Genomic DNA, 288,358 nt, shown 5'->3' on the forward strand with positions numbered 1-288,358 from the left:
ATACCTTAAATATAGTAACCTGTTATAATGAATAACTACTAAATCCATTTTATAACAATAGAAAATGACAATTTCATGATTTGTTAGCAAGAATGCAGATGTGCCAACTTTTTGCTGGAATTTCACTTTATATTAATTGTAATTCTCTGAAAGACCCAAACGAAAATAATTTTTTTTCAAAGTATTAAATAATAAATTATCCCTAAGTAAGATATTGCTTACAATTCAGAAAAAAAATTTTGTCAACACTCAAGCAAATCTGTTACTTTTGGCTTAATCTTAAATGTCTTTTTTTTTTTTTCTGAGACAGAGTCTTGCTTTGTCACCCAGGCTGCAGTGCAGTGGCGTGATCTCGGCTCACTGCAACCTCCGCCTGCCAGGTTCAAGTGATTCTCCTGCCTCAGCCTCCAGAGTAGCTGGGATTACAGACGCACCACCACACCCAGCTAATTTTTTTATTTTTAGTAGAGATGGGGTTTCACCATGTTGGCCAGGCTGATCTTGAACTCCTGACCTTGTGATCCGCGTCTCAGTCTACCAAAGTGCTGGGATTACAGGCATGAGCCACTGTGCCCAGCCTAAATGTCTTAATAACAGAAGCTCAAAATGTTTGAGAGTGGGGGAAGAATTCAGCAGTGAGTACTGGGAAAAAATACAAATTCCTTAAATTATAGTTTGAAGATTACATTATGAATCCATTTATTCTGAGCAGAAGATGTGTTTCATGTTTTCATTATATTTCAGTAGAGACGACTTTACAAAAAGGAAAGAAAAAAAACTCAACCAGACCAATTGGGCACTGGCGTTCCCCTCTTTAAATAATGTTAAAAAAGGCTCTGGATAATTTATGGAACTGAGGATTCAGAGACAATCAGAGATTAGATGATGCAGCAACTTTAATTTCTTTCAGTTTTAGAGCACCAAACGTTTAAATTCTTTTTCATATGCAAAATAGTACTTGTTAAGTCTGTTGTTATAAATCTTTGTTGCTGCAAGTAAAATGGACAAGGTAATGAAATATAAAAAATATCTAAACTCAAGGTCTTTGGGAAACAATACAACTATCTAATGAAAAAGAATGAAAAATCAACAAACTACTATTCGCAAAGAGAAAATTATTTTGTTAAACAGAATAGCAATACTGATATGAATGACAACAAATTCACATTAAGTGAAAGAACAAACTAGATAACAGTTCATATTCCAGCTGAAGATAGTGAGACCATTTTAAAGCTATTTAGTTTATTTGTGATTTATATGAACTTTAAAGGAGAATATTTTTAAATGTTTGAATTTGTAAGTCTATTTTCTTTGGAAGCCAGATTTGACTTACAATTAAAGAAAATAATATGACCCAAACCTTTTGAGAGCAGTATTTTATAGCGCATTTAGATGAGATTCCTTTCAAACCCAAGATCTAAACAACATGTACATATATCCGTTCGGTATTTCCTTATGTAATTGACATTATTTTATTTTGTGTAACAGTCATATTAACATTTGTCAATGACAAGAATTAGGACTGATGTTTATGTATCATCATCAATGAAGTCAGATGTTTACCCATTCCATGTGAGTACTAAAATGTGAACAGATTTCTTACATAAAGGTGAAGAAAAATAACTTTTAACCCACACAAAATTTATTCTCTGGAAAATTAAACTGCCATTAAAATCTCATTGGAATAATAATTTTAACATTTTTTACACTGTTTTAACAGAGGTCAGCAATTTCTGTATGTAATACAATTATACAAAAGGAAAAAGGCACCGAGACAATCGGTGTATACATAGTAGAAAAGTCGACATGAGAATAAAATGCAACACACAGCACATTTCCAATTACATGAAAATGACTACATATATGCTCACTCTATAAAACAGACTGCTTCACACACGCATCTGTTTATATTTTTGACCAAAAATGTAAATAAATGTGACAATAATACAACACTGTTGATAACCACACAGACACTTGTTTATATTAATAAGATCCATTAATGGTTTAGAGTCACTAGCAAATATGCTGGAGACAATTCAAGACCAAGGAAAAGGTTAATAGCAGTGCATTTCTTCAGTTGTTTGATAAGAGTTTTGCTCACGGAGCATTTAAACGTTATCATACTGTTATATCCATTATTAGAAAAATAAGTAAGAAAGCTCTGTAGAAACTATATTATTAAGGAAGCTTCTTGCCTCAAAAAATGAAAGAACTAGGAAGGAAGGAGGGAGAGAGGGAAGGAAAGAAAGAAGGAAGGAAGAAAGAAGAGTAAGGGAATATTGAATAAAAGATTCCACTAATTGAGCTTTTCCATAAAAATTTCATTATTTTGAGAAATAAAATACAATGCAAGAGTATTGATCAGTGAGGAACCTCATGAGTTTTAGGATAGGTCCCAACATTTTATCAAGATCCTGAAGACTCATATAATAACTGTTCTTCCTCAAGACTAATTTAACTGAAAACATATTTATACACTTTCTTATTTCAAAATTCTAGTAAAAATCTAGCCAAAGTTTGGCCATCTCTTCCAAACAGCTTTAAAGATTCCTCAAAATTGTTGCCACTGTATTATATTCACCACAAAAACAAAAGCAATCTCAATAAAATTATACAGAAACATAATAAATCAATTAATTTTATAATGCAAGCTACTACTGGAATTTTTCTCTTGATAAACTTAAAGTAATATTTATAACATCAAAATGCTGTTAGAAGTATCACCATTAATTTCTAGCTCTGCTTCAAACAACTGTTTAAATATGTTTACATATTAAGAGAGTCAATTTATGTGCAACAGCTACTCTGGTCTCCCCTCACACAACAAATGTCACATAATTACAGAATACTATAAATATTCTCAATATTTATCCAAAAAGACTTCCCAAAACCAAAACAAGCACGATTCCTCCCTTTTCCTTCTCCCTACTCCCCACACGATAAAAAAAAAAAAAAAAAAAAGCCACAAAAAACCAAAAAAACCAAAAACAAAAAAACCAAAAAAGCCCCCAAACTTCTTATGACTCCATGGTACGTACTTCAGTTTTCTGGTTTGGGAAATCGCCTGGTTAAAGCAACATGTGAAATTTTAAAAACCAGGTTTTTAAAAGAAGTCTTCCTGTAAAATTTAAAATAAAAAGAATGTGCAAGCTAGAGGGAGAAGGGAGGAGACCAAAAGAAGAGAATATGACATAATGATCTCAAATCCTCACTTCAAGAAGCTGGCTTCTACTCCATTAGAATTGCAATGACATTTGGGTACTGAAGTGGCCGTCCTATTTCAGGGTTCTGGGATACTGATCCTTTATGGACCTTTTCGCCTACTGGTGCTTATGGATTACTTCCATTCACACTAATGGGGGTTAAGAACAGGAATCACTATGAGGACCAACCCCTGAGGGAATAAATGGTTTGATTATTACCGAAAATTAAACTGTCAGGAGGTTGGCACATCCAGAAACTGACAAATGAAGTGACGTTAAGAAATTCACAACCATCCACCTTCAACAGATGTGAATGGCAAAGAGAAGCAATAAGTCTCAGAGATAAGGAAAAATTCCTATTTTCTCATTAAACAAAATAGTCATATTTAACATGAACTGCTAGCAATAACTGAATATATAAACAAAGTTTGAAAAATCATTTTTTCAGTATATAATGGAGTGTTATATTTTATCTATTAATTCATTTTAAACACATCGTCATACATATTTTTAAACATAAAGATGCTATGGTTTTTCTTTTTAAAATAGTCTTGGATATTTAAAAGACAAACTCAAAAGTCTAACAGTACAAACTGGATTTACTGATAATCAGAATAATAAAGAAGAGAGGGAAGAAGGGTCCTAATAAGACAGTTTATAACACAGACTATCAAACTGACATAGAAATAATGTCAAACATCTTGCACAACTATCGCCACCGCAGTGACTTTGTTCTTATAATTAATTAGAAATTTTCATGTCATAAGTTGTTGAAATTTTACAATAAAATTATGCCAAACTTTTGTTAGACGAAGAATCAGTTTCCTTCCTGCTCCCAGCCCACACAACACAATTTTTAGGGTACTTCACACTATTCAAGGCAAGTATACAACCACCACCACAACCACCACTGAAACAGCAACAACAAACATGCTATGATTAAAGAGTATTACGCTTTGCTCTTTCTGTAGTCCCCAAGAAAGCCTATCTGGTCCTCCCTACAGTCCAGTACAGGTGATTAAGAGAAAAAAGTCAGGGTACCACTTTTTGATAGGTATTATTCAGCTTTGATGAACTAACTCTGGTATCTAGTTTGAGTGTACATGAATAAGAGTGGGAAAAAAGGCAGGGAAGAGAAAGGGAATATTTTTAAAAAGGCACATACTAGTCTAAACAGGGAGAGAAAAGAGCAATATTTTTACATTCATTTTTTGATAATAAACTAGTAATTCCAGTCTATCAAGCTGATTACCTCAAGATTATATTAACCAGACCTCAAGCTATCACCAAATCAAACACAGTGATACATCTGCAGTCACAAAACAGTCTAATTCAATGACAACATTATTTCCCATATTCAAATAAGCTCATTTTTCAGTGGGATAACCACAGATCTTCGTGGGGGAAAAGAAAACTTCAAAATGTAAAACGTGTTCACACAAAATATTACATCAGAGAAGAAAATATGGCTACATTTGAAATGAGGGGAAATGGAAACACAGATGTACCTTATCCACAGCATTCATTTTGAGAGAAAGAGAAGGTCCTGAGGCTGCTGTATTAACTCGCTATTTGAAACAAAGGATCCTAAGAACAAAACAATCAAGGAACTAGAGTTTAGAGCAGCAGTCACAGAAACACTGCTTTTAGAGAAGAATCCAGTACTGCAGTTCATCTGATGAGTGTGATGACAATGAAGTCATTTAGATGATGATAAAGGGAAGCAAGAAATCTTACTGTATACAAGAATGCAAAAATGCCAGCACCTATGGCTACTATACATTTACTCAAAGGTCAGTCTTACTTCATTTACGATACTGATAGAGAAATTACTAGATAAATACCTCCCCATTCTTTGCTTTATATCTATCATTGTAAAGATAACTTGAAGGAAATATTTGAACAATAATGGAAAGGAATTTTTGGAAGCCATAAAATCAACATATTTATTATACCAAGAAACACTTTGAAAAATGTCTGTTGAGTGTAAATGTACAGAAACTCATTATTAAATGTTAATTTTTTCATTAAATATTTTTCTTTGTAAGGAAGCACAAGAAAAAGATGAATAACATCAATCCAAGTCTTAATCTGCTTCTTACTATCACTATCACTATCACACTTAAAGGTCTGATCTACAGGCACTGAAACATTTCATGAATAATGCTATGTAATACACTTGATATTCTATATCAATAGATCTCAGACAGAATTTCCTGGAGAGCTTAATAAAATGTGGATTATTGGGCTCCCTTCCAGGCCAAATGAAGTTTAATCTCTGGAGGTGGAGTTTTGGAATACAAGTTAAATTTTCCTCCCTTCTTTCCCTTCTCCTTCATACTTTCCCTTCTCCTCCTTCCTTTCCTTCTCCTCCTCCCTTCCTCCCTCTCTCCCTCCTTTCTTCCTTCCTTCCTACAAGGTCTTGCTCTGTCACCCAGGCTGAAGTGCAGTGGCGCTATCTTGGCTCACTCCAGCCTTGACTTGCCAGGCTCCAGCGATTCTCCCACCTAAGCCACCTGAGTAGCTGGGACCACAGGCATGCACCATCACACTCAGCTAATTTTTAAATTTTTGGTAGAGATGGGGTTTTGCTATGTTGCCCAGGCTGGTCTTAAACTCCTGAGCTCAAGTAATCCACCTATCTCAGCCTCCCAAAGTGTTGGGATTACAGGCGTAAGCCACCATGCCTGGCCCAAGTTAAATTTTCAAAATAATTCTTAAGGATACTATAGTTTAGAAATCATTATTTTACATTTTGTTCTTGGAAAGAACATGTATCCTCAAGTTTGATGGGAGTCTAACATGTATTTGTTCTTTAAGACCCAACTCGAGGATTACCTTCTCCAGGAAGATTTTTTTGAATTCCATGTTGCATTCTTCTACTAAATCCCATGGTACTCTATGCATGCCTCTATCTTAATGCTTCATTATACTAGACTGAAATTATCCATTCTGTGGCCATCTTCCTACCTTAGAATGTAGGCCCCATGAGGGCAAAGACTTTGACCAATTTACTATCTCTGCATCTGTAGCACTTGGAACAACAACACATGGCACATATCTAGTACTCTTAAATATATAGTAACTGAAGGGATAAATAAATCCATGCATAACACAAGATTCATAAAAACTAAGACTCATGTAACAGTGTGACTGGTTTCTTCCACAGGGAATTTAGTTCAATATTTATTGTCTGCCTACTATGAGCAAAGGGGTACAGAAAGATACTAACAAGGCATTGACTACTTACCTAGGGCGAAAGAGAGACATACGTAATAAAAAACTAGCTATAATTCCTGACAAATCTTAACAAAATTGAGAATAAAAGAAACATAAATAAATTGCAATGAGAGGGCAGAGGAAGACAAATCTTTTGTCTCACCACTGATAAGAGTGAGATATGGGCTAGACACAGCGTATGCCCTTCATAGAGTAGTAAGGGGGTCATGTAACAATTAAAACACCTTGGATTCCCAAAAGTGATCAAGGAGCAGAACTGATTAATATGCTTTCAGAAGATAGGCTAAACTGGCAGGATAAATCAATTCCAAATCTCTGCAAATCAAAGTCATCTACAAAATGACACAAAAGTACCACCATTTGTGTCCTGAAAAGAAAAAAAAGTCTGATCTTTTCTTCTTTGTCTTTTCTCTTTCCCCAGCTGTTTTTTCCCCCTTAGTTTTGCCATTCAATCAAGGTGAGTGGGATTATTGATAAATACAATGTCCTAAGTATTTTTTTTTTTTTTTTTCAAACAGGGAGGCAGATGCAACATGCATAGCATAGGTTTTAGAGTAATTTACATCTGGGTTCCAATCCCAGTTCTACTACTTACTTACTGAATGACCTTGGGAAAGTCTGCTTAACCTCTTCATGGTGCAGTGTCTTTATCAATAAAATGTTGATAACATTACTTACCTCATAGTATTGTTTGGAGAATCAAGCAAATAATAAGTTATTGTGCTAGATCTTAGAAAATTATAGCTGTTACCATCACTTTGGAGGGCAGAGACGATGTTTTAAAATTAACGTTAGAAAATGCTTTGCAGCATGCTTAAACTTGTATTCAATATTGTTTGGTTAGTAATAATAATAGCGACAGCTACCTTGAATGTAGGCCACAGATGAACTGGGGACAGTGAATGGAAAAAAAATTAGAAATAAAAACTATCAAGGTGAAATTACTGATAACTAAAATAACTATATACATAATATAATAACTGTCAGTGTGAAAAATCTCTATGAATTGTCTAGTCTATGTAGGCAAATGGCAATTTTATGCAAACGAATTTGTGTCCTTTCTATTCATATTTGGATAGGGATATTGAAAAATATTTGTTGGTGACTACTGTTCTTACTCCATCAAAAATTTACATCTCCCATAGCCTACTTTTTCTTCCATTGGGAAGACTATGATATCATTCAGTATCCCCACTCATCTTCATATTGACAAACACTCAATTCTTTTACCCCTTTCCCCTATTGGTACTATCTTAATTTGCAGTTATCGATTATGCTTCTGATTCACTTGATAAGTGAAATGAAAATGATGACGGTATCAAGCAAATCATTTAACAAACAGCCCTGGGCATCTTCACTAGGTTGGATGAAATGCCTAACCAGGCCCTACATTTAAACATGTGTATGTTAATCAGGTAGTTTAGATATTTTCTCATTGGGTTTTCTTTCTTTTAATTGTGGTCCAATTTATTATTCTTGTCAGCAAATACAACATTATTGAGAATTCACTAATAAGATGATATGCAAATGGATTTCAAACAAAATGTGGATTGTTCTGAAGACACAAGAATACAGAAGAAAGCTTCTGAAAGATAAGGCAATATTATAGTAAACAAATTCTTTACTGATTTGACATATATTTTGTATACTGGGCAGCAATAACTATCTTTTGCAGCTCATTTGGGAGACAAACCCCAGAACTCCAGGTTTAGAGGCTCCCATAAATGCTGGCCAATTGTCATATTTGGACTATACCATTTTATTAGAAAACTTATGGGATTTTAATAGAATATGAAAGTGGGTTGTCTTTTTCAGGTTTCTGAGCCAACACCTGCTCCCTACCAGTGGGTCCCTATTTGCTATAATTACTGAGATAGAAGATTTTGCTATTAAGCTTTCATGCAAATTTAAGCACACAAAAAAGCAGTCGTACTGTCTCGTACATTAGATTCAGTAGAGTGAAGTGAGTCCCCTGAGCCTTATTTAATCCTTTTCTAGAAGAATAGACAACTTTTTGGGAGTAATTACTATAGTTGTGTCAATCTACAGAAACAAATGTATACTTTGCTGTGTGTAAAGGAGAATAGCAGCAGAAAGCACCCAAACCAAATATAATATCTAGTAAATACACAGAGGAGAAAAATAATCCTAAATTTATGAAATGTTTCTCTATTCAGTTATCTGAAAAAGCCAGGGCACCTTTGCCTTTACAAATGAATATACATATACATATTTATGTTGTATGTGTGTAAGTGCATGTGTTTATACAGATACACACACTCATATAGATAATTTATAATCTTTGAGGACTTGGCAGCTAGGGTGGAGGTAGGGTCTTTCCAGAAATATTAAAAAACTGTTTATTAATTTTTAGGCCATGAAGGATTTGATACTTATACCAGATAAATCCCTAGGGATGTATCAAATCACACACACAATTCTGGGAATAGTCTGAAAACAGGTAGATTTAACAAATAACAATTAGTTAGGTCTCTTTCTAAGAGTGAAAGCACCAAACTGGTCTTACTAATGTGTTTCACTAAGCTCTGTTCCAGTTACAAATAAGACTGATAACTCTTTTTATTAGGAAGATAACAGTTGTTAGCAATGCAATCAGTTGTTTCAAAGTCAGAAAAGATCACTGTTGGACAAATGCCTAAGTCCAATTTCTCAGTAAAATCTACATCCCCTCTTCAAGTCTTTTTTCATACTGTTGCTGAAAACACTTAAATGAGATATTTTGCCATTTGATTCAGGTTCTAACTCTTACTCATTTATTTAAAAAATCCTGGAAAAATCTCATTGATATAACAATAAAAGATGGATTTTTCCCTTTAATGCAGCCCTGTAACAAACATTCTCAAACCTCATGTCATCCAATATAGCATTTGTATTTTTTCTTATAATTCATGTGCATGAATGCATAGAGCTGCCATTTTTTAAACTAAAAATTACAGAAGTTCACGGTCTTTTTGGATTTCTTTTAAGGCCTTTCAGTACAGCCAAGCTGAAGTAATATCTATGCATTGTTTTGTTATTATGGTAATAACAAGTTCTAGTTTACAATAATATATAGTACTTAGTTGGGACTAGAAGCAATGATATACTGCTTTTTAGTAACTGGTAAATAGTAGATTTTTGTCTATTTTAACTAGAAATGAAAAGGAGAAAAACGAAACTATTTTTAATATATATATGAAACATACTCCAATAAAGTATATGCATAAAATGATATATTAGGTAAGAAGTAAAATTAAAAAGAAAACAGCTTCTAATATTCCTGATTAAGAAGTTCCTAAATATAAAAACAAATGAAAGTGCCTTGACATTAAAACAATTAGCACATTATACAACTTTTACATACTTCAGAGGAAATAAAGATGTTGCGACACTGTTCTGAGGAATCTTTACATTTATAAAAATTGAAGGCTTAATTTTGCAAATACAACTTTCAAGCTGTATGAGCAAATTTAACTTACATGAAAGGCACAAGATGACATCACGTTGAAGAACTTTATCTGTAAATTTCATAAAGTCTAGTCACAAGTTACTAGAAACTTCATAAGGAATCTCATAACTGTTTTTAACATGATGTTCCAATTCAAACTGAGAACTGGATAGTCTTTACATCACAAATATAAATTGAAGTAAGAGTGAAGATTTAGAGAGAGAACAGTTTCTTATTTTGGATGCTACCTGCTTTATGCAGTGTTGGTTACTAAATACTCAGAGCAGAAAATTAAAATTGAATTGTTTTCCATTTTCAACAGCTTATCTACTGTATTTTGTTTGTAAAAAATGTATTTTCACACTACTGCAATTCTGAAGAGTCAATCACTGAAAGAAATTTTAAAGTAAAGTCCTGCTCTATTAGCTTCCTACATTGGAATACAAGAATACAGGAAGTGCTTTCAACAGAAAGTTACGTAGTTCTACAGTACAACCTGTCTAGAAGACTTGCAAGGGACCAGTACAGTGACTTGGTCTCTTTGGATCAGGCAAAAGCGGAGGCAAATGAAAAATGAGCTTTTAAAAAAATAACATATTAAAAAATTCCTGTATGAAAATGAATACTTGTTTGCACTTAGATTTAGTGCTATTGAGAGGAAGTGAGGCACAATGAAACTAAGTGCACAAAGGGAACATGTCTGAAATAAAACAATTTTCAATGTGACTAAAACCCTTCACCATTAGATATGACTTATGATAGAGTTGGAGAACTACTTTTTCATATTAAAGAACATTACAAACACCAGGGACTGGCCAGTCAAACTATGTTTTATAAATAATATGTAGGGTGATATTAAAATTGCATCGCAACTAAAATTCTGGTTTTTAAAATCACTTATAATTTTGATTTTTCATAAAATGACTGGCTCTTTTGCTAAATTAAAATTAACTTCAAATAAAAAAGATCTTATTAAATTTCTGGAGGGCTGTTAGTTTAGCAATGATAATGTACATTTCTCAGTTTCCCAAACAAGCTCTACTAGATACACATATTTTCTTCATTTATGTCAGTATGAGATGTTCTTTCCATAAAACTTAAAGCATTTTGATAGAAAGTTGAATATGAATCTTCAAAGAACAGTTCTTCTAATGGTGACTTGGTAGAAACAATAATGTTGGAATTGGAAATATGCTGCCTTGGATGATAACTGTTTGCTTATTCTATTCATCATGACTCTAGCAACGCATGCCATCTACATACTTGCTGTCCTTTTGACTCTTTCATTTCAGTCCAGTGATTGAGTTCTTCTTCTCCAGAGCTGTTTAGACCTAAAGAAATCCAGCCTATCATCTCTTTTCTTTTCATGCTGCGTTTGTTATACACAGACAGTATGAGTGTCACATCAGAAAGCTGAAATAGGGCCACTTGAAAAACAAAAGTTTCCTTGTATACTGGATTTGGCTGCCCTCTGCGAATGGATGTCTTGCATTTGGACATCTCTTGACCCATGGAATTCAGTAGAGTTAACTTAACATATGTATCTAAAGAAGAAAAAAACAACATATCACAAATATCATTTGAAACAAACTCAAAACAATTTTCTTATAGGTTAAGAAAATTAAGTATTTATACTTTATAAGGATATGGTGTATACCATGTTTAATGGAAATTCAACCAATTCCATTTTGATGTAGATGCTTATAATATGTGACAAATACAGAGAATGCTAAGTAGGCCAAAGATATTTTGGGAGTAATAATATCTTCACCTTACTATTTCTATGTAATAGTTAGAATTTAAAGGTATACCTCATAATCCTTCCTCCACCCTCCCACCCCATTCTTGATCTCCCACTACCCTCCCCTGCCCATTCCCCTTCCCATAATGTTCCCATTATGCAGGACATCATAGCATTAATAAACACTTAGCAAGCTCAATTAGCCACAACACTGTAAAGCATTCCACTGTTTTCAGAGAATAAGAATAAACAAACAAATAGAAATGAAGGCAAATGGTGAAGAGGAAAAGAAGACAAGAATGCAAAGATGACATCAAAACAGCTTAGGATGAAATGTCAAAAAAAATCTCTGCATGGATGTGGTTTTTAAATATACTTTAAAAACATTTAAGGGCAAAAATGAAGCCAAATGCATTAAGGGTTCAAAGTTTAGCAAACCAAGTAAAACTTTCGCCTGGTTGCATGCAAGAGTACATTTAATGTGCTTTCAGGATAGTTAAAATACAATAGGATTGTTTTTTGGCACAAATTTAATGTAAAATTTTAAGAATGATATCTGAACTATTTTTATGAATTACAAAAAAAATTGATGTGATGTTTAGTGTACGAAGTGAAACGTAACAGTTCATTGCCTGATTATTTGGGAGACAAATCCTCTCTTTATAAGACTGTGTTTTCAAGTTTTTTAGACTCATGCAAATGATCTTCAGCATGGTGATCCATCATGTGTACTTCATATCAAAATTTCAATTAATTTTAAAGAAAATTACAATATCTATCAGGAAATATCTATTTCTGTTGTATGAATCAAAGTACAAATGAATGAAAAAATAACAATTTTTATTTTAAAAAGTTTTGCTTATTTCATATATGCTCTGAATACCATCATCCATAATCAGAGATAAATTCTAAGTTAGTTTTATTTAAAGTACCACAGATAATAAATGTGCATTGTTTTGGAAACCAACATGGTGGACAGCTTCACTGCTGGCAAGTTTTAGGGTATTTTGGTTTTGCATGAAAAGACAACATCCAATTAGCCTCTACAGGAACTCACCTCGGATTATATAAACCTGTCCACCTATCAAGTGTTTTAGACAACAGAACAGTCCATCTGACAACAGGGGGTGGAAAGCAGTAAAAGAAATAATGACCAGATGTCAATCGTTGGGTGAAAGAGGGTCAAAGGTTAGAATTAAAGAGGAAACACTGTTCACTGGAGTGGAAGAACACAAAACTTTAGCATTTTAATTCAGATAGAGGACTGAACAAAAGGGATGTTGGGCAAATTTCATGGGATGAGAATTTTTAAGGTTATTGTGTAATCTTAAACAAAAATTACACTTTTTTAAAGGGGGACATATTTTTAATGATATCCTCTTGGTCTAAAGCACATTGAACATAGAATCATGCACATTATCAAACTATAAAAGACTGAATAAGAGTAATTATAAGGATCATCAGGATTATTATTATGCTTATTATTGCTAAATTTAAAATTTATCAATTTAATATTTCAAATACTTTTACTACTCCCAATATATATAAATTAATTATGCAAAACAAAATAGGACTATTGAAATTTTTGCTCTTGAATATTGCTCTTTCTTTGGAAAAATGGGGATTATTCAGTCTATAACATAGTTCAAAGTTTATAACCTAGGTATATAAGAGGGGCTATAATCTTATATAATATATACTGTTTAGGACAAACTGATAAAACTGTTTTACCTTTTACTTTATAAATATTCCACTTTCATAAAATGGCTTTAAATTGACTTATACTTACTTTCTAGTTACCTCCCACCTAACACCATGAATTATCCTTATACTGAAGGTCTAATGGTAAAATAATGGCAATTGCTATAACCTACTCTGTAACCTGAAACATTGACTCTATGTTGCAGATGTTAATCTTTTGTCATCTGTTTATTATCCATCCCTGCACTTGGCCAGACCTCCCTTTTAGTTGTGATCCTTGTTGCTCTGTTTCTATCAGAGTGACTACAGTAAGGATAGAAAGGCAAACGTATCATTTCATTCTATTTTTTAGTATCTCCAGCTAAATATTTGTGAAAAAATGTAGTAAATTATTAGTTAAAGCACAAGTGGCAAATTGATAACTGGGGGCTCAATGTGACCCTAAACAATGCTCTATTTATCCAGTACAGTGCTAACAATCTGTGAATCTCAAAGTCTTCTGGCAGCGTGTGCACTCTCGTGTTTGTCACAGGCCTCACCATCTCCCCATCTTTCACCTATGAGTTTTACTTATTTCGTTATCCCCCAGGCCTTTTGAGTTTGCATTCTAAGTGTATACTAATGAAGATGATCAAGTCACACTACCAAATCTGTTTATTCTAGAAATTGCTTCTTTTTTCCCACTCAATTTCTCCTTCTGAAATGAGAAAGGGGACAATAATAATTCCATCCTTCTTTTATGCACCTTTCTCTGATTTGAGTCTCACAATTACCCTGTGAGATACATGACCTTAATTTTACCTATAAATAAACAGACTTAAGGGAGTGAGGTCAACTGTCCAAGGGTAGCAATATGAATTTAACCCTTCAGATTTTTAATTCAGGGACAGATACCTTCTATGATATATGTATGAAGCAAGCTTTCCAATATTATTTCCAAAATTGTTTTCCAGTATTATAATATATTATAATAACTTTTTACTTCTATTGAATAAATAATTTTTATGACAACTAGAAACAGTTAATTTAATTCAAGGGTAAAAAAGTTACTCCTCCTTTATTTTTAAAATTTTAATTAATTAATTAATTAATTAATTATTATTATTTTTTTAGACGGAGTCTTGCTCTGTCACCAGGCTGGAATGCAGTGGCGCGATCTCAGCTCACTGCAACCTCCACCACCTGGGTTCAAGCGATTCCCCTGCCTCAGCCTCCCAAGTAACTGGGATTACAGGCATGCGCCACCATGCCCAGCTAAATTTTTGTATTTTAGTAGAGGCGGGGTTTCACCATGTTGGCCAAGATGGTCTCGATCTCCTAACCTCGTGATCTGCCCGCCTCGGCCTCCCAAAGTGCTGGGATTACAGGCATGAGCCACCGCACCTGGCCAATTTTTTTTGTTGTTTAAGACAGGGTCTTGCTCTGTCACCCAGGCTGGTGTGCAGTGGTGCAATCTTGGCTCACTGCAGCCTTGATCTCCCAGGTTCAAGCGATCCTTCCACCTCACTGTCCTGAGTAGCTGGCACTACAGGCTCAAGCCACCACGCCTGGCTAATTTTTTAATTTTTTGTAGAGTCAGGGTCTCACTTTGTTGCCCAGGCTGGTCTTGAAATCCTGGGCTCAAGTGATCCTCCCGCCTCAGACTCCTAAAGTGTTGGAATTACAGGCATGAGATACTGTTCCTGGCCCTACTCCTATACTAATTACTTGCTTCTTGGAATAAAACATGGCATTAAGTAAGTCTGTGAGAACTATTTTAAGAAAATTTAAGGTGGCATTATTATTTCAGATTTCTTTTCAAGTTTTTAGTTTACGGCATTAACAGCTTTAATTTTAGCTAAGTATAAAGAAGCTGGGCCGGGTGCGGTGGCTCACGCCTGTAATCCCAGCACTTTGGGAGGCCAAGGCAGATGGATCACCTGAGGTCAGGAGCTTGAGATCAGCTTGATCAACATGGTGAAACCCGTCTCTACTAAAAATACAAAATAATAGCTGGGTGTGGTGGTGGGTGCCTGGAGTCCCAGCTACTCAGGAGGCTGAGGCAGGAGAACTGCTTGAACCTGGGAGGCGGAGGTTGCAGTGAGCCGAGATTGTGCCATCGCACTCCAGCCTGGGCGACAAGAACAGAACTCTGTCTCCCCCCCAAAAAAAGCTGCCACTTTCCCAGTTTACCTCTTACAGGGACCAACAATTTAGAGGTATATTGGGTGACAATTTCACTATCCTCCCATCACCTACCCTGGCCCTGTTGAACTGGGAGAGAGATCTGGAGAGAGAACAGTAACAGGTATAACATGCATACAGTCAGGGCAGAGGTATGCCATCTAGCTTTTCTTTCTTAGTATCCAGGGTAAACTGCAAACTGTTCCTTATTCTGTTTGTCCTGGTAAGAGCAAAACCCATTCCATCTAAAAAAAAGTCTCTACTGGCAGTACTGGGTTATAATTTTAAAGGAGAAAAAATGTGAAGTAATAGTTTCTTCTTAAATTGTTAAGGGAGAAAGAAGGAAAATATAGAAGTAAATAAAATAGTTCATAGTACTGCATGCAGATAGAAAACACATTATTCTTCAGTTAACAATAGCTATACACATTCCTGTTCATATTTGTGAACATTACTCACTTTTAAAGGCCCTGTAACCTTTTTTGGCATTAAAAGATGATAGAGATAATTTATTTTGCAGACACTATGAAAAATTAAAAGTTCTGTCACCTTACTATTAATACTTTGAATTTCAAATTTTTCTACTTCCCAAATGACTGGAAATAGAAAACATGAAACAGATTAGCTGATGATTACACCATTTCATTTTGATTGGTTAAGACTAAATGATAGGATTGAAGTCCCTAGTACTGAGAGTCCCAAAAGTAAAGAAAACATTAGAATTAAAAAAGTTATTTTTCACTCACTGGGTGGTCTATTTGCTGCCAAATTTTTGAAGTGGCTGCCTTTTATCACTTCTGCTGATAGTCTTCCAGTTGTGGCATTATAAAGCAGGCCAATAAGAATTTCTGGAACTGAGCCGTGTTCAAGAGACTGACATGAGGATGTACTTTCACTACATGACATTTCTGACATGCTCATTTGGGAGTCACAGCCCTGTAATCAATAATAAAATTTTTATAGTATTTTGCAAGAGAGATATATTGTTATGCCATGTTTATTTGGATTAGGTAAGTAAATCACAATAAAGATGAGTTGCAAACCAAACCAAACCAAACACCAGATTAGAATTATCGTCCTTAGCATATTTTAGCCCCTGGATTTCTTTTCATTATATAAAAGCCAAAGAAGTAATAGGAAATGAGAAGACTTCACAAATCCCTGCATATTTATATACAAATCAGATAAATGTTTCTTAAACTTATAGATGTTAATAAACTGTTTTCTGAATATGAGAAATTATTGTTTAAAGACTATCAACCTTAAACGACTGACAAAAATTTAGACTCAATACATCAAATGTCCTAACTGTGCCTTTAAATAAACAAAACAGAACTACCTGCTATTTATAAGCCAACATCTAAAACACAGAGATATAGAAAAGTTGAACAATATGTGAAAAATTAATCATGTAAAAAATAATCAAACAAATTGATGTGGTTACATTAGTATCAGTCAGGGTTGGCTTTAAGGCAATAATCACCACTAGAGATGAAGAAGTATATGAAATAATGATAAAACACTGAAATTACTAAAAAGTAAAATAACCCCAAATTTGGATGCATTTAATAACATGGACTCAAAATACAGAAAGCAAAAGTGGCCAGAACTAGAAAGAGAAATACAGAAATCCATAATCACTGGGGACATAAGCACACTTCCCTCAGTAACTGACCAAATGGGCGGACAAATAAGTACCATAAGGATGTAGAAGATCTGAACATCACAATAAGCAAAATTGACCTAACAGTCACATGCAGAATATTACACCTAATAACTACAAAATATAATTTTCCCCAGTACACAGAATTTTTAAATTAAAGCAAATAATAATTTCAAATGAAAATTATTCATAATGTTTTTGACTGATTAGAAACCCAAACTCTGTTCTAGAGGAGAATAAAATATCTATATTTTTTGGAAATTAAAGGTATACTTTTAGTAACTAAATAATAGAAATAGGTGATTTGAAAGACTAATAAAATGAATAAACTTCTGGAAAGTCCAATTAAGAAAAAAAGAAGGGACAAATAACAATGATCAGGAATGAAGAAGGAGACATCACTATATATTCTACAGACCATGAAAAAAATAAGAGGATAGGATGAACAAGTTTCTTCTAGTAAATTTGAAATTTGAATGAAATATACCAGCGATCTCCAACCTTTTTGGCACCAGCGACCAGTTTCCTGGAAGACAGTTTTTCCATGGACAGGGTGTAGAAGGTAATCTAATGCTGCCACTGATCTCACAGGAGGCTGAGCTCAGGCTGTAATGTTCACTAGCCCACTGCTGCTCACCTCCTGCTGTGTGGCACCCATTCCCAACAGGCCATGGACTAGTACTGGTCTGCGTCCAGGGGGTTGGAGACCTCTGAAATAGACATCTTTCTAGAAAGTTATTAACAACCAAAAGACACAGTGGAAGACTGTTCAGAAACAGTCTTACTAAAGAAATTTAATTTGTAATTAAAAGCCTTTCCAAAATACACATACCAAACAAAATAAGAAACTTTGGCCTAGATGGCTTCACTAGTGAATTCTAATTAATAATGCTAGCCTTACACAAACTCTTTCAGATAGTAGAGAAAGAGAAACCACTCCTCAACTTCCTTTAAGAATTTAGCAAAATATTAAAACCAAAATCTAATAAGGGCATTATAAAAAAGAAAAAGTTTCTCATTCATGAATCTAGATGAAAAAATCCTAAATATACTATTAGCAAACCAAATCTAGCAACATGCAACATCATACGTAATAGCAAAAAATGTTAATGTTTCCCCTTTGAAATTGCCAACTATTACTACTTTTAGTCAACACTGTAGTGGAGATACCAGCTAGTGAAGAAGACAATAAAATGAAATAAAAAGTATAATGATTTGGAAGGGGACTAGATTTTTTTAAAAAGCCCTTATGTGCAGATTACATAATTATGTACACAGGAATAAATCTACAGATGAACTGCAGTTGTATACAAAGGTAAAATGTAGAAATCCATACATTACTATATATCAGAAGCAAATAGAAAATAAAATGTATTAAAATAGCATTTATTATGGCATTTAAATATAAAATATGTAGGAATAAATGTAACATGATATGCAAGGCCTCGATACAGAAAACTATGAACATTACTGAGAGAAATCAAAAAGTACTATATAAACTGTTACTGTACTAGAAAGCTCAATTTTGTAACATTCTCTCCAAATTAATCAATAGATTAAATTCAATTCTAATAAAAATATCAGCAGGTTTCTTTGAATTGTTTGACTTCATCAGTAATCAGGGGAATGGAAATGAAAACTACAAGGTAACACTACACAACAAACAGATGAGCTAAAAGAATACCAAGTGTGGTGAGGACAAAGCACTGAGAACTATCATAGTTCTCTTGTAGAAATGTGAAGTGATACCAATTTTTTAAATGTTATAAATACACATACGCTATGAGCTGGCAGTTCCACTCCTACATACATACCCATCAGAAATATGTGCAATGTTTATCAAGAGACATATGAAAGAATGTTCATAGCAGCATTATTCTTATTGGATCCAAGCAATAGAATGGATAAATAATTTGTACTGAGTTCATAACAGCATACTATACAGCAATGAAAACCAATTATAACTACATTTACAAATGTGATTGTAAGTAAAACATGTTGGGCCCAAAAGGATACCTAGCTGCATAATTCCATTTATGTAAAGTAACAAAAACAAACAAAAAATCAAACAACCCAAAAACCAAAACCTCAAACCAAGCAGAACTAAACCATTATGTTCCCAATGTATTAATAGGTGGTAACATTACAAAGAAAAGCAAAAAAGTAATTAACATAAAGTAAAAATTGTAGTTAACTCTGGAGGTGGGAGAGAGGAACAGTGATTGGGAAGGGCAGGATGGGAGTTTCTGGGGTTACTGAGACACTGTTTCTTTCCTCGACCTGGATGGTAATTACATGGGTTTTGCTTAGTGATAAATGGGTTGTACATTTGCATTTTTTACCCTTTTCTAATGTGTGTTGGGTTTTGCAAGAAAGATTTAAGAAAAGAATTACATGATGAAAAGACACAGTATACACAAATGAATATACAATGATAAAAATAAATATACAGAACTTTCTTTGAAGATTCCCAAAGAGATCCAGTCCATGAATTAAAAAGGAAAGAAAAAAGACACTAACACTATTCCGTATAACAATGTAGTTAAAAAAAATTTGAATGTTTTATAAGAATCTTCGAGTTTAAACCTACTACTGGCTGTAGAAGTAATGAAGGAGAATGAATACATACCTGGAGCCTGAACAAATTTGTTGGACTAATATACTAAGGCTAAAATCTCATATTTTTAACTCTAGACTGCAGAGTGGAAGCCAAAAGGAATACACATTTTATATTCTTAAATCATGGGTACACAAAACACATAGTTTGGTATGTTTTCATGACAGTTGGAGACGAAAACAATTTTAGTAAGTTTCAATTAGGATATATCATCACTTATGAAAATAGTGTCAAAAACATGCTTGAGCACATTTGGTGCATTTGTTACATTAGGCTATTATACTAGCAGCATCTGTTAGAATATTGTTAGATACATTTTTCACAATATAGTATTTTCCACATTAACCTACTGTCAGATAAGATGTGAACCTAATAGCTGCTTATACACAGAAGTCATACTGCCACTTTTGAGAAAAAAAGCAATGCCCAAAGAAAGCGATGGAAAGTCCTTTCTCGATCCTAAGGAAAACACTCCCCACTTCACTGCTGTGAAAATCATTACCTTCAAGTCCAACCAAAAAGCAAGAGCATTAAGATCCTTGTTAATCACATTCTATTTTAGTAAGCCCTGCTGAAATATAGTGGTGTTTAAATAACACAAGAAACTATTACCTAGAAGAGTTCATTATGAATTTACACCCTAGAAAAAGTGCTAATCTCATGTCCCTTCCACTGACATTAGTGTAACTGCCCATTCAATATTGGTAGAGTTGTGGCACTCCAAGGAGATCACTCAGTACAAGAAAAGCAGTAAAAAATAGCTAAACAGAATCACTGTAGTAAAAAAAAAAAAAAAAAAAAAAAAAAAAAGTTACGGGCATTCGCCTATAATTTCAGCTACTTGGGAGGCTGACAGAGGAGAATCACTTGACCCCAGGAGTTCTAGACCAGCCTGGGCAACATAGCGAGATCTGTCTCAAAAACAACCAACCTCAAATTAAATATCGCCACTATCTGCCCAAATGGCATCTTTCCTCAGACTACTCCTCAGGGCATGCTGCTCCATTCAGTGTATATTCAGGAATCTCCATCTACTCCCTCTGCAGATCTCATCACTAATTTATAACTGGGGCTTGCCTAGGTAGCAGTAGCTGCAGGTGATTAATGCAAAGTCAAACAAATTCCAATCATAACTAGGTCTACTTAAAGGAATAGTCCCACAGGCTCCCCAAAGTAAAACTTCTTCCCATCTTGCATAATATTTTACTTCTTTTTAATATTTCCCCTCCTTCCCCCTGAGTCTTCTGCCCTAGGGTAAAGGATTACAAGTAATTCTGTGAAAGTGAAGTATATGTAATTTTTAGAGGAATGAATATATGCTATATGTTTACCATAACCAGAATTAGTGGTTAAGGTAGCCATTACATTTCCTTAATGGTGTGAATAGGTTAAAATCAGGTGGAAGCTTGTAAATACATAGAGAAAAAACAATATGATTAAAAATACAATATAATTCCTATTAAGTAAACATACTAGGCTTTTTATTAATATTAAATTACTGCCAGCTTACTTGTAACTACTTATGCTCAATATTTTTTTAAGGTGAAACCACTGAACTGTACAATGATCATTACTATAATTGAATTACCTATTGAATAGTGTCTGTGGAACTTAATTCTCACTGTGTCTGGAAGATAGCATTCAGTTTTTATTTATGTGTGAAATGCTTCCATCATACTTTTCTGAAAATGGGGCGATCACAGAGGGTGCTGAAGTTAAAACAAGGGAAGTCACCTGCTGCAAAGTCAGAGCTGCCACTAATGATGAACTTCATCTCTAGCAGCAAGGATTCCTCCTCAGGGCCCTCTCCTAGCCCCAGGGAACTAGGTAAGGAGGAGATCACCAGAGGCAATTTCAGGAGAGAGGAAGAAAGAGCGTAATTGCTCCAAATCCCACCTTCTTTCCATCCTCCACACTGTTAGTCTAGCGTAAAGGAGAGCCAGGCTGGGTTTTAGTAGGGTTTGTAAAAACACTGAGTGTATCAAAAGGACAGTCTACCGGAGTGAACAGTGGCTTTGTACAGTTTGTACACAGGTAGCTTCTGGCACTCATTGATCCAGGCCTCAACCCATGTCACTAGGAACCAGTTCTCCTTTATCCATTTCTCAGGTTTGTTTCCCAAATTTGGCTTCATTCTCTGGCACACTTTTCCCTCCTAGTTGCCAGCAGCTCTGAGTGTCATGGGAAAGAGGAAGACAGCATCCTACTTGCTCAAACCCAAATCCTGGAACTTGCTGCTTAGAGCCCATGAGATTTAATTCTAGGGCTTTGGAATAAAGTCTGCTTCAGCAGAACACAGGGGCAGGTTAGTCTCCCAACCAAAATCTGGGTACGGTGTGCATAAGAAAGATATGAATGCTAGGCAGAAAAAACAGACGTCAACTACAGAGCCCATTCAACTGAGTTGTCTGTCCCTGCTTTTTCCCCCTTGGTCTTCAGTGAGGACTGTTATCCACATTACTGGAGAGCAGGTGATGTTGTTGCTGTTGCTCCAATTGTAAGTACCCTCCACAGGCTCTTGCTGTGCAGTTATTAGCCTTGCAGGAGCCGAGGAGGATGAAAAGATGGTTCAATGAAACGGAATCATGATGCTACTACACTCATGGAGCACGGCTCTGACATTCAGGTTAGGTAAGGAAGAGCCACAATAAAAGCAGAAAATGATCACTTTTTCTTTCATAAGCCCTACATATTAACACTAAAAATTAACATATCTGATAAGATTTAAGAAAAGAAAAATGAATCATAGAACATTCACATAAATAACCATAATAACAGAATACTTTATCAGCGTTTGACCATAGCATCATGTGGAAATGGTCATAAAAATCCCTGCTATGATCTGCTGTGTGCAGTGGCTCACACCTGTAATCCCAGCACTTTGGGAGGCTGAGGCAAACAGATCACTTGAGGTCACGAGATTGAGACCAGCCTGGCCAATATGGTGAAACATTGTCACTACTAAAAATACAAAAATTAGTCAGGTGTGGTGGCAGGCGCCTGTAATCCCAGCTACTCGGGAGGTTGAGGCACGAGAATTGCTTGAACCTGCGAGGTGGATGTTGTAGTGAGCCAAGATCATGCCATTGTACTCCAGCCTGGTTGACAGAGTGAGACTCCGTCTCAAAAAAAAAAAATTCCTGCTATAATAAAAATTTATGTATATATATGTATATATACATATGTACTTTTTTGCTCTATTCAATATGAACATATTTAATTAGCATTTCTGCTTATGAGATTGGTTTATAAAGTTTGTAAGTTTCTTTTCTCACGGTCTCCTGAAACAATACCTATTTGAAGAACATATATGTATAAATATAGGCATATGTGTATATTTTTTGCTGAATTATTTTAAAATGCTTAATTTAGGGTTTCTGCATATATGTTTATAAATGAGATTGGTTTATAATTTTCTCATGTTATTCTTGTCTAGTTGGTGTCAAAATTATACAAGCCTCGAAAGAGAAGTTAGATACCTTTCCTTTTCATTCTCTGAAATAGCTTATATAACAGAAGTTATTTGTTCACTGAAGTTGGGTAAAACTTGCTTCTGAAACTCGACCATCTTTTTTTCCTCTTTCTTTTAAGAGGACTCTGGCTACTGGCTGAATTTCTTTAATGATAATCAGTCTTTTCATGTTTTCTATTACTCTTAAATCACTTTTTAGACATTTGTATGTTTCAAGAAAAGTGCACATTTTATTTGTTTTCAAATTTATTTTCCTAGAGTCATTCTCTTAAAATTCTGAGATCTCCACTGAATTGGTGGTTATGTCCTCCTTTTAATTTGACATATTTTTCTTTCTTTCTTGTTCAACAACTCCAGGGGTGTTATCTATTTTTATTAGTAATTTCAAAGAACCAGATTTTGTTTATGTTAAACTTCTTTACAATTTTTCTTTAATTTCTACTCTGTTTCCCCTTTCTAACTTCTTGAGTTGAAGAATGCTTATAGCCGATCAATTTGCCTCATTCTTATGTTCTTAGAAATAAATTTAAGGCTAGACATTTCCTTATAATACTGATAGGGGCTGAAATCCACAAATTTAGGTATTTTCATTTGTGTTTGTGCCTAAATATTTCCAATTTTAATTATGCTTTAGTCTCTGACGCTGAGTTGACTTAGAAAGTTTTTTTTTGGTTTGAGTATTGAAAAATATAGATTTTGGGGGGTTGGAGTGAGAGGGTTGCCTCTTTTACTCTCTTGCCTCCTATTACTTTACTCCTCAGTCATAGAGTTCTAGCTAAATGCACTTCTTGCTATTCCTTGAACACAACACACGCACTCTGGGCTCAGGATAGGCTGTTCCATCCGCTCGCGGTGTTCTTTCCTCAGATTTGTACATGGTTAACTCCCTCACCTCTTTCAAGTCTTTGCTCATATATCACATTCCCAATGAGCCTTATACCTTGACCCTTATTTAATATTACACCTCCTTTCTCACTAGCACTCTTAATTCTGCTCACCCTGTTTCTCCCTCCACCCCCCAGTACTTACCTCTTTCTCACATACCTTATACTTATTGTATGTATTACGTTTATCTCTCTTCTCTACCTAGAATTAAGTTTCATGCAAGCCAAAATTTATATCTGTTTTTCATTAATGTATACTGAATACCTAGAACAACACCTAGCATGTAGTATATTATACTACTGCACTGCCTTCTGGCCTTTGTTGTAGCTGTTGAGAAGTCTGCTGTTGGTCACACTGTTGTTCCCTTGTATCTTATCTGGTTGCTTTTATCATTTTGTCTGGTATTTTATCCTTTCACTGTAATTTTTATGGGTGTGGACTCAGTTTTAATAATCCTGTGTAAAACTTCTAATTTCTCAATCTGATGATCTATGTATTTTAAATATTATCTTTCGTTTTTTCTAGTCTCACATTCTGGAGTCCTTATTAGAAAATATGCTTAACATTCCTATTCCACTCTCCAAAACTTTTTCATATTTTTCATTGAGTCTATTTTTAATGACTTTTTTCATTCTAGAAGTTCAATATGGCCCTTATTTAAATTAACCTCTTTTCCCATATTGTCTTATTCTTTTTTTTTTGTAGTTTCTATTACTTCTTTTATTTCTTTATTCTATTAAAGCATATTTATTTTATAACCTCTTTCACAGAGCCCTATTAGTTCTAGAGCTGCCAACACATCTTTCTCTTGCGTCTACTGTCATTCATGGTGGACCAATTCTTCCTGCTCATACTTTTTAAAATGTGAGTTCATCTTCATTGGAAATTATTTTTTTCTGTGGGAATTGTATGTGGGAAATGTATATGTATACATACATATAGTATGTATGTAGTATATATACTACATATGTATGTCATACATATATAGGCCATGCATACTACATATAGTATATATGTAGTATATACATACTTCCTTGATTTCTTACCAGTCTATCACATTTCTGAAAATTTCAAAAACCTTCTTTCTCTGAGATAATCTGAGTCACTGCTCACACATATTGGGTTGCTAAATAGTAAAGCCTGTATCCCAGGAATGCTCTCACATTTACACCTGGGGCAGAAAACCAACAGTATCCATTATACTCTAGTACCTAATATACTGTTTACATTGTGTTTAATAGTTTTTAGAAACACTCATATTCATCTTATAATCCTAATTCATTTTATTTGTGACCAGACTTCAGGCCAGTTGCAAAAAGTAATAAATAGGCCATATACTGTTTTTTCTTTTTTTTTGAGACCAAGTCTCACTCTGTTGCCCAGGCTGGAGTGCAGTGGCGTGATCTCACTGCAACCTCTGCCTCCTGCATTCAGGTGATTCTCCTGCCTCAGCCTCCTGAGTGGCTGGGACTACAGGCATGAGCCAACATGCCTGGTTAATTTTTGTATTTTTAGTAGAGATGGGGTTTCATCGCATTGGCCAGGCTGGTCTTGAACTCCCGACCTCAGGTGATCTGCCCACCTCAGCCTCCCAAAGTGCTGGGATTACAGATGTGAGCCACCATGCCCAGCCATACTGTTTTTTATTTTACTGAAGGAAACAGAATAGACTAGAAATAAAGTTGTTATTTGGAGACTCAGCAGTAGAAAAGTATATTCAATGTCTGTTCAGCACAAGCACTGTACTAGGGAATAGATGAACTGATTTCAAGGCAGACTATGAAAAACTGCCTTTAGAGATTTTATGGGAGAAAATATGTGGATGTGATCAACTCTGGATAACAGAAACAATATTCCAGAGTTACCTGAAGTTGGTCCTAATAGGATTTCAGCAGGCATAGGGAAGGGCATTTCACACAAAGAAAGTATGAGCTAAGCCCCAAAAGTGGGTATCACATTTGCTAAATGTAAATGGATCTGGAGTGGCATGTGTTTATGGGGAGGGAGTGGAAAATGTAGATGGAAAGGAAGGATGAAGCCAAATTTTATTCACCCAGCACTGTATGAATATTTCTATTAGAGACTTTCTGTCCTGTAACTGTTGCTTTGTCTGTCTTTCCCACTAGACTGTGAGTCCCTTGAGGGCAGAACTTTTGTTTTATTCATCTTTGTATGTCCTCAAATTAGTACAGTGCCTATCATTCAGCAGGCACTTAATAAATATTGCTGAATGAAAATAATGAATCATGGAAGACATGAAATGCGGTGGTAAGAAAAGTTGGACCTACTCTACAAGTAGTGGAAGCAAGAGAGGCATTTTGAACTGGGGAGTAACATGCTCAGATAGACCTCTTCAAAAAATAAGGCCAAATATGCTGCATGACTGAATGCTTGAGCAGGGATCACAACTTACTTAGCTGTGCTAGTGACAGATAAGTCTTTACTTGAGATAACACTCGCTTTGTGCACATTTTATATCCCGAGCAAAAAATTGCAATTTTTTACCCTGTAGCAAAACATAGACTTAAAAATATCTGTTTTATTATAATCAATCTTAGTGATCTAGACACGTTATAGTTGGAGTAATCATGTAAGATTTTTCTAACCTAACAGCTTTAGCACATACTAAGAACTATAAATTTTGCTTCAAAATTAATGTAGCTGACTTCCTTGATTTCTTCCTAGTCTATCACATTTCTGAAAATTTCAAAAATCTCTTTCTCTGAGATATCTGAATCACTGCTGACACATATTGGGTTGCTAAATAGTAAAGACTCTATATCCCAGAAATGCTCTCACATTTACACCTGGGGGAAGTGTGAGCTTTTTAAATTGGTCACTCAGCATATAGAGTGTTAGAATCAGTTATTCCTATGCAAGTTGATATATCCAATTATATGTTCCCTTTAATTAATTTATTTTAAATGAGATGATTTGAATCTGTTTTTAATATAAATATGATTTTATTATTGGAAAACTAAATAGAAATAAATTAAATTATTAATATAACAGCCCCAAATAATTTCTAAATGTCTTCTATATTTTGGATTATAATTATCCATAGACTACTGGTTTTCCAACAGTGGTTAGTGAAATCTACTGAATTTCATTTTTAAAATACAATTTTAACTATTTAAAAATTAAAATAAAAACAATACAAGTACATAAATGAGTAATAAAATAGAGGCAACACAGTGTACTCAGAAGGAAAGGAAACTTTGCAGCCAGATGTACTGGGGTCTGTTACAGGACTGTGACTTTAGTAAGGTATTTAGCATCTCCATACTTCAGTTATCTAAAAAATGTGAAATAACTATCTACTTCCTTAATAGTTACACCACTTGTTAACATATTAGGGAACACATTGTACTGCAAATAAATGTAATGTATTATTTTTTGTATCTTGGACTAAAGATTTACCTGTCATTTCTGTTTAATTGAGAATATTTGAAGTTTAAAGAGCAAGCTGTCAAAAAAAGTTATCATTTGTAACTCCTTATCTATACGAATCAGAATTTTCTCTAAAATGCATAATTAAAATAAAAGAAATATGTTGCACTGGATTTCAGAGCTGCAGCAAGATGAAAACGTATTAGCAGCAATTGCATAATTGTAGGTGCCTGTGCTTTGGACAGAGTAAGACAGTTGAATTTATGAATAAGCTCTAACTTTTTGCCATCTGTGTGACATTGGACATGTTTTAAAAGTTCCTTGAGACTCGATTTCCTCATCTATAAAAATAATATAGTAATAGTACTTTCTAGAAAATTTCATTCTCAATTTTTTGTTCATCAAAACCACCCTATCATTTTCAGCATCAGATGTTACAAGTAAATATTATAAAATAAGATTTCTGTTAGTAAAATACCACTTTTCTCTGCCTTACACATTTGAGTTATAAATAATATTTCATTTGAAATAAAGGGTTTGAATGCTTGAAAAGCCATGAACTATACTACCTTTATATCCTATTTCTGAACGGTCATTCAAATGACCACATTTTACACATTGTAAGATTGTGCTGCCCCCTGCTGACCCAGTTTCTCCAAAATATTTTGAGTCTTCAGTTAAGTCAAAACTTACAGGATTACAGTTAAGTAACTCTCTAGCAGGCTGAGGACGTAATAATATAGATGGTAAAATATTGAATATAGCACTAAATAATATATGACATTTTTCAAGATATTAAAGTATAAACAATTGATGGTGGGAGCAAATGAATATAATATACTCCCAAATGTGTAATATTTAACAAATGTAGATACCCAAGTAACTATTATAATTGCCATTGTTTACAGTGCTGCTGACACCTGGAGAAAAATTAGCAAAATATACACATTTGTGGCTAAAATTAAGTATTCAGTAATTATTTCCCTGTTTCTTCCACTGAATTAATAGCAACTTGATCTTCATTTCCCTACATTAGAATGGCATTTGTTTTTGGCTAGCTGCAATGTTTTAAAATTACACTCTTCATGCATTACCTTTTCCAACTTTTGGGCATCTTCTCTTTTTTAATCTCACATGACCAACCAGATAAACACTGGTGATTTTTCCTCCAGATAGTATCTCAAAATAGGCTCTTCCTTACTACTAAAACTCCTCTAATAGAGTGTTATTATCTAATAGTGCAAAAAGTACTTGACAAATCAAAAGAACTAGGAGCAGTTCTACCTGTTTCTAGCCCTAAGCCTTGGAGGTAATTGATCTACTGAAAGTCTCATTTTTCTCCATTACAAAACAGAGATTCATGTTCATGTCCTCTCAAGTGATAAAATTACGTGAGCAAACACATAAGTGTTTTAAAAATAGATCACTATATTTCTATAATGCAATTTCATCTTAGTTATCTTTTCCCCATTCTGGTGCTTCTTGTACACCATTTGAGTTATAAATAGTATTTCATTTGAAATAAACGGTTTGAATGCTTGAAAAGTTTTTAAACATTATCTGTGTAGTGGATGCAGACAGTGGGAAATGGGGGAGGAAGGGGTGCAGAGAGCAGGCACAGGAGAGGTCTCCTGTGATCAGTCAGGTCATCCTTCATGTCAGCTCAATCTGTTACTTACTTTCAAATCTTTGAACTTTTGGCCTTGTAACTTTCTTCTGGTAATGTTCCTAGTTTTCCTTAACTGAACGGCCATTTTGGATCAGTTCATCACTACAGTTCACCAATCTCCATGCCAGCATATGGACATCAGACACTGGTAAACTAGACTTCCATACACCTGGCTTTTGTGGTGACACACCTCTATTCAAAAACGGTTATAGGCAGAATGGTGAAGTAAGGACCTCTGAAAGTCTGCTCCTCTATAAAAGCAACATGAACACTGGCAAACATTGTAAAAAAAAAAAAAACTTTTTCAGAACTCTGAACTAACTAAAGGCCTGCAACATTCCAAGGAGTGTTTATTCAAGAAAAATGGCTGAATACTGTGAGAAATACAAGGTTTGTGGCATTTTAAATGTACCCTATTCCCATTACCCTCTCCCCAGTTCGCTGGTAGTGTTGAAAGCCAACACTTTCAACTGTGAAATCCAACAGCAATCAGTGGCAATTGTTTAACACTGCAGCCACCAAAGAAGCAGTTCTGGCCAATGAAAAAATAAGAGCAAAATCTAGGGAATGAAAAGTTAATAGGGATCTCTGAAAAGTTCTAACGCATTTCTGGAAATCTAGCAGTCCATGCACATGTGCAAAGCTATGTGCATGCCCAGAAAAAAACTTGAGAAGGTCCTAGTCTCATAACTCTAGCTGATCTTGTTGCTCTGTGCATGCAGAAAGTGAAAGATAAGGCACAGTTGTAAACTGACTCCAGGAGTATTGAAGGCATGGCTCAATACACGCAGAACCCCTCAGCAAAGACTTAATGAAATCTCTGTCCAGCTGTTAGCTGGCCACTAGTGTTAACTGGGATGCACATGACAATAATATAGACTTTACAAAATCCAAGAAAGTCATCAAACAAAGAGGAATGACAACAACAAACAGCAACAATAAACCGTGGGAGCGACTAGTCTAGGAGAATGTCTTTGTCAAGGCATTCAGATTGGAAGTGAAGAATTAAAACTACCTCTATTCACAGATGACATGATCTCCTATGCAGTAAATCCTAACATACACACGAAGAAAATAACTACTAGAACTAATGAATATGCTCAGCAAAGCTTCAGGATTTGTGATCAATATACAAAAATCAATTTTATCTCTTTACACTAGAAATGAACAATGAAAAAACAAAATTAAGAAAATAATTCCATTCACAATAGCATCAACATGAATAGAATACTTAGGAATGTATTTAATAAAACTGTAAAACCTGTATTACATTGAAAGTTACAAAACATTTTTGAAAGAAATCAAAGAAGTCCCAAATAAATGAAAAGACATCTCATGCTAATGGATTGGAAGACTTAAATTGTTAAGATGGTAATACAGCCCAAAGTACCGATCAAACAGATTCGAAGCAATCCCTATCAAAATTGCAATGGCCTTCCTTTTTTTTTTTTTTTTTTTTTTTCAGAAACAAAGAATTCAATCCTAAAATTTACATGTCCTAAAAATTCATATGTAAACACAAGGGACCCAGAATAGCCAAAACAATCTTGAAAAACAATAACAAAGTTGGAGGACTCACATTTCCCAATTTTAAAACTTACTATAAAGCTTTAATAATCAAGACGGTGTGGTACTGGCAGAAGGATAGACAAATAGATCAAGAGACTATAATTGACAGTCCAGAAATAAAAACTTACATTCATGGGCAATTCATTTTCAACAAGGGTGCCAACACAAATAAATGAAAAAAGAATTTTTTTTAACAAATGGTGTTGGGACAACTGGATATTCACATGTAAAAGTATTAATTTGGACCTCTCCCCTCACACCGTATAAAAAATCTAAAGAGCTAAAACCATAAAACTACTAGAAGAAAACACAGTAGTAAATCTTTATCTTATATTAGGCAATGGTTTCATAGATAAGACACTAACAGCACAAGCAACAAAAGGAAAAATCAATGAGCTGAATTCTCAAAATTAAGAACTTTGTACTTCATAGAACATCATCAAGTAAAAAGACAGGCAGAATGGGAGGAAATATTATCAAATCACTTATCTTATAAAGGACTTATTTCCAGAATATGTAAAGAACTCTTACATCTCAAAAATAAAGAGACAAATAAGCCAATTTAAAAAATAGGCAAAGGATTTTAATAGAAATTTATCCAAAGAAGATAAATGAATGGTCAATAAGCACATGAAAAGATGCTCAACATCATTAGTCATTAGGGAAACACAAATCAAAACCATAATAAGATACTACTTTATATCCAGTAGGATAGCTTACATAAAAAGATAATAACAAGTGTTGAAGAGAATGTGGAGAAACTGAAACTCTCATACATTGCTGGTGGGACAGTAAAATGGTGCACCTACTTTGAAAAACTGTTTGGTAGTTCCTAGAAATGTTAAGAATAAATACAGCTCTAGAACTAGATATATACTCAAGAGAAATGAAACTATATGTCTACACAACTTGTACACAAATGTTCATAGCAGCATTATTCATAAAGCAGCATTATTCATATGTACAAAAATGTTCATAGCAGCATTATTCATAAAGCCAACCCAAATGTCAATGAATGAAAAGACAAACAAAATGTGGTATATCCATACAAAGAATATTATTAAGTCCCCAAAAAACAATGAAGTATGGATATGTGATAAAACATGAATAAGCCTTGAAAACGTCATGCTAAGTAAAAGTCATCAAAAACAAAAAGCCACATACTGTATGATTCGATTCATATAAAATGTGCAGAAGAGGCAAAACCATAGGACAAAAAATTGGTTAGTGGTTGCCAGGAGGTGTAACTGCTAATGGCTACAGAGTTTTGGTTGGGGGGCGGGGGATAATAAAAATATTGTGAAATTAAATCATGGTGATGGCTGCACAACTATATGAATATTCTAAAAATCATGACTTTTATACTATAAAAGGGTGAATTTTATGATCTGTGAATCACGTCTCAATAGTTATGAAAAATTACAGGATCCCTATTTCAGAATAATATAATCTTAGAATCTCAAAGATAATTTAATCTAGTGGTTTTCAAAGAGTTGTAGTAAAAGTACCCTTTTGGTCAGACATGGTGGCTCACACCTGTAATCCTAGCAGGAGTTCGAGACCAACCTGGGGAACATGGCAAAACCCCATCTCCACTAAAAATACAAAAAAAGAAAATTAGCCAGGCGTGGTGGTGCACGTATGTAGTCCCAGTTACTCGGGAGGCTGAGGCATGAGAATTGTTTAAACACGGGGGGTGGAGGTTACAGTGAGCTGAGATTGCACCACTGCACTCCAACCTGGGTGACAGAGCAAGACTCTGTCTCAAAAAAAAAAAAAAAAGTACTATTAAAAGAAATAAAATATTATTTTAATTCCACATTCAAATACATGAAACAGGTAAGTATAGCATTGTATTAGTATATGTTTATTACCGAGTCAAATTTATAACAGGTTGTTTGAATAAAAAATGAAATTTGATATTTAGGTTTGTAGGTAACAGTTTTGGCATCCAGTGTTTGTGTTTTATTTTATGTATATCAATAAAGAGCTGATAAGTTGTGAATTACCTTGCCTTGCAATATCAGAATATTAATTGATTGAACTGACCAAGAAAATTGAAAGATAAAGTTAGGGAACATTACAGAAACTTTTTAAGTTAAACCATTACTATAATGATTGTTTATAATTAAAGAAAATTACCCTGATTTTATGCAAATAATTAAAACTACCTGATTTTTTTAAATATAGAAAAAGCACTGACTGTGATGCATGTATAATTTTTATGGCAGACATATATAGGACTAAATTAAACAATATATAGTGATTAAACAATATATCAACACCAAGCTATAATATTCCCAAGTCACAATTATAAGAATTTCAAATATATAGAGAGATATGGGAGAAGTGGCTTTATTAGTAAGTCTATAGAAGAAAAAAAGAGTAGATAGTGAGTGATACGGTTTGGCTGTGTCCCCACCCAAATCTCATCTTGAACTGTAGCTCCCATAATCCCCACATGTTATGGGAGGGAACCGGTGGGAGATAATTGAATCATGGGGATGGGTTTTTCCTGTGCTGTTCTCTTGGTAGTAAATAAGTCTCACGAGATCTGATGGTTTTATAAAGGGCAGTTCCCCTGCATAGGCTCTCTTGCTTGTCACCATGTAAGATGTGACTTTGCTCCTCATTTGCCTCCAGCATGATTGTGAGACTTCCCCAGTCATGTGCAACGATGAGTCCATTAAACTTCTTTTTCTTTATAAATTACGCAGCCTCAGTATGTCTTTATTAGCAGTGTGAGAATGGACTAATACAGTGAGTTAACATGTAAACAGTTTCCAATATATTAAAATTTAATACACATGTGTTTATAATTATGATTTTTTTTTTTTACAATTTTAAACTATAATTTTAAAAACAAGTTGGGAGCAGTGGCTCACACCTGTAATCCCAGCATGTTGGGAGGCCAACGTGGGCAGATCACAAAGTCAGGAGTTTAAGACCAGCTTGACCAACATGGTGGAACCCTGTCTCTACTAAAAATACAAAAATTAGTCAGGCATGGTAGCACGTACCTGTAATTCCATCTACTCAGGAAGCGGAGGCAGGAGAATCGCTTGAACCCTGGGGGCGGAGGTTGCAGTGAGGCAAGATCGCGCCACCACACTCCAGCCTGGGCAACAAGAGCAAAACTCCATTTCAAAAAAAAAAGAAATTTGAAGCAAACATTTCCCAGAGCATTTCTGGAGAACATGGTTCAAATCTACCTATTTTACCTAACATATTTACCTTAGAAATGAGAAAAATAAGGCCTGGAGAGTTTAAATACCTTTCTGAAAGTTTTAACATATCTAGTTGTTCTGGAGAAAATGGACTAGGACTCAGGATTCTGGACTCTTAATTCGAATGGTCTTTTTACTAAGAAGTCTAAATCCCTTATTCTGTTTTTGAGGATCTTTATAATCTGGCTTCATCCTCATATTCACTTTCATTATTTTTCCCTCTATAATTCACAAGAGTAGTGAGGTCCCCACATTTCTACCAAGGAAGAGTGCCAGTGGGATGGTGATGATTTTTGGTGGGGGTGTGGCAACTGCCCATCAAGAATGTGAGCATAGGAGGTGAAGGAGGCTGTGTCCTACGAGTTTACCTTTCAAATCTGGGGCCCACATCTGCCTCCTCTTCAGAGTTCCCGTTATTGTTTGGGCCTTCAGACGGGATTGATACAAATTACAAAACTGGGTAAGTCCCTTCAAATCTGCCCATACTCTGACAGAAATTCATTTGTATAAAATTTTGAAGCACATGTTACCAGGATCCATGAGGCACTCTTGCAGATTGTGGTTCAGTCTGAAGCTCCTGCCATCTGACTGTACCATATTCTCCCTCTCAGCAATGTTTCAACTGCTAATCATCTAGTGAGGCCTGCTCCGTTAGTGAAGATTTCCACCTGGCTCATAGATTCCCCTGCACCCTAACGTCTTTCTGACTTAATGTGACTTAAGGTGAATTAAATTTCCACATGAATGATCCTTCTAACAGTCTGCACACTAAGTTATTTGATTTTCTCTTCTCTAATGACTTCTCCCTCCCAGTCTCACGTTATTTCTTGGGCCTCGGCATCACCAGAGGCTACGGTGAGGTCTTTGCCAAAATTACTAAGTAAAACAGGTGCTGACTACAACCTCTTTTTTCTAACGTAAGTTGCTCACTCAACTGCTCTCACAACTCTGTGCTTTGACTGCACCTTCAGTCCTTGACACTATATTTTTTGTTCATCAGCCCCTTCTTGTCCTTACTTCTTCCTCCATCAAGCTGGCATTCCAAGCTGCCAAAACGCTAACCTTGGAAGAACCAATTAACTCCTTGATTGCATTAGGAAAAGCAACACAATGGGATGAATTGGAACTTTGGCCATCATCTGGCTATACTTACAATCTAGTTATACTTCTCGGGTGAATTTATTTTTCCATTTTCCCAATTATTATAAATCTTCCATTTTCTAAAATCAGCTGACCCAGTTCCATTCTCCTAAAATCACTGACCCCATTCCCTTTCTCCTTACTCATTCCTGCCTCCTGCTTCTTTCTCTCTCACACACACTCATGCATGCACACACACCTCTCAATATGTGGAAACTTCCTCAACTTCCTGTGAAAATATCTACAAACTTTCTGACATCTGGATTCTCTTCTTCTTTCTTACCATTGTAAGAGGAGGCATCCCTTGTATTTCAGACCAATTTCTTCACCTGCTATCTGGATCCTATTTTCTATAGGCTTCTTGTCTCACATCCTAAATATCATGCTTCAATGAATTTGTCTCAGCCATATTTAAATATACTTAAGTCTCACTCATAGTTTAAATATTCATTTTGAATCCCAAACTATCTATGGCCAAGGAAAGAAGTACTGGAAGAAATCAAGCAGAACAGTTCCCAGAACTCATATAGGCCTGAGAATAATTCACATTCTGAATAAAGTGTAGAAAACATAATATATGGGGCACTGAGTTGAGTACTTAGAAGGAAATTGCCTGAGTAGTGGGGTCAAATTTGCCCTAGAATAAATAATGTCTAGTTTTCTAAAGCAAAACTTAAAAGCAAGCCTCAAAAGGATCAAAATGTTTTCAAGTTGCCTGATTGCATCCAAAAAGCTCAAAAGTATGAGAAAACAAAATAATTTAGCACCCAACAATGTAAAATCTACAATATCCAGGATACATTAAAAATTATCAAGCATGCAAAGAAGAAGGAAAATAAAACCCATATTAAGGGAAAAAAGTCAATCGATAAAAACTGATCCAGAAACAAAACAGATGATAGAATTTGTAGACATGGACCTTAAAACAGCTATTATAAATATGTCCCATGGTTCAAGACAATAGAAGAAAACATGGTATTGTTAAGAAGAGACAGAGACTATATAAAATAGACCCACATTTAACTTATAGAGACTGAAAAATATATCTGAGATGAGAAATACGCTGGACTGGATTACCAACATAGAAAATGCACAGGACAAGATCAATGAACCCAAAGACATAGCAATAGAAGATCTAAAATCAAACCACAGAGGAAAAAAAAGACAGGGAAGCCAGGTGCGGTGGCTCATGCCTGTAATCTCAGCACTTTGGGAGGGTGAGGCCAGTGGATCACTTGAGGCCAGGAGTTCGAGACCAACCTGGCCAACATGGCAAAACCCTGTCTCTACTAAAAATATAAAAAATTAGCCAGGTGTGGTGGTGCATGCCTGTAATCCTAGGTACGCGGGAGGCTGAGGTAGGAGAATCACTTGAACCTGGGAGGTGGAGGTTACAGTGAGCCAAGATTGTGCCACTGTATTCCAGCCTGGGTGACAGATTGAGACTCCGTTTTTGAAAAAAAAAAGGGAAAAAAATTAAGAACACAGCATTAGTGAGTTTTGGGACAACTTCAAAGGGTCTCATATGTATGTATCAGAGTTTCAGAAAGGGGTTATGTGGCCAGAATTCATATTTGAAGAAGTATTGGCAAAAGGTTCCCTTTAATTAAAACTACAAATCCAAACCTCTGAGAAACTCAGTGAACCCAGATCGACAAGACGACATATGTATGATGAGGTTATGGCTCCTAGCTTTATCAACAATTTTACAGTGGTACTGTAAAATGATTTAGAAATGGAGGAGGAGGAAAAGCATGTTTAGAGGTAGAGGCAGAAAGGAGTTCAATATTGTATATGGTGAGTTTAAGGACTAAAAGTATGAAGCTTTAAAGGTATACTGTGTGTGAAAACACACTGTAAACAGTTGAAGTGTTTTACAAATTATTTAAGTATGTGTTCAACTAAGGCAAGAAACTCAGGGCTCCATTTCATTAATACTAATGATGATGCTAAGCTTAAAACTGTAAAACTTAGATACAGATGTTCGAATAAATAAGAGTAAGGCATAGTTAAGAATAAGATAATCAAAACGGGGTGTGGTGGCTCACACCTGTAATCCCAGCACTTTGGGAGGCTGAAGCGGGTGGATCACTTGAGCCCAGGAGTTCAAGACGAGCCCTGGAAACATAGTGAGACTCCTGTCTCTACAAAAAACAAAAAAAAGAAAAATTAAAAATCAGCTGGGTGTGGTGGCATGCACCTGTGGTCTCAGCTACTCAGGAGGCTGAGGTGGGAGGATCGCTTGAGCCTGGGAGGTTGAGGCTGCAGTGAGCCATGACTGCACCACTGCCCTCCAGCCTGGGTGACAGAGCAAGACCTTATCTCCAGCCTGGGTGACAGAACAAGATTCCGTCTCAAACAAAACAAAACAAAAACCAAAAACCAAAAAAACAAAACAACAACAACAAAACCTAACCAACTAAATTGTTGTAACTATGTGCCAACCTTATATGAATAATGTTGTAATCCTGTCAAAAGTGCCTCTGTCTCTGCCTATACAAATGAAACTTTAACTTTCCTACTTTGGAGTGCCAACTCCATTTCTATGGAGTTGGTGTTTCTGAGTGGTCCATCCCCACACTTTACACTTGAACAAGCTCTCCAAAAAAAAAAAAAAAAAAAAAAGAGTAAATAAGACAATCAGATGTGAATAAGGTATCTTTTGGGCTAGGTTCTCAAAAATAAACCACCAGACAGTTGCCAAAAAAAGTCAAAATTAGCACTCGGCAATAGGATTCTTAGAAATTTTTATTTGCCTCCACCTTCCACAAGAAGCAAAAGGAATACTTCAGGAAATACAGAGATTTTGATCTTCCTGTCAGTTCCCTTGGGAATGGATAAGTGAATATATTAATAAAATATGGAAGGCAAGAGAAAATACTAACTAATACACTGGACACCACTATCAGATTCACCGTTACTGGCACCACTATTGGCTAACACTAGCTACTCAATCAGATTTAAGCATTTACTGGTGTACTCTGCTATCAAATGAAATAAACCTGTTTGCTATACAATATCTATTAACTCATTTCTTATTATACTTTCAGTAAATACGAAGAGCAGGATATGAATCTGAGGACTTCTCCAGTGAAAATAGCTTCTGGTATAAATCTGAGATTATCACAAAAGCTGCACCTATCATATTATAGGAATAATAAGTGTTGAAGAACCTATATCCCAGTGGAATACAGCAAAAGTCATTACCTCCCAAACTGAGTCTGATTCTCCAGAGAACCTGACCTGAGGTCAACTGCTAAGATGCTTCGCTAGAAATACATGTGCACTTTCAGAAAGTTCTCCTCCTAGGAAGGGGTATAACTGCAACATTAGGACTGTAACATATGAACATGTCTATTAATTAAAAGAAGGTACTACCTTTTGAAGTTAGTTATCCTCCAGCTGGCTTATGGAAAGGTCCTCTGACCATTGTGGGAAAATAAAAAGATCAGAGTAAGATATAATAAATTCAGAGAATGGTGTACAGATTTACAAAAGCTCCTACCCAGTCAAAGTGTGGGAATGAAGTCAGGTTTTACAAGGTTTTAGAAAAAAAATCTCAGAAAAATGTAAGAGGTATAGTTAGATCGTAAATGGCGGATTTAAGGCAGCTACACAAGAATCCAGAAGAGACGCCAGGGACTTGTCAGTACCAGGGATAGTTCCACCACTCAGTTTCTGTCTTTAATCTCAGAAGGCCAAAAATTACATCTAGTTGCAATACTCTGAAGATTATACTTGGTGGCCATTTCATAGACATCTGGAAAAGGGAAATATCTGAATTATCTGAAACATAAAATATGGCCACATCTGTATAACGGTCAATATAAGTTAGTGGCTATCATTGTGTGTGTGTGTGTGTGTGTGTGTATATACATCTGTGTACACATCTGTGTACACACACCCACACCCATATATATATATATATAAAATCATCATCTTAGACTTTATAGAGGGACTGTCCAGGGGTCATTAACTTACAAAACCAATTAAGGGTGATGAAATAATCTGTACAATAAACCCCTATGATACAAGTTTACCTATAAAACAAACCTGCACATGTACCCCTGAGCTTAAAATAAATGTTAAAAAAATCGGGGGCATGCCCAAGATGGCTGAACATGAACAGCTCCAGCCTCCAGCTCCCAGCGTGAGTCACACAGAAGACAGAGGATTTCTGCATTTTCAACTGAGGTACCGGGTTCACCTCACTGGGGCGTGTTGGACAGTTGGTGCTAGTCCGCGGGTGCAGAGCGATCCGCGAGAGCTGAAGCAGGGCGAGGCATCGCCTCACTTGGGAAGGGCAAGGGGGAAGGGAATTCCTTTTCTTAGCCAAAGGAAAACCTAGAAAATCGGGTAACTCCCACCCTAATACTGTGCTTTACCAAGGGTGTTAGCAAACTGCACACCAGGAAATTATATCCCACACCTGGCCCGGAGGGTCCCACGCCCATGGAGCCTCCCTTATTGCTAGCACAGCAGTCTGAGATCTAACTGCAAGGCAGCTGCGAGGCTGGGAAGGGGTGCCCGCCATTGCTGAGGCTTAAGTAGGTAAACGAAGCTGCTGGGAAGCTCGAATTGGGTGGAGCCCACCACAGCTCAAGGAGGCCTGCCTGCCTCTGTAGAATCCTCCTCTGGGGACAGGGCATAGCTAAACAAAAAGCAGCAGGAACCTCGGCAGAGGTAAATGTCCCTGTCTGACAGCTTTGAAGACAGCAGTGGATCTCCCAGAACGGAGGTTGAGATCTGAGAATGGACAGACTGCCTGCTCAAGTGGGTCCCTGACCCCTGAGTAGCCTAACTGGGAGACATCCCCCACTAGGTGCAGACTGACACCTCACACCTCACAGGGCTGGGTACACCCATGAGACGAAGCTTCCAGAGCAAGAATCAGACAGCAAGACTCGCTGTTCAGCAATATTCTATCTTCTGCAGCTTCTGCTGCTGATACCCAGGCAAACAGGGTCTGGAGTGGACCTCAAGCAAACTCCAACAGACCTGCAGCTGAGGGTCCTGACTGTTAGAAGGAAAACTAACAAACAGAAACGACACCCACACCAAAACCCCATCAGTATGTCACCATCCTCAAAGACCAAAGGCAGATAAAACCACAAAGATGGGGAAAAAGCAGTGCAGAAAAGCTGGAAATTGAAAAAATCAGAGTGCATCTCCCCCTCCAAAGGAACGCAGCTCATCGCCAGCAACGGAACAAAGCTGGACGGAGAACGACTTTGACGAGGTGAGAGAAGAAGGCTTCGGTTGATCAAACTTCTCAGAGTTAAAGGAGGAACTATGTAACCAGCGCAAAGAAACTAAAAACCTTGAAAAAAGATTTGACGAATGGCTAACTAGAATAACCAATGTACAGAAGTCCTTAAAAGAACTAATAGAAATGAAAACCATAACACGAGAACTACGTGACAAATGTACAACCTTCAGTAACCAACTTGATCAACTGGAAGAAACAGTATCAGTGATTGAATATCAAATGAATGAAATGAAATGAGAAGAGAAGTGTAGAGAAAAAAGAGTAAAAAGAAATGGACAAAGCCTCCAAGAAATATGGGATTATGTGAAAAGACCAAATCTGCGTCTGATTGGGGTGCCTGAAAGTGACGGGGAAAATGGAACCAAGTTGGAAAATACTCTGCAGGGTATCATCCAGGAGAACTTCCCCAACCTAGTAAGGCAGGCCAACATTCAAATTCAGGAAATACAGAGAACGCCAAAGATATTCCTCGAGAAGAGCAACTCCAAGACACATAATTGTCAGATTCACCAAAGTTGAAATGAAGGAAAAAATGTTAAGGGCAGCCAGAGAGAAAGGTCGGGTTACACACAAAGGGAAGCCCATCAGACTAACAGCAGATCTCTCGGCAGAAACTCTCCAAGCCAGAAGAGAGTGGGGGCCAATATTTACATTCTTAAAGAAAAGAATTTTAAACCCAGAATTTCATATCCAGCCAAACTAAGTTTCATAAGTGAAGGAGAAATAAAATCCTTTACAGACAAGCAAATGCTGAGAGATTTTGTCACCACCAGGCCTGCCCTACAAGAGATCCTGAAGGAAGCACTAAACATGGAAAGGAACAACAGGTACCAGCCATTGCAAAAACATGTCAAAATGTAAAGTCCATCGATGCTAGGAAGAAATTGCATCAACTAGCAAGCAAAATAACCAGCTAATATCATAATGACATGATCAAGTTCGCACATAACAATATTAACCTTAAATGTAAATGGACTAAAAGGTCCAATTAAAAGACACAGACTAGCAAATTGGATAAAAAGTCAAGACCCATCAGTTTGCTGTATTCAGGAGACCCATCTCACATGCAGAGACATATATAGGCTCAAAATAAATGGATGGAAGAAGATCTACCAAGCAAATGGAAAACAAAAAAAAGCAGGGGTTGCAATCCTAGTCTCTGATAAAACAGACTTTAAACCATCAAAGATCAAAAGAGACAAAGGAGACCATTACATAATGGTCAAGGGATCAATTCATCAGGAAGAGCTAACTATCCTAAATATATATGCACTCAATACAGGAGCACCCAGATTCATACAGCATGTCCTTGGAGACTTATAAAGAGACTTAGACTCCCATACAATAATAATGGGAGACTTTAACATCCCACTGTCAATATTAGATAGATCAACAAGACAGAAAGTTAACAAGGATATCCAGGAATTGAACTCAACTCTGCACCAAGCAGACCTAATAGACATCTACAGAACTCTCCACACCAAAGCAACAGAATATACATTCTTCTCAGCACCACATCACACTTATTCCAAAATTGCCCACATAGTTAGAAGTAAAGCACTCCTCAGCAAATGTAAAAGAACAGAAATTATAGCAAACTGTCTCTCAGACCACAGTGCAATCAAACTAGAACTCAGGACTAAGAAACTCAATCAAAACCGCTCAATTACATGGAAATTGAACAACCTGCTCCCGAATGACTACTGGGTACATAATGAAACGAAGGCAGAAATAAAGATATTCTTTGAAACCAATGGGAACAAAGATACAACATACCAGAATCTCTGGGACACATTTAAAGCAGTGTGTAGAGGGAAATTTATAGCACTAAATGCCCACAAAAAGCAGGAAAGATCTAAAATTGACACCCTAACACCACAATTAAAAGAACTAGAGAAGCAAGAGCAAACACATTCAAAAGCTAGCAGAAGGCAAGAAATAACTAAGATGAGAGCAGAACTGAAGAAGATAGAGACACAAAAAACCCTCCAAAAAAATCAATGAATCTGGGAGCTGGTTTTTTGAAAAGAACAACAAAATTGATAGACTGCTAGCAAAACTAATAAAGAAGAAAAGAGAGAAGAATCAAATAGATGCAATAAAAAATGATAAAGGGGATATCACCACCAACCCCACAGAAATACAAACTACCATCAGAGAATACTATAAACACCTCTACACAAATAAACTAGAAAACCTAGAAGAAATGGATAATTTCCTGGACACTTACACTCTCCCAAGACTAAACCAGGAAGAAGTTGAATCCCTGAATAGACCAATTTCAGGCTCTGAAATTGAGGCAATAATTAATAGCCTACCAACCAAAAAAAGTCCAGGACCAGATGGATTCACAGCCGAATTCTACCAGAGGTACAAGGAGGAGCTGGTACCATTCCTTCTGAAACTATTCCAATCAATAGAAAAAGAGGGAATCCTCCCTAACTCATTTTATGAGGCCAACATCATCCTGATACCAAAGGCTGACAGAGATACAACAAAAAAAGAGAATTTTAGACCAATATCCCTGATGAACATCTATGCAAAAATCCTCAATAAAATACTGGCAAACCGGATCCAGCAGCACATCAAAAAGCTTATCCACCATGATCAAGTGGGCTTCATCCCTGGGATGCAAGGCTGGTTCAACATATGCAAATCAATAAATGTAATCCAGCATATAAACAGAACCAAAGACAAAAACCACATGATTATCTCAATAGATGCAGAAAAGGCCTTTGACAAAATTCAACAGCTCTTCATGCTAAAAACTCTCAATAAATTCGGTATTGATGGAACGTATCTCAAAGTCATAAGAGCTATTTATGACAAACCCACAGCCAATATCATACTGAATGGGCAAAAACTGGAAGCATTCCCTTTGAAAACTGACACAAGACAGGGATGCCCTCTCTCATCACTCCTATTCAACATAGTGTTGGAAGTTCTGGCTACGGCAATCAGGCAAGAGAAAGAAATAAAGGGTATTCAGTTAGGAAAAGAAGAAGTCAAATTGTCCCTGTTTGCAGATGACATGATTGTATATTTAGAAATCCCCATTGTCTCAGTCCAAAATCACCTTAAGCTGATAAGCAACTTCAGCAAACTCTCAGGATACAAAATCAATGTGCAAAAATCACAAGCATTCTTATACACCAGTAACAGACAAAGAGCCAAATCATGAATGAACTCCCATTCACAATAGCTTCTAAGAGAATACAATACCTAGGAATCCAACTTACAAGGGATGTAAAAGACCTCTTCAAGGAGAACTACAAACCACTGCTCGGTGAAATAAAAGAGGACACAAACAAATGGAAGAACATACCATGCTCATGGACAGGAAGAATCAACATTGTGAAAATGGCCATACTGCCCAAGGTAATTTATAGGTTCAATGGCATCCCCATTAAGCTAAGCTACCAATGACTTACTTCACAGAATTGGAAAAAACTGCTTTAAAGTTCATATGGAACCAAAAAAGAGCCCGCATTGCCAAGACAATCCTAAGTCAAAAGAACAAAGCTAGAGGCATCACGCTACCTGACTTCAAACTATACTACAAGGCTACAGTAACTAAAACAGCATGATACTGGTACCAAAACAGAGACATAGACCAATGGAACAGAACAGAGCCCTCAGAAATAATACCACACATCTATAGCCATCTGATCTTTGACAAACCTGACAAAAACAAGAAATGGGGAAAGGATTCCCTATTTAATAAATGGTGCTGGGAAAATTGGCTAGCCATAAATAGAAAGCTGAAACTGGATCCTTTCCTTACTCCTTATACAAAAATTAATTCAACATGGATTAGAGACATAAATGTTAGACCTAAAACCATAAAAACCCTAGAAGAAAACCTAGGTAATACCATTCAGGACATAGGCATGGGCAAGGACTTTACGACTAAAACACCAAAAGCAATGGCACCAAAAGCCAAAATAGACAAATGGGATCTAATTAAAGAGCTTCTGCACAGCAAAAGAAACTACCATCAGAGTGAACCGGTAACCTATAGAATGGGAGAAAATTTTTGCAGTCTACTCATCTCACAAAGGGCTAATATCCAGAACCTCCAAAAAACTCAAAAAAATTTACAAGAAAAAAACAAATAACCCCATCAAAAAGTGGGCAAAGGATATGAACAGACACTTCTGAAAAGAAGAGATTCATACAGCCAACAGACACATGAAAAAATGCTCATTATCACTTGCCATCAGAGAAATGCAAATCAAAACCACAATGAGATACCATCTCACACCAATTAGAATGGCAATCAGTAAAAAATCAGGAAACAACAGGTGCTGGAGAGGATGTGGAGAAATAGGAACACTTTTACACTGTTGCTGGGACTGTAAACTAGTTCAACCATTGTGGAAAACAGTGTGGCGATTCCTGAAGGGTCTAGAACTAGAAATACCATTTGACCCAGCCATCCCATTACTGGGGATATACCCAAAGGATTATAAATCATGCTGCTATAAAGACACATGCACACGTATGTTTATTGCGGCACTATTCACAATAGCAAAGACTTGGAATCAACCCAAATGTTCATTAGTGACAGACTGGATTAAGAAAATGTGGCACATATACACCATGGAATACTATGCGGCCATAAAAAAGGATGAGTTCGTGTCCTTTGTAGGGACATGGATGCAGCTGGAAACCACCATTCTCAGCAAACTATTGCAAGAACAGAAAACCAAATACTGCATGTTCTCACTCATAGGTGGGAACTGAACAATGAGATCACTTGGACACAGGAAGGGGATCATCACACACTGGGTCCTATTGTGGGGAGGGGGCAAGGGGGAGGGATAGCATTAGGAGATATACCTAATGTAAATGACGAGTTGATGGGTGCAGCACATCAACATGGCACATGTATACATATGTAACAAATCTGCACGTTGTGTACATGTACCCTAGAACTTAAAGTATTAAAAAAAAAAGTTAAAAAAAATCAATTATGTCCAAGCAGGGTGAGGAGGGTGTCCTCACAGAGGAATGGCACAACAGCAGGGTGAAGAGGATGTCCATGCCAGGGTGGGAAGAAAGATATGAAGAGGTGGACTTGGCATGGGGAGAGAGCCCAGATGGGCAGCCTGGTGGTGGCCATCAGATCCTGAGCAGAATAAGGAGAACATTTCCACAGAGGGATGGCCTTGTCTGGGGTGTAGAGCCTTGGTGGGGTAAAGAAGACATTCCACTGAGGGCAACACGTAGTAGCACAGAATGGGCTGCCAGAACCTTTTGCAGGGTGAGAAGGGCACCCATTCAGAGGGGTGGGCCCATTCAGGTGTCAGGTTCCAAGTATGGTAAGGACAGTGTTTCCATAGAAGAGTGGTCTAGTGTGGGATGTCAGAGCCCAAGGCTGGTGAGGCTTCAAAGCCATTGCAGGGTGAGGAGAGCCTTTACTTGGTGTCAGAGGCCAAACATAATGAGGACTTCATGCAGGAGGAGAAAATAAACACAAGGAGTTAGAACCTGAGTTTGGGAATGAATGTTTATATGGAAGGTATGGCTGCAACAGAACACTGGCTACATTCAAAGAGATTGATCAAATGAGTTAATACATTAAGGATAACAGAAGCCATACTTCTCACTATGGAAGAAGGTAGCTACACATATAAAAAGGGAGAAAATTAGTATGAATCCTGTGGTGCTGAACTAAAATTGGTAGTCTCAATGTGAATGCATGGCTTTCAATATATAGGTATAGAAATAAATATAAATGTAAATATGTATATATATGTATACCTATATACAAATAGAATAATGATAAAAAAATAGAAGCATAATATTCCATAAGTCTTGCCTCCATGAAAAAGTGGCATAAGCCATGAAAGATATTTAGTATAGCATATGCCAATTCTACTGTGCAATTAAGACTTTAACAATTTACATTTTTTTCATATTTTATAACAACTTCTGCACATATTAATAAGACTATCCCTGTAAAAGGGAGAAACTTTTTAAAAATTACTCATGCAAGATGTTCACAGGGACAAAATGGATTATGAAAACAACTGTCAATTCCAACTAAAAGGAAATCAAATTAAACTATGCTTATGAAAGAAGTGGCTAAAAGGCGACAGTCACAGTGGTGATGGTAGTAGAAACAGTAGTGATGATGATAATATTAACACAACTATTATTTACTGACTGTTTACTAAGTCCCAGGAACTGTGCTAACCACTTCATATGAATTAAAATCTTAAACACACTCTCACTAAGGAATTAGGACAAAGATGATTTCAGTTTAAATTTATGAATACCTTGAGTTTCAAATTTCCTTTCTTAAATGTTAAAATGGTAATAACAATTCTTTTATGCCACAAAACAGACTGAAGATTAGTTCTGATTCAAATTTCAAGTGTTATGAGTAAGTTACTGACAAATATAATGGCAAAATATGATTTACATGTTCATTAAAATAGGAATAAAGAAGGATATTTCTGAGAGACCAACTTCATCATGAATTCTCTAGCTACCTGAGTTATTATATATGATGTTATTACTGTTGTTTTTGTATATATCCTCATAGAGTATTAAAAGCATTTCCCGGGAAATGAAATGTTAATAGCTATAGAAAGAGCAATGGTTTTTATTTCACTTTATCATGATGTGTTATTTTGGAACAAATCTTTTAATGTTATCTTCATTCCTTCTATCATTTTACACTGTGAATTTCAGGACAGTCCAGGTGGGACTATACACCATAAGAATGGCCTTGTGGATAATTAATGGGCCACTTGGCATATTTTTCCAAATCAGTGTTCCCAAATGACCAATGAAGCCCAGGAAATGATGAATTTGTCAGTTTCTTAAAAATTTAGTTCTAACGTCTTCACTGCCACAATAAACTTTGTTTAAATAAACTGAATCAAAAGGAAAATGTAATCTATAATATTCTAGGTTACATACAATGAACACTAGAAATAAACCATTTTTTTTCTCATGGTCATGACTTTAATCCATTCTTAAAATGTTTTTTTGTTTTTTTCTGCTCTCAAAATACACTAAAATTCTAATGAATCAAGGAGATAAATAATTTTAATATTTTACAGTATATATGAAATGAAAGAAGCCAAAGGCAATGAAATGGTTAACATTTAATAGTGTGTATAAGTACCTCTTTCCATTCGTTTAGCTGGCTGCAGTTTGAGCAGTTTTGGAAAAAACAGTTTTATAATAGTTTTCTGAATGATATGGTTTGTTTCATGTTAAGTCTATGGTCAGACTCGACAGATATTTCAGAACTCGACAGTGACTCACTGCAGTCCTGGGGCTATCCAGAAAATGACAGTGAAGAAGATATGAAAGTCAGATAGATTCTATGGGGCAATGAAAACTGATGCAGTTTTGGTATTAGAGTCTCTTGCAGAGCATTTAGAAGATACAGATACTCAGGCCCCACAAATCAAAGGTCTAAGTGGGAGCCTGAGCATCTTGACTTTCAAGACTCTCCAACTCATTCTAGTGTAATCAAGATTGAGAATCATCATTTTCAGGGCTTACTTAGCTCATAACCAATTAAGCATATTAGAAAGACACTGTGTGTAACAGACCTCAAGTTTTCTAAAGACAATGTGCAGAAAATTCTGCCTAATTCTGATGTAGCATCAAACGGATTAAAATAGGATTTCATGTATATTATGTCCAATCACTAAAGGTTTAGTGAACATTATTATCAAGAAAGTTTAAATAAACATTATATTAGACATTAGTTGTTCATCTCCCGAGCATCCATTCATCACTTCCTTTTAGTGGTGGTACCATGAATTTAACTCCTTTCTAACTCTTATCTAATGTGATTTAGAAGGTGACCGACCACCCAGCTCCAGGGCATAAGCTAATCAGTGCGGCCCATCCCTGTAGCCACTGTGGTTGGTTCTGGAATGGGCACATAACTCAGTGAGACACAAGGAGTTTCAAGAGGGCCCCTATGTGAAACCTGATTATGCAGCTGACGCATAGAAGGCAGGGTCAGGGAAGAGAGTAGAGAGAGAAACCAGTACCTTGGTAATATTATTTCAGTCATGCCTGAAGAAAGGCCTACTCTCTAGGTCTTTGTTATTGCTTAAGCCATTTTGAGTTGGTGTGCATTCACTTGAAACTGACAGAATCTTAACTGATGCAAGTAATTATTCAGTGTAATCTCTGGCTCTTTATATGATTAAATGATGGTAGGGGATTTCTAAAATGGAAACTTTTCTTAACATTTTTACTATAATTTCATTTATACTTCTCTATAATTCTACTCCTGAAGCTATTTTTTTGATACCTAAGGAACATACATTGCTAAATATTTGAAAAGGAAAACAAAGGCAGTAAAAGATGGAAAAATCTGATGAAACACAAAAAAGCAGACAAAAATATGTCCTCAGAACTCATTCCAAAATATATACTTCAATTCACTCATATCCACAATGTTCTTCGGGAAAACAATTTATCTATCAGTGGCTCTGATATTTCAGTGTATGCTACTATCACTTGGGCAATTTGTTTGAAATAGATTCCTAGGCTGCTTTCCAGTGATTCTGATTTAGTGGATCTAGTGTTGAGTCCCCGAAATAGACACTGTTCGTATTCCATAAGATTCTGATGCAAATGACTGGCAGAGCTTACTCAGAAATTCTGTAGGACAGAAGAGGGTAGTGGATCTGTTTCAGTACAAACACTTCAGCTATTAATTTTGTATTTTAAATATTGATTTTTTAAAGAGTGGCATTTCTAATGTAATATAAAAGTGAAAAATATTTTCCAAAGCTAAACAAGCCTAAGTTCTTATTAAAAGAAGATGAAAGGAAAAAGAAATATTGTATGAGTTGTGAACTTTTGTTTGCATTTACAATATAAGATAGCTGTTCACTAGTGAACAGCTACATACATAAATCTTTTTTTTTTTTTTTTTGAGACAGGGTCTTGCTCTGTCACCCAGGCTAGAGTACAATGGTGCAACCGTGGCTCACTACAGCCTCACTCTCCCAGCCTCAAGCAAACCTCCCACCTCAGCCTCCCCAGTAGCTGGGACCACAGGCATGTGTCACCACAATTAATTTTTTAAAATATTTTTTGTAGAGACTGGGTCTCCCTGTGTTGTCCAGGTTGGTCTCGAACTTCTGACCTCAAGCGATCCTCCTGCCTTGGCCCTCCAAAGTGCTGGGATTACAGGCATGAGCCACCACACCTCAAGGGAGATTTCAAATCTCCCTTGAAAATAATTAATAGTCATAGATCTAATCATCCTATTTTATTTTATTGAGATGGAGTTTCACTTTTTGTCCAGGCTGGAGTAAATGGCACGATCCTGGGCATGATCTGCAGCCTCCGCCTCCCGGGTTCAAGCAATTCTCCTACCTCAGCCTCCCGAGTAGCTCGGACTACAGGTGCCCGCCCCCACACCCAGCTAATTTTTGGTATTTTTAGTAGAGACGAGGTTTCACCATGTTGGCCAGGCTGGTCTCGAACTACTGACCTCAGGTGATCCACTCACCTCAGCCTCTCAAAGTGCTGGGATTACAGGAGTGAGCCACCGTGCCCTGCCCTGATCATCCAATTTTAAAAATAAAATATTGTATACTTGGAAAGAGGGGAGAAACTTAAAGGAGAAATTATTCATTTTAGGTACATTCGTCCAAAAGATAGTTCCATATTAAAGCATAAATTTGAAGACTGCTACCAAAATCCCCGGTTATAACACTGTTGGTTGCCTGCTAAACAGCCACTGCCAACCTCTTTATTTCTTGTTGGAAGGGCTCTCCTCCTACTTCGAAGACTAAAAATGCCAGCAGTTGTATTTCCAGTCTTTCTGGTAGATGCCATGGGTATGTGACCAAATCCTAGCCAATGGAATCTAAGAGGAAGTTTGCTGAGGGCATTTGCTGTAGCCATCACCAACACAGCCATACTTTTATACTGTCACCTCCCCTGCCAGAGTCCTCAATGGAGGGTCTCCTTAGCAATCCCTGAGGATGTCCACTTATAGATTGCTCAAGTCACTGCCCTGGAAGTGAGGGTGAGAATGGGAAATATATCTACCTCATTATCCAATGAAAATAAAGTCTAAGTAGTACTTATGTTCTCCTAGAATCTTTAGTGCTTTTATAATAATCAGCCTTAGTTCAAACTTCCGAACACTGTCTACATGCTGACTTGCAAATGAACTTTTAACTTATAAATGAGTATGGGACCACAACATATTCATTAGGTAGGGACTACCTGTGAAAGCACATTTTACCATTTTTCCTATTTTAAATATCCAAGCCCCTGCCCACTCAAAGCCATAGAACCCCATCCACCAAGGAACATAACATTATCAAAAGCCTCTGCTTCTTTCTCTATATGTCACTCACACAATTTAGTAAACTGTTAAATTGATCAGAGCTATGAAATTTTAAGTGAGTTAACATATTTCATGATACATTCTAGGGTACAGAACCATAAAAGATTCAGAGGAAAATGGTGAGAAACATCCAAAAGGACCAAAATTTAAAAAGAAATGGCAAGCATCCACAAAGAGAGAATTCAGCACTTTTTCATAAAATTATTTTGGTCATAATATATTTTCAGCAGCACACCACTACTGATGATGAAAAGAGTACTTTTAGTTCTCATTTCTGGATCTACTTTACATTGTATTTTTGTCCTAAAAATCACAATCTTGACATTTTAAGGATTCTGATTTTCACATCTAATAAAAAACAAATTACATGGGAATAAAGACATGTTTATACTTTACACTTGGTTCTATCAACAATCCCAGACAAATCTAACCCCCTTTCAGGTCCAATTTAGTGTTACAAAGATATAATGATAAAGTATAGAATAGCTAAAAGAACAGACTGTGGAGACGGATGAATTTAAATCCTCACTCTGCCTCTTACTAAGCATATGACTTTGGGCAATTCAGTTAACCTTTCTATGCCTTTTTTTCTTTTTTTGCCATAAATTAAGGATAATAGTAGCTATCTCGGGGGTAAATGTGTTAATATATATCATGCTTAAAATTGCACCCAGTACACGGAAGCACTATTCAAGCTGAAGAAAGTAAGTGGACGTTGCCTTTCTTTTTTTTTCTTGAGACGGAGTCTCACTCTGTTGCCAGGCTGGAGTGCAGTGGGGGGATCTCAGCTCACAGTAGCCTCTGACTCCCTGGTGCAAGCAATTCCCCTCCCTCAGCCTCCTGAGTAGCTGGGATTACAGGTGTGCACCACCATGCCCAGCTAATTTTGTATTTTTAGTAGAGACGGGGTTTCACTATGTTGGCCAGGATGATGTCGATCTCCTGACCTCCTGATCCGCTCGCCTCGGCCTCCCAAAGTGCTGGGATTACAGGCATGATCCACTGAGCCCAGCTGGATGTTGCCTTTCTTTACCTCTTTCCACTAATGTAATTATTCTTAGATATTATATGTTAAAAAACCATTTTAACTAGAATCAAACCCCGGTTATGACGGGCAGTGTTTTAATATAGCATGGACTGCCTAGATACAAATTTTAAAATCTGAAAACATCTTATTCTATCATTAATATTAAACTTCTGTGAACTACATCAGTCAGGAATCAGTGAAGGAAACAGAAATCACTTTGGGTATTTTAAGAAAGAGATTTAATTCAGAAAATTAGGGGCTTTACAAAATTGTTAGAAGAGCTGGAGTAGCAAGGTCTAGGCTAGTTCTGCAGAAATGACTCCTAGAACATTTTTGAAAAGCTGATCCCCCAAAGGAGTTACTATGTAGTGGGGAGGCGGGAAGATACGACTTAAAAAACACACTATATTAGTTTGATCAAGAGATCAGGAAGTCTTCACGGCCATTGCAATTACCTCTTAGTGTACATGAAACTGTAAACTAGCCACTATACACCATGGAATACCATGCAGCCCTAAAAAAACAACGAAATCATATCCTTTGCAGCAACACAGATGCAGCTGGAGGCCATTATCCTAAGAGAATTAGTGCAGAAACAGAAAATCAAATCCACATGTTCTCACTTGGAAGTGGGAACTAAATAATGGGTACACATAGGCATAAAGATGGAAACAACAGACCCTGGGAATTTCAAAAGCGGGGAGGGTGGGATGGGGGTAAGGACTGAGAAACTACTCATTGGGTACTATGCTAACCATTTGGGTGATGGGTTCAATAGAAGCTCAAACTCCAGCATCATGCAATATATCCTTGTAACAAACATGGACACCTACCCCTTGAATCTAAAAAAAAGAAAAAGAATGTTACTGGAGGAGGAAAAGCATCTTTCCTTGAACTTGCCTGTCTGAAGCAGTAAGAAAATGGCTTCTGCCTTCACTTTAACTTCACAAATCATGCACAAATGTGTTTAACTGCTGGAACCTGATTAGCATCCAGAACGCTACAGAATCTCAAACATATTTCTCTTGAAGTACAGGAAAAAAAAAAAAAAAAAAAAAAAAACTAGAAAGGGCTGGGAATATTTGTAGTTTGCCAAGTAATCAAATGTAACACAGTGACTTTGGGATACTCAAAGTCACAAAAGTACAGTTTTATCATCTGTAAAATCGGGATTAAATAATGACACCTACCCATAATAGTGTTGTGTTTAGAATTTCAGGAGATTATACATACAAAACACTTAATGTAGTGAAAATCATGTATCTTTACCATTTTGAAGCCTTAGCTTAACTGTCTTGCAGCATCTAGTTTTGCAGTTGAAAAGTTTGATGCCCCTCCGATCTTTCTAATTTTTATGTCATCTGGGGGTCTTTTTGGATTTTCTTTCACCCCTGGTGTTCTAAAATTTCACAATGCTGTGTCTAGGTCTGGACTTTTTCATTTATTGTTCAGATCCTTTATTTGGAGACAAGCTCTTCAGCTTTGGCACATTGCCTTGTATTTTTAATACAACTTCCTCCCCTCTGTTTTCTTTCTTTATGAATCACCTGTTAGTCATATGTTAAATCCTCCTGGATTGTCTAAGTCTCTAATCCTTTTTTAAATCTTTCCATCTGTTTCTTTTCTACTCTATTTTCCTTTTATATTTCCTGGAGTTTTTTTTTTTTTTTTCATTTCTATTTTCTAATTAATGGGTTAGCAAACATTTTCTGTAAAGGGCCAGAGAGTAAATTTTTTGGTTTCATGATCATACGATCTCTGTCATAACTACTCACTCTGCTGTTGTAGCATGAAAGCAGCCATAGACAATATGAAAACAAATAGGCAGCGCTGGGTTCCTGTATACCTTTCTTTACAAAAACAGGTGGAAGGCTATAGTTTGCCAGTCCTCGTACTGATCCTTCTACTATCTGCTTTGTTTTGGCGATCATACTTGTAATTTAGAAGAGCCCCCTTTCTCTATGACTGTTCTTTTTTCTGAGCATTTTTTCTCTTCTAAAAAAAATCTGTCTTCTTAAATCTTTCTGAAAACACTAATTAAAATTAGTTTTTAGTTTTCTTGTCATCTTTCCATTATGGACTCTTTCTGTTGCATAATTTTATTTTCTGTTTATCCTGGATTTTCTTTCCTGGTGGAGGCTTTCCCTTAGTGTCTCCTCAGCCATGATTGCCTGTTTAAGAATACATTCCCCAAAAAACTCTAAACGTTTAAATGCAGCTTGTTCACTGAAGGCATAAACATGATTAGATGGAGATAAGACAATTTCCCTGGGGACTCCTAAATGTCAGTATGGGGCAATCTTTGCTTGGAATCTTGAGTTTTTCCAGAGAAGAAACTTATGATATTGACTGCCCAAGGGCTAGATGCAAGCCTGACACTATTCTTCACGCTGGATGGAAATACTACTATACATCTTACAGGCTTTTAGTGATTATCTTGCTTTTAATCCCCAGATTCATGCTACCCCATGCTGTACCTGGTAGTATTCATGGTTCTGTGATCAGATTAGTTCTCCCCTTCTATGTGCACTTTATGCTCAGTTATCTCCATTCTTTCCGAAGAGTCAGTTACCAGCCTCCATCCACAATGTCTTCAGAGGGTGGTATGTCTCATCTGCTGATGCCCTCTTTCCAGTTATTTGGACCTTATGGGTATAAATGTGAATGTGTATATATATGTATTTATTTTTGTAAACTATGATACTATCATTTCAGTGGAGATTACAGGAAGAATAAATAATTATATGTGCCTAATCCAGCATCTTTAACTGTAAAAATAAACTCTTTCTTGCATTTTCTTTCGGCAGTGCCAGTCTAGGCCAACTTATTTAACACATACTACGACTTGTCAGATATTTAAGTATTTCATATTCAATAATATTTTTATAAATTAGCACTTGGATTCAGAAACTGTGATAACTGGACACAGTTGAGTATTTAGGAAAGGCTTTGTTACGCAACTCTATTATTTAAGTAAGATGTAAAAGAGAATGTTGTTCCAAGAGAGCAAATTCATGTACTATAAAAGCACAAATTTATAAACTACTGATATGCAAACCACAATGTGAATATACAGATTACATTAATCTTACAATTCACTGTATGGAATATTGTTTACAGTTATTCACTGCCCCTCACTGTTGATACCAGGCTTGGCTGTAAGACTTGCTTTTAGATCAGAAGTAAGCAAACTACAGGCTGCAAACTGAATGCGGCATGTGGTCTGCTTTTTGTTCAGCCAGCATGCTAAGAAAGGTTTTACATTTTTAAAAAGAATTGTAAAAAAAAAAAAAAAAAAAAAAGGTGACAGAGACCATATGTAGAACCTTAAAAAAAGAAAAAAAAAATGAACTCTCTGGCACTTTGCAGAAAAAGTTTGCCAACCCCTGCTTTAGACAATGAAATGTAAATGGAAGTGGCATGTGTCAATTTTAGGCAAAAGCTTTCAGAGATAAGGATTAGTTTGCTATGCTCTCTGCCATGACAACCAACAAAGTTTCAGAAAGAACCTGCCCAATCAGTCTGGAACTTACAGTGAAGAAAACATGGAATAGAGCCATAATTGACCCATAATAAACATGTAGCATAAGTAAAAAAGAAACCGTTGTTGTGGGCATTTAAAAGTCACAGGATTTGTTACCTCAGAATAGCCTAGTTTAAGCTGCTTGCTATGTGTCAATGTAATATGAGTTCCTACATATGCCTGAAAATAATAAAAGTGCATTTAAAGAATATTTATAATTGTCTTCTTAATAATTACTCAGAATATATTTCTAAAAGTTATATCTCAAAAACATTTGAGGCTTAAATTATATTTAGTTCCTGAAAATAGTTATTACTAGCTACTTCCGTTGTTGTAATAATAATACTTTTACCCTCTTCTTTTCCAGTTTACCCTCTTCTTTTCCAGTTTGGTATGTTCCTTCTGATTTTGAAACTTGAAAAAATACAATGCAATGATTTTTTACTTGCGGAGTAGTATCTAATTAAGGTTACCACAAAATTGGAACATTAAATTTATTCACACATGGATAAGATCAAATAAAAATAGTTAGCATTTATCAAGTTCCCACTCTTTACCAGCTGCTGTTCTAAGGACTCCACATGGACTATCTCCTTTATTCCTCACAAAAATTTTATGAGGTGGCTATTATCATTACTATCTCTTTTTACAAATGAAAAAAATGAGGCACAGAGAGGCTGAATATTCAACTAAGGACACACAGTTGGGATGGAGTGGGATCCATGACGTGAATCCAGAGACTGTAGATGCTCCCAACTTTATACCAACCCTCCTAAATGCAAACATAAACTTGGTCTTGAATATCTAGCAATTTTGGCATTAAAATGGCAGATTTCTCCTATCTAGCAATTCTTTAATATTTTGTGACAAATCACAAATGAGCTGGTATAAAAATTTTTCTTAACTTGAACACAGCTTAAGGACAGTGCTAATTTTCATTTTAGGGAGAAATATACCACTGAAAGTAAACTGACTAACGAAAAATGTACTTCTAATATGCTGTTTTCCATAAACTAAAAAAATCTTATTCTCTTTAGATATGTTATAACTTTTATTATACAAATTATAGTCACTTAATGACACAGGTGTGGTCTGAGAAATGCATTGTTTGGCAATTTCGTCATTGTGGGAACATCATAGAGTGTACTTATACAAACCCAGATGGTATAGCCTATTGCTCCCAGGCTACAAACCTGTACAGCATGTTACCGTACTGAACACTGTAGGCAACTGTAACACAATGGTTAAGTATTTGTGTATCTAAGCATATTTAAACATATAAAAGGTACAGTAGCTACTCGGGAGGCTGATAAGCCCAGGAGGTCAAAGTTGCAGTGAACCTTGATTGTGCCACTGCACTCCAGCTAAGAGAGCAACCCTATCTCAAACAAAACAAAACACAACAAAAACACCAAAAAAAGGTACAGTAATAAGACTGTGTAATAATCTTCTGGGATCACAATCAATTATGTGATCTGTTTTTGACTGAAATGTTATGTGTGGTGCATGACTGTATATAATTTGATTATAATATCAGGTAATTCCAAAATATAACAAAACTATGTGCACCAAACTTAAGTTTTCGGTTTCTATTAGTTCTGTTAGCTTTTTCCACTAGAAAAAAAATGTAATTTAGTACCATTCTAATCATTAGTTGCCCCAAAAGTGACTGACTGTAAAAAGGACATGGTAAATAGCTAAGGTATAGCCTATAAAAACAATTCTAAGAGATATAGGAAAGAAAATAATGTATACCTTTTGTAAGATCAGAGAATATCGTTACAAAAAATGGTAGAATTACTCAAATTAAATTAAGGACACCTGTTTTATCTCAAGAGAAGCAGCTAATGTTTGTTAGTTCAAAGGTTTTCACATACTTTTACCTCATTTAATCTTCACAACCTTGTGAAGTACCCAGGTAAGCTGGCACTACTATTTCAATTCTAACATGTGTAGTATGGAGAATTAGCCTTTTTACCAGAACACCTTTCCATAATCAACACCTAAAAATGTGTATTTTACTCTAACAAGAGCTCCTGGAATACAAACACGTGGTATTTGCAGGAGCATGTTCATTTTCAGTGATGGAAATTTACATCTATTTGCTTAAAATAAACATCAGGAAATTTATATACTGGCTTATCATGAACAATAACTTTATGACCAGAATTATTCTTTTCCCTGCATAAAATTCAATGTAACTTTCAAATAGACATCTTTCTGACTCATTACAGTCTCTACCGAATCCACAGCACAAATGTGATTATGAGACTGGAAACCTGCTAATAAACAATTTCATTCAAGTTAAAATATTTAAAATTAAGTTCCTTTGTCCTAGGAATGCATTCAGTATTTCTTAAGTTCTATTCTAAGAACATAAATACATCAAGGATAAAAACTGCCTCTTTTCTAAATTAAATCTCAAGTTTTCTGGAGAGAAAAACATTTTTGCAATTAGTATTTTCCAGTTTTCTTTAAATTCTCACCATCTGCCTAAATGGACACTACTTTGGAAAAGTAGCATTAAATCCTGTCTACCTCGAAATAACTATCTCAGCAGATATATCCATAACTCTTGGAAGAAATATCCTCACTAGTGCTAAATTCAGAGGAAAGACTACGAGCAATGTAATTACTAGTAGTTAGCTTATAAAATATATTCTGATAAAATACATATTCATATCTATCATTAAAAATAGTATTAAACATTTTTCAAATGAAGCACCTACTATTTTAAATCATCTGTCAAGATTTTGAATACAAAAATATGAGAATTAAGGATTTTGGTTTTAAAATATATTTGCCCATTGTATACTTTCTTGTTATTTTAGATTAGCATGATGGGGAAAATGATTCAAGAAAATAATAAAACATTGCTTCTGTTTGCTATTTCTTTCATTTATAAAGGGTAGGCCTCAAGAACAACCTCATTCAATGTTACTGTTCATTTAATTATCATCCATCCACCAAATGGTAAGATAATAAATAAGAAACACAGTGGATATGACTACTCTATTATTATTAAACAATTAGCCGAGGCGGACTGATCACCTGAGGTCAGTAGTTCAAGACCAGCCTGGCCAACATGACGAAACCTCGTCTCTACTAAAAATACAAAAATATTAGCCAGGCATGGTGGCGCGTGCCTGTTATCCCAGCTACTTGGGAGGCTGAAGCAGGAGAATCACTTGAACTGGGAGGTGGAGGTTGCAGTGAGCCGAGAACATGCCATTGCACTCCAGCCTGGGTGACAAAAGCAAGACTCCATCTCAAAAAACAAAAACAAAAAATCAACACAAAAGGGAACTTACTTGGGAACACTGTAATAAAAATGCTTCCTTAAAGTAAAATATATATCATTTCATAGATGTTGATAATAATGAAGAAGGCATGTTTTCGGGATGGCCATAATCTAGATACTCCCAAAAGAAATAATTTTTGAAATAACGGATAATATTTAGAATTTGAATGTGTCTCCCTATGATGTTTTTATATGAAACACTATTTTATCTCCTGTTTCTCAATTTAATAAATTTTACAGTGTACTTAATTATAGAATATGCTGCTTGCTTGGACCCATTTATCTGTTATAATCTACCATAAAATGGTCAAGTAGTATTCTCTTTCCATAAAACATTTGTTAATCTCTCTCATTAGCACTGCAACAACTAAAGTTGGTATCTTGAAGAAATAAATTGCTTAAAATAAAATAAGAGCAGCAAAGGAAAACAATACCTGCGCTTTAAGCTTATTTGTTAATTTTCTGGCTCATTTTTGAAAAACATAATACACACTTGTTGGTATGCTGACAGTGAAGGGATTAGCATTTGGATGGTTCAACAAAATGAATCTCAATTTAGTTGCTTGATGTTCTTTATTCTCTATATTAAATACTTTAAAAAGCAGTTTTACATATTGAAATTTCAGTTTTTCTCACTCAATTTTCCTGCATGTTCAAAATTTCTTGAGACTTGATCTTTAAACTTGAATTTTTTCCTACAAAACTAAAAATCTGACTTAAACAAAAGGCTTCTTTTATGACCTGTTTTAGTTTCTTCCTTTCACTAAAAGATTTATCTGATAACAATTCTTTGTGTGAGACTGCAGTTATTCCTCTCAACTAATAATATACGCTCATTTACTTTCTCTGTGAATAACTGTCTCTAAATAGGTCTATAATCATTGAATTTTATACTAAAGTGAGCCATGACTCATTACTGTTGTTGTCTAGGGAACTAAAACATATGTAACTTTCTCCTTCATGTAGCAATTTTCAACTGTGATTATTAGTTTATCATGAAGTATTTATTACAAATTGTTTTACAAAGAAGAAGAGTAATCTCCATTCAGAAAATGTAGATTTTTGCTGACAATGGTAGTTGTGAATTATAGTGAATATGAAAATGGATGAAGCTAAGTTTTGAAAGTATTTCCTAATCATATAAAGTATGACTCTTATAGGGACACATAACTGAATGATAGAGTATCAGCAATAATTTACCTCTTAAAAATAAAAATAACAGTATAAACATCAAACTGAATTGATTTAAATTGATTTAATCCATTAACATAAAAGATAGGCTATTTCTGACACATAGGAATTTTAGAAATTAAAGGTTGAAATTACAACTATCTACAAGTTCATCATTGTAGTAAGTCATAAAGTAGCTCACTTTTAAGAGTCTGTGGCATTATGTTCTTGACTGAGAAATGCACATATATCCCTAATTAATCAATTATTATTTAAAAATAAAACAACTCCTCATATGTTTAAATACCCTGAGATGCATGCTTATTGTATCCCAGGTTATAAAAGATTCTTAGTAGGGCCAGGATACTGACACCTCTCAAGAAATAATATTACATTATATGAAACTGAATAAGAATTTAAGAATGATCAGATTTACTTGAACATGTTGATGAATAAATTTAATAAGTGTTCGTTGAACACCTGTGTTTTAGATGCTATGAAAACTACCATATAAATAAAAGTCTCTCTTCTCCAAGTGTTTAAAATCTAGATGAAGATACAAAACAATGAGTTCAGGCCAGGCACGGTGGCTCATGCCTGTAATCCCAACACTTTGGGAGGCCAAGGTGGGCAGATCACTTGAAGTCAGGAGTTTGAGACCAGCCTGGCCAACATGGTGAAACTCCACCTCTACCAAAAATACAAAAATTAGCCAGACATGGTGGCACACACCTGTGGTCCTGGCTACTTGGGAGGGTGAGGCAGGAAAATCACTTGAAACCAGGAACCTGGGAGGTGGAGGTTGCAGTGAGCTGAGATTGTCCCACTGCACTTCAGCCTGGCAACAGAGCGAGACTCTATCTCAAAACAAAACAAAACCAAGTTCAATAATATAAGATTAGCTGCAAAATGAGACCAGAGGCAATAAACTCAGAGATAATATACATATCCTATGAACTTATTTACCCATCCATTCATTCAACATTTATACAGCAATAATTAGTGTCAGGCCTCTGGGCCCAAGCCTGCACATATACATCCAGATGGCCTGAAGTAACTGAAGAATGTCAAAAGTAAGTGAAAATGGTCAGTTCTTGCCTTAACTGATGACATTACCTTGTGAAATTCCTTCTCCGGGCTCAGAAGCTCCCCCACTGAGTACCTTGTGACCACCCCCACCCCGCCCACCAGAGAACAACCCCCTCTGACTGTAATTTTCCACTACCCACCCAAATCCTATAAAACAGCCCCACCCCTATCTCCCTTCGCTGACTCTCTTTTTGGACTCAGCCTGCCTGCACCCAGGTGATTAAAAAGCTTTATTGCCACACAAAGCCTGTTTGGTGGTCTCTTCACACAGACACATATGAAAATTAGTACTGGATTTTGGTTTTACAAAGATAGATAAATTAAATGGTTTATGTTAATGTGGTGGCTCAAACCTCCAATCCCAGCACTTTGGGAGGCTGAGGCGGACAGATCACCTGAGGTTGGGAGTTCGAGATCAGCCTGACCAACATGGAGAAACTCCATCTTTACTAAAAATACAAAGTTAGCTGGGCATGGTGGCGTATGCCTGTAATCCCAGCTACTCGGGAGGCTGAGACACGAGAATCGCTCGAACCCAGAAGGCGGAGGTTGTGGTGAGCCGAGATTGCGCCACTGCACTCTAGTCTGGGCAACAAGAGTGAAACTCCGTCTCAAAAAAGAATAATAATATTAACAATCTAATACATTTCTATAAAGGTATGATTTAAATTAGACTTAAAGTGAAATGTGAGATTTAAATAGAATCAAATTATGACTGAGATTGACATTTTAGTATAATCCTTTACTATGTCTCCTTGGTACTCCTGACATATGATAAACTCTTCTAGAACTTTAGTCTTTGCTTTGGACTCCCAACACCTTGTTTAATTGAAACGGAATTCTTCCCTGAGGATACTTCATTCCCTCTTGACTTTTCAATCTGGTTATTCCCTCATATCCCAAATGACTCAAGATCAGGAAGCAAAGTTCTCTGCTGCTTCTTAAGCACTGCTCCTTTAAAAGTTGAGGAAAAGAACAACTATTTTCCTTTAAAGTTTGTATCATCCTGTCCTCCTATTTTGTCCTCCTGGATATTTCATCTTCATTCCTTGAACATTTCTTCTTTATTCCTTGAGGAAATGGTCCTTGATTCAACCTTTTGAAAAATTTTATTATACTTTAAATTCTGGGATACATGTGCAGAATGTGCAGGTTACATAGGTATACATGTGCCATGATGGTTTACTGCAACCATCAACCCATCATCTACATTAGGTATTTCTCCTAATGTTATCCCTCCCCTAGCCCCCAACCCCCTCACAGGCCTCAGTGTGTGATGTTGCCTTCCCTGTGTCCATGTGCTCTCACTGTTCAACTCCCACTTGTGAGTGAGAACATGCAGTGTTTGGTTTTCTGTTCCTGTGTTAGTTTGCTGAGAATAATGGTTTCCAGCTTCATCCATGTCCCTGCAAAGGACATGAACTCATCCTTTTTAATGGCTGCATAGTATTCCATGGTGTGTATATGCCACATTTTCTTTATCCAGTCTATCATTGATGGGCATTTGGATTAGTACCAAGTTTTGCTATTGTGAACACTGCTGCAATAAACATACACGTGTACGTATCTATAGTAGAATGATTTATAATCCTTTGGGTATATACCCAGTAATGGGACTGCTGGGCAAAATGGGATTTCTAGTTCTAGGTTCTTGAGGAATCACCACATTGTCTTCCACAATGGTTGAACTAATCTACCCTCCTACCAACAGTGTAAAAGCATTCTTATTTCTCTGGCATTTGTTGTTTCCTGACTTTTGTTGCTATTTTGTTTTTGTTTTTTGTTTTTGAGACAGAGTCTTGCTCTGTTGCCAAGCTGGAATGCTATGGTGCAATCTCGGCTCACTGCAACCTCCACCTCCCAGGTTTAAGCGATTCCCCTGCCTCAGCCTCCTGAGTAGCTGGGACTACAGGTGTGCGTGACCATGCCCAGCTAATTTTTGGTATTTTAGTAGAGACGGGATTTTACCATGTTGGCCAGGATGGTTTCAACCTCCTGACCTCATGATCTACCCACCTCAGCCTCCCAAAGTGCTGGGATTACAGGTGTGAGCCACCGTGCCCGGCCTGTTTTCTACCTTTTTAGTGATCACCATTCTAACTGGAGATGTTATCTCATTGTGGTTTTGATTTGCATTTCTCTAATACCCAGTGATGATGAGCTTTTTTTCATATGTTTGTTGGCTGCATAAATGTCTTCTTTTGAGAAATGTCTGTTCATATCCTTTGCCCACTTCTTGATGGAGTTGTTTTTTTCTTAAAAATTTGATTCTGAATTCAACCTTTTTTCACACTTCAACTTCTGTCATCATCTTTTGTAAATTCCGTGTCCACTCAGCCTATCTAAGAAACCAGCCCTCTTGACAAGTATCCCTCTCCAGTAATTGTACCTTTTACTCTATCTCAGATGCCCACTTCCACCATCACGCTCTGGACTCTTCTCCTTCCACTTCAAATGAACTGAAAACATTCCCCTTTCAACCACAGTCTGCCATCCTTCAACACTTCTTGCTTAGCTACTCCCCTCACATCTCTTTCTTGATATCCTTGGGACTTTCAGTTCACTAACCTTTCTACTTCTCCTGCCCATAATCCCCTTTCTGGCTTCACTTCTCTCTTTATTCATTTCATGATCTACCATTTAAATAAATCTCCTGAAAATACTCTAACACTTTTGCCTCTCTGTTTATCCCAAACACATTGATTAATGGCTCTCTTCAGTTATTTGTCCTTTTTTAAAATCAAATCATTTGCATTAATATTTAAACATGCCCAAGGCTCTCCTCAGCTCAAAAACATTCTCCCTAAACCCTTGCTTTCCAAATACTGTCCTCTTTTTCTTCCTACTGTTATAGCCAGATTAGGTGAAAAAAAAAGTCTAAATGACTGCCACTCTCGTTTGGATTCTAGCCCCTTCACAGTATCAAAATTAGCCCCTGAAAAGCTATCTATGATTTCCATATCCTAAATCCAACACACAGTTTTTAATACTCAGATTATTCTTTCCATCAGCAACATCTGACAAAGCTGATTATTCCTTCCTTCATGAATTTCATTCTTGGCTTTCATGATCTCTTACTGCCTCTTTCTTCCTACTTTACCTCTCTTTTCTCCGATTTTTAAATCTAGGAATTCCTTAAGATCTTCTCTTCTCACCCAAGACAATCATCTACTCTCATGTCTACTTCCAGAACTGCTTTGTTTTCACATAGAAGTGTAAGCGAGAGTCAGATTTAATGAAATACACACATCTAAGAAAATATTAAGTGCCCTCTATCATTAGAACTTAAGAAAATTTAAGTTTTCACTATGGTCCTGTCTTTTCTCCCATCCTTTCACCTGTCTTAAAGAATCCAGCAAGAAACTTATCTACTTATTTATCCCCACCAAACTGACCAGGGTCCAAATTCCGTGGCCCTTTCTGACTCTCAATTTTTTAACTGACAAATGATTATCATAAATAATTAAACAAAGACAGAAATAAAGATAGAAGTAAAAAAATCACCATAAACCTAAACCATTCATAAATTGCTATTAGGTAAACACCCTGCAGGCATCATTCTATGAATATATACTAACAGAAAAAGGAATAGAAATACTTTTATAAAAATGGGATCACACTATAGCTATTTTACTTAAAAATCCATTTTACCTTATATAAATTTAATAGAAAAAATGAAATAAAATGAATAGTTGAACTTTACATAAATATTTCTTCCTTGCTGATTATTTTCTAAATAATCCTTCTCTAAGTTAAATAGGAGAGGTTTAGTCATTTTTCTTAACTACATTAGCATATTAGCATTCTTACATTTCTTTCCATCTGCCCTATGTCTGCCTTTCAGTTAAAAAAAATCAAATACAGTATTATTTTTTATACTGTCCAGATTTATAGCTCTGACAGACACTGTGATACACTGTCAATGGAATGTCAATATGGTTTTGTTTTGAATTGTGAGGACATAAGATTTGGGAGGGGCCAAAGGTGGAATGATACAGTTTGGCTGTTTCCCCACCCAAGTCTCACCTTGAATTGTAGCTGACAATTGTAATTGTCAATAGATAATTCTCTATCTATCTACGAAGAGACTGTTGCCCTAGCTGTTGGTAGGGCTGTTGGAAGACAGCCTTCAATGTCAGTCCCTTCAGGAACTGACTCAACTGTAAAGAACTGCCTCACCCAAGGTCACCCTTTCAGGGGTGCCCAAGGCTGTGGGAGCCCTTCTCTTGCATCGGCATGACCTGGATGTGAGACATGGAGTCAAAGCAGATCATTTTGGAATTTTAATATTTAATGACTGCTCTATTGGATTTTGGACTTGGCATGGGGCCTGTAGCCCCTTTGTTTTGACCAATTTCTCCCACTTGGAACGGGTGTATTTACTCAATGCCTGTACCCCCACTTCATCCAAGAAGTAACTAACTTGCTTTTTATTTTACAGGCTCATAGGTGGAAGGGCCTTGCCTTGTCTCAGATGAGATTTTAGACTTGGACTTTTGACTTAATGCTGGAATGAGTTAAGACTTTGGGGGACTGTGGGAAGGCAGGATTTTGTTTTGAAATGTGAGGACATGAAATTTGGTGGGGGGGGGGGGGCCAGGGGCGGAATGATATGGTTTGGCAGTTTCCCCACCCATAATTCCTCACAATTCCTCACCCATTGAATTGTAGTTCCCATAATCCCGCTTCCATGGGAGGAACCCTGTGGGACATAATTTAATCATGGGGGCAGTTGCCCTCATGCTGTTCTCATAACAGTGAGTTCTCACGAGATCTGATTGTTTTATAAGGGGCTTTTCCCCCTTTTCCTTGGCACTTCTCCTTGTTGCTGCCATGTGGAGAAGGACATGTTTGCTTCCCCTTCTGCCATGATTTTAAGTTTCAAGATGCCTCTCCAGCCCTGTGGAACTGTGAGTCAATTACACCTCTTTCCTTTATAAATTACCCAGTCTCGGGTATGTCTTTATTAGCGTCATGAGAATGGACTAATACAACGGGCAACCAGTATCCAATGACTGACTGATGGGAGTATAAAGGCCTAGCCATCTCAGCCCAAATGGGGACAACTCTAAAGGACTATTTTAGTTCCAGAGTTCCCTGGGGGTTGGCTAAGACTGTCATTGGGCGTGCACTGCAGCTTGACTTCTCTCTGCCCAATCCTGCTTCCATCTCCTCTCTTTTACAAGTATGAATTCCAAGAGCACTCCTTAACAAACATTTGGCACTCTAAACTCCCTCTCAGAGTCTGCTTCCCAGGTAATCGAATCTGGAACACATATGGTGCCTTAGATTCTTTCAGAAGAAGGCAACTGCATTAGTCAATTCCCTGCTGTGTTAGGCCATTCTTATGTTGTTATTAAGACGTACCTGGGCAATTTAAAGAAAAGAGGTTGAATTGGCTCACAGTTCTGCAGGCTGTACAAGCATGGTGCAGCAATCTGCTCAGCTTCTAGGGAGGTCACTGGGAGCTTTTACTCTCAGCAGAAGGCAAAAATGAAAGCAGGCATGTTACATGAAGAGAGCAAGAGTGAGAGAGGGAGGGGGGAGACGCTACAGACCTTTAAGCAATCAGATCTCATGATAAATAATTTACTATCGTGAGGACAGCAGCAAGAGGATGGTGCTAAAATAAACCATTTGTGAGAAATCTGCCCCCAGGATCCAATCACCTCCCACCAGGCCCCACCTCCAACATTGGGGATTACATTTCAACATGTTCAACATGAGATTTGGAGGGGACATCCAAACTATATTACCTGCTTCATCTGATTCTCTTCCCACAGGGGTTAATGTACTCCTTAGTCAGAAGAGCAAATGTTTTATCAGCCAGGGCAGATTATGCTATAGTAACAGAGAACTCCAAATTCTCAGCAGTTTAATTCAACAATGGTTTACTTCCTCCTTATACAACATATGGATTTTGGACTGGCAACAGAGGCTTCCTTCAAAGCTCAAAGAGGCTCCATTTCCACACATGCTTCCATAATAGTGAAAGCATTATTCTGATTCTTAAAGGTTATGAGCAAAAGATAAAAGCAAGTCATGTGGCCACACCTGAGTTGAACAGAGTGGTAATCTATGCTGCTTTTGCAGAGAGGAGCAACAGACCTTACCAAAGCAGGCTACATGCCAGAGTTGACTCACAAGTCATAGTTTGCAAACCCTGGTCAAAAGCAGTGATTCACAAACTTTAATGTATATCAGAATAATGTACAGTGCTTGTTAAAATACAGACTGCTGGGCCCTACCCTCACATTTTTTTTTAAATTCAGAAAGTTTCAGAGAGGGACTGAGAATCTGCACTTCTATCAAGTTCCTATGTGATGATGTTATTGGTCCAGGAATCACACTTTGAGAACCATTTGTCTACAGAAAAAAAACTTAATAGGTACGCCTGCAGCTCATCTATTAATGTAGAGAACCTTATTTCAAGATGAAATACAACACAGCTTTGTCAAATATCAGTTTTCCTAAAAGGCAACTCACCAAAAACCATACATATTATTTAAAGTAAACCAATGATTTAATAAAGATTCCTATATTATGAGAACTGTCCAATGTGTTGGTAGCCTCACTATTATTATCGCTAGCCACTCCGAAGAGATCAGGCTAATTAAGTACTGTTTGTACAGGAAGGGTTGTGTGTATGTTTGTGAGAGAAAGAATAAAGTTTCATTATTAATCAATCAAATATAATAACATTAACAAATCTAATAAGCTGCAATTAGACGTAAAACCAGGATGAGGAAAAAGGGAAAGGCTGCTTTATGCAACTGTTACAGAGAGTAATATAGTACCAAAAATCCAAGTGAAGAAATTAATTGGGGTTATATGCTAAGAAAGAGTGCCATCTGAACAAAGCTGAGTATGTAAGAAGAGTTCAAATTATGAGAGGGATATATGCCATGGTAGGAAGGATAACTGACAACGTTCTAGCTACTGAGTTTGGCATAAGACAGTACTAAAGCAAGTTAATAGTAAACCATATGGCTATTTCACGATTCTTATTTGAAAACAACAGAAGCTAACTGACTCATTAAGTGGAATAGTAATTTATTAAAGGAATAGGGATGAATAAAGAACCAAGTTAATGGTTAAGCTTCTCAAGAATGAAGTCTAAAAACCATACTACAGAATTGGTTGGGTGAGGAGAACCTGCTGCTGTTCTCACTGGATTCTTTTCTGCCAAGGACTTTTCTCTATTGCAACTGTTAGTGGCCCAGCACCAATACCATTTCTGCATCAGCAGCGCTATTTTATTACAGAGTTACTATTGCCTCTGAAAACCAGATACCTCCACCATCAACTTCATGGAAACATGATCTGAGTGCAGTGCCTGCTTCTTTGTTCAGTCTGTATTGAGGTTTCCTGAAAATGAATATGAGTGGCAGAGTCTAGGTCACACAGCTCCTGCCGTACCTACCAGTGAGACTGGGAAAGTCAACTTATGGCTTACCTTAGGGAGGTAGACATAGTTATTCCCAGATAGTTACTGAAAAGGTGGAAGAGTGAGAAAACATAATACATGTCTGCCACAAAATGTCATATCAAGCATACAAAACTCATCTAAAATTCACCAATTTCTGTTCCTACCTAACTCCTTCCCCAACATATACTAGCATAATTAGATAATATCAGAGATGGATAGGCTTTTAGAGATCACTTGGTCTAATCCTCTCATTTCACTAATGAGAAACCTGATACCCAAAATGATCAGATGATTTACTTAGTATACATGGCTAGTCAGTAGAAAGAAATTATGCTTTTTAATTCTTAGTATATTTTCTATCATGCAATGATCAAGAAGGAACACTTCAAATGGTATTTTAATTTTTTTTTTTTTTTTGAGATGGAGTCTTGCTCTGTCACCCAGGCTGGAGTGCAGTGGCGCGATCTTGGCTCACTGCAAGCTCCGCCTCCTGAGTTCACACCATTCTCCTGCCTCAGCCTCCCGCGTAGCTGGGACTACAGGCGCACACCACCACGCCCGGCTAATTTTTTGTATTTTTAGTAGAGATGGGGTTTCACCGTGTTAGCTAGGATGGTCTCAATCTTCTGACCTTGTGATCCACCTGCCTCGGCCTCCCAAAGTGCTGGGATTACAGGCATGAGCCACTGCGCCCCGGCCTTAATGTTAAACTTTAATCTTATTCTCAGGGAAACCTACTGTTTAGTCCTCAGAAAGTCATTTTGGTGACATTGGTCTTTTTTTCTCTCAATCAGTTCCTGCAAAACTAGCTATAAAACTAAATTTTGTATGCAAAATTCTATGTTCCTATTATCTATGAAAAAAAACTGTAAGCTTAAATGTGTTTTAATGGTAGTTTGCAAGTTCTTTGACTGGATTAAAATTTTCCTGGCCAAAAGGCTAATACCCTTACAACAAAAATGACAACAATAATAAGTAAGTATTCAAAAGCTACCAGAAGGCCTGGAATGGTGCCTCAAGCCTGTAATCCCAGCATTTTGGGAGACTGATGTGGGAGAATCGCTTCAGGCCAGGAGTTCAAGACCAGCCTGGACAACATAGCAAGACCCCATCTCTAAAAAAAAAATTAGCCAGGCCTGGTGGTGTGCACCTGTAGTCCTAACTATTTGAGATGCTGAGGTGGGAGGATCGCTTAAGCCCAGGAGTTTCAGGCTACAGTCAGCCATGATTGCACTACTACACCCCAGCCTGGGTGACCCTGACTTTTCCCAGAGTGAGACCCTGACTCTGGGGGAAAAAAAAGCAACTAGAACAAATGTTTAATTATGAGCATATCTCTTACAGATATATTACTACATCTTACAAAAATTAGAGCCAAACTTACCCAAGTAAACTGTAATCACAAGATCTCCCCACAAAGTTAATATTAAAACTTAAGCAAAGAGAACATTAATACTATAGTATATATAGAATATATACATTCTATTGGTATATTTTAACAACTAAATAACTGATAGCACAGAAGCCAAAAGGAACCAATGAGATTTGAGAAGGTGGAGAAAGAAGGAAAGTAATAAAGAAGAATAATTAAATATAGGGTACTAAATTTGAGAAGCATGTCAACACAAAGAAAACATTCTCTAAGGGCAGAAGATGGATAGTTTTATTCAAATACAAATGTTACATCTTTAGAGAGGAACAACAGACAATGGGGCCTATCAGAGGGTGGTGGGTGGGAGAAGATAGAGGATCAGGAAAATTAACTATTAGGTCCTGGGCTTTATACCTGGGTGATGAAATAATCTGTAAAACAAACCCCCATGACACAAGTTTACCTATATAAGAAACCTGCACATGTACCCCTGAACTTAAAATAAAAGTTAATAAAAAAGAAATGTTATGTCTTACAAGCTATTTATTTAGCACTTTTTCCTCAGAAATTATTGTACTGGTTGGCAGAAAAAGATTATAGAATCAATGACCCGAAGCTAACACATGTAATGTAGGTCCATTAAAAGATTGCTTAGTTTGAACAGAGATAAGACAGTATTATTTTCTATGACTTCATTCTCTTTGTGAAATGAATGTAATTAAAACACAATTGGGAACAGATAAATTACATACCTCTTGATGACAGAGTCTTTCTCTGCTAATTTAAATAAGTTATTTCTAGATAAGGGTGTATTTTCCACAGAATAACTAGTGATCACCCAGACCAAATAATGAAAAAGTTTAGAAATCATATTAATAACTGTAGATTATTAAATTTTATGAAAAATTTGTTCTTTTCCCCCTGAAATATTGCCTGCACTCTTTTTTCTCCCCTCTTATAAGCTGCTGCTATTATTTTAAAAAGGCATTTCCCCAAAATGATAATTCTGAAAACTTAAAAGGATAGCAAGTTATCAATTTTCCCGAAAGATATTAATTCTTATCCTAGAAACCCATATGAATATACTATATTTACCATCATCATTTGTACATAAAGACATTGAAATCATTTAGTTAAACTGGTATGGTGTGACTGTGAATGAAGTTCCTACAACATAAAATGTTGCCTGGTGTAAATGCAATGAGACCCTAAACTACTTGGACTGAAGCTTACACATTTAAAAGCTTAAAACAACACTAAAATAATATACCTTTATTTTAAAATATAAATATATTCTAAAATCTGTATATTTATATTTTAAAAATGCTTTGTTTTCAATATAACAGAGAGGAATAAATATAAACCGTACTGCACACTTACAGCATATCACAGATTTTTTCATAATCTAAATGTGGCATAATGTATCTCCTTGGTTTAAATAAACAGTGCAGACATTTCTCTCCTGTGATTTGCAATGCCTTGTGGGAATTTAGTTTAAAATATGAAGACAGAGAGAGAGATTTATATGTGATTATCATCTGGAGGACAAAAAGAGAAAAGAGAGAACTAGCTCAAAGTACTAAGCTTAAGGGTTCTCTGGAAATACTTCACAATCTGTTTAAAAAGGGTGGAAAGTCTACTGAGGCCAGATTTATTTTGAAACTTTAAAATAATTTCACAGAAGTTCTGGAAACATATCCAGTCATGACCTAGGGAGCAGTACATATTCTGTAAGGGCAAATCCTTTCTGCCATATAGCAAATAATATATGGGGCTGATACTTCTGAATGCATTGCCTAATTTTAACCTGGAAAAAAAAATTCTATAAGGAGTTTGGATGACTTCATAATCAAACATTTAATAAATGTTCAACAAAATAACAAACATGTAAAACCCTGGGCCAAAACTCTGTGAAGGATAAAATAAAAGACATAAATCACAAATTATCTTCAAGGGCAACTTTTTTAGGTAAGAAAAAGTATATCTATCTATCCAGGGCTTAGATATTTTTGAAAAGGCATGATTACTATGTTAAAAAATAGACTGACAAACTTGTTGGCTTGATTAAAGATTTTTAAAATTGTGCACACTATAAACCATGAACATAAACTATATTCAGGCCATTTGATGAGATACTCACAGAATGATTGTAAGAAGGTTCCAGTATCACAGGCAATGACATTTTCCCTTGAAGATTCAATTTTGTTAAATAAAAAATCTTTTCCCCCACAATCTTTTCTTTTTTCATGCGATGTACACCATACAGTCTAAACCGAACTGCATAATTTCCAATCATCTCAGATTCAACATGATTAAATTTAAATGTTTCTGTGAAGACAGGGCATGGTCCTCTCTGGATGCTGGTTTTTGCTCTCTGTTTCTTTATAGGTAGAAGAACAAGGTGTACTTGCCATGAGTTGCCACCTGTCCTGTTATATGTTGGGATGTCTGTGACAGCTGTCACTGTTACCAGAAGCTTCTGTTCTTGTGAGTCATAGTCAAAAGTCACATCCAGTGTGCCATATTTAGCTTCTGGCTCAGGATCAAAAGGTTTAGGAAGCTGTGATGATGATCCTTGAGCTGATATATCCTAAGAAAAGAAAATTTAAATGTTAGAGTTTTTAACTCAATTATTTAACCTAGCATGTCAATAAATACTTGGTATTTCTTTAGAAGGAAATACCATTCTAAACAGTCTCTCTGCTTTGTAATGTGAAAGCCTTGTGATGTGAAAACAATTCTGCCACAAAGAAAGTAATACAATAACAATTAACCGTCAACTACAACCAAAGGCAACCCTATAGGGCGAGATTACTATAAGCAGTAAGTTAAACTCAAAACTTATGATAATAAAGACACGTTTAGAATTTAATATTCATCATTACAATTCTGAGAAAGTGTGATGTATGTTTTTATAAATGATAATTTAATATATATCCTTTAGTGGGTATATCTGCTCCTTTTGTAGAAAACTACTACATTTTACTTTCAATGTTATAAACAATGCCACTGACAGCACAGTATCAAGCTGCAGAGGAACAGAACATAAGTAAAAGTATAATGCTATTAAAAAATTTGGTTCCGTCTTCAGAGTTTGTTCTAAAACACCCCAATCTGTAATAAAATATAAAGATATTTAGACTTAAAAATCAATGGAAATGTGAAAGCATAAATAAAGGTCTCAAAATATTAGCAAATATTTACTTTCCGTAACATAGACTATATTTACTTCGATTTCTAACCACAATTAAAAACACATTATTTTCTAACATTAATGACTATTTAAAATGACAGAACACACATTTTAAAAGTTCAAGAAAGGCTGAAATGGTACATTTTAATTATGAAATTAAAAGAAATTATAATCATTTTTCCTGTAATTGTCTCAAATTCCTGCCAGTCTATCTACCTAGAATGTAATAGGGGTTTTAGCTAGTTACCAATAATGTCAAACCTAGGTCTCTGACCTTTCAACTATACCACTCTGCCTCTTCAAGTATTTTAATAAATCTTAAATAATTCTCATTTCAAAATGTGGGCCAATTTAATAAATTTTTAAAATTTTCTAAACTTTGAGTGGCAGTGAATACTACTGAATCTCAGTCTTCTCTTTTTCCATTTACAAAACAAAACAAAACAAAACAAAATCTTCCTGAGTGTTAGCTAGAAATACTACCCGCAAGATTTGGGGAGCCGAGGCAGGCAGATCACTTGAGGTCAGGAGTTTGAGACCAGCCTGGCCAACATGGTGAAACCCCATTTCTACTAAAAATACAAAATTTAACTGGGTATGGGTGGTAGGTGCCTGTAGTCCCAGCTACTCAGGTGGGTGAGGCAGGAGAATCGCTCGAGCCAGGGAGGCAGAGGTTGCAGTGAGCCAAGATCATGCCAGTGGACTCCAGTCTCAGTGACAGAGTGAGACTTTGTGTAAAAAAAAAAAAAGAAAAAACACTGTCCATAAGAGACTATATATACTTCAGTGCCTCTATTATAGCTCATACGACTACATGACTCAGCTTCGGCCAATGGGAGGCAAAAATAATTTATGTGTGAAACATCCAGATCAGGTTTATATAAGAAATTACTTGCTCTCCACTCTCTGTCTCACTCTTCTCACAAGCAGATATACAGTCAGGATGTGTGGGTCTGCTCAGACCATGTGGACTAGGACAACACCCTAGGGCAAGGCAGAGCAACAGAAGAGAAGGAACTGGGTCCCTGAATAATCTCATAGAGCAAAGCCCCCTGCTCACCATGCACTGTTGTTAAACAAAAGAGAAGTAAGTTTCTGTGTTCCTTAGCCATTGTATTTGGTGGGGGCTGAGGGGTCTTTTTGTTGTAGCAGCTTAACATGTACCATAACTACTGTACCTACTATGTGCCAAGCCCTATTTTAGGTCGGGAGAGTGCTTCTTTCTGCAGAGACAACTAAAAAGACATGAGTCCCTAATTTTTTTTTTTTTTTTTTTTTTTGACAGAGTCTTGCTTTGTCAACCAGGCTGGAGTGCAATGGCACAATCACAGCTCACTACAGCCTTGGCCTCCCATGCTCAAGTAATCCTCCTGCCTCAGCCTCCTGAATAGCTGGAACCACAGGCACACACCACCACACCTGGCTAAATTTTTTGATTTTTAGTAGAGACAAAAGTCTTACTATGTTACCCAGGTTGGTCTCAAACTCTTGGGCTCAAGCAACCCTCCTGCCTCGGCTTCCCAAAGTGCTGGGATTACAGGTGTGGAGTCACCATGCCCAGTTAGTCTTTGGTCTTATAAATCTTACATGCTAGTTGGTATAATGTATGGGGGAAAAAAACAACAGAAGAACAATACTTGGGGGGAAGGAATAAATTCCCATAAGAGAATTCAGTTTTTAATATAGTATGAGAAAATCAAAACATACTTATTCTATTAAAAAAATTTACAGTTTAGAGCAAAATGTTTTAATGTATACTACTTTATAATTGGTAATTAAAGATTATTAATTATATGGTTTTGGTATTTCAATTAAAGATTTTCTAAAACAGCATCATGACAGCTAAGATTTTCAGGCAATAAAAATGTTTATCAGGTCCTAGATAGCTATTTTTCAATTTTGTTTCTCTTGGTGCCTCCCTGATTGTTTTTTCTTTTTTTTCCAAACATGCCAACAATTCTTGTGAAACCCAGTGTTGAAAGGGTAGAACATTTACAGATAAAAGACATTATTTGCATTCTGAAAATAGGCAATAAGCAAACAATTCTTCCTTTCAAGGTATCTGGACCAGTTTTAAAAAAACTTTATCTAGATAGCAATAGGTCATCAACAGCGTCTATAAACTCCTTCCCATGGAATTCTTCTGAACCTTCTCTCCTCTCTCAGTTTAATCATATATGTGGATAGGCTCTAAGATAACTACAGCCTGGATTAAACCAAGAGAAAAGTGAGAATTTTCTATCTGACACATAATACCTATTACAAGGATGCAAAATAAACTTGAAAAAACACAAAAGTGAATTTTATATTAGCATAGGCTATCAGCATTCACATCTAAATATTTCTGTAATGTGCATTTGCTACATCGTTTGAGCACATTCAATGCTACTACAGAAGACACAAAAATAAGCAGGATGGAGGAAATTCCAAAGAAGTGGTTACAGATAGCAATTTAGCAGCTTCTGAAATACGGACAAAACTCACAGTGTGTGATAACTATAGAGAGTGAGTTAAGAAGCAGCTTGTGAGACATAGGCAGAATTCATAAGATATTAAATACAAATAGTTAATAACTTACAACACATGCCAAAGAAAGATTAAATAGAAAATATGATGGATCAAATGAGTGTTACCTATAGAAAGGGATGAAATGCACAAGCCACGATCATGTAGCCTCTGGGCTGACAGCTCTGTCACCCATGTGCTCTACTTAAGAAATGCAGATAAAACCTACAACTGCCTAGCAGGCTAACTGACAAGTTTAAGTGATGGTCAGGAGTATAACTATATCTCTCCCACAAAACAAACAAGTGTGTGCTGTTGGCTCTTGGTACCCTTGTTCAAATCTCAACTCTGGTCCTTGTTACATCATAAATAGGAATGCTGATGGAAAAAAGACAGTGAGATAGGATGTATGGGCACTGCATAAACCAGGACTCACACAGTGTGGTCTTGCTACCTATACCCACTTGCAGCTTATCTCTAGGTGTGTTAATGGATTTCTGATTTCATCTAGCTCCTCTTACTTCTTGCTCTGTATGTGAAATGGATTAAAACACACACACACTCTCTCTCTCTCTCACACACACACACACATAATTTGAGCATCTTACTTTGGTCCTTTAGTCCTCTGAGAGAGTTTGCCTGGTAATGTTGGAGGGTACCACTGAATCAAAGTAATTTCTCACACAACGTTTTGGATCAAAAAAGACAATATAATATACTTGTTAAGAGCACTGTTTTGGCAGTCAGACAGACCTGGGTTTGAACTGTAGTTCCACTATTTAAGAGCTGCTTGTACTTAGTCAAATTGTTTAGCTCTCTGACTCTTAATGTTTTCATTTATAAAATGGAGATAATAACTTCCTAAAGATGTGGTTGTTAGAATTAAATGAGCAGACTACATAAAGCTCATAGCAAAATTCCTGACACAGTGGTGATAGTATTTTGTTGTTGTTTATTAATCTCACAATCCAGACTTCACTGTTAACTTGTGAGCTGTATATGTAGTTTACAAAGCTACAAAACAGCTGTCTCAAATTTGTTTAGGTAATGGAACACAAAGAAACATACATCATGAAAAATAATAAAATAATGATATATTAAACTTAAAATATCAATGTACAATTTTCTTCTAGGTCAGATACTGTAATACTAGAAATACTAAAAAAAAGCAATAACAGATACAAGGTATTTTTAACAATTATAAAAGAAAAACTTAAAATTAAGGAAATTCTATCCATAGCTTAATTGTTCTGGGTATTAGGAAACTACATCTATTATTTAATTTTGGCAGCAGATCTGAAAATTCGTCTGGTAAGAATACGGACATATTTCAGTATTACTAATGTTGTCTGGAACAAAAGCAGTAAAAATTTGTAATCTAAAACTTTTAAGTAGGCTGGGTGCAGTGGCTCATGCCTGCAAACCCAGCACTTTGGGAAGCTGAAGCAGGAAGACTGCTTGAGCCCAGGAATTTGAGACCAGCCTGGGCAACATAGTGAAACCCTGTCTCTACAAAAAAATTAAAAAATTTGTAGGTGTGGTGATACACACCTGTAGTATCAGTTACTTGGGAAGCTGAGGTGGGAGGAAGCTGCAGTAAGCTGTGATTGCGCCACTGCACTCTGTTCTGAGTGACAGAGCGAGACCCTGTCTCAAAACAAAAACAAAAAAACTTGAAAGTAAATCTAAATACTAACTTATAAAACCACTAGATTGCCTTTTTTGTTTTCATTATGACAGAAACATTAAAACAAATTCTTTTTAGAACACAGTAATACTTCACAACGGCCACAAAATTATTTTTGTTGTCATTTTCACATTTTTGCTCCAAAACAGTAAGTAAACTTAAAGCCCAACCAACCAGCCACTCTGAATGCATGAAGCCATGGATTCAAATTTCATTAGTAAAGCTGATCATCATTTATCCCTTGTATTTTCTATGATATGAAAATACAATAAGATTATGAAAGACTTGTGAAACATTGAGTAACCTCCTCATAGTAAAAAAAAAATCCAAAATAAAATAAAATAATACAAATAGTAGCCTCAAGATGAAATAAATGATAAAATCAATTATTCTAGAATGTTTTATACAAAGTGTTAAAAAAAAACATCTGTAGGTACCCATCTTCCTTTGGTGGTGGGGCTTGGGGTTGGGGAGTGGGGGCAGTTGAAGACTAGTTGGGACATTCCTGATAAGTTTGTTGGATAAAGATTAGATTAAGGATGGATACTGGTACTATAAATTACAAAGGAATAAGATAGTGATAAAATCAATTCTTCTTACCAAGAGGAGAAGCACAGGATTATTATCCTCCAAATAACATTCATTTTCAAACTTCTATGTGCTTTTACTTACTTCAGGGCTCAGGACTGCAGTGCTGTCACTTGGAACATCTTCTTCATATCCTTTATTATGAAAACTTTCTATTTCATGACCTGTGCTTCCTTCACTTGGGCACTTGTTATATGAGCATCTTGGACTGTTGCTGCAGTGGGAAAATTCACATTTACTGTCCCCAATTTCTGAGGGTGTACATGACAGATGGGGAGAACCACTGTCATCCTGATATGGTGGTGGCTGCAATTCATCCAGCGGGGGTGTTCTTCTCATTCTCTGAATGCAGTTTCCTGATAATGATTAAGAATCTGGTCACTGTTTCCAATTAGCCTCAACATGCAGTACAGTGTTACACACAATAACTGTAAATAACTTTTGAAAACTGGATCAAAAAATTGATGGCAACATAACTATTAGATTTACTAATGACCTCTTCTTCCCTAGTTCAGAGGCACAAATAAAATAATCTGGTTTCCCACTCCTCACCTCCTGCATAATAAGATTAGCAAAAATAAAAGTCATATATGAAGAAAGACCCTGTTACATATCATAAAAATGAGGGAGTGATAAGTATTAAACAGTGTATTTATTTGTCTGTCTCAAAACAATCCTGATGTATACATACTTCATCTGTTACCCTGTGATCTGTGGCCACCCTAGGGTCAAAGCAATACAAATATGGTTGGAAAAACAAACATAATACCTCTGCTTGTTCTTCAACTGTGTTCAATAAGAACTCACCTATGTTCTTCAGTTACTGAGATGAACTTAAACTAGCATTCAGCTGGCGGTGTCAGAAATGTTTTTCTATATCTGTTCTGGATCCAGAATCCTAAAATGAGGTGTACTGTGAATCAGGCCCATTCCCTGTTTGCTAACATCCATCAATCAGCAAAGATTGGAGGCTGTGTTCTGTCTCTTCTCCATTATAATGGCACTCTATCCCATTCTACATCTGTGTCTGTATTCTTTGTAAATTATGACTCCATCTTGCCTATAGTAGGCATCTCTACCTCTAGCAGTTAACATGAAACCACATTTTCTTTCACTCTAAAATTCTCCTTTTAATTTTTACCTCAATTATTTATCTCAGTGATTGAGAATAAATGTATCTGTGAACAAGGACAGAGTTGGGGACAGGAGGGAAATAGAGCCCAGTACATAATTTAAGAACAGTTAAGTCTTTGTAGACAAATTCTGAATGCAATACTAAACATTAAATGTAAACACTGATCTTTTTTTTTTTCTTTTAATGAACTGTGCATCTCTTTTCTCAAGGGACCCTGAAACAGTAGTTTGTATTATCATTGATATGGAGTTCAGTTCAAACATTCAATAGTTCCTCTGTTCTTCCTAAGATAAAAAGTTACATAAGAACTATAAGCTTCATTTAAAAATTACCACAATTCTTGGTTCAAATGAAAAATAATAATTTGCACAAATGTAGCACAAATTTACATAGTTGCTCAGAGGCCCCAATTTTGGAAAAAAAGTAAAACTAAATGTCCTACCTAGTGAGTCTAATAGTCTATCCACAGAGTCATCTCTCAGCATATGTGGGGAACTGGTTCTAACCCCACCATTCCCTCTCAAATACCAAAACGCAAAAATGCTCAAGTACCTATTACAAAATGGTATAGTATTTACATATAACCTAAGTACATCCTCCCACATACTTTAAATCATCTCGATGTTACTTACAATATCTAACACAAACGTGAATGCTATGTAAATGTTGTAATACTGTATTGTTTGGGAAATAATAAGAAAAAGTCTGATAGAAACCACACATTTTTTCAAATATTTTCCATCTGAGGTTGGTTGAATTCACAGATGCAGAATCCACATACATGGAGGGCCGGCTGTACTAACTTTAGTTTATAACATAAGCAAAAAGTAAAAAAGTGGCTGAATTAATATAGCTGAAGCTGAATTCAAGAAGACAGATTAGACACGTTGCAAGTCATAGCAAAATAACCCACAGAATTACAGAATAGTAAAGAGACAAGTGGTTTTAGACAGTTAATTAGCTTGATCCATTTATGTGGGGTGGGTAACTATGTGTGGCTGCCACCGCTGGCAGACTGACTTGACTCCATCCATAACCTCTTTTTCTCCTAAGCAGCATTCCGATTAGGAGTGGCCGATCTAAGCAGATTTCAGAGTGAACCTTCCAGGAAAGTTTTGTTTTCCTGATAAAAGCAGCCAGACTCTACTGGCATGCCCCTTTGTCCCTTTGCCTTTCCCCTGCTTCCTTCTTGGAGGAGTAGCAGCTACCTTGTGACCATACAGTGGTAAGTACGAGAATGAAAGCTAGGAAGGCAGAAGCAGGAAAATGAAAAGTCCGGGTATCTGAAACATCACTAAATACCCACCTCCAAACTTGATGGCTGAGACAAATCCCTATTTGTTAAAGAAAAAGAAAAAACAACAATATTTGGATTTTCTGCTGTTTCCAAATATATTCTCAAGGGATAGGACAAAGTTTATCAATCATTAAACTGACATCCTCTGCCCCTTTAAAAGTGCATATTTAATTAGCCACCGAATTAAAGGGTAATACCTAAATACTGTAACATGAAGTCAATTAAAAATTTTCCAACGTAAGTGGTTTTGGGAGTCAGCACACCATCTACTCCTTTACCTTTTTTCTTAGAAGACAGGTGATCTTTCCTAGAAGTCTTGAGCATATTGCCTCACAGATCTCAATGCACAGACCTGGGTCACATGTCTATTCCTAAACCCATCACTGGTAGAAGAAATGGGATGACCATAATTGTCTGAAATTAATCAGAAGCCATCAAAATTTGAAGCTGGGGATGGGGCCAGCTTCACTCTTCATACCTATGTGGAAAAGAGTAGATGCCTAAACAAGGTAGGATCCAGGAAGGAGGATGAAAGAGAAAGAATGTTGGTTACAAAACAAACATGATCCAGTTCATGATCCAGTGAACATGGCTCACCGCAGTCTTGACCTCCCAGGCTCAAGTGGTCCCCCCTCCTCAGCCTCCCAAGTAGCTGGAACTATAGGCATGTGCCACCATGCCTGGCTAATTTTAAAAACTGTTTGTAGAGACAGGGTCTTGCCATGTTGCCCAGGCTGATCCTGAATTCCTGGGCTCAAGCAATCTGCCTCGGCATCCCAAGGTGTTGGGATTACAGGTATAAGGCACTATGCCAGGCCTGTTTTCTTGATCAGAGTATTTTTTTTCCTCAATATAACAATCCTTTTCTGAGGTTCCTTTTGATATGCCAGCACAGGATAATTTCGGTCTGGTAATAATGTTACACCTTATTTCCTTTGGTTTGCTTTTTTATATTAGGTCCCTGCCTAGCTGTGGGCCAACTAAGTGAATTATCACAGCTGAGCTCCAGGCATCTGGTGCTACTTTAGATTTAGTGTAACTCTTGCTCTAGAGACCAAGGCACAAGTTACACAAAATGGGTTTGTGATATATAAAGATGTTAAGTGGGCTCAATGGGTAGACTTCACTACTGTTTTCTGGATTTGAGAGAAACAACATTAAAGCTGTGAATATATAAAATTTATTTTAGCCACACCATATCCTTCAAGTTTTGAAAATAGTAACACCACACTTTTATCTTTACTTTTCACTTTATTTTTGCATTTTATTTTTTAAAGTGTAGAACACACAAATGTAGGTGGAATAAAAATTTCATTAAAAAATATAGCTCTGAAGATCCCTCCTTTTTAAATGTTTGCAATCTCTTTTTAGTCTACATAGTGTACTAAGAGTTGGCTTAAATGTAATTGATATAAGAAAAATTTTTAAATAATTTTATAAAGCAACAAAATTTATATTATTATTGTTAAATTACACTATATAAACATCAACCTTAAGAAGAAATTTCTATGGAACTATCAAACACCACGTGATGATGCCCTCCTATTACTTTAGTTCTTGCTTTATTACCTAATTTCATACCTCTATTTCTATATAAATAACATATCTATAAAAGGATTTAGGCATGGATATATTTTAAGCATTTTAATTTACCATCTGCATATTGCATAGCACCTGCAAAACAAGACGAAGTATTTTCTTACCATAGAAAAAATAGCATGTGCACACACACGGAATATGACCTGTGGTTCTTATCTTTTAAAACAGTGGTGAGAACCACAGCTCTAAAAAAAAAGATGTATACTCAACAACTGCAGAATTCTTTTTTTTTTCAAGTGCCTGTGGAAATCTGCCAAAATTGATTATATGCTGGGCAATAAATTAAGTCTCAATACATTTCACAAATTGGAAGCATGAAGAGGATGTTTTCTAAACGAGGCAGGAGAATAAAGTCTGAAGGCAGGAAACCTAAGGCCATGCTGACTTCCTAGAACTGAATCAAAAGTAAAACCCCAGCTCTCCATACCCAAGTAACAAAAGGATCAGAGGCTACTCCCTTTGCACTGTGTGGCAGATGAAAAATGGGAAGTACCTCTGATTGGTCCCCTCCCACAGTCAGACTGGTGACCAGCCAAGTCTTCACGGGTAACTCTGTAACTTCACTTTAGCCTCTGATTGGTCACCTCCTCCAACCAATCAGACTGGTCACAGGTCAGTCCTTCATTACATAGGAGGTAGCCAAGTAACCAATGGGAAACCGCTAGAGGGTATTTAAACCACAGAAAATTCTGTAGCCAGTGCTCTTGGGCTGCTCTGTGGAGTGTAATTTTGTTTCACTATGCTTAAATCTATGTTAGCATAAATCTATGAGTTCATTGCTTCATTTTTTTTGTTGCTTTGTTTGTGCATTTTATCCAATTCTTTGTTCAAAACACCAAGAATCTGGACGACTCATAGTCAAGACATTCACTGGTGACATGACCACTACAGAATTAAACTAGAAATCAGAAACAAAACTGTAACTAGAAAATGTACAGAAATGTAAATGAAAATAACTAGAGATTAAAACATACTTCAAAATAATCCATGGATCAAAGAAGAAATCACAATATAAATTAGAAATATCCTGAAGATAGTAGTCATTAAAAAGTCAGAAAACAACAGATGCTGGAGAGGTTGTGGAAAAATAGGAATGCTTTTACACTGTTGGTGGGAGTGTAAATTAGTTCAACCATTGTGGAAGACAGTGTGGCGATTCCTCAAGGATCTAGAACCAGAAATACCATTTGACCCAGCAATCTCATTACTGGGTATATACCCAAAGGATTACAAATCATTCTACTATAAAGACACATGCACACGTATGGTTATTGCAGCACTGTTCACAACCCAAATGCCCATCAGTGATAGACTGGATTAAGAAAATGTGGCACAAATACACCATGGAATACTATGCAGCCATAGAAAAGGATGAGTTCATGTCCTTTGCAGGGACACGGATGAAGCTGGAAACCATCATTCTCAGCAAACTAACACAGGAACAGAAAATCAAACACCGTATGTTCTCACTCACAAGTGGGAGTTGAACAGTGAGAACACATGGACACAGGGAGGGGAACATCACACACAGGCATGTCCGGGGGTAGGGAGCTAGGGGAGGGATAGCATTAGGAGAAATACCTAATGTAGATGATGGGTTGATGGTTGCAGTAAACCATCATGGCACGTGTATACCTATGTAACAAACCTGCACATTCTGCACATGTATCCCAGAACTTAAAGTATAATAAAAAAATAAAAAAGAAATATCCTGAAAAGAATGATAATGAAAATGATCTACACAACTACTTGTAGAATGTGGTTAATCTGTGCTTAGAAGGAAATGTACAGGTCTGAGCATAAAATATTGGGGAGAGGTGGGAGGCTAAAAAACAACGGTCTAAGAATCCACTTCAAGAAGTTAACAAAAATAAGAATGATAGTTTCCAGCTTCATCCATATCCACACAAAGGACATGAACTCATTCTTTTTTATGGCTGCATAGTATTCCATGGTGTATATGTGCCACATTTTCTTTATCCAGTCTATCATTGATGGGCATTTGGGTTGGTTCCAAGTCTCTGCTATTGTGAATAGTGCTGCAATAAACACACGTGTGCATGTGTCTTTATGGTAGAATGATTTACAATCCTTTGAAACCATCATTCTCAGCAAGCTAACACAGGAACAGAAAACCAAACACCTCATGTTCTCACTTGTAAGTGGGAGTTGAACAATGAGAACATATGGGCACAGGGAGTGGAACATCACACACCGGGGCCTGTCGGCGGGTGGGAAGCTAGGGGAGGGATAGCATTAGGAGAAATACGTAATGTAGATGACGGGTTGTTGGGTGCAGCAAACCAGCTGGCACGTGTATACCTATGTAACAAACTTGCACATTCTGCACATGTATCCCAGAACTCAAAGTATAATTTAAAAAAAAAACTCATTGTAAAAAAAAGAAGTTAATAAAAATAGCAAATTAAATCCAAAGAAAGTAGAAGGGATGAAATAATAGAGCAGAAATTAAATAAAAAACCAAGCATATAACAAAGCATCAAAATAAAATTCATTGTAAACACAAATAAAATTGATAAACTACTAGAAGAGATGAGTTCAGAAAAAAAGAGATTACATAAACTATGAATACCAGGAATAAAAAGAGGACATCATTTCAAATCCCATAGACATTAAAAAGACAGAAATTTCCCCTTTGTTCTTCTCTTTCTGAAAATTTCAGCCCTAAAGCCACTGAGTGGGACAGAGGAAGGCAGAGGGCTGCACTGATGGTGGCAAAGGAAGTCACAGCGGTACAGAGCCACATGTTAGAGCCCAAGTGGGAAGATGTCCAGCCCAGTGTGGTATCTTGGGGCCTGGGCCCCAGTGAGATGAAAGAAGGGTGTCCATGTCCATACTGGGGAGTGGAGTCAGTCAAACATACAGTGTCAGAACCCAAGGGCAGGTGAGAAGGGTTTTCAGTTCAGAAAGTGACCAGACTGAGGTGTAAAGTAGGGTAAAGACAGCACACATACATGGGGGCAGTCCTACAGAGCATGCTGAAGCCCAAGCAGGTGAGAAAGGCCCAGTGAGGGAAGTCAGAGCCTTGGCAGGATAAGGAAGCTCCTCATGGGAGGGCAGCCTGTCCTGGAGCAACAGAGCCCAAACAAGATAAGGAGTGTGTTCGCATTGAGGAAGAAGAGCAACCTAATGTGAAGTCAGAGAATGAGAAGTATCAGGGCCATAGAGCCAGGTGACTGGGGTGGACTGTGAAAACCCAGGAGGGTGAGGAGGGTGCCACACACAGGGGTATCTGGTGAAGAACATCAGAGCACGAGCAGGGTAAGGTGCGCATCTGTACAGACAGGTGGCCTATCAGGAAACTACAGCCTAAGCAGCGTGGACAGGGTGTCCAGTGTGAGGGTGGCGAAGTGGGGTGAAGAGGGCAACTATGTGGAGTAAGGGGGAGTCCTGGACCATGGTGCTAAAACTCAAGCAGGAAGTCAGGGTCTAGAAAGGACGATGAGGGCACCCAATGTGGGGCAAGCTGACCTCGGGTATCAGAGCCCATGCTCAGCTGGTCATGAGGACACCCACAAGTGTGAAAGGCAGCACGAGATATCAGAACTCAAACAGAGTGAAGGGGGCATGTGTGCAGAGAGATGGGAGGACATGTGTGCAGACTAATCAAATAATAAATATATTAAGGTTAATGGCAGCCAGGTTTCTTACTGATGGAAAAGGGAGTTACAAATATGAAAAAGGAAAAAACTGAAACAAATTCTATGGCGTTGCATTGGAATTGGACAATCCACATAAACTCATAGTTTAAAAATACACAGATAGAAGTTATTAGTGCAAATGTGCATATATGTGTGCACATATTTGCACATACACCCATACATAAATATCCTAGCTTTGCTCACTGAGGAGGTTTGTGACTACCACCACCTCGACAGCAGTGAGTCCACTGAGCGCCTGGGTCTTGGCTTCTAAATCTATTATCCACTAAAAGGAACCAGGATTATTTAAAGAAATGGCTAATTCCAGGGTGAGGCCAGGTAAAGTACATGATGAGCCTAGAAAAGTTTGTGTATTGAAAGTGAGGAGATGTTCAAAGACTGATGGGGATATGTCAAAAGGACAAAGAAATCAGCTTGACAGTGATCCCACTGACCACTAACCATCTGAGCTCAAAATAAATACAGTAACTGATTATTGCTCATAGAATAAATGAGAAAACTATGAGTCCATATAGATATAAATAAATATCTGAATAAATGAAAAATTTTTTGAGGAATAGGATATGTACATAATTTCAAAGTATCTTCCTACAAAATACTTTTTTAATTACAAAGGGTAACTTTACAGTGGAGAAGCCTGGTAGATACCAGCTTAAACTAGAGATCTAAGTGAACATTATGAGAAACAGAACAAATCAAAATTGTACCCCACCTGATAAAATGCAATGAGGAATATCTCTAACAAAATAGAGAGGATACCGCTACAAAATAACTCCACAATCTATCAAAATGAACCCACGAAGAAATAGGAAATTATATAATCTTTTATCTATTACAGAAATTGAATCCTTATTTTAAAACCTCCACAATAAAGACAATTCCAGGCCCAGAGAGAGCGTCACTGGTGAATTTATTATTTAAAGAAGGGAAAAACACCAATTTTACATAAAATTTTTCAGATGATACAAAAAAGAGGGAATACTTCTTACTTTATAAGGCCATAATAACCTTGACATCAGGACCCAAAAAGTATCTTATAAGAAAGAATAAGTATAAACCAATCTCTCCTGTGAACATAGATACAAAAAATCTATACAAAATATTAGCAAATCTAACCCAGAGTTATGTAAACAGGGTACCATATCACAATCAATTTGGAATGCAGTTATTCTGTACATCAAGATAGATGTAACATTTAAGAACTAATCAATCTAATATACTGCACTGAAAGAACAAATATAAAAAGTAATATGATAATTGTAAGACTTACTAAAAACATTTGATAAAATTCATTATCCATTCATGATAAAATCTCTCAGCACACTAAGAATAGAAGGCAATTTCCTTGATCTCCTAAAGGGTATCCATGAAAGTCCTAAAGCAAACATCATATTTAATGGTGAAATGTTGAAAGTTTGACTTCTGAGATGAGGAATGACAAGGATGCCTGTTACCACCACTTCTATTCAACAATGAATTAAAGGTCCTAGCCAGGGCAATAAGCTGAGAAAAAGAAGATATAAAATGATTGGAAAGAGAAAAACAACGGTCATTACTCTCATATGATGACTGTGATACAGAAAACCCAAAATAATTTAGAGATAATCTATTAAGAGTTGGTAAATTTAGCAAGGTCACTGGCTATGTGATCAATATTTTAAAAAATGAATTGAATTTCTACACTCAATGATCAATTAGAAAGCAAAAATTTTAAAAATCTCACATATAATAGCATTAGATAACATTAAATACCTAAGGATAATGCTAAGAAATGACATTGTTATTTTTCTAGTTCTTGGGCTTATAATTAGAATGTATATTCTTAGCAATTGGTGGAATCCAAACTTTGGCATTCCAGGAGTGCCTATATGGTACAGGAAAGGACAGCTGAAAACCAACAGAGCTTCCTTTCTCCATTAACACAGCATCTCAAAAGAAAGGCAGAGACTAGTCTACCATCGGAGATGGTAGAGAATTGCAGGTTTGACAAATGCTTTCACTAGTTTGTCTACTGCAAAAATTAGTAGGCTTGAAAAATGATGGCAGATTATCATAAACTTAATTAGAAGATGACTTCAACTGCAGTTGCCGCTCCAGATGGAGTCTTCTTATTGAGCAAATTAAGACAGCCCTGGTATCTGATATGCAGCTTTAACCTACAAATGCTCTTTTCCTTTGTATTTATCCAGAAAGAACAAAAGTTAACAGGTTGTCTTCACCTGGCAAGGACAGGAATACATTTACTGACCTGCTTTCAGAATTCTTGTTCTATGCCACGATCTACTCTGCAGAAACCTCGGCTGCCTCAATATTCCATACTACTTTTCCTTGAAGGATCAAGTTTGCTCTGATGACAGCAAGCTATTATGACCAGGAGAGTAGAAGAGTTGAGAGATGAAGTGCCTTGGTAAGATATACATGTGAGACAGAATCAAGAACTAAATCCTACAAAAATACATGGGCTTGCCATATCAATAACGTTCCCAAGGATCCATGCATATGATAAGAATATTCCTCCCAAAGTCAAAGAGAATTTATATTCCTTGTCTGTTTCCTGATAAGGAGACAAAAAGCTTTGTTGGCCTCTTTACACTTTGAAAGCAGCACATTCCACATTTTAATATATACCTCTTATCCATTTATAAGGTAAACTAAAAAGCTAATAGCTTTGAGTAGCATGCAGAGCAAGATAAGTCTCTCCAGATGATTGAGGATACCGTAGAGGAAGCTCTACGCCTGACCTTTGAGACCCAGCAAACCAAGTGGTGCTAAAATGTCTGTTGTAGGTAATGGCGCTAAAAAATACCATTGGGAAGCCCTGATGGTAAAATTGCTGTGGAGGCCTACAGATTTTTAAAAATTATCTTCTAGTCCAGGCATGGTGACTCACGTCTGTAATCCCAACATTTTAGGAGGCCAAGGTGGGAGGATTGCTTGAGACCAAGAGTTCTAGACCAGCCTGGGGAACATAGTGAGATTCTGTCTCTATAAAAAAATTAAAAATTTGACCAGGTGCAATGGCTCACACTTGTAATTCCAGAACTTTGAGAGGCCAAGCTGGACTGACAGCTTGAGCCCTAGAGTTCAAAACTAGCCTGTGCAATATGGCGAAAGTTCATCTCTACAAAAAAATACAAAATTAGCCAGGGGTGGTGATGTGTGTCTATGGTCCCAGCTACTCAGGAGGCTGAGGTGGGAGGATCACTTGAGCCCAGGAGGTCAAGACAGCAGTGAGCCGTGATCACACCACTGCACTCCAGCCTGGGCGACAGAGTGAGACCCTGTCTCAAGAAAAAAAATAAAAAAAATTAGCTGAGCATTGTGGCATATGCCTGTTAACTGCAGCTACTAAAAAAGGATCATTTGAGCCCAGGAGATTGAGGCTGCAGTGAGCTATGATTGTGCCACTGCACTCCAGCCTGAGCCACAGAGCGTGACCCTGTTATAAAATAAATATATAAATAATCTTCTTTTGTACCTTCAGATACATTTTATTAGAAAACAAAGTTCAGATTATTTTTGTGTCATGCCTTGAAAGTCTAATCTTTGATTAGTTTATTTTCCTGTTGATTTGAAATAATCCATTACTCAGCTGGGCATGGTGTGATTCCAGCACTTTGGGAGGCCGAGGTGGGTGGATCACTTGAGGTTAGGAGTTTGAGACCAGCCTGGCCAACACAGTGAGGCACTATCTCTACTAAAAATACAAAAAACCCCTCAAAATTAGTTGGGCATGGTAGCACACGCCTATAATTCCAACTACTTGGGAGGGTGAAGTGGGAAGATCTCTTGAACCCAGTAGGTGGAAGTTGCAGTCAGGTGAGATCAGGCCACTGCACTCCAGTTTGGGTGACTGAGTGAGAATCCATCTCAAAAAAAGAAAGAAAGAAAGAAAAAAGAAATAACCCATTATTCAAACCAGACTGCACGCATAGCTACCAACTTTCTACCAGTACAATCTTATTCAGTACATCTATTTCTCTAGTGAAAAATCAACTCACTGCCTCTCATTTCTTGACCCTTAGAGCTCTAAAACAAGATCATACTCACATCAGCAAGTAAAGTGAAAAGCATTTCTGTTTTGAGAAACAGCTCTTGGTCTACTATTAGTATCAAACAGAGGCTATATGGAAGACCAAGGAACACCAGGTAGCAATGTGTTCCAACTTGTCCAGTATGAAACAGATGACATGTGATCTCTTAGCTATAAAGTTGAGGATGTCCGCTGCAAACCATCTTTAAGGAAAGTTGGCATATATTGGATGATAATTATCAGACTAAGTAGGCTCTAAGGGATAGGTAGGTATTATAGTTATGCCTGTTTTATCTTGCTTACCTACACTCATAGCCTCATGGGGAATATATCATGATTAGCTAACTGAGTAAAACAATTGTATCTAGTGATACACCAACACCAACAGAAGCAAAATGTTCTGGTATTCCAGTACTTTTCAGAGGTGGCCCTGGAAGATAATAGAGAAGGAAAACCTCGGTGGATAGAATTCCTAGTAGTCTATTTGGTTTTCAAGTTTGCTTAGAATAAGGGTTGGTCTCCATTAATTCCTAGCTGCCAATGGTTTGGTTCAATGTATAGACTTGGGAGGAGAAAGACTGGAAGACTGATGTCACCCAGGATGGCTCTATGGCTTGAAAATGTTTACATTTCCAATACAATTTAAAACTCAAATATGCACCAAACATCATGATTTCTAAAATTTAACCCCACATATTCCAAGTGTAATTCTTTCTCACATGGAAAACACTTCTAAATATTCTAACAACTACATTTACTCAACTGCTTTGCTTTGCTCCTTAAACTGAATTTCTGCTGCTGTCAAATAGAAACTGAAAATCTTAACATTTAACGTTAACTTTTCTCTCTACAAATAGCATCAAGGAATTTCCACAATTGAGTTCAGTATGAGTTTTTTCCAAATGAATCTCTAATTCTTATGCTTAATCATATTCACCTTTAATCAAAACTTTCGAGATGTTTCACTATCATATGCTTGCCAGGTTTTAATTCAAACTTCCTACAAACTATAGTGCTATTATGATTATAGGATTACTATGATATTGTTTATTTTGTTTTACGAAGTGCTTTGGAACTAGGTGTAATTAAGTGCAGGTTAATATAGTTGGGTAGTTCATGACGCTCATGAGGCTGAGGCCATAGGTTTATCTCTCCAGTTGTGATTATTCTATATCACATTAAAAATCACAGACATATCATGTTTTATTGTGCTTTGCTTTATTGTGCTTCAAAGATACAGCAGTCAAACTGAAGGTCTGTGGCAACCCCACATCAAGCAAGTCTACTGGAACCATTTTCCCAACAGCATGTGCTCATTTTTGTAGCAATGAAGTATTAATTAAGGAATGTAAATTGTTTTTGGCATAATACTATTGCACACTTAATATACTACAGTATTGTATAAACATAACATTTATATGCACCAGGAAACCAAAAATATCATGGGACTTGCTTTATTGCAAAATTTACTTTATTGCAATAGTTTGGAACTGCACCTGCAGTATCTCTCAGGTATGCCTGTACATCCTTAACTATACCCCAAAGCAGACTTAGCCTTGCTCAGGTTCCAGGGACAAAATGTTTTGTTCTTATAGTATTATAGTTCTTCAGAGCCGGTTCTATACTCTTTAAAGGTCTACACATTACTTTCAAGACAATATCCTAAATGTTTTTTACCCCTGAATCCAGTCACAGCCATACACTGGCAATTTCCTCAATGCATTATGGTCTTTTATGCTCTCTTTGGTACATGCCCTTCCCTTGGCCTGTGATATCCTTCACTTCCTCCTCCTTTTCACTTGGGTAAGTTCACATATTATCCTGCAAGAATCAGCTTAGTTGTCACCTGTTTGAAGAATTTCAAAGATTCACCCTCTCCTATCCTTCCCAGTTGCATTTGTCACCCTATCCCCAAACATAACCACCCTCTCCCCAAATACATCCACCTATGTATGCATGTTGGGTTAAGCGGTCCTAAGTACTGACTTCTACAGCACACGTTGCTTCCATCATTTACAGTGTATTGCACTATGTTAACATTTAACATTAACTTTTCTATCTCTGTTTAGATGTTCATGTGAGCTCCCTGAAAGACCAGGAACTGTCTCTTATCTTTGTATCTGCAGTGCCCAGCAACTTGCTTGAAATGCAGTTGCTAAATCACAATTTTTAAACAGTTTGTTGAATAAAGGGCAAAATAATTGTTGCAGAGGTATTCAATGTGACCCAATCATGACTGGCAGGGCAGTGAAACCTCTGGATTCCCATGTCATGAACTCACACTATATTTTTTGTTGTAACATTAAGGAAATAAAAGAGTACATGATATCAAGAGGTGTGACTATTCAAAGTTATAAAACTCTTCTAAATGAAACATGTCACAGCAATACCAGGCTGTTAGAAAAAAAGCCAAGAAAACAATTATTCAAAAAATTTCCTTCTAATCTGACTACAAGATACTATGAATCTAAATTATGATTCTGAAAATGACTTCAGATTTCTTTTAGGGGACACTGAAGGGTGTTTTATTCACAAAATTGCCTAAACAATTAAATGAAATGACAAGTGTTCCTGCTAAAAGGCTGATCTGGTTTAAAATATACACAGTAGATATTTCAAATCCATTGCTTTAAATTCACTAAATTATCCTAAATAATGCAGCAATTTTTGAGGACAAAATTAAAAAGATAATTGGTATTCCTCAGAAAACTTCACAAAACCAAACTAGATAAATCTAGAATTAAATTTAACAATATATATTTTATCGCCTTTAAAATAATATGAGGACAACTCAATATCAACAATGACCAGAATTTCTTTTTACTTTGTTCAACTATGCTGAAACTATAAGATTCTTGATAAATAATTCCCTATTAAATTTTGAAAGGAAGATTGTCCAAAATTACAATATTAATTTCAATCAATATTTTTGGAGACTGCCAGATTCCATTTTGGTTTTCCCTCCTTGCACTGCAGCCTCAAAATTGTCTCTAAGTAATAAGCTGAGCCTTCATAGGTATTTCCTCATTCATTTGCTTTCTCTCATGGATCATATCCCTGCCCTGCCTACTGTCCAATGACTCAAAATAGTTTTTCCTTACTTTTTTTTTTGAGTATTCTAATTATTTATGGCAGGAAAGCAAGTCCTTTAGCAGTTACTTCTTCATGGGCTGTGGTAGAAATTCCAAGTCTTCTAATTTTAAACAAAATAGGAATAAGCTAGATCATGCATTCTCAACTCAGACAATGTCACGCCCCAGTGAGCTACAATTGGTTTTTGGAGTGATGGGAAAAAATATCTTCACTATTATGTTTTATGGCTTACCAAAACATAACCCTACCTGACAAAAACTTATTCCTTTGTATTTATCTTCTCTTGTTAGGTAGAATATTTTTAAGACTCAGGGGTACATGTGCAGGTTTGTCACATGGATATAACTGTAACCATTTAGTTATATAATTGTTATATTGAGTGACGGTGAGGTTTGGGCTTCTATTGAACCCATCACACAAATAGTGAACATAGTATCCTATTATGTAGAGATTATTTTCAAATTAATTTAATTGATTTATTTAAATTAAATTGAAATGATCTCTGTAGGGAAGCAATAATGAAAAAAGGTTGAGAAACAATGACCTAGATAGTTTTACAAGGCATCTACTCAGGCTAAAAAAAACAATGATTAAAAAATTATTATAATACCATAGCTTTAAAGGATTCATACATGCTGGGCACAGAGGCTCACGCCTATAATCCCAGCACTTAGAGGCCAAGACGGGCTGATCGCTTGAGCTCATGTGTCCAAGACTAGCCTGAGAAACACGGTGAAATGCCATTTCTACAAAAAGATTGAAAAAAAAAAAAATAGCCAGGCATAGTGGCACACAACCCTGTAGTCCCAGTTACTGGGGAAGCTGAGGTGGGAGAATCACTTGAGCCTGAGAAGTCGAGGCTACAGTGAGCCATGATAACATCACTGCACTCCAGTCTGGGCGACAGAGTGAGACCCTGTCTCAAAAAAAAAAAAAAAAAAATACATGTATCATATTATTCACAGACGGTCAATGAAAATGTTTTCTGACATACTTGATATTTCTACAGTACACACTAGGGTAACATGCTGTGTTAGGCTGTTTTAAGTGTTTCATGTCTTTTTTGTCTTTCAACGTGTACTCTAGACCTGTGAATTTCAAACTCTTGAACCAGGACCCACACCATAAATACAATTTAAAAGTATATGTCTTAAATTATGGGGGTAAAAGAGTAATTAAGTAATATCCTTAGTATGTGCAATAACCATATTTTATAAGAAATACAATTTGTTTTTCCTAAGTATTCTTCATGGCAAATCACTTTTTTTAGTGTTTGTGAAGACCTACTAAACTGATTTCATGATCCACATGCAATTTATCAAATCACTGTACCAACCCTGTCAGGCCATTTACAGTTCCCTGAAATAGACGCATATTTTCATGCTTCAGTGGCGTTTGCTATAATGTTCTTTGTTTCCGGCATCAACATGGAGATATCCTTTGTTTTCAATGTCCAAGACTTCAGTTCTAGTATAAAACCTTTTCTGGTCTAACAATCCCTTCCTCTGCGGCACTGTTCTGCATCTAGTTTCCACAGCAGTTAACACAGTATTTAATTCTTTATTTTAAAACATTTCCCCCAAATCACAGTCAGATACCACTTTATACCCCATTAAAATATCTATGATAAGAATATAGACAATAGTAAGTATTGGAAGGTATGAAAAAACAGGAATTTTCATAAATTGCAGATAGAAATGTATAATGGTACAACCATTTCAAAAAACACTTATCAGAAGTCTAAAAATAGTTACAATATGACCCAGCAATTTGACTTGTACATTTGTATTTACTCAAAAGAAATAAAAAATGTATCCACACAATGATTTTTTTGTACACATATTCACATAAGCATTACTCATATAGTAGCCAAAAGGTAGAAAGAACCCAAATGACCATGAAGTGATGAACTGATGAACAAAATGTGGTACATCTATACAATATAATACTATTTGGCAATTGATATGGTTTGGATATTTGCCCCCACCTAATCTCATGCTAAGATGCAATCCTCAATGTTGGAGGTGGGGCCTGGTAGCAGACGTTTGGGTGATGGGGTGGATCCTTCATGGCTCGGGGCTGTCTGTGTCACAGTGAGTGAGTACTCCTGAGATCTGGTTGTTTTAAGTGTGTGGCACCTCCCCCCGACAGACTCTCTCTTGCTCCCGCTTTCACCATGTAAAGTGCTGGTTCCCACTTTGCCTTCCACCATGAGTAAAAGCTCCCTGAAGCCTCCCCAGAAGCTGAGAAGATGCTGGCATCATGGTTATTGGAACTGCAGAACTGTAAGGTAATTAAACCTCATTTCTTTATAAATTACCCAGTCTCAGGTATTTCCTTATGGCAACACAAGAATGGCCTAACACAGCAATAAAAAGAAATTCTACAACAAGGAAGAACCTTCAAAACACTAGACTAAGTGAAAGAAACCAGTAACAAAAAGCCACTGATATGGTTTGGCTGTGTCCCCACCCAAATCTCATGTTGAATTGTAATCCTCAGTGTTGGAGAAGGGATCTGAATCATGGGGGTGGAGTTCTCATGAATGAGTTAGCACCATCCCCTTGGTGGTGTTCTCGTGATAGTGAGTGAGTTATCGTGAGATTTGGTTGTTTAGAAGTGTGTAGCACCTGCCCACTCTCTCTCTTCCTCCTGCTCCAGCCATGTGAAGTGCTGGCTCCCTATATTTCCTCTGCCATGATTGTATAAGTTTCCTGAGGCCTCCCCAGAAGCAGAAGCTGCTATACTTCCTGTACAGCCTACAGAACCATGAGCCAATTAAACCTCTTTTCTTTATAAACAACAGTCTTGGGTATTTCTTCATAGCAGCATGAGAATGGACTAATACAGCCACCTTTTATATTGCTCCATTTATATGAAAGATGAGAAACAGGCAAATATAAAGAGACAGAAAGTAGATGAGTAGTAGTTACTTAGATGCTGGTGCTGGGGAGTGACTGCTCATACGTACAAGATTTATTTTTTAGGTGATGAGAATGTTCTAAAACTAAATTATTGTGATGGTTGTAAAACTCTTGAATTATATACTGTGAGTGAATTTTTTGACCTGATACTGCTCTTACCAAAAGTCATTCAGGAATATACACCATGCCATCTATATTAGTAACAGCAGCTGAAATTTCAGCTTTTTGGGGGGTTCCACTTAGTAACCAATATTAATCATTACCCAAAATTATCATCAAAGATTCAATTAAGCCAAGTATCTCAATAAAACTCTCCTACTTATGTCTGAGATTCTAGTGGAGAAAATGGTTCTTACTATTCCCAAAGTCTACAGAGTAATATCTCAATGGATAAATGAAGTAGCAAATCTGTTAGTTGAAGGCAACGTAAAACCAGTAAGATAGAATGCTGCTATCAAAAAGTTTAAAGTTTTTTGCTTAAGGGATAAGCCTACAGGAAATAAAATTATATAAAACATAATATTCAATATTTAAAAAATACACCCATCATGCAGGTACTATTTAACACAAATTTAAGTCCCTTATTAATAGCAAAGATATACCTTTGGTAACAGAAAATCTATACAAGGGAACTATTGATACGGAAGAAGGGCAGGGAAGTGCTGGGAACGGAAGGATGGGTCTCTGGCAAGGGCTTTAACCCCCAGGCCTGTGCCCACAGACCTAGGTGAGGACAGGTACTCCTGACTTTGCGCCCAAATGTTGCATTTCCCAAGACTACCCTGGCCAGCCACGCCCCCATCCTGTGCCTATAAAAACCCTCAGGACCGGCCAGGGGCAGTGGCTCAGGCCTGTAATCCCAGCACTCTGGGAGGCCGAGGCAGGCAGATAACGAGGTTAGGAGTTCGAGACCATCCTGGTCAACATGGTGAAACCCCATCTCTACTAAAAATACAAAAATTAGCTGAGTGTGGTTGCGCTCGCCTGTAGTCCCAGCTACTCAGGAGGCTGAGACAGGAGAATCGCTTGCACCCAGAAGGCGGAGGTTGTGGTGAGCTGAGATCCTGCCATTGCACTCCAGCCTAGGAGACAGAGGGAGACTCTGTCTCAAACAAACAAACAAAAACAAAAAACAAAAAAAACCCTAGCAGGCAAGCATACAAGCGGCTAGACGTCGAGAAGAACACATCAGCACAAGACACAAATGGCTGGACAGTGAGAGGACATCGAGGGGAGCACGCCGGCAGAAGCACACACGTCAGCTGGCTGCACTGACAGGCCATAGACTGGCCAGATGAGGCCAAGTTTGGCTGGGGCAGTCAGAGGACAGCCGGGCCGCTGAGCGGTCGGACTCCAGGGGAAAACCATTTCCCTTCTAGGCGGCCATCCTATCTGCTAAGAGCTACTTCCGCTCAATAAAACCTTGTATTCATTCTCCAAACCCACATGTGATCCAATTCTTCTAGCACACTAAGGCAAGAACCCTGGGACACAGAAAGCCCTCTGTCCTTGTGATAAAGGCAGGGGTCTAATTGAGCTGACTAACACAAGCCGCCTATGGATGGCCAAACTAGAAGAGCACCCTGTAACACATGCTTACTGGGGCTTCAGTTGTAACCATTCTTCCCTAGACACTGCCATGGGGTCAGAGCCCCACAGCCTGCCAGTCTGTATGCTCCCCTACAGGTTTAAGTAGCAGGGCACTGAAGAAGTGATCCACACCACCATCACAGGCCCTGCGAGGGGGACAAGGGAACTTTTCCCATTTCACTACTATGGAGAGTTGGGAAAAAATGTATTGCTTTCTGAAGGCATTTTCTTCTGACAGTAAAGAATTTATAGAATTGGGATTATAGTCACCTGAGAACATCCTAACAGAAATTTTTTACGTGACGTATACCTCTTCCAACATTATTAATAAACAATGTAAAGTTTAAGGCAGCAGTTGGCTGACAGAGTGCCTATGTTTGTATCAATACCTTAAGCTCATATAATAATTTGTGGTCTATACAGTACTTAACAGGAGCTAAGAATGTGGGTTTTGGTATTAGACTACCCGGTTCTAATTCTACCTCTTCCATTCACTAGCTGTGTGACTGTGGACAACTTATTTACATCTCTGATGACTTTATTTGCTCATCTGTAAATCAGGAATCATAGTAGCATCAACCTTATTGTAATTTCTGAAGATTAACTCAGTTAATGTTTTAAGTGCTTTGCACAGTGCTTCATAGCGTCGGTAAATTCAATTGTTATTATAGTTATCATATTAGCATTAATCAATACAGTAACCCCCTGAGGTAGGTGAGGCTCAGAAAGGATAAATAAATTAGATCTGTATTTTTCATTTTTTATTTAGTGTTCCTGAGAAAAGGCCATGGAACTTATAAATTTGTTTTCAGGTTAATTTTGGACACAGTCTACCCTGTTAAACCATACAAAATGTTATGTTTTTACATCTGAGTTTTTATTAAACTCAATCAGTAACTTGAAATGATAAATTTCATCTTTGTTTTCTTGGTATACCAAATTAAAACTTTGTGATAGTATATGCAAATAACATAGTGTAATTGATACTATAACACATACCAAAGATTTTATTTTAGATTCAGCTTAAGGCCTGTTGAATGTGTATATACATACAGAATACATTTTTTGCTATGTATAAATTGGTGATTAGTTTTTATATTTGTTTTAGGAAGTAGAAAAGAACCAATGATTTTAGAGAGGAAAAAAAAAAAAAAAAAAAAAACCCAAAACCCAAAACATAACTCCATTCTGGCCTGTAAAACATATATGGACTTATATTGGATGATAGTAACAGTACAGTTTGTTGGGGAGTATATATCAATAAAGGCAAGAATGAGAACTAATTAGCTTTTACTTATGACATAAAATGGGGATGTGATATCAATTCTTTGAAGATAAAACAATAAGGAAGTTTCATTCCCATTTTGTGTTAAAAGACTTCAGGCATTCTGAGGATTTTTTTTATTTTTTCATTTTTATAATACCAAATAACCAGACACTTCAAAAATAGATGGTTGAAATAGTAGCAATTTAGGATTATGAAGCAGTTAAGTGCTTCACAATGTTGATGTAATACAGCAATTATAGACCTTTGTAATTTAGCTAAAATGCTTTGTTTTCTTGTTATTCATATTGAAACTACACAATAAGAATACCTCCTTATTTTCAAAGAAAAGGGCTTAAATTTTTAAAAATCTTTGCATTAATGTTTTGACCATTGTTATGAACTTACCACTGAAATTTATTATTTTGTAACTAAAAACAAAATGAAATACTAAGGGGGAAAAGGTTGTATAATGTTAGAATTTTGATTAGCAATCACAGCTGCACCAGAATTAGTTTCTATAGCAACAGGAAGAAATAATGTGTTGAATTGCAATGCAATACAAGATTTTTTTTTTTTTTTTACAGATTGCAATTCAAAAGGAAATCTTTAAAGAATTTTGTCTTAAAAGAGTTATTAATCTTTTATCCATCATAATTCTCTAATGGAAAATACTTAATTATTCTTGTCTACTTTTCCTGAAGCCTGTTTTAGCTAATTTAAATTTAATATGTCCCAAAAAAGACAGAAAATTTAATATACCTGAACAATAAGAATTTTAGCTACTGTATCATTTGCATTTTAAAACAAAAATGCATGGAATAATATTCTGTATGTTGTTTAGACAGAAAGTAAATCTCAGGGGTAGTTTAGAACCTACAAGGAAAAGTCTAAGAAGTGCTTTTCTGAATAAATTATGTTGTAGGACTAAAATTAAAAAAGATAAGCAAATACTTTATTTTTATCAGTATGAAACTAAGTCTTCTCTTCTACGAATGTATTACTCCTGTACTCCCATGTCCAAATTGTGATTAAGAAACTACTACTATGAGTATTCAGAATGTACATCTCCCTTACTTTAGTAGAAAAAGATAATAGTATGGGAAGCATTTAAAATTTAACGCTGCCCATACTATTTCTATCAGTGAAAAATATTTCACTGCATCCTCTCCAGTTCTAGCTATTTTTGGCAACTAATTAAAAGCATATGCCTGAACCTTTTATGTATTTTGCCCTTATAATGAGATCTATTACTATGGCTCACTCTATGCCTCTGAGTTCCAAAGTATCTTTGGAGTTACCATGGATACCAGTGACAAGTATTCTCCCATAACTGCTCTATGTGTCTCATCAAACACAAGAAAACTGACATGGCAGGAATCAAGCCATCAAGACATTATGAATCTCTAATTGTTCATGCTTTTAAAAAATAGTGTGTGTGTGTGTGTGTGTGTGTATATATATATATATTTAATTAAACCAGCTAATTATTTTTAAAAATCTGAATAGACATCAAATTATTGGATAGAAAATGTTATTTTAAAAAAGGTATAAACATTAAAATAAGCCAATATGACAATCTGTGATTCAAAGTAAAACCTGAATCCAAAAGTAAACTTGAGTTTTGAGTTCTTCAGTAATAAAAATTTCTAATTATATGAAAGACAATATCTCATAGGAACATTCATATTATGTAGCCCATAATAAAAAATTTCAGAAGAGGTCATTTATGAGAACATGCAGATTGTTCAAGGTTAAGTGCTAAACTGTAACAAAAACATCATTGCAAAATGGAATCGAAGCTTTTTTTTACCAGTAAAAATTATTCAGATTATGTCAGAAATCATCTCATTCTACCTATACTTTCTTCTTTCTTAGTGTAGCAATCAAATCTTTCTTCACTATTTAATATCTTTTACTACATAAGAGATCTTTTTAAAAAATCAGGAATTGAATATCAAACTCAGCTCCTACAAAAAATATTTTCAACAACTCCTTTTGTGACTTCTTTTAAAAATAGTATAAATATGTATGAAGCAGTTAAACAGACTTCTTGTCAGAGAGATACAATTTTACTTTATAAGGCAAATGTACCCACATAAATAATAAGAAACTTCACATGACATAACAATTCACAGGAATTGTATCATTCAATGTGGCTAGGTATGTCCTTTTAGTGAATGTTTATTTTAAATTTTATGATTAAGATACGTATTACAATGTAGAAACACGTATTACTCCTTCTATAAGGACCTGTGACTTAGAGATCATAGAGTGAATAAACATAAATATTTTTATTATCTAATATATAAATATAGTACTTACTAAAGGGAAGCTCTTTAATTTATAAGAAATACATATCTATACAAATTCAGTCTGATGCAGGGAATTTCACACAGAGGTTCCAACTCAACACTCACAATGCCTCAATTTTTCCATCTTTAGAGGGGGAAGGCATCTTTTGTTGTTTTGGAAAGATTATGAAACGTTTCTAAATAGAAACCATAAAAATAGTAAAAAAAAAAAAAATGGTATTACTAGGCTTATATGAGAATTAGCTTAAGGGAAAATATTATAACACATGTCTGAAATTTTTATCAAGACTCACAGGGAGTGTTTTTCCTCATCACAAAGGACTGTTTTTCCTCATCACAAAGGACTGTAGCAAAAGTCTAGGCAAAAAAAAAAAAAAAATTATACCCAACTATCTTTGTTGAACTAAGCTGACTAGCAGAGAAAATATATCCATCTAAATCAGCTTCTCTCATGATTGCTTCTGGAGACAATCCCATGTTCTGTTAAGAGTGGTTTGGAGAAAAGCAGCCGACCCTATACCAAGAAACACTCAGCTGATTTCAGTGTGCCTCTTCTGTGCCCACAGACAACGAAGCGCAAGCCACTTAAAACTCCAAGACTCCAAGTGTACCTGTATTTCCCAGTAAATGGTAAACAACAGGCATTTATTTTAGGACCTATTTTGTGCCAGGCATTATGCAAGTTACTAAATTCCATAGGCCTTGAGAAGAAAACCTAATTTGTCAAGCTTTTATAACAGGGAAAGGGGAAATCAATAAAGAACACTGAACAGGGAGAGCAGAAACCTGAGTTTGAACCCATGGTCTGCTACTAAAAAGCAAAGTGAGTATTTAAACTCTCTGGGCTTTTGTCCATAAACCGAAGAGAACGAGCCAGATCACTAAGATCTGTGTAATTTTAACTACAATGAATCCATAACACTTAACAGTTCCATTTTGAAAGTGGAATAGAATAAGGGATTAATTTTCTAAAAGTGAAAACTGCTATTGCTGCAATGGATTATAAAAGGGACCTAGAAAATTTCATTTCTTCAAAGTCTAGTTAACTCTAACAGAGTTCTACCTTTTCATATTTGAGATCCAGGCCTTCCTGCAAGACTACATAAGCTCTCAAGATCTTTAAATATATGGTGACGGCACAATGAAGGAAGAGAGAGTGGGACGAGAGAAATTGTATGCAAAGGTTAAAACACGAAAAGAATAAAAACATTTTTTCCTCCTCAGAATAAAATGTTTATGTTAAGTGATGTTTAAGTAACCACTATATTTTGCAGACATTTTACATTAATATGCGAGGATCTCATTAGTAAACTCAACTTTAATGTGAACAATGTTTTGCTTCAATGTTTCTAAATTCCTAAAGCTGTTCATAATGTGATCTTTCCTGAGGTTATTTCCCAGAGACAGATGCCATCAAATGCAGAAACCATCAAAAAATTTTCCACACTATCATGTTCCTAAGTCATATCATGACAAAGGCAAAAGAAAAAAAAAAAAAAGGTATAACACAGAGGAAAAAAAAGCATAGAAAAAGTGGGGTAAATATAAGAAAATAATACAGCAAAAACAAATTCAAATAAGAGAATAATTATAAAAAGTACTGCAAAAAATACATAGGAAGTAAACATTTACAATACACACTTATAACTCAGAATAAAGAAAGGTTGAATATTAAAGCATAAAAAGATATACTTAACAAAAATCAATTTTTAAAAGCTGTGTAAGCATATTATAACAAATAAAATAGTTTTTGAGCCCTCTCTGAAGAGACATAAATATAAATATATAAAGAAGGTTATTGCCACAAAATTATATATGGGATGATCCACCAGAAAGATGAATTTGTAAACATGTAAGTCCCTTATAACATAACGTTAAAATAATTAAAGAAAAACAGAATTCCAAGGAAAAAGCTGACAAAATCTACAATCATAGTGGAAGATATTATATATCTCTCCTACTGATTAAAAGGCAAAGCAAAAAGAATATTTAGGAAGGATACAGCAGATGAGTTGAACTCAATAAGCTCAACTAAAAGACATTCACAGAAACTTACAACCAAGAATTAGAGAATGCGTACTCTTTTGTTGGATACAATAGACATTAATCCCCTTGACACACACACACGAATACACCAGCCACATAAAGCAAGTCTTAACAAATAGCAAAGTTGGTATTGCATAGATTTTGATAGCTGATCACAACACACTTAACTGAGAACTCAGAAACATGAAGAGATTTCTTTTAGCTTAAATATTTGGAATCTTAAATCCAAACCCAGCAACTGAAAAAAATCATAATAGGAATTAGAAAAATTATAAGAACAAATAAAAATGAAGATATTGCATATTAAAATGTGTTGGATACAATTGAAACGGTATTTTAAAAGGAATGTATAGTCTTAAATCCACATGTTAGAAACCAAAAAAGACTGAAAAACAATGAAGTAAGCATCCAGCTCAAGAAGTTAAAGTATAAATCTAAATAAAAGAAAAAAGAAAGTAGATAGAATCAATAAAATTTTTAAAAAACCAATTCTATAGAGAGGACTAACAAAACCAAAACGTTTCCTTGAAAGAATTAACGAATTATTTTTTAAAAACCCTGTAAGAATTAAGTAAGGAAAATAATGCTATTAACTTTACAATCATAATTCTGAAAATGTATACAATAAAAAATTTTTGGAAAAATATAATTTACCAAAACTGACTCATGAAGAAATAGAGAATCCAATGACACCTACATTTAAGTATTAAATCAATAAAAAATCTATCTTCAGAAAAACTCATAAGATACAAGTAGTTTCATAGGTTGATTCTACCAGAGAACAGATACTCTTAATCTTACATAATGGTCTAGAGAAATGAAAAAGAGCAAATAATCCAAAACTTGCCTTACAATTTCATAAAACCTTGATGCTAAGACTCAAACAAAGATAGTAAGAGAAAAAATGGTGTATAATAAGCTTATTTGGGAAACCCTAAAGGGAACACAACAGGTAATCAAAATACAGCATGACAAATTGGGTTTTATTTCAGGAACACAAGGTTAGTTTAGCAAACGGATATCTTTTAATGTAATTCACAACATGAACAGATTAAAAGATAAAATCCATGTGATTTCCAAAGATTAAAAAGAGAAAATAATAAAATTAAACATCAATTAATGGTTATAGTTTTTAGCAAACTAGGAACAAAAGGGAATTTCCTTAATTCAATAAGTGATATCTTCCAAATAACCAGAGCAAACATCATAAAAGGCAAACATTAGAAGCATTCTCTTTAAAACAGAAACAAGAGGCACATTCACTGGTATTACACATTGTATGTGAGTTCCTAGCCAGAGCTAGAGACAAATTATTATAATTTATCAGAAATAATGAACAAGATTGTTGAATAAGATACCTTTCCTAATAATATGCCTGTAGAATCTCTTTCCTCTTCTAGATAGACAACCATATCATTTCCAAGCAATGCCTGTTTTATTTCTCCCTTTTCAATCTTTACATCTCACATTTCTATATTATCAGCTTTTCCTAGGAACTCCACAAAAATGTGAAATACCACCTATCAGATTGCCAAAAATGCAAAAATCTAGCAAATGTAAGCATTGATGAGGACATAAAAGATCAGTAAGAAGGCTGTTAATGGGAGGGTAAATTTTTAAAATATGTATAAGATGCATAAATACCAAATTCTAGAATATGGTGATATATAAAGAGAGGTCTTCAAATCTATATAATGTTTCATGTCCTAAAAAAGTTCTTAGAATATAGTAATATGAAATTCAAACACATGATACAACATGAATAACCTATTAAAACATCTGAAAACTGAAAAACACTGTTGAAAGAAATTAAAGAAGACATGAATAACTGGACAAACATCTCACGTTCATGAGTTAGAAGACTTAATATTAAGATGGCAATATCCTCCAAAGTAATCTACAGATTCAACACAATCCCCATAAGAATCTCAGAAGAATTCTTTGTAAAAATTGTCAAGTTGATTCTAAAATTCATATGGAATTGCAAGGATAACCAGAATAGCTAAAACAATAAAGAAAAGAAGAATAGAGTAGGAAGGCTCACACTTTATGATTTCAAGCTTAGTAAAAGCAACTGTAATCAAGAGAGTGTGGTACTGGCAAGAGGACAGACATGTAGATCAATGATATACACTTGACAGTCAGGAAATAAAACCGTATGTGTGTGGTCAACTGACAAGGGTGCCAAGACCATTCAATGGGTAAAGAACAGTCTTCAACAAATAGTGCTGAGGTAAGTGGTTATTTACATGCAAAAGAATGAAGTCAGACCCTTATCTTATACTATATAGAGAAATTAGCTCAAAATTAAATACCTAAATGAGAGCTTAAACTATAAAACTCTTAGAAGAAAATGAAAAATTTTTTATGACACCAGTTTTGGGAATTATTTCTTGGATACCACAAACAAAATACAGCAACAAAAGGAACAAGAGATAAATTGAAATTCATCAAACACTTTTCACTGAGCACTGTATTAGTCCATTCTTACGCTGCTAATAAAGACATACCTGAGACTGGGTAATTTATAAAGGAAAAAGGTTTAACTGACTCACAGTTCAGCACAGCTGGGAAGGCCTCAGGAAACTCACAAACATGGCAGAAGGGGGAAGCAAACACATCCTTCTTTACATGGAAGCAGCAAGGAGAAGTGCCAAGCAAAAGGGAGAAAAGCCCCTTATAAAACCATCAGATCTCATGAGAATCCACTCACTATCACAAGAACAGAATGAGGGGTAACCACCCCTGTGATTAAATTACCTCCCACTGAGTTCCTCCCATGACACGTGGGGATTACAGGAAGTACAATTCAAGATGAGATTTAGGTGGGGACACAGCCAAACTGTATCAAGCACTTTTGTGTATCAAAGCACACTACCAAGACAGTGAAAAGATAGCTCACAGAATGGAAGAAAATATGAAACAACTCAAAACAACCCAATTCAAAAATGGGCAAAGGACCTGAATATACACTTCACAGAAGAAGATAAACAAATGGCTAGTAAGCACATCAAAAGATGCCTAACACCATTAGTCATTAAGGAAATGCAAATCAAAACCATAATGAGATACTAGTTTTTACCCACTAGAATGGCTACCACTAAAAACAAAACCACCAAAGGAATAACAAGTGTTGGCGAGGATGTGGAAGAATTGGAACCCTCATGCATGGCTGCTGGAGTGTAAAAGGGTTCAGCCACTGCAGAAAAAAACAGTTTGGTAGTTCTGAGGAAAGTCAAACACAGAATTAGCATGTGACCCTACAATTCTATTCCTAGGTATACACCCAAAATAAATGAAAGCAGCAGCTCAATCAGACACTTGCACATCAATGTTTACAGCAGTATTATTCACAATAGCCAAAAGGTAGAAGCAACTCAAGAATCCATCAGAGGATGAATGGATAGGCAAAATGTGGTATATATGTACAACAGAATATTATTCAGCCACAAAAAGAAATGAAGTTCTGATACCTGGTACAATATAGATGAACCTTGGAGACATTATGCTAAATGAAATAAACCAAACACAGAAGGACAAATATTGTATGATTCCATTTACATGGGTTATTTACAACATGCAAATTCATAAAGACAGAACATAGAAGAGTGGTTACCAAGGACTAAGGGGAAGAGGAAAGGAGGAGTTATTTTTTAATAGGCAGGGTTTCTATTCGGGAAGATGAAAAAGTTCTGGAAATAGATAATGGTGATGGTTGCATAACACTGTGAATGTACTCAGTGTCAAAGACCTGCACACTTAAAAATGGTAAAGATGGTAAATTTTATTTTTACATATTTTACCACAATTAAAAGAAATATATAACAGATTTTTAAAAGAATGAAATTCTGATACATGCCATAACATAAATGAACTTTGAAAACTATGCTAAGTGAAATAAGTCAGACACAAAAAGGCATATATTATTATTTAAGTTATATGAGATCCCACTTATATGGGATAAATTGTATGCTATGTATATATTTTACCACAATAAAAAACTAAATAGAAAAAATTCACTAGTGTGAGATAATTAAAAGTCAGCTTTCAAGTGATTTGGAAAAATGGATCGTGAAAATATGAAAGCATTGTCAGCCAGCCTTCTAAAGAGATATATAAGAAACGGAAAGAGGGTGTTAAGAGTAATTAAAAAGATTAGAAGGCTGTTATATCTCAAGTTGATTTTTTAAAAAACACTAAAAAAATTAAGATTAGAGGGAGGATACTCTTCATATAGGAAAACCTAGGAGTGTTTAAGAATAGAAGAAAGGGAATCATAGAGAAAAAAGAAGGCCATCACACAATAAAAAAGAATAAGTGATTGCTGATAACCAATTCCAGCTGTGGCCAAACGAAGACAGCAGTTAAGACATAAGTATCTGGCCTCTAGAATACAACATAGAAATGATGAATAAAAACAACAGAATATTGGAAAGGAGGGGCATCAAAAAACTTCACAATGGTAATTAAACTCTGCATTAAAAGTAATCAAGAAACACTCAACATAAATTCAATGTGATCTCATTCAAAATAGCACCAGAATTATTCTAAAGTTCAGCCAAAAAGATTATTGAATAAGAATAACCATAAAAGATTTGACAAAGAATATGATGTTATAGCATTAGACACTGTAGTAGAGAAATTAATTGGAACACAATAAAGTTCAGAAATAGATACAAGTCCACAAAGGAATTTAACGTAGGATAAAAGCAGTATTTCAAACCAGTGATTAATAAATTAGATTTTCCAGCAAAAAACACAGTGATAAATGGCAGCAATTTGGAAAAGAAGAATGCTAGATCTCCACTTCAGTTCTTGCAACAAAAATCAAAGCTAGATCAAAGATTTACAGGTAAAAGATGAACCCATAAAAATACTAGAAGAAAACATGAACACAATTTTCCAAATCTCAAAACATGAAAGGTCTTTCTGAATGTGACATACAATCCAGAAGCTATAAATGAAAAAAAAACCCAAAAAATCTGAGATAACATAAAAATTTTGGGTCAGCAAAATCACCACCAATGTTACCAAAAAAAAAAAAAAAAACAAAAAACTAGAAAAAATGTTACATGCAACAAAGGCTAATATTCTTAATATCCATGAATTATGAATCAAGAAGAAAAATACCATCAACGCAAAAGAAAAATGGGTTAAATTTACCAACATGCACAAATAAATATACATGCATACACACAGCATATATAATACAAGCACATAAACTATAATACAAACTAAAACATTTAATATTAAACTTTAGAAATTTTCAAAATCAAAGAACGATAACATTAGGAAAAATGTATAGTTAGAAATGTAAATTAAAATATAAGTGTCAAAGATACAGATTGTAGTTAGAACAAACTGTTTTCTACCAATTTGAAATGGGAGTGAAAGGTACAGGATTTCATGAGAATAGAATGTCAAATTTCATTTGTAAACTACAACGTTTAGTTGTACCCACTGCAATTCTAGAATTCAAAATGGATGTGTTGATGGCAAAGTGGTATAACTAGCATCAAATCTTCCTGCCTATTTATCGAAAAATATGTTAGAAACAGCATGGCTGAGCAATCAACTAATAATCTGTGCAAGGTAATCCTTATTCATTTGCACATTATTGTGCTTTTGTTTTCTACTGTCAAAAGTTTGACAAATTAGAAAAAAAAATCATTGACCCAGTATACTTATCAGACACTACCTTTTATATTTGTAGAATACAAAACAAGTTATTGTATTTGCAGTCAACCATTTGCAGAGATCATCCCTGTATAGTTTTACACTGTAAGAATCAAATTTCCAAATATGCACTTGGTTATTAGTTCTATTTTTAACCTGCCACTCATATACTGTCATGTACTTAAAATTCAGAACATGTTTACATTATCCATCCAGCAGGCTAATGCAACTGCACACCAGACAGTCATGCATAATTCAAATCAATATCCTCAGGCTTGGAACTCTAAGTCAAAGCTGCCTTTAAAAAAGCTAGGGTGTGACTTTAACATGAATAAAGTATATCTAATTTTTCTTTTTATGTGACAAATTGATACTTTCTGCAATGGAATGCCAAAAATGCAAAGCCACTGTATAATAGATCTTTACACTATTGAAAAAAAGAGATAATTGAAAAAATAAGGTAACTACAGCAGTCTTAGAAAATTAACTCTAAATACTGAAAGAGACAAAGTTGAATAAGATTCAAATAGCAAAGCTCACAATGTAACAATAGATTATATGAAGTTTAGCCAACAAACAACACGTACATAAAATTACAAAATCAAAACTCTAAGTTATATTGTGAATTGGGAATTCTTTTAATACTTAAATTCAGATTACTATTTTTGTATCAATAAAGTTAGTTTCATTTAAACCCCTTAAGTATAAACCCCACTACAAAATTTCTATAACTAGTTACATGTCTAGAAGTGACCCTCATCTGGAAAAGCTCAAGTCTATCAAACTTAAATTGAGTTTTCTTAGTTAAGCATGTCAAGATACAGCATTGAATATCCATTATACCAGACACTAGTTTATGTCACCTTTACTGTGGATATTTGCTTTTAAAACGAATAAGGAAAAAAAGATAACTGAGTCTTAGTCTATAAACATCTATTTTTGAGGCTACTGAGAACATAAATGTTTACCAATAACTTGAAATGTAACACATAATTGATTAGCCTCTGATTTAAAATTCGCATAAGCAAGAATAAATGCATATATTTTGATAATTTTTCTTCCCAGAAGCTTCAAATTTGACTCATCATTTAAAGAAACCCTCCAGATATGAACATCATTGCTCGTGCAACCCAACTCAATTATGAAAATTTCATATTAGTCCTATTCAATATTATAGACATACCAAACATAATATCCTCTACAATGACAGTCCATTAATGTCAAGGTGTAGTAATATGAAGGATGAAATTAATGGGATAGAGAAAAAGGATTCAATGGTATCTGAGATAATGAAAAAAAAGATTAAATGGCAGGCCTTTGGGAAATACAATAAAGGCATGGAAGTCCTTTCAGTGAAGACAGTGAATCTAGTTCAGGTACACAAAACGTATCTTTTCAGTTTTCTTATAGAGATAAAAAACTTAAATAATGATGACACAGTAGATAAATCAAAGATGTCTTAATTGATGAAGCCCTGAATTTAATTAGGAGTTTGTAGATAACACTGACCAGATCTATTCACTAAGTATTCCGTAAGAAAATAGCAGAAAAACATGTTTTATAGCAAATCAACTATCAATTAAAGCTGGAGAAAATGATGCATAGAAATTCAAAATCGTAATAGCAATGGCAAATGGAAAATTGCCCTAAAAAAGGACATCTGATCTCACCCAGCAATAATAGCAGCATGGCCCATGAATTGAATATATATTTTTTTCCTTTCTGTAGAGGGCTGTTTCCCTTTAAATTTCCATATTTTTGCCCACAAGTACAACCAATGAATATTTTAAACCTCTCTAAAGGTAAATATGTTATTGGCTCAGAGTTTTCTTCCTTTACAAACCTACTCTGGAATATTTGTAATACAGCACCAAAGTTCAAAGCACATAGAATTCTCACGTTAATCTTGACATAGAGACAAACTATAAATTTTAGAAAAGTAGCTATACAAAAGAACTAAAAGAAAGATTACAGGATATAAACTGCATACATAGTTTATTTTTTGAAGTTAACTTTACATATTATGCTGGAAATTATAAAGGCAATAAAATGCAATTTTAGTAGCTCTACTTAGGAACATAGGAACTCAAAATGTGAGAAGTGGAAGGAACCTTAGATCACATTGCCTAACCTTAACATTTGTGCAAAAGGAAACGAGGGCCTGTGACATTCCTAAAGTAATAGTTTATACAAAGGGTAAGATTAGAAACCACATCTGCCATTTAGAAGTCTCCTGAGTACAGACCTATACAAGCATACCCATTGGCTCTAACTACTTCTAAGTATGCTTAAGAATTCACAATAGCAAAGACTTGGAACCAACCCAAATGTCCATCAATGATAGACTGGGTTAAGAATTTGTGGCACATATACACCATGGAATACTATGCAGCCATAAAAAAGGATGAGTTCATGTCCTTCATAAGGACATGGATGAAGCTGGAAACCATCATTCTCAGCAAACTATCATAAGGACAAAAAACCAAACACCACATGTTCTCATTCATAGGTGGGAAATGAACAATTAGAACACTTGGACACAGGAAGCGGAACATCACATACCAGGGCCTGTCATGGGGTGACGGGGGGAGGAGGGATAGCATTAGGAGATATACCTAATGTAAATGATGAGTTGATGGGTGCAGCACACCAACATGGCACATGTATACATATGTAATAAACCTGCATGTTGTGCACATGTACCCTAGAACTTAAAGTATATATATAAAAAAAGAAAAAAGAAAAAAGAAATGAGGTTGCATACAATTCCAAAGCTGAAACAGATGTAGCAAGGACCAACGCTAGACTAGAGCTGAGATGCAGATACTTCTCATACAATGGAATTAGATGGCATCCATATCCTTCAATTTCCCACCTCCCAGTTCCCATCCCATTTCCTCATTCTCCACCCACTGTAGATAAACTTGCATCCACTGATTTACATGGGAGGGTGAGATGCCTTCAGAAAAAGCATCTTAAACTAGGACTATATATAAACATGTCTTGCAAATTAGAGGGTAAAGTGAATGTGACAATCCAAATTTCTGAAAAGTGCAATGAGACTCTTGAATACTCACAATAAGAAAAGGGGGTATCTTTCACAGAAAGCCATAGTAGGCTATTTGGCCTGAGATCAGAGAAGAGTATGGACCCCTAGTGCAACGTGGTGGCTAGTAAATTATTTTATCCTGCCAATTCTGGCAATGCATTCACACCCTGGGAAGAAACCACGCAGTGCATGAACTGAAACAACAGCCTCTTTACATCCTAGGGCCCACAACTCCGACAGTAATTATTTTAGTTCCCATTATTTTGGAAATAATGTTAATGTAATCCCATTCATATCCCTCTCTCTCTCTCTCTCTCTCTCTCTCTCTCTCTCTCTCTCTCTATATATATATATATATATATATATATATATATATATTCTTTCTTGTCATCATACATATACATGTGTATATATATATATAATTTATCTCATGCAGGGTGAGTAAGAGAATTTGTCAGCTCTTAGCCACCAAATTCATTCCCAAATTAGTATGGGAATTTAGCATGTGAAATTCCTGGGAATTTTTTCCGTGGGAAATTTTTATTCTAATCCTTATGTTTTAATTGTATGATAGTGAATTTCTCTCATCCTGCCCTTAATTTGAGTTCATTCATTACCAGTCACTTTCTGTTAGTAAAGAATCTCAAGCTAGTAGAATTTAAAATTCCATTCCCAGGTCTAACTTAATTTCCTCTCTATATCTAAGTTTCTAACTTGTAAAACAGAGGTAATAATAGTTCATAGTTCACAGTGCTGTCAAAACATTAAATGAGCTAATATAAGCAAAGGGCTTAAAACAGTGCCTGTTACATCGCAAGCACTATATATGTATTTGCTTTTGTTACTCCTTTCCTCTGATGCCAGCTAAGCTTCTGTTCATGGAACTTCTGAGTGGGAGACAAAGTGAGGTCTGCACTTTTAATCCTCCTTACTCCATCCAGCACCTTGAATGACTTCATTCTGGAACATCTTTCCCTCTCTTCCACCTCTAATTACTCTGATGTATTGGGGTAAGGAACAGGAATAGCAGAAATTGCTGAGATTGCCTTACTGGCTGCATGCAGGTAGTAGAAAGGTACCCTAAACCTCACTCTAGCACTGGTTGGCTATAGTAGCTTCTGCTGATATGGTGGTTTCTTCATAAATTATGCAGTAATTCATTTGGGTGATACTCAGCTTCATCTCAGCCTCTGCAGTCACAGAGGAACTACTCAGAGGAGAGCAGCCAAGTCTTCCCCTGTGGTCAGAAGTCCATACTCCTAATCCCCTAATTAGGTAGCAAATTCCCTGGTTTGCTGGTTGCCTGACTAGCCCTATAACTCTTATCTCTTCTACTTTCCATGCTTCTCCAAAGGGAGCCTCAAAAATATCTCCATGTTCTTCACAAATCTCAAGTGCCCACTGAAAAATGGGATGAGGTAGAAGAGCTGTAACCACAGTACCTCCCAACTTTCAAACTCCAACTCTCTTTCTCCCCCTACCTCATCTCCTGCTTATTTGACATGGGATGGGAGTGGGAGCACAGCAGTTAGATTAATATTTGGGAGTAATAAAACTAGTTTGGACTACCTCATAATAAACATGTAGGGAAGTCTCTGACCCAGAATGCCAATGGCTGTTAGCTCAAGATTTTAGATAGAGATGAATTACTATTACCTCCTTATTCCAGCTTTCAGTCCCTAGTCACCTATTCCAGAATAACAAAAGCCTCAAGAAAAATCTCATTAAACATTCTGATACAAATACAATTAAAATAGGGACAAACAATCTTTCTTATACATCACTATAATCTGTGGTAGGTATAGACCTAAATGCACAACCTAATCAAATGCCTATGTAAGAACACACAGGGAAAGAAAGTTTATGTGTTCTGTATATTCTGAGAGATGGTCCTCTTTAACCCCAAATAGTCACAAGAAATCTGCATATGGAAGGAGTATTCTGTTGTCACGCTATAGGGAAGTAGGAGTATAGCTAGCTGTCAAACATGAATGATTTATTATTCCATTTTGTGGGCAAATCAAGATGAATGCAAAATGAAAGAGATCATAAAGAATGTTAAAGAATCAAACTCAAGAAACTCAAGAAGTCCAAATATATAAATCATTAACAAAATAGGCTAACGGTAATAAGGGCAAGAGAGGTTTTAATTAGAAAAATCAACCTCATAACTTTGTTCTACTTAAATAAAAAAATTATTGATTTATTAAATTTGCGTCCAGCAAGCACTATGTGAGATACTGGGAACTCACACCGAAGTGAAGTGAAAGAAGTTACTGTACATAACAAAAGAATATCCAAAGCAACCGAGGTCTATAGAAATTCTGAAAATAGAAAGATTAATCTGTGAGAGTGTTGGCAAGAAAACTTCATGGCAGGAGTTGGCCTTAACTTTGGCCTTGAAATGCAGTGCTAAATAGGCTGAAAGAGGGTGCTGTTTTTCAAACTGGGGTACAATATTAACAAAGGTACAAAGTCAGGCATGATGACCAAATTACCTCTGCAAAGAACTGGCCAACTAGAGAAGGTTTTAAACAATGGGAGAACAAGGAAAGGTTAATTTAGATATTTATACTACTTCATGTTTGGGTTTGTCTCCAATCTTGTGATTTCAAATATCAATATCAACTGGGGTCGGGCGTGGCGGCTCATGCCTGTAATCCCTGCACTTTGGGAGGCCAAGGAGGGCAGATCACTTGAGGTCAAGAGTTCCAGATCAACCTGGCCAACATGGCGAAACCCCATCTCTACTAAAAGTACAAAAATTAGCCCAATGTGGTGGTAGGTGCCTGTAATCCCAGCTACTTGGGAGGCTGAGGCAGGAGAAATACTTCAGCCTGGGAGGTAGAAGTTGCAGTGAGCCGATATTGCAGCTGCTACGCTCCAGCCTGGGTGACAGAGCAAGACTCAGTCTCAAAAAATAAAATAAAATAAAATAAAAATAAATAAATAAATAAATAAATAAATAAATAAATAATAGTATCAACTGGAAGCTTTCAAAAAAACTTTTTTGTTGTTGTTGTTGTTTTTTGAGACGGAGTCTCACTCTGTCGCCCAGGCTGGAGTGCAGTGGCGCGATCTTGGGTCACTGCAACCTCTACCTCCCGGGTTCAAGTGATTCTCCTGCCTCAGCCTCCTGAGTAGCTGGGGCTACAGGCGCATGGCACCACACCGGGTTAATTTTTTTTTTTTTTTTTTTTTTTTAGTAGAGACAGGATTTCACCATGTTAGCCAGGATGGTCTCGATCTCCTGACCTCATGATCTGCCTGCTTTGGCCTCCCAAAGTGCTGAGATTACAGGCGTGAGCCACCAGGCCCAGCCCCAGCCCCAGAAAAACTTTTTAGTTATAGAACTTTTTGTTCAAATAGAATCTAATCTATTTAAACCAATAAAAGAAGAAATAAGGAGCTTGAGCTCTGTCTCCTCATTCTGATTCCCTGACTCTCATTTTATCTTACTCCTAGAACAAACCCCTACCAAGGATCCACAGAACCCCTTAATGAAAAACATGTTTAAAACTGTTGTGGAATATTTTTTTGGTGAGGGCTGAGGTCTCAATTACCTTTTAGTTGGCTCAATTCTCAACTAGTTGCATGCCCTATAGATTTCTTCACCCACAGTTTCACTGAAAGCTCTTGAGAGACAACAGCTCCATAAGGATAAATGTTGGAAATATTTAGGTGAGTACAGCTTTTATAATACGATGTCATCAAATGTACTTTAAAGAACATAAACTTATAAAGGTAAGTTTCATATTGGGCGTTAATTTATATTAATTTTTAAAGTGAATTTAAAATAAACAAACTTTGCCTCTAACTGTATAATTACAGAGTTTTAAATCTGAAATGAGGATTAGTCATAGGCAAAACAGCACTTTTTAAAAACAGCATCAAAAATCTTATTTACATGATGTTTCTAAATGTTCTGTGAGAAGTAAAACACCTACTTAGAAGAGACTTCTAAATGGTTAAAGGTGAACTGGAGATGGTAAGTGAGAAATCACTTTGACTTAAATTTTAGTTGATATATAACCAAAACTATAACAAATTAACTTTTTATATGGGAGACAATCTTTTTTTTTTTTTTTTTTTTTGAGACAGGGTTGGAGTTCAGTGGTACAATCATAGCTCACTGTAGCCTTGACCTCCTGGGCTTAAGTGATCCTCCTGCCTTAGCCTCCCAAGTATCTGGAATTATAGGTGCATGCCACGACACCCAGCTAATTTTTTTTTTTTTTTTTGTAGAGATGGGGTTTCACTATGTTGACCAGGCTGGTCTCGAACTCCTGGCTTCAAGTAATCCTCTTGACTTAGCCTCCCAAAGTGTTGGGAATATAGGCATGAGCCACCGTGTCTGGCCAACAATTCTATTTTTAAGACATTCTAGTAGGAAAAAAACATATTTTTCCCTCTCAACCAATAAAATATCGATTAAAAACTAGCTGTTCCCATTTTTCAGACAGTTTGAAGTTCATGCACTTTTATTTTTTTCAACAAATTATCAATGGGCATACCTATTTAATTTTATACATAAAGACATTTCATATATACAAATATGTTAATAGCTACCATTTATTCAGAACCATTATATCCCAAGACATGTAGTATTTCTAGTCCTCACACTAAGTCTTTAGGGCAAGTATTTTTAGATAATTTACATTTAAGAAAAGACTCAGAAAAGTTTATTATATCACACAGATAATAATCACTGAAGACAGGATCGGAATTAAGTTTTTCCACAGCTTATTCATCTCCTGACTCATGTGAAAATCAGAACGTGATGAGAAACAAGCCAGTTCACTCCACAGAGCTCCAGAAAGGCTCAGGAATTGAAGGCATTAGTACCTTGGAAGGTAGTGGGTGAGAAGTATGCTAAAACAAGAGCAGGCAGATGAAAGCTTGCACAGTAAGCAATAACAACACTCCCACCACAAATTGTGTCCTCTATAATAAGTATCCAAGAATCCAATTAAGGAACATCAGGCATAACAGGAAACAGGGAGAAGCATTCCCCCTCTGAAAACAGAGAATTAAGTGAAAATCTGACGAACAGTTCAATGCTCAGCTACCTTTTATTACTCAGTTCCAAGAGTGCTGCAGCCAAGCATTATATCACACCTCTCACCAAAAACAGGATGAGGATAATGGAGGGTTATTCCAAAAAATTAAGTGGCCTAAAAGACTACAGTTATAAACACTGACATGTGGGAGTCTCAAATGAAATGGTCATATTCCTTCCCAATAAACTAGCACTGAAGTCACTGATAACAAACTCAGTCCAAGCACACAGTTTCTAATCTGCTTTTCTACATATCACTGTTAAATATGACAATCTCTACATATGTGAGAAAACCTCCAATATGAAAGACAAGAGACTTAAAAAAAAAAAAAAAAAAAAAGGAAACGTAATATAGGAACAAGAAAAGGGCTTAAGATGGAAGGAAAGAATATCCTTAGTGATGAAAAGATATCACAATCATAAAATAAGAACAATTACTTTAAGTAAGAAACCATCAGAGACTGAGAAACAACTCTTGATATTTTAAAATGTGATAGCAGAAAGTTACAGTATGGGAGGAAATTAGGCTTCTCAATATCAGACTAATAATCTTGCCAGAAACAAAGGAGAAAATGGAAGGAACTATGAAATAAATGATTCCTTTTTTTTTTTTTCACATCTTAAGAAATGAATATTCAGACTGAAAGCGCCCGCCAAGTGCCTGACATCAACAATGAAAGTTGTACCCAAGGTACAATGTTACAAAATTTCCCAAAACAGGAAGAAGAATAACATAATTAAAACTTGCAGAGAAAATAAAATATCTAAAAATAAATGAGAACCAAAATAGCAACACTATTAGTGAGAAGACAATAGAGCAATGACTTCAAAATTCTATAGGAAAATGATTTCTAAACTGGCATTCTATACCTGGCCAAACCATTAATCAATTACAAGTTAGAATAAAGAGATTTTCAAATGTGCAGCATCTCAAAAAGCTCACTTGCTATATACTGTTTCTCTGGAAGCTACTGGAAGATAGGCTTTATACCAAAATGAGAAAGTAAACAAAAAAAAAAGACTGTTGAGTTTTTAATATACTTACATATGTAAATTACTTTAACAGAAAATTAAAGGTGCTGTGATAAGACCAGAGTTAGGATAACAGTTAATGGCTCTAGATTTCAATAAGATTGGTACCAGAAGTTGAACACATAAGCACTCAAACTATAGATACAATCCACAAAATTACCTAATGAATGCTAGGAATTGTTACATTTAGCTATTTGACAAGTTTCGTATTACTGTTCAACTAAATCAACAATTTTCCTGCCTCAACAGTTAACTCGTCTTCCTACCTCTCATTTCCCACATCTCCAATTCATTCTTCTTAGACTTAATAGTGTTATCTACCTAAAGCAAAAGTCAGGTCATATAATGCTTTTAGTTTAAAATCTTCTAATGGTCTTCACTGCCTAAAAAAACAGTCCTAATTGCTTGACCCATCAGTTAAGACCCTAAATGATCTATACCAACTTTTCAGTCTTATGTTTTACCACTACTATTACTTCAGCACACAAACCACCTGTTGCTTCTCAACTTGGCAGAAAGAATTTTCTCTTAAACAGCTCTTTTTCTATCTCTGTGCATAGCATAGCAGGCATTCAAAAATAAAATTACAGTGGCATAAATTAGTGATTCACTGTAATAAAAAACCAAAGGAGATTCTACTACAATATAATTCTACCTTCTATGCATGAACATAATAAGTTAAAGTTAAATTAAAATGTTGATCTATATTGACACTGTATGGATCAACACAAAATTTCCATGTTCTGGTATAATTTGCCCTTCTTTGATCTGGGCTTTGTCCTTATGTATAAATAAAGGAAAGAAAATTTGTAGTCATGTAGGATATTGTATAAAATTATAATACTAGTAGCAGTCATAAGAAAATGTAGAGAATACGGCAGAATGATCTTGACATTTAATACCACATCTAAAACTTAAAGGTAACATTGAAGGTGAATTAAATTTCAATAAAAGGAAAATAAACTTATAATAGGTATGTGGAGCTATTTTTTATTTTAAAAATTTAATTAATACACCTCAATAATTTCCTGTTAGCAACCTATTAAATGGACTCCTAAGTATTTACAATGCTTTCTGCCTGTCAAATCTTTAATATTTAATAAATTGCTTTAGAATGCCACTGTTCCTGTGCTTGGAGAGCTTTTTTTTTTTTTTTTTTTTTTTTTTTTTTGTGAGATGGAGTTTCGCTCGTTGCCCAGGCTGGAGTGCAGTGGCGCGATCTCAGCTCACCGCAACCTCCAGCTCTGGGATCATGTGATTCTCCTGCCTCAGCCTCCTGAGTAGCTGGGATTACAGGCACCCGCCACCATGCTCAGCTAATTTTTGTATTTTTAGTAGAGACGGGGTTTCACCGTGTTGGCCAGGCTTGTCTCAAACTCCTGACCTCAGATGATCCACCCACCTTGGCCTCCCAGGGTGCTGGGATTACAGGCATGAGCCACTGCACCGGGCCTGGAGAGCTTTTAAAACCTAAAATTTGCTCCAAAGAGTTTGTCATCGGGGAAAAAACTCAAAGAGCCAGAATATACTAAAAATTCTGTAATTAGAATCCAAATAACTTGCTCTTAAAGAGTAACTTAACCAAGAGCTTGAAAAGAATTTAACAAGTTATTGTTAACAATTTGTTTGACAACAGAGTGTTCCTGATTGATTTCAGTTCAGGATATAAACCAAGAAATTTGACTATACATATGCAAAAAAGGGTCCAAAAGTTAACATAAGTAGCAGGTAAGAAATCCAACAATATTCTAAAAACAACTAAGATTTGGTTAGCAGTCTCAATCATATTAAATGTAAAGGAAACAAAGTAACACAGATATGAGGCTAATTACTCTTTCAAAGAATCTGATATTAATATCCTATAAAAAATAATCTGAAAGGTAGGTATTTCTCATGTACGTGGGATACTGGTTGAATATAAGCTAGGTACTTATTCAGAAGTATAACCAGCAGATGTAAAAAAAGAAGGAAGGCGATTTCTATGAATTCATATGGAGCGGTTTCCAAAATAAGTAACAAAAGAAAAATGCAAAAGAAAAAATACATATACACACATACACACACATATACAGTATTCTATATGAAGGGAAAATAACAAGACACACATAATTATGTTTTTTCAAAACAAAACATAGGAAGGATAAGCCAGAAACTAAAAATGTGGTTACCTACACAGGTGAGTGGGAATGAAGTAGAAGAAATAAAAAAGAAATGGGATTTATCTGAGTATATGTTTTAATTTAGCTTTTAATTTAGACTAATGTTTTACATATTCAAAAACAATTAAATTGAAAAAGGAAAACTCAACATCGAATGAAACAAAAAGTATGAAGTGAACTATATTCACAGCAAACAGTAACCACAAAAAAGAATTAATGCAGATAACTTTTGAACACAGTATATTGTACAACCTTATTGATATATTCTGAGGACAAACATTATGTAACCAAAATTCTTGAATTTTATGTAATAGATTTATTATTGGCAGTGGTATTTAAGTACCAATACCTAAACTATTTTATATGTATTGTAGGACTGAGCAAATGAATAAATACAAAAAATTTTGCTAGGAACCACAGTTCTATGGGTGAAGAGAGATACAAATACAGAAAAGAGAAAGAAGAGGAAGAACTCTGGTACTGGATTGAATGCGTCATATCAAAATAAACTGTTCACTGAAATAATCTAGAAGAAATGATACCCAGCAGTAACAAGCACACCTAGATCTTCATTTCTAAATGTCCTTCCTCACAAAAGGATCCAGGCCTCCTTAAAAAACAAAAAAACAAAACAAAACAAAACAAACAAAAAACAAGATAAGAATGCAACTTTCTCTGCCAAAAAAAAAGGATTAAAAGGAAGAAAGGACTCAAGACCTGATGGGACTTATATCGTCCCATCAGCATTCCCACCCAAATCTCACCTTGAATGGTAACTCCCACAATTCCTAAGTGTCATGGGAGGAACTCAGTGGAGGTGACTGAATTATGGGGGTGGGTCTTTCCTGCACTGTTCTCATGAGTCTCACAAGATCTGATGGTTTTAAAAGGGGAGTTTCCCTGCATAAGCTCTCTTCTCCTGTCTGCCACCATGTGAGACATGCCTTTCACATTCTGCAATGATCGTGAGGCCTCCCAAATGATGTGATACTCTCTATACATTACTAATGTAACATATTAGTCCATGTATTAATGGACTAATACAGTAAATTGTTACCAGTAGAGTGGGGTCCTGCTGAAAAGATAACCAAAAATGTGGAAGCAACTTTAGAACTGGGTAACAGGCAGAGGTTGGAATAGTTTGGAGGGCTCAGAAGAAGACAGGAAAATGTGGGAAAGTTTGGAACTTCCTAGAGACTTGTTGAATGGTTTGCCCAAAATGCTGATAGTGATATGGACAATAAGATCCAAGCTGAGGTGGTCTCCAGTGATGAGGAACTTGTTGGGAAATGGAGCAAAGGTGACTCTTGTTATGTTTTAGAAAAGAGACTGGTGGCATTTTGCCCCTGCCCTAGAGATCTGTGGAAATTTAAACTTGAGAGAGATGATTTAGGGTATCTGGCAGAAGAAATTTCTAAGCAGAAAAGCATTCAAGAGGTGACTCTGTGCTGTTAAAGGCAGTTTTAGAAGGGAAACAGAGCATAAAATTTTGGAAAATTTGCAGCCTGATAATGAGACAGAAAAGAAAATCCCATTTTCTGAGGTGAAATTCAAACTGGCTGCAGAAATTTACATGAGTAATGAGGAGCCAAATGTTAAAATCAAGACAATGGGGAAAATGTCTCCAGGGCATATTAGAGGTCTTCACCACAGCCCCTACCAACATGAGCCAGTAGGTCAAGGAAGAAAAAGTGGTTTTGTGGGCCAGGCATCACAGCTGCTCCAGCAGTGGCTGAAAGGGGCCACCACAGAGCTCGGGCTGTGGCTTCAGAGGGTGCAAGCCACAAGTCTTGGCACCTTCCACATGGTGTTGAGCCTGTGAGTACACAGAAGTCAAGAACTGGTGTTTGGGCAGGAACAGAAAACCAAACACAGCATGTCTCACTCATAAGTGGGTGTTGAACAATGAGAACTTATGGGCACAGGGAGGGGAACATCACACACTGGGGCCTGTTGGAGGGTGGGAGGCAAGGGGAAGGATAGCATTAGGAGAAATACCTGATGTAGATGACAAGTTGATGGATATAGCAAACCACCATGGCACATGTATACCTATGTAACAAACCTGCACATTCTGCACATGTATCCCAGGACTTAAAAGTATAATTTAAAAAAAAAGAAAAGAAAAAAAAATCCAAATAAAAGATTAAAGAAGAAAAAAAAAATTGGTATTTGGGAACCTCCACCTATATTTCAGATGTATGGATATGCCTGGATGTCCAGGCAGAAGTTTGCCACAGGGGTGGGGCTCTTATGGAGATCCTCTGCCAGGGCAGTGCAGAAGGAAAATGTGGGGTCAAAGCCCCCACACAGAGTCCCTACTGGGGCACTGCCTAGTGGAGCTGTGAGAAAAGGGTCACGGTCCTTCAGACCCCAGAATGGTAGATCCACCAATGGATTGCACAGTGTGCCTGGAAAAGCTGCAGACACTCAATACCATCCTGTGAAAGCAGCTGGGAGGGAGGCTGTATCCTGCAGAGCCACAGGGGCAGAACTGCCCAAGACCATGGGAACCCACCCCTTGCATCAGTATGACCCAGATGTGAGACATGGAGTCAGAGGAAATCATTTCAGAGCTTTAAGATTTGACTGCCCTGCTGGCTTATAAACTTGCATGGGGCCTGTAGCCCCTTTGTTTTGGCCAATTTCTCCCATTTGGAAAAGCTGTATTTACCTAATGCCTGTACCCCCATTGTATCTAGGAAGTTACTAACTTGCTTTTGATTTTACAGCCTCATAGGCAGAGGGGACTTGCCTTGTGTCAGATGAGACGCCGGACTGTGGACTTCTGAGTTAATGCTGAAATGAGTTAAGACTTTGGGGGACCGCTGGGAAAGTATGATTGGTTTTGAAATGTGAGGATATGAGATTTGGAAGGGGCCAGGGGCGAAATGATATGGTTTGGCTGTGTCCCCACCCAAATCTCATCTTGAATTTTAACTCCCACAATTTCCATGTATCATGAGAGGAACCCAATGGGAGATGATTGAATTATGGGGGTGCATCTTTCCTACACTGTCCTCGTAATAGTGAATGAGTCTCACTCACAAGATCTGATGGTTTTAAAAGGGGGGGGGCTTTCTCGCACCAGCTCTCTTCTCTTGTCTGTCACCATGTAAGATGTGCCTTTCACCTTCCGCCATGATTATGAGGCCTCCCCAGCCATGTGGAACTGTAAGTCCAATAAACCTTTCTTTTGTAAATCGCCCAGTCTTGGGTATGTATTTATCAGTGGTGTGAAAACAGACTAATACAGGGACACACACAGGTCAAAAAGACGTGGGAGTCAGTTTGAGTGAACAATTGATAGCCCAATTTGAGACAATTCGGGGATCCAAATAAAAAATGACAGGAGTGGATAACACTGAATAGAAAAAGAATCTCTGAGTATTAATACTAAAGAAAAAGGTAATAATTGATTTAGTCAAGAATCATCAATGAATGTTAAAACCACTAGGTATTGGGGAACAGGATATTCACAGTCTCAAAGTACCAATCCAGAAATTATTTACTCCTGAAAAAGTGGAAAAAGGTCTTCCAAAATGGAGCAATCTAGTGGACACCACACCACTTAAATCAAACAAGCAAAGTTAGTAGCACCAGTAACATCCGAGATCATGTGGTCCCTGATGTAACACACTGAAGACATTTCACTGATATAGTATTCCTGCCAAAAATCAACCTGAAAAAAGCAGACATCTTTTTTATTCATATTTTGCATAACACATAACTTGGATTCCCAATTCTTGAGCTATACTCAACCCATGTTTGTCAATTATAGTATCTTAAAACATCTGTAGTAGTCTTAGGATATTTAATCAGAAACGCATTGAAAATATAATCTACATTAAATTCAGCAAGGCCGGGCATGATGGCTCACGCCTGTAATCCCAGCACTTTGGGTGGCCGAGGCAGGCAGATTACGAGGTCAGGAGTTCGAGACCAGCCTGCCCAACATGGTGAAACTCCATCTCTACTAAAGATACAAAAAATTAGCCAGGCGTGGTGGCAGGTGCCTGTAATCCTAGTTACTTAGGAAGCTGAGGCAGGAGAATCACTTGAGCCTGGGAGGCAGAGGTTGCAGTGAGCCGAGACTGCACCATTGTACTCCAGCTCAACTGACAGTGGAGACGCCATCTCAATAATAAAATAAAATAAAATAAAATAAATAAATAAATAAATAAATTAATTAATTAATTAATTCTTCAAATTAGGATATACAGGAAAACGATAAATAATGAAAAAAACTATACCTAAGTAACAGAAAAATCCAAGTAATTTTTTATTTTTTGGCTATATTAATTCAATAAACATTTGTTGTCTACCTTTCTATGTGCCATACTCTTTGAGAGGTGCTAGATAGAGAAGGACGAATAAGGCAAAGTACTTGCCACCTTTATCCTTTTCATAAAAATTTCTAATAATAAATCTAACGATAAAGTAATATTTACCTAAATTCTGGTTTAAAAGGATTATATAATGGTGGAGCTAAGTTAATTAGAATAATTATACCAATCAATATGATAGATCTAAGTTAATTAGAATAATTATTTATACCAATCAATATGATAAAGATACATTAATATCAAATAAATTAATTAATTATAGAATTAAAAACAGGGGATCTGGAATTAAACTGGTTTGATTCCTGGGTCATCACTTAGTAGCTATATGATGTTAATATAATTTTACAGTTTCCTCTTTTATAGAATGGGGATGATAATACTATTTAACTCTGGAGATGTTGTGAAGATTAAAGGTGTTAATATACACAAAGATTTTAGAATACTTACAAGCAACCACACAAAGACTTGCAAGTGAATCTTCATAGCAGCATTATTCCTAATAGTAAAAAACTGGAAATGCCCTAAATGTTCATCAGTGGCTAAGTGGATAGACAATATGTGGTATATTCACACAATGAAGTATTATTCAGTAATAAAAAGGAACTACTGACCCATGCTAAGTCAACAGATGAACCTCAAAAACATGATGCTAAGTGAAAGAAGCCGGACACAAGAGACTTCACATTGTATGATCCCAATTATATAAAATGTCCAGAATAGGCGAATTTATATAAAGTAGATGAGTGGTTGCCTGATACTGAGGGTGAGAGTAGGGATTAACTGTGAATAGGCATGACAAATCTGAATGGCTAATGGAAACATTCCAAAAATAATTTACGGTAATAGTTATACCATTCAGTAAAGTTACTAAAAAAAAAAAATCACTGACTTGTACACTTAAAATGAGCAAATTTTGTTTGTCTGTTTGTTTTCTACTTGAGACTGAGTCTTGTTTTGTCACCCGGGCTGAAGTGCAGTGGTGTGATCTTGGCTCAATGCAACCTCTGCATCCTGGGTTCAAGTGATTCTCCTGCCTCAGCCTCTCAAGTAGCTGGGGTTACAGGTGCCCACCACCATGCCCAGCTAATTTTTGTACTTTTAGTAGAGACAGGATCTCACCTAAATGTTGGGCAGACTGGTCTCGAACTCCTGACCTCAAGTGATCCTCCTGCCTCACACCCTCCCAAAGTGCTGGAATTATAGCTGTGAGCCATGATACCCAGTCATGAGTAAATTTTAAAGAAAAAACATAACTCCATAAAGCAATTTTAAAATACTTAGTGAAAAATGTGTTCAATGTATTAGCAATTATTAAGATAAAATAATTTTCTTTGTACTACATGATTTATATTATCAAATATAATCAAGATATGAAAATAATATATTTTCTAAGGACAAACAGAACATATAATAAAATTGTTAAATTTCTGAGAATTAATGAAAATATATAATAATTTCCTGAAGATTGAGAAGTTCTAAAGTGACATAAAATTATACCTAGAATAGAAATAGAAATTTTCCCTACAGACTTAAAAATAGTTTAACATGATTTTACTCATTACTAATATTTCATTTGCTTTTATATAGTCTCCTATTTATTACTGATAAATATACCTCCAAACGTTATTCTAAACAAAAGTACAGAAAGATAAGAAGTTGCATTTTCATCTGGTTAAAGTCCTTCTTATTTATTAATGTAACTATACTATTAATTCAGAGATAAGAAATGGCTGGAGGAGGCTTTTTTCAATGCCTTCATCTTATAGGAAAGAGTATTCCTTCAAAACTGCTAGTAGCATTATTCTGTATTTAAAGTTAATTTTATCTGAATGCAAAAACAAAACAAAAAAAAGAGTATGTCCTCCATTAAAGTGTACTAAAACTTATACATTTTTAAGTGAGTTCATTTGAAATGTAAGGGTCTGAAATAAATGAACTACAAATTAACTACATTCAAAGCATCTCATATGTTTTTTACAGAAATCTAATTAATTTTGGGGAAGCATTTACTTTGTATTTAGCACTATTATGAATAAACAGATCTTAGTTTGACAAGGTTTCACAATGCATTAAGAAAATATTTTGTTGACTAATTTACACTGATGAATTAATTTCTACATTTTAAACTTTGAACTAAATGTGTATAGCACTGAATGAAATGAGTCTATTCAAGTCTAAATACATGGAAAATTTATAAATATTCTGAAAGTAGATGTATTATTATTATTAAAGAGAATCATGACATGATTTGGAGGTCTGTCCCCCTCAAATCTCATATTGAAAAGTGATTCCCAGTGTTGGAGGTGGGGCCTAATGCAAGGTGACTGCATCATGGGGGCAGATCCTTCATGAATGGTTTAGTACCATCCCCTTGGTAGTAAAAGTCTGGGACATCCCTGCCAACTCACTCTCTCGCTCCCGTTCTCACCATATGACATGCCTGCTCCCACTTCATGTTCCACCATAAGTAGAAGCTCCCTGAGGCCTCAGCAGAAGCTGAGCAGATGTTGGTGCCATGCTTGCACAGCCTGCAGAGCTGTGAGCCAACTAAACTTCTTTTCTTTATAAATTACCTACTCTCAGGCATTCCTTTATAGTAATGCGAGAAGAGCCTAATACAAATCATTATCTGGAAATTCCAAGAAAAGAGAACTCTTTAGAGATACTTTCATTCTTGGAAGAAAAATGTGTAAGGAGCGAGATATCTTTAATATCAAAACTACAAGATCCAGAAAGAACATATCTATCACATTGTCTGGCAGAAGCACCCTAATAAGTTTCGATGCTGAAACAAGATTTCTATGGCTTTGATTCATTAAAAGACTGTTTCAAATAAGCTTTCCACAAAAGGAAAGATGCCAGCAGTGGCTTAAAATGGAGTAAAAAGTTGAAGTGAAATTTCTAGAGATTTCAAAACATTATCTAAACTTATTATGAGCTCTGGGTAGTAAAACACAAGGATCTTTACATTTATTTCTGTATTAGTAAAACTAAATAAAACAAAACCAACTTGAACTAGAATTTTAAGCCAAAGAAAATAAAAGTGCGAGAAAAATGGAAGGTGTACCATGCAATCCAGGAAATGATTAAAAAACTAAGCCTCAAAAAGTGCTTGAACCAAGACTTCTCTAGGGATCCAAAAGTAGATGTTTATGCACCTTCTATTTACAACATTGGCACCCATCAGCCAACTACAGCTGTGGAGATAAGGTCATGAAATACAGACATAACTTCTGGGGCCCACTGCTAGAAATCAGAGATCATTCCTAAAGAATGGGGAACTGCTTTAAATTGAGAAACAAATATAACAGTATATTTTAAACGATTTCTGAAAAAATACACTCCATGCCCATATTACAGAAATTCACTTTCTCAATATGATCCTAATAAAAAATCTGGAATAATCCATGAGACAGATTCGACTGCAGTGGAGTATGTAACAAAAATAGAGTACCTGGTTTTAAATGTCATATATATAGTGATGATAATTAGATTCCTATCTCCAGCTCAGACCTTCCCTCTGAGTAAACAGACTCACACTGAACTGCCAACTTCATATCCTATGTGAGTATCTCAAAGTCCTAACATGCCCAGAAAATCCTTATTCCTACCCTAGTCTTTCCCATACTATGTTTGTTGCTCAAATAAAAACCCAGGAATCTATCCTGGATTTGTCAATTTCTATCAGCCCCCATATTGCATCCAAACTTGTTAATTCTGGTTCCAAAATATATTTCAAATTCTCACTTATATTCCCACGGTTACCACGGCAGTAGAGACAGCTATATGCCATTTGGATTACCATAACTACATTTTCCAATTAACCCAACTTCCAGTTATTTGTTTTTTACAGCCATAAACACATATTTTACTTTTTTTTTTTTTTTTTTTTTTTTTTTAGTAAAACAAAGATTCCAAAACTTTTTAGAAAGTTAGAACTAGTGAGTTAGAGTAGAAATATATCTATCTGGTGGGTTTTTATTAGAAAACTAAGATTTTCTGTTAGAAATTGGAACGGACACTAGGCTGTTTCCACGGTTACCTTCTGAAGCCTTTTTCCTTTAATGGAAAAGTATCATTTCTGTACACACCACATGTAGCTTCATGCTTTGTATTGGATCAAATCCTCTGAAAGCAGAATAAAAGAAATGAATTCAAAAAGGTTCTACAATCTGCCCCTGCAGAGAGCCAAATCATGAATGAACTCCCATTCACAATTGCTACAAAGAGAATAAAATACCTAGGAATACAACTTACAAGGGATATGAAGGACCTCTTCAAGGAGAGCTACAAACCACTACTCAAGGAAGTAAGAGAGGACACAAATAAATAGAAAAACATTCCATGCTCATGGATAGGAAGAATCAATATCGTGAAAATGGCCATACTGCCCAAAGTAATTGATAGATTCAACGCTATCCTCATCAAGCTACCATTGACTTTCTTCACAGAATTAGGAAAAACTACTTAAATTTCATATGGAACCAAAAAAGAGCCTGTATATCCAAGACAATCCTAAGCAAAAAGAACAAAGCTGGAGGCATCATGCTACCTGACTTCAAACTATTCTACAAGGCTACAGTAACCAAAACTGCATGGTACTGGTACCAAAACAGATACATAGACCAATGGAACAGAATGGAGGCCTTAGAAATCATGCCATACATCTACAACCATCTATCTTTGACAAACCTGACAAAAACAAGCAACAGGGAAAGGATTCCCTATTTAATAAATGGTGTTTGGAAAACTGGCTAGCCATAAGCAGAAAACTGAAACTGTATCCCTTCCTTACACCTTATACAAAAATTAACTCTATAATAAAAAAATTAATTCAAAATGGATTAAAGACTTAAATGTAAGACCTAAAACCATAAAAACGATAGAAGAAAACCTAGGCAATACCATTCAGGACATAGGCATGGACAAAGACTTCATGACTAAAACACCAAAACAATGGCAACAAAAGCCAAATTGGCAAATGGGATCTAATTAAACTAAAGAGCTTCTGCACAGCAAAAGAAGCTTCCACTTATTTTTTAACTAAACATCCTTCTCTGTATGGTTAAACTAATTCAAGACATGGTTAAGCTCATTTGTTTCATTGTGCTTTTGGTTTTAGGAAATGTGTTTGCAAATTTAATTTCACTTTGTTGCTATGTAAACAAGGTTTGTCACAGAGTCTAGTTTCTATCCCTGTCCCTGCAGAAGGACAGGTCCCCAGATGGCTTTGGTCCACTCAGCCCTTCCCCTGCCTCTCCTGATTGCAGTTGTGAGAATAACTCAATAAATGCACTCAGAATGCAACATCCTGAGGTAAGAAACTGTCCAGAACAACCAAGGCTCATCATTCCTCCTATCACTAAGCAACACTTGGCTCAGTGTTCCCAGTAATGCTGGCGTATAAAACCCAGAGCAGAGTGCTTTTGGGGTCCCTCAGTTGTGCTGCAAGAAGAGGCATACACAGACAAGACTCTATCTACCTTGGGCAGCTTTTGTAAACCCTGGGGGACTAGCTCATCATGGATCCCTGGCTTCTGCTTATCTTGCTGCCTATCTGTGAGTAATAAAGTTGCTTTGTCTAACTTGTAAGAGTATTCTGTCTCACCAGACCCAAGTAGTAGGGTCTCTGCTATCTCCTCTATCTTGTTTCCTCCCTCATAAGTAACTATTTTTAAGTTTATGATTTCTTCTACTGTTTTCAAGAATAAGAAATACAAACATATTCCACCTTTCTAGATAAAAGGTATTATAGCATAAGAATTGTTCTATGCTTTGCTTTTTTCACTTACAGTATGCTATACATCTCCCAGTAGCAGTTATCAATATTAAGCATTAATGTACTGCATATATTCACCCCTGCATCCCACATGCATGCTTCCTTTAGAAAAGAATTTTTTGTAAATTATAGGGCTTCACCTATTTTAATAATAATCAAATTAAAACCAGTGATCAACTCAGGGCTGACATTCAGCCACACAGTACCAGTATAGCTTTGATTTCCCCATTTGGAAACCTTCTTTCAGGCTGTTTGGTGCCCAAGCAAGTAGCCACCACAAGTCCCACCTGCTGAACACCACAAAGACTCAAGAGGGTTGACCTAAAGCCTCCTTTCTTGCTCCCTCAGGAGCCCTGGGTAGGGGCTGCTGTTAAACTCACCAGTTCTGTAGGCCCTATCCTTACATGTTTTCCTAACACCAGAGGAGACATCCTTGGCACTGGTATCCCAGTGGGCAAATGTTCAATGTCCATCTGTCCTACCCAGGTTGAGGCCATCTGCTGACTGCCCACATTTCCTTGGTTTAACTCCTTATGATAACCATAGCCTTTACTTACTCTGAAAAAAAGTAAAGGTAGCAATGGAAGTCACCACAGGCACCATATTGGTGTTGCACTGCAGGCCACTCCCACAAAAGAACAGAGATCATGGAAGCCCAGCTATTTGAGGCTGGAGAGAGGCCCTAAATAGAGAATCCATTTATTTATTTATTTATTTATTTATTTATTTATTTACATTGACAGTTTATTTATTTATTTTTAAAAGACTAAATAGTCTTCAAACTTTAGAATCATTACACAGTTACATACACAAACCCATTTAGAAATTTTCAAAGATCATTTTGACTACAGGGGATTCCTGACTAAATGACTTTAGGAACCAATGCTGCTGGAAGATGTATATCATAAAGACATAGAATTAATTCTTACTAAGTTCAGAAGCTCCTATAGTTATATACATTAGATTTTAAAGTTTGATCCTAAGTCCATTTATTTATAAGGACAATGTAACATGTATATGAACAATGTATAAACATCTGTGTAGAGTTAGCATCACTTTGGTTTCTTTTTTTTTAAATTATACCTTAAGTTCTAGGATACATGTGCAGAACGTGAAGGTTACATAGGTTTACACATGCCATGGCGGTTTGCTGCACCCATCAACCCGTCTTCTACATTAGGTATTTCTCCTAATGCTATCCCTCCACTTGCCCCTCACCCCCCAACAGGCCCCAGTGTGTGATGTTCCCCTCCCTGTGTCCATGTGTTCTCACTGTTCAACTCCCACTTATGAGTGAGAACATGCTGTGTTTGGTTTTCTGTTCCCGTGTTAGTTTGCTGAGAATGATGGTTTCCAGATTCATCAATGTCCCTACAAAGGACATGAACTCATCCTTTTTTATGGCTGCATAGTATTCCATGGTGTATATGTGCCATGTTTTCTTAATCCAGTCTATCATCGGTGGGCATCTGGGTTGGTTCCAAGTCTTTGCTATTGTGAACAGTGCTGCAATAAACATACGTGTGCATGTGTCTTTATAGTAGAATGATTTATAATCCTTTGAGTATTCACCCAGGAATGGGATTACTGAGTGTAATGGTATTTCTGGTTCTACATCCTTGAGGAATCACCACACTGTCTCCTACAATGTTTGAACTAATTTACACTCCCACCAACAGTGTAAAAGTGTTCCTATTTCTCCACATCCTCTCTAGCATCTGTTGTTTGCTGACTTCTCAATGATCACTATTCTAACTGGCATGAGATAGTATCTCATTGTGGTTTTGATTTGCATTTCTCTAATAACCAGTGATGATGAGCTTTTTTTCATATGTTTCCTGGCCATATAAATGTCTTCTTTTGGGAAGTGTCTGTTCATATCCTTCACCAAGTTGTTTTCTTCTTGTAAATTTAAGCTCTCTGTAGATTCTGGATATTAGCCCTTTGTCAGATGGACAGATGGCAAAATTTTTCTCCCATCCTGTAGGGTGCCTGTTCACTCTGATGACAGTTTCTTTTGCTGTGTAGAAGAAGCTCTTTAGTTTAATTAGATCCCATTTGCCAATTTTGGCTTTTGTTGCCATTGCTTTTGGTGTTTTCGTCATGAAATCTTTGCCCATGCCTATGTCCTGAATGGTATTGCCTAGGTTTTCTTCTAGGGTTTTTATGGTTTTAGGTCTTACATTTAAGTCTTTAATCCATCTTGATTGGGGCTGAGGCAGGAGATTCTGCACTACAGCTATTTTGGCAGTGAGCCTAAGGGCAGGCATCTTTTACAGCTATTGGCTACACTGCAGGCTAGACAGCAGTGTCTCACCAATCTCAATGTCCCAAGAGTCTGGGAGAAGTGAAAAATTCATTGAAGGAATTATAAAACACAGTTGAAAGCTTTAAAAACAGACTAGACCAAGGAGAAGAAAGAATCTCAGAGCTTGAAGACAGGTCTTTTGAATTAATCCAATCAGACAAAAATAAATAAAAAGGATTTAAAACATGAACAAAGCCTCTGAGAAGTATCAAGTTATGTAAAACACCAGAACCTAGGAGTCATAGGCATTCCTGAGGGAGAAGAAAAAGTAAAAAGTTTGGAAAACCTATTTGAGGATATAATTGAGGAAAACTTCACTAGTCTTGCTAGAGATTCAGACATCCAGATACAACAGACTCGGAGAACTCTGGAAAACACACTGCAAGGACTTCACCAAGACAAACAGTCATCAGACTAAAGTCAACATGAAGGAAAAATTCCTAGTGTCAGGAGGAAAATAGCATCTAAACACCTATAAAGGAAATCCCAACAGACTAAAAGCAGACTTCCCAGCAGAAACTGTACAAGCAAGAAGAGAGTGGGGTCCCATTTTCGGACTTAAAAACAAAACCTGTCAACCATGAATTTGTTATCATACTAGTATAAGCTTCATAAATGAAAGAGAATAGTCTTTCCCAAACAGGAAAGTGCTAAGGGAATTCATCACCACTAGACCAGTCCTACAAGAAATACTCTAGGGAATTCTAAATATGGAAATGAAAGATTGATAATCACCACCATAAAAACACATAAAAGTATAAAACTCATAGATCTTACAAAACAATTACACAAATGAGACTGCAAAACAACTAGGTAACAGTAAACATTGTGACAAGATGAAATCCTACATATCAATATTAATCTTGACCATAAATGCCTTAAACACTCCACTTAAAAGATAAACATTGGTACAACAGATTTGTAAAAAACATGACACAACCAGATGCTACTTACAAGAAACCCACCTAACTGGAAAGGACACCAAGGCTGAAGGTGAAGGAGTGGAAAAAGATACTCCATTCAAACAGAAGCCAAAAGTAAGTAGGAATAGCTACATTTATATCAGATAAAACAGATTTTTAAATCAACAACAATAAAAGAAGACAAAGAAGGGCATTATATAATGATAAAGTGATCAATTCAACAAGATGTAACAATTCGAAATTTATATGCACCCAGATTCATAAAACAAATATGACTAGATCTAGGAAGAGAGAGACAACAATACAGTAATAGTGGGGGACTGCAACATCCCACTGACAGCATGAGACAGATCATCAAGAGAGAAAATCAACAAAGAAAAACACTGAACTTAAATTAGACTTTAGACTAAATGGACCTAACAGAAATTTACAGAATATTCTACCCAACAACCACCTAATATACATTCTTCTCATCAGTGCATGGAATATTCTCCAACATAGACCACATAGTAGGCCACAAAACAAGTCTCAATAAATTTTTTAAAAAATCAGAATCATATAAAATATCTTCCTGGATCAGAATGGAATAAAACTAGAAATTGATTCCAGGAGGAAAGCTCAAAACTATACAAATACATGGAGATTAAACAAACTGCTCCTGAATGATCTTTGAATCAATGACAAAATTAAACCAAATTTAAAATATTTCTGAAATGAATGAAAATGAAGACACAACATACCAAAACCTCTGAGATACAGCAAAAGCAATGCTAAGAGGGAGTCTATAGCACTATGTGCCTTTATTAATAACAACAACAACAATTTTAAAAAGCCAGAAAAATAACAAATCACCAACCTAATGTTGCACTTTAAGGAATGAGAAAACCAAACCCAAAATTACTGGAGGAAAAGAAATAACAAAGATCAGAGCAGAACTAAACAAAATGGAGACCAAAAAATTACAAAGGATCAATCAAATGAAAGGTGGTTCTTTGAAAAGATAAACAAAACTGATAGGCTGCTACCAAGACAAACAAATAAAAGAGGAAAGAAGATTCAAATATGCACAATCAGAAATGTTAAATAGGAGACGTTACAAGTGACAACACAGAAATACAAAGGATTATCAGAGACTACATGAACATCTCTACACTTACATACTAGAAAACCTAGAGGAAATGGATATATTCCTAGAAACATACAATCTCCCAAGATCGAACCAGGAAGAAACAGAAATTCTGAACAGACCAATAATGAATAGTGAGACTGAACAAATAATAACAAATCTTCCACCAACAACAAAAAAGCCCAGAACCAGAAAAATTCACAGCCAAATGTTATGAGACATACAAAGAACTGATACCGATCCTACTGAAACTGTTTCAAAAAAAATCAAGAAAAAAGGAATTCTCCCCAACTCATTCTACAAAGCCAATATCACCCTTACACCAAAGCCAGCCAAAGACATAACTAAAATAGAAAACTGCGGATCCATATCCCTAATGGCCATAGATGCAAAAATCCTCAACAAATTACTAGCAAACTGAACCCAGCAGTACATCACAAATATAATACACCATGATCAAGTGGGATTTATTCCAGGGATACAAGGATGGTTCAACATATGCAAATCAATAAATGAGATTCACCACATAAACAGAATTAAAAACAAAAACTATATTATCATCTCAACAGATGCCGAAAAAGCATTTGATAAAATTCAGCATCTCTTCATGATAAAATCTCTCAACAAACCAGATATAGAAGGAACATATCTCAAAATAATAAAAGACATAAGCGACACACTCACAGCCAGCATCATACTGAATGGGTAAAAGAAAGCATTCCCCCTTAAGAACTGGAACAAGACAAGGATGCTCACTTTTTCCACTCCTATTCCTAGTACTAGGAAGTCCTAGGCAGAGCAATCATGCAAGAGAAAGAAAGGTCATCCAAACTGGAAAATATAAGTAAAATTATCTCCGTTTGCTGATGATATAATCTTATGCCTAAAATAATCATCTCTCTAAAGACTCCTCCTAAAGACTCCTCCAAAAGACTTCAAGGTTTGATAAATTCAGTCAAGTTTCAGGATACAAAATCAATGTGCAGGAATCAGCAGCATTTCTATACACCAACAATAAGCTGAGATCCAAATCAGGACAGCAATTCCATTTATAATAAGCTACAAAAATAAAAAAAATAAAATACCTAGGACTACATTCAACCAAGAAGGTGAAAGATTTCTACAAGGAAAACTACCAAACGCTGACAAAAGAAACTGTCAATGATACCAACAAATGGAGAGACAACTCATGCTCAGGGATCGGAAGAATTGATACTACTAAAATGACTATACTACACAAAGTGATCTATAGATTCAATGGAATCCCTATCAAAATATCAATATTATTTTTCACAGAATTAGAAAAAACAATCCCCAAATTTAGACAGAACCAACAAAGAGCCCAAATAGCCAAAATAATCTTAAGCAAAAAGAACAAAGCTGGAACCACTACATAACCTGACTTCAAATTATACTACAAGGCTATAATAACTAAAACAGCATGGTATTGGTATAAAAATAGACTTACAGATGAATGGAACAGAATAGAGAACCCAGAAATAACTGATCTTTAACAAAGTCAACCAAAACATACACTGGGGAAATGACATGTTATTCCATAAATGGTGCTAGGAAAATTGGATTTCCATTCCTCTACTATATGCAGAAAAATGACACTGGACCCCTATCTCTCACCACATACAAAAATTATCTCAAGATGGATTAAATACTTAAATACAAGTCTGGAAACTTTAAAAACCCTAGAAGAAAATCTAAGAAAAACTCCTCTGGGCATTGGCCTAGACAAAGAATTCATGACTAAGACATCAAAAGCAAAAACAACAGAAACAAAGATAGACAAACGGGACTATATAAACTAAAAGGCATCTGCACAGCAAAAAACAATCAACACAGTCAACAGACAACTTGAAAAATGGGAGAAAATATTTCCAAACTATGCCTCTGATAGAGGAGTAATAATATCCAGAATCTATGAGGAATGCAAACAACTCAACCAAAATCCCCCAAATAATCCTATGAAAAAGTGGGCAAAGGAAATGAACAGACATTTTGCAAAAGAAGGCATGCAATTTTGCAAATGGTCAATAAGCATATGACACCAGTCAGAACGGCTGTTACTAAGAAGTCAAAAAATAACATGTTGGCGAGGATGTGGAGAAAAGGGTATGCTTATATACTGTTGGTGAGAATGTAAATTAGTACAGCCTCTAAGGAAAACGGTATGGAGATTTCTGAAAGAATTAAAAGTAGATCTACCATTCGATCCAGCAATCCCAATACTGGGGTATGTACCTAAAGGAAAAGAAATCATTATATCAGAAAAGATACCTGCACTTACATGTTTATCACAGCACTATTCACAGTAGCAAAATATGGAATCAACCTAAGTGTTCAACAGAGGACTGAATAAAGAAAATGTGGTTTACACATATCATGGAATACTACTCAGTCATAAAAAATTGAAATCATGTCTTTTGCAGCAACACGGATGGAACTGGAGGTCATTATCTTAAGTAAAATAACTCGGAAGCATAAAGTCATATACTGCATGATCCCACTTACAAGTGGAAGCTAGGTAATATTTACACGTGGACATAGAGAGTGGAATAATAGAAACTGAAGATTCAGAAAAGTGAGAGGGAAAGTGGGTGGGTGAGGGATGAGAATTACCTAATGAGTACAATGTACCCTATTTGGGTAATGTTTACACTAAAAGCCCAGGCTTCATCACTATGCAATATATCTATGCAACAACACTGTACTTATACCCCTTACATCTACTTAAAAAAAAAAAAGAAAAAAATATATATATAAAAATTTAAAATTCTGATTTTTCTATAATGAACATGTATTACTTACACAATAAAAATAAAACAGCAATAAAGATTTACTTGGGTGTAACAGTTATACAAAAAAAATTTTCTCATATTATGTTATCTAAGTTATTTCAGTGGAGGAGTTTGGTGCATTAGCTCTGAGGGCAGACACAGTGTATTTAAATTTTGGCCCTGCCATATACTTGCTTAGACCTAAGTTCCTTAACCTCATTGTGTTTCAGTTTCTTCATCTTCAAAATATAGACACTAATAAAACTTGTCCCTTATGGTTATTTTGAAGATTAAATGAGTTAATTTATGTAAAATGTTTATAATATTATTTACCACATAATCATTAATAAAGTATAGCTATTGTTATTTGCAGAACTAACTTTTTATTAATGTACTAAAAATACAGATTTTCCAGACTTCCAAAATATTGTAATCCATCATCTTTAAAAAGCTGTTCACTATGAAATTATAAAAAAATTTAAGGGTATATTCTTTCTTTGAGAAACAAGTAAAAATGTATAAGGGTATAAATATTTTCCTTATAAAGTGTTATGCTTTATTAAATTTATACTTAATTAAAGAAGCATTTTCAAAGTTACCAATGACCAAAATCCCATGATATGTTTTTCAGTTACCTACTAAAATCAAGGCACAACGACTAAAAGATTGGTTAAATTATAAAAAGCCAAGTGCTTTTTTCATAACTAACTGAATAGTAAATAACTGCCTTACTAAGATTCAAAATCCATTTAAATGATCTTACTTTTGGTGGATGGCATTTCAGCAACTCAGACTTAAATATAATCTGATCTTCTAGGAAAATCTTTACCCTTATGAGTACACATCAAGCAAAATGAAAGAGATATTCTAAGGCGTCAAAACACCTCTTATATTCTCAAGGTAATTTTTGACTCACACATCAAAGATTTCAATGTAATTTATTTTCTCAAAGGTAGGAAATCTCAAAAAGAGAGCTCTACATTAAGATTGCTTAGATGAAAGATTTTTCAGAATTATGCATTAAAATAAACAGAATCTCAATTCTATTTCACCCAAAACAAATGATATTCAGTTGATATTTACCTCTTTAAAATGGCTCTGTAATTATTTAACATGAATGAAGCCAGAGAAACACATTACCATAAAGTATAATGTCTATACATTTATATCTTTAGCTCAACTCTCACAGTCTACCCCTATGGTCCAATAAAAGTTTGCATTCAGTCAGGTCTCTTTTCTTTATGCTTCTCAAAACTCAAACCCTGATTAATATCTGCCTCAAGAGAGGACAGACGGGACATGTTCTTCTGACATTATCATCTGAACATTTCAATGTACGTTTTCACTATTATAACTGACTTCTACTTTTTTTGTCTCCCCTAATTCTTATTCTAGTTTGTACTATAGCAGTAACTGGAAAGAAAAGATATTTAAATGATCCTGTCCCATATTAAAACTCAGTTTTAAGGCAAAAAAAAAAATTGAAAATGCAATAATTTGGGGATTACTATGAACAAATTTAGAGAGTACATAAATAAATAGTGCAAATGTATAGGTAAGCTTCTACCACAAACAATTAGTAGAATGGAAAACATGGAAGAGTAAACTAGGAGAACAGTATAGCTAAATTAATCAGCTTCTAATTATTGTCTTCATAGTAAGTATTTAAATAAAAAACCAACAGAATTGATATAGTCTTCTGTTACCGTATTTATTTGTAACTATTAATATTTACACTCTACTTCCCATGATGGGGTTTTTTTACTGGGTACTACAGTCAGAGTCACTCATACAAAAAATGAAAGAAGCGGGTATGAGGAGTTAATATCATAAACAAACAAGTATGATTTCACATGGTTTAATACTCTAACTGAAGCTAGGTTTTCCTCTGCTCCCCCTTTTTACTTCCATTTTTAGAAAGGAAATAAACGATAACTTGGAAACTTCTAGTGGTAAAGAATCTTTCTACTGGTAAGAGAGGAAAACATGATGTGAGAAGAAGAGATACTTGGTGTGGGACAAACCTGATGAAGTGCTTAGGGCAACCTAAAGGTAAAAGATGGTGATAAAAAGGTAATACAAGAGACAAAAGTAGGAAAAACTGGTAGAAAACACTGCTTACTTAATTATTTCAGAAGCAGCTGGTATGCTATTGAAATTCAACTGCATTAATACCATTCTGTTTTGTTGGTACTATACAAAAATATCGGAGTTAGAGGTAAATGATGGCAGTGTACTTAATCTTTCTTAATCTAGCATCTTCAGTTGATTCCAATGACATCCTTCTCTGGGAAAAAAAAAAAAAAAAAACCATAGGAAGAAGAGAAAAAAGGAAGATACTTAACTCTGCCATGGCATTTAAATGCTCCACCAGGTATTACTTTCCTGTTCTACTTCCGAGCATAGTCATTCTCTGCTAGTTGTCGCTTATTTGTCCTGAAGATGCTAAAGTGCACAGTAGTCCACAGCAAAGAGGGAAAGAATAAATTTCTCTCCTTCTTGTTACCTTCTTTTAGAAAAGATCCCTAAACAACAATAGGTGGGCATTACAGGATTTATTAAAACAGGTTTTGAGGTCTTACAATGGCCTCCTTGCTCTTCACAAAACTCAGGCATGAATCAGGTAAAAGCTATAACAGGAAAACAACCTGAGAAACAGATAGCAATCTCCACCACCACTGGCCACACTGATATTAAAGGATAACAAAGGAATATTATAAACAACATCTATGCGTACAAATTTGATGACCTAGGTGAAATAAACCAATTCCTCAAAACACACAGTATTCCAAAACTCACACAAGAAGAAACAGACAACCAGAATAGGTTTATACCTATTTAAAAATTGAATCAATTATTAATAACTTTCCAAAGCAGAAATTTTGGATTCAGTGGTAAATTCTACCAAGCATTTATAGGAGAAATTATACCAATTCTGTACACTCTCTTTCAGAAGACAGAAGTACAGTGAATATTTCCTAACTCATCCTACGAGGCCAGCATCACCCTAATACCAAAGCTATTACAAGAAAAGAAAACTACAGACCAATATCTCCATGAAGAAAGATTCAAAAATCCCAAACAAATCATTAGCAAATCAAGTCCAATAATGAATAAAAACCACAACCAACTGAGTTTTATTCCAGGTACGCCAGGCTGGTTCAACATTTGAAAATGAAAGAATGTAATCCATCCATCACATATGGCTGAAAAAGAAAAACCATACGATACTATCAACAGATACAGATAGCAAGCTATATTTAAAACTGCCCCATCCTGGGCAACATGGCGAAACCCCCATCTCTACCAAAAAAAAAAAAAAAAAAAAGACAGGCATGGTGGTGCATGCCTATAGTCCTGGTTACTCAGGAGACCGAGGTGGAAGACTGCTTGAGCCCAGGAGGTCAAGGCTGCAGTGAGCCATCATTGTGCCACTGCACTCCAGCCTGGGCAAATGATTGAGAACCTGTCTCGACAAAACAAAACAAAACAAACACAACACTGCCTTCCCATACTAATTAGTTTTATTACTGAGCCAGTTCACCATGTCTGGTTCCTAAACCTTTCTCAAGAAACTGTTCTTATAAGTGATCTTCTCTCACACTCTCCTCCCTGTCCAACAGCCACGCACAGACATGCATGAATCCCAACAACAGAGAAAGTTGACATACTTTCCTAAAACACTCCTCACTTCATCATACTCAATGATAAAAGACTGAAACCTTACCCTCTAAGATCAAGAAAAAGTCAGGCATGCCTACTTTCACCACTTCAACTCAACATAGTACTGAAAGTCCTAGCCAGAGCAATTAGTCAAGAAAAAGAAATAAAAGGTATCCAAAGTGAAAAGGAAAAAAATTATCTCTGCTCACAGATTATATGATCTTCTATGCAGAAAATCCTAAAGATTCCACCTTAGAAAAAACTGCTAGAACTACTAAACAAATCAGACCAGGTGCAGTGGTTCACACCTGTAATCCCAGCACTTTGGGCAGCTGAGGCAGGCGGATCACTTGAGGTCAGTAGTTAAAGATCAGCCTGGCCAACATGGTGAAACCCCATCACTAGTAAAAATACAAAGATTAGCTGGGCATGGGCATGGTGGCAGGAAACTGTAATCCCAGCTACTTGGGAGGCTAAGGAAGGAAAATCACTTGAACTCAGGAAGCAGAGGTTGCAGTGAGCCAAGATCACACCACTGCACTCCAGCTTGGGCAACAGAGCGAGACTCCACTAAAAACAAACAAACAAACAAACAAACAAACAAAAAACTAATAAACAAATCCAGCAAAGCAGCAGGATACAAAATCAACATTTAAAAAATCAGCTGCATCTCTATACACTAATAATGAACAATCTGAAAAGGAAATTTCTAAGAAAACAATTTCATTTGCGATTACATCAAAAAGAACAAAATACTTAGGAATAAACTTAACTAAGGAGGTGAAAGGCTTGTACAATGAAAACTAAAACATTTCCAAAAGAAAGTAAAGACATAAATAAATGAGAAGACACACTATGTTGATGCTTAGAAAACTTAATATTAAGATGTCAATAATACCCAAAGTGATTTACAGATTTAACGCCACCTCCATAAAATTCCAATAACATTTCTTGCAGAAATAGAAAAACATCCTGAAATTCATGTGGAATCCAATGAGATCCCAATTCTGAAAAAGAGAAACATAGCTGGAGGACTCAAACTTCTTGATTTCAAAATGTACTATAAAGCTACAGTAATCAAAACACTGTTGTACTGGCCAAAGACAAACATATAGGCCAATGGAATGAAACAGAAAGTCCTGAAATAAAACCTTGCATATACGGTCAAATGATTTTTGATAGGGGACCAAGACCATGCAATGTAGAAGAGCCTTTTCAACAAATGTTCTGGGAAAACTGGATATCCAAATGTAAAAGAATAAAACTGAACCTTTGCCTAATATCATATTTTAAAATTAACTCAAAATGGATCACGTCATAACTATGACTTAAAACTACAAAACTCTTAGAAGAAAACATAGGGAAAAAGCTTTACAACATTGGATTTGGCAGATTTCTTGGACGTGACACCAAAGGCACAGACAACAACAAAAAATACACAAAGTGGATTTCATGAAAATTAAAACATTTTGTCTATCAAAAGATACTATCAACAGAGTAAAAAATGCCAGTCCAGAATGGGAAAAAATATTTGCAAACTGTGTGTCTGATAAGAGATTAATATCCAAAATATATGGAGAATTCCTAAAACTCAACAACCAACCAACAAACAACGTGAATCCAAAATGGGCAAAAGATTTGGACATTTCTCAAAAAAAAAGATACACAAACAGCCAATAAGCACATGAAAAGATGTTCAGTATCACTAATAATTAAGGAGATGTAAATCAAAACTACAGTAAGATATCACCTCATACCTATTAGAATGGCTATTATTTTGAAAAAACAGACAATAATAAGTGTTGGTTAGGAGGTGGAGGAACTGGAACCCTTGTACGCTACTGGAGGAAATGTAAAATAGTATAGTCACTGTGGAAAATAGTATGGCAGTTCCTAAAAAAATTAAAAATAGAATTACCATCGATCCACCAATTTCATTTCTGGGTCCATACTCAAAAGAACTGAAAGAAGAGTTTCAAAGAGATATTTGTACACTCATGTGCATAGCAGCATTATTCACAACAGCTAAAACACAGAAGCAATACAAGTGTTCACCAATGGATAAATGGTTAAGCAAAATATGGCACATGCACAAAACAGAGTATTATTCAGCTTTAAAATGGAAGAATATTCTGATACATGCTGTAACACAGATGAAACTGAGGACATGATGCTAAGTGAAATAAGTTGGTCACAAAAAGACAAATAGGATATGATTCCATTTATATGAAGTACTTAGAGTAGTTAAAACCACAGAGGCAAAAAGTAGAATGGTGACTGCCAGGGTTGGGGGAAGGGGGAATGGAAAGTTGTTTAATGGGTATGGAGTTCAGCTTTGCAAGATGAAGAGTTCTAGAGATGGATAGTGGTGATGGTGCACAACAACTGGACTGAAAACTATTGAGCTGTACACTTAAAAATGGTTGAGATGGTAAATTTTATGTTATGTGTATTTTACCACTATTTTAAAATTGAAGAAAAAAAAAGAATAAACTTCTGATACATGCTACAACGTGGATGAATCTTGATGACATCACGCTGACTGAAATAAGCGAGACAAAAAAAGGACAAATAGAGTATGATTCTACTTATATGAGCTACCCAGAGTAGTCACATTCATAGAGACAGAAAGTAGAATATTGGTTATTCGAGGCTGGGATGAGAGAATAAAAGACTTATTTTTTAATGGGTATAGAGTTTCCATTTAAGATGATGAAAAAATCCTAGAGATGGAATAGTGATGATGGTTGTTCAACAATGTGAATATACTTAATGACATTGAACCGTACATTTAAACATTATTAAAATGATAAGTTTTGTGCTATATATATTTTATCACAATAAGGAATAAAAAGAGAAAAATAAATACTGTAGATGTAAAAATTAAAATAAAATTCTACACTATTGGGAGGAATTAATCCCATCACATAAAAAGATCTCCAAAACACCAAAGTTGCAGTAAAATAAGAGTCAAGATTATTTCCTCTTCAAATTGGCCATGTTTTAAAAATATACACATGATAAAGAATTCCTTAGAGGAGAGATGTTCATACACAAAAATCTGAAATTAAGAAAAAAGTTTACAAAAAATCTAAAAAAAATGTATGGTTGACCCTTGAACAACAGGAGTTTGAACTGTGTGAGTGTAGTTATAAATAGATTTTCATCCATCTCTGGCACCTGAGACAGCAAGACCAACCCCTCCTCTTCCTCCAGAGCCCACTCAACATGAAGATAAGAATGAAGACCTTTTTGATAATCCATGTCTACTTAATGAACAGTAAATATATTTTCTTTTTTTTTTTTTTTTTGGAACAGGGTCTCACTCTGTTGCCTCGGCTGGAGTGTAGTGGCATGATCATAGTTCACTGCAACCTCAAACTCCTGGGCTTAAGTGGTCCTCCTGACTTGGCCTCCCGAGAAATTAAGGTTACAGGCATGGGCCACCAGGCTTGGCTAGTTTTTAAAAATTTTTTTGTAGAGACATTATAGGCATGAGCCACTGCGCCCAAGTCCCCTTATAATTTTCTTAATAACATTTTCTTTTTTCTAGCCTACTTTACTGTAATAATACAGTATATAATACAGATAAAATTTAAAATATGCATTAATTGACTGTTAATATTATCAATAAAGGCTTCCAGTCAACAGTTGGCTATCAGTAGTTAAGTTTTTGGTGAATCAAAAGTTATATGTGAATTTTTGACTGAACGGAGGGATCAGTGCCTCTAACTCCTAGGTTATTCAAAAGTCAAATGTAACATACCTAACTTTAACTATTCAAAGTCACTACACTATTTTTATATCAAAGAATTCTGGAAAATACAGAGAGAATTTTTAGTACTTTTCCACTTTGCAAAGAAATTATGAAAATTAATAAAAAAATTTTTAATATAACAGTTAAAATGGACTTAAAGGAAATATAAACAATCTATTACTCTTAAATATTAAATTACTATAAGAGTAAAATATAAATAAAAGGAATAAATAAATATATTTTGGTAGTCCTAATTTTAAGGTAACATCAAAATTAATAGAATGAAGCTTGTGGCATAGCTATAACAGAAAGAGAATGGCAAGTAGGGCTGTGTGTGTGTATGTATGTGTGTAAGCTATACACCCTAAGACATAAGTGATGCTGAAAATTATTTTTCCATGGTGTTTTATATTAACTTGCCCCACAATAAATAATGTAAATTTAATAATACAGCTTTCCATAATATATATCAATGTAATCTCTATGGTAAACTAATAATAAAAAGCTATCAATAACAAAAGACATTCTAGTAATTTTACACTGAACTTGAACTTCATATAGAATCATCTTTAATAAGCTTCTATCTAATATAAAAATAGAAAGTATTAATTAGCGTGAATGAAATTTCAGAGGTTGGTCTAGCTCATCAATTAAACAAGATACCCACAAACCATATTTTGACACTGACCTTTTTAAAACTAGAGTGGTTTTCAGAAAATGCCCTTAATTTTAAGCCCAACACAGTAAAAATAAATTAAAATTGGGAACAAAAGGATTTGATAAATTATTTTAATGTTTCTTTATTCTAGAAAAATTTCTTACAGATATCATACTTTTTGTAGTTCCAAAAAAAAAAAAAAAAAAAAGAAAAAGAAGATTAATATGGCCACCTAGAGGAGAAAACATGATCAACAAATACGCCATTACATTTTCTTACTTTTTCTAGAATATGTGTATTTCAGATTCATAACATATAACCTGCTCTAAAGGACCAATTGAAGGGGTTCATCTTGTATGAAATAGACTTAGGGGAAATATTAAAGTAGCAGTGATGACCTAATGAAAGCCAAATAATATTAATTTTGCTGTCGACTTGACAAGTATAGTTTTTATCTTGCTGTGTGACTTTGGGTTAAAAAAATAATCAAAGTCACTTCAATTCTGTAGAATCTTACCTACCACCATACATGGCAATGAAAATTAAATATGACAGCATAACAGAAACAGAGTGAGGCACATGGTAGGAACTCAATAAATGGCAGTCCTCGCTACCTGGTAAAATTTCTCTTGCACTGGTGTCTCCTAATACCTCTTCAGGTCCTCTCTAATCTTCTCTACTCCTGCAGATTTGTTTTCAAAATTGGCTGTTCCAAAGTTTCTCAACTGGAATTACTTAGGCTGTTGAGAAATAGACTAAAGGTTCCTTATTAGCATTAATGAGGTAAATATTATGCCATGTAAAAAAATGTATATTTTTAAATATTTTTCCTTCTACCTTGTGATTCCCTTTAGTTAACTCACATTAGTCAAGTTTAACCTTTATAAACTTGTGTGATGGTCACATGCAGACTACAGGATCAGAGCAATAAGAAATGTAACTTACTCTATTCATCTCTTTATTTGTGTGTCATTTATTTTCTACTCACACAAGAAAATGAATGAAGTCCTACCAAGAGAACTGTACCCAGCAGTTCTCTTAGGTGGGTGATCAGCCACAAAGTAGCAGTTTCTGCAGAGGCAGCTTTGCCAAGGGGCAACCACCAGATGGAGACGCAAATCCCCTTCTTTCCCAAACATATAACAGAGGGGAGTATCAGTGGGCGAGAGAAACAAAGTGAACAGTTGGGTTACAAACAAAACCCCTCAACCACCTCTCTGACTCTCAGAGTTGATAAGGAGAGAATAGATGGTAAGAAAGCCTAGGCAGCAAATGTATACTTCCTTACCACTTATCCTCTCCTTAACAACACTCAATCTGACTTCCTTATTACTCTCCTAAAACTCTAACTGAAAATGATTGATCAACTTCTACTGGACAAACGGGTTTATCTGAATTATCACCCTCCCCAACCACGCTGCCTTCCTTCTTCTTCTAAAACTTTTCTTCCAAGGCTGATAAAATATAACATTTTCCTGAATCTCCTCTTTATCTCTTTTACTGTTTCTTTGTGTCTTTTCATGACAACCCTAATTCTCCTGTCAAAGGAAATGATTCTCTGATCTTTTCTCTCCACGCATTCTCCTTCATCAATTTAATTCATGCCCATAGCTTCTATTCTCTAAGCATATATGATCTGAAAACTTCTCCCTCAAATGCATTCATGATTACAAGCTTGATAGCCATTTCCAACCGCTTAAATATCCTGCCTCATCACTATGTAAAATCACTTATTATATCTCTTATCCACTGCCCCCTTCCAACCAAACACAGGTCCCTCTCTGGATTTCATATTTATATTAATGATGTCATCATTCTCCTCACCATACATGATGGAAATCAGTCATCTCTGATGTTTCCTTTCTTTTTCCAAATGTTCCAAACACATTCAGATCCTAAATCCAGTAAATTCTACCTCAATAATCGCTCTCCTATCTTACTTTATTTCTATTGCCACTACTGTAATTCAAACTTCTATCATTTTCCACATATACTACCCTATAGATCTCTTTAATCGGTATCTTTTCTGACAGTCCGCTTGCTGCTAAATTAATCTTTCTGAAGCACAACCCTGATTATGATTCCTTAGTAAAAAACTCTTCAGCAAATTCTCACTGGCAAACAAATTAAACCCTATCTTCCTAGTCAGGGGGCACTCCAGGCCTTCAACCTCATCTCTCTTTTCAATTTTAACTCCTATTCCCTCAGATGTATGTGTATAGATGCAGCTATGCTGGAGTCAAGTGGATTTCTCTCCATCCCTGAAATATTCTCTACATTGTATCACACTCTCCTGCTTAAAAACTACTGAGCAAGGCATTCCCCTTCTTTGAACAAAGATCCCAAGTTAGAGGCGCTGAAATATACTTTCTTTTGGATTCATGATTGCATGAAAGCCCTAGTCCATGCTTGTTGAAATAATTCTCACTCAAGTCCAGCTCACCTAGACCCCATTAGACTTCCTGAGATTCCTATCTCCCAAAATCGAAATCACCTCCTACTCTGTGTATCTTTTATTATTTTTACTTTTTAAAGTTTTGTCAGCTGGGTGCAGTGGCTCATGCCTGCAATCCCAGCACTTTGGGAGGTCGAGGTGGGCAGATCAGAAGGTCAGGAGTCCGAGACCAGCCAGGTAAAGCCCCATGTCCATTAAAAGTACAAAAATTAGCTGGGCATGGTGGCACGTGCCTGTAATCCCAGCTACTCGGGAGGCTGAGGAAACAGAATCTCTTGAACCCAGGAGGCAGAGGTTACAGTGAGCCAAGATCATGCCACTATACTCTAGCCTGGGCAACAGAGTGAGACTCCATCTCAAAACAGTTTTTCTTTTTTTTTCTCTTCTATATTTCTACTGCACTTTGTTCATGTGACTAACAGACCTCTCATCATATTATATTACATATACACTCACTGATTTTCCTCCTCCAGTCAGTAGGCTTTTTTCTTTTTTTTTGAGACAGTCTTGCTCTGTCGCCCAGGCTGGGGTGCAGTGATGCGATCTCGGCTCACTGCAAGATCCACCTCCCGGGTTCATGCCATTCTCCTGCCTCAGCCTCCTGAGTAGCTGGGACTACAGCCATCGGCCACCACACCCAGCTGATTTTTGTTTAGTAAAAAATGATTTTTTTTACTAAGCTGATTTTTTCTATTTTTTTAGTAGTGACGGGGTTTCACCGTGTTAGCCAGGATGGTCTCGATCTCCTGACCTCATGATCCGCCCGCCTCAGCCTCCCAAAGTGCTGGGATTACAGGAGTGAGCTACCGTGCCCAGCCGTCAGTAGGCTTTTGAGAGAAACAAGCTTATGATCTTCATATCCACAGTATCTAGCAGTGTATGACTGCTAAAAAGTGTTCACAAAAGCTTTTCATGTTTACAAAACAAATAAATCTAATCTCGGAATGCCTAAAATTAAGTGTTTCATCAAATAGTTTAGGGTAGGAATGTGTAAAAAAGTACAGGATAGCTCCTAAATATATGGGTAAACTAATATGAGAAAGTGATTCTGGACACTTGGACCACTTGCAGAGGTTAGGGCAAGAATAGTAAAAGCACCTAGGTTGTATCTCTCTCCTCACTGCTCTTTCCATAGTCTATAAAGTCAGGCTAGACTAACAGAACTACCGAGACATGCTCAAGACAGCAGAGGGGTGTTGGGGTGAGAGGAAAGAGAAATGAATAGAAAATAAATCCTAAATGTACACCTGTAAAAAGGGAATGCACACTCAGGGCTTGCTCATGACCATCACTGTTTTCACTACCATTATAATTAGCTACATTTACTTATCACTTACTTATGAGCTATCAGACACTATGCTAAAAACTGTACCACATCTATCATTTAATTTTCATGGCAACCCTACCAGTTCAGTATTACTCATATTTTACAGACAATGAAAGAAATCTAAAAACAATGAACTATATTGCCAAAGGTCTCACAGCTAATATGTTAAGAGATATGGCCAGAACGTTAATAAGGACCAGATCTCAAAACACATTCTCTTCCTGCTCTACTATTCTTGTACCAGAGGTGTACATAACTTGGGGACTGGTTTTACTGCTTTGCATTATTTAATTAACTTAGTAAGCACATGTCTTCTTTTCCCTAGTACTAAACTGTATTTTTGAGGGTAGAGTACATGTCAAATATTTTTTATCTTTTCCCTTGAATCTCATAATGACCATATAGCAATCATTCAGTATTTGATTAATTTATTATTATATCTGTGTACTAAAAGACATAAGAATTGAGGTGCACTAATCTTTAGTTGGCATGAAGCCAAATACAGTAATAGATGATTTATCCCCTTTGACAACTGTACATGTTGGGATAAGACTCAAAGTCATCAATAGTAATAGGCCCTAAAATATTAAGTCACAGCTACAAAATCAAGGATAGCTTGTGTTTATGTATACTGATAAAAATGATATCTAGGATATGTTATTCTTCCCTTCATATCTGTGTATAAAGATAATAATCATGATGAGCACCCATACAGTCTATTAAGTGAGTGAATAATTTATTTAAATGTGGAAATAAATATGCTTTAATTAATGGCAAAACCTGTCTTATTTATGTCACAGAAAGATGTAAAAACATGTATAAATGGACTGACATCTTCTATACAGGTTGAGTTTTAAAGTCAATTTCAGTACATAACACAAAATCAATTAGAGACAAATAATCCTTCAAATTACTGAAATCCTTGAAAATCCCTTACATTGCCTTTAAAGCATGGTATAATATAGTACCAGCTCTCAATAAATTCATCTCAGACAGTTTTCCCTTCTGCACAAAACAGATTACCATTTCTTCCGCTGTGTGCCATGTGCAACATTTGGCTGGTGTTTAGGAGCCATATTGAATGAAACAGCATACATTTACACACTGGAATCATATTCAACACCGTGAGAGACTTAAACTCTATCAGTTCCTATAACAGGTATAGAGAACTGATTCCATCTGAGAGAACAGCAGATTCACATCTTCCATATCATGCTTGCTAAGCATATGTTCACTGTGAAATGAGAGCTACAATTATCACATCACGTAAATTATTTGGTTTTTGCTTTGGGGTGTTTTGGTATTGGTTTTGATTTTTGGCCTGAGCCCAAAGATATGAATTTGAATAAATTACATTTCCAGAAATGTGACTCTACCGTGTGAGCTCTCTTGTTTATTCTGCAACCACAGATTCCTAGAATTTCAGGCACAAGTAATCGAATACTATAGTGTGTCATGTAAAAAAATAAAACAGCCCATCTTACCTTCATCTATTGATGCTTCACTACTGTATCCATCATACTCTGCGGATAAAGGACTGTATTTCTGCCTTGTTTCCCAAGCATAGTTCTTTTGTCTAGAATCTGCCAGTGGTAGTCTGGAATTGTGTGTTCTGGATAAGGCCTCATGATATTTACCCAGTGCTTCATCTTCACTTTCAGAGGACGAACCATGCTCATCTTTGTCCATGTAGGAATTATCTATTTGGAATGACATGAAGAACAAACCGTAATTGAAAAAAAATTTCCCTCCCCTCAACTGGCCCTGCTGGGCCTGTGAAATGAAAATTTTTATGCAATCAAATATGGAAAACTTGCTGAAGTTATACATATAAACACACACATATATACACACACACACATATATATACACAAATATATATATATACACACACATATATATACACATATATAACCTGAATTTTCAGATTTAAAGAAATACAATTTTTTCACATAAGAAGCCCAAGCTGTGGAAAAAAATCAGCTTGTATATTCTATTATATAAATAATATTTGTTAGTCACAGGGATTTTCAACCATGTTATATATAAAGGAAATTATAATACTTACCATTTTACATTTTTTGAAGTATAAGTAACACATAAGTGAAGTTCTAAGTATTGCCAGTACTATGCATCTGATTCAAATAATTCACATTAAAAGACACATTTCTGGTTCTCGTTTTGGTTGAAATTTTCAAAACTGATAATACTCAGTGCTAGCAGTAAAATACAGCAATGGACAGGTATACACTATTGGTGAAATCATAACTGATACTACTTTCCTAGACAGCAATTTGGCAAAATATATCAGACTTTTAAATCTGCATACTCTGATCCATTTCCAGGAATTTATCGATTCTATTTCTAAGAATTCAGCCTAAGAAATTAATTAACAGATGAGTAAAGACAGATTTTTGAAACAATTCACTGCATTGTATTTAATGGCAAAAGAGATAATCTAAATGTCCAACAGTGGGCTTTGTTTAAATAAATATGATACATCTATTCAATGATATACTATGCAGTCATTAAAAATGAGGATGTGAACTTAAAAGAACTCTCAGGGGAAGAATAACTACAATATCATGTTATGAGAAAAAAGGAGGTTAAAATGTAGAAGTTATAATTACATTCCCATTTGAAAAATATATATACACACGTGGCATGTACACACACATAATGCAGTCTAGGTATGCACAGACAAAACTATCTGTAAGGATATACACCAAACTGTTAACACTTACTGCTTGTGAAAGGCAGAATTTCTAAGAAAATTTTACTTAAATATACCTAAATTTCAAACAAAACTTTCAGGAAGTCTAAATTTTTTATTGTTCTAAAAAGCACTAGTTATTACCAGTTTTTTAAAAAGGTAACCACTTTGAAACTGCACAGTGGTGCAACTTTCTTAGAATTATTAAACAATTCTAGAAAGATGAAGAGACTACAGTAGTTAAAATTCATTAGTTCAACAGGGTTATTTTTCTCTTTATAGTCAGTTAAGATCATCTGTAGTAAAGAAATCGAGGCTGAAATTTGAGTAGGAGTTACAGAATAAGTAATTTTTAAATACAGGACAGAAACTAAATGCTTAGAGTTAGAAAAAGGTTATATGTCATCTAGTCTAGTCCTAGTTTTTAAATCAGTAAAATAAAGCCATAAATGGGTAATGCTATCACCAATGTCACATATTGTGACAGTGCTTGCCCAATACATAGCCAATAGTCACATGTGGCTATTTAAACTAATTAAAATTAAACAGAAATTAAAACCCAGTTCCCCATGCTATTAGCCACGTTTGAAGTGCTCAACAGCCACATGCAGCTAGTGGTTATTGTATGGAACAATGCAGAGATGTAAGATTTTTTCATTGTTGCAGAAAATACTATTAGACAACAATGAGATGGCTGAGCCATAAGACCTCCGACTCCCAGTGCAGAGCTGTTAGCATTTTGTTGGATACCACGGTGGGGATCTTAAAGCAGCAAAAGGTTTTGAGTCTCTTGAGGAGGGTAATTAGTCTGTGGCCAAACTTCACCTATTAAAAAACATTACCTAACGTAACCTGCATTAGAAATAGAGAAGAAAACCCTTCCTTTTTCTTTTCTTTTGTTTGTTTTTTTGAGGAGTCTCGCCCTGTTGCCAGTCTGGAGTATAGTGGCGTGATCTCGGCTCACTGCAACCTCCGCCTCCTGGGTTCAAGCAATTCTCCTGCCTCAGCCTCCGGAGTAGCTAGGATTACAAGCACCCACCACCATGCCCAGCTAATTTTTGTATTTTTAGTAGAGACAGGGTTTCACCATGTTGGCCAGGATGGTCTCGATCTCCTGACCTCGTGATCCGCCTGCCTCGGCCTCCCAAAGTGCTGGGATTACAAGCGTGAGCCACCGTGCCCGGCCTTCCTCCTTTTTCTATACCTTATAAACCCTGTGTCAGAATCTGGAACATAGGTACCAGTAATATTACCATTCAGCTAAATGAAGGGTTAACCTATGGATCAAAAAGCTTTTGAAAATCATTTGGGAACATGCGTAAGTTTAGTACTGACTATATTGTGGAATATGTTAGAAATATTTGGTTTCTTTAGGTACTAGCATGCTTCTTAATGAAAACAAATTTAAAAAGTTAAAACCCTACATGCTACTTGTAATGTATTTATTATGAGTGTCCATTCTACCATTATTTTCTGAATAAAATATGTAAACTATTTTACATTATTTTTTAATTTTTGCTACTTTAAGCAGTAAGTCTATCAGAACTAAACTGGGCCTACCAAAGATCACTAAATCTGACAATCAAAAAATTGCTAGAATGGACGGGCACAGTGGCTCACGCCTGTAATCCTAGCACTTTGGGAGGCCAAGGCTGGCGGATCACGAGGACATTAAGAAGACTTTTCAGTTCTGCTACGATTACATACATAATAGGGACATTAAGAAAAACTAGGGCTGCTGAAAAGTTGGCCAAATAATGCAGGGACCAGGGGCAATACTTAGCGGCACAAATAACATGAATGCTCTCAAAGTGATCTTAGAAAAAATACTGAATGGCTTTAAAAATGTTTCCCAGTAAAAGGATTCAAGAAAGTCTTAAATGTAGACACATGAATAGGAAAGCTGAGAAATTTGGATGATGTTTTACTAATTTAAAAAATCAAGAGAAAATTTAATCATTCACACCAACATTAGGAGACCTCACCTTTTTCTGGTATTAACTTAGAATATTTTTCATCTTTACTCTTTGCTGTTCCTTTCTTGGCAGAAATTGCCTCAGTTTTCTTCGGTTTTATGTCTTCTTTCACTTTACAGTATTTCTTTGAATTTATTTGTTCTTCAATTTTCCCAGATAACTTATCTTTAGAATTAGTTGATGGTGCTGGATGTATGTCTTCTTTTATAATGGATTTCTGTGTCATATGTCTATTGCTTGTCAAAATACCTTTTAAAGAACATTCATTTCCTGAACATTCATTCCCTTTAGATGTTTTACTTTTAACACATTTTTCAGCTTTCTTTAAACGATCTGAATGCCCTAAATTGGGAAGATGTTTATATTTATTGAAATGCCCCATATTCTCTTGATCTCTTCCCAAATATACATGTTGAGATTTAGCATATTCTTCCTTTTCACGATTATCTGTACCAATGTATTTCTTTTGCTCATACAATTTGTTTATTCCATTGGCATTCTTCTGATTTCCTTTCATTTCTTGATATCTTACCTCCTTTAAATCATTCTTACCATTATTGGAAACTCCTAGTCCAATTGTTTTACATCTGTTGGTACTTTCAAGTTCTTGACAAATAGATCCAGCCCTTGTATTCTGTTTGATAACTGATATCCCACCATTATTCATGCAGCCTTTCAAAGAAGAATCACCAGTATTACCAGTATCTTGATATCCTGATAGAGTCTGTTGCCTATCATTAACATGTTTAGATACTCTTTCTTCATATATACCTTGATCTTGCTTTTGTGAAACTGAAGTTTTGCAAGTATTTATTTGCTTTGCTCTATGCTCTAAATTGGCTTGTGTTTTCTGACAATTAGTGTTTTTGGAGACTTCTGTTAACCCGGCATTTTTTTGGTTAGAAGTGTCTACAGCTTCTTCTGCTACAGAGTTTTCCTCTTCTGGGCGAAAGCCACTTATCATACTTGTTACCTGCTCAGCAACTGAGTCAGTTAAAGCATAGCTGACCTCCCCAACAGCAGTGGTCAAATCCTCTACAGCACTACTGATTGTGTCTACCAGAGAGGACACTGAAGGCAGATTCTGTTGGAAATTTCTGAAAAATGCCATTTTCTAATTCCTTGTTCCTAAAAGGTGCAGTAACAGAATTTTCTCTTCTCAAAATATCAACCACTTTGGAACTTGAATTTAACATTTACTTAAATGTTGCTATTCGTCAGCTCAAGATTAGCAATTCACATTGTAGCTTTCAATCTTTCTGTAAATACATTATGCATTGAAAGAAATATGCTGAAGTAAAGATTCTTCCGAAAAACAAAAATCAAACCACTTGGTTTAAATGTTATGACATTTTTTCTCACTCCACAGCTATTGTAACAGCAGCAAGACAATATTTTTCCCTCAAATACTATTGGTTTTTATTCTATACCTGAAAGAAGAAGTATAAAAAGGATTTTTATTATGTACTTTTAGTTTGCTTATTAATAGTCTATGTAAGGGAACTACCCTATCTTACTAATAAACTACCCAGTATCAATTCAAATGAAGAAAAATATTAGAGGGAAATATCTAAACAATTTTGCCTAGTGGTAAGATTAGGGGAGAGGAGGTGTGGACATTTGCTAAGTGGCTACTATATGCAAGGCATTGTAATTGACACATTTTATCTCACTTGATCTTACAGTAATTCTAGGAGGTAAATATTATTATTCCTATTTAATAAGTGAAAGAAAAACAAGGCTCAGAAAAATAAAGTTCCCTGAGACATTTTCAAGGGATCCTCAAGGTCAAGACTAGTTTTACAATAACAGCAAGGGGGTACTTAACTTTTTCGTTCTCATTGGCTCACAAGTGAACACGAGTTATCCAGAGGCTACATGCCAGATTGAATGTAGAGGCAGAAATGAGAACCCAGCTGTCTTCCATTATGCTAGTCATTAAAAAGATTTGCAAAAAGTATAACAAAATCACTCTTCTCACCATTTTTTCCCCATTTTCTTTTTGTTTTGGAAGATAGTTTTTTTTAATTTAAAGATGTTATTTATATTAATGTATAATAGTCTTGTTTTTTTAAAAAATAAATATTTTAAATTTTCTCAGTTTTAACTCTAATATGGTACATATCAATAGATAAAATCCACATAAACAAAAAGCTCTTTGGGAGTACTTAATAAAATTTGTACAAAGTTGTCATTAAACAAAGGAAAAGCCAGAAACGCTGAACCAGTGAATTACCAAAGGCCGGTAAAGAGATACTTTTAGCCAGTTCTTTCTGCACAAATGATCAAAAAGCAGGACTGGAGTGGATTATAAGAAGCATTGAACTTAACCAAATTAAAACTGTATAAAATACTATTTATAGTTTCTTAATGCAAAAGTCACAACATATAATTTAATAACTTATAGATTCTTGTAAGTAACAGGGCTATCACCTTTTAAGTTATCAGATGTAACAGAAAAGCATATCTCCAACACTTATCTCTGTACACAGATAAGTAAAGCAAGATTTCTCAGCTATTTTTCATCACATTCTTCTAAATTAACACTTTGCTTTTATAATTTCCAATTCGTTTCTGCTATCATTTATATAAACCAGTCTTTGGAAATAGAAAATTTTAAAAACTCTTGTAGTAATTAAAAAAACATTCCAAGGAAAATGTTTCCATAAGAGAAAGAATGGTATTTACAGCCCTCATCTTTCCTAGTAACGCTATAATATATGGTGCCAAGGGAGGGAGCAGAACACTATTTTTTATCATCACAATTTATATATAAATTAAGTTACTAAGTAGAACCACCTCCAACTCCTCCAAACAATAAAATTACCCATTAGCTGAAAATTAAATAGCAGGTAAAGAAAAAGGGTGAACACTTTCAAAAGTGTTCTAGGGATGTGGAGAAAAAAGTTCTCTAAAGAGCTTCTTGGACAATGGAAGTATGCTACATAAAGTAACAACATACTTCCTTCTTCCTCAAGCGTATCTGTTCCTATCATAGGCTCAAAAGTATATCTTACATATGAAAATTAAAATGTCATTTTGTGATAGTAGACAATTCACCTTTATGTACTAGCAATTCATGAACAACAGAAGGACACCTGAACATAATTTACTCAACAGATCTTTTACAGAACAGTAGCTCAAATATTAGTTTATTGTATGTCACAACCAACCTTTTTATTGCATATATTAAAATAAGTAAATAATAGTACAGATAAAGAGAACAAACAAGAGAAGCAGCAATATGATACTTACAAATTTTATCTTGTGAATTCTTCCTTGTACTGTATTCTGAACCAAGATCTGGAAACCCGCCAACATTTTCAAAACAGAACTTCTTATTAATATAGAGAAAAAGGAGCAGCATCAAGATAATAAACACCCCAACAGCTGACAAAAATCCAACTGCCTCTGGAGATACTAGAGAAAAAAAAGTCACAGCTGTAAGCATTTATTTTTCTTTAAGCTACAAATAAGAAGGAAACCCCAAACATAAGTTAGCTTACTACCTTATTTGAATCATATTTTTTAATTGTCATAGTTTAAAAATAGTTTCATTTATAAGAAAAACAAACTGCAAAGTTTGATGACAGTTGTTCAATCTATTCAGCAGCATTCATTCAAATTTTCTAAGTTTCCTTAAATATTCAGAGGAACAATCTTAAAAGACAGGAGTCAGCCAGGCACAGTGGCTCACACCTGTAATCCCTGTGGGAGGTGTGATTGTGGGAGGCCAAGTCGGGAGAATCTCTTGAGGCCAGGAGTTCAAGACGAGCCTGGCCAACATGGTGATACCCTGTCTCTACTAAAAATGCAATACTTAGCCTGGCATGGTGGCACATGCCTGTAATCCCAGCTACTTGGATGGCTAAGGCATGAGAATCGCTTGAACCTGGGAGACAGAGGCCACAGTGAGCCAAGATTGTGCCATTGCATTCCAGCCTGGGCAACAGAACAAAACCCTGTCTTAAAGAAAAAAAAAAAAGACAGGAGTCTATAAAATAGGCAATCATCATATGTTTAATCCATCGAAGAGCACTGCAAAAATTTGAAAATAAGAATTAGAAAAAAGGCCAGGTACGGTGGCTCATGCCTGTAATCCCAGCATTTTGGAAGGCCAAGGTGAGCAGATCACTTGAGGTCACGAGTTCAAGACCAGCCTGGCCAACATAGCGAAACCCTGTCTCTACTAAAGTACAAAAATTACCCAGGCATGGTGGCGGGCACCTGTAATCCCAGCTACTCAGGAGGCTGAGGCAGGAGACTCATTTAAACCTGAGAGGCAGAGGTTGCAGTGAGCCGAGATCACACCACTGCACTCCAGCCTGGGTGATACAGTGAGACTCTGTCTCAAAAAAAAAAAAAAAAAAAAAAAAAAGAATTAGAAAAAAGTTATATCCCATGCACGGATATATTACTTAACAAAATTTATGAGAACACATATCATTATTTTTATCTCTAAAAGCTTCAATCGCTCTTTCTTAGTAAACTTTGTATTCCCTAATGTGGCATTTAAAGCTCCAGCCTCCCTTTTCAATACTATACTCCAGTCAAATGTTGTACTCATTGCCTCAGAATCTGCAATATTCAATACCACACTCCTTGTTTTTATTGATCCTCTTCCCTTGCCTAGAACAACCAACGCCTCTCTACTATATCCTACTCATTCACTCAACCAACTTATATATTTGGAGCACCAACCATATACCAGGCATTGTTATATAAACAGTTCCTGAGTTCCTTGAACAATCTGGTGAAGACAGATACAACACAGCGTAATAAAGGCAATATAGTGTAATAAAGGCTATGATTGGGAAAGAACAGGGACTATGAGAACACAGGAACACTTATTCCAGTGCTGAAAGATCAAGAAAGGTTTTCTGGAAGTTATGGACTCTATGATTATATTTTAAGAATTAATAAGAATTACTTCAGGCAGAAATAACATGCGCAAAAGCCCAGAGACAGAGGATCATGTTATATTCCAGAAACTAAATGAAATTCTGTTATGATAAGCTACTAGATTTTCAAGAGAATTTGGTCTCAAGCAAATATATGAAATCACCTAGAGAGGTTTTATACAGTGGGAAAAGACAAAAGACAGCTTCTCCAGTCCTTGGCAATCTCTCTTTCAACTTTTTTATTATTTGTCACTATATCAGTCATTTGAAGTTAAACAGGAGCTAAGTTTTTGTATCCTCCATGTCTTACAGATAATATTCAAGTATTAGCTGAGAATGATTCTAAGTTTCAAACACCCCTACAAAGATCCCTGTATAATCTACTCTTCCTCCTCCATCATTCAAGCAGCAACCAAAATGTTGTTTTCTCTAAGATTCTTAAATCAGAGAGCAATGGCAAATAGTATCTTAACTCATTTGTTAAAAATGAAGTCACCAATTGGTCAATGATGAGTGCTTTGATTTCCTTTTTCATTATTTATAAAAGTTAGGCATACGAGGTATAGAACTGAATAAGACATTATATCTTTTCAAAGCGGGGTCAATGGTGTTGCAGTAGAAGATGAAGCAGAGTAACACTGTAAGGCAGGGGCAATGGGAGTGAGAGGAGGAGTGAGAGTAGGAGGCAGCAGGAATGGTAGGAGTGCTAGCTGGATACCAGGCTGGTGCTGAAGGATAGATCTTGCTCCTAGAACCAAGAAATTATAGCCAGACATTAGCCTTGCCTGTCTTGTCCTCAGGCTGAAGCACAGCCAGGGAAGAAAACTATTTTAATAAAAGAAGCTAAGGTATATGACATAAAAACAGTGGTATGTATCAAGCCTGAGATATGGAGTAAAAATGAAAACAGAATAATTAAAATCAACATTTCAGATAGCCAGGAAAATCAGAAGCAGAACATAATCTGTTATGAAGAGGCAAAAAAGAGCAGTATTTCAATATTACACTGTAATAACAAATATATATAGGAGTTCCTCTTTTAGTCCAGGCTCAAAACACTCAGACATTTAATGCCTTAAGTGGCTACACAAGATTAGATATCATGCAGACTGAAAATCTCCCATGTCTTGGAAAACTAAATGAAAAAGAAAATGTAGCTCATGTCACTTAAGAAAGCTAGTTATCGATAACAAAAATAGCAACAAAAACATATAGCATATACTATATACCACTCACTGTTTTAAGCATTTTATATATATTAACCCATTTAATCTTCACAATGATCCTATTATCATCCCAATTGTAAATTGAGACAAAGAGATATTAAACTATGTGTACAGATAGTAAGTCAGGATTCAAACCCTGTCTGGCCCCAGTGTCTGCGTCTTAACTACTACTCATACTGCTTCTGTTTACCTTCTCTCCTCTTCTTGCCTCTTTCTATCCCTTGCCTCAATCCTTATTTCTATGTTCCTCTTTCATCTTTCTCTTGCCCATTTTAAAAATTCAACCTAGTAGGAGAGATCCACTATAAGCAAGTAAGTATAACATACAGTAAATACTATAATAGAGATATGAATATAAATTATTACCAGAACACAAAGAACCAGTACCTGAGAAAGTCACAAAATGCTTTAGAAGAGATGACACTTGAATAGGGTATAAAAGATTAATAGAACCTCTATAAATAGTAAAAGTACATTTGAAATAGCATGGTTAAAGACACCTGGCATTTAATAAGACACCTGGTAAAATATACCTGGCATTCTATAAGCACTAATGGGCAATAATCACAGCTGTCATATTTATTTACCTCTGTATCTTCGAAGTACCTAGGACAGCACCACATAGCTGACATATAAACATCTGTGGACAAATGGATGGATGAATGAATTAATTAATAAATATATGTGTATTCAGGAAAGATCAAGAATATACCAGAGGAGTTGTAACTGGAGATGAAATCAAGGTCCATATTGTCAAAGAACCTTGAATATCATCCAAAAAATTTTGCATTTGGGGAGTAACATGATTACAAGTATGTCTTGTAGACCTATATTGGTTTAAAAAAAAAAAAACAACTAGAAAACTGAAATATGGTAGCAAGTCAATAGTGGTAAAATATCTTCAGTTCTTTAAGTAGTAGCAGTGGTAACAGAGAAGGGTGAAATCTAGTCTTTATTCAAAGAAAATTGATAATGATCCACTTATGTAAATTTAGAGAGTAAGAAAGAAGAAGAGTTGAGGTTAATTCTAAAGTTTCTGCTTTGAGTGACCAGGTAAATGGTAATGCACTAACCAGAATGAAAAATATGAGAAGAAAGGCATTTGGATTAGCGCATGGGAGGAAAGAGGAAAATAGAAGGAGAATGATAGATGATTAGTTTAGTTTTTGACATGCTACATTGGAAATGCCAACAGAATATTTCACAGAGGGAAATATGAGTATGATGTTCTGGTAAAGGTCAGGTTAGTTAACAAAATTTGAAAATTTTCCCTCTTTTTTGTTCCTCTTATTCCACATGAAACACTTCACTCGCTAAATAAAACCAAGCTGGCAAATGCAGGTGCCAGGCTTTATTAATGGTAAATATATTATGTTACATATCTTTAGATAAATACATACTGTGGCATCAGACAAATTAAAAAAAAAAAAAAAAGCAGCTTGCTCCACTAGGAAAAGGTGAAATATGCCTGCTGTAAACATACTATTCACATAATTCCCTGACTGAATGCCTGTTTTTTACATTCATTAAAAATATTTTATCTATTTACAATTTTAAAACAGTAATATGGTCATAGACAAGAAATAAAATATCTTCTAATAAAAATATTTAAAATCCTCAAGCTCATTTTTCATCCTTAGCTGAGAACTAAACTAATATTTATTATTTCAAATATATTATAATGATACCAGAACTGTTACTGTTAGCCAGTAACAGTTCTGAGTGTAAAACTAAGAACTGTACAGGTAAATCCCACCTGTACATAAAACTGCAATAGAAGACATACTGAAATTAAACTAAAGATATGAATACTGTAAACCATGCTTGTCCAACCCATAGCCTGCTGGCCATATGCAGCCCAGGATGGCTTTGAATGCAGCCCAACACAAATTTGTAAACTTTGTTAAAATCTTATGAGTTTTTTTTGTTTTGTTTTGTTTTGTTTTGTTTTGTTTTGTTTTGAGACGGAGTCTCGCTCTGTCGCCCAAGCTGGAGTGCAGTAGCGCCATCTCGGCTCACTGCAAGCTCTGCCTCCGGGGTTTACGCCATTCTCCTGCCTCAGCCTCCCAAGTAGCTGGGACTACAGGCACCCGCCACCTTGCCCGGCTAGCTTTTTTTCGTATTTTTAGTAGAGACGGGGTTTCACCTTGTTAGCCAGGATGGTCTCGATCTCCTGACCTCGTGATCCGCCCGTCTCGGCCTCCCAAAGTGCTAGGATTACAGGCTTGAGTCACCGCGCCCGGCCGAGTTTTTTTTACAATTTGTTTTTAGCTCATCAGCTATCGTTAGTGTATTTTATGTGTGGCCTGAGGAAGCCAAAAGATTCAACACCCCTGCTGTACACCATCAATTAAAAAATTACACAGATTTAGACCTCACTAATAAAAAATATATTCTCATTCATTATAGGAGTATAATTTCCCCCTAAAATCTTTTTATACTATGAATCTGCTTACAAAGTCATTCTGCATAAGTATTTCTAAAAATATGGTTAATTTATCTATACATGAAGCTACCTTCTTTCAAGCATTCTAGGCCATCCACTGCAGGAAAATAAATCTATTTAAATACATATGCCTCTTAAGGAGGATCTTCAAAATCTCCATTTATGCCAGGTGTGGTAGCTTACGCCTGTAATCCCGGCACTTTGGGAGGCTGAGGCAGGTGGATCACCTGAGGTCAGAAGTTCAAGACCAGCCTGGCCAACATGGCAAAACCCCATTTCTACTAAAATTACAAAAATTAGCCAGGTGTGGTGGTGGGCACCTGTAATCCCAGCTACCCAGGAGGCTGAGGCAGGAGAAGTGCTTGAACCCAGGAGGCGGAGGTTGCAGTGAGCCAAAATCACACCACTGCACTCCAGCCTGAGTGAGAGTGAGACTCCATCTCAAAAAGAAAAAAAAATTCTATTTAAAAGCACACAGTCAATAATTAGTTTAGGTTAATATTACACATCTGAAGAATTAAATTTGTTGAATATAGTCAATAACTCAAATTTCACTAATGCACTGTTTTCCCATCCAAATTTGCAAAGTTTTAATGTGATAAACAACAAAACCAAGACCAACTAAAAACCTGAACAATATCAAACACTTAAAAAGTGCTTATTATTTAACAGGGACTATTTTAAGTGCTTTACAAGCATTATCTTACTTAATCCTCACTGCAACCGTATTTTACAGATATAGATACGGAGGTTCACAAAGAGTAAGTAAAATCTTCAAGATCTTAAAACTTTTATTCAGTGACACAATCTGTGTCTGTTAACTGCTAATCTCTTAGCTTCCCATTTGCCAGATATTGTTATAATTGTTTTCATTTTAAAATTTAATGCTGAAGACAATTTTATGATAAGTACTATAATATTCTCTTAGTCTTTAGATTAGTAAATTGAAGTCCAGAGAATAATTAAGTTGTCCAAGTTCACAAATCTATGAAGTGGTAGAACCTGGATTTGAACCTAGACATTTTGATTCCAGAATCCATGATCTTAAACACCAATACTGCTCCTTGTACGCCAACCTGCATATAAAAGATAAGAAAATGCTACGTGACCAAAGTAACATAGCTTACTATATATATTATGTGCAAATGTTTTATTTATAGCTTTTATATATGTTAAAAAATAGCAAGCAATTTCAGCTTCCTCAAAGTAAATACATGAATTTTAAAACTGGAATCGTAACTTTTTTCTATTCAAGTTACTATTCAAAATATTTTAGAATTTAGAATTAAGTTTAAAAACCAAAATATGCAGTACATCCTTGTATGCCACATTTGAAAAGCTAATAAAACACATACGAATTAAAAAACTAAAGGTACTCTGTAGAAAATAAGCTTGATATTCATTAGTAGTGTTCAATAAAGAATATTAACTGCTCTCTGTGAGCTATATCATCCGCTATATGAATTACCTAAAGATCATACTGCAAAGTGAGAAGGGGCACTAGGTATAATATCTCACCAGAAAATGTAGAAAGTTTAGTCCTTTCAAGACTAATGATTATTTTTGTTATGTATACTGAACTGGCTCTGGCAGTTATCTTTATATTTAGAAATAAATGTATGTGTTTACAAAAAATAAACTTTAAAAACACCAATTTTTTAAATTTTAAGCTTCAGTAACAGTGGTAAAATTCATTTTAATTTCTACAGATAAGTTGGTCATTAAAAAGATGATAAAATTACAATCTTACTAAAGTCAAAGCAAGAGCAAATACATTTCAACTTTGCAAGTATTGTAGATTTCACTTAAATTCTGCATCATATTTTGTTACGAAAGAACATTTTCTAGCTAAGAAAATTTTTTCTGAGAAAAATGCTAGGATATACATAAAAACAATTAAACATATGGGGGATATTTATCTACTAAACCAACAATAATACTCTAAATAATACTTCTATCAAAACAAATTAATTATAACTTCTAATATAAATTTTGCAAGACTATTCTATTCATTATATCTTAAATGCAAAATTAAACAAAAAGTACCTCTGCTCCATCTAATTATTTTTTTAAAAAGATAAAAAGCAACAACTTACAATTTGCATTATAAGGGATGTATTGCTGATTTGTCCTGCTGGGCATGAAACACTAATCCTCTAACTCCATGTCATGGATACCTTAATAATTCATTTAATAGATGCAATTCTATCTCTTGACCAAAATGTGAACTATCAAAGGCAACTTTCATTGAAAAAGATATATGTGTTTTACATTTAATTAGCTCTAAATATTTTCCCCATATTTTAATCAGAAAACTGCTATAATTTATTTTGCTCTGGGTTTGGACATAGAGAATTATTCATAATTCTAAGAGATAATTTAGGAAAACAGAAGGTTAATATGTTTCAGTTTCCTTTTATAATATTTCAATTAGTTCACAAATAAAATTTCCCTCAAATTTTTATATTACATTATAAATGACACAAAACTGGAAAGAATATATGTAAATCAAAAAAAGAATGTAGCAATGCTAGCTGTTAACCCCAGATTTTATAAAAACCAATCATTACAAAGAGCATTTACTGACAGAAGTAACACAATTCACTGGTGAGTAACTTAAAGGGACAACGGATGAAGGCATAGATGGCAGTGATGTGAAAAACTAAGATCTTAGGGAAAAAAATGCCCTCTAAGAGAAACAGTTACCTACCTGGTCAGGTTGATAAAAGACATGCCACTCAACTTGTTTCAGAGTTCAAGCCATGAATAGATTGAACCTGTATTTCCTCTAAGTACAATGCAATAAATTGAAATTTCATTTGAATATCACAACAAAAAACCCTAAATCAATCTAGAAGAAACTGGAAAAAACAGAAAACCCAAACACTTATCAAGTATGGAAAACCAAATATAAAGTATATTTAAACCACATACTTCTTACTTAATAATACTTAATGTACTTCATATATTTAAACCAAATCTTAATATAAAAACTGTGTCAATCTCTGGCAGAGACTTTTCTTTAAGGACAGTCTTGATTGAGGCTTCAGAATTATGATTCCAATGAAGTTTAGACTAAGAAAAACTTATTTTCCTGGCAAATCTCTCTATAGCAAAGCATAGTCATTCTTTTGAACAACAAACTAGGGTTGACTATGTCAAATTTGTTCATTACCTATTCAATGTGTATGGATTCCTTTAAAATTACCTGAATGAGAAATGGCATGGGCAATATCTAAGGTCACCGCTTCCTCTCCTTTACTTTTTCAATGATTCTTTGTTCTTTCTTTTCAATAAGATCTTCATTGCTGAGCTACTATGAGTAAGATTTTGAATTCAACACCAGCCCCAAGGGAATATTCTGGTTAAAGCCAATCTGTGATTTCAACCACAGTTTTAGATGTGCTTATTTCAAGATTTAGTTCAAACCCATCAAAATTCTGGTAAATACAAAGCAGTTTCATTCAAATCTCTCAGAGAGACACCATCTTCCTCTTAAATTTTAATATTAGGACACCTGGTTCTCTTCTTGAAATGATCAAAACATTGTTCGCTCACTCAAAAACCATCTTTCCCCTTACTAAGCCTGATCCATTCTGAAGAGAAGTAGCTTTTCCTGAAAACATTGAAGGGTTCAATAGATTTGCTGTGTACGAACACATAAATAGGCAATCAAAGGTTAATCTAACCTTACCAGCATATCATGTTTTCTTATCCACTAAATAAATGAGTCCAGCATACTTTAGTGATGACAAGAGCTCAATATCAACATCATACTGTGTTCCCACCCGAATATAGCAATTGGAATGTTCTACTCACTTGCATTCTCAACGCATATAGAATAAAAAATGTGTAGCTCCATTTGCAAAGTGATACCATTCTACCTCTTTGTTGATATATCTGTATCAGATATAGTAAAAGCAAAAATATTTGAAATTTTAAAGAAAAACTACTCTAAAAGCTTTGCAAAGAAGATACAATCCTTTAAGTTTAGGTACTGATAGAGTTCTGAGTAACCTCTGAACAAGCATCGCAGTTTTGGAGCAGAATCATGTGAGAAACAGTTTGAGTCTTTGTCCTTAGAGATTGAAATATAAATTTTAAGTAATTAAAATAAAGTAGGACCTACTTTCAATAAGTAAGGTATTATAAAGTAAGAAGTAGTGTTACAAGGGTCACCAGCAACCAAATCAACATTAACTGAAGAAAGAATTTGTCAATCAAAAAGAGAAAAGATAAGCAATGAAATGATGAAATTAAGAGATGTAAAATTTGGTGGTATACCATGACACGTCTTTCAGTGGTATCCATTTTAGTTAGATATTTTGGGAGATATATAAACCCGTGTTACTTAATACCTTTACCAATGACCTGAATAAAGGAATTGAGAATATGTTCATTAATTTTGTAGAAGGTCCTAGGAATACTAGGTAGGGCATGACTGCTAATTCGCTGAAAGAAATTAAGATACACTAAGGACCTCAATATATTAAAGAAATAACACATCAAAACAAAATGAAATTCAATATGGATAATTTCAAGGTTACTACTCCATTAGGAGCCAAACACTAATAAATGTTAATGAAAATGTTGGCTCAGCAAAATGTGTCAGGAAAAAAATTAAAATAATATAATACAAGTCAAATAGAAATCAGCAGTATAATGTTTCTAACTGGTGAAAACTAATCATTCTATTATGCGATCTGATTCTGATGAAGCAATTATGGTCTCCAATTTCAAAGTAAAACTGAGAACACCTAGTAAAAATACATCTGAAGACTTTCACAATAAGGAAAAAAAAATTTTAAAGCAGAAGAAAACAAACAGAAACAGCATTTGTTAAAAAAAAAAAAACTAAAAAATCATTTGTGAATAAAATTAATGTGGGAAAAATATTAAAACCAGTATTTGTAAGGATTTTTCCAATATTTAATGCATTTTAAAAGGGAAACTGTTTCCTAATCCTGCTAAAGAATATAATGCAATGGCTTAAAGAGAGCAAGTTAAGAAGCATTGCCAGCAAGTGACTGGTCAGCAAGCTGCTTTCCAGAACAGTTTGATCTTTGATGAGTTCATCACAGTCTACTGTCTTATCCTCACTTTCAGAAGACCAAAAACTTGTCTTTTTTCAGGGCCTAGAGGGCCTATGTGAGGTAAAAAATGAATAGAGGTAAAGAATCTAGCATTTAGATCCTGTTACACAGTAGCCAAATAAACTCAAATTGCAGAGGATATATGAACAACTTAAAATTTACACTGGAGAAAACTCCATTAGAATAACAGAAATGTTAACAGAATGTCAAACCAGGACACACACATCTTCCTGGTATTAGAGTACCTGAAAAGCTGAAACAGTAATTAAAAGGTTTCTTGGCAGGCACAGAATGAAAACTAAAGGGAAGAAACTCTACCAGATACCAATAATTATTTTAAAAGTAGAATAATTAAAACCAGATGATATTGGCACAGGAATAGATAACATACCAAAAAGCCAGACATAGACACTTGCACACATAGATTCTGATGTATGACAAAGTTGGCTGCAGAGCAGTGGGTGAGTGGGGGATCATGTTTTCAATGCATTGTGTTTGGAAAATCGAGAATATAACGGAAAAATGAATTTACATACAAACCAATTCTAGATAGATTATAGATCTAAGTGTGAAATGTGTTAGCCAATCAATATTGCAGAAAAAAATACAAATACTTTTCTTCATGATCCCAAGGCAAAGGATTTCTTACTAAACAAGACATAAAAATCATAAATCACAAGAGAATACTGATAAATTTTATTACATTAAAATTTAAAATTTCTGATCATCAAAAGATATCATATAATGACTAGGGAAGCCAAATAATATATTATATGGAATAATGTATTTGCAACACATAATCAGGAGGAGAAGGCTCATATCTAAATATATTAAAAATGTGTAAAAACATTTTTTTAAAGACAGCACAAAAAAAATGGGCAAAGTCCTGATCAGGGTTATCACGAAGGATAAAATAAAAATGGCCAATAAATGTATGAAAAGGTATTCAACTTTGTTATGTATCAGAAAACTTCAAATTACATCATAAAGCAATATCATTATTCCAGAATGGCCAAAATTTAGAACCTGTAATATGAAGTATTCGTGAGGAAGTGGCACAATTGGAAATCTTTCAGACGATAAAAATCTGAGACTCAACAGTGGAGAAAAAAATTCATGGATATATACTCATACACTAGAAAATTATGTAGCCATAAAAATGAATGAATAATAGTTACATGCAAAAAACTGAAACTTGGAAACATGAGGTTAAGCAAAAGAAGCAAGGCAGAAGGGGCAAGATTCCAATATAAAGTTCAAAACAGGCAAAACTAATCTTTCAAGGATGTGTACTTAGGTGGTAAAACTTAAAGCAAGCAAAATTAATGTCCATAAAAGTAAGCAGAAAAGACATAATACTAAGGAAGAGTGCATGGGGGCTTTTGAAGAAATGGCAGCATTCTACTTCTCTACCTGGGTTCTAGTTACACAGGTACTTGCTTTTAAATATTATTCTTCATTTTGTTTCAAAATTTAAAAAGAACTTAAAAAATGTATAGTTCTTATGGGCAGTTTATCTTGGTTATGGTGATACGTGGTGAATCATTCCAGTCTGCAAGAGCTGCTATCTGAATGACCCACTTACAATTTTGTCCCTCTCAGTCTAATCTTACCACAGTGTCCAGAATGAGCCCTTCAAAATATAAATCAGAACTGACTGTCCTCTGGTCAAAACCTTCCAATGGCTCCTCACTTCCTGCATGATCTGGCTCTCTATGACTATTCTGACCTCATTTCCTACCACTTCCCTACTAGCTCATTCCACAGTCTGCCTTGATGTTTCTCAAGTATTAGCCAGGTTGTTTTTCCCTGGATGTTCCCCCTCTGCTTTGATGGCATTTTCCCAGATATTCACATAGCTGATTCTTTCACCTCCTTTGAGTCTTTGCTTAAACATTACCTTCTTAATGAGAACAACTCTGTCAACAATATTTAAAAGTGCAACCCATTAACACCCATACCTCACCTTTTCCCTGGCTTATTTTTTGTATCTCTTATCTTCTAAAATACCAAATAATTTATTACTTTTTACATCAGTTGTTATCTGTCTTCCCGTACTAGCATGTATGCTTCAAAAAGGCAGGAAGCCAGCTGACTCTCAGATCTATGAAAATAAATGCTTATTTTTATTTGTCACTGATATTTGGGATAGACTGCTAGGCAATAATTATGAACATAAATGTAATTTAAAATGATGAATATAAATGTAAAATATAAATACTAAGACCCAAATCCAGAAATACATGGAGAAATACATCCAGACAGAGTTAGATTTATCCCCACTATGTAAAAATAATGTAACATTAGAAAATCAACTGGTAGAATTCATCACACAAACAAGTTAAAGGAGTCAAGATACCCTTTCAACAGGGCAGAAAAAAAAAAGTTATTAAGAAACCTCAACAGCAACCTATAATTTTAAAAAGAAAAAAATTAGTAAATTTGAACTGGAAGGTAACTTACTTAGCCTGATAAAAGAAATCAGCCAAAATAATATAGCAAAAAAAATTCATGAGAATATATTACAATTCAAAAGTATTCACTTTAAAATCAGGAACACAGCAAAGTTGCTTGCTTTTTTTTTCAGCACTAAAGCAGAGGTTTTAGGTTGCCCTAGATTCAAAACAACATTCAATTTCTAGCCTCCATGAACCTCAGTGAAAACAAGAGTCCTTTATTATTCTAACAATAAAACTTCATTCTTAAGAGGTTAATGAAAAACATAATTCAGTCTTAAAATGTGTTTTTAATCACAAAAGGATGAAAACTATGAGGCACACAGAAACAAGTTTTAAAAAGAAGGCATCCCAGCACTTTGGGAGGCCCAGGTGGGTGGATCACGAGGTCAGGAGACCAAGATCGGCCTGGCCAAGATGATGAAACCCTGTCTCTACTAAAAAAACAAAAAATTAGCCTGGTGCGGTGGCGGACACCTGTAATCCCAGGTACTAGGGAGGCTGAGGCAGGAGAATCTCTGGAACTCAGAGGGCAGAGGTTGCAGTGAGCCAAGATCGCGCCACTGCACTCCAGCCTGGGTGACAGAGACTCTGCCTCAAGAAAAAAAAGAAAAGAAGGCATAAAATAGCCCTAAAGAAAGTAGGAGGACATAAAAACAGCAAAAAATTAAATTCAATAAAAGCAACAGAAGTATCTAAGAACATTTTCTTAGATTGTGTGTGTGTGTGTGTGTGTGTATATGCGTATGTATGTGTGTACGCGCACGCATGAGCACGGAGGACTAAAATAAGATGAACATACTTTGGCAAGTCTAATAAAAATTACAACAAAAGTAATTCAAGGCTTACTCTGCATCATGCACTATCCCACGTATTTTACACGTATAATTTCATTCAAGTTTCACAACAACTCTACTACCCTTGCAGAAAAGGAAACCGAAACATGTGATGAAATAATTTGTCCAAATTCACAAAACCATTAAGTAGCAGAGTCAGGATTCAACTGTCTGGACTAATACAATACTTACAAATATAGAATACTGTACATGAAAATAGGGAGATAACCATAAATATATACGTATACAATTTTAAAGCAAATACTTGACATACCACGTAAAAAATGTATTTGTATACATTTGCAAATATCTGTAAAATAAAAATAAAATCAAAACTTTAAAAACATTTTTATTAATACATAATTTTTGCACATATTCATGGGGTACATCTGGTATTTTGTTACAAGAATAGAATGACCAACTTGGAGTACTTCAAGGTATCCATCACCTCCAGTATTTATTATTTCCATGTGTTGGAAACATTTCAAGTCCTCTCTTCTAGATTTTGAAATACACAATATATTGTTGTTACCTAGTCGCCCTGCTCTGCTACTGAACATTAGAACTTATTCCTTCTATTTAACTATGTTCATATGCATTAATCAACCTCTTATTCCCCTATCCTTACCACACACACCATTCTGAGCCTCTGATATTTACTATTCTACTCTCTACCTCCATGAGATCCACTTTTTTAGCTCCCACATATGAGTGAGTGCATGCAATGTCTTTCTGTGCCTGGCTTATTTCATTTACCATAATGACCTCTAGTTCCTTTCACGTTGCTGCAAATGACAAGGTTTCACTCTTTTTATGGCTGAATAGTATTCCACTGTGTAAATTTACCACATTTTCTTATCAATTCATCTGAAAATGGACACTTACATTGATTTCATATCTGTGCTATTGTGAATAGTGCTGCAAGAAACTATGGATGCAGGTATCCCACTGATAAAAACTAATTTCTTCCCCCTTAGATAAATACCCAGTAGAAGGATTTCTGGATTGTATGGTAGTTCTATTTTTACTTTTTTGAGATATCTCCATACCGTTTCCCATAGTGGCTGTACTAATTTACATTCCCTCCAACCGTGTATAAGAATTCCCATTTTTCTGCATCCTTGACAACATCTGTCATTTTTAATCTTTTTGATAATAGCCATTTTAACTGGTGTAAGATGATATCTCATTGTGGCTTTGGTTTGCATTTCCTTAATGATCAGTGATATCAAACTGTCTTTTCAGAAATGTCTATTCATCTCCTTTGCCCACTTTTTAATAGGATTATTTATTTTTCTACCACTGAGTTTCTTGTAAATTCTGAATATAAGTTCCTTGTCAGATAAAGTCTGCTAATATTTTATATTTTCTCCCATTCAACATGTTGTCTTTTTGCTCTGTTGTTTCCTTTGCTGTGCAGAAGCTTTTTAGCTTAATATAGTTCCATTTGTCTATTTTGGGGGTTTTAGCTTGTGCTTTTGAGGTCTTAGCCATAAAATCTTGCCTAACCCAATGTCCTGAAGTGTTTCTCCTTTTTTCTTTTAGTAGTTTTATAGTTTCAGGTCTTACGTTTAAGTCTTCAATCAGTCTTGAGTTCATGTATGTATATGGTGAGAGATAGGAATACTGTTTCATTTTTCTGCATATGAATATCCAGATTTTCCAACACCATTTATTGAAGAGGCTATTCTTTCCACAAAATATGTTCTTGGGGCTTTTGTCAAAATCAGTTGGATATAAATATGTAGGTTTATTTCTGGGTTCTCTATTCTATTCCATTGGTTTATAAGTCTGCTTTAATATCAACATCATGCTGTTTTGGTTACTACGGCCTTGTATTTTGAAGTCAGATAGTATGCTGCGTCCAGCTTTATCCTTTTTGCTCAGGATTGTTTTGGCTATTTGGGCTATTTTTTTAGTTCTATACAAATTTTAGAGTTGTTTTCTCTATTTCTGTTAAAAATGACACGGATATTCTGACAGGGATTGCACCGAATGTGTAGACTGCTTTGTGTAATATGGTCATTTTAATAATACTAACTCTTCCAATCTATGAGTATGGGATGGCTTTCCATTTGTTTGGGTCCTCTTCAATTTCTTTTATCAGTGTTTCACAGTTTTCCTCATAGACGTCTTTCACCTTCATGGCTAACTTTATTATTTTATTTTGTTTTCCATACCTGTGGTAAAAGTGATTGCCTTCTTGGCCTTTTTCAGCTACTCATTATTGGTGTATAAAAATGCTATATAAAATTAAACAAAAAAAATCCTAGAAATAAAAATGATTAATACTTTTTTCCTATGTACAAATATGAGAACTCTGTCTTAAAAACAATCAAAATTCAAAGTTAAACAAAAAAGAGGGCAAAATTTAACATATGGTTTTAAAAATTACTCAAAAAAGCCTTTAATTTTTTAAATAAAGAGCATTAATAAATCTTCAAGAATAATTTCTATGGAATCGTCACTAAAGAGGAATGTTTATTTCTTAAAAGTTAAATCACTCTTAAAATTGAAAAAATATCCAACTTCAGAGTAATAAAGCAATTTTAAATATTTTTTTTTACTTTCAACTTTTATTTTAGATACTGGGGGGTACATGTACAGACCTGTTACATGGTGATTTATATTGTATCCAGGTAGTGAGCACAGTACCCAATAGGTAGTTTTACAACCCATGCCCCCATGCCCTCTCTAGTAGTGTGCAGTGTCCACTGTTCTGCTCATATTTATGTCCCTGGGTATCCAATGTTCCATATGAAATTTAGAATGGCCTTTTTTTCTAATTCTGTGAAGAATTACATTGGTAGTTTAATAGAGATAGCATTGAATCTGTAGATTGCACTGGGTAGTGTGGCCATTTTAACAATATTGATTCTTCCAATCCATGAGAACAGTGTTTTCTTATTTATTTGTGTCATCTCCAATTTCTTTCAGTAGTGTTTTTTAATTTTCCTTATAGAGATCTTTCATTTCACTTCCTTGGTTAGATGTATTCCCAGGCATTTCATTTTTTGTGTGGTTATTATGAATGGGATTGTGTTCTTAATTTGATTCTCAGTCTGGGCATTATGGTGTATAGAAATGCTACTGATTTTTGTACATTGATTTCGTATCCTGAAATCTTGCTAAAATTGTTTATCAGTTCTTGCAGCCTTTTGGTGGAGTCTTTAGGATTTTCTACATGTAGAATCATATCATCAGCAAAAAGAAGCTATTTGACTTTTTTTTTTTCCTATCTGGATGCCTTTTATTTTTCTCTTGCCTGATTGCTCTGGCTAGGACTTCCAGTGCTGTGCTGAATAAGAGTGGTAACAGTAGACATTCTTGTCTTGTTCCAGTTCTCACGGAGAAAGGTTCTAGCTTTTGCCCATTCAGTATGATGTTGGCTATGAGTCTGGCATAGATGACTCTTATTATTTTGAGGTATGTTCCTTTGATGCCTAGTTTGGTGAGGGTTTTTGTCATGAAGGGATATTGGATTTTATCAAAAGCTTTTTCTGTGTCAATTGAGATGATCACGTGGATTTTGCTTTTGATTCTGTTCAGGCAGTGAAGCATTTTTGATTTATGTATGTTGGAACAACCTTGCATCCCAGGAATGAAAGACACTTAATCATCACAAATTAACTTTTTGATATGCTGCTGAATTTGATTTGTTAGTATTTTGCTGAGGGTTTTTGTGCCTATGTTCATCAGGGATACTGGCCTGAACTTTTCTTTTTTTGTTGTTGTTGTGTCTTTGCCAGGTTTTGGTATTAGGGTGATGCTGGCTTTGTAGAATGAGTTAGGGAGGAGTCCCTCCTCCTTGATTTCCTGGAATAGTTTTCAGTAGGATTGGCATCAGTTTTTCTTTGTGTGTCTGTTAGAATTTGGCTGTGAATCCATCTGGTCCAGGGCTTTTTTGGTTGGTAGGGTTTTTATTATTGATTCAGATTCAGATCTCAATATTGATCTGTTCAGGATTTCAATCTCTTTCTTATTGAGTCTTGGAAGACTGCATGTTTCCAGAATTTCATACACTTCCTCTAGATTTTCTAATCTGCATGCATAGAGCTGTTCACATTATTCTCCGAGGATCTTTTGTATTACTGTGGGATCACTTACACGCCATCTTTGTCATTTCCAACTGTATTTGTTAATCTAGCTGTCTATGAGTCTTGTTTAATTTTTCAAGGAACCAACTCTTCATTTCATTGATCTTTTGTATGGATTTCTGCAGCTCAATTTCATTAAACTCTTCTCTAATTTTAGTTATTTCTTTTCTTCTGCTAGCTTTGGGCTGGTATTTTTTCTTCTTTTTTAGTTCCTTTGGGGCAAGGGTAGATTGTTCATTTGAGATCTTTCTAAATTTTTGATGAAGGCATTTAGGGTTATAAACTGTTCTCTTAACATTGGTTTAGCTGTATCCCAGAGATTCTAGTAAGATGTGTCCCTATTTTCATTAAATACAAATAATGTATTTCTGCCTTAATTTCAACATTCTTCCAGGAGTTTCAAGAGTAAGTTGTTTAATTTCCATGTACTTGTGCAGTTTTGAGAGATCTTCCTTATGTTGATTTCTATTTTTACTGTATTGTGGTCTCAGAATGTGGCTGGTATGATTTGAGTTTTCTTTTTAATTTACTGAGATTCGCTTTACGACTGACCATGTGCTGGCTCTTAGAATATGTTCAGTATGCATATGAGAACAACATATACTCTGTAGTTGTTGGGTGGAGTTTTCTATAGATGTCTATGAGGTACAATTGGTCAAATGTTGAGTTTCAGGCTGAAGTTTCATTGTTAGTTTTCTGCCTTGATGATCTAACACTATCAGTGGGGTGTTGAAGTCTCACCCTATTATTGTGTGGTTGTCTATGTCTTTTCGTAGGACAAGAAGAACTGGTTTTATGAATCCGGGTGCTCCAATGTTTGGTGCCTATGTATTTAGGATAATTAAGTCTTCTTGTTGGATTGTACTTTTCATCATTTTGTAATGTCCTTCATTCTTCCTAATTTTTACTGGCTTAACATATGTTTTATCTGATATAAGAATAGTGACTTCTGCTCTTTTTTTGGTTTCTGTTTGCATATCTTTCTCCATCCCCTTCCTTTGTGCCTATGGGTGTCACGAGAGGTAAGATGGTTCTCTTGAAGACAACAGATGGTTGAGCCTTCTCTTTTTATCCACCTTGCCACTCTGTGTCTTTTAAGTGGGGTGTTTAGTGCCTTTACATTCAAGGTTAGTATTGATACACATGATTTTCATCTTGTCATCATCTTGTCAGCTGATTGTTATGTAGAACCGATTGCATAGTTGCTTTACAGTACCTGTGAGCTACATACTTAAGCGTGTTTTTGTGGTATCAGATGTTGTTCTTACGATTCCATGTTTAGCACTCCCTTAAAGACTTCTTATATGGCTGGTCTAGTTGAAACAAATCTCCTCAGCATTTGCTTAACATCTGATGAAGATTTTATTTCTCTTTCACTTATGAAGCTTAGTTTGGTAAGAGATGAAACAGTTGAAATTTCTTTTCTCTATGGATGTTGAAAACAGGCCCCCAATCTCATCTGGCTAGTAAGGTTTCTACTGAGAGGTCTGCTGCTAACCTGATGAGGTTCCCTCTGTATGTGACCTGACCCTTCTTTCTAGCTGTTTTTAAGATTTTTTTCTTTTGTGTTGACCTTGGTGAATCTGATGGCTATGTGCTTTGGTGATGGTTCCTGTCTACAGTATCTATCTGGCATTCTCTGTATTTATTGGATTAACATGTCAACCTCTAGCAAGATTAGGGAAATTTTCATGGACTACACCCTCAAGTATATTTTCCAAGTTATTTTTCTCTCTCCTTCTCTCTGAGGAATGCCAGAGTCTTAGATTTAATCACTTTACATAATCCCATATTTCTCAGAGTTTTTTTTTCAGTTTTAAAAAATTCTTTTTTCTTCATTTTTGTCAGAGTTGCCTTGAAGAAACAGTCTTCAAAGTCTAAGATTCTTTCCTAAGTTTGTTCTATTCTGCTGTTAATACTTCTGATTGTATTACAAAATTTTTGTCATGAGTTCTTCAGGTCTAGAAGTTCAGTTGGTTCCTTCTTAAAATGGTTATTTCCTCTTTCAGCTCTTGGATCACCTTACCAGATTCCTTAGATTGTGTTTCAACTATCTCCTGAATCTCAATGAGCGTCCCTGCTATCCAGATTCTGAATTCTATGACTGTTATTTTAGTCATTTCAAACTAGTTAAGAACCACTGCTGGGGAACTAGTGGATTCATTTGGAGGTAGAGGGACATTTTGGCTTTTTGAATTGCCAGAGTTCTAGCACTGACTCTCATCTTGGAGGGTTGGTGTTCTGCAGTGTTAACTGTATATAGTCAGTTAGCTTCGTTTCTGGGTGCTTTCAGAGGACTAGGGCTCTGTACAACATCTTTATGTGTAGGTAAACACTTGCACTTGGTTTCACAGGTGTATATATCAGCAGATTTTTGGTGCTGCAGTTTGGGCTAGAATCCAGTAGCTGGCACTTAAGAGTAATGGCCAGTAGCTAGGCTAATACCCAGCCACACAACTCTTGTACTTCCTCACTTTCACTGGTGTGCTCTGCAGTGGGGAGGTCGGGGACGGGAAGAGGGGGAGAAGAGATGGCCTCACCAGGTCCACTTTAGGGAACTCCCTCCAATCACGGGCGCCCACGCCCGAGTTTCTTTTGTTAGGTGTTCCAGGCTGCCAGGTCCCCCAGGCAGAGGCTGCAACAGGGAAATATGCCAAACCCCTTCTGGACAGGCCCTGTGTAAGGAGAAATGCATGTCTGGTTCCCACCCCGGTCCAGGAACCCATGTGTGTCACCCCTCTCAGTGTTCTAAGGGTACAGACTCCTCCCCAGCTCATATGCTGGCCATGATCTTGGCTGCAGGCTGCAGCTCTGGGGGTACCCAGATGTCAAGCTGTGTAGCATCTGCAGCCCAGCCTGAGTGCAATGTTTCACCTTATTTCTTTTCCCAGTGGCCCAGAAACACCTGCAATTCCTCAGCACAGCTGGAACCTGACCCCAAGCACTCAGGCTGGGCTGCTGATGCTACACAGTACACCCAGGCATAGGTCCAGGGAGAGGCAGTCGACAAGAGAGCTAGCACAACAGATGTGCCCTGTTTCATAGCGAAGCCAGCCCCACTCTCTTCTGGCTCAGAGGTCAGTTAGGGCTGGCACTTCCTGAAGGGAGATGGGGAGCCCTAGAGGAAAGGCATCCATGGCCACTCTCTGACGGAGCTACCCAGCCCACAAAAACTCCCAGGCTCTGCAACATCTGAAAATTAGTCTCTGCCTATCCCCAGCAAGATCCCTCTGCCAGCTCACATGTCCACAGGGGACTCCAGGCACCCTGTAACTAGGATCCTAGGGGTCAGTGGTGAAAGTGAGCTGTCCCTCAGGTCGTTCATTCGCCTCTTTCCCAGGAGCTCTTAGGGGCCAGGAACTAGTCCAGGGGTTCAGTTATCCTACACAGTGTTCCCAGCTTCCGCCCCCTTCATGCTCAGCTTCAGTGTTTCCATCCACTCTCAGCTTTTTCTCTTTGAAGATCTGCCCAAATTAAGGTGGTTTAGTCAATAATTTGGTCTCTCTCAGTGTGAATGCTACTTCCTCCCTGCATCTAGTAGGCCATCTTGTCCCTCCATCAGTTTTCTTAAGCAAGCATGGTTACATTTGCCTTTTATTTATTTGTTTTTTGTAAATTCAGGGGGGTTAAGTGCCATTTTGTTACAAAGATACATTGCATAGCAGTGTTTTTAGCGCAGCCATCACCAGAATAGTGTACGCTATACCCATTAAGTAATTTCCCATCCCCCATCCTTCTCTTACACTTCTATCCTACTGAGTCGCCAATGTCTATTATTACATTCTCTATGTCCATGTGTACACATTATTTATCTCCCACTTACCCATAAGAACATGCAGCATCTGACTTTGTTTTTTAGTTATTTCACTTAAAATAATGTCCTCCATTCCAGTTCCCACCATGTTGCTGCAAAAGACAAGATTTCATTCTTTTTTATAGCTGAGTGAAATTCCATGGTTATATAAACCACATTTTTTAGCCAGGTATGGTGGTGTGCATCTGTAGTCCTAGCTACCTGGGAGGCTGAGAAAGGAGGATTACTTGAACCCAGGAGTTCAAGGACGAGTGAGCTATGATCGTGCCGCTATACTGCAGCCTGGGTGACAGAGCAAGACCCTGTCTCAAGCAAAAACAAACACACAAAAATAAATAAATAAACACATTTTTTTATCCAGTCATCTGTTGGTGGACACTTAGGTTGATTCCGTATCTTTGCCATTGCGAATAGTGCTGCAATAAACATACAGGTGCAGGCATCTTTTTGACATAATGATTTCTTCTCCCTCAAGTAATGAGACTGCTAGGTCAAATGGTACTTCTGTTTTAAATTATTTGAGAAATCTCCAAACTGCTTTCTACAGTGGCTTAACTAATTTACATTCCCACCAACAGCATATAAGTGTTTCCATTTCTCTGCATCCCTGCCAATATCTGTTATTTGACTTTTTTTTTTTTTTTTTTTCTCTCTCGAGACTGAGTCTCGCTTTATTGCACAGGCTGGAGTGCAGTGATGTGATCTTGGCTCACTGCAGTCTCTGCCTCCTGGGTTCAAGCGATTCTCATGCCTTAGCCTTCCGAGTAGCTGGGACCACAGGCATATGCCACCATGCTCAGCTAATTTTTGTATTTTCAGTAGAGACGGGGTTTCACTATATTGGCCAGATTAGATGTTATTTGACTTTTAAATAATGGCTATTCTGATTGGTGTAAGACGGTATCTCCTTGTGGTTTTAATTTGCATTTCTCTGATGATTAGTGATGTTGAGCATTTTTTCAACATGCTTCTTAGCCATTTATATGTCTTCCCTTGTAAAATGTCTGTGCATTTCCTTTGCTCACTTTTTAATGGGGTTATTTGAGGGATTTTGGTTGAGTTGTTTGCATTCCTTGTAGATTCTGGACATTAGACCTAAAATCAGATGCAAAGTTGGCAAGATTTTCCCCCATTCTGCAGGTTGTCTGTTCACTGGGTTGATTATTTCTTTTGCTGTGCGGAAGCTTTTTAGTTTATATAATCCCATTTGTCTACTTTTGTTTTTGTTGCATTTGCTTTTGAAGGTCTTAGTCATGAATTCTTGGTCTAGGCCAATGTCTGGAGGAGTTTTTCCTAGATTTTCTTCTACAATTTTTGCAGTTTCAGGACTTACATTTAAGGCTTTAATCCATCTTGAGTTATTTTTTGTATATGGTGACAGTCAGGAGTCCAGTTTCATTTTGCATATGGCAATCCAATTTTCCTAGCACCACTTACTGAATAGGGTGTCCTTTCCCCCAGTGTATAATTTTGTTGACTTTGTCAAAGATCAGTTTGCTGTAAGTATGTGGCTTTATTTCTGGGTTCTCTGTTCTATTCTACTGATCTGTGACTATTTTTATACCATGCTATTGTGGTTACTAACACCTTGCAATATAACCTGAAGTCAGGTAAAGTGAGACCTCCAACTTTGTAATAATACCAATTTGATAAAGTTTTTTTTTAACCAGGAAATGACAAGAATGTAAAAGAAACAATGATTACTCTGTATTTACTAATTTTTAAAATTTTTGGGGGGTGTATATATATATGTATATATTTACGGGGTACATTAGCTATTTTGATACAGGCATACAATGTGGAATAATCACATCAGCGTAAGTGGCATATTGCTAAATTTTTGATAAATATTATATGACAAGAAAAAGCAACAAATTTTATTTCATTAAAACAAGAAATATATACACACATACACACACACATACATATATATGAAATATTCCTTCATCCTTAAAAATGGAATTTAAGACAATTGCCAAAATGACATCTGAGGAACACTAGATCAACAGGTCTGGATGTGAGATTTTTAAAAAAGGAAGGTAAGGGGTTCCATGGTGAAATGCATTCAGGAAATATTGGGCTAAATAAAGTTGAAAAGTTTTTCAGTGCGGGACTTCTAGAGCCATTGATATGCTAATTTTCTAAACTTAGCCATCTCCATCACAGCCTGTGAGTGGCTCTAGAGAAGCCCTAACAATCTGGAACAGCACTTAAAAACCACCAATGTAGGCCGGGCGCGGTGGCTCACGCCTGTAATCCCAGCACTTTGGGAGGCCGAGGCGGGCAGATCACGAGGTCAGGAGATCGAGACCATCCTGGTGAACACGGTGAAACCCCATCTCTACTAAAAATATAAAAAAATTAGCCAGGCGTGGTGGCGGGCGCCTGTAGTCCCAGCTTCTAGGGAGGCTGAGGCAGAAGAATGGCGTGAACCAGGGAGGTGGCGGAGCTTGCAGTGAGCAGAGATCGGGTCACTGCACTCCAGCCTGGGTGACAGAGTGAGACTCTGTCTCAAAAAAAAAAAAAAAAAAAAAAAAAAAATCACCAACCTAATACAACACTCTAACATTTTTGATATATTTTGTAAAATGTACAAAAACAGATGAAAGGTGGAAGGAAAATGAATTCTGTTTACAATAAAGCTGAGGTTCCATAAGGCATAATTTATAACTATATATTGGGTCAAGTCTTAAGGAACCAGAACTAAAAGATAGCAAACAGGAGGTCTGTAACTTTGACTTGCTTATTAAAATTGATTTATATGCTAATTTTATATTGAATATATCGAATATACTTTAAATTGTGCTAATTGCAAGTATATGGCTTTAAACGTGATGAAAAGTCAGACCAATATATAGCTGAATTTTAAAAACTATAAACTGAAATGAAAATATACATATATCTTAGAGTTTAAATAAAAACTGCACCTTGGACATCTAAAGCAACGATAATTTCATAGTAAAATTTCATATATACACACTAGGCAAAGACTGAAGTATTTACTAAATATATTTTCATATTAGCCATTAGATGGCACCATATATCTACTAGTTAACATAACTATACTAAACTAATTTCCGACATGCTCAAAAAGTAATATAAAAATATTTAACTTTTACGTAAATATAATACACATTATCTTTTATCATTGTTAACTTTAAGTTTTAAAGTGAAGAAAGATGACATAAGCAACTACATTTACATCACCATTTCTGGAATGTTAAAACTTAATAAGTAATCTCATTCAGAAATCAAATGGAGTGTTCTAAGACAATGATTCAAAGGTTAAAGAGCAGACAGCTAGAGAATGCCCTTCCTTAAGGTAAATGTAAGATAAAACTAATTCTCTACCTTAATAAATTTTGTTTTTACTTTTTATTCATAAACTACATTGTCCAATTTCCACTTCTTCTAAACAATCAAATTTCTGTCTCCTCTTAAATTTCACCGTATCTTGTTCTCTAATGCAGGACTCTCAGTTCCTGTGTAATTTCCCACTCCCTCCTGAAATCGCGGCTGCAGATTTTTATATAGTCTATTTAAACACCAAAAACGACCCCATTCTAATAATCACATTTTCTACTTCCAGCTAAGATAAAATAACATGGATCAGATTTATCCCACCACCTGAAAACACTAAAACAACGGACAGCATATGAAACAATGGCACTTAAGACACTGAAGATGGGCAATAAAGGAGTGATCATTCAGAGAAAGAAAAAAAAATGAGATCATCTGTATGATAATGATTTTCCAAGCTTACTACCTGGAGAAAGGGGACAGTAAGGTCACTGTACAATCAGGTGAGTGCTGAGGAGATAAACCTGGGAGTATGAAGAAGCCATGTGTGCTAAAGTTCATGTGGCTGAGTCCCAGAATAAAAAGCTGTGTAGACAGAGAACTCCAGATACCTGCACTGAGTCACTCGTAACATACAGTTCAGTACTTCTTAGCACATACATGTAAGGAAACAATGAGAGGCTGGGGAAAAAACTGCCTAACAGGATTAGAGGGAAGAGATGCCGAATCTTACACAGAGCACAAAATGGGGACTATTCTGAAGATCCAGAATTTTAAAATCTCAAACCTTATGATCCACTGATTAGACTGACATATCAAGGATTTTGCTTCAGAAAATTAATCTTACACTAAATGCAGGTTTTGCCCCTCCTAACAAAGGTGAAAAGCAAGACTGAAAGGAACAAACTGTTCTCAGGTAATTTAACCTATCTCAGAATAAAGCTCAAGAACTAATCACTATTAGATCTAACACTCAACAAGGGAAACTTCACAATGTTTGGCATCCAAAAAAGAAATTATCAGGTATGCAAAGAAGCAAAAAGAAAAAAACCCAGGAGAAAAATTAATCAATCAAAACTGACTCAGAAAATTGATAACATTAGGAGACAGGGACACTAACAATTATTATGATATATTCCATGAGTTTGAAGAACCAGAGGAATGATCGAATGTGTTAAGAAGAGGCATGGAACTTTTCTTAAAAGCCTAAATCAAACTTCCAAACGTGAAAACTAAAATGTCTTTGATAAAAATACACTGAAAGAGACTGACAGCACATCAGATATTAAAAAGAAAATGTTAATGAACCTGAAGACATATCAACAGAAGGCATAAACACAAGAACAGAATGACTAAATAAATAAGCAAATAATCAGTAAATTGTGGGACAACTTCAAGTAGATAAATGTATGTGTAACTGACACCCACACAAAAGAGATGAGAAAAGAAGAAATCAAGAAAACATTTGAAGAAGTAATGGTCAAAATTGTTCCAAATTTAATGAAAACTATAACCAAAAGCAGCTCACTAAATTCAAAGAACAAGAAAAAAATGAAAAAAAAGAAAAAAAGAAAAAAATGAAGAAAACGACACAAAGGAACATTATATTCAAATGCATTAAAGTTGTAAAGATAAAAACAGAAGTAGTCAGAAAAATTACACATTACCTAAAAAAAATAGAGGTAAGGCTGACAAGAGATTCATCAGAAATAATAAAAGACAGAACAAGTGGCACACTATCTTTAAAGTACTGAAAGAATAAAAGCCGCTAATCTAGAAGTCCTTGCCAGTTAAATGATCTTTGAAAAATAAAAGGTGAAAGTTTGCAAAACAATACAACATAACTTTGAGTCACAAAAAAGGATATAGTTTGGATATTTGTCTCCACCCAAATCTCATACTGAAATGTAATTATCAGTGTTGGAGGTGAGACCTAACGGGAGGTGTTTGGATCACGGTGGGAGGATCCTTTATAGCTTGGTGCTATCCTTGCAAGAGTGAGTACTCAGAAGATCTGATTGTTTAAGTGTGTAGCACCTCACCCACACCCTCTCTTGCTCCTGTTTTCACCATGTGAAGTGCTTGCTCCCACTTCATCTCCCACTATTAGTAAAAGCTCCCTGAGGCCTCTACAGAAGCTGAACAGATGCCAGCGCCATGCTTGTACAGCCTACAAAACTGTGAACCAATGAAACCTCTATAAATTATCCAGTCTCAGGTATTTCTTTATAGCAACACAAGAATGGCCTAATATAGAAAACTGGTACCAAGGAGTGGGGCTCTGCTATAAAGATACCTGAAAATGTGAAAGCAACTTTGGAAGTGGGTAGCAGGCAGAGGTTAGAATAGTCTGGAGGGCTCAGAAGAAGACAGGAAGATGAGGGAAAGTTTGGAACTGCTTAGAGATGAGTTAAATGGCTGTGACCAAAATGATGATGGTGATATGGACAATCAATCCAGGCTGCTGAGGTCTCAGATGGAAATGACAAACATACTAGGAACTGGAGCAAAGGTAACTCATATTATGCCTTAACAAAGAGCTTGGCTGCATTGTGCTCATGTCCTAGGGATCTGTGTAAGTTTTAAAATGAAGGATAATTGGGCCGGGCATGGTGGCTCACGTCTGTAATCCCTGCACTTTGGGAGGCCAAGGTGGGCGGATCACAAGGTTGGGAGTTCAAGACCAGCCTGACCAACATGGTGAAACCCTGTCTCTACGAAAAATACAAATATTAGCCGGGCGTGGTGGCGCATGCCTGTAATCCCAGCTACTCAGGAGGCTGAGGCAGGAGAATCATTTGAACCTGGGAGGCAAAGGTTGCAGTGAGCTGAGATCACGCCACTACACTCTAGCCTGGGCAACACAGCGAGACTCTGTCTCAAAAAAGAAAAAAAAAAGAAGGAAAGATAATTTAGGGTATCTGGCAGAAGAAATTTCTAAGTGGCAAAGCATTCAAGATGTGGTCTGGCTGCTTCTAACAGCCTATGTTCAGATCTGGGAACAAATAAATGACTAAAGTTAGAATTTATATTTAAAAGGGAAGCAGAGCATAAAAGTTTGGAAAATTTGCAGCCTGGCCATGTGGTAGAAAAGAAAGGCTCAATTTCAAGGGAGGAATTCAAGCAGGCTGCAGAGCAACCACTTCCTAGAGAAATTTGCAAAATTAAAAAGGAGCCAAGTACTAATACCTAATACTATGGGATAAAGGTCTCAGAGACCTTCATGGAAGCCCTTCCAACCACAGGTCCTGAAGCCTAGGAGAACAGAATGGTTTTGTGGGCCGGGCCTAGGGTCCTGTTGTCCTGCACAGCCTTGGGAAATTGCTCCCGGTATCCCGGCCACTCTGGCTCCAGCCAGCTCAAAGAAGCCCAAGTATACCTTGGGCCGCTGCTTCAGAGGGTGCAAGCTGTAAGCCTTGGAGGTTTCCACTTAGTGTTAAGTCTTTAGGCACTTGGAGTGCAAGAGTAGTGTAGGCTTGGCAGCCTCTGCCTAGATTTCAGGGATGTTTGGAAAAGCCTGAATGTCTAGGAAGAAGATTGCTGCAGGGATGAAGGCCTCACAGAGAACCTCTACTAGAGCAGTGCAGAGGGAAAATGTGAGGATGGAGGCCCCACACAGAGTCCTCACTGGGACATTCCCAGTGGAGCTGTGGGAAGAGGGCAACTGTCTTCCAGACTCCAGAGGGGCAGATCCACCAGCAGCTTTCACTGTGCACCTGGAAAAACCACAAACACTCAACTCCATCCTGGAAGAGCAGCTTTGGGGGCTGACCGCCTACAAAGCCACAGAGGCAGAACGGCCGAAGGCTTTGGGAGCCCACTTCTTGAAGCAGTGTGCCCTGAATATAGGACATGGAGTCAAAGAAGAGACTGATTTGGAACTTTAAGATTTAATGACTGCCCTGCTGCATTTTGAACTTACATAGGGTCTGCAGCCCCTTTCTTTTGACCAATTTCTCCCTTTTGGAATGGAAATGCTTACCCAATGTCTCTACCCACACTATACCTTGGGAGTAAATAACTTGTCCCGTTTGATTTTGCAGGCTCCTAGACAGAAAGCAATTGCCTTGTCTCAGGTGAGACTTTGGACTTTTAGTGTTGCAACAAGTTAAAACTTTGGGGGACTATTGTAAAGGCCTGATTATATTTAGCAACATGAGAAGGACATGAGATTTGGTGGGGCCAGGGGCAGAATGATATAGCTTGTATATCTGTCCCCACCCAAATCTCATATTGAGATGTAATTCCCAATGCTGGAGGTGGGGCCTGGTGGGAAGTGTTCAGGTATTGCGGGCAGAACTCTCATGGCTTAGTGCTGTTCTTGAAATAGTGAGTACTCACAAGATCTAGTTGTTTAAGTGTGTGGCACCTCCCCACTGACTCTCTCTTGTTCCTGCTTTTGCCATGTGAAGTGCCTGCTCTCACTTTCCCCTCCAGCATGAGTAAAAGCTCCCTGAGCCCCCTCCAGAAGCTGAGAAGATGCCAGTGTCATGCTTATAGAGCCTGCAGAACCCTGAGCCAATTAACCTCTTTTCTATAATAAATTACCCAGTCTCAGGTATTTATAGCAACACAAGAATGGACTAATACACAAATGTTGAAAGACAACATCGCCAGCAAATCTGCCGTAAGAAATATTAAAGTTCTTCAAACAGAAAGAAAATGACAAAAGATGAAACCCAGATATACAACACAAAGAATACAGTGTACTAAAAAAAATAGTTTTCATCTTATTATTTAAAATTTTTTAAAGATAAGAGAGAGTGACATCACAGAAAATGAGGGAGTAGGAAGCTTCAAGGGTACATACCTCCACTGAACCATTAAACAGGAAAAAAATTGTCAAAATCAACTATTTCAAAACTCTGGAACCTTGCTGGCCAATTACAGCAATGACAGATGCGCTTGCTGAAAGGAGAGACTGCTGAAACTCAGTAAGAGAACAGTATGCACAAAACAGCTACCATCCCCCACCCTTCAGCCCTACCTTGGCAATGGGACATCAGCTCATATACCTGGACTGGCTAGCTGGTGCTAAAATCAGCAGTAAGGACCCTGACTTCCAAAAATTGGCAGTTGTGCATTTTGATCATTCTGGCATTTCCCTGAAGAACAGATGTAGATGCTTGCCTTTGTTTTGGCTGCCTCAGGCTGTAGTGGCTTTGCTAGCAGTGGCTATTTCAAGAAGGCACATACATCTTTGGTTGGGTTTTTGGATCCAGACATTTAGGAAAACCTGAGACAGGTCCTTGTCTGACCACAGATACAATGAAAAAGAAACACCTCTGACCATATACAAGAAGGAATAAAGACTTTTCAAAAATAGTCTGGGGAGGTCACTAAACAGGTAACTGCAGCATCTACTAACCAAAAATGAGAAATCCCTGAGGAGTAGGACAATCTCATTTCTACTTACCATAATAGAGTATTTAAAATGTTGTTTTCAACAAAAAGTTACAAAGCCTTCAAAGAAACAGGAAAGTATGGTCCATTCTCAGGATAAAAGAATTTCACAGAAACAATCTCTGAGGAAGATCCAAAATTAGAATTACTAGTTAAGGATGTTTAATGAACACTCTTAAATAAGATTAATAAGCCAAAATAAACCAGGGACAAAAAAAAAAAGAAAATCAGAAGAACATTGTATGAGTAGGGAGTATGAATAAAGGGACAGAAATTATAAAAAGAAACCAAATAGAAATTCTGACAGTGAAAAGTACACTAGATTAAATGAAAAGTTTACTAGAGAGGTTCAATGGCAGATTTGGCCAGGCAAATCAGAGACTCAGGAAACTTTAAGATAAAACCATTGAAATGATCCAGTTTGAGGAGCTGGGGGAAAAAAAAGAAGGCAGAAAAATGAACAGAATGTGAAAGCCTGTGAGATAGCATCAAACATACCAACACATGTATCATATGAGCACCAAAAGGAGAAGAGGAAAAAGGCAGAACAATATCAGAAGAAGTAACGGCCAAAAATGACTGTAAATATAACACCAAAAGCACAACCCATGAAAAACAATAGTTGATAAGCTGGATCTCAATTTAAAATTTAAAACTTCTGATCTGCAAAATACAATGTGAAGAAAATGAAAAGACAAGCTACAAATTAGAGGAAAATATTTGCAAAAGACAAACTTGATAACGGACTGTTTCGAAAATATATAAAGAACTCTTAAAACTCAACAATAATAAAAAAAAAAAAACAGCCTGATGAATAAATGGGCCAAAGGCCTTAAAAGATACCTCACCAAAAGCGATAAGCATATAGCAAATTAGCATGTAAAAACACACTCCACAACATCTGTCATCAGGGTAATGCAAATTAAAACAACAGAGACACCACCACATACCTATTAGAATGGCCAAAATCCAGAACACTGACAGCTCCAAATGCTGATGAGGGTGTGGAGCAACAGGAACCCTCATTAACAGCTGCTGTAAATGCAACATGGCAAAGCGACTCTAAAAGACAGTTTGGCTGCTTCTCACAAAGCTAAATATACTCTTACCATATGATTCAGCAATTACATTCCTTGGTATTTACCGAAAAAGTTAAAAACTTACGTCTACACAAAAATGTGTACATTGATGCTTACAGCAGCTTTATTCATAATTGCCAAAACTTGGAAGCAACCAAGATGTCCCTCTGTAGGTGAATGGATAAATAAAACTGTACAACATCCAGACAACGGAATACTATTCAGTGTTAAAAACAAATGAGCTATTACAGAAAACAAAATTTTCAAAACTTCAAAACCAGTGTTTTAAACTAACCCAGTCACAGAAAAACAAAGAAAAGAGAATTTTAACACACGGTCTCATGGCTATAATCCCAGCACCTTGGGAGGCTGAGGCAGGTGGATTGCTTCAACTCAGGAATTTGAGACCAGACTAAGCAATATGGTGAAACCTTGTCTTCACGAAAAATACAAAAATTAGCCGGCCACGGTGGTACATGGCTGTAGTCCTGGCTACTCTGGGGGCTGAGGTGGGAGGATCACCTAAGACCAAAAGGTCAAGGCTGCAGTGAGCTGTGATGGCACCACTGCACTCCAGCTTGGGTTACAGAGTGAGACCCTATTTCAAGTAATAATAATAATAATAATAATAATAATAATAATAAACAAAGTCTTTGAGAAATATGGGACTATGTAAAGTAACCAAACCTATGAATTACTGGCATTCTTGAGAAAAAGTAAACCTGGAAAACATAACTGAAGGAATAAATCAAGAAAATCTTCCTAATCTTGCAAGAGGGGTAGGCATCTAGATATAAGAAATCCAGGCAACACCTACAAGATACTACACAAAACAAACATCACCAATGCATATAGTCACCAGACTGTCCACGGTCACTGCTAAAGAAAAAAATCTTAAAGGCAGCTAGAGAAAAAGGTGTCAGATCATGCACAAATGGAACCCCATGAGACTAAGAGCAGGCCTCTCAGCAGAAACCTTACAAAGTAGGAGAGAATAAGGGCCTATTTTCAGCTTTCTTGAAAAGAAGAAAGTCTGGGTCAGGCATAGTGGCTCACATCTGTAATCCCAACACTTTGAGATGGTGATGCAGAAGGCTTGCTTGAGCCCAGGAGTTTGACAGCAGCATGAAAAACATAGCAAGATGTCATCTCTCCAAAAAATAAACATTAAAAATTAGTCAGGTGTGGTGGTACACAACTGTAGTCCCAGCTACTCGGGAGGTTAAGGTGGAAGGATTGCCTAAACACAGAAGTTTGAGGTGCAGTGAGCTTCAGTCACAACACCACTCTCTAGCTTGGGCAACAGAGTGAGACCCGGCAAAAAAAAAAAAAAAAAAAAAAAGAAGAAGAAGAAGAAGAGAAGAAGGAGGAGAAGAAGGAGGAGGAGGAAAAGAAATTTCAACAAAGAATTTCATATTCCACCAAACTAAGCTTCATATGCAAAGAAAAAATAAAACATTTTTCCAACCAAGCAAGCACTAAGAAAATTCATTACCACCAGATCAACCTTACAAGAGATCCTTAATGGAATTCTAAACATGGAAATGAAAGAACAATACCTGCTACCACAAAAACATAATAAAGTACATAGCCCATAGACCCTATACAGCTTCCACACAATAAAAATGACCGAGCAAAAAGCTAACAACTTCATATGGTTGAAACCTCACATATGAATACTAACCTTGAATATAAATGGTCTAAATGCCCCACTTGAAAGGCACAGAGTTGCAAGTTGCATTTTAAAAAAAAGAAGAAAGAACAGCTAACAAGGGAAGTGAAGGACTTCTTTGAGGAGAACTACAAACCACTGCTCAGTGAAATCAGAAATGACACAAACAAATGGAAAAACATTCCATGCTCATGGATAGGAAGAATCAATGCCATGAAAATCCATACTGCCCAAAGTAATTTATAGGTTGAATGCTATTCCCATTAAACTAACATTGACATTCTTTACAGAATTAGAAAAAAAACTATTTTAAAATTCATATGGACAAAAAAGAGCCCAAATAGTCAAGACAATCCTAAGCAAAAAGAACGAAGTTGGAGGCATCATGCTACCCGACTTCAAACTATACAAGGCTACAGTAGCCAAAACAGCCTGGTACTGGTACAAGAACAGACACATAGACCAATGGAACAGAATAGAAACTCAGAAATATGACTGCACACCTGCAACCATCTTATCTTCAACAAACCTGATAAAAACAAGCAATGGGATAAGGGCTCCCTATTTAATAAATGGTACTGGGAGAACTGACTAGCCATATGCAGAAAACTGAAACTGGACCCCTTCTTTACACTATATATAAAAATCAACTTGAGATAAATAAAGAATGAAATGTAAAACCCAAAACTATAAAAACCTTAGAAGAAAATCTAGGCAATACCTTTCAGGATATAGGCACTAGCAAAGATTTCATGACAAAAGTGCCAAAAGCAATTGCAACTAAAGCAAAAATTGACAAATGGGATCTAATTAAAAGGTTTCTGCACAGCAAAAGGAACTATCCATCAGAATGAACAAACAACCTAAAGAACGGGAGAAAATTTTGCAACCTATCCATCTCACAAAGGTCTAACACCCACCAACTACAAGGAATTTAAACAAATTTACAAGAAAAAAAACCATTAAAAAGTAGGCAAAGAATATGAACAGACACTTCTCAAAAAAAGATACACACGCAGCCAACATACATATGAAAAAAAGCTCGACATCACTGATCATCAGAGAAATGTAAATCAAAACTACAATGAGATACCATCTCACACCAGTAAGAATAGTTATAATTAAAAAGTCAAAAAAAAAAAATAGATGCTGGCATGGTTGTAGAGAAAAGGGAATGCTTTTACACTGTTGGCAAAGGTATAAGTTAAGTTCAACTATTGTGGAAGACAATGTGGTGATTCTTCAAAAACCTAGAGGCAGAAATACCATTTGACCCAGCAATCCTCCCATTACTGGGTATATACCCAAAGAAGTATAAATCATTCTATTATGAAGATATATGCATGTACTGTATACATATGTAACAAACCTGCATGTTGTGCACATGTACCCTAGAACTTAAAGTATGATAATAATAAAAAAAAAAGATATATGCATGCACACATTCATTGTAGCACTATTCACAATAGCAAAGACATGGAATCAATCTAAATGCCCATCAGTGATAGACTGGATAAAGAAAATGTGGTATATATACACCATGGAGTACCACGCAGCCATAAAAAGAAACACGATCATGTCCTCTGTAGGGACATGGATGGAGCCGCAAGCCATTATCTTCAGCAAACTAATCCAGAAACAGAAAACCAAATGCCACATGTTCTCTTACAAGTGGGAGGTGAATGATGAGAAGACATGGACACATAGCGGGGAACAACACACACTGGGGCCTGTTGGAGAGTTGGGGGGCAGGAAGAGGGAAAGCATCAAGACGAACAGCTAATGGATGCTGGGCTTAATACCTAGTTGATGGGATGATCTGTGCAGCAAGCCACCATGGCACATGTTACCTCTGTAACAAACTTTCACATCCTGCAAACGTACCCCTAAACTTAAAAGTTGGCAAAAAAAAAAAAAGACCCATTTGTCTGCTGTCCTCAAGAAGTCCATCTCACATATAAATCCATAGGCTCAAAGAAAAGGGTAGAAGAAAGATCTATCGTACAAACAGAAAAAAAAAAGAGCTAGAGTCGCTCTTCTTATATCAGATAAAACATACTTTAAACCAAAACCAATAAAAAAGGATAGAGAATTGTATTATATAATGAGAAAGCATCCAATTAAATAAGACTTAACTATCCTAAATACATACACACCCAACACTGAGGCACCCAAATTCATAAAACAAATTATTCTACACCTATGAAAAGACTTAGACAACCACACAATAATAGTGAGGGACTTCGATACCCAACTGACAGCATGAGACAGATCATCAAGGCAGAAAATCAACAAAGAATTTCTGGACTTAAGTTTGATACTTGACCAACTGAACCTAATAACCATCTACGGAATATTGTACCCATCAACCACAGAATATACATTCTTCTCATCTGCACATAGAACATACTCTAAGATAGACCACATGCTCAGCCATAAGGCAAGTCTCAGTAAATTCAAAAAAACTGAAATCATTCCAACCATACTTTCAGATCACAGTGAAATAAAAATAGAAATCAGTAACAAGAAGATCTCTCAAAACCACACAATTTCATGGAAATTAAACAACTTGCTACCGAATGACTTTGCAGTAAACAATAAAACTAAGGCAGAAATTTTAAAAATATTTAAAATAAATGAAAACAGAGACACAACATACAAAAATCTCTGGGATGCAGCAAAAGCAGTATTAAGAGGAAAGTTCATAGTGCTATACACCAACCTAAAATAGTTAGAAAAATCTTAATGATCTAACATCACACCTAGAAGAACTAGAAAAACAAGAACAAACTAACCTGAAAGTCAGCAAAATAAATAAATAAATAAATAAATAAATAAATAAATAAAAATCAGAGTAGAACGGAAGGAAACTGAGATCCCAAATACATACCAAGAACAATGAAACCAAAAGTTGGTTCCTTGAAACGTTAAACAACATTGATAGGCCACTAGTAACATTAAAAAAGAAAAACAGTGAGATGATCCAGACATTACAACCAATTATATAGAAATATAAAAGATCTTCAGAGACTACTATGAATATCTCTATACACATAAAATTAGAAAATCTAGAGGAAATGGATAAATTCCTGGAAACATATAACCTCCCAAGATTGTCTCAAGAAGAAACTGAAACCTTGAACAGACCAATATCAAGTTCCAAAATTGAATCAATAATAAAAACCCTACCAACCAAAAAAAGCCCTGGACCAGATGGACTCACAGCCAAATTCTAACAGATGCATAAAGAAGAACTGGTGCCAACCCTACTGAAACTATTCCAGAAAAACAAGGAGGAGGGACTCCTCCTTAACTCATTCTACAAAGCCAGCATCACCCTAATACTAAAACTTGGCAAAAATACAACAACAAAAAAAGAAAAGTTCAGGCCAATATCCCTGATGAATGTAGACACAAAAACTCTCAACAAAATACTAGCAAGTCAAATTCAGCAACATATCAAAAAGTTAATCTGCCATGATCAAGGAGCCTTCATTGCTGGGATGCAAGGTTGGTCCAACAGACACAAATCAATAAATGTGATTCACTGCATAAACTGAGTCAAGAACAAAAATCACATGATCATATCAATCAACATGGAAAAAGCTTTTGATAAAATCCAATATCCCTTTATGATAAAAACCCTCAACAAACCAGGCAGCAAAAGGAACATACCTCAAAATAATAAGACCCACCTATGACAAATTCATAGCCAAAATTATACTGAATGGACAAAAGCTGGAGCAATTCCCCTTGAGAACTGGAACAAGACAAGGATGTCTACTCTCACCACTCTTACTCAACATAATACTGGAAGACCTACCCAGAGCAATCAGGCAAGAGCAAGAAATGAAAGGTATCCTTATAGGACAAAAGGAAGTCAAACTGTCTCTTTTTAATGATGATATGATGCTATACCTAGAAAACCCTAAAGACTACAGGAAAATGCTCCCGGAACTGATAAACGACTTCATAAAGTTTCAAGATAAAAATCAAAGTACAAAAATCAGTAGCATTTATATACACTAATAATGTTTAAGCTGAGAGCCAAGCCAAGAACAATCTCTTTCATAACAGCCACACAAGAAAAGAAATATCTAGGAATACATCTAATCAAAGAGGTGAATGATCTCCTCAAGGAGAGCTACCAAACACTGCTGAAAGAAATCATAGATAATACAAATGGAAAAACATTCCATGCTCATGGATTGGAGAGTAAGTATCATTAAAATGGCCATACTGCCCCGGGTGCAGTGGCTCACACCTGTAATCCCAACACTTTGGGAGGCTAAGGTGGGCAGATCACCTTATGTCAGGAGTTTGAGACCAGCCTGGTCAACATGGTGAAATCCCGTCTCTACTAAAAATACAAAAACTAGCTGGGCGTGGTGGCACATGCCTGTAATCCCAGGTACTTGGGAGGCTGAGGGCAGGAGAATGGCTTGAACCTGGGAGGTGGAGGTTGCAGTGAGCCGAGACTGCCATTATACTCCAGCCTGGGTAAGAGTGAGACTCTGACACCAAAAAAAAAGTCATACTGCCCAAAGCAATCTATAGATTCAATGCTATTCCTATCAAACTACCAATGTCAAATCTTCACAGAATTAGAAAACAAAAAAACCTCTAAAATTCATATAGAACCAAAAAAGAGCCCAAATAGTGAAAGCCATCCTAAGCAAAAAGAATAAAGCTGGATGCATCACATTACCCAACTTTAAATGGTATAAGGCTATCGTAACCAGAACAGCATGGTACTGATACAAAAAAGGACACATAGACCAACGGGACAGAATAGACAACCCAGAAATAAAGTTACATACCTATAGCCAACTGACCTTCGACAAAGTTAACAAAAACATACACTGGGGAAAGGACACTCTATTCAATAAATGGTGCTGGAAAACTGGATTACTATATGCGGACTGAAACTGGATCCCTATCTCTCACTATATACAAAAATTAACTCAAGATGAATTAAGGACTTAAATGTAAATTCTGAAGCTATAAAAATTCTAAAAGAAAATACAGGAAAACCTCCTCTGCACATTTGTCTAGGCAAAGAATTCATGACTAAGACCCCCAAAGCAAATGCAACAAAAACAAAAATACACAAATGGGACTATATAAACTAAAAAGCTTCTGCACGGTAAAAGTAGTAATCCACACAATGAACAGCCAGCCTGCAGAATGGGGGAAAATATTCGCATATTTCAAACTATGTATCGACAAAGGTCTAATATCCAGAATCTATAAGGAATAAGCAAGTCAACAAACGAAAAACAACCTCATTAAAAAGTGAGCAAAGACACAAACAGACACTTCTCAAAAGAAGACATACAAGCAGCCAACAAACATGAAAAAATGGTCACTATCACTAATCATCAGAGAAATGAAAATCAAAACCACAATGAGGGCCAGGCATGGTGGTTCATGCCTGTAATCCCAGTACTTTGGGAGGCCAAGACGGGTGGATCACGAGGTCAGGAGATCAAGACCATCCTGGCTAACAGGGTGAAACCCCGTCTCTACTAAAAATACAAAAAATTACCCAGGTGTGGTGGCGCATGCCTGTAGTCCAAGCTACTCGGGAGGCTGAGGCAGGAGAATCGCTTGAACCCAGGAGGCGGAGGTTGCAGTGAGCCGAGATCGCACCACTGCACTCCAGCCTGGGCAACAGAGCGAGATTCCATCTCAAAAAAAAAAAAAAAAGAAAAGAAAAAACAACCCCACAATGAGATACCATTTCACAATAGTCAGAATGGCTATTATTAAAAAGCAAAAAATTAGCAGATGCTGGTGAGGCTGCAAAGAAAGGGGAACACTTAAACACTGTTGATGGTAAAGTAAATAAGTTTAGCCACTGTGGAAAGCAACTCTGAGATTTCTCAAATAACTTGAAACAGAGCTACCATTTGATGCAGCAATCCCATTACCAGATATATCTTCAAAAGAAAATGTTTCTACCAAAAAAGACATATGCACACATATGTTCACCACAGCATTATTCACAATAGCAAAGACATGGAACCAACCCAGGTGCCCATCAACAGTGGATTGAATAAATACATAACCTAAAGAGGCCCATATATTTTTTTAAAAATTAAGTCTGCAGTTAAAAACCTTCCCATAAAGAAAATTTATGCCACCAAGGCCTATGTGGCTTCTCTGGTGAACTGTACCAAACATTTAAGAAAGAAATAATACCAACTATATATAACTCTCTCACAAAATTCAAGAGGAAGGAACTTCCCAATTCATTCTCTCAGGCCAGTATCATCTTATACTGAAACTAGAAAGAGGCATGAAAAGAAAAGAAAAGAAACCAGTATCCCTACTGATACACGAAAAGTCTTAACAAATTTTTAGCAAATTCAATCCAACAATATAGTAAAAGGATAATCCATCATGAACAAGTAGAATTTATCTCATAAATGTAAGATTGGTTTGACATGTGATTCATCATGTAAACAAACTAAAAAAAGTTTTAAAATCACATGATCATATCAGTAGATACAGAAAAAGCATTTTCTTGGAAAAATTCCAACAATCATTCCTTCTAAACTTTCTCAGAAAACTAGGAATAAAAAGGATGTTCCTCAACCAGGCAAAAACATCTAACATCATACTTACTGGTAAAAGATTGAATGGTCTTCCCTTGAGATCACCCAAAATGCTTTCCCTTGAGATCACCAACAAGGCAAAGATTCTCATTCTCATTACTTCTATTCAGTATTGTAAGTTCTAGTCAGTGAAATATAAGGCAGGAAAAAGAAATAAAAGGCATCCAGATTGGAAAGGAAGAAGTAAAACTGTCTTTATTCACAGACACGGTCATCTACATAAATATTTCTTTAGAATCTACAAAATAAGCTACTAGAACTAACGAGTGCATTTAGCAAGGTTGCAGCATACAAAATAATGTACAAAACATAACTGTATTCCTATATAATATCAATGAACCACTAAAAATTTAAATTTAAAATTTCTATTTACAACATTAAAAAATATGAAATGCTTAGGGATATATCTGATAAAATGTTTAAGACTTACACACTGAAAATTACAATTTATATCTAAAGAAAATTAAAGAAGAACTAAATAGAAATATACACTAGGTTCATGGATTAGTAGACTCAATAATATTAAAATGTCAATTTTCTTCAGCTTATCTACAGGTGTTTTTTTCTAACACAGTCCCATCCAAAATTCCGCCAGGCTATTTTGTAGAAATTGATAAACTGAAGCTAAAATTCACATAGACATGCAAGAGATCTGGAAGAGCAAAGAATCTGAAAACAAATAAAATTCATAGACTTGCACTTCAAGAATGGTTATAAAGCTATAGTAATCAAGACACTTTGGTATTGGCAACAAGGCAGACAAATAATTCAATGGAACAAGATAAAGTTCAAAAGGAGGACGGGTGCAGTGGCTCATGCCTGTAATCTCAGCACTTTGGGAGGCCTAGGCAGGCAGATCATGAGATCAAGCGATCGAGACCATCCTGGCGAAGACAGTGAAATCCCATCTCTGCTAAAAATACCAAAATTAGCTGGGTGTGGTGGGCACACACCTGTAGTCCCACCTACCTGGGAGGCTGAGGCAGGAGAATCGATTGAACCCAGGAGACGGAGGTTGCAGTGAGCCAAGATGGCGCCACTGCACTCCAGCCTGGCCACAGGGAAAGACCCCATCTCAAAAAAAAAAAAAAAAAAAAAAAGAAAATTTCAAAAATAAACCAATAAATACATAATCTATTGATTTGATATAAAAGGACAAAGGCATTTCAGAGAGGTTTTTTTTTTTTCAAAAAATGAGGCTGAAACAATTAGATATCCATACCAAGTGAACTTTGATATGTATCTCACATCATACATAAAAATTAACTCAAAATGTCTTCCTTAGGGAATGCTTACGGACTGTTGATGGGACTGTAGATTAGTTCAGTCCCTGTAGAAAGCAGTCTGGAGATTTCTCAAAGAACTAAAAATAGAACTACCACTCAACCCGGCAATCTCATTACTGGGTAAATGCCCAAAGGAAAACAAACTCTTCTACCAAAAAGATTCATGCACTTATATGTTTATCCCAGTGCTATTCACAATAGCAAAGACATGGAATCAACTAGGTGCCCATCAACAATTGACTAGATAAAGAAAATGTGGTACATATATGTCATGGAATACTATGCAGCCACAAAAAAGATGAAATCATGTCCTTTGCAGCAATATGGATGTAGCCGGAGGCCATTATCCTAAGTGAATTAATGGAGAAACAGAAAATCAAGTGTCACTTGTTCTCACTGAGTACACACAGATATAAAGATGGAAACAATAGACACGGGGAGTCTAAAAGAGAAGAGAGGGAGCGGGACAAGGGTTGAATGACTATTGAGTACTCTGTTTACTTTTTGGGTAATGGATCCAACAGAAGCCCAGATTTCAGCATCACACAATATATTAATATATCCATGTAACAAACATGAACATGGACCTCTTGAATCTAAAATTTTATTTTAAAATAGACTTCGTCAAAACATGCCTTACTTTGGCATTGACCTTCTGTACAGAAAAAAAAGTGAACATGGCAGACCTGAGACTGCTATCCTTAGAAAACCCTGCTTACAGGGTTGGCCCCTGGCTGGCATCTGGGAACTTGATCCTCAGAGTGGTACCAGTCAACATTAATTGATATGAGTAGTTTCTTGTACCTAGACTGTTTGTATAAATACTATGGTTTATGCTGAACTCCTATATTTCTTTTGGAAATCTGCAATTTTTTTGCAAGCTAGGAAGAGGGTGCTTACATGGCAAGCCCTCAATGAAAACCTTGGGCTCTGAGTCTCTAATGGACTTTCCTAGGCATGAAGATGGTATACATGTTACTGCATTTTCATTTCTGAGGGAGGTGTGCTCTGTGTGACCCCTCATGACAGGGAGAAAGCACAAGGAAACTCAATTGTATTAGGATTATTTCTGGGAAAAAGGATTCCTTTGGAATATAAATTGTAAAAAAGCATACTTTACTTCAAAGTTCACTGAAAAATAAACATAAGGGAATAACCGGAAAATGTTTAAAATGAACATTAATGCAAGAAACCCTTTTCTACTAGGTAACAAAAGCCTCACTAATAAAAGCAGAGTAATAGTGGTTCCAGAAAACATATACAGATGAATAGAAAGAAAAAAAACTTAACTACAGAAACTGACTATATTAGTCTACACTGCTATAAAGAACTGCCCGAGACTGGGTAATTTATAAAGATAGGAAGTTTAATTGACTCACAGTTCCATATGGCTGGTGAGGCCTCAAGAAACTTACAATCATTGCAGAAGGGGAAGCAGGCACATCTTACACGGCAGCAGGTGGGAGAGAAGAGGAACTGCTGAACTCTTAAAAACCATCAGCTCTTGTGAGAACTCACTAACACGAGAACAGCATGGGGGAACCTGCCGCCATGATCCAATCACCTCCCACCTGGTGCCTCCCTTGACATGTGGGAATAATGGGGATTACAATTCAAGATGAGATTCAGGTGGGGACACAGAGCCAAATCATATCACTGACCCAAGCGTGTATAACAACTTAGTACATGAAAACAGTAGTACTACAAGTTGTCAGGAAAGAATGAATTATCCAATAACTGGTATTGTATAAGTGGCTGATCAGTTAGAGATTAACGTAAAGCTGGATCCTTCCCTCACACCTCTGACTGAAATAAACTACAAGTGGATGTAAACACATGTTTACAGAAGCCCATATTTTACAGTAATTAGAGATTCACTGATGTGAACAACCAATTCTTTGAGGAAATAATCACCAAATCTGTCATTTCATCAGATTAATCACTCTCATTTTGTAGATATATTTCTTAAAGGTCTGTTTGTGTTTACCTAACTTCTGGTGTTGAAATGTAGAAAAGATGAGTCATACTTCAGTTGATGTATGAAAACTGTCCTCTGTAGATATTTTTCCTCCTCATGAAAATGATGACAGGCCAGAATAAATAATCAGAAAATTAAATTTATTGATCAAAAGATCCCAACCATACATATTTTTACATATATAATTCATTTAGGTAAAATAAGTACATAAGCCAAAATTACTTAGTATATATCCCATTTGTCTGCCTAAGTCTTAGGATGAAATAGGTTGATAAAACAAGAAAATTTCCCTCTCTTTCTTCCAATGGAAAAGACCTTAGGAGAGAGAAATCTAAACTAAATTGACAATGGGACATTTTTTATAATACCTGGACCCTTACTAAAGAGACTATAGTGGATGGTATGTATGACACCCATTCTGTCAGGATCATCTCAGCAATCCATCTCTATTCCTCTTCTCTCAAGAATAAAAAAAGATTTTCTTTTTTACACACACCCTGGACATCTCAACTACAATGTCTATTCTGAGTAAAAGAATGCCTAGACCACTTCCCTTGAACCAAGCGCCGGGCAGATAAACAACATTCTTGTCTTTCTGTTCTGGTAGCAATAAATGAACTTCTGTTCCGTTTCAATGTGATTTATTAAAGAGTCCATAACTCAATTGAATAATGCAGACGGGTTAGGAAAAACTGAAATAGGCTTTACATTTCTGAGGTTGGTACACAGACATCATTCTGTAAACACCTTAGTTTTACACTCATAAAACTCCAACTCATACAGCCATTACAGAAAGAAATAAGGGAAGAAGAAAATGACACTTTTAGATGGGTATTTCAGAGAAAGGTAGAACTTAGTGAGGTACAGGACGGGTTCTCATAGCCTTCATCACCCATTTGCTCTCCATTTTTATTTGGATTACTCTAGATTCTTATACTCCTATGACCTCCATAATAAAATGTTTCCCCTCATGAATGAATAAAATCATTCCCCTTCAAAGACTGGGGGTCTGCTTTACTCTTAGCGTATATGTTAATTTATGGCAGCCTGAATTTGGAACATAAAACTAAAAATAACAAGCATGAGTCAATGCAGTAGGCTCCCTCCCTCTGGGTGCACACAAACCTCTCATTAAGAAGTTCAAAGAAGCCGAGAATGAATCAAAGAAAATACAGCTCCATGATCTCCACCTTCTATTAAATTGTAAATGAAACTGTCATTTTAATTATAGTAGCTAAAGCCCTATTCTCTGCTACTACTGAGGCTCTATAAATTCACAACCTAATTGAAATTTCTTGCACCAGGTTAAAAAAAAAAAAAAGCTTAAAATGTACAACAGGGCAGTTACAAAAATCTATTGGCCTCTTCAATTCAAGAATATCTCTTAATAGTAGTGTCTAGAAGTCACTGAGCTATATCAAAAGGAAACATATCTACCCTAAGAACCAGAAAAAATGAAAATGGCATAAATAAAAGAATTATATTATGACTAGATATTTTTTTAAATAATGAAAACTAAATTATACACTGAGAAAAAGAGTACTTGATTCATTACATACTGTTTAGTCACAAGAAAGAAAGAAAAGACAATTACAATTTTTACATAATTTTTAGAATTTTTCATTTGCATGTTGATCTAACAATAGGAGAAAAAGTATTTTACTGGATCTGCATAGAAAATGAAGATGGAGGTCTGCTTATATGCCAACACCCAAAGATTTGTGGTCAGAATTTTTCATACTAGGAGCCACTTCCTTGTTCAGAGATCAGCAAACTGTTTCCTACAGACATATGCCATTATTAAATGAATTACTGAAACATTTTAGAAGGCTAACATTAGTGACTCAGTAGGTAGGTCTCATAAATTCAAAGCTCTGAGTGTCAAACCACTGAAAGAATAAACAATGAAACAATCGGGTCATGCCTTCCAGAATTCATACAAAAAAATTCATTCATCTCCAATAAGAGTCTACAAGTTCCAAGACTGTCCCTACCTTCTTCAGCAAGATAACAATAATATGTACATACCAATTTACTGACTACAAAGGGTTTCATACACTTTACTTTACTTGATCCTCACAGAAGCCTTGTGAGATTAGTATAGATAGCCTTAATAATGTCACCATTTTACAGAGGGGGAAACTGAGACTCAAAGAATTTAATGACTTTAGTTACCTAGCCTGGATGAAGCAAATTGGGAAATTTAATCCATATCTCTTTATTTCATAATCATGTTCTCTTTCTACTAAATACTAGCTCTAATAAATACACAAAAAAAGAAAAGTTACTTTATTGTTCTACTACTCTGGACAATTAGAACTATAAAAGGCTTGAAAGTCAAGTTTGGTCACTAAGCAAGAAATCTGTACCTATCCCAGCCCCTAAAAAGTCAGAATATAGTTCTACACCTTCACGAATTCTACATGAAAAATTGTCACCTACAGTTCAGACACTTTTCTACCATGTTCCCAAAAGAAATAACTAAAACACCACCAAAAGAGGGAAGAGCCCACGATGCACTTCAGGGGAAAGAGAAAGAAATAATAAATCTGTCTACCCAGCAAAAAGGGAGAATCCAAGGCTGTAGACAGTAAAATATAAACACCTAACTGGATTTCCATTTGTCCACAAAGCGATATCAGCCAACTCAAAGGAAAAGAATAGCACATGCAAAAACATTCCCTTGATTGCCAGAGGTTTGGAAAAGCAGCATCAAGTTCAGCCTCTCCCCTAGCTCTAGTAACTGTAATCTACCTATTGTCTCCAAATTTTCATCTCTCACACCTTATACTCTCTTATAAGTGTATCATTCTAAAACAGTTGTGTATTAGGACAAGAAACTATCAGAATTGAACAGATATAGGATATCTATTGTAGCCCCATAATTTGTAAACCTACCACTACCATGCACATCCTATGTCAACAATCATACAAGGCTTTGCCCTCAGATAAGTTACAACTACTCACCTTAAGATGTTAATTGATGAGGTTTAAGTTATTATTTCGGATCATATTTGAAAGAAATTGTAAAGGCCACCTAGACTAGTGATGAGCAGCATTCAAAAAACCACATGTGGCCAACCTAGCTTCAAGACAGTCTTTGATTCAAATGGGAGAAAAGACTGGAAAGTTGTTTTTTGCTACTATTTCTCAAGTATGCTCAGATATTTATATTTTAGTGGTTTAAATAAGTGACTTCCTTCTAGTCAAGGAAAAACATTGAAGGTAATAAATTTAAATATTCTATACATCTTCCCAATTGATTCAGTAAAGTAATTTTTATTTTCACTGTTTAAAAAAAGGCATATATTTATTTTTCCTAAATTGAAAAAACAAAGTTAACCACTGATCATCTCCTATTCTCTAATCACTACAGAGACTTTTTTCTACAATTTCCAAAAACAGATTGTCATTCATACTGGGATATTACATGTTGATTTGTGAATATCCAATAAAGTAATGCCATAAAGATAGATTTAGTATATAAAAATACTAACAGGCCAGGACAATAGAGAGTCCTGTGCCATAAAACTACAAACTACCCTCCAGGTTAATATGACTTGAACATATTAACATACATTAGTATATACATTCACCTGTCTCAGGCATATCATTATTTTAATTTAGGTTCATAAAGACATAAAAAATCTAAAGTAGTAAATATCAAAGGAATAGAATTTCAGGTAATGGAAACTTTTGCATAAAAAGAGGAGCTGGTAAGAATAAAACACGCTATGTAAGCAGATGCTTTTTTTTATTGAGATAAAACACATATGCCACAAAATTCACCAAAGTGCATAATTCAGTGTTCTGTAATATATTCATAGAGTTGTGCAATCACTATCTAATTTCAGAATATTTTCATCACTCCCCAGAAAAACCCATACCTATTAGTAGTAGCTCCCTATTCTCCCCTCCCCTAGCCCTGGCAACTACTAATCTATATTCTGTCTCTATAGATTTGTCTATTCTGGACATTTCATATGAATGAAAGCCTATACATATGATATGTGGCTTTCTGTGTCTGGTTTCTTTCACTGTTTGCAAGGTTCATCAATGTTGTAGCTTGTATCAATAATTCATTTCTTCTGGTGGATGAATAATATTCCATTGTGCCAATATGCCACATTTATTTAATTCATTCATCAGTTGATAGATATTTAGGTTGTTTCCCTTTCTTTTTGGCTATTAAGAATACAGTTGCTAGGCCAGGTGTGGTGGCTCATGCCTGTAATCTCAGCACTTTGGGAGGCCAAGGCAGGAAGATCAAGAGATCAAGCGATCGAGACCAGCCTGGCCAATGTGGTGAAACCCCGTCTCTACTAGCCTGGGTGACAGAGCGAGACTCCGTCTCAAAAAAAAAAAAAAAATACAAAAAATTAGCTGGGTGTGGTGGCACACACCTGTAGTACCAGCTACTCAGAAGGTTGAGGCATGAGAATCACTTCAACCCACGAGGCGGAGGTTGCAGTGAGCTGAGATCATGCCACTGCACTCCTGCCTGGGCGACAGAGTGAGACTCTGTCTCAAAAAAAAAAAATTAAAAAAAAGAATAACCTTGCTATGAATATTCATCTACAAATTTTTGTATAAACATATGTTTTCAATTTTCTTGGGTATAGGCCTGGGTTATATGGTAACTCTATGTCTTTTTTTTTTTTTTTTTTAAGGAACTTTGTAATTGTTTTCTAACGTTGCTGTACCATTTTACATTCCCAGCAATAGATGGGAGTCTCAATTCCTCCACATCCTTGCCAACACTTGTTATTGTCCATTTTTAAGATCATGCTTAGTCAAGCAGTTGGAAGAGGAATATAGAGTATCCTTTTAGTTCTATTTTGTTTATTTTCCCGAAGAAGCTGCCAAAGAAATAAAAAGTATAACTAGAAAAGATTAAAAAACTGTTATTATTTGCAGATGATATGTTTACTGAGAAAACCCAAAATATCTATGGAAATAGTTAAATAGTTTAGCAATATGGCCACATATAACACTAATTTAGAGAAGTTTATTGCATTTTTATTAACAAATTTCATTTACTATAGCAACAAATAATATATCTAAACATAAATCTAAAAAAATGCAAGATCATTATAGATGACTTTTCAAAACCTTACTGAAAAGTATTAAACAAATGTAAAGATACATCATGTTCAAGAATAAGATATCTCAGTATTTTAAAGATATCATCTCCACATAGATCTAGAGATTCAATGTAATCCCTATTAAAATTCCAAAAAGGCTTTTTAAAGAACTTGACAAGCTGATTCTAAACTTTATATGGAAAATCAAAGGCCCAGAAATAGTTATTACATTACTGAAGAAGAAAAGTAAGAAGAATTTGTACTACTAGATAACAAGAATCACAACACTTCAATAATTAAGATAGTGACGTACTGTTAGGGAATAGGTAAACTGATTAACAGAACAGAAACAGACCAACTTGATAAAAACTCGACAGAGGTAGCAGAGGTGGCACTGCAGATCAGTGGGAAATGTTTGGAATACTTAGTAAATTATGCTGGAACTACTACTTAACCAATAAAAACTGAAATTAGGTTCTTAACCATATAAAAATCAATTTCAGATGGATTAATAACATAAACATAAAAAGCAAGACTAAACCTCTTAAAGTAATAGAATTGCTATCATCTTAGGGGTAAGGAAGGATTTCCCCACAACATCTCAAAAAGCACTAGAAAGACAGAGAGAAAGAAGGAAGGAGGGGGAGAAAGAGAAAAGAATGAAAAGAAAAAATATTAAGAAGTTAGACTAAATTAACATTAAAATTTTTGTTCATGAACATACCATCAATACTTTCGAGTATTTGAAAAAAATGGAATCTGCCTAATTCCATGCCTCCCAGTTTTACCTCCCCCAAACTGTACAAAACAAGAAAGAAAAAGTAAATCTACAGGCTGGGCGGGGTGGCTCACGCCTGTAATCCCAGCACATTGGGAGGCTGAAGTGGATGAACCACCTGAGGTAAGGAGTTCAAGACAAGCCTGGCCAACATGGTGAAACCCAGTCTCTACTACAAATACAAAAATTAGCTGGGCATGGTGGTGCATGCCTGTAATCCCAGTTGCTTGGGAGGCTGAGGCAGGAGAATCGCCTGAACCCAGGAGGTGGAGATTGCAGTAAGCTGAGATCGCGCCATTGCACTCCAGCCTGGGTGACAAGAGCAAGACTCTGTCTCACATATAAAAACTAAATCCTCAGAATCATCTGAATGCAGAGAATGCTAATATCTCAAAATAAACGCGAGTAAAAACAGAAAACTTACCAAATCATAAGGTGCAATCTCTCATGATCCCACCCCACCCAAACAAAACAGAAAGGTTTTGGTGTAGACAAAGGAAGAGAAAAACTACCAGGAAGACAGAAGAAAGAAGACAGCAATGGGGGGCTAAAGTTAGAAAGGAAAGTCCATGTTAAATCTGAAAATACTAACAGCAGCAATAACAAAACTGAGTAGATGACAGCACAGCCTACAGGCAAGGAACTCTAAAAGTACATGTGAGTTACTTTCAGCATAACTTAGCATAAGTTACTTTCGAGCATAACTTAACGGGGTAGTTGGGCAGTCTTTGTACATAGCTTCTGCAGGAGGAAAAAAGGCAGAAGGGAAAAGGCACTTCAGCAATTGGGTGGTGAAGGGAAAATGAAAAAAAAGGGGGTAGGGTCCTAAGAGACAAAAGACAATCACAAAATCAGAGGATTCACAATCCCTTCCCTTCCAAAACAAAATACAACAAAACAAAACAACCCTATTACATATTTCCATATCAATCTCCCCTTCTACTTAGCCTTAAATTTTCTCACTGAAGTAACACCTTTAAGTTATATACCTACCTCTAGAAGAAATTTATCCACATGGTCACCATTAGCATATATAGAGCATGTAAGACTATGGCAAGGTGAGCACTTTATATTAGGGTAGATTAATTGATAAAGGGCAGAATATAGGTTGCTGTACTTCTTGGGCTCACTGACTCACCAACATTTCCCAGCCTGTTTTGAAGTTACTAGATGTAGCCCTGTGACTGAATTATTGACATGGGAATCTTAAAGAATGTACTTTGCTTCCAGGCCTATCCCACAAAAATCTCGTACACACGATCTTCCTTTCCCCTTTTTTCCCCCACGCACTCCCTGCTTAATGAAGATGAATACACTAACCTCCAAAGCCATGTGCCAGAGCCACAAGCTAGGATCCTGGATCCCTGAATCACTGCTGAAGGAGTGCTCTGTGGCAACTAGAAATACCCGATATAAACTTCACGAGAGAGAAATAAACCTCTATCCTGTTTGAGTCATTATTTGTTTGGGGTTTGTTTGGCGCAGCAGCTAACAGTACCTTGAGTAATACAATATGTTGACTATTTCCTAGGGAAGCAGAAAAATCTTCTATAGGGATATACGATACAGAAGATGTATACTTCAACACAGGGGGAAGAGTGGTAGCAGAAGAAAAATAAGAATGACAGAGAAATCAGAGTGGATTCTGAACCATGGTTAATGAGGAGTTGAGACAGGTGCTTACAATTTGAAAGAAGGGATATTTTTAAGATGAAAACTATATAAAAGGGAAATATAATTATGATATAATATGGCTTTACTGCAAACAATATTGATCATAAAAAAGTAAGTTCTGAAAACTGACTTAATCAAAATTGAAATACAACTTAGGGAAATGAGATTTGAAGAAATGCATGAGAGGGTAAGTTGGTTTCTATTTTCAGAGGTCCAAAGATAGAAAGGAATTTTGAACCACAATGGATTACACCCAGAGTCTCACCCATACATTATGTAAGTGATTTAGATAATGAGACTTTTGAACTGATGATATTCAGATGACATTTCGGGCTCCGAGTTGATACTATAATGTCTTTGTAGATCAGGGTAAGATACTTTTATTTGAAGTATAATAAGAATCCACAGAAAAATTTCAACAAGCAAAGTGGTTGGCCTGATTTACATTTTTGAAAATCACTAATACTTACTGAAAGGAGATAAAAATGCAAGTAGGGAAACCAGTTAGAAAACTATGACAGTGATCTAGGCAAAAAAAGACAGAGAACTACACTACAATGACAGCAGCAGAATGAAAAAAAAAGAGGATAAATTAAAAAATACACTTTGCAGGTAGAACTGATTGAACTTACTAATAAATTAAATGTGGACAATAATAATGAGGGAAATACAGGATGATTCCTAAGTTAGGAGTTGAGTAACTGGGTAGATGGTGCTATTTATTAGCTGAGATGGAGAAAACTGAGGAAGGTATAGGCTCAGGTAAGAAAATCAAGACTTGCATTTTAAACGTGTCAAGTTGTTGTTATAACAGATATCCAGATAGAAATATCAAGTAACTCATTTGATAAAAGATGAGGGAGCTCAGACAGCCAAGAGCTGGATTTACAAATTTATGTGGTATTTAAAGCAACAGAACTAGATAAAATCAGAGTAAAAGATAGAAAAATGAAGTAAGCCCAGGACCAAACCCCTGGTATATGATATAATCAGAGGTCTGACGGGGAGAGAGGCTAGCAAAAGAGACAGAAACAGCCAAAGAGGTAAAAAGAAGTTGTGATGTCTGGCCAAGTGCGGTGGCTCACACCTGTAATCCCAGAATTTGGGGAGGCTGAGGTGGGCAGATCATTTGAGGTCACGAGTTCAAGGCCAGCCTGGCCAACATGGTGAAACCCCATCTCTACTAAAAATAGAAAAATTAGCCGGGCATGGTGGTGTACGCCTGTAATCCCAGCTACTTGGGAGGCTGAGGCATGAGAATAGCTTGAACCCAGGAGGCAGAGGGTGCAGTGGGCCAAGATCATACCACTGCATTCCAGCCTAGGAGACAGAGTGAAAATCTGTCTTTAAAAAAAAAAGGAAAAGAAAAAGAAAAAAGGAGGTTGTGATGTCAGAGATGTCATTTCATTAGAATAATCACTGATACTAATTATAATTACTCTTCACAACTTTCATATGATCTACTCTATGGAAGTCTAGCATAAAACGCAAAAAGCTTTAGCCCAGAGCATTAATTCTAAAAATATTCAAATACTTATGAAAAATTTACTGTACTGAATGTTCAGAGGATAAACAGAGATTCAGATATTTTTCCATGTCATGGCTATGGTGTGAATAAATTTTTTTAATGCAGAATTAAATTTCTATAGATAATGGAAGACAGAGAAAAAGCTAGACTAATATAGAGAAATCTGGGCAAAGCATACTTTGAGAACTACCTGAATAGGAATAGAGACAGCAATAAAGAACAACAACCAAAAAAGCCATGATAAAAAAAGATATATTCACACTATCCTCTATCCTTATCTAATTTTCTCCATTGTAGCTTTCTGTTCCCTTTGTAGCCACAAAAGACCCTCTAAACCTTTTCATTTTCTTACTTCTAGCTGTCTCTATTCTTGTCTTGATTCTCTTTTCACCTGACCACACCTTTAATAGCTTTTGATTCCAACTGATCTTTACTGTCTTTTGCTATCCCATCAAATTAAAAGTTTTAAAAAGTTTTAGTGGGACTGGATAATAACTATAAAATTATTTTAAACATTTTTAGGAATTCTGGATTTATATAAATAGCAGAAGACTACAAATGTTTATGTGGAGAAATAAAACAATGCATAAATTTGTCTATCCCCTACCTCCACTTTAGTAAGAAGCACAAATCAACAATGGTTATAGCATGAGAATCACAATCCTAAATTTGAGATTTCACGAAACTGACTTCAATTTCCTCCTTTGTGGTACCAGAGGAAAGGTATACGGAAAAACTGTATTTTAATAAAGAAAGAAGATTTTTAAATGAACAGCAATTGCATGCAATGACTCACAGATAAACTAGTACGACCATGTCAATAATAGTGACATAAATTCACCTAAAAAGGATTAAAATGTTTTTAAAGTCTAAAGAACTTGAGGCCTTTCAGAGCTGTTAAAGACTTACTGAAAATATGCTGACATTTTCCTGCCATGCCTCTAATACCCAGGTATGAGTGTCAAATAATGACACTGCTCCAAACTTCCTTAAAGTGAAATATTAGGGATGGGAGGAGTGCTGTTAGTTGGCTAGACTCAGGAGGGCCAAGTGAGTTTGAAGAGAGATGCAAGAAAAGAAAGTGCCCCAAGTTTAAAAAGAGCCAAGAGTAGTAAATTTATGAGGATTTCTTCCCCTGACCTCCCCAGGAATATCTTTTCTTCATACCATTTCACAGATTTGTGATTACTTATAAGAAGTTGTGAGGACTCCCAAGGTTCTCCTGATTCTTCCAAATCTAGAGAATACCTGATTCCTTGCCTCCCACCTAGTAACTGAATTACCTTTCCTGGGGCCACTTTGTTGAACCACCCAGTTGTCAGGTGGCTCCTTCTAAGGAAGCATAGACAGTTGTTGGTGTCAAAGGATGTTGTGGTCTTTGGATATGTTCCCGATTTGAATTTCAACCAACTCCTCACATCTCTCTGATGGGGTACAGTAATAGAACAGAAGTCAATGGGAGATCAGCATGCACTCAGATTCCAGATTCTGAAAGGGAACAAAAATCAAACCCTCCATTCTTTGCCTCTTCACCATGTCTAATAACCAATATGCTAGAAACCAGGCAGGCTCTATCAGCCCATCAAAACTAAATATAAAGCAACAACTCTCAATAATCACATAACAAGTAATATGCACTTTATGAATGCTTAAGTCTATAAGACAAATGTTAATATTTACTAAAATTTACACTTTATAAATACAAATTATACGCCATCCTACTAAAATCTATTATACACTTTGAAAGTATTCAGTTAGTATTTAAACAGCCATGCAGAGCAGTGACTTACCTTTTCTAATACAGATAAGTTCATGTACTCCACAGGTTCTCTCTCCACCTGTTAAAAAAAGTTTATGGAAAGTTAAGAACAAAGAAAGTAGCGTGAATTTGACTGTTACAAAGAATCATCTTAAATTAGCACCTAAAAGTGACCTCAGAAAAAGTTTCCCTAACTCTTATATGATAGCCTGATAACAGAATTTTCTGGAACAACCCAGAAATTAGGTCTTAGGAAGTCTCGGAATGAAGACACTTCATTCAAGTATGTGATTCTGAATGGCAAGCTTCCCAACCACAGAAATCACACCACCATTTCCCAAGCATCTCTTCACATCGTCTAGAAGGAAAGACTCTAAGAGAGGACCCACTTTTGTATCTGAGCCTTAACATACACAAGTAAGTTACTGAAAGGTCAATCCTCTAAAGTTACTACTTACATTTTATCATATATGCTCATATTATATATTCTCCAACAACCCACTATTATAAATTTGTAAAACAAATTTAACAGTATGATGATAAAAACAAATTTAACTTTAAAAATTACTTTGATTATTCTTTTTTGGAAAGAGTCTTTTGTAATGTTTCTTTTTTAAAAAATCTCTACTTATTGGGCCAAAAACCAAAAATACAGAAAAGTGCACAAATGTATAAAACTTTCATGTAATTATCACAAAGTAAGCACCTGAGTTGCTACAAACCAAGTCAAGAACCAGAACTTTGCTGGCATTCCAGGAGCCCCTTTAACTCATCTTCCTAGGCACTACTTTGTGCCCCAGAAGTACCTAATCTTCTCAGTGCTATCACCACAGCTTGGTTTTGTCTGCTTAGAAAATTTAAACAAGTGGAATTGTTAAGTGGGCATTTTTGAGTCCTACTTCTTTCAGTATTAGGTTTGTAAGATCAAACTATTTTATTGCTTGTAGTTGTGGCTCATTCCTTTTCATTTCTGTATATAATTCCATTGTGTATAAATATACATATATACACATATATTCATGCATACATACGTATAAATTTCAATTCTACCATTCATAAACATTTGAATTGATTTGGGTTTGCTGTGACTCATTTTGCTATGAACCTTTTTATATAATACATGTCTCTTTGTTTCCCACACGCATGCTGTGCGTGCGTGTCTTCTAAATGTATTTCGAGGAGAACAGCTGGGTTTATGGGGAAAATATATGTTTAACTTTAGAAGATAATGGCAAATGGTGGAAACAGATAAAGAAAATGTGGTAAATATATGCGGTGGAATACTATGCAGTCTAAAAGAACAAGGAAATTCTGTCATGTGCAACAATATGGATGAACCCGGAGGACATTATGCCAAGTGAAAGAAAGCAGACACGGAAGGACAAATACTGCATGATCTCACTTGTATGTAGAATCTACAAAAGTCAAATTCACAGATGTAGAGTAGAATGGTAGTTACCAGAGGTGGGAGAGAGAAGGGAATGGAGAGGGGCAGGACAGGAAATGGGGAGATACTGCAAAGGGTACAAAGTTTCAGATAGACGAGGAGTTCTAGAGATCTACCGCATAGCATGGTCACTACAGTCATTAATAATGTGTTGTATATGTCAAAATTTCTAAAAGAATGGACCTTAAATGTTCTCACTACAAAAAAGGTGAAGTGACTGATATGTTAATTAGCTTGATTTAATCATTCCACAATGTATACATATATCAAAACATCACACTGTACCCCATAAACACATACTTTGAATATTCTAATTTATTATAAGAGTAATTTTATCTATTAGTTACTACTATATAGATCTATTTCCTTCACTCAGAAGCATGTCACCACTTTAATGTAAGCTGAATAAAACTTTGTAGTGTTCTGTATATGTATGACCTTATAATTATTGTGAATTACTTTTAGTCTTTCCATAATGAAAATATTAAATAATTTAATCATTTCAGTTTAGCACAGAAGCTTTTAAAAACAGCTTGGATATAAGAAACAGAAATATCCTACAGCAATAACATGAGAAGTAAAAACCATGATATCCACTAAAAAAAGTAGGTCGTCTGAGAAGCAAGCTAAAAAAACTAGAAAATAGTATTTCTATCACCAAAGTAGGTTAGATCTTCATTCTGACTTGGTTGTAACAATGGCAATGCTTCTTTATTATTAAAAATACAGAATAATCACTGATTATCAGGAAGATAGGCTTTGCAAGAAGAAACACCTAACTTAAAGCTATGGGGTTATAAAGGAATTATTCAGCAAAACCCCAGTGCAAAAAATAGAGTGTTAATTGGAATATTACCAGTGAACACAGATTACCTGCTGAAAGGCTGAAATATACCTATGTACTACAGTTCTTTCCAATTGAGGAGATGCTAGTCCAATGACTGGCTATTTACCGAATTATAACAAAAAGCTATTTCTGAAACATTAAAAGGGTCATGTAATAAAAATAACATAATTATAATGTATTAATATATTGAGGCCTACGATGTTTTCAGAGGTTACTTAGAAATATTCTCCATGCACATTAAGGCTTATTCTCTAGAAGTTACACACATAACTTAGTTTGAGTTACATAGTTAATTCATGTAAAAACGCTGTACTTTTTAAGGCCTGTAATTAGAACTAAACTCTCCCATGTATTTAATATAAATTGATTAGGTTTTACCACATACACCTAATCTTAACTGTACCAGCATTATTTTTACAAGGCTTAGTATGTACAGTAACAATAAAAACCACTACATTCTAAGACATTTCTCAAAACTGCAGAATGACAATGAAAGCCAATTCCCACTTTTAAAAGCATTCAATTTATCTATATCAAAGAACCTCATAAATTTTTCAAGTTACTCAAATAATCACTATATTTCATATTTACAGTCAATTAGCTGCCAAATTTGTCAAAGTACACACAAAAGTCAAATAAGCAAATAAGACTATGCACGACCTTTCTTGATATTTGTCCCCTAAATTCTAACCAACAAATAAGACTTCACTGATGTACATGTGGAACTCAAAAGAAATCACTATTCTTATGAAAATGAACAGTGAACAGAAATACTAAGGATACATAATTTCCAGACAATAAAATAAAATTCAAGAAAACCTTGCTTTTAAAAATACAAAAGAAGAAATACAAAAAAGTCATATACATTTATTACATTATTGGAAACTGAAATTCAGTGTCCCTTTTTTTTTTTTTTTTTTGAGATGGAGTCTCACTCTGTCACCAGGCTGGAGTACAGTGGCGCAATCTCGGCTCACTGCAACCACCGCCTCCCAGGTTCAAGCAATTCTCCTGCCTCAGCCTCCCAAGTAGCTGGGACTACAGGCACGTGCAAATGGTGCCTAATTTTTGTATTTTAAGTAGAGACAGGATTTCACTATGTTGCCCAGGATGGTCTCGATCTCTTGACCTCATGATCCACCTGCCTCGGCCTCCCAAAGTGCTGGGATTACAGGCATGAGCCACCATGCCCAGCCTAGTGTTCCCTTTATCCCCAATCCTTCCTAAGACTGGGAGGAGTGTAAGGAAAAAATATGAATTCTCTAGGTTAAATGTAAATTTTTTAATGTATATGTCTGTTTGGAAGTCAAAGGCTTAAATACTTTTTCAGTTAGAGATAAGTTGAACTTTGTACAAATTTTATGTTTTATTTTGTCTTGAAAAGTAAATCTGAAAAGTTTCCAAAAGAAATGTTAAATTTGTAAGCCGGAGGCAAGAAAGACACTGTAGACATATCTTGATTTAGATGTGGTGGTAATCCAAAAAGTGGTATACTGCTTTTAACAGTGTAATGCACAAGAGGGAATGCTTATTTCGTCACTTAGCCAGTATCTTTGGAAAGAGATTAATCTTCCACTAAAAAAATCACCCCCAAAATGAACTCCTGTATAAATACAATTTTCCACACATCAAATTTAATTCAAGAAAATGAGTACTGAGACAACAGAACATAAGACACTAGAACTCAGAAACACATTTGTCCAGTTCATAATTTTATAGATAAATGGAGACCCCAAAAGTTAAAGTTGTTCAAGGTCACTAGTTAATTGTCAGGGGAAAAAAAAAAAAAGAACATTATGTTTAATGCATTTTGGAAAGTTAATATTGATTTTTCTTCATTTTTATGAAAAAACTGAAAGTTATGAAATTGTTTTCCAATCCTTTAAGGTAATTTAAATAGAACTGCATAAAAACTATACTTGGAGATAATAGTAGCACTGCTTTTGAAATAATCATCTCAGCAACATGGAAAGGAGAAACAGATAGAAAATGACAAGCTTAGTCAAAGTTACCATCTTTTCCCTCAGGCAAACCCATGTAGGAGCAAAACGTAAACTGGCATAATCCTCTACAATCGGAATAAGGGGTATAAGAGAAAATAGATGTGTGTGGGCACACACGTATGCTGTGATTGTGTGCATGTGTTTGTGTATGAATATACATGTGAGTGTCACTGGAAACTGGAATTTTAAAAAAATAAACAAAAGGATCATTACAACATATGTACTTGCCCACATGTTTACAGAAGGAAAATATGTAGTTATAGGACAGCCCCATCGAAATACATCCAGGTACAGGCATACCTCAGAGATATCAATGGGTTTGACTTCCAATCACTGCAATAAAGTGTATATCGCAATAAAACAAGTCACATAAACTTTTTGGTTTCCCAGTGCAAACAAAAGTTATGTTTACACCAGACTGTAGTCTATTAAGTGTGCAATATCATTGTGTCTTAAAAAAAGTATGACCTTAATTTAAAAATAATTTATTGCAAAAAAAAAAATACTAATGATTGTCTAAACCTTCAGCAAGTCCTATCTTTTTGCTGGTGAAGGGTTTTGCCTTGATGTTGATGACTGTGGACCAATCAGGATGATGGCTGATGAAGGTTGGGGTGGTTGTAGCAATTTCTTAAAATTAGACAATAAAGCTTACCACACCAATGGAGTCTTCCTTTCATGGAAGATTTCTCTGTAGCATGCAATGCTGTTTCATAGCATTTTACCCACAATAGAACTTTAAAAACTGGAGTCAATCCTCTCAAACCCTACTGCTTTTTTTTTTTTATCAACTACGTGTATATAATATTCTAAACCCTTTGTCATTTCAACAATGTTCATAGCAGCTTCACCAGTAGATTTCATCTCAGGAAACCACTCTGTTCATCCATATAAGCACCTCCTCATCCATTCAAGTTTTATCATGAGATTTCAGGAATTTAGTCACATATTCAGGCTCCACTTCTAATTCTAGTTCTCTTGCTAGTTTCACCTCATCTGTAGTGGCTTCCCCTACTTAAGTCTTGAGCCTCTCAAACTCATCCATGATAGTTGGAATCAACTTCTTCCAAACTCCTATTAATGTTGATATTTTGGCCTCCGCAAACGAATCACAAATGTTCCTAATGGCATCTAGAATGATTAATCCTTTCCAGAAAGTTTTCAATTTACTTTGCCAGGTCCATCAAAGGAATCACTATCTATGGCAGCTATAGCCTTACACAATATATTTCCTAAATAATAAAGCTTGAAAGTCTTAACTAATCCTTGATTCATGAGCTACAGAATAAATATTATATTAGCAGGCATGAAAACAACATTCATCTCCTTGTACGTGTCCATTAGAGCTCCTGGGTGAGCAGATGCCTTGTCAAAGAGCAGTAACATTTTGAAAGGAATCTTTTTTCTGAGCAGTAGGACTCAACAGCAGACTCAAAATATTCAATAAACCATGCTGTAAACAGATGTTCTGTCATCTAAAACCCCAAAAATTTAGGCTTTGTTGTTCTACTTGTAGAGCACACAGAATACATTTAGCATCCTTCTTAAGACCCCAAGGACTTTCAGAATCGTCAATGGGCACTGGCTTCCACTTAAAGTCACCAGATGCATCAGCCCGTAACAAGAGAGTCAGCCTGTCCTTTGAAGCTTTGAAGCCAGGCACTGACTTCTCCTCTCTAGCTATGAAACTCTTAGATGGCATCCTCTTCTAATAGAAGGCTGTTTCACCTACAATGAAAATCTGTTGTTTAGTGTAGCCACCTTCATCAATGATCTCAGCTAGATCTTATAGATAACCTGCTACAGCTTCTCCATCAGCACTTGCTGCTTCACTTCATACTTTTATGTTATGGAGATAGCTTCTTTCTAAACCTTATGAACTAACCTCTGCTGGCTTCCAACTTTTCTTCTGCAGCTTCTTCACTTTCTCAGCATTCACAGAATTGAAGAGAGTGAGGGCCTTACTCTGAATTAGGCTTTGGCTTTAGGGAATGTTGTGGCTGGTTTGATCTATCATCCAGACCACTCAAACTTCTCCATATCAGCAATAAGCCTGTTAAGTCTTCCTGTCACTCATGTGTTCACTACAGCAGGTAGCACTGTTAATTTCCTTCAAGAACTTTTTCTTTGCATTCACAACTTCACCTACTGGCACAAAAGGCCTAGCTTTTGGCCAGTCTCAGCTTTTAACATGCCTTTCTCACTGGGATTAATCATTTCTAGCTTTTGATTTAAAGTGAGAGACATGTGACTCGTCCTTTCACTCAACATTTGTAGGGTTATTAATTGTTGTGTCTCAGGGAATAGGGAAGCCTGAGGAAAGGAAGAGAGACTGAGGGAATAACTGGTTGGAGGAACAATCAGAACACACACAACATTTATCAACTAAGTTTGCCATCTTATATTGGCATGGCTCGTAGCGCCCAAAACAAGTACAACAGTAGCATCAAAGATCACTGATCACAGATCACCATAACAAATATAATAATAATGAAAAAGTTTCAAATATTACAAGAATTACCAAAACGTGACACAGAGACACAAGGTGAGCACATGCTGCTGAAAAAATTGTGCCAATAGATTCGTTCAACACAGAGTTGCCACAAACTTTCAATTTGTAAAAAATGCAAATTTGTGAATTTATAATAAAATGAAGCGCAATTTTGTATACCTGCACACAAACATGGAATTAAACCCCCAAATTTAGTTCCTTTAAAATGGATCTAAGAGTCCTTTTCAAAATCAACTATTTTGTCTACCATGTTTATTCTGACCATTAGCCCAAATCACCACAATTTACAGGTTCTACTTATTTCTTGGTCAAACACTGAAAGGCTACCTTAGAAATATTTTAAATTCTATCTCATCTAAAGATTCTTCTCCAAAGCACATGCATCAGTCAGAGCCTTTAAATGATCACCTAACTTACAATTATAAACTCTTTTATAGCTAATCCTTATGCAGACACCTATACTGCACATCATAAGCATGAAACTACTAATGTTACCAACCCCCAACCAACTTAATCCACTTAGACCATAGTCACTAACCTCTAGACATCTTTTAGTTTTGTCCCTAATTAGACCATTCAAGGAATAATACCAATTTTGGTCACCAATTTAAAACACAGGGTTACATAAAGATCATTGCTTCTGAATTGAGTCAGACTTCAATTCTAAAGTCAGCATCACCTAGTACTGTCTTTGCAAACCTGTGCTTGTTACTTAATCTTTGGAGTAAGCAAAAATAATAGCTAAAGTAATTTATAAAATAGTAATAATAACCTCAGGACAGAAAATAGCTTTCATCTTGTATACTAATTCTGATGGATTGGTAGTAGCTGCTAGAGTAGGGGTGGAGGGCAGTGTTGCCAAGGATTCGGAAACCAAGTCCACAACTGGCAGGAAAAAAGATGTCTTAATAAAACAGATGTCTGCTGCAGACAACAGAGGGAGAAGTGGTGCTATTCATGACTGAGAAAATGAATATATGTTGCCTGGACCGTGGCAAGCACCCAAAGAAAGGTAATTCCCTTGCATTCTTCACCAAGTAGAATATAAAAATCAAAGAAATTCAGGCTCTGGAGATGTTTCCTTCTTTTCTACAGTTATCATTGAATGTCAGACATTCTCCCATGTAAATATTCCAAAATAAATGTTAACTTTCTCATACTTCTTAACCTGTCCTCTTTTTTGAATTTTTTCTTTAAAAAAGAGGGGGAAAAAACCTTCAGCCTTCCAACCCTCTGGGAGTTATCCTCCCAAATTGGAATTCCTTTACTTTTTGCTGTTGCTATGCAATTACTGTAGAGTTAAAATAGTCTGAAAAAGTCAAGTCCTTTCTATGCTTTTACAAACTCATTTTATCTATGATACTCCTATTAAATAGCAGCCTACACTTTGAGACACATACTACCCCTCAAGCATCACATAAAATAAACTAGATCTTATTCACAACAATATCTTAGAGCACTTTATAATTTACAAAGCATGCTAAATATGGTATCTCATTTGATCCATATAAGTTCCTATGAATTTATTCAATAGTCTTTTCTAAGAGGTATAAATTTTATCCTATAAAATTAAATTTACTGTTCACAAATTAATCCATTTTTCCAACTTCTGAGCTACTTTTTAATCCAATTCATTTGGTCAATTACGCTTTTGACTGCTAGATACTCATTAACATAACACAATAAAACCTTAAGTATGTGCTCACAAAAAATTCTACTTAAGTGTATTTTCTAGTCAACAGAGAATAAAACTTTTTTTTTTTACTTCTGCACCAAATCATTTTTTAAAGCTACTCATATGCATTACCGCATTAAGTTCAGAATACTGAAGATAATTTAATATTCATTAAAACTTCTATCTCATGATGGCTCAAAATAATATCTTGAATACCAATTCTAACATAGTCCTAAAAATGTGAAAATAAGAAATTGTTCTGAATACATGTGTGGCTCTTCGAAATTTGTTCGTAAATGCCCAATAACAGCTTCCTGAGTTGTCACTATTTCCCCCTTCTAAAAAAATGGTAAATCAAGTGTTCTAATTTGATAGGGTCCAATTAAGATACTACTATATAGACATACAAAATATGTATATAATCATTTTACTCAAAAGCGTGAAATGTTTTATTTATAGTAGTTTGTTCAGTCTTACATTATTCATATATAGGCACTTTCATATTAGGTAGTAATCGACTAGGATTTGGGGAAAAGAATAAAAGGATAAAGTCAGCTAAATGGAAATAAAATTCATGAAAACAATCTATTATACTACCACATATATACTATGCGCGAACATAATATTTTCAAATAAACTGATAATACAAATAGTATTACTCAAATAACAAACTGTATAAATTAAGCCAGTGTATGGTTCTCTCTGCTTTCCCCATTGGCATGCACTGCTGCATTCTCTTTTTTTTTTTTTTTTTTGAGACAGAATCTCGCTCTGTTGCCCAGGTTGGAGTGCAGGAGCACGATCTTGGCTCACTGCAACCTCCGTCTCCAGGGTTTAGGTGATTCTCCTGCCTCGGCCTCCCCAGCAGCTGGGACTACAGGCGTGAGCCACTATACCCAGCTAAGTTTTGTATTTTCAGTAGAGACAAGGTTTCACCATGTTGGCCAGGCTGGTCTCAAACTCCTGACTTCAACTGATCCACCCACCTCGGCCTACCAAAGTGCACTGCTGCAACACAACCTTAAAACAACAAAAAATAAAATACCACTGTGTCTCTAATGTTCCCTAAGTGTTTCTAATTTTCTTTGGTGAGTTAGAAAAGTAACCTTGAATAAACTGTAAATTATTCAAAGTAAATCTACTGGGTTTTTTAACTGAGTATTTCAAATGGCTTTTGAAAGTCTAAATTTTGCCTTAGAAATCTTAGAGCCAAAAGAAACCTTAAAGAACATCTCAGTATTCTTCTCATTATTTTAAAAATACAATATATGTATGTAGCAAACTATAAGGTACATTATTAATAAAAAGCAAATGCACTATATACACTCACACATATATATACACACACACATAGATTCTCGCTAGTTTAACCTTATTCTACATTTTAAAAAAATGTTACCCGGAGAAGTTAAGTAGTTGAAGTTAGTATAGCAATGTAACAAGTGTTTATTTTTTACTTTGGCAAAACAGTTTGCAGAGTCTTCTGATATTCTTATGGAAGAGAAAGAAAAATGTCGACTGGATGAAGGAAGGAAGTTAGATCATTAAAGACCAGCCTTATCTTGAGGTTTTAAGAAACTCAGATTTGCATTTTATAATACGAAGATAACTAGCACTACTTTGGAAAATGAATTGGAAGGAAACTTAACACTGGAAATAAGACTACTTAGGAAATTAATGCAAGTCTCTTAATGAGCGATATGGGCATAAACTAAAGTGAAGACACCAAGCAGCACAAACTGATTTGAATTGTAGATTTGGCAGGACTTCGTTATCAACAGGATGTGGGAGGTGAACTGTAATACAAGGTTGGTGTCCAGGTTTTTAACTCAGATTCCTGGTTACTTAAAAATGCCACTCAGATGGTAAATCTGCACAGAGTGGGGGGTAAATTTTGATGGAGGCTGGATTTGGTGGCTGTGATGACAACTTTGGGACATTCTGAATATACCAAGCTAAACATTTTGGATTGCTGAGGACAACCATGTGAAAGTATCTAGCTACTACTTGGAAATATAAGTCAGGAAAATTCTGTGTTAGAAATACGCTTCTGGGTAATGGCATAATTTATGATGACAATGTTCAGAATTCCATGAAACAATGCATAGAAACTTGGTTTCAGTTCATACAAAATACAATTGGCCCCCCATATCCACAGGTTCAGCACCTACGGATTTAACTAACCGTGCATGGAAAACATAGTTAGGCCTACCTACAGTGGTTGTAAGTGTACTGAATATGTACAGACTTTTTTTCTTGTCATTATCCCCTAAATAAAGAACTATTTACACAGCATTTACATTATAGTAGGTAACAAGTAGACTGGAGATGATTTAAAGTATATGAGAGGATGTGCATAAGTTAGATGCAAATATTATGCCATACGATATAAAGACCTTGAGCATTCTCAAATTTTGGTATCTCCAGGGTACCTGGAACCAATCTCCCCCACAGTTACCAAGGGGAAACTGTATTCAGGTACCATACAAAACCTAAGGGGTACAAATGAATAAGACATTAACCTCTAGAAATTTACAGTCGGACAGGAAAAACAAACTTGTAAATAAGTGATTACAAAATTGTTCAATGTGTGCAATTACGGCGATGTGTATAAAGCAGACAATGGCAACAGGGTCAAGAATGGAAGCCACTAGAACATTAGGTCAGGTAGATTAAGAGAAGACTGAGAAATATGTAATCAAGAGAGGAGGAAATTTCAAATACAACAAAAAAGAGTCAACACTATCAGATTAACAGAGGCCAACACTAGAAGAATGAATATGCTGGATAGCAATTACATCACTTCATTGGCTAGGCTACAACAATGATTCCCAATCTGGTATTGCCAGACCACTGGGCCAACAGTAAGGATGTATAACTATTCTCAGTATTTCAAAATGCCTTTTAAAAATTGTAACTTTACCTAATATAGCCTAACTTCTTTACCGCTGACTGGAATTATGTTAGCTCAATGTAGTAACTCTAGCATCTTTTATTTGTCTCTTTTTATTAGTAGTCACACATCTGACTGATAAAAGGAGGAAATTAATGATTACTTAGTAGAAATAATTTTGTGTTATAAAATAGCAGGTTTACACAGAGAAGGAAATAAAAACAATCCTTAGTACTTAAAAGTCTAGACTCAAGGGCTAAAACACTGGGCCATAGCTAATAAGAGTATGCTTAACAGATATTAACGAACTGTTCAGTTCAAAACATTGGTTAGCTAAGTAAAGGGTTGCAGGCACATGCCTTGAGAGTAGTCCAGCTAAAAGAGACTGTGGTTTTAGTTGATTACAGCCTTGCTCTGTGCCAACATGAAGCTCCAAAAAACCTATTCTAATGTTAAGCTATATTAATAGGATTACACACAAGTGAAGGAGTGGTATAACAGTTTTAATGTATGCTATTCAATAGTATAACTGGAATGAAATGGCCCACTACTATATTCTAAATTTTAAAACATACAACTACAGATCATCCAGAGAAGGGAAGTGGATAATTTTATCTAGAAAACACTCTAGAGCTGTCTTCAAATGGCAGAAGGGATATCACAGAGAGAGAGAATAGTGGGCTTTTCATTGCTACAGAAAGCAAAACTAGGATGGGTAGACAGACATTACAGAATGTCAGATATTCGGCCAAATACAAAGACCTTATGAATATAAGAATTACTGCCAAAAATCGTGTTAGACCCATCATCATTGAATGTTTTTTTACAAAGGAAAGATGATCCATCTCTTAGCATTCACACTACACTGTAATTGCATGTTTAAAATTATCTGTCTCTCCGAATAGAATATGAACTCTTTGAGGGAAGGGTTATAGTCTTATTTATGTTTTGGCCTCATGGAATCCAGGAATGAACATTGTATACGGCTACTGTACAAAAAAAAAAAGTCTATTGAATTAATAGGTGAATGAAGAAATTGAATGTTTTAAGAAACACTTCATTGAAAAAATGAGATGCCCTTTTGGGCCCCTAAATTTTTAAGATTTCCTTAGCACAGAGTCTCATGCAGAACTCATTCTACTCCATAACACAGCCTAGGGAGGGTGTGCATAATGAATTTATTTTACTATGTGATAAGGAGCACAGTTAGGCTAATTCGAACTGCCATCTTTATCTGAAGTGCTAATATTAATTACAGTTTCTTTGCCAAACTAGAAAAGATATAATTCCTGATCTTTGTATTATGAAACCTTAAGCAAATGCTTCAGTATGAAAATATTTATGAGAGTATCTCAAACACAGAGGAATCTCTAGAATGTGAGGATTCAAAAAATCTTATTCTTTAAACATGTTAAGTAGTAGGCAGAGCAAAATCCCATCAGGTGACATGGAAAATTAACCAGTAACACTTAACCGCCAGAAGAAAGAAAGGAAGAACTAAGAAAAAAAGGAAAAAACTGAAAAGATTTTAAGAAATTACAAGTCATAGCATCATATCTGAATGGCATCTGGCTGAAGGATTTTCCTCATGTTCTGCTAAACCTTTCTACCTTCACAGCTTCACAAGAAACTCTACCACAAACTAGTTGGGAAAATAAAGTACACAACATAAATCAGTGGGTTTGGTTTCTTGATTTTTTAACCTTTGGTGAAAGGACAGCCAGGGAAACAAACGTTGAAAGTACTGCTCCAGATAACAGGAATATCATAAATTATGGGTAGATCTTATTCCCACCATTTTAACTAAAGTAGACATTTGAAACTGTCTGAATGCGTGTCTTGCATATAATAGTACTCCCTCGCTTAAATAAATAAGATAAACGTAAACACATGGCTAAACTCTATTTTGGAGTCCACACGATCTTACAAAAAGCAGTCCCCAGAGATGCATACTACCAGTGATTGGTCACTTAAAAGGGAAACGCTTTAAAAAGTTTTACTTAGGAACACACATTCAATGTAGACAAATAATGATACAGCTATAGGCACCTTGCACAGCTGTACAGATTAATATACACGCACAGGGAAAATTTACAAATTACTTTCACTGTTTGAGTTAATCTAAGAGACAGGGCCTGGAAGATGTAATCTTTCACATAAACATCCTAGACGTGTGAAATTAATTTTCACAATATCTTCCTTAAAAACAAGGCAAAATATAGACACTGGGTCCCAGTTACATGTTTCTGGAACAAGAGAAAAATACACTTTCGTGTCAACTACCTTATCCAGGAACTTAATTTTTATTAAGCTGCTTTTCGAAATATGAGCATTGTTGGCACTGTAACACTTCATAGACTGATATTTGCAGGATTCTAAGAACGTGTGCTTGTTGTAAAGACATATTTACTTCTTTTCAAGGAGAAAAACAATTTTGAGTGTTGGGGAGGAACAAAACCACTTGAAGAGAAAATTAACCTAACCCCAAATTTCCTGGACACCCTACAACGGCAAACAGAAGGGGAATGACAGAGAGTGTAACCCAGCATCAGCCTGAGTGGGGACAGGGAAGGGTTAGAAAGGGAACAAAAAACCGGACTCTCAGTTTGGCAGAAAGGCGGGTATTGTGAAAGGATGGTTTGCCGCGGCGGGAGCCAGAGAAGAAGGTGCAGCCTGAGCCCCCCGTGGCCCCTCGCTCCTCCCAGCCCGTCCCGCGGGGTCTGTAGGGCCTCAGCCCGACCCCCACACCGCGCGGCCGGCAGGAGGCAGCGGCCCGGACGCTGTACCTGCCCGCCAGTCCGCTCTGCCCCGCGTGCGGCCGCCGGGAGGCCGGTGAAACTGCGAAGGCCGGGGCGAGCGAGCCATTGGAGCCCGGCGTCCCAGCGGCGCCGCTCCGCCCACCTGCCTCCCGAACGCGGCCGGGACCCCCGCGCCTCCTCAGCCGGCTCCAGCCCTCAGGAGACGGCCCCGTCAGCGCCTCGGCCTGCCGGCGCGCCTCCGAGCCCCCCGCCAGCTGGGCGGTCCCCATCCTCGCTCCCCGCTGTCAGCCTCCACTTACCTTCAATCGCCATGATGTGCTCGCCATGGACCGCACCAACTAGATGGCGGGGGCAGCGGGCGCGAGGGCGGGCGGAGGACACGCCGAGTCCGCCAGCGAGAGGGGCGGGGCCCGGCCCGGAGTCGCCCGGCTGCGCGGCCGCAAGGGGCGCCGCGGGCGGGGCGAGGGAGGGGCCCCGAGCACCGCGAGTGCGGGCCGCTGAAGAAATGGAACCTTCCCGGGGCCGCCGCCGCCGCCGCCGGCGGCACGTGACGCCACCCCGCCCCCACCCCACCCCATCCCACCCCACCCCACCGCCCCCACCGCGCCTCGCGCCTGGATTCGAAACAGGTGCCCTGCCCGGAGAGCCACGGGCCCGCGCCCGAGACCCGCCCGAGGCGCGCCGAGCACTTGTGGGGGCCCGGGCCCGAGCTTCCTGGCGCCGGGCGCCCGCCGGTTCCGTACTTGTAGCAAACGGAGTCGATAAAGGAGGCGAGTGGCAAATGATGTGGTCAGGACCAAGGACAGGTCTCCTTGGTTGAAAAGGATTCCACCCACTAACTCAGATTTGGTGATAGGAAGGTCTGTTTTGGTTTCGTTTGGTTTTATTTTGTTTTGTTTTGCCCGAATCAGCCACATACTTGTCTCAGATCTCCGCTGTGAAGTGGAGGAACAGCTAGTTCGCAAAAAGCAAAGAAGAGAGAGGAATCCTGAGCACAGCAGTTGTCTCTCTTGCTCTCACACACACACACACACTCACCTGCACGCACCCACTTCACCCCTTAGCCTCGCTCTTGATAAGCCTTGCTGGCACACAGAGCTTGGTTTACCTCTTGGAACTAAGAGTTGGAATTTGTCTACACACAGCAAACGCACATTTGAAGCCACACAAAAGTAGGGGTCAGACAGACGTTCTGACAAAGGACCTGGAAAGCACGTCACATGCAGGTTTTTAAAATTTGTAAACCTGTGAGCATTGTCAACAGTCCCAGGCCAACCCTGAGCACAACAACAATTGGCCACTTAGTTTTTACTTAAGATACTCGAACCGCTCAACCATTTACTCAACTCTCAACTTCGTTTAGTAATTTGAGGACCTGGACAATCAACAGCATAAACAACATTGAGAAATAGGGAGTTTAGTGATTCTCCCTTGTGGAGGAAATGCTAATTCCTAGAGCAAAATAGCTATATAGGGACTGACACAAAGAAGAAATATTTTACACTTATGTAAGTGAGGTTGGACTGTAAATCTAGAGCAGAAACTGTCTTCCATTGCTTTTATATAACCTCTCCCTCAGTCGCAGTTTATGCTCAATAGACATTCATCCTTTACCATTTTCGTTAGTTCAGTGAATATCTGTGGAGCCGGCACTGTGCTGAAATCTGGCTACAAGCAAGAATTGTTATTGAGGGATCAAACAAAATACTGTTTTACTCAGAAAACATTAAAATGCCTATACTTTAGGAAAGCTTCATGAGAGAGTTTATGATAGACATCTAGAGGATTCAGGTAAAATGTTTAATGACATTTTCCCCAGGCAGCCTCCCTTAAAATAATCTTGAACTCCAAGACATTGATCTGAACTTGACACCACAATTCTGAGTTTGTGGTTTCTGGCTAGCTCTGAGTAATCCAATTTTTCAAACTTTTAAAGAATTTCATATTGAAAGCCCCAAAAATTTAATCATCCTTTCCTCACCAATTACACAGCTATTAAGTAAATAACCAGATTATGTGAGTTTCCCTAACCTAGATTAACATCGCTATTATTTGTTCAGGAGACTTATTTGTGTGTGTATGTGTGGTGAACTTGAGTTTCAAACTTGTTGAATAGAGGAGTTTAGGCCAAGGCCACTGGATATTGATGACCTTTCCCTCTGGATTAGAATGCAGAATTCTCCCTACCAACATTGCTTTTAAAAAAAAGAAACTATGTTTTCCAAATACTAACTGGAAAATTTCTGAGACTGATGTTGGAAAATATCGTATGGATTTCCTCACCCAAGATTTCATATAGATGCTGAGTTTGCTTAGCAGCCACTTGGAATCAGATTTTTAATTTAGTGTCTTACATATTCTTATTTATAAAGTATGTTGTGGGTTTGATACTTTTAGGGATTGTCAATTATTTATAATTTGAATGTTTTACATTTTGTTAATTACACATCCTGCCTAATAACAAAAATTGTTCCTAATCTTCACCTTACACTTCCAAAACTGTCTTTAGTCTGTATACCTTTATGTACTTGGGAATGCACAAGAGATTCTTCATTTTTCATTCTTCATTCTTCTTTATAATAAATTATTTGCAAAACAGTTTCCAAACATATAATTCAAGCAATTACCATCATGTGATGTGGAGATAGTTAGGAGCTCAGTTAGGAAAAGTAGAATAAAAGAAGTCAAGCTGGGCTTAGTGGCTCATGCCTATAACCCCAGCACTTTGGGAGGCTGAAGCAGGCTTGAGCCCAGGAGTCAAGACCAGCCTGGACAACATGGTGAAACCCTGTCTCTACTAAAACTACAAAAAATTAGCCAGGTATGGTGGCACTTGCCTATAGTCCCAGCTACTCAGGAGGCTGAGGTGGAAGGATCACCTTAGCGAGAAGTCAAGGCTGCAGTAAACAGTGATTGCACTAGTGCACTCCAGCTTAGGCAACGCAAGTTAGTCATACTAATTTCCTTTCTTATGTTATAAAATGGAAATGTTTTTGGTATTTTCAGTTTCCAATTAGTTTTTCATAGAGCTATTATTTTCAATGAGAGTTTTATTTCCAGGAGAACCACAAAGCTTATTACCTAGTGATGTGGCTGAAACATCAGTGGAAAAATTGAGCACAGAAGATGAATCATGTGGGAAGAACAACTCAAAAGGGAAGTGAAGAGTAATTTCACCTATATTAGTTAAGTAGTTTTCATGTACGACACAAAATAACCACTATTGATAACAATATCATCTTGATGGGAAAGTATGTTCCAAGTTACAAAAATTCCCAATGTGCTTTTAAGAAACAACTCATGTTTAAAATTGGACCTTTCCTTTATTTAATTTAAGCTGTTCAACTGAAAAAGACTAAACCACTAGAAGAATGAAAAAAAAAATACTAACCAGCAATTATATAGTTGCATATACAGAAGTGGAGATTTAACAAGTATCTATACAAAAAAATATGTATTTTGAAAAATTTTAGTAGATCTTATATTATTCAGGCATTTGAGTATTTGAGTTAAGGGAGACTTTTTCTTCAGACAGGGTCTCTCTCTTGTCATCCAGGGTTGAGTGCAGTGGCATGAACATGACTCACTGCAGCCTCGACCTCCTAAGCTCAAGCAATCCTCCTGCCTCAACCTCCTGCGTAGCTGGGACCACAGGTATGCACCACCACACCTGGCTAACTTTTTTATTTTTTATTTTGTGGAGAGGCAGGGTCTCACTTTGTTGCCCAGGCTGGTGTCAAACTTCTGGGCTCAAGCGATCCTCCTGCCTCGGCCTCCCAAGCTGCTGGGATTACAGGCATGAGCCACTGTGCCCGACCTGAGACAATGTGCCCAGCCAACACTTTTAAACTTTAAGCTTTGTTACCAGTTGTAATTATCTGAAAAGAGGTGGCTGGATTATACAAACCTGGTGAAAAACCAAGTTAAAACCATTAATATTTCTTTTTCTTCATGAATCACAGTGCCATGAAAAGTTACACTATTAGTTATTCTGATATCTTCGTCTGTTTTTCTAGCACTCATGAAGTTAAACAAAATATGGCAAGTTGTCTTTATAAAATAATACTATCTTTTTGCAATTATAAATTAGTTTGTTTAAAATAAATATAATTACCAGAGCTTTGTTGATGTATGTAATTGACTTATTTTGTTTATATTTGTTAAATTACAAATTTGAATTATACTTGCCTCTCTAAATCCATACATTCCAACAAGCTAGTGTCTTCAATTAATTGTACATTAGTTAATACTTTTTGGTTGCAAATGAGAGCAACTCAATTTGAATTAGCTTAAGAAAAGTGGAAAGTTAGTTATAAAGGTGTAAGTACAGAAATGAACCTTGGCCTCACAATCAGCTAGACTTGGAAACCCCAATGCCAGCACCATACCTTCTACCTCTTATCTCTACTTTTGTGCATGTTAGCTTCATTTTGCTTGCTCACCACAGGCTAACTTTGTGCCTATGGCAGAAAACATGACACTTGAAAGATGTCGAGCTTTACAGCTCACAGTTTCTGGCAACTTTCTGGGCCCCAGCTTCATAAAGTCCCCATAAAGTAAAGCATCATTACTCAACTTAAATGAAATACTCTGTTTCCTACCAATCAGGAGGCCAAGTACAAAAATTAGCCCTAGCTTGAGTCAAGTGAATGCCCGTGAACAAAACCTCTGTGGCCATAATGGCAGGGTCATGGAATAATACAGTAGCCCCCATGAGACTCATAAAGATGAACTGGGGAAGAAGGAAGATAGTTCCCAGAAGGAGGTTGTTGGGGCAGAAAGAAATTTATGCCTAGTGTTCCATTATCGGAACGCTAAGCATGTGGGAGTTATTTATGCCCTACTGCTCAAGGACATCGCCAAGGTCTGATTGCAAAAACTAAAAATTGCAACTTCAGGCATAAATGGGTTAAGTAGTAACTACAAAGGTACTGTACTGTCTAGACATCCACCTCATGTCTACCTTCTAACTCTTTTGCAAGCACTTGCCTTTCATCATACTTCCCTGCAGTTCCCTTACAGCAGAGCTATCCAAAACAATTGTCTGCAACAGTTAAAACACTCTATATTTGTGCTGTCCAATACAGTGGCCCCTAGCCACCTGTGCTACTGAGCACTTGAAATGTAGGGAGTGAAACTGAGGAACTGAATTTTTAGTTTTATTTAATTTTATTCAATTTAAAGTTTAAAAAGCCACATATGGCTATTGTCTGCCATATCAAACAGCATAGACTTAGAGCTACAGAAATGGCATGGTAATGTTCAGGCAGGAAGTAAGAAAGAAGATTATTTAATGAGCACTTGGTGAGATAAACTGTAATGTCTATAGTGGGAAAAGGATAGCAGCAATTTCCCATGTTTGGCAATTCTACCTAATGACCTGACACTGTAAGAAATATATCCATCATGCTATGTGGAGGTAGTTAAAGACGGTGATGGAAAAAAGTAACCAGAAATCAGAATAATTTTGTTTTCTCTTCCATTTCCTCCAGCAAATATTTTCCTCAAGAGTTGTCATTTACTCTACTATAGATAGCACAGTTATAACAGGGAAAAACTAACATGAAATATTCTAGAATTATTTTTGTTCACTTAGATCAAATGGTAGTTTTTTTCCTGCCACCTAAAGCTTTAGAAGTAACACAAGCTCTAGCAAAGAAAAGGAACAAAAGAGCAAATAGCATGGACACTAATTTATTATCCTGTGCTTTCCTTCCGTTGTGTCTTCTAAGCCTTTCATTCAGACAGAAGGGCCAACTATACTTTGCTTCCTTTTCCTCTGTAAATATGATATTCTTCCTGTATAATCTGCTATAATTTTCTTATTGCTCACTGAAGTTATTGCTATTGGCTAGCTGCACAGAGCAGTATGCAGAGGTTTTTCAAAAGAATAATAACACAGCACGATACTGGCCTGTCCAGCTTGTAGGAGTGAACAGAACTTTTAAACATATAGACCAATTTAACACAAAATGATCAACAAGTACATGCTTAGTAGGATACAGGCTACTGTAACTAAGTGTTCTTATTCACAACAAAGAAGCGTATTATTTTGTTCTAGGTAGGAGTACTGGACTATATTTAAAACCGTTCTTCATGACTGAGTGTTTCCATGATAATGACAAGTGACATTTGTATGATGACTTTCACTCAGAGGTCAAAAAGTGTGCCACAAACCTTTTACATGACATAAATATGTCACCCACCAGTAAATGCAGCCACCTATCATGTGGAAAATGGAAGCAACTTTTAGAAGCCCTAAAGAATATACATATACAGGAAAGAAATTGAATTTTACACCTAAAATAAATCGATAATCTGAGTTAGATGAGAAAATGGTCTTCTGCTGCAAAAACATTATTCAAATCTTCTTGGTTTATATAATTGCAAATTTGAACAGGGTAATGATGTGTGGAATACGGTAGAGGAAGGAGAGTCAAAGCAGAAAGATAGTTTAGGATAATCTGGAAAAGAGATGATTAGGGCATCAGTTAGGAAAAGGAGGTGAAATAATGGGCTTGATCAGAGCAGAGAATCTATGATGGTCACTAAGAGCTTTTATTGCTTACGCTCTTCAAATACAATGCTATCAAACATTATTCTTTGTATAAAAGTAGGTGCTCAATGAATTTTTGTTAAATGAATAAATTGTAACAGGCTTGGAGTCATGTGTCCTTTATGATTGTAGTTCTTAAACTCTGATGCATACATCTACACAAAAATCAGATTAAATAGCCATTGATGATTGTGATAAAGAGAAGCTAAAAATTGATTAGCGAAAACCCTTTATGTAAAATAGTATTTCTCATTATCATCTTCCTAATCATCATTTCCTAATACAGAATTTCTCTTTGCTTAAGTATTTACTTACTGTTATTAAGGAAAGGGAAAAAATTTGTAGAGTTTAACGTGGTATGACACGCCATAATCTGACAATTAGAAAGTTTATTAGTGTTTTCTATTTTAACATGGAACAATTTACTAAAGGAATTATGGAACATTTTTTAAGGATTCAGAAAGATAGGCTACAAAATCAATCATAGAATGACTTGTAAGAGTACAATTTTGAATTGAAAATGATATGTTAAGGACTGGAAGTAAATTGTGAGACTCCAGTGATCTCGGCTCACTGCAACCTCCACCTCCCAGATTCAAGCGATTCTCCTGTCTCAGCCTCCTGAGCAGCTAGGATTATAGGCATGCACTCTGCTAATTTTGTGTTTTTAGTAGAGGTGGGGCTTCACGATGTTGGCCAGGCTGATCTCAAACTCCTGACCTCAAGTGATCCACCTGCCTTGGCCTCCCAAAGTGCTGGGATTACAGGTGTGAGCCACCGCACCTGACGTTGCTTAGCTTTCAGTAGAAAAGATAATATAGATAATATTAGATAAAACATTTAGGGTACCTGCTACTTCTACTAGTTTCTGTTCACTGCATCTGATTGTTACGAATTTACAGAGGGGAACTGTACTCCTTTGCTATATGCTAAGCCATGTTATTTTTCTTCTCCATCCAGACTTCTCACCCAACCAAACTACACTTGATTGAGTTTATGTCTATTTATTAAGTATTAATTCAGCTGAATTCACCATTGTTCAAGAGGCTTCTAAATTTCAAACTCTCAATCTAAAACGTAACAAATATATTGTCCTTTGTAATGTTTGCATAAAATTTCCACTGGGATCCATTTCTAAACCTTTTAAATATCAGAGTATTACTTTTAGTTGCCTACTGGTAATTTCCACCTGTTATGCTCAACCTACTTCTTAATCAAACTCACTACATTCTCTTTTTTAAAAAAAAAAATTATTCCTTTTCCTTTATTCACCACCTAAGTTATTGATACCACAATCCACTAAGTAATCCAAATTAGAATGACTTAGAATTATTTGTATCCCTCACTCTCAAAAAGTCATCAAATCTGTAGATTCCACCATACATATATAATCAAAACCTTACTTTTCCTAATGGATGCCCTGATCATCTCTTTTCCAGATTTTTACAATAAATTCCTAAATTATCTTCCTGCTTTGACTGTCTTTCCTTTATTCCACATATCATTACCTTGCCCAAATTTATCTTCTTCAATTCTATCAATATTATACACTGCATTTCCAAAATACATACCTGAACATTTTATTCTTATGTTTAAATCTTCAGATAATAGTGGTAAAAGGGAGATGCATGTGCGTTAGTTGATCACAGACTTTTAACAGCTTTCTAGAGGGAAAACTTCAGCTGCAATGGATATATCAATGGAGGGAAATGTCAGCCCAGAACTCATAGAAGAATTCCAGAGCAATGATGAAAGCTGTCTTTCCCAATAAAGCACCAGAGACCTCGGGCTTGAAGTGGATATAAATGAAGTGGAAAAGCAGATTCTAGGGTAAGAACTAAGGGAACTTAATTAAAAGCCTATCAGTGGGCCGGGCGCAGTGGCTCATGCCTGTAATCCTAGCACTTTGGGAGGCCCAGGCAGGTGGATCATGAGGTCAAGAGATCGAGACCATCCTGGCCAACATGGTAAAACACCGTCTCTACTAAAAATACAAAAATTAGCCGGGCATGGTGGCATGCACCTGTAGTCCCAGCTACTCAGGAGGCCGATGCAGGAGAATCGCTTGAACCCGGGAGGCGGAAGTTGCAGTGAGCCGAGATCATGGCACTGCACTCCAGCCTGGGCAACAGAGCGAGACTCCGTCTCAAAACAAACAAACAAAAAGCAAACAAACAAACAAAAAGTCTATCAATGGATAGCTGGTTCAATACAGCCTCCCCTATTTTTCCCAAACCCACGTGTGTAGGTAACTGCCAGAAAGAAGTGAAATTTGTAGGATAGAATCAGAGAATTGTAAATAAATTGAACATCTGTCTAGAAAGAGGTAAGGCTCCTAGTGTTGGCACCCTGACATAAAGCCCTCTATATTTTGATATACTAACTACATGTATTATTCAATCTGGTCCCTTATTTTAAAATATAAGTTCTTAAATAAAGGATCTTTAGACATTTGTAAAAGACCTAGGAGAGGCTGGGTGCACTGGCTCACACCTGTAATCCCAACACTGTGGAAGGCTGAGGCAGGTGGATTGCTTGAGCTCAGGAGTTTGTGACCAGCCTGGTCAACATAGTGAAACCCTGACTTTACCACAAGAAATACAAAAGATTAGCCGGGTGTGTTGGCATGTGCCTGTGGTCCCAGCTATTCAGGAGGCTGAAGTGGGAGGATGGCTTGAGCCTGGGAGGCAGAAGCTGCAGTGAGCCGTGATCACACCACTGCCCTCCAGCCTGGGCAACAAAGTGAGACCCTGTCTCAAAAAAAAAAAAAAAAAAAAAAAAACCCTAGGTGAACAATTGGACAAATGAACCCAAGGGGAACTCAGAGAGCTTCAATAAGACATTACGAGCCTTTAAACAAAGACTGCTATTGTGAAAATATGATTGTTGAAACAAAATACTCATTAGAAAAGGTGAAAAAGTTGGAAAACAGCCTGTCAGTCTCATTAAAAGTTAAACATAGAGCTACTACATGATCTAGTTATTTTTCTAGATACTTATCCAAGAGTAAAGAAAGCATGGCCAGGCATGGTGGCTCACGCCTGTAATCCCAGCACTTGGGGAGGTCGAGGTGGGCAAATCATCTGAGGGCAGGAGTTCGAGCCTAGCCAATGTAGTGAAACCCTGTCTCTACTAAAAATACAAGTTACCTGGGTGTGTGGCATGCACCTGTAGTCCCAGCTACTCCGGAAGCTGAGGCAGGAGAATCGTTTGAACCCGGGAGGTGGAGGTTGCAGTGAGCCAAGATCGTGCCACTGCACTCCATCCTGGGCGACAGAGCACAATTCCATCTCAAAAAAAAAAAAAAAAAGGGAAGAAAGCATACGTCCAAACAAAGACTTGTACCTGAGTGTTCATAGCAGCATTATTTGAAGTTGCCAAAAACTCGAGACAACCCAAAAGTTCATCATAAGTGAATGAATAAACAAACCGTGGCATATCCATATAATGAAGTAATAACCAGTAATTAGAAGGAATAAACTGTTGATGCACACAACATTGTGGATGAACCTCAGAATAATTATGCTGAATGAAAGAAGCCAGGGAGAAAAATGAATACATACTCTATGATTCCATTCAGATAAAAATCTAAAATATACAAACTACGTAATGTATAGTGACAGGCAGTTAATCAGCGGTTGCCTGGGAGGAAAGAGATAAGGTGGTCTAGGAAGGGGCAAGAGGGAGAGATTACAAAGGGACAGAAGGGAGTTTTGGGGGCTGACTGATGTGTTATCTTGATTGTGGTAATGGTGTCATGAGTGTATTTCTATGTCAAAACTGATCAATTCATATACTTAAAACATATGCAACTTACTGTTTATCAATTATGCTTCAAAAAAATCTGGTTGAGAAAGGAAAAAGAAAAAACTAGAAGAGTCAAAAGATAGGTTAATGGAAAATAGGAGAAAAAAATAAAATTCCTTGAAGATCAATTCTGAAAGTCTAGAGTTTAACCGATAAGAGTTCCAGAGGGAAAGAAGAGAGGATCTGGAGCACAAATGGTTAAAGAAACAATGCAAAACAATTTCTGTGATCTAAATAAAGGCCCTGGACTTTAGATGGAAAGAACCCTGCAAGAACCAAGCAAGATGAATGAATGAAAACCCACATTGAGACACATCTCATGGAATTTTAGAACATCAAGAATAATGAAAATTCTTAAGGCAGAGATTTTTTAAAAGAAAAGGAAAAAGAAGAAGTAAAATAAATAACTTAACTCTGAAAAACTGAGGTTCAAATTGGGATCAGAGATTTCAATGACAAAGTGGGTATTAGAAAAGAAGGGAGCAGCCGGATGCGGTGGCTAATGCCTATAGTCCCAGCACTTTGGGAGGCTGTAGTGGGCGGATCACTTGAGGTCAGGAGTTCAAGACCAGCCTGGCCAATATGGTGAAACCACATCTCTATGAAGAATAAAAAAAATAGCCAGATGTGGGGGCATGCACCTGTAGTCTCAGTTACTTGGGAGGCTGAGGCAGGGGAATCACTTGAACCCAAGAAGCGGAGGTTACAGTGAGCTGAGATCATGCTGTTGCACTCCAGCCTGGGTGTTGCAGAGAGACTCCATCTGGAAAAAAAAAAAAAGGAGCGATGACTGTGGAGTCTTGAAGAAAGAATGATTATGAACTTCAAATTCTATGTCAAGCCTGACTCAATCAGGAATGAGGACAGAGTAAAGCGTTTCAGGCATTCATAAATTTTTTAAAAATCTACTGTTGTTCACATTTTAAAAATTTTTAACTTAATGATATAGCCCAATGAAATAATAATCCAAGGAAGAAGTTATAGATCCAAGAAACCATGAAACTAACCTATGAGTATGATGAAAAGAAATAGGATGACAATGAACCTGAAAATCAACAAATTTAAATTATAAAGGGAAGTCTGAAGAAAATGTTCAGAAAGAACATTGTCATTCAACAACTAATATACTACAATGCGGAAAGATCTTATTGTCATGAAAAAGGCATACATTTTTTCTCTCAGTAGAAAAAAGAAGAGCAATTAGATGCTCTAGGGTGGAAAAGCCATACGGCCCACATATGAAGCAAATTAAATATGGCTTGAGTTTGAGTCATTGTTAAAGTTGTTAGAGAAAATCTAGTTGACCTTGGCACTTGGAATATTCTCTTTTAAGCAGCACTGATTTAGTAACGTAGCACCACATTTTCCAATTTAAAATTGTAATCATACAACTTGAAACATAGTAAATAATATTTCTTTAATAATAACATATAGACACTGTTTATTAATTCAAAGATACTATGAAAGGCACAGAATACTTCATAGAACCATTCATAAATGTTATCAATATTGACAATATCAAAATAAGAATATAGCCATCAGAGGCTGAGAAGTAAAGCAGAGAAATGAGGGATGGAGAACAAGGATAGTAATTTCTCCCAGCCTACATAAGAGAGAATTAAAGTTACTTTTTAAAATGTATGGAAAATAAGGACAAATTTTATTATATTTTAAAATTGATATAAATGAGCAATAGAACACACATATGTATACATACATATATATGTATTATATATATATTCTTTTTTTTTTTTTTGAGACAAAGTCTCTCTCTGTTGCCCAGACTAGAGTACAGTGGCATGATCTCACCTCACTGCAACCTCCACCTCCCAGGTTCAAGCAATTCTCCTGCCTCAGCCTCCCGAGTAGCTGGAATTACAGGTGTGTGCCACCACACCGAACTAATTCTTGTATTTTTAGTAGAGACGGGGTTTCACCATGATGGCCAGGCTAGTCTCGAACTCCTGACCTCAAGTGATCCGGCTGCCTCAGCCTCCCAAAGTGCCGGGATTACAGGCATGAGGCACCTCGCCTGGCCTATATATTCTTACATTGTATCTTCTATATATACGTTCAGAAAAAGAGGAAGGGAGGAGGTGGGAAATAGTGTATGGTCATCCCTCAGTATCCTCAGAAAATTGGTTCCAAGACACTCCTCCCCATTCCAAAGTCCATGAATGCTTAAGTTCTTTGTATAAAATGATGGATAATTTGCATATATCCTAACCTCATCCTCCTGTATATTTTAAGTTATCTCTGGATTACTTGTAATATCTACTTCGAAGTAAATGCTAAGCAAATATTTCTTATACTGTATTTTTTTTTAATTTGTATTATTTCTTGTTGTATTGTTTTTTTTTTTTTCAAATTTTTAAATTCACAGTTGTTGAATCTGTGGATGCAGAACCTACAGTTACAGAGGACCAATTATATATGAGGCAAATTCTTCTTGTTTCATAACCTGGAATCAACAGATGTGTAAACTTATAAGATAGAATTTTATATATTATATATATATTTTGAGCTGGAGTCCCACTCTGTTGCCAGGCCGGAGTACAGTGGCATGATCTCAGCTCACTGCAATCTCCATCTCCCGGGTCTAAGTGATTCTCCTGCCTCAGCCTCCTGAGTAGCTGGGACTACAGGCACGCACCAACATACCCAGCTGATTTTGTTTTTTTAGTAGAGGTGGGGTTTCACCATGTTGGCCAAGATGGTCTCGATTTCTTGACCTCGTGATCCACCTGCCTTCACCTCCCAAAGTGCTGGGATTACAGGTGTGAGCCACCACATCTGGCCAGAATTTTTTTATATATATATTTATATATATATATATATATATATATATATATTTTTTTTTTTTTTTTTTTTTTTTGAGACGGAGTCTTGCTCTGTCGCCCAGGCTGGAGTGCAGTAGTGCCATCTCGGCTCACTGCAGCCTCTGCCTCCCAGGTTCCAGCGATTCTCCTGTCTCGGCCTCTGGGGTAGCTGGGATTACAGGCACGACACCACACCCAGCTAATTTTTGTGTTTTTAGTAGAGACAGGGTTTCACCATGTTGGTCAGGCTAGTCTCAAACTCCTGACCTCAGGTGATCTGCCTGCCTTGGCCTCCCAAAGTGCTAGGATTACGGGCATGAGCCACTGCGCCAGTCAATATAATTATATTATTTAGCATATGGTGATAATCGCAAGAACAAAAACAGAAACTTATAAAAGTTTACCTGTTGGAGGAGTCTCAATTGGAAAATATAATTTTTGTTTTGGCATTAAAAATATAAAAATATATTCTGAAAATAAAGGTTCGAATGGCTTCTCTCCTCCTCTGTGATGCCTCCCAAACTTACCTTCCATCAGAGGTAAGAACTCTCGTGATATTTGCATTTATGTATATTATATTTAGAGTGTCTCTTCATAATTGAATGAGCCCTAAACTGAGCCCTAAGTTAGTAACTCTGTTTCATTCATCTTCCTGGTTCCCTTTCACTGCGAAGGCTTAAATGAGGAGTTCCTCAAATAGAATTGGTTTGAGCTAGACACGGCAAGCCAGTCTGAGAGAGGAAGTGTATATTCAGCCCACCTTGGCCTGTGCTCTCATTCTCTTTGTTTTCCTGGAAAGGGTTTTACTGTTCTCTCTTAGTGGCCATTCCCTTTTGATTTAGCCTCCTTTTATGTCTGAGTCTTAGTTATATAAGGACAGATGAAGTTCTTTATTTTCTCCAAATTTTCTATGTAGGGCTTTTCTATTGGTGCTGGTCAATGGGAAGTCATTTAATGTGCTGAGCTATATCTCTGCAGATGGGAGAATCTGGAGCCTGGTGATAGGTTTTTTAAAAAATTTGGACAATCACATCAAGGATCCAAAAACCATAGGAGGACCCTGAGCATAAATACCTTACAAACTCGGGGGGAAAGTTGGATTTCTATGTATACTTCTCCTATCCCTCCTTACAGTGCTGTCAGGGAGGCTCCAGGAAAAACCCCAGTCTTATATTCTGAATTCCCTCACCCTGACATACCACATAACAACTATGATTTTCCTCATTGTATATTATAAGGGTCTATGCTTGTGTGGTCCTTTGTGCAGACTATGAATGTATTCGATAATGAATATAAATGCCTAATATAAACTGTAAAACTTTGGTTTGTAGTTAAAATGTCCAAAACCTGCAACTGACCCACCTGAGCTACGCTGTCAGCTTATTCTAAACAATAAACCAGAGAGGGGACTGGACAAGAACTCTGTCCAGAATAGTACACTATTTGTGCTGTGCTTGCACCAACCCAACAGTGAGTGCCTCCTTAAGTGTTGCACCCTAGGTTCCTGGCTTACCTCAACCTTAGTCCTGACCTTGGATTCCTACCACCTCTAGCTCCCCCGGGTCACAGCAATGGGAGAGTTTCCCAACAGTGCTAAATCTTCCCCCACTCCCAGTACCAAGCCCACAGTGATCCCTCATTAGTGAAAATGTATTTAATTAATAAGAAATCATCAATAAAGCCCTTCAATAAATGAATGAAAGTAGAATAGGGAAAACCTAGACCAGAAGAAGCACAGCTAGAAGGACCTGGAGTTTTAATTGAGAGTAAGTTCAATTTGTATATATGGGGTGCCTACTAAAATTATTAATGTGGTTTCAGACTGCAATTTTAGATACCTATTATCTATCAAAAAGAAAGCAGCAGTCTCACTCTTCTCTGCCCTGGTAAGAAAATACCTGGAGTGAATTCAATGGCAAGATATTTCTCATTATATTCTATGTGAAAAAGGCTAAAAAGCTGATAATGTTTAGTCTGAAAAAGAAATGACTCAGGGACTCCGTGATAATTGTTTTCAAATATTTGAATGTCTGCCAGATGAAAAGAGATCAGGCTTATTCAGTATGGTCACGATGGTTAGAGCCAAAACCAGCGGGTGGCAGCTGTACAGGAAGAGATCTGTGCTTGTTATAAGCCCCGGTGCTGAGATTATCACTGTCATGAATAGTCTCTCTTGGTTTAGTGTGCATAATAATTGTTTTTTTGTTTTTTGTTTTTTTTTTTTTTACCACATTAAACCAGATTGAAATCATAGCCTACATGCAAACTCTATTTTAAGAGAATTATGCTAACAGGCGACTCAACAAAAGCATTAGGTGGATGGCAGATTTGGGAAGCTGCCAGCCCTTTCCCCTCCTCCTTACTTGGTATTTTTTGTTTGTTTGTTTTTTGGGGTTTTTCCACTCTGCGTTTGTGGAAGCACTTGAGATAGTTGAGAATGATTTCCCAGGTAGGCTTTCTTCTTGCCGAAGACCCATCCTGGAATCTGTACCTGTCTCCCCATCCCTCTCTTTCCCATGGTCCAACTTTCCAGCAGGTTTCATTTTATCCCATTCTCCTGCTCTCAAAATCCTAAGGACCACATGCTAGTTTTGTCATAGAGCCCACACCTTAGGTTTCTCTCTCTCGCCTCACTCCTCCTCATTTATACTTCAGCTTTAATTTTCAGTGATTCACCTCTAATCTCCCAAAGGTCCAAGAAGCTAAAATGGAGAGAAATTAATGCTCATATAGAGATTTTCCACCTAAGAGTCAATGATGATTCTAAGGCAAGCTTGAGATAGAAATGAACATGATGTACTTGAAAGATGAGGAGATTTTCAAGAGTAAAGAAGTAGAACTGAGGAATTGTAAGAGTCCTATTACTATTGCTGAATGGCAGACTGAGGACCCCCAAAATCTTGTAAGGATTTTAGCAAGAAAGTGATATGTTCAAAGTGACATTCTAGGCAGTAAATTATAAGATGGAGTATAGGATTAGTTCAAGAAAGTAGAGAATAAAGGCAGGAACTAATTGGAAGATGCCATGGTAGTCCAAGAATCAGATGGTGAAAGCATGGACAATGGGAGCAGCTGTAAGCATGGAAAGGAAGAGTTAGGTGGAGAGGCATGTTAAAAGAATTTTGATGATACTTAGTGTACTGGACATTATCTGACCAGAAAAATATATCCCTTCGTTTCCAAAAGTTACCCCTCTCCCACTCCAGCCATATGATTATGTAGGGGACAGGTACAGCCATGAGAATGCCCTTGGTAGAACTCCTACCACAAAGAGCACACTTGAGTAAGGGCCTCAGCTACTGCACTTGGAAATCCATCTCCATGTTTGCACTGAGGCCACTTCTATCTCTCTGTCTCGCTCTCTCTCTTTTACACATACACACACCCCAGGAGTAGCACATGATCCAGGCTGGGCCAATTAACTAGTACAGCATCCATCTACCCATAGTGATTATTCCAAGGAATAGGCACACGACCCAAGTTGGACCACTAAGAACGCCCCCTGAGACTGGCTGAGTTTAAACTAGAGGCCAAACTGAGTTTTTTAATGCAGATGCTGCTGAATGGGTGTGACCTAAGTCTGCTACTAGAATCCCAGCCTTGTGGAAAAGATCCAGAAAGTATAGCTATCATCCAGGTAGAAACAGAAAGAGTGCATTTTCGTGGCACCACTTTGCTGGTTCCAGTTCCTGAGGGTCATGGAGCTGCTCTAGTTTCCTGCAGCTCTCTCTCTCTCTTTTTTTCTTTTTAAATCATATGGGGTACCCAGGATCCTTCCAATAAATCCCCCTTTTTTTTTCTTAAGGTAGCTAGAATTTCAAATTCAGTCATTTGAAGCCAAAAGAGTCATAATTAATATACACAGTGACAAAATAGACAAAGGATTAAGTAGAGGATAAGAAACAGTTAGTTCTAATGGTATAGGCATACGAGACAAAAATAATGGTGCTATTCACAAAAATTGGGGAATTAGAAATTCCTTATGAGAGATGATTGAGACATAACAGGATATCCAAATAAAAATGTAGTTAGGTTATTGAGGATAAAAAAAAAGTGAAGCCTTAGTGAGAGGTTTCAGGATGAAATACAGACACATAATACTTGAAACTAGAACGTAAAATCAGTTTACCAAGATCGTATACTGGGCTCAGCTGGGCACGGTGGCTCATGTATGTAATCCCAGCACTTTGGGAGGCTGAGGTGGGTGGATCACTTGAGGTCAGAAGTTCGAGACCAGCCTGGCCAACATGGTAAAACCCCGTGTCTACCAAAAATACAAAATTAGCCAGGCACGGTGGCAGGTGCCTGTCAGCCCAGTTACTTGGGAGGCTGAGGCAGGAGAACTGCTTGAACCCGGGAGGTAGAGGTTGCAGTGAGCTGAGATCACAGCACCACACTTCTTGCCATATAATTAGATAATTATTTCTGGATTTTGTTGTTGTTGTTGTTGTTTGTTTTGAGACAGTCTCGCTCTGTCGCCCAGGCTGGAGTGCAACAGCACAAAGTCTTGGCTTACTGCAACCTCCGCCTCCCAGGTTCAAGCAATTCTCCTGCCTCAGCCTCCCCAGTACCTGGGATTACAGGTGCCTGCCACTGCGTCTGGCTAATTTTTATATTTTTAGTAGAGACGGGGTTTCTCCATGTTAACCAGGCGAGTGTTGAACTCCTTACCTCAGGTGATCCGCCTCCCAAAGTGCTGGGATTACAGGCATGAGCCACTGCACCCAGCTTTCTCGTCTTTTTATTTTGTATTCTTATACATCATCTAAATGAAATTGCTACCAACATACATATCCTTCATTAATGTAATTTGCTAATTAGTTCAAATTAACTATATTTTATTTGTTATAATAAAGGCTAAGCAACGTTAAAGTCAAAACAATGGTTAAACTACCCAAATAGTGGTAAGTACTTTTAAGTGCTTCCTTAAAAAAAAAAAAAAAAAAAAAAAAAAGCCAATCCAAGTTACAATTTCTTTAAGGAATAATTATATATATATAACATATGTAAATAATATGTATAAATAACATACATATACATAAAGGAATCTGAATGCAGAACAAGAAGAAAATATTCTACTGACCTGTCTTTACAATTTTTTTTAAACTAAGAAAGCAAGGAAATTGAATATTAAATAATTCTGAATACTAAGTCAACAATGGATTAAGTTTTTAATGAATCCATTAATTAGTCACATAATAATATGTCTTGCATTTGCCTAAAAAGATTAAGTTCAATGTCATAGTTATAACAGCGATCCATTTGGAAATACAGATAATGTTAAAATATGACCCTTTTTTGAGAGATAAGAAAGTTCTTTCCCGGAAAACTTATTAGCCCAGCAGGTGACAAGGTGGCTATAATAATTATGATATTGTGCCATGCCTTCATTGATCTGAATGCTGAATTTGAATTTTTCACTAAGAACTTTTGGCAACAACTACACAACCATTGCCAAGATGAGTTTGCTCTGTTGGCCATCCAACCTAGTGAGTTAAGCAAATATCCCCCAACAGATTATTAAATACCTAAGTCTTTTTTTTAAATACCTGTCTTAATGCATTCATGTATATTTTTGGCTCCTGAAATAAAACCAGATTCTTAAAACATTATTCTTTTATAACATGCCATTAAAAAGACCTTCTCTATAGCCATTTCTCAAAGTGTGATCCTTAATATGGCATTAATACTACCTGGATTTTTTTAAAAAACACAAATTTCCAGATTCTATCCCACATAAAATGAAGACAAATCTCTTGTAGTAGGACCTGAGAAATCACATTTTTAAAAAGCGTCCCTTTGGATGTTGATAATGAAGGAGGCTATGCATGGTGGGGACAGGGGATTGTCTATTCAGTATTGCTGTGAACCTAAAGCTTTTGTACAAAATAATGTTTATTTTTAAATAAAATTTTAATTGGAAATAAATGTATTTTGCACCAAAAAAAAAAAAAATCTCCTCCAAATGATTCTTGTGTAAACCAAAGCTTGAGAACCACTGCCTCCATAAAGACTGATTTTAAATGCAGAATATTTTTCACCTGCATACAATTTTGAGTTCTGGAATCTAACACATACTGAAAATTTTCAAGTATAAGAAGTATTAAAGAAATTTCAAGAATAAACAGTAGAAAAACATAATTTTGGGGATATCTTTCTATTCCATAACAAATATGCTTTTCTCTGAGAATTATTCTCGCAGATATCAATGGAAAATATCTGGAATTCATGTTTCTGTAGTATGCGTGGGCCCTTGGCCATAATGGATTGGGCCAGGGGTAATAAACACCTAACCCACGGGGACTAATCAATCCCAGTCAACTTCTTTCTCTCATTTGAACTAAGACACCAAAAGAACATGGTAGTTGGGAGGTTTAAGGTTTAGAATAAGATTCACAAACTGTTAACACCAATCTCCCCAGAGTTGCCTTTTCTCTTAACTTATGCCTGAGACAACAGAAGATATTTCAACAGTGAAACAAGAACAAGATAAGCAGGGAGCATTTATAGAACAAAAAAAAGATTTTCAAACTAAAAAATAAGGTAAATTAAAATGTCAATAGAAGGATTGAAAGACACAAGTGAAGACATTTCCCAGAAAGCTGAACAATGATGAAGATGAAGATACAGAAAATAGGGGCAAAAATAAGGGGACACAGAAGGTTCAATATACAAATAAAAGGAGTTTTAGAAAGAAAAAGGAAAGAAATCATCAAAGGAAATAAAAAGAAATTAGAGAAGAAATCCGCAACAACCACAAAAAAAAAAATCTAAGAAAACTTCCTATATCTGAAGAACAGATTTTACAGATTGAAAGGGCACTCTGAATACTTAGTATAATTAGTAAAAAGAGGCCTACACTAAGACACTTCTCATGACCGAGAATACCAGGGACAGCAAGAAGGTCAGAAATCAGATATATTGGATATAGAACAATCTGGTGCATAATAGTTGATCAGTAAATTGAATCAGATTGGCTGTAGACTTCTAAGCAGCAATAATACAAGCTATGAAGCAATAAAGCCATGCTTTTAAAATTCTGCAGGAAAACTATGTCCAACCTAAACTTCCATATTCTATAAAATTATAAATAAAGTGGAAGGATAGCATAAGAACATTGTCAGAAATGTATGGTTTCAAAACATGTTACCTCCTATGTACCCTTTCCTAAATATTTATTTGCAAATGTTTTCCAACATAATGAGAGAATAAGCCAAAAAAAAAAGAAGACACAAATTATAGGAAACAGGAGTTCTGACATGTGCTCTTGTCAGAAACATATTCTAATAGAAATTCTTGGAATCCTAGAATGATGATAAGGAGAACCAGAGAAACACCTGGACACCAAAAATGGAAGTCAGTGAGTTCTATCAGGGACAAGTCAGGAGGCTCCATGTGAAAGACTTCTTCATGAAGATGAAATTAATAGAATATTTTATGTGCCTGAACATCTTGAGAAGGTATTTAGGTACTGGGGCTTGAATTGGTACATAAAAAAAGCTAAGAAGATACACACACACACACATCATGATTAATTTCATTTTGTGTGAAAGGAAATGTAATCATAGGTTACTATCTGACTTAGCTCTGAATAGCAATCCCTTAGTTATCACAATATAAACATTGGGTATTGACCTAATCAAAGTATGATTAAATACTTTGGGGAGCATAAGAACTATGGCAAGTGTGCATGTGTGTGGAAGGAGTAGGGGAAAGAAAGACAGCTAAATCATCTTGTACAGTGGAATAGATAATATCTAAAACTGAAAAATTAAGTGGTAACAATATAACTATGTTATTTGGAGATAGGAAGACAAAATTCAAATTAATTAGGTAAACAAGGGGAAAGGATTGGCTGTTATGAGAAAGAAAACAGTAAGAGAGGGCCAGGAGGATGCTGTTTTTCTAAATAACAGATCTTGTAGAACTATTTTACTTTTTAAGCTTTGTTCACATATAACTTTGATTTTTTTAAAAAAGAAAAAGGTTAAAAAATAAACAAGGAAATCTACTTCCTCAAGTCATGGAAATGCATAAACTGGGAAGTCTCATAGTTGGCATGTCAGTCTGAGCTGTCTTGGAAGCAAATGTCAAAATACAGTTAGAAGTGCAAGAGATTCACTAAGGCTAATGCCTGCGAAAGAACAGGGAAAAAGGAATAGAAGTAGGTATAGAACGTCACCAGGCCACAATGCAGGTCTGACCCCTGTGAAGTGAGAAGAGGAAGGAGGGAGGTGAAAAGAGCTTCAGACCATGGTGCAACTCTCAGAAAGATTCAGCCAGTCTGATAGCAAGCTCCAGGGCAAAGATTGCCTGTTACAAGAATTTCTCCTTGTATATAAATGGCCAAACCCCAGTTTCCCCTATTATGCTCAGTCTCTTACTCAGTCTCTGCAAGGAGACAGCATTTCTTGCCTTGAACACTTCAGAATGTCATTCAACATCTCCCTGGCTTATAGTAGCCTCTTTTCCTGGAAAGTTAGAAGAAGGAGATTAGTGGGATTAACTGCAGCAGCAATCTCTACAGTTGTTCAAAGTGTTGCAGTGGTACTCATCATCTTCCTCTTCCACTAACCATTCAAATTTTACTCACACTAAGCCATCACTTCTGTTGATCTCGAGGGCTTATCTGGTAATGTCAAACCCTCATTTCTGCAAAGTCTGAGCTCCTGACCCCTTAATCAAGTCAGAGTTGCTGTACTTTTCCATGCCTCATCACAATTGGTCAAGAGAGTACCAGGAGGCACTCAGAATCCTTTGCAGTCCATTGATATTACTTTCTGCCCTTATTGTATAACAGCAACCTCTTACCTCCACTTGATAACCAAGGTCAATTATGACTGACAAGATGATGACTCTTCTTCTCTCAGCTGATCTCTGTACATAGAAGTACAAAGTGCCCAGATGGGCTTTAGCCTGTAGATCAATGGGACCCTGGCACAACTGCTCTTTTAGGGGAGTAAAGGATCTCAGATGCTGCAGAGCCCAGAACTTGGGCACAGGAAGAACAAAGTGCCTCACTGGGTCAATGAAAATGATGGTAAATGGGGCTCTTATGCTTCCACCTCTTGGTCCCAAGCTATACATAGAAACTTGATTCAATGTACACATATATACTGCATATCATAGGATGTCATCCCACACTTGCAAAGTATGTTTCCAAGCTGACACTGTAATTCTGCCTTGAACGAGTCATTCCAATGCTCTGTCAGACTAGCTGCTTCTGGAAGGTGTGATACAACCAGTAGCTTCTATGGTTATTGGTCTCCTTGTGCAACTCTTTCACTCTGAAGTGGATCTCCTGGCCAGATGCTGTACTGTGAGGGATTTCATGCCTACGAATCACCTGTTCCATAAGCTCCCTATTAGTGGTGCTGACTGAGGCTCTGCAGGTAAGAAAGGCAAATCCATACCTGAAATAAGTTTCTTTTCCTGTGCAAATGGATCTCTAGCCCTTTCAGTATGGAAAAGACCCAGTATAGAAAACTGAAAACCAAGTGGCCAGTTGGTCTCTAAAGGAATAATGCTATAAGTGACCTCAAAATTGGTCTCATTGCTGGCAGGTTGGACATTCATAGGTGGCAGTTAGAAAGGCCCTGGTAAGTGGGACTCCATGCTATTGAGTTCATGCATAGACACCATCTCTGACACCACAATCACTCTGTTCATGTGCCCATTTTACTAGTTTTGGGGTACCTGATGATCAAGGCTAAGTAGTGCCTTCTTGGTTGTTCAGTGCTTCTTCCAGGTTGAATGTATTCCAGTAGGTCTGCATATACCATCGTTGAAACAGAATGACTGTGATATGACCCTTGATGTTTCTAGATCAACTTAGTTCCCATGTCCAACAGTCCTCAAAATGCCTTGGCATTCTTCTTGCTCCAGTGGATAGTCACCTGAGTAAATGGCTGTAGGTCCCTTTGGGGAGGTCTAGAGAACTCTTTATATTTTTCCTGGGGACCTATTCACCTTTTCAGTCAATAGGTTTAGAGTTTGAAAATTGGCTTAGATCCAGTTGTCTTAGGAATTGAGCAAGGAATCACAACTTTTTTGTTGAGGAAACTCTGCCCTCAGCCTTCCATTCGCCCATTTTTGCTTTCTTTTGATTCTATGAGGCAGCACTCTTGTTGGTTTCCTATTTATCTTGCTCCTAGGGATGCCACATTGACCAATCTCCACAGCTTCCTTGTAGATTAGGTCCCCCTGGCTGCCTCTACAAATTTATCAATCAATATCATAATTGTTTTGCTCTGGCTTCCGGCGGTTAAGGGTCAACAACTGGCCTTTTTGTTTCAGAACCTCACTATCCCCATTGCTATTGATGAGCCCAGCTCTGTGACTGCATCTCCTACAGTCAGCCCTGGCCTACAGAGAAAAGCCAACCCCGATCTTCTTAGCAATGTCGGTGCTCGTCTTATCAGCATGTTCCTGACAGTTTGGTAAATGATGTAACATCTAGGCCCTGCTGTGGAAAAGAATCTTCTGGTGGGTCTTCTGGCTCACGTCATATATATATTCCAACATGCACATCTCCTTGAGCATTTAAATCCCTTCTGCCACCATCTGCCATGGCCACTTAGGCATTTCAACTTCACTTAGTATGAAGCATCAATTTCTGCAGGTTTCTAAGAACCACCCCTTCTTCCACTGAGAAGTGTCCCTGAGTCAATGAACTTTTGCTTTATTGCATCTTATTTTTTAGCTTCTTTGATCAAGCACCCTGGCCCCTGCTAGTACATGTTAGTTAATTCTTGCAGCTGCTTTGGGGGTATAGTCTCTTTCCTCCCTTTTCAGATGTAGTATGTCCCCAGCTGGACATGCTAGGATTTAACCATCATTATTTACCTAGCAGCCAGGAGAAGAAGAAGGAGTAGCTCTTCAGGGAAGCACCTGTTGCCTTGTATGATAAAGGACTCTGCCCTATCTTCCCATATGGGGGACATGCTAGCTCCCAAAAGCTGATATCAGCTGCTTTAGCAGGCCAGGCCACTTTCCAGTTCTCTTTATGCGTTGTTTTTTTTCCCTGATAATTTTCTCTAAAATAGGGATATTGTGAAAAGTTCTGCCCATGAACTTGTTTAATTACAACCTGTACATTTTATAAAAGAAATTATTTTAAAAACCATGAAAATAAGAAAGAAAGAAATATTTGGGAGTTACGTAATTGTAATTGCAAAATACATAGTAAAGGTATGTCCTCTTTTGATAAAAGATTTTTCTAATTACCTGAATGCTCTTCTACCTGCTGTTATCATATCCACAGTCGACAAATTAAGATACTACTCTTGAATTAGCATCTTTATCTTTTTTCCTAAGCAATTTGTATCATGATTCCAAGAAAAACAAAGAGAGTGTGGCAGCACCAAGTATTCCCTCATCTCCTCATTCTGCTAACTTTTTCAGCTCTCCAGCAAATATGCATGTAAATAGAAGGCCTACAAATAAGATGTTTTGCCATATAAATAATGAATCCAAAACCACCCTACTGTGTAGACACAAGGGATTTTGACAATCTGTTTTTCAAATGTGTGCAGCAGTGTTCTGAGACAAGGATAAAATATTAGAAAAGCTTCACATCATACTCATTAGTTCTACATCCATGGTCCCTAAATTCCACTTTGCTTTTTAGTGCAATAGCTCTACTAATGACATCCAGAATAACTGTAGGCCATTATCCCTGTTGGCCATAGTCCTTCCACTGGTGTACTCCCTAGCCTTCTGTGGGTGTGTTCTGAATTTTTATTTCTGAGCTGACAATAATAGCTATTTTTATTGAACACCTGGCATATGTCACATCACTTAGCTCCCATACCACATAGATGTTATTATACCCATTAATACTGAAGAGGAAATGGAAGTTCAGTAAAACAAAGTAGTGCTTACTCAAAGTCACTCAACCAGCAAGTAACAGTCTAATTGACTAAAAAAGTATGTGCTCTTAATTTCTGAACAATATTGTTGCATATTACAAACACTGCCAAGTAGCTGGGACTACAAGCATGCACCACCACACGTGGCTAATTTTTTTATTTTATTTTTTGTAGAGACAGGGTCTCACTGTTTTTCCCAGGCTGGTGTCGGACTCCTGGGCTCAAGTAATCCTCACACCTTGACCTCCCAAAGTGCTGGGATTACAGGTGTAAGTCACCATGCCTGGCCCTAAACTACCTCTTAACCACACAGAGATAAAGAACAAGGAGATTGGGGGAAATGGTAGTTATAGTCAAAGTTTCAGCTGATAAATGCGTCTATTGTATAAACAGTGTGTAACAAATTGTTGGACATATAATACATACAGAAATATATTCACACCAGGTGCAGTGGCTCATGCCTGTCATCCCAACACTTTGGGAGGCCCAGGTGGGAGTATTGCTTGAGGCTAAGAGTTCAAGACTAGTCTGGACAATAGAATGAGATCTTAGATCTGATTTTTACAAGTTTTTTTTTAATTAGTCAGACATGGTGGCACATGCCTGTAGTCTTAACTAATTGGGAGGTTGAGGCAGGAAGATTGCTTGAGCCCAGGAGTTTGAGGCTGCAGTGAGCTATGATTGTGTCACTCTACTCTAGCCTGGGTGACAGATCAAGGGAATGGAAGAAGAAAAGAAGGAAGGAAGGAAGGAAGGAAGGAAGGAAAGAAAGGGAAAAAGAGAGAGAGAAAGAAGAAAGGAAGGAAGGAAAAAGAAATGTAATATATTTGCCATTAACACCACAAAAGAGGTGGATAAGAGCAAAGCTTTATTGAGCTAAGAAAACGACTCCAGTTGGTAACTTGAATCTATAGAAACAAATAAAGAGAACCAGAAATGAAAAATAAACAGGTTAATATAACAAAAGCTATAAATATAAACTTTCTGTCTTCTATTAGCTTCTTTGAAAGACAAAATTATGTAAAATAGTATCTATAACAATGTATTCTTGTGTTTTTAACATGTATAAATGTAATATGTATAATAATAATGTCACAAAAGGGGAGAAGATTAATAGAGCTATATAGGAAAAACATTTCTATGTTACATTGGAATTGTTACTATAAATCTGAAGATTATTTCAATAAATTAAGGTGAATATGGTAAACTCTAAAGCAATATCAAAATATCAATAAGAAATTTAAATACTTCATTAGAAAATATTCACTTAATGCCAAAAAAAGCAGTACAAGAGGAATGGAGGACCAAAAAAAAAAAGAAACATACAAAAACCAAAAAACAAAATGGTAAACATGAATCCAACCATATTAACTATGTCATATCACATCATAAGCCCAACTATGTCATCAAATAATTATTTATATTTATTTATTCATGAGATTAGATATATGTACAATTTTCTGTAATATATTTAATATGTATTAAATAAGCTATTTAATAATAATATTAAACATGAACAGATTAAATATCCCAATCACAAAACAGAGATTATCAGAATGAATAAAAAACAAGATCTAACTATATGCTGTCTACAAGAGACACAGTTTATATTCAAAGATACCAATACATTGAAAGTCAAAGATGACAAAATGTGTATATTATACACACCAACCATAAAAAATGGAGTGGCTATACTTATACCAGAAAAAATAGACTTCTAAACAAAAAAAATTATTAGAGATAAAGAAGGACATTTCATGTGGATAAAGGGATGAATTCTTCAGAAAGATATGACAATTATAAATTAATATGCACCTAACAACTGAGCATCAGAATACCCAAAGCAAAAACTACCGACAGAAATAAAGAAATTGACAACCAGCCAGAAACTTCAATGCCCCACTTTCAATAATGAATAGAACAATTAGATGAACAAGGAATTGGAAGACTGGGACAATTGTAAACAAACTTAACCTAACAGACATCTATGGAACACTCTATCCAACAACAACAGCACATTCTTCTCAACTGCACATGGAACATTCTCCAGAATAGAACATATGCTAGGCAACAAAACAAACTTGAATACATTTAAAAGGAAAGAAATAATACAAAGTATGTTATTCAACCACAATGAAATTAAATTAGAAATCAATAACAGAAAAAAGTTGTAAAACATGCAAATGTGTGGAAATTAAAACGCACCTAAATCATTAATGAATCAAAAAAAAATAAAAAAGGAAATTAGAAAATACTTTGATGTGAATAAAAGTGAACATACCACATATTTAAAACATATGGGATGGAGTTAAAGCAGTGCTCAAAAGAAAATGTATAGCTGTAAATGCCCACAGTAAAAAAAGGTCATAAAGCAATAATCTGATTTTCTATTTTAAAACACTAGTATAAAGTAGAGCAAACTAAGCCCAAACCAAGCAGAAAGAAGGAAATAATAATGATTACAATGGAAACTAATTAAGTAGAGAATTAAAAAACAATAGAGAAAAGCAATGAAACTGAAAGTTGGTTCTTCAAAAAGTTCAACAAACTAACAAATATTTAGCTAGATTGACCAAGGAAAAAAAAAAACAGCAACATAAATCACTAAAACTAGAAATAAAAAGCAGATATTACTACTAACCTTACAGAAATAAAAATATTATAAAGAAGACTATGAACAATTGTATGCCAATAAATTAGATAACTTAGATAAAATAGAAAAATTTCTAAAAAATACAAACTCCTGAAACTGACTCAAGAAGAAATAGACATTAATTGACCTACAAGAAGTAAACAGATTGAATTAGTAATCAAAAAACTACCTCCAAAGAAACGCCCATGCCAGATGTCTTCACTAGTAAATTCTTCTAAACATTTAAAGATGAATTAAGATGCATTCCTCACAAACTCTACCCAAAAAATAGAAGAGGAAAACACCTTCCAATTCATTCTATGAAGGCAATATTACCTTGATACCAAACCACACAAGAACATCACAAGAAAACTATAACCCAATACCTCTTATGAATATGGACGTAAAAATCTTCTACAAAATGCCAGCAAACTAAATTCAGCAATGTATAAAAATAATGATATATCATGATCAAGTGGCATATACTCCAGGTATGCATGGTTGTTTTATTAAACTGCAATTACTTTTGTACCAACTTAATAATATCTAAAAGTCAATTAATATACTATGCCATAGCAACTGAATAAAAAGCCAAAATCACATTATCTTAATAAATGCGGGAAAGGTATTTGAAAAAATTTCATGTGCTTTTATGATGAAGTACAAAAAAAAATAACACTGACAATACTAGAAATAGAAGAGAACTTCCTCAACCTGCTGAAGGGTATCTACAAAAAGTTCACAGCTAACATCATTCTTAATAGTGGAAGTCTTTGCCACTAAGAACAGGAACAAGACAAGATGTCTGTACTTACAACATTTATTCTGTGTTGTACTAGAGGTTCTAGCCAGAGCAATAAAGCAAGAAAATGAAAGAAAACCATCAAGTTTGGAAAGAAATAATTAAAATTCTTTCTACTGCAAATGGCATGATCTTGTATATAGAAATTTCTAAGGAGTCCACATGCACAAAATACTGTACTAATAAATTAGTTTATCAAGGTTGCTGGAGACAAGATCAATATATAAAAATAAATTATATTTCTATACACTTGCAATAAACAATTAAAAATGAAATTAAGAGAATTTCATTTATAATAGCACCAGAAAGAATAAAACATTTAGGAATACATTTTACCGAGTAAGTGCAAAACTTATAATCTGAAATCTTTAAAACATTGTGAAAAAAATGAAATAAGATTTAAATAAATGGAAAAAATCTCACATTTATGGATCAGAAGACCTAATGTTATTAAGATGACAATACTCCTTAAATTCATCTACAGATTCAATAAAATCCCTGTCACTGCTTCTAAGTAGCATTTTATCAGGAAGCCTAGCCAGTGCAGTAAAAACAGGCAAATAAATGACATAAAGATTGAGACAGAAAAAAACAGAAACAAAAAAACATTACTACTGATATGGTTTGGCTGTGTCCCACCCAGATCTCATCTTGAATTGTAGCTCTCATAATTCCACATGCTGTGGGAGGGACCTGGTGGCAGGTAATTGAATCATGGGGGCAGATCTTTCCCATGCTGTTCTGGTCATAATGAGTAAGCCTTATAAGATCTCATGGTTTTATAAAGGGGAGTTCCCCTGCAAAAGCACTCTTGCCTGTCGCCGTGTAAGACATGCCTTTGCTCCTCCTCGCCTTCCACCATGATTGTGAGGCCTCTCCAGCCATGTGGAACTGTGAGTCCATTAAACCTCTTTTTCTTTATAAATTAACCAGTCTTGAGTATGTCTTTATTAGCAGCATGAGAAGAGACTAATAAGACTACTGTATTACGTTGTAAACCTCTTGAGGGCTTTGTTTTATTCCTTTTCATAACCTTGGAAATGCTTACAATTAGACATTTTATAAAGCAAGCCTCAAAAATTATTAAATTCAATTGAAATTAAAACTGATTTTCAGTAGGTAGACTAAACTAGACAGCCTCTTGCCTTAAACTATGAATCTGTAGCCAAGGATTACCAGATAGTTGAAAAATAAATGCCTCCAAAATAAAAGAGAAACCTAAGGAAACAGAGAATAGGAATACCAAAGAAATATAAATGACACAAAAGCAGAAGAGTTTTTATTTTTTAAAAATCCTGAAGATAAATGTCTCCAGAGAGAAAAGAGATATATTTGATCCATGGAAAAAAGAATAGAATCCTATTTAAAAGAGAGAATCAAAGAACAAGACAGAGCTCTTAAGTACAACTATCTGATAGCTGCACTTAAAAATTCAGTATCATGGTTGGAAGAAAAATAGAAAAAAAGATGAACAAAAGGAAAGAGAATTTGAAAATCAATCAGGAGATCCAGTTTGTCTCATATGGAGTGCCAGAAAGAAAGAACAGAGAAAATGAAGGGGAGAAAATTACCAGAAGAAGATTACCAAAGACATTCCCTAGAATTGAGTGATTTATTATTATTATTATTATTATTATTATTAAAGATCACCAAATGGCAGGAAAAAAAAGAAAGGAGGAAAAAAAAAGAAAAGGAAAGAAAAAAGTGTTAACATTAAATTTCATGATGGATTAATGAAAGAGCCTAAACTTCTCAAGAGAAAGAAAAAAGGTTCACCTATGGGGAGTCAAGTATCAGTGTTCTAGTTATCTATTGTTGCTTTATAAACCCATTTAGTGGCTTAAAATAACTATTTATTTAGCTTATGAATTGGGTGGAGGATTCATTTCCAAGATGGTTCACCTACACAGCTGGCAAATTGGTGCTGGTTGTCAGGTGGTGGCTCACCTGGAATTGAGGGTCAGAGACCTGGATTACTCTCCCTGTGGGTCTCTTCATGAGCTGCTTTGAGCTTCTTCACAGCATGGTTGTTGTGTTTCCAAAGCAAAGTATCCCAAGAGACAAGGAGTAGGAGCTGGTATTTTCTAACATAACTGTCAATTCTGCCACATCCTATTAGTTAAGAAATCAAAGATACCAGATTTAAGGGGAGGAGACAGAGATTCTACCTCTCAATAGGAAGGCTGTCAAAGAATTTGGGGGCCATGTTTTAAGACTGCCAAAGGATCCTATGTCCATACCTATGAACAGGGGACTCTCATTCATTGTCACATAAGAGATGGTAATCAGGTTTGGATGTCTCTTCCTGACAAATCTCATGTTGAAATGTGATTCCCAGAGTTGGAGGTGAGGCCTAGTGGGAGGTGATTGGATCATGGGGATGGATCCTTCATGAGTGGTTTAGCACCATCCTCTTGCTGATAAATGAGTTTTTGCTCATTTAGTTCACATGAGATCTGGTTTTTAAAAGTCTGGGACCTCCCTCCACGTCTTGCTCCCTCTGTTACCATGTGATATGCCTGCTCCCTCTTCATCTTCCACCATGATCATAAGCTTCCTGAAACCCTCACCAGAAGTAAGCAAACATTGGTACCATGCTTGTGCAGCCTAGAACCATGAGCCAATTGAACCTCTTTTCCTTATTAATTACCCAGCCTTCAGGTATTTCTTTATAGCAATGCAAAAAGGGCCTAATCCAGATGGTAAGATCCTGATTGATTTAGACTAATCAGAACCCTAGATCTGGCAGTGGGGTCAGTTTTCTCCCAGTTACATTGGGGAGGTAAAAAAAAAAAAAAAAAAAGGTAAAGGTAGGAGGAGGGAAGAGGGGACTAGTTGCTTTGTAACCAGCAAACACCAGCATACTAATTGTTTTTGTTGTTGTTGTTGTTTTTTAATTCAACTTTCCTACTTCATTGTATATGTAATTCTGGAGTCTCCTGAAATCCATTGTCAATTGAGGAGCAGTGTAAATACACACACACACACACATTATTTTCAGAAGGTTTTAACCACAGTTCAAGGACTCAGTTACAGTTACCTATATGTACTGGTTAAATAGCTAGCCCTAGTTGCTTGGTAGCACATTAACGAGTATGCATTTAATCCTGTGTTAGTGTGTAAATTTAATATTCAGTTGGTTAATATATTAAACTCTGCTAATATGTGGTCAGCCTTCCTAGTTTGTTAGTCTTTAAACTAGCAGCCTCTCCATACCTTTCTAAATGTTAGAGAAGACATTTGATGGCAGGAAAAGTAGCCCACTGCCCACTCTGCCTCTACTTAGGCTTCTTATTGTAATTCCTTCCTTCCTCCCCCTTGTTCAATGTGCCTTCTTTTCTGTGCTATCCAGGAAGTCAAGAAAATGAGAGGTTATTTTGAAGATAAAATGTGAAGAAATGGCAAAGAGGAAAATCAAGAAACTAGTAAGTGAAGGAAATTTATGATCCAATTTAAAATGAAAAACTGTCAGGAAGTATAAGCTATGGTATAAATAAGAACATATAAATACATCCAAACAAAATGCAGATATCATAAAAATATACAAATGACATTTTCACAGTACTATCTTAAGGCCTTAAGAAAGACCCAGCAATATCATATCAGGCCAAATAAAACATGGGGATTCACCTCTATACCTAGGATTTAATTGAGACTTCTTCCTAGGTATTAATTTTAAGTGACATATTAAATATTCCTCGTCTTGAGTTTTTTCAGATAATCAAACTTCTGGTAGGCAGATATTTGGTTGTTATAAATGTTTATCTCCCTAAAACAAAATGTAGTTATGGCTTATAATGATATTAAAAATAAGCTCAAAATAGTCAATTTTCTTGAAATATTTCAGGGAGGCTTTATTCATTGCCTGAGGTATAAACCATACTACTAATTGAAGAATATTTTATCTTCTTTATATATTTTTCCTTCATTAAAAACTAATTGAATATTGTTTCAAAACTGCAGGATATAATTTTAATGGCATTTATGAACACTTAAATTTGTTTGCAGACTAAGAAAATTAGTTCATGAGTAAGCCTTTGAAAAACTCAAGTAGCAACTTCTTAGAATACATAATGTTATGAGAGATGACTATTTTGTATATTAGCATTTTTAGGGTTTTAATAATTTAAATCAATTCCTTCTCCCCAAAAGTTAATGTTTTATATAATATGAATTGCAGATAAGTTGAAATTTCATACATTATTTTCCCTTTTATTTATAGAATTACAGGCAGTGGAAAACAAAAATAAGATATGCAGATTTCAAGTACCAATGCGGCATATGTATTCTGAAGTGGCCTCAGGGTAGCAAGGCAATTTGACTCGTTAAAGCTAAAAAGTAGTTGAAAACACAGAACAACAAAAATATCCGCTGCTGACAGGGGCTGTAGCCTTGGGTGAGGCAGTTCCATGAAACCCAGGGGATGCAGCTGTGGATACCCCCAGCAACTAGAAGATGGGTGCTGTGGCCCAAAAGAGGGGACCTGGGGGAACAACACAGTATCCAATATGTTTCACTCCTTGCATTACTCAGGTTCACTTGCTTTCTGGAGTAAGTTCCTTCTTGCAACAACTTCTCCAGAATTGTTAATGAGGTATAAATTTGTTAACTAGATACTTGAACAGGTAAAAATGAACTCTAATATATTATGAAGTTAGCATCAAAACACTACCATCTCTAGGGCTGAGGGAACAAAAGGAAGATGTTAGAATGACTAAACCCTGGAAGCTGAAGAGGAGCAGCTCTGATAAGCCAAAGCTCAGACTTGAAGAGGAGATACTGTTTGGGAGGAGGGCCTAAGTGGAGCTGGGACCTGCATCTTGGAAAAGGGGCACCTGCTGGCTAATGCTGGCATCTCTGAGGGGGATGTAATAAAACTCATTCTGTAAGGGTTGGGAAAACGGCAAACTGAATTTAGCTGCTACTATGGGACAGAACTGCTACTGCTGGGATGAAGTACTACAGAAGTGATGCTCACAGGAAGTCCATGGGAAGCAGGTAGTTGGGCTGCTTTGAGGACTTTGTCCTCCCTCCTCCAGCCTTGAGCTCTTCCTCTAGCACCCGCTATTGGCAGAGCCCAACACAGAGCTAACAGGCAAAGCGGACTGTGTTTTGCAGAGTCCCAGCTGAGTATCACAAAGCCGGGTATCACAGGAGGGGTTTGAAGCTAAAAGGCAACTACTTAATAACAAGTACAGGAATGTTTAGAATGGGTTAGAGGACTGATTCGAGAAATGTTTCATTGAGGACACGGGTTTTGGACTCAGTCAGACTCAGGTTAAAATATCTGCTCTTCCACTTACTGTTGTGTAAATTCAGTGATTATCTTAATTTTCTGTGTTCCAGTTTCCTCATCTGTAAAGTCGAGTTAATATCTGCCTCATGGGATTGTTGTGGGAGGTAATGTCTATGAAACGCCCAGCAGTCGGCTTGGCTCATACTAGTTGCTCAGTAAATGAGTTGTGATTATTCCCATGGGGAAGACTGAAGGAAGAGAGACCTGTGAAGACATTTTCAGTAGCACAGACTTAAGTTTTCTGCACTATGAACTATGCTGATGGTAGTAGGAATAAAAATAACAGTATAGATAGATGTAAGAGGCCTTTGAAAGAGATAGTCAAAAGAACTCAATGTATATATACATATGTATACATACACACACATATATATATGTTGATTCCTATGGGGGATGAAGGAAAGGGAGAAATCATCAAATCAGCAATGACACTTGATTCAAATGGACCTTTCTAGTGGCTTTGTGCCAGCCTAAAAAGATAACTCCAGTAATCAAAGTACATTAAGTGCTTAATAATTGTTTGCCAAATGTTTGTTGAATGCACGTTAAACCATTGTTAAGCTACTGTTTTAAATATACTAAATCATAAATTGTTAACTCAATAACTTACTTTTGCTAAATGTACGACAGGTCGTGGTGAATCTTGTATACATATACCCTGTTGGTGGTATAGTAAATTAATACAGCTCTTTTGATAAACAACATAAGATAGTTATCAAAAGTGGTTTAAATGCTTACTGCTTTTGACTTGGTAATTTAAAAACTAAAATTCATAGGAAGAAGTTGAGAATATGGTACCTCTATGACTTTAGTTGGTCAACATAGAGGCAGCTACTACTGATCTCATGAAGTGTCCTTTGGCAACAAAATTGGCTTGATCCAAAATGCTAAGTTTGATGTACTCTTGTGCTTATTTTTTTGCCTAGTCCTGCAAATGAACCAAGAGGCGTTTTGAAATCGAGAGTTACATAGCCACTCTAACAGAAGGCGCCCTTCCTCTAGCTTGGCTATGTTGTTAATGACTGCTTTGTAATTTACAAGTCATATGGGTTCTGTCCGCTAAGTTGTATGCTCTTCCAGAAACATTATGAGCGACCCACTTTAAAAAAAAATCCCTGAATGACCCGGGCTCCACCCCTCACAACTCTTTAGCTTTAGGCTTGCTCTGTCTCTTTCCTCCTTTGCCCTGCTATGCTTCCTTCTGCTTAGCAAAGTGTTTCTGCTCACAAGACCACCAGCTTCAGCACAGCCTGGAAGCCTCTAATTCAAAACTCCATCCTGATACATTGTGAACACTCTTTTAGTGGTTGTTTGCAAGCCTCTGTTGATACTTATGAAAAAGTAGGTCAAAGGAGTAGAAATGCATGCAGCAATCATTCGGTATGGCCCAAATAATGCCACTAAAAAAATTTGTACTGTCATGATGTTTTAAAATATATCTCAAATTATACTGATGGTATGGGGGTGAAGTCTGGAAAATTTACTTCTCTTTCTATCCTTGCCTCACATTCACATCCTCCATTTCTTGTCACCTTCTCCCCAAAGCCTTCCCTGTACTCTTTAGATTGTTAGAGAAGCACTGCCTCTATATTCCCTCAGTACATGTAATATTGAACATACCTTTATTATAGCATTTCTTCGTTTGAAGTAACGATGTTTACATGGTTGTGTCCCCTTCTACACTGTGAGTATCTCGAGGTGGCATACATTAGGTACTTAATAAGTGTTTGCTGAATGTTTGTTGAATGAATTTATCTCCTCGTGTAATGCTAACCCTCATCAGCTTCCAATTATCCATGCAAATGGAAGGGAAGAGAGGTTTAGGATGATGTAAAATAATTGATAGTTAAGATCCCTGATTCAAAAGTCTTGGGTACTCAATAATGCAGTCACACACACACACACAAACGGCTAGGCAGCTAGGAAGGTTTCAGAGGAAGAAGTCAAGTGATTCAAATCCTCTCCAGGGTGGATTCATAAGTCATGGGAAACAGTAAAACTGATGTGTTGGGTTTGCTCTGCCAGAATGCCTTTGCACCAGATTCCCTGTGGTCAAATGTCTTTTCCTGTCACAGCTGCAAGCCAACAGCTCCACTGCATTAAAATTGCAGGCAGTTAGTTATATCCTATATGCTTTGTTGTCAGTTTAATGCTAGGGAACGTAGAAATAAGGGTGAAGAGGTAAGCTGGCCTTTGTCCTTGGGGAGGGCCTTGAGTACCAGGCTCAATAATGTGAGTTTGAAGAGCCAGTGGAGGTATCCGAGTAACCGAGCAATATTCATAGAAGTGGTTTATTGAAGATCCTTGGGTGGCAATGTGAAATGTGGATCTGAGGCAGGAGGAAGATCAGTTGGGAAGGGGTTCAGAGAACAAGTAAAGAAGAAAATCCCAAAATGGAAGTGAGACAGAGCAGGGACCCCTTTTAGGGTCCTGCCTTCCCACCCCCAACCCAAGCACGAGAATAAAGGAAAATCTTGAGTTTCTTCAAGGGAAATTCCAGGCACCTAGCTAGCCTTGAGAAGTAAATGAGTAATCTAATAGCTTAAAACAATAGCCAAGAAAGTTAGAGTCACAAGATGTTTGGTTCTCTAGAGAAATTAAAGATAATATCTTAACATATGTCCCTGAGTTGTTTTTCAGAAACCTGGACCCGCCCCTACCTTCCCCCGCACCCCACCAAATGGAAAATACTGTCTGCTGGCATGTAGACCTCAGACACGGGAGAACTGAGGACTGAACTCTGTCATTCTTTGTTCTGAATTTCTTCCTAAGGGACCTGGAGAAAGTCATGCCCACAGGCTAGATCTTAACATTCTTTTCTGCCAACCCCAAATGTTTAGACAAAGCTTTGCTTGCTTAGCGAATTGCAAACCAGAGAGTCTCTGAATTCACCTGTGACCTGTAAAGCCCCACTTCAAGATATCCCACCTTTTTAGGCCAAACCAATATATAACCTCCATGTATTGATTTACCTTTTTGCTTGTGATTTCTGCTTTCCTGAAATTTATCCCAGCCTTTAAAAAGACCTAGATTGAGGTTGGGCACAGTGGCTCATACCTATAATCCCAGCACTTCGGGAGGCCAAGGTGGGAGGGTCGCTTGAACCCAGGAGTTCGAGACCAGCCTGACCAACATGGTGCAACCGGTTTCCATTTCTACTAAAAATACAAAAATTAGCTGGGCAGTAGTGGTGCATGCCCGTAATCCCAGCTACTTTGGAGGCTGAAGCAGGAGAATCGCTTGAGCCTAGGAGGTGGAGGTTGCAGTAAGCTGAGATCACACTACTGCACTTCAGCCTGGACGACAGAGTTAGACCCTGTCTCAAAAAACAAACAAACAAACAACAACAACAACAACAAACCTTGCTTGTAATCCATCAAGGAGGTCAGGTCTTAAGTGTAAGCTGCCAGATTCTCCTTGCTTGGGGCCCCACAGATAAACATCCTCCTTTCTTTTGCTGCAAAACCCCAGGGTGGTTGTTTAGCTTTACTGCACAGCATGAGCAGATCCATGTTAGGTTCAGTAAGTGAAGAGGGGAGCATCTTCCTTTGAGGCAGAAAGGGAAAAGTGAAGGATTAGTGATAAAGTGAGTCCAGGGAAGCTGAGAGAGTTCATATGACTCTCAGGAAAGAGGGGAATGTCAGGGGAGGAACATAAGGTTTCATCTTTTGGAGAGCACTTTGTTTTGAAACTGGCATTGTGGGGAATTTTAATGGTGAGCTGAATTCAGTACCAATTGTGATTTTTATCCAGCAAGAACTGTGACCTTAACAATTCCTTCTAGAGGCATCTGTTTTGAATAAAAAGTGGAAGAAGGAAAAGTGCATTGCTGTGGGACCAGAGGTGATCGCCGATGGCTTCTCTGCTTACCTCATGAAAATGCCTCTTTGTTTCTCTTGATCTCTTTTCCCCCTTAAACTACTCTGTGAGAACTGAGATCTGTATTCAACATTCATTAATTCGATTCATAATTATAGAGTAACGAATATGTACATTATTCAAGGTGCTGGGGTTAAAGCAATGAGCAAATCACATTAGGGAACAAATTCTACTCTCATGGAACTTATATTCTATTTAGGGAAACAAACAATAGAGAGGTAAATAATAATAATTCTAGACATTGATTAGTACTATAGAGAAGGTAGGCTGGATGCAGTGGCTCACGCCTGTAGTCCCAGCACTTTAGGAGGCCGAGAGAGGTGGATTGCTTGAGCTCAGGAGTTCAAGACCAGCCTGGCCAACGTGGCGAAACCCCGTCTCTACTAAAAACACAAAAATTATCCAGGCATGGTGGCACATGCCTATAGTCCCAGCTACTCAGGAGACTGAGGCATGAAAATCACTTGAACCCAGGAAGCCGGAAGGGGAGGTTGCAGTGAGTTGAGATTGTGCCACTGCACTCCAGCCTGGGCGACAAAGTGGGACCTTGTCTCAAAAAAATCTTAAAAAAAAAAAAGTAAATCAGGGCAATGGAACAGATGTGGATGAGGCACCATTCAAGCCTGTGGTCAGGGAAGACTTTTCTGAGAAGACAACAGCTGACCTGAGATCAGAGACAAGAAGCTCCAGGGTGTAAAAACCCAAGGCAAGGTCCTTTTAGCTTTTGGGCAGAGGGAACAAGTGTAATGGTTCTGAAGTGGCAACAAACTTAGAGCATTTGAGGAACGGCAAGAGAACCAGTGTGGCAGTAAGCAACGTGGGAGCAGGCAGGAGATGAGTTTGCAGACGCAGGAAGCAGGAAGATGTGGTAGCCAGAGTGCTGGCTGAGGCAGTAGAAGATAGCCTTCTCCTGCAAAGATTTCCCCTGTGACCCAAGGACACTCATCCTGGGTCTCAGCTTCTTGTTACAAGATGAGAGGCCTGGGGCAAGATGATAGGAACTCTAGCCTGCCACAAGAAAGAGAAGTACTTAATGCTGCTTGTTTAAAAGATGAATCTTTAAGGCTTTTGCAGCCTATGTTCTATGCTTATCAGGGCTCTCTGCAACCTAGCCTCCAGGTTCCCTAACAGCATGCTTCTCTACCCCTGAGATTCTTTAGTTGGGCTGTTCTTTTCCCTGTTCCCAGAATACAACAGACCCATGGAAGGGTTGATATTGCAGTTTTGAGTCTGAAAGAAATCTGAAGGCAGAATTTCTTCTTCCTCAGGGGACCTCAGTCTTTTCTCTTTTTTTTTTTTTTTTTTTTTAATTTATTTTTTGAGACAGTGTCTCGCTCTGTCACCCAGGCTGGAGTGCAGTGGTGCAATCTTGGCTCATTGCAACCTCTGCCTCCTGGATTCAAGTGATTCTTCTGCCTCACCCTTCTGAGTAGCTGGGACGACAGACATGTGCCACCACACCCAGCTAATTTTTGTTTTTGTTTTTATTTAGTAGAGACAGGGTTTTGCCATGTTGGCCAGGCTGTTCTCAAACTCCTGACCTCAAGTGATCCACCCGCTTGGAGTCTTTTCTCTTAAAATCTTCAACTGATTGGATGAGGCCCACCCACATTATGGAGGGCAATCTGCTTAACTCAAACTTTACTGGGCTAAACGTTATCACATCTAAAAAATACCTTCACAGCAACATACAGACTAGTGTTTGACCAAACAACTGGGTACCATAGCCTAGCTGAAGTGACACATAAAATCAACCATCACAATGAATCTTCCTTCACTATACTCAGCACAAGTCCATTGTGTGCAGGAAGCACTTGATAAAGAGTTAACTAAAGGGCTCTAATTAGTGCTATACATCCATTCATTCAGCAAACACTATATTTAATGAGCACCTACTTTGAGTCAGGCTCTGTTCCAAGAGCTGGGCAAATGGTGGTTAACAAGATTGATAATGATTAAGTCTATTTTTTATTCATGTGCTTTGGCATCTTATAGATCCAGTGTGAACAGTTTTTGTTGTCTGTTTTGATTATTTTGTTTTGTTGGCTGCTGTAGAAAAGTTATCATAAGCATAATCCCTTCATAGGTCTATTCATCAAAGCTCTCAGAGTAGAATTCAAAAAAAAAAAAAACAAAAGGTTAGATAATTTGCTCAATTGCATTAAAGTACAGTTGACCCTCCATATCCATGAGTTCTGTATCCATGGATTCAATCAACCACAGCTAGAAAATTAGAAAATAATTTGGAAAAAGATATTGCATCTGTACTGAACATGTACGGACCTTTATTCTTTGCCATTATTCCCTAAAAACTACTACTTACATAGCATTTACATTGTATTAATTATTATAAATAACCTGGAGTTGATTTAAAGTATACAGGAGAATGTGCATAGATTTTAAGCAAATACTAGACCATTTTTTACCAGGGACCTGAGCATCTGTGGCTTTTGCTATTTGCGGAGGTCCTGAAACCAATCGCCCATTAATACCAAGGGACAACTGTGTATGACAGATAGATAGAATTATGAAAATGGCCCCTCAAGATGCTTGTCCCTGGTTATTCAGTCAAACACTAATCTTCTTCATGCTGAGAAGGTATTTTGCAGATATAATTAAAGTCCCGAATCAGTTAACCTTGAGTTACAGAGATTATCTGGGTGGGCCTGACCCAGTAGATGAACCTTTTAAGAGCAGAGAGTTTTCTTTAGCTAGCTGCAGAAGAGGAGTCAGAGATTCAAAGCATAAAGGGGATTCTATGAACCATTTCTGGCTCGAAGAAGGAAGAGGTCATCTGCCAGGGAATGTGAGTGACCTTAGGGACCAAAGAGCAGTCCCCCACCAAAAGCCAGCAAGGAAATGGGACTTCAGTCCTACAACCACAGGAATAGAATTCTGTCAACAACCTGAATGACTTTGAAAGCAGATTCTTCTCAGATCCTCCAGGGAAGAGGCAGTAGGCAAATACCTTGATTTTGGCCCTGTTTGATCCTGTGTAGAGAATCCAGCAGAACCCACACTCTGACGTACAGAGCTGTGAGCTAAGAAATGGATGTTGCTCTAAGTTCGTGATAATGTATTATGCAGCCACGGAAAACTAACACAGAGTATACAGCTAAATAATGATAGGCTTCTTTTAAAATCTTTTTTTTTTAAATAGCTGAGAAGGTAAAATTCTTTCCCATTTTGATAATCTTTGACACACATTTGCATAAAAGAAGAATGCTTTCTTAATGTGGTCAGTGGTATTTACTCATGAAAATACTGCAAATCTGAGACACACCAGTCCTGTTTTGGGTAAAAAGAAGTCTCCTGCAAAGTATTAAGCCATTATGCTAAAATCAAAATAAATTAATGAGGATTCATAAGTTATATCCACTGTCATATGTTTACAATATTTAGTATCATCTTTATCATGTGATATGAGGATGAGTCATAATATGGTCAAACTCCTGGTGTTAAATACCCCAAGGACTAAAGAGCTTATGAAGGAAATGAATAATTTGTTAATGCTTTAGAAATGAAGGCTTCAGGCAAGCAGAGTCGTGCTTCCTGTTCTTAATAAATGTAGATAGATGTGTTTCATGATAATTTAATATTCCTGGAATAAACTCCCACTTTGCATCTGGCAAGTTTCTCCCTTTATGTTCATTAAATTTTCCTCTAGATCCACTCCTCTTCCCAAACCCCTCAGAGCCACGAGAATACACCCTGAAGGCAACATAGGCTCAAATGCTAACTTCTGAGTATTAAGAGGACAGAAGAGCAGGAGGATTGTCAGTGATGGTCTGAATCAAAACACGCATTGTTCTAGACGAGGAAATGGAGGCCCAGGAATAGGCCTTATCCAAGTCACAGAACAACTGGTAGTGGGGCTGGAACTCCAACTTTATTTTTAAGATGGTAAGTAGAAATACAAGTAAGCTCACCTAGATTGACTTTTGTCAGAATTAACTTGCTAACATGTATGAGTTATTTGTAACAAAATTAGACTGTAGAGTTTTTAGTTTTGAATTCTAGGCCCCCAAACAAATATTACTGAATGTATCTCCATCCTCCTACACTGGTAACTGTAAAATGAATAAATTTCTAGTGGCAGGCCATCTTTGAGTGTTGTTAGATATTTGTGTATATGGCTTTAAAAATCACTGAAAGGGCCTACGAGTTCACTGATCCGTGAAAACAAGGTTAGCCTTGATATAGAACAGACTAAGATGGAGAAAGCTCCTAACCCAGCAACAGAGCCAGCAGTTCTGGATGTAAAACCACCTTCTTTTCCTCTCTGGATTCTGACTGTTAGATAATACACATAAGCACTGCTAGCCAAAAAAAGACAAAAATATCAGCTTTATCAACAGTTTGTCAAGTGCCCAATTATCTCTACAATATGAGGATCTGTAGTACAACTTGGGATAGAGAAAAGCTGCTTGAAACTGGTGCCAAACTGGGGGCTTCTTACCTCTGCACTGGAATCTGGACCTTGGGACAGGCACGAGCCTCCAAGGTGAGGAATGTGTAGAGTGCAGAGACTCTGAGTTTGCAGGAAATCCAGTAAGGCAAACTGCCACAAGCTTTGTCACACACACTGTCACAAGCAAGATAGACCCAGTTCTCTCTATTGCATGGGCAAGGACGATGCAATGGGCTCTCTTCACCTAAAAGAAAGATGTGGAAACCTGGACCAGACGACCTGCTAGGCCTGGTTCCTGTTTTCGAAGCCAATAGCCCTGCTAACTATAAAAAGAAAAGAATTAATCTTTTTTTTTTTTCTACCTGGGGAGGAACCAGTAGAGAGTGGAGATTTGAACAGTTAGTGAAGTTACCTCCTGTATAGGAATAAGTGGGAATGTAAGAAGAGTAATATGATGTCTCCTTCCAAGTAAAAATGTTATCTTTTTAGACAGAATTGGAAACCAACTTTGTTTCAATATTTCCAAGAACTCTGAACCCAGGAGAATTATTGATAGAAACTTCTGGGAAGTTGATCGAGCAAATAATTGTTCCTCACCTTGAGCTGGCATGTAGGATGCCTCTCCAGCAGAACAGCAGACAGTATGGGATTTGAAAGAGGATTCCACCATTTACAGGTTATGTGGAAAAGACTAGCAAATACTATCCTCTGGGTCTCTTTCTTCACCCATAAAACGGAGACCAGCTAATCTACCTTAAAGAGTTGTTGAAAGGTTCATAGCACATAATAGACACCAGATAAATGGTATTCTTGACGTCTGATTTTTTCCCCATGAGTATGGATACTAAGAATGAAGCAGGAAAAGCATATTCAAGCTAACTGGAGAAGAAAAACTTTTGGCTAAAGAATACTGTGTTTCCCTTTGTCCAAATTTTAAAATAAAGACCCCTACTTGGTACCTGTAGCTCTCTCTATTTATGTGTACATGTATGTGTAATAGAGTAGCTGCTCTCATATTATTTGAATTACTCTAATGCTAAATACTAAACATTACAAATATTCAGTATATACCAGGTCCTCTGGTAAATATACCATGTACATTATTTTGTTTCTACCAGGTACCGGGCACATAGTGAAAACTCAGTAAATTCTTGTTGATGACATAAATAAATGATTCATAATAACATTATAAAGTATGTATTGTTATCTCTTTTTTGCAAATGAGGAAATGAAGTTAGGTATCCGGACTATCTGGTCCAAAATCCACATAGCTATCAAGTTTTACAGCTAGGATTAGAAACCAGTTCTATATGATTTCAGAACACTGCATTACACCACAACACACACATGCACACACACACATACACATACACCTCAGGCTGCTCTTATGACCCAAGTCAGTAGGGACTCTCCTCATGCTGCTATCATATGCTAGTTTTTTTCTCTTATTATTACTGTTAATGGATACATATCTATGGGTACAGTGTGATATTTTGATACCTGTGTACAATGCGTAATGATCAAATCAGGATAACGAGCATACCTGTTACCTCGAGCATGTATCATTGCTTTGTGTTGGGAATAAAAATCTACTCTTCAATTTGAAAATATGTAGTAAATTGTTGTTAATGATAGTCACCCTACAGTATTACAGAACACTGTAACTTGTTCCTCCTCTCTAGGTGGGCCTATTCCTTTGTTTATTGAGTCTCTGTCCTGCATCACTTTTTTTTTTTTTTTAAACAGAGTCTCGCTCTGTCACCCAGGCTGGAGTGCAGTGGCACGATCTCGGCTCACTGCAACCTCCACCTTTCTGGTTCAAGCAATTCTCCTGCCTCAGCCTCCCGAGTAGCTGGGATTACAGGTATGCACCACCACGCCTGGCTAGTTTCTTTGTATTTTCAGTAGAGATGGGATTTCACCATGTTGGCTAGGCTGGTCTTGAACTCCTAACCTCAGGCAATCTGCCCTTCTCAGCCTCCCAAAGTGCTGGGATTACAGGTGTGAGCCACCCGCCTGGCCCCTGCATCACTTTTATATCCATTAACCAATCTTTGGCTATCTCTCCCTCCTCCCTGTTTCTTTTTTAAACCATTATAAAGTTTAGTTAGATAAGTAATAGATAGGAATTCCGTGGAGGATAAAAAAGTATGACAGCTAAAGTTATTTATATGGCTTATATATACTAGGTAAATATTTATTGTACTAGGTCCCACAGAAGATATGAAAATCAGTCTGTACATATTGGGTCTTCAAGGAGCCCCTTGTTCAGTGGGAGATAAGAGATAAACACATAGATATTTATGATACAAGATGGAAAAACATAAATGCTATATAATAGACACAGAGAAAGTGCTATGAGAGTCCAGAGATGAGAGAGACTGAATATAGTCAGCCCTCTACGTCCACGGGTTCTGCATATGTGAATTCAATCAACCAAAGATCAAAATTATTTGAGAAAGACACCAATAAAAAATAATACAAATTTAAAATATGTAGTATAACAACTATTTACATAGAATTTACATTGTATGAGGTATTATAAGTAATCTAGAGATAATTTAAAGTATGTGGGAGGATGTGCATAGGTTATATGCAAATACTACATTATTTTATATAAAAGATTTGGGCATCCATGGATTTTGGTATCTGTAGGGTCCTGGAACCAGTCTGCTGATGATAGCAAGGGACAACTGTACATGTCCAGGAAGAGGAGGTTAGGTTTCATGAAGGAAGTTAACAAGTGAAATAGGCCTTGAGGGATGGGGATAGACTGTGGGGATTTAGGAAGGGAATCCCAGGAAGATGAGGAAAACACAGGGTGTGTATAAGAAACTGCCTTTTTAGTTTGATAAGAGATGGGAAGTACAGGCCAGGCGCGGGGGCTCATGCCTGTAATCTCAGCTCTTTGGGAGGCTGAGTCGGGCAGATGACCTGAGGTCAGGAGTTTGAAACCAGCCTGGGCAACATGGTGAAACCCCATCTCTACCAAAAGTACAAAATTAGCTGGGTGTGGTAGTGCATGCCTGTAATCCCAGCTACTCAGGAGGCTGAGGCAGGAGAATCACTTGAACCCAGGAAGCAGAGGTTGCAGTGAGCTGAGATCATACCATTGCACTCCAGCCTGGACAACGAGAGCGAAACTCTGTCTAAAAAAAAAAGAGAGAGAGATGGGTAGCACAATGGAGAATTAAGGTTAGGAAGCTAGGTTGGAGCCAGACAGTGGGAAGTAGGGAGAGAGGATGGCTTTTAATGGTAGGCAAAGAAGTTTAGATTTTATGCTGGGGAGCCAGTGAACAGTTTTTTAAAAAAATTAGAGTGACTTGATCCCAGTGCTGCTTTAGGACATGAATCTGGATTGTCGTGGGGAGAACCCAGAGTCAGGAAGTCTAACTAGGAGGCTCCCACAGGACATTAGCTGTGCAGTGTTGAGGGCTGGCCATGGATTGGAGCAGTGGGAAGAGGAATGGAATAGTGGCGTCAAATGGATAGAAACACTGGGTGCTAGTAGGGACAGGACCTCTGTCCGGGAGGCAGTGCTGTGAAGGAGGAAGAGTGCCAGACCCTAGCCCTTAACTGACAGGCATGAGACAAGGAGGAGGGAAAAGGATGAGCAAGAGCACACTGTGATAGGTTAGCTCCATGCCAGCTCACACAGTCCATTAAGGCACGTGGTGTTATCTTCATTTTACAATCAAGGAAACTAGACTCAGAAGAATCTGCCCAAGGTCACACCTTAGACCGCCATGGACTTCAGTTTCCTTCCTTGTCTACAACCTGCTGAGTTCAGTTTTGAACATGTTGAGTGGGAGGTGCTGGGAGGACCTGCAGGTGTAGATGCACTCATGGGCGATCACACAAACTCACACACCTGTTTGTTCGTTCCTTTGTGTTTTGAGTGTCTGCCCCACTTCATCTCTTTGCGCTCTGCATTCTCTCCCTCCCTTATCCCTCCCCTATTCCCTTCTCTCTTTTCTTCTTCTGATCTATTTCATCTTTTTCCTCTTTTTCTTTTTCCCAACGGAGTTAAAACATGCAGAAGCCCTTTTACACTGAAAAGCTATGAAAACATAAGAGACTATTATTAATATTCTCTTTTCTCTATATCAGTGGTTCTCAACTGGGGGCAATTTTGCCTCCCAGGGGACGTTTTGCAATGACTGAAGACATTTTTGGTTGTCACAGCTGGAAGGGGATAATACTGGCATCTAGTGGGTAGAGACCAGGAATGCTGCTATCATATAATGCACACAGTAACCACCCCCTCCCCAAGAAAAAGAATTATCCAGCCCCAAACATTGCTCTATACCTGAGGTCTGGCAGTGACCACTGCAGCACTGCTGAGTTTTACCAGGGGCTCTAAGTTTAAGGCAAGGAGGATAGGCTTGTTTAATTAGAAGTCAAACATGACTTCTGATTAAAGATTATAGATGGAAGCATTTAAGGAATCTGAAATTTTTGCAATGGGTGGTTTTTCATATGCAAATACAGCAGCACGTATAAACTACTTACTATGTACCAGGCATTTAAAGAAAAATACTTTACATATACAACTCAGTTAATCCTCCCAACCATCCTTTCAGATAGGAACTAACAACTTCACATGGCAAGTAGGTGACCAAGCAAGAAAACTAATCCTGGAAGCCTAGCCCTCAAGCCACAGACTTAAACACTTCATCCCGTTGCCCAATACAGCAACGATGACACTCCCAAAATGTCACCAGTATGGCCTATGCCTTTCCTGGTTTTTCCACAGAAGCCTGGATAATAAAACTCCATTCATACTTTCTCATTAAGGCTTGTTTTTCTTAATGCTACTCTTAATTTTTCAGTGACTAGTTGGGGTACTCTTCTATGACCATGAAATAGATATTTTTCTCTTTGCAAAATTAAATGTCTGGCCTCAGTAGCAAGATAATTGTTTTGTGCCTCAGTTTCCTCATCTGTAGAATGAAAATATTAATGACGTCATGAACTTTTAGGAGGGTTTAAATGAGTTAATACAGTGCTCTTCAACAGAGTCCGTAGACTTGCACCAGTTGGTGAAGGTTTGTTACTAGTCTATGGGGAGTTATGTATAGTAACTAAGAGTAAGGATTTAGAAACTTTTATAGGATTTTGACAATTTGATGTCTCTTACATCTAATAGTTTAAAAAGCAAAAAATTGAGCTTGAATTTTGCATGTTTTAAATTTTTTTCACTTTTGTAGTAATTTATTTTTATTGAATTCCACAAAAGCATTTGTCCATGACACATTGGAAATTTAAAAAACAAATACTGGTTCATTATCACAGCACAAGAAGCATTAAGTTAACATATGTAAAACACTTGAAGCAGCTCCTGGCACTTAGTCAGTGCTTAATAAATGTTAGCTAATAACAATAATAACACTATATTCTAACAGAATGAGCTATCTGTCCCAAAGATGTATGTTCCTGAGATTTATCTTCTATGTCATTCTAAGTCCATCTTCAATTCTATTAAATCTCTTTCCTACAGTGTGAGCCATTAAAAGAAGTGCTACTCTACTCCTTACCCATTAATCATACATTATCAGACACTAAATATTTTAACAGCCAGTGTCTGCCATTGGTCTCAAGGGGAGTATAACCAGCATAACACATAGCGATTGTGGTTGTTCTTTTGCCACAGAAGGTGACCTAGTCTTACACAGTGCCCCGGCTGCTAAGGAATCAGTCTCCCTGACTCACCCTCACGTGGGGAGCCTGCTTACTCACCCTAGCCTCACTGCCCCTCCTCCCAGGAGGAGGTCCAGAGTCCTTTTCTAAAGAAACTATGCTATTTAACAGTCCAGGAATTCTTGGATCACCCAGGTTAGTCCTCAGTTTCCTTTAGTCAGGCATTGGAGGCTCATATTGCAAATAAAGCAAATTCCTGGGTAACAGAAATATTAGTTTCAAAATGGCTATATTTCTCCTGATATTATTGACTGCCTATAAGTGTTCATGTAGTGGATCAATGAAAGGGGTGGGAGAAGCAAAAAGAAAAACCCAATTCATGCAAGACGGTCTAGTGCATCAGAGCAGACTTCTCACTGACTTCCTTGTACTGCACATTTTCCCCCCTCCCTCGAACTCCCTCCATGCAGCCAATTTTTCTTTCCTCCTTTAAACTAACAACATTAGACTCATAGCAGTTTCTTTTCTGAAACCGCAGCAGTTCTACAAGATCATGGGCAGGCAGGTCCTGAATCTAGCTGGCTTCATTATTCCTTCAGATTAATGTTGCCACTATACCCTTTGACTTAAGAATCTCTTGAGAATGTCACAATGTCCTTTAGGATAACCAAAAGCACAAAGGATTGGAATCACAACGCAAAGGTCTAACGCGGCTTTCCTGAAGACTCACTTGGCTCATCAAGCCACTTACTAAACTAAAACTTCCTCTTGAACAGTATTATTTGGGTCCTTTCTCCAAGATGTTTTCATCTTGACTGGGAGTTAGAGCTCCTTGGAGAGGCAGAACACAGGGCTCACACATTTCCTCTTTATTGGAGCTCCAAGGGAGGGCCTCTTACCTGCTTAACCATTCACATGATAATAAAATCTCTTTGCCCCAGAGGAACACGACTGGATTTCTTTTGTTAAAATCTCATTAAAGACTGCTTCAGCCTGTAATAATTTGTTAATAGATGGCAGTGCTATTTGGCCGCGATTGGGTTTTCTTTCATTTCTTCTCAGGCAGGTCTCATAATTGTTGTCTTATCTCCAAGGCATTTTGGTTGTCACTGAAGTGTAACAGATGCTATAGCCACTGCAAACCACTGGGTGAGCATCCCACATTATCTGTGAGGAAAGAGATGCCTCATTAGTTTCCCTCCTTTCATTTTTTTCCCCTTTTAAGCTCCTTCCTAGTCAGCTAAAAAAGCTGGCTCTTTTTCTCAAACCAGGCCAGATTCCCACATATTTTCCTGCTCAGTGATTTGAGTTAAACCTATCTGCCAAGGGCCTCTCTCTCTTTCTCTCTCTGGTTGCATTTTACACAAAACCACTAAAGCAAGCAGTTTAGATTTTTTTTTTTTCTAAAGTATTTTCTGAGTGTCCATCCGCATGGCAACAACTAAAGCATTTTCAGAGGCATGTGACAGAGTCTGTCTGAGGATGGAGAGGTCTAACACCTCATTGGTCACTCTGGGAATCACATGAAATCATGGAGATAGAAGTGTTTTATAAACTGTAGCCTACAGAGATGGAGGATCGCAAAGTGGTTTGGCGTACCCTGGATTCTGGCTGAATTGTGGAAGACTCCAGTGTCCTCAAGCTTCAGTAGAGGCAGGAAGTATTTTTACTCAATCCCATATCTACTAGGCTGTGAATTCCCTTTATAAAATATAAAACAGTGTGGGGGAGGGAGGAATGGGTTGTATGTCTTTGTTTTCCTGCTGCACCTGTCAATCTGCCACCAATCAGAATGCTAGCCTGACTGCCGAATCCCATGGTCATCTCTCCAACAGTTTCAAGGGTAAAACCTCCTTCTGATTATTTGATAGAAAAGAAATGGAATTCTATAAATACCATTAATAATGATAACATCAATAGCTAACATTTACCAAACACCTTTTGCCAGGCCCCATTTCAATATTTCCATTTCTCTCAACCTTACGAGACAGGTATTATTATTTCCACTTTTAAAATTTGCTGCCAGCAATTTCATGTGAATACCAATGTTTCTATTTTTCAAATGAGGAAACTAAGGTTTAATTGATGAGGTAGAATTTGAACCTAAGAATTCTGACTCCAGAGGCTGCTTCTTTATCTATTTAAGCACTTTAAATGAGCTATGCTAAGCTGTATTCTGTTTATATTAGACATAGAGGGTCAGCCCACCTTCATTATGCCACACCACCATAATGGTCCTTAGATTGGGAAGGCAGTTGAATGGCCCTGAGTTTTTGGCCATCTGTTTCACAGTTATTGTTCTACCCCAAATCTAACTTCAGACCTACTTGCCAAGGAGAGTGATTCTCTTGAAAAAAATGACTTAGTGACATTGGGGTCAGTGGGCAGCATGGAGGTAGGGAGTGTGGTTGACCTAGAGCATGGCAAGGGGGCAGTGGCGTGAGGCATGTGGGCAGCTTCACCAGAGATAAGGTCAGAGGGTTCAGCAGAGACATTTCGGGGGCCACCTCATAGGACATTCAAAGAAACTCAGATTATATGCCAAGGGCAAGGAGGAGTCCGCTGTCGGGTTTTAATCAGGAGGATAACAAAAATCATATCTGCCTTATGGGAGCCATTCTTTGGCAGGATTACAAAAGAATTATTAGGGACAGGCAAGCCCAGAGGGTGAGCTTACTACTGGAGCAGAGCAAGAGACAAGGAGGGCCTATATTGGATTAGGGAAAGAGTACTGCGTTGAGAAGAAGGAAGGGGTCAGGAACAGAGGTGTTAAAAAGACATGATTTTGTAAGTAGATATGAGGGTCTAGAGAGGAAAAAGTTGTCTGGGAAGGTTTCCAGGTGTAGGGTTTAATTGATTAGATGGATGCTTGAAGTCAATATAAATAATTCAGGTGGAAGAGCAGACTGTAGGGGAAGTCATAATGAACTCTGTGGACGTGCTGAGTTGGAGAACACTAAAGTGAGACTGTTGACCCTGCAGCTGGATATGGAGGTTTCATGTTCAGAGAAAGAGTCGAGACCAGAAACAGAGACTTGGAAGAATTCAGCCTAAAGATGACAAACAAAGTCATGTGATTGTCATGTGATTGTTCAGATGCAGCTTGAGAAGAAAAGAGGGCCAAGGACTGAGCAATAGTCAAGGGATAAGCTGGCATCTGTGGTGTGAGACAGTGACCAGAAGAAATGAGTAAAATGTTGGAACCTCTGTGTTCACCTTATGATTGTAACTTCTTTGAAACATGGCTGTTTCTTCCTGGTGTCAGGTGGTTAAAACAAAGAAAAGGGTACCCCTGTGTTTGTTTTCAGAGATAGCAAGGAAGAGCATAGCTGATGAGCCAGTAGTCTATTCAGAAGTCGGTCTTGAGGAAAAAAAGGCCCAAGAAGTTGAGTCGGTGTGAGGGACATCTGTGAAGGGCAGAGAACGCAACCTGATCTCCGGAGAGGCATCTGGGAACTAGTGAAAGTGGAGCCAGGGCCACGGGGGCTGGGTTGGGAGATATGCTTGCCTGACAGGAGCCCCCGGTGTTCTCTGACCTGGTGGTCTGAGCTGAAGGAATTGCCCTCCTGTCTTCCAAGGAACATGGACACTTTCACTAGATCACAAAATGCTGACGGCTGCAATTGCCAAGTTGGTGCCAAGGGTGTGCCTTCTGTGGGAGACATGCTTGACAGACCCATGGAGGAGCACAGCATCATCCAACACCTCCACTGCTACGACTGCGTGAGGCCCTCTGTGTGGGAAAACAGCAGGTGGGTTTGCCTCACCTCAGAATATTCACCTTCGTGTCTGCCTTTTCCTTCCCACCTGGAAGAAGGCGTACCACCAAGACATTTCCACTGTCCCTTTGGCTTCATGGAAGGCAGTTGTCTAGGCTGCATGGGATGTACCTTAGAAGGCATTCCACATTTGTAAACTCCCAAATGACAACGACTGGGACTCCTATTTATTAAGTTTTCCTTTGCAAGACTGTGAAATAGGCAAAATTTTAGGTCTCTGTTTCTGGTCTTGACTCTTTTTCTCTCTTTTCTTCCCTCCCTCCCTCCCTCCCTCCCTTCCTTCTTTCCTTCCATCTGTCTCACTATGTTGACCAGGCTGGCCATGAACTCCTGGGCTCAGGCAACTCTCTTGCCTCAGCCTTCTGAGTAGCGGAGACTACAGGCATGCCAAATCCACTTCTTCCTACCTTTTTGGAACTACTAGTCACTCCCTCTCTGCCTTGTCTATATTCTCTTTCCCCTCCACCAGATCCCAGAGCCCTCCAATTTTCACCTTCTCTCCCATCAAAACTCATTCATAAGAAAGAGTTTCAAATGACTAAGTCTGTGGGGGCTGGCACTGTACAATTCTAAGAGGCTTCATGTGTGGCGCTTCCTAGTGACATCTTTCACTGGGCAAAGGTAAATCTCAAGCCAAGGGATGAATCTGAGATGGTGGGAGTTTAGTCCTGGTTGAGCTGATGAGAGGTTTCTGAGGAGGACTAAAAGAATCTGTTCCCAGCCCCTGAAATCAAGTAGACAGCTGCTTCTCCTGATGGCTTAGAAGCCTGTTCTTGTTCCCAGCGTAACCTCCTAGGCAATTAAAGTCAATCTCATGTTGCCATTAAAAAAAGCCAATTGACGTTATGTTGAAAGACAGCATGTGTCAGCCATTTCCCCTGGGTTGCCCTCTCTGTAGACCTCCAGCTTTTCTCCTCCACTAAGGTTAACGTTCCCACAGGGATTTTACATAAGGCAGAGTCATTTGTGCTCATTAAGCTTGTAGGATTTTTCTACTTCACAAGTAAATACTTTTGGTGAAATAGGTCCAGCTCTTAGGAATACAAATCCTTAGCTTGAGGTTGCTTGAGTGGAAATTTTTAACAAGCAGTTCCCTCAGCTACAGAGCCATGCGAAATGTGATTTTTCTTAATATGTGTGTGTTCCCACAGAAGCTAATAAATGGACATTACTCTGGTATGGACACATCCTATTACTCAGCTTGATCCTAATATCACTGGCAAAAAACCTATTTGCTGCACTAGCAAACAGCTGAATTCATTATGTCCAGCTACATGAATAATACCCAGGCGGATTCTTGTTGACACAGACAAAACGCCAGTCTCTGAGGCGCGACAGGGCTGCCAGGCAGAGCAGCCGGTGCTGCCACACTCCCTCCCTCTGCTCCCATGGTATTCCACTAATCAGAAGTCACCACTGGCTGCCGATAGGGCGATGTATGGCAGACTCATGACACCTCGTTATTTCTGAGACAAAGGGAAAAAAAGGACACTAGGAAGGAATAATCTGTCGGTGTAAGTGGGGAAAGGAGAAGATGTACGGCATAGGGGGAAGACTGTCGAGTTAACCACACCTGCCATCACTCAGGGAGCTGGAAAATAGGTCAGATTTTGCAACCAGTCTACGCGGTAATTATGGATTCTCAGGCTGAAGGGGCTCATTGAAGGACATTTTCTCTCCTCCCCGCCTTGGGGCAGAATCATCCCCACACCCACACAATACTGGGTTGGAAGGTCTTCCCTGCAAACAGACTGCGTAGTCACTTGTCACTCACTCCGGATAGGAACAACCCTGTAGAACAAATCTGGAGAGGGTTCTGGATTTAAGGAGTGACAACTCTTGAGAAACAGAGCACCGGAAGCCTTCAATGAGAGGCTCTGCCCTGTGGAGCATGCAGTGATTCTGCAGGAACACCAGGCGGTTCCCTGGGCAATCCCTTCTTAGCCTGAAGCTATCTCCATTTTCCTGACAATTCCCAGGATTGCTCAGAAGGGAAGTAAAATCATCCCACCAGGCATATTCTGTACAATCAGAATATGCACACAATCTGATTGTACATTCCACTGTGCTCAAGAAATAGTTCATTGTTAGAATGTTCACTTTTTGGAAGTGTTATTACTCCAACTGGGTAATGTTCCCTACTGGTTCTCAGCAGTTATTTTCTTCCTCTGTTGTCCTTGAGGTCCAGGCAGACAGTCCACTAGCTCTTCATTGAAAACCCTTCTCCATGAAGTTCCTTCTAAACCAGGGTGTAGAAAGTGTTCTTCAACCTGATGCAATTTCCCCCTCATTTGCACTCCTTTAGCAGTTTGTATCCTTTGTATCCAACTGTCACTTTGTTCATCCATTCATTTATTCATCAAGTACCTCTTGAGCACCTACTACATGTATACCAGGCATAGTTCTAGGTAGTGAGGACACAATTATGAACAAGACAGATCATATCTTAACCTAATGGAGCTTACAGTCTAGTGAAGAAGACAGTAAAAAAGTTCCACCTCTTCCTGCTGAGAGTAGAGTCAAAAATTTTGACAGCTGGAGAAATTAAAATCGTAATCCCTCCAAATTCTCTCACTCAGCCTTGGTTCACATTAAAACTATAGGTCACAGAGGTGTTTGGCAAGCCTTGGGTAAAAAGAATATCTATCTTTATTTTTTTTGTATTGATTTCATTTTATTTTTTATTTACTTGTTTGTTTATTTATTTATTTGTTGAGATGGAGTCTCACTCTGTGGCCCAAGCTGGAGTGCAATGGTGCGATCTCAGTTCACTGTAACCTCCACCTCCCGGGTTCAAGCAATCCTTTCACCTCAGCCTCCCGAGTTACTGGGATTACAGGCACCTGTCATCATGCCTGGCTAATTTTTATATTTTTATAGAGACAGGGTTTCACCATTTGGCCAGGCTGGTCTTGAACTCCTGAACTCAGATGATCTACCCGCCTTGGCCTCCCAAAGTGCTGGGATTATAGGTGTGAGCCACTGTGCACGGCCTGATTTCATTTTAAAACAAGAATCTCTATCTTAATGAACAGTGTTCTTATCCTCTTCCAATGGCTTTCCCTGAGGCTACCAACCTCCAAAAATTGTTTTATAGTTCCAAATTTCCTACTTCTCCTTCCCCAATCAGAGTCTTTATTCTTACAAGGCAAGCTGTTTAGGTATGAGAGGGAAAGCAATCTTATTAAATTAATTCACACTAATGTGTAAATGACTAACTAAGCCAGACTCCTCAAGAAGATTTTGACTTTTTGTAAGAGAATATTTACTAACCCTAAATAGTATCTAGATTTCAGCCTTCACTATACATTGGGGGGAAAAGGCAATATAGGAAAGATTTCTACTAAATTATAAGCATGAGTTCCTTAAGAACAAAGACCATCTCATTTTGGGGGTACTGAGTTACCTAGTCCAATCAATTGAGTACCTAATCAATATTTATTGAATTGAAAAGAATGTGGAAAGACAGAGCAGATAGGAGAAGGAAGAGTATAGGAAAGCAAGGGAAGTGAGGGGAAAGAAAACACAGAGAGGAAAAAGAGAAGAAAGGAAGGAGGAAGGAAGGAGACAGCAAGGAAATCTAGGAGAGGGAAAGAGAACTAAACACAACCCAAATTACGCTACAGTTCCTGGTTTCTTTTGCAGTGAGGGCCCTCAGAGAAACTGTAGCAAAAAAGAATTTATTTGCAGTAGAAAAAAAAAATTGTTTTAACTGCTGCTGTTTCATAGTGCCAACAAGAGAAGGGAGCCAAGAGATGCTGAGCCCTAAGGGAAGATATTGATCAAAGCCATAAGTTTCTATTTTCTAGCACGATAGCAATGACTCATGACAGATGACTGGCCACTGTCAATGAGCCTCCCTGAGGGGCCCTTGTACCCAGCAGAATGGGTCCATTGGGTCCATGATCATCTAACAGTCACAGGAACTCAGAGACTAACCCTGTTAGGGTTGTGAAAACAGATCTCTGTAGATTCAATATAATTAGAGAGTGCTTTCATCCATATAAGTCCACAGTGGAATTTTCCACAGAAGCCAAACTAAAGTGGAAACTTGAGAAAGAAGTGGAGGTCAGAAGGCAAGAGCCAGGACCACCAGTTTTCTTTGGGGTCTCAGGAAATAAGGGAAAAAATCTTTTTGAGCTGCTAAAGAAGAAAAGTGAAGCAGCAGACTGGCTACAGGGAACCCAGGAGACCAAATGTTCTTCAGAAGCTAGAGAGAAACAGGCTCAGGGGCTCTGAGCAACAGAATCCTCAAACAAGATCAGCCCAAGAACCAAAGGGATTGGGACCATTTTTGCCAAGATATACATCAGGGAACATAATCTGTGCACTACGTGATTGGCCTGCTCTAGACAGAAATATCAGAAATGGTCCTGCTTAGTTCACAGCCAATAAGATCACATGCATTTAAGTGCTTGCTTCCATCTGTACCAACAGTGAAATCATGGTGCCTGGATTTAGAGCCAAATGGAGTCTTGACCCTCCCACTCAGGGCTTTATGACCTTGGTTAAGCTACTTAATCACTGTAATCCTCCATTTCCTCATCTGTAAAGTGGGGGAAAACACTTTTGCTACCATTTAATAAGTATTTCTTATTGCCAGACACTATGCACTCTACAAATATTACCTTTTTTACTCTTTACCATCATTCCAAGAGGTAGGTATTATGACTGTCCTGACAGATGAGGAAAACGAGGCTTAGAGAGATTACCATGCATGCTCAAGGTGTCACAGCTGGTAAGCATTTAGGACTGGAACTGACACTTGGTCTAACTTCAGGGTCCACAGCCTCAGACTGTGCAACACTGCCTATCCAGCTGCCCTAAAACCACGGAGTCGAATGCAGATGGGAATTTTCCATGCTTTGGTTCAAATACAGCTGAAGAAGCACCCTCTTCCTCTATCACAGCAGGATCTACAAAAGGGAAGTCCTCCCCTGTTTATTTTTCAGTAAACAAAAGACACAGGGTCTTTTTCTGTGTATTTGTTTTATCTTGTTGGCATCCTAAACCTACAGACTAGAAAACATCATTCTCAGCCCCCCAGGTCTCCAGTGAGTAGAACTATTATAAGGAACTGCCATTTGTCAGCTTTCCTCGGTACCCTCGACAGGGCAAGGGCATTGCCAAAATATGGTCCCTATTTCTGTGGGCTGTCAGCGGCTGCAACCTTGGAATTCAACCTCTCCAGCTTATTAACACAACAAATTACCCACCACGAGAACTGCAGAGTGCATTCGCTTGGAAAATGGTCTCTTTTTTATGAAGTGATTTAATTAGGAGCAATTTTCCCATCAGCTCGCTTGTCAGAGCATGGCTGAGGCAGCCATTGAGATGAGCGTTTGGCCTGTGCCTTCCTGCTCCCGCCTTTCTGATGCCACCTTTTGGAGAAGGAGGAAAGTGAAACCACTTTAGAAAAACACAGTTCAAGCTGGGAAAGGAGACAGATCAGGCCTGAAGGCTGTTTTGTAAGGTCTTCAGAGAGTCCACCGTTTCAGGATGTGATTTGCCCATTTGTAGCAAGATTTTCCCTATGGAGATTTTTAAAGACTTGAGCATCTTGTGTGTCTCCCTTCCGCTCCTTGCCTTTATCGTGGATCTCCTGCAGGCGTGGTGGTTAAGAAAACAAAATGAATGTCAAAGCATTCCTTGCTGGAAGTGTGTAACTCTGAGAGATGTTTGGGAAGGAGGACTAGGGCGTGGTTGAATCCAGTTGAGTCCGTGGTATCCACAGGCTGCAAAGTTTCTAAAATTGCATTAGAAATCTGATTTTTTTTTTTTTTTTTTTTAAATGAGACAGGTCTGGCTTTGTCACCCAGGCTGGAGCACTGTGTCGTGACCACAGCTCTCTGCAGCTTTGACTTCCCAGGCTCAAGTGATCCCCTCGCCTCAGCCCCTCCCAAGTAGCTGGGACTACAGGTACGTGCCACCATGCTCAACAAATTTTTGTGTTTTGGATAGAGACAGGGTAACACCATGCTGCCCAGGCTGGTCTTGAACACCTGAGCTCAAGCAATCCGCCCACCTCCCAAGTGCTGGGATCATTGGTATGAGCCACTGTGCCCAGACTGATTTTTTTTAAGCCAAATTTCCATTCTGGACCATTTGATTTTGACTTTTTGTTGCATTCCTATAATATTTTCAGCTCTCAGATATACAGTATTTGACATGTATGAATGCCTGTCATTCTGTGTCATGCATGTGAGCCTTCTACCATACCTCCCAGATTTGGGAATAAGCAGGTAAGAGTCCCCTGATGCCAATGGAAATTTTGTGTGTGAGTGCAATTTTTCTTAATTTTTCTAGAAAAAGGGAGTAACGTTGAAGTTTAGGATCAGTGACTAAATGTTTTGCAAAAAGGTACATCAGTGTTGAGAAGATCGGAGAGTTCAATGAGTCTAGTGTGGAAAGAATTCAGGGAAACGGTGAGTTTTTGAACACAGTTTTAAAATACTTGACAGATTTGTGGCTCCCTTTATGCATATTTAATCTTTTTTCCCTAAGAAAACCAAATAGTCACAAATTCTTTCTACTCACTTACAAAAAGAGACAATAGAAATCTAATCTTTCCAAGGGAAATATTTTTTCACTGTTGTATGAAAGCATCATTTGGTATATGGTTAGGATGGCATATTAGCAATTCTGTGATCCACAGCAGTATTTACAAATGCTAGCTGAGACCTCGTAGTGAGTTTGTGGACTGTGACCAGCACTTTTTAAAAGGAAATAATCAAATAGAAAAGGACAGAATAAAAACCAGCAGTTTTATCATTATAGGTGTAATCTTGCACACACACTGTGTACCAGCATCAAAGGTAGTTCTTACCAGTGGTTCATGGAGCTTTAAATGTGGCATCAGAAGATCTAGGTTCTAGTTTTGGTTCTTCCATTAACTAACTATGTGACCTTGGGCCAAGTACTTAATTTCTCTTCTTTAAGCTTCTCTTTCACCATCTGTGCAATGAAGGCTGAGCTAACTGTTTAAGCTTCTATTAGGCTATGAAATATAAGAAATATAAATCTATTCCTGCAAAACTGTACTACATCCCAGAATCAACTAAATATGAGTTGAGGGTGTTTTGAATTACCTGCACTGTTGCTTCTCCAGTGATATCTGGGTGGCTACTCAAGATTCAACAGAGATAAGCCCTTTGATCCATCTAGCCATATTGTCAAAGGACTTTATTGCAGTCTTTATGAAAAGGATATTTCAAGTCATAATGAATTTCAGAAATAAGTACGTCAAAGACAAAATCATGGCACAATAACTTGCTGTGGTCCATGCATCTCTACCACCAGCCCCTTATCTCCCTGAAAAAGGAAATACAATAAGAAATACAAAGCTTTGTGCAGCTGGGGATCGTGCCTTGTGAGAGTGAAAGCATGGCTCTCTCTGATGTTTCTCTTTCAAATGGAATGTCATGTGCCGCCTTTCAGAACAAAAAGTTCTCTTCACATGTTCTGTATCATAACTACACCTTACTTCTTTGCAATTGAACAAAGGTCTGACTTTTACCACAGATGGCCACTCTTTTGGTCTCAAGTGCAATCTGGCACAGCCTTGCTCTGTGGACCAGTGCTATTCTAAGTCAAGACTTCCCTGAAAACTCACACCCTCAATTTTCACAGGAATGCATTTCAGATGGTCCACCAATTTTCTGCATATGCTACATATATTATATTGCAATGTCCTTGAACTTGGTCTACTCTAGCATCTGAAATTTGGATGTAGTAGAACTCAAGTCTTGATAATGGATAATAGCATGATTTTAGCAATTACTGTAATGCTTTATAATTATGCCTTTATGTGTGTGTCTCTTTCATTACATTGTGAACACTTTGAGGTCTAGGATTTAGTCATGTATATTGTCAAATTCCTCAGTGAGAGCATCACCTGACCTATTATTCTAACCTCTAAATAAAGTCTGTTGAGATTTGATTTATCACTAAAGGAGAGAAGAAAAGATGTTATCCAAAACAACAAAAAAACAGTTGGAGTTATTATATTGGAGATCTTACATTTAAACGAATTGTATGTGTAGTATCAAAAAAATCCACTTCTCACCTAAAGGAATTATGGTTATTTAAAAAGATGCTGAAGATCGTCTACACCTAGGGTTGGCAAAATATGGCCTATGGGTCAAACCCAGCCCACTACCTGCTTTTGTAAATAAAGTTTTATTGGAACACGGCCACATTTTGTCTTTGGCTGCTTTTGTACTACAACTGCAGAATTGGGTAGTTGTGACAGAAACTGTATTACCCGTAAAGCCTACACATTTACCATCTGGCCTTTTACTCAGAAAGTTTGCTGACCCCCAGTTTAGAGTACTACTCTCATTTGACATAAAAGGAAATTGAGGCCAGGGAGAGGAAATGACTTTCTTAGACTCATTAACGGTACAACTGAGACTGTACTCTAGGTCTCACTTTCCAGTTTCTCTTTTTGAACATTACTGTTTCTTCCCTGGAATAACAAACTTTTGTGTTGAAGATTTGATTCAGAGGGAGCTAGGAAACTGTCCCCATGTTTCTCTGCTTAGCTAAGGAAATATCTCTGAACTTCCTTTCAGAGCTGGTGGATGATGTTCTATTGTCCCATCTATGCCCATTTTAAAGAGTGACAGTGTCTCAACTTGAACCTCAACTTTATTTACTTTGGATCCAGACACCCCCATGAGCATATTTGGAGAATCATGGCCAAATGGGCCATGGGGCCCTCTAAGAGGACTTTCTCATAAGTCCCCTGGGAGAGTTCACCTGGAGGAGCAAAGGGTAGAGTTGCACAAATCTGGGTCCATGTGAGAGGAGCAGAGAAATCCAGATGGTGCTAAGGGCACCTGCCTGAGTCCTAGGCAGAAAGGGCTGCCAGAAGGAAAGAATTAAGTGAGTCATTCCATAGACTCTGACAGGGGCATGGAGGGCATCAGACAGCACAGGGCACTTGTGGCCCTGGTTCCAGTGGCTTTGGCATCATGAGTGGTGGTGTCTGTGCTCTGGTGGTGTCCAGGTAGCTGCACAGGAGTATGCGATCTCTGGAATGAAACTCAGCACAGGAATTCAGGGCAGAACTAAAGAGGAATAACAGTTACTGGCGTTACACACCAGAGGACTGTGCTATGTACCTATGTGGAGTGCTCCTGGGGGTGCCCCAGAACCAGCAGGGGAGAAAAGGCAGGAGCTGGGAGGGTTCATAGCAGCAAATGAGGCCAAACCAGATACTCTCTTTTTAAAAAAAATCCTGGATACAAAAAATTGGGGCATGCCCAAGATGGCCAAATAGGAACAGCTCCAGCCTCCAGCTCCCAGCATGAGCGACACTGAAGGTGGGTGATTTCTGCATTTTCAACTGAGGTACCAGGTTCATCTCACTGGGACGTGTCGGACAGTTGGCGCTGGTCCGCGGGTGCAGCCCGACCAGTGAGAGCTGAAGCAGGGCAAGGCATCGCCTCACCTGGGAAGCGCAAGGGGGAAGGGAATTCCTTTTCCTAGCCAAAGGAAAGTGAGACACACAACACCTGGAAAATTGGGTAACTCCTGCCCTAATACTGCACTTTACCAAGGGTCTTAGCAAACGGCACACCAGGAGATTATATCCCACACCTGGCCCAGAGGGTCCCACACCCATGGAGCCTCCCTCATTGCTAGCACAGCAGTCTGAGATGTAACTGCAAGATGGCAGCAAGGCTGGGGGAGGGGTGCCCGCCAATGCTGAGGCTTAAGTAGGTAAACAAAGCCACTGGGAAGCTCGAATTGGGTGGAGCCCACCACAGCTCAAGGAGGCCGGCCTGCCTCTGTAGACTCCTCCTCTGGGGACAGGGCATAGCTGAACAAAAAGCAGCAGAAACCTTGGCAGAGGTAAATGCCCCTGTCTGACAGCTTTGAAGAGAGCAGTGGATCTCCCAGAACGGAGGTTGAGATCTGAGAACGGATAGACTGCCTGCTCAAGTGAGTCCCTGACCCCTGAGTAACCTAACTGGGAGACATCCCCACTAGGTGCAGACCAACCCCTCACACCTCACACGGCGGGGTACACCCCTGAGACGAAGCTTCCAGAGCAAGAATCAGACAGCAACACTCGCTGTTCAGCAATATTCTATCTTCTGCAGCCTCCGCTGCTGATACCCAGGCAAACAGGGTCTGGAGTGGACCTCAAGCAAACTCCAACAGACCTACAGCTGAGAGTCCTGACTGTTAGAAGGAAAACTAACAAACAGAAAGGACACCCACACCAAAACCCCATCAGTATGTCACCATCGTCAAAGACCAAAGGCAGATAAAACCACAAAGATGGGGAAAAAGCAGTGCAGAAAAGCTGGAAATTCAAAAACTCAGAGCACATCTCCCCCTCCAAAGGAACGCAGCTCATCGCCAGCAACAGAACAAAGCTGGACGGAGAATGACTTTGACAAGTTGAGAGAAGAAGGCTTGAGTCGATCAAACTTCTCAGAGCTAAAGGAGGAACTACGTAACCAGTGCAAAGAAACTAAAAACCTTGAAAAAAGAATGGATGAATGGATAACTAGAATAATCAATGCCGAGAAGACCCTAAAAGAACTGAAAGAGATGAAAACCATAACACAAGAACTACGTGACAAATGCACAAGCTTCAGTAACCGACTCGATCAACTGGAAGAAAGAGTATCAGCGATTGAAGATCAAATGAATGAAATGAAGCAAGAAGAGAAGTGTAGAGAAAGCTACCAATGACTTTCTTCACAGAATTTGGAAAAAACTGCTTTAAAGTTCATATGGAACCAAAAAAGAGCCCACATTGCCAAGACAATCCTAAGTCAAAAGAACAAAGCTGGAGGCATCACGCTACCTGACTTTGAACTATCCTACAAGGCTACAGTAACCAAAACAGCATGATACTGGTACCAAAACAGAGATATAGACCAACGGAACAGAACAGAGCCCTCAGAAATAATACCACACATCTATAGCCATCTGATCTTTGACAAACCTGACAAAAACAAGAAATGGGGAAACGATTCCCTATTTAATATATGGTGCTGGGAAAATTGGTTTGCCATAAGTAGAAAGCTGAAACTGGATCCTTTCCTTACTCCTTGTACGAAAATTAATTCAAGATGGATTAGAGACTTAAATGTTAGACCCAAAACCATAAAAACCCTAGAAGAAAACCTAGGTAATACCATTCAGGACATAGGCATGGGCAAGGACTTCATGTCTAAAACACCAAAAGCAACGGCAACAAACGCCAAAATTGACAAATGGGATCTAATTAAACTAAAGAGCTTCTGCACAGCAAAAGAAACTACCATCAGAGTGAACAGGCAACCTACAGAATGGGAGAAAATTTTTGCAATCTACTCATCGGACAAAGGGCTAATATCCAGAACCTATAAGGAACTCAATCAAATTTACAAGAAAAAAACAAATAACCCCATCAAAAAGTGGGCAAACGATATGAACAGACATGTCTCAAAAGAAGAGATTCATACAGCCAACAGACACATGAAAAAATGCTCATTATCACTTGCCATCAGAGAAATGCAAATCAAAACCACAATGAGATACCATCTCACACCAGTTAGAATGCCGGTCATTAAAAAATCAGGAAACAACAGGTGCTGGAGAGGATGTGGAGAAATAGGAACACTTACACTGTTGGTGGGACTGTAGACTAGTTCAACCATTGTGGAAAACAGTCTGGCGATTCATCAAGGATCTAGAACTAGAAATACCATTTGACTCAGCCATCCCGTTACTGGGTATATACCCAAAGGATTATAAGTCATGCTTCTATAAAGACGCATGCACACGTATGTTTATTGTGGCACTATTCACAATAGCAAAGACTTGGAATCAACCCAAATGTCCATCAGTGACAGACTGGATTAAGAAAATGTGGCATATATACACCATGGAATACTATGCAGCCATAAAAAAGGATGAGTTCGTGTCCTTTGTAGGGACATGGATGCAGCTGGAAACCATCATTCTCAACAAACTATCGCAAGAACAGAAAACCAAACACTGAATGTTCTCACTCATAGGTGGGAATTGAACAATGAGATCACTTGGACACAGGAAGGGGATCATCACACACCGGGTCCTATTGTGGGGAGGGGGTAGCGGGGAGGGATAGCATTAGGAGATATACCTAATGTAAATGACGAGTTAATGGGTACAGCACACCAACATGGCACATGTATACATATGTAACAAACCTGCACATTGTGCACATGTACCCTAGAACTTAAAGTATATTTAAAAAAAAAAAAAATCCTGGGCTAGTACTGCAGGTGACAGTAACTGTTACAAG

The 288,358-nt window shown here is 36.9% G+C and overlaps 1 protein-coding gene across 9 annotated transcripts; it reads right to left on the minus strand.

Annotated features, from left to right (window-relative positions):
• Positions 1-1,448: 1,448 nt before the first annotated feature.
• SYT14 (synaptotagmin 14) lies at positions 1,449-224,978 on the minus strand. 9 transcript variants are annotated; one of them, XM_009187917.2, is made up of 10 exons: positions 224,875-224,919; positions 210,471-210,518; positions 209,964-210,168; positions 156,665-156,829; positions 150,205-150,420; positions 77,720-77,991; positions 71,803-72,252; positions 16,243-16,432; positions 12,690-12,746; positions 9,204-11,435 (listed from the first exon to the last, which is right to left on the minus strand). In XM_009187917.2, exons 4-10 carry the CDS (start codon positions 156,774-156,776, stop codon positions 11,122-11,124), a joined length of 1,611 nt encoding a protein of 536 aa, XP_009186181.1. In that variant the 5' UTR covers positions 156,777-156,829; positions 209,964-210,168; positions 210,471-210,518; positions 224,875-224,919; the 3' UTR covers positions 9,204-11,121. The 9 variants fall into 9 exon arrangements, with proteins under 9 accessions (XP_003893199.1, XP_003893196.1, XP_009186181.1 ...); XM_003893150.5 differs by lacking the exon at positions 209,964-210,168 and having other exon boundaries at positions 1,449-11,435; positions 224,875-224,976; XM_009187933.1 differs by lacking the exon at positions 12,690-12,746 and having other exon boundaries at positions 224,875-224,978.
• Positions 224,979-288,358: the final 63,380 nt, after the last annotated feature.

Source organism: Papio anubis, chromosome 1 (assembly GCF_008728515.1).
Source record: "Papio anubis isolate 15944 chromosome 1, Panubis1.0, whole genome shotgun sequence".
In the NCBI taxonomy this organism is placed as follows: domain Eukaryota; kingdom Metazoa; phylum Chordata; class Mammalia; order Primates; family Cercopithecidae; genus Papio; species Papio anubis.

Bases quoted from the DNA above. Each gene is read 5' to 3' on its own strand.
- SYT14 (XM_009187888.1), bottom strand. From the start codon at position 154,520: ATGGCATTTTTCAGAAATTTCCAACAGAATCTGCCTTCAGTGTCCTCT. The intron at 77,992-150,204 runs GTAAGATGGGCT...AATCATTATCAG, and splicing joins TGAAGCATCAATAGATGAAG to GAAACTGCATTCAGAGAATG. The intron at 16,433-71,802 runs GTGAGTATCTCA...TATTGATTACAG, and splicing joins AACCTTCTTACAATCATTCT to GGCTGTGACTCCCAAATGAG.